We start from the raw sequence: 288,358 nt of genomic DNA, 5'->3' as shown, positions 1-288,358 counted from the left end.
TTGCTTGTAAATACAGATTCATTTACTTCCAACTAGGCTGGTCTGGCAAATTTAATGTTGGGGGGAATTTTCAACCCACCACATGTGGTTACTTTCAGGAGCACCAAATAATGTATCTCTATGACTTTAACTAAAGTGACAATACTGATTGTCACATGGACTTCAGGAGGTGGATGGTGGGGAGGAGAAGGCAAGCTAGAAAGGCACAGGAACTCATTCATAATTTTCAAATGGGATTATCTTGCCTCTAGTGGAATTAGCACAATGAAGTGTCTTCCAGACACTGTGACTAACAATAACTCTTTACTAATGCATTCTTAAATCGAGTATTCATTCACAATACTTTTGTTTATTCTTTGAAAAATAAACTAAACCTGCACATGTTTGAGATAGTTTGATACTGATGTTGGGTCAGACTTCAGGTTTTGATATTTATCATTTGTTTGGTGAAATGGAACTTTTAAAAGACAGGTAATATATCACTTTGTCAGCTGAAAAGTGAACCACCAGGAAAAGAATGGAAGTGGTAAGAAGGCTTTTAAAAATATCTCATATTCTGTGACTTCCTATGAAAACAGCAGACGAACATTTTCAGTCAGTCTCCTTCAACCCATTCCTGTTTGTCCTCTAGCATGAAATACATCTGCACATGCCAAACCAAAAGATAAATGTGGTTCCTTGTTCTTAGTGGTCCCTCTGGATAGACCCAGTGCGTTGTAATGCAATTCACCTCTACAAGCTGATCCAAACAGATGTATGTATCTGGAACTATCAGAGCTAATGAGGCATTTCTAACAATAGACCAACACCAACAATTAATGAGTGCGATTGCTATTGTGGTAATTAAATGGCCAACTCTCTTGAACATTTGTCTGAATGCCAGAAAGTTCAAAGCTTTAAGGGGCAGGATTCATGGAGTATGAAGATAGGGTATCCCTGGGATAAGCATATCGAGCTCATTTGGGCATTCGGGCAGATGATAGGCTGCCACCAGGGGGCTGGGCAGGACACCTAAGCGTGGAGATGCACCTATGTCCTTTAATCTGGCCACGCTCACGTTCTTGCAAGGTCTGCTCTGAGGTTTCTACACTAGAAAAGCCAGAACTGAATATTTGCTTAAAGCTTAAACAGGAGCTCCACTCCTTAGTTTAGCCCAGATGTGAATTTGAATGCTATTGCTCAATTTCTGCTAAAATATAGCTATACAGTGATAACGCTATATCATGAAAACCTTGAAAACTTATTCCTAAATTTGCATTTCCTCTTCATGTAAAAGACCCCATCTGTGAGAGGAAGCAGCTCAGTATGAATTCAATATTAGTGGTTACATTTCCTTATACAACCCAAAAAAAATGCAAATTCAACAGATGGAAATATTTCAGAAGAAGCCTGGAAAGTTTTTCATGACTGTTATTAAAGTAAGTAATTACATCCTGCAGCAAAGCCAATTTGTTCAACATTTACTGTATTGGCCAACAGACATATTTTGTGCATGACAGCAGGTAACAAAGTATGACACCTTTAACAATCTCTCTTTTTTTTTTACATCAGTAACTGTTTTAGAGCATGTGTTTGAGTGGTGGTATTCATGTCACTATTTTCAGCAATTTTACCCGATGTCTGGTGACTGTTATTTTGTAACAGCTGAAAAAAGCAATTCCACTTTACTGAAATTTGTCATTTGACTGCTTTGGCAATTATGGGATGTCCGACGCATTCAGGACGAGGAGAGGACAAGATTAGAACTGGCGCCTCTGTTGCATACAATGTTCTTCTTTCAACTGCGTTGTCATCAATATTCACTACTTCATGTAGTGGGACACTGTGGCTTGGTTTCTTGTTGTATTTCAATGTCTTCATAAAGCCAAAGCAGCACATTTTAAACCTAAAGGAATTATGAAATATAGAGCCAACATGAGGAACTTGCTAAGGTTTTATCAATACACCCCTTGACTGATGCATTAGAGCAGGGTAACTCCACTTATTTCTGCCTCTTCAAGAATTCATTTCTGACTACATCAAGCAGAAGTGGACTAGCTAGTCTTGAAGTGTTGGTCCCAAAGATGTCCTGTGGAGGTGTGTGCACGCTTCACCTCTTTGAGGAAAGTACTGGAGAAAAACATAGATGCTCACAGTATAATTCTCATTTACAGTAAGGCCCTCTCACAGTGACCTAGCTGTCCACACAGGGGCTTTAGAGCATGATGAAGGTACAGCCACACTTATTATTATTTATACTCTGTCACACTGTGAAAATGAAATTCCCAGATCCTTGCCCTGAAGGACCAATGAGGCCAAATAGTATTCATCTCACATGTATGTTTAGCCTCATCATCTCTACACAGCTTTATCCTATGAGCAAAAGGAAGGAATGAGTTTTAAACTCCACTGAACTCCATGTAAAGGACTCTGCAGAGGATGAAAATCTAAGGCCTCGATTTCACAAACATTCTCTTGTTTTGGAACATTTTAAGTCACTTGTTCTGATGTATATCTCATCTTTTATATCAGTTTCTTTTTAGGTTTTGCCATACATTGATCTCTCATGGGAAGTGCAACATTCATGTTATTGAAGCTGCTCAACACAAGCCCATCCCTCACATCCTCATGTACAATGAGCCTTGAGTTCTTACACACATCTAGTTTTGTCTTTCTTAGAAGTGTTGGAGAAAGTAATGGGCATTCCTGCTCACTTACATAAGCATATATTCTGCATATTTTATTCTTTCTCTCCATGTTTCCTCTAACCAATGAGGTTCATTAATTTGTTATGTCTAGTTAAGATGTCAGCTCTTGCAAGCACATCTTTTGTACAAGCTTGCATAACAACTAACTCCAGCATGTCCAGTGCAATGGATACCGAGTCCATATTAGGGCTACTCATATGTGCTGCTGCATTACAGTAAGCAACAATCATAAGAACATCTGGTTAGTGTTTTGTTTGTTTGTTTGCATAACCATGAATTACTCAGCTCTGGTGGTGCTTTTTTTCTATGAGGAAAGTCCTGTGATTTCAGCAGTGGTGTAGGATGATCTCATGAGCAGGAAGTACAAGAGTAAATTCAACCCAGAGTCCTGATCATCCAGCAAACCTCTTGATTCCCATGACACATCCTTTGTGAGGATATTAATTCTCTGAATGCTTCATTTCAAGCACTAGCTCCTTTTAATGGGGTGCAGGTGATATGAAAATATAATACATTATGAAAACACAAAGCCTCAGTTAAGTTTTCAAGAGCACTATATAGCCTTGATTTCAGTTGCTTCAGTTCATTTTCTCGAACCTATGTATTCTCCAGAATGCTTTCTCAATGATAGAAATCAGAATAAAAACATTTCCATTTGACATTAGTTATGGACTTAGGGGTGCTGGTGGATGAGAAGCTCAACATGAGCCACGAGTGTGCACTTGCAGCCCAGAAAGCCAATCACATCTTGGGCTACATCAAGGGAAGCATAGCCAGCAGGTCAAGGGAGGTGATTCTCCCTCTCTACTGTGCTCTGGTGAGACCCCCACCTGGAGTAATGTGTCCAGTTCTGGAGCCCCTATTACAGGAAAGATATGGACATGCTGGAGCATGGCCAGAGAAAGACCACGAGGATGATCACAATGCTGGAGCACCTCTCCTGTGGAGACAGGCTGAGAGAGTTGGGGTTATTCAGTGTGGAGAAGAGAAGGCTCCAAGGACACCTTATGGTGGAGTTCTAGTATCTTAAAGGGGCCTACAGGAAAGCTGCTGAGGGACATTTTAGGGTGTCAGGTAGTGATAGGACTAGAGGGAATGGAGTAAAAATAGAAATGGGTAGCTTCAGATTGGATGCTAGGAAGTTCTTCACCATCAGGGTGGTGAGACACTGGAACAGGTTGCCCAGGGAGGTGGTAGAAGCCCCATCCCTGGACATTTTTAGGGTCAGGAAGCACTCAGAAACCTGATCTAGTGTGAGGTGTTCCTGCCCATGGCAGTGGGGGTTGGAACTAGACCATCTTTGTGGTCCCTTCCAACCCTGAAAATTCTTTGATTCTATTTCTTTTCAAAAAAGAACAGCAGTCTCAGTAGTGTTCACACTCTGCTATTAAGGACTTAGAAACCTTTTCCTTAATTGCATCTTTTACGACAATGCCTTCATTTCACATTTCCCAAGGCAGATAACGCCATGTTGCAATACATCAAATCCTGGCATACCAGCCACAAACCTCATTATCCCTGGTCATGTGATGGAATACAAGCCTGGTATAAATGGATGTCATGAAGCACAATGTAGGATGTCAGGAATGAGCTGCTGGCTTTCAGTATTATTGTGCAAAGTGTAGCATGATGAAAAAGTGTCTTCTCTTAACTCTCCAGCATCTAAAGGCAACAAAATGTGCAAAAGCATGAAGATCTCCACCCTTGCTAACTTTCTTCTTGATTAACTAGTCAAACTTGCAAGCAGAAATGTTTCAATGTAAAAGGATCTCATGTATTAGGAGTCGTCTCCTGCTTCTCATCACTCAGGATCTAGGCCATTCAGCTTTGAGAGACAGGATCTCTCTACTTCTGGAAACCTTCAAAGTCAATCACACATGTTATTAGCCTACACATGGAAATTTGGCCTTTGCTTCTGGAAGAATGCTTTGTTATATGTCTAAAATGTGTACAAGCAAATTACTACGTTAGGCAGGCTTGACACAGTCCTCCTTCTTATTTCCTGTGTTGAAAGTGTATTTTGTCTTAATAATTACTGATTTCTTTAATGAATGGAAATAGTTTTGAGCTTAAAAATAAATAAAGTCTCTAAAAATTGTTTTTCATTACATAAGAACATAATAAAATTATTTCAGTAAATTAATAAAGATTTATGTGTCAATTATTTGTAAAAAATGTAGCTAAAATTTCCTGTAATCTAAATAAAAGCAGGCATTAATTTTGCAGCCAGAATGTGTTTTAAGCTCTTACATATCCTGTAGCCATCAGGGGCAGGGGACACATAAAGGGGGGATTGAACTGTAATAAATGAAAATAGCTTATTCTTTGGGAAAAAGAAAAGATATCATCTTTCCCGGGGGAAGGGGCGGGGTGCAGGGAGGGAAGAAGAAATAAGTAAAAGAAGCAGGGCTTCTCCATCTCATGTTCTATTCATCAGACTTTCATCACCTCTGGCGTTCTTGGGGCATATTTTTATGGTGGTGTCTCCAGACTTGAAATGCATTGTAATATTTTGATGGCATCTATAGCTCTCTGAATCCTGTAAGCAGCATTCTTTCTGTCAAGGTGATGCAGCTTAGAGGTGGGGGGGGGTTGCTATTTGTAACAACAAAATTGAGGAAGAAAAGGATCACTCAGAGCAGTCTGAGTATCTTGTGCAAGAACTCCCAAAACTGTGCTGTTTCAGCTTGAATGGGCCTATATTTTTAACATTTCACTGAAGCCTGAAGTACACAAATGGAAGCATATTTTAAAACACTTTTGCTTTCTGGGATTTTTCAGTAGCAATTGCATGAATTATTTAAATCTGTTAGATAAAATGGAGGAGAGCAAAGAGGGTTCGTTTGCTGTTTAGTGCTCTCCATCAAAGGGAGTTTAAAATCCCTCCTGAAGAGAAAGTGCAGTCCTTTGGCAGATGTGTGCTGCAGTTTCACGCCCATTTGCATGCTGGTTTGTCCTGAAATGAAAACGTTTGGGCTATAGTTCTCTGCTTTATAAGCCTGCTTCATCTTGCATGGCCAGAATCCATGCAGCAAGTGATTTTCTTGCAAAACACCATACATAGTCTTGTGCTACTTTTCCCTCCTCCCCAGCATGGGAAGATGGATGTTTAACTTGTGCTCTTCTTCTTCCAGGCTTCTCACTGGGAGCTGATCCATGGCTGGAAAAAATGCGAGGGCATCCCTAAGCTCTGGCAGGCTCCTGGGCTGTGTGCAGGGCTCTCTGTGTGCAGCACTGAGCAGGAATTTTGGGATTATGAAGAATTATATCAATAGAAGAGGACTGTGTGTACACAGTATGAGCCTGTCGGCCTTCCCTAAAATTTACTGGTGTGACTCATGATTAGCATTCTCTGTACTGTTAATGGGATAATTGAAATACTTTTCCAGTGGTCAATTTAACATGTTTTAAACTGAAGAGTTAAGATGACAAGAATGGCAATTATGCTCCCACAGACATTGTGTAATTGTTAATGTCCATGGGCTGGGTAGAACATAAGCTTGTTTTCTAAAGGTATGGTGGCTTACTAGTGTGCATCACAATGCTGCACCCTCCCTATGGCTCACATAGGATTTCAGTGGGCTGCAGGCTGTGGCTGGAATAGGATCAAGTCCGCCTGTGTGTCTCTCAGGCAAAGATGTCAACAAGGGAAGGTAAAGAAAGCAAAGAAACAGCAGCAGAGTAAGCAATATGAAAGGAATGGAGAGGAATGGAGAGGAAATTTTATTCAGTACAAGGCAAGGGAAAAATACTTAGCAAAGATAAAGTGCAGGACAATACTCAACAGATAGCTAGAAAAGAGCTAATACTGAGCTGAAGGATAAATGAGGAGAGGCAGTGAACTACTAGGGCTGGTCCAGAAGAGGGATGATGGAGCATTAGGAAGCAGGTTCTGTACTGAAATGAGAGGTTGATGGGTGTCCTGCAGCCTTCTCCTTCATTGTATGACAGCAATGGCTAGTTGCAGAGAAGCAGCTTCATGGAAGATGCAAGTAACAGTGCTCACTCCAGAAATGGACAACCACAGACAGACCTACAGGTTATTTCATACAGCAGAACAGTGTTCATTAGCTTTGTGAGAAATCTCAGCAGCCAAATTTATGATGATGACAGCACACTCAAGGGCCAGTCAGCCTTGTCACACTGGTGATACTTATGATTTAGCTGCTGCTCATGGTGTCTGCTAAAAGCTGTCACACTGATTGTCTGAAGTGGAACTCTTTGCCATTTAGGGAATAACCTCTGTTTCTACAGAAGGGCCATGTTGGCAATGATGTCTACATCTAGAAAGAACACCCTTCAGGAGTGAATTCCTTTCCTGGGGGTAACTGACTGCGTAAGTTACAAATGGTGTAGTCTGTGAAGCACTGTTCTGATTAACTTGGTGCAAGACTCTGGAAAAGGAGGGATTTGAATTGGATCTTATTCCTTTGGGTTGCTGGCAAAAGACTCAGATCAGGGCTTCCCTTTTTCTGCAGTTTTTAAACATTGCCCAGAGCAATGACACACAGGTAAGCTTGAGATTCCTCTTAATACTGTTATTTAGGTGAAGAAAAGAGTCATTTGTACTGCTGGAGTGATGTGCTGGTGTGGACATACTGCTTGGTTTACATACGAGTCCATTTGGACATGAATCCAGACTGTGCAGAGCAAGCTTTCTTTAACTTTGTAGAGAAATCAGTTGGACTTGATGATCCCAAGGGTCTTTTCCAACCTGAATGTTTCTGTGACTCAGTGATTCTGTGACTCCCAAGATTTCCTCATACACCAACAAAATTCGCATAAAGTATGTATGTTAATAACACCTTTAATAGCCTTTGCTGAGTGAAGGAATTCACCTAGTGACATTATGGCAGCTACATATTAAAACAAGGACAGAGGATTTTTCATTTTATAAAGTGAATATTAATATCCTTTCAAATATGTAACTGGAAAATATTTTCTTACAGCTAGATGGAGTGATTATAACACTTTAAAAATCAATCACTGTTCCCTTTTTAAAAGGTTCTTTACATTTACCAAGCTGATGAATAGCCTAATTAAATTCAAACAAGTTAAAAAAAAAAAAGTTCAGAAACTGAAGCATGCTGAAGTGCTATTTTGGGGAACAAAAAATATGGCTATGTCAAAAGCCTGTTTGGTGAAACAGCATGTGATCAAAAATGTTTTACTCAATTGAGGCTGCTTCCTTTCTATCGCTCATTAAGATTCTGAATAAATGATGGTTTTTTTCAGGATTGAAGTTACTGTTTCACCCTCACCCTTTACACTTCCAGTAATGACGTCAAACAGGAGGAAATTGCAAATGCAGTAGTGTAAATTATTGCTTTTCTGTAGGGTGTTTTGGTGGTGGTTTGTTGTTTGGGGTTTTTTTTGGGGGGTGGCTTTTTTTGTTTGTTTTGTTGGTGTTTTTTGTTGGGTCTTGGGGATTTTTTTGTGTGGAGTTGTGAAAGCATAATGATTTTTGTGGCTTGTTTTACTGTTCAAGCAGAGCAGAATTCTGTGTGCAAGGGACCTATGCAGACATTCAAGTCATATGAGTAACTTCTGTGTGAAATGGACATGAGAAAAGGAAAAAAATCTTTTGAATGAGATCTAGGAAATGCTACTGCATTGCTACAGGTAAGATATTTTCATTGTTTTATCTTTAATTATACAAATAGCTTATATCTATTGATTATCTATTTATGTTCATATCAGTTTATGGTCTAAGTTGAATTTATGTCTTTTTTTTATTTCCTTTTGCTTCAGTCCCACGAACACAACAGAAATGTGCTACAGGCATTTAGCTTTGCTTATTCTAAACTCCTAGCACAGCCTTCTTTTAGTTTCTCAGACTCATTTAGTTTTCAAACATGACAGCAGGAGTTAATATTTCCTTAAATAAGGTTAGTAGATCTCCTATATGTGAAGTTACCTGGTCTGGCACTTGAATGCTGAAGAGCCAAATTTTCTTTTCTGTAATTGGTTCTGCTGTTTCCCCACCCTTAATGCAACAGTTGTAGGGACAATCTGGACACAAAATTTTAAACTATTATCTCAATTTAAATGAGGTGAAGCAAACAATGAGTATTAGGGCTGCTATTTTAAGTCTGAATCTGAAAAAGCTGGATGCAAAAGAAGAGTTTTAGGTAGGGGGAATTACAGCGAAGAACGTAGAATTGTGCTTAGAGAAAATGCACCCCACAAACAGATCCAGAAAGAAATTCCATAGGTGGGTGCAAGATGGAATTCAACTGGGGCTTGAGGGGCAAGCAAGAAGGTAAATGAAACAGTAGGCAGCTGAGGAAGAAATTCACAGCATTAAACCCAGAGGTAGTGGAGTAAAGGAGGACTGTAGTAAAAGGACTGGAAAAATTAGAACTGAGGACAGACACAAAGTGCTGTGTCTAATAAACACAGAGAAGGAAATGTTAGTAAATACCTTATTAAAGCAGCCCAGTGAGAGAGAACGGGAGAAATAGCAGGCATGGAAGAGTAAAATCCAGCTCTGTGTTGGCCTTGACTGTGGATTATCACAGCTCAAAGAAAGGGGCAGCTGTCAGCTAACATGAGGAAAGGGACAGAGCAGTAGGGGAGGAAACTGAGCTACAGTGATAAATCTGTAGTTTTAAAACACTATGCTCAGTGAAATGTATGTTGACTTTTCTTCAAAGTGTCAGGTTTTGAGGCATGTTCAGGATTACCCTTTACCTTGGAGGAGAGAGAATGAGAGCTTACTCTCACTTTCTACTTGTAGATCAATGCTTTAGAAAAATAAACAGCAGAATTTCAGGTTAAAAGAAAACTGCCACCAGCTTCTTTCTTTGTTTGGATTGCTTTTTAGCTAGCACACAGTGGAGTTTGACATCACTTTCTTTTTGCTTCTAGATGCATTAGCACACACTTTTCTACACGAATAGTGTCACTGGCAGGCTTGGATTGACTTCTTCTACTGACTGACTTGGAGAGTAAAGCTTTCTGAGGGAGATAAGCTTGTAAGTAGCTCCATAAAATTTCTACTTGTCTCTTTTTCTCACATTGTGTGGAGGTTATCAGGCAGCCAAAGTTCAGTCACTCTCAAGAGCAGTTCACAGCTCTGAAATATACAGGTGACAGAATTTATTGCAGAGTGGCACAGCCTGATTTCAGTGTGAGAATGGTCCCTCCAATGAAAAATTCATTATATGCTGTTACTTACATTTGAGCAGGATCTGTGTCAGGGCAGGTACTGCTCATGCAAGCAGGAGAGCCAGGAGAAGAAGCTGATAGTGGGGCAGATGCTTACCTATCCAGCACAGAACCACAGCAGCCAAGCAAGAGGACCAGGGCAGGTTCAGCAAAGTCACCTGGATCAGACAAAAGTCCAGATGGCCAAGGCAGTTCACAGCAGGGCCAAGGCCAAGCTGGGAAGCTAGATTATCACAGGATGGCCAGGCTTAATGTGGCATAGGACTGAGCACTGCCTTTTGTGTTATGTAGCTCAGGTTTAATGCTTAGGTTAAGCCTGGGTTTTAAAGCAAATACAAAGTTAAGGGATGGATAGGACACTATCCATGACTCAGCTCCTTCCCAGTTTACAGAGCTGGGCAATAACAAAGCTGGCTCGAGCATGAGCAGCCAAACTGAAGGGAGGTGAGAAGAGGAGGTGGAAGGGGTTGATTCAGAGAAGCTCACAGCCCTGACCCCCAGTCACCCAAGTCAAGGAAGCTGCCATGGCATCCTGTAGTTTTTGCCCTGCCTTTTCGTAGAATCAACAAGGTTGGAAAAGACCTCAAGGATCATCAAGTCCAACCTGTCACCCAAGACCTCATGACTACTAGACCATGGCACCAAGTGCCATGTTGAATCCCCTCTTGAACACCTCCAGGGACAGTGACTCCACCACCTCCCTGGGCAGCACATTCCAACGGCTAACAACTCTCTCTGTGAAGAACTTTCTCCTCACCTCGAGCCTAAACTTCCCCTGATGCAGCTTGAGACTGTGTCCTCTTGTTCTGGTGCTGGTTGCCTGGGAGAAGAGACCAACCCCCTCCTGGCTACAGCCTCCCTTCAGGTAGTTGTAGAGAGCAATAAGGTCTCCCCTGAGCCTCCTCTTCTGCAGGCTAAACAACCCCAGCTCCTTCAGCCTCTCCTCATAGGGCTTGTGCTCGAGGCCTCTCACCAGCCTTGTTGCCCTTCTCTGGACACGTTCAAGAGTCTCCATGTCCTTCTTAAATTGAGCAGTCTTACAGTAGAAACCATCCTATGGGCAGGAAATGGAGGAAACATTCAGGGCATCAAGGCTGGTGAAGGGGTCTTGAACACAAGTCATATGATGAGCAGCTGAGGGAGCTGGGGTTTGTTCAGTCTGGAGAAGTGGAGGCTGACGGGAGATATCTGATGTTGTAGAGAGGCAGGGCCCAGGCTGTTTTCCCAGGTAACAAGTGGTAGAATAAGAGGAAATAGCCTCAAGTTGCACCAGGGGAGGTTTAGATAGGATATTAAGAAAAATTTCCTCACCAGTAGGGTTATTTGACACAGGAAAAGGATGCCCATGGAAGTGGTGGAGTCACCTCCCTGGAGATGTTTAAAAGACATTTGGATGAGGAGTGTAGGGACTTAGTCTGACACTTGTGTACATGGAGATGTTCAGTTATGATTGGACTCAGTGGTCTTAAGGCAATTCTCTTACTCTATGGAAAGCAGACAGACCTCTTAATGTGCAGTCCAGATGTGGCTGGGACAATGACCTGTATCCGAGAGGTGGAAGATAATCTTTATTGTTTAGGCATAGATATCAAGGAGAAAAGTAGTCTGAGTGCGTACACACTAATTTCAGTGTCCATCCTAAGACAACCAGATACTAGTATTTCTAAGACGTTCATGTTTCACAGCCCATGGCACATGGGTATCAGGGCCAGTTTCATAATACTTAATGTGTGAGGCTATTGGAAAAAGTTTGGAATGCTAGCCAGGGCATAGTTTTCATAACAGCATTACAGTGCATGTTTTGGGATCTCAGTCCAGCATTTAACCATTTCTAAAGTAAAGCCATTATACTCATTCTGGGTGGCATGGAAAGCCCTGCAGTTCTGTTAAACCAGTGCTTAACACAGATAACATATTCAGCTACTGTGATGATCAAACTCTGTTGCCTTTATTGACAAATTTAGCATGTTTAGCAATTTTCTAAATCATTTAAACTTGCACAGATCTTTAGTGGAGAGAAAACATTCACCCTACCAATAAATTTGAAGGTTTTTCTTAATAGTGTGGGAGTGTTAATGTTCTTCACAAAAATACTTGCAATAGCAGAAAGACAAAGAACTTGTCCTCAGTCTCATTTATACCTAAAATATTGTAAGAACTACAAATTCCCAGCCTGGAAAAAAAAATTAGACCAGAACTTTGGTTAATCTTTGGCAATATTTTAAATAACTGGAAACAGAATCTTCTAATGGAATGTGTCAGGCAAATCGAACTGTAGGAGGGATTGTCAGCAATGCCTACGATTTCTTACAGTCATCTCCTACTGGAGATATCACTATATAAAAATCTTAAAACATGATTAGCATGAGCACTGCATCCTTCCTAATTGTTTTCCTTATTTGAGCCTGATAATTGCCCATTACATCACCCTTAGTGCAGTTAATCATACCTACTTTTCTTCATGGGTTTGCTCTCTTTGCAGTTAAGTTATACATCAAGTAACAGATCTTTTTACTGTGTTTGCCTGTAATTGTTTAGCACAAGGGATTCTCTGTCTGCTCCCCCCAACACAAAAGTGAGGGGAAGAATAACACACAAAACTCAGGGCTGAGACAGAGAGATAAGAGTTTAATATAACATGAGATATCATAATCACAACACATAATTACTTTAGCTGATAATCTAATTAATCGAATAATACAATGCATGATTACCTTAGCTTAGCCTATTTTCAGAAGCAGCAGAGTGAAATACACAGGGAAGAAAAACACAGCATAAACCAGAAAACCTGCAACATGGTATGAATAGTAGCAGCAGGTTCAACTCGACCCACGACATTGCCTTAAGGTCTAAAAATACCTTCTTCCTTGATTCTGGCCTCTTGGGACATGCAGATAACATAGGTGTCTTGAACTAAATCCATGAGTAAATGTGGTATGAAAACCTTTCCCACTTGTTGAGTGACCTTTCTGCAGTTTTAAAAATAATGAAGTTAGATTAAATTAATCCCATCCCAACTGGATTTATTCACTATTATCCTCCTTACTATCAGATGAAGGACCAAGAAATCTGAGCAGTTCCCAAAATCATCACCTCCATTTGCAGGTGTTATCTGATATTTTAATATCATTCTCTAAGAACAATGATAATACTGTTCTGAACCTGAACCCAAAGCAGAGAGATTCATACCTATGCAATCAAATAAACAGAAGGTTAATAGTCTGCTCATATCTGCCAGCTCTAAGGATTTACCAAGTCTGAAAGATATGTTATTATCCAAGGAAATAACAATCAAAAGTACAAAGGAGGTGTAAACCATCCTTAATCATAATATGGACAATTTTTTTATTTAAAATTGTCATTAAATTTAAAGTTGTGCTTTCCCTATAATTCAGTCCAAAAACTTCCTCATTTTCATCACTTTGCAGAAAACTGATCTAGAACAAAATACCTCAGTGCTTAGGGGGAATATCAGGTCTCCTCTTCTCAACATGTCACACCGGGATTCTTACAAAGCCTTCACTTTTGTCCCTGCTGGAGGAACCCTTCATTTGCTTTCTTCAAGAAGGAAGAGTCTGGCAATTAACAGAAAGACCTTTTCCGTCAGCCCTTCCAATTGCTTCAAGCCAGATGGAGCATTCTCTTCCTGCTTCTCCCACCTTTGATTTTGGAAATGCTAAACTATTTATTTTCCAGCAAGAAGATACAGCTTGTCTTTCTCTTATCCTATTTTGTAGGATCCTTGCTGCTGTAAATAGTTCCAGACTGTCACTGTGACTCTTCACCAAAGCGTCTCAAAGCTTATGGAGGACAACTCTGACCTAAGTTTAATCGGTTGCTCAGTTGTCCCTAGGGTTCCCAACATTACTACTGTTTGCAGCAATGTCCACTAATTCATCTTATTGTAAAACAGACACCTAGGACAGATACAAGTGCCAAAGACCTCACCCAAACATAATACTTGGCAAACCTGGAAGTAGAAGAAAAAGTACTGGCAGTTCTGTGTCTGTAATCACAAGGAAGGCAGCACTGCTCTGGTCATTCCTGTTTTATTCATGGGGTTCTCATCTAAACCACACAGCCTTGAGCCTGTTATTTTCCATACTGATAGTTAAACAAAGCTAAAATTCTACAGAATTTGATAGCACTTGTTTGGAAGAATTGAGGTTAAAAAGGAGCTGTTTCGTCAAGTTTGACATATTTAGCAACTGACATCTTCTACTATATATAGCTTGTGTACTGAAGAGCAGATAGCTGATTATGCAACAAATTAAACTTTTTCTAGCCTCCTTGCAATAAGCAGAGCATTCTGCATCCTGATTGCAACTGTAAACAGTTAATAATTATTGCAGTGAGGACTGTTATCATTAATCTGGCATTAAAATTCTAAAGTTTTCAAAGCATTTTTTAAAATATTGGAGGCTTGTAACCCTGGTGTGGTTTAATAAAGATCTGACATCATTTGTTTTGTTTGCTTGTTTTGAATTGAGGATTAAAGGCCTAATACGGAGAGGAATGTAGAAGACACTAACTGGAATTTCAGTTTTAGTATTAATAATATTGATAACATTTAATTAAGTGTTTAAGCTCATGTATTCTATGTGCTTTAATATCATAACTGCAGAGTTATACTATGCTACTGTTGGCCAGACTTTTCTAGTGGCTTCTCTTGCTATTTATAATTAATGCACAATAAATCTGGGTGTTAATGAACTTAGGAAATCTTGCTAGTGTAACATTTGTTAAATGTGTGAGGAGAAAGAGGAAGGATGGAAGAAAACTGATGCAGCAGAAAGCCACTTGTTTTTTTTAATCCCCAGTTAATGGTGAACCAGCCACATAAGTATCAGACATAAGGAATTTTTTTTTAAGAATGGTATTTTTGTCAGTGTTTAATTTCATATAGTTTGCACTTTCCAAAGATTACCGAGGAAATAGATGGCATCAGGACTTTGAGATCTGAAGAAATTTCCCCAAATACCCAGGCCTTCCACCTCCCAGCACTCTTCTCTACATATGAAATCCTCACCCTTCAATGAGAGAACAAAACACATTTCTGAAGCATCATTACTGTGCTTTGTACATCTACAAGTAAATCAAGAAAGATGCTGCACAAGAAGCAAATATCCTACACTCTTTGGTTTCTCCTGCAGTGCTAATCTTCAGTGCTACGCTTAAAAGGTCTATCTGTTCTTCTCTTTGTGATCACTCTTCTATTCTATAAATAAATTTCCATGGTAAAAGAATGACTTTGACTGCGGTAAATTGACTGTTATTAGTCAGCAACGTTTCTTAATGTTATGTTTGTGTATGTAGCTGTAGGTGAATCGCCAAAGTAATATAATAAGTCAACAGGGAAAGCTGCAGTTCTTTTTTCTAATTTCACCAAAAATAACCCCTCAGCACCCACATTTCAAATAGAGAAACATTTAACCAAAATCTCTGTCACTGATTCTATTGACATTGTTTTTTCATTCTTTCACGCTTATGCAACATGTGGGCATAGCTGTGATATATCTTCCAGTGTTTACTCATTTAAAAAACACACAAGTCACTCCTGATTAATTAACATATGTTTTATCATCTGCTGAATTGTCAGCCCTGGGGAGATGGAATTTATATCCTGTATTTCCTAAGGGAGCACACATTACCTGTGCATTACCACACATTGGACACAGCAAAGTAGACTGGTTTTATCTGAAACAAGCTGTATCCCCCAAGACAGCAGCATTTTGGTTTTGATTTAACGTAATACTGTGTGAGTATTACTGCCTGCAAAATTAATGGATTACTTTGGGGTTTCTTCTGATAAAAACAGTGTTTATTTCTCTTTAATGTGTTACATGCTTTTTTCTCTTTTTGCAAACCAATTGCCATTATATTTTTGACATTCTGTTTAACTGTGATGAACAATTACTTCAGATTTAGTAGAATTTCAACCGCTTCTCCTGTAAACGTCAATAACCCAAAGGAAAAATACAGCATACCTTAAGAGTAGTAAAAAGCATTGCCCAATTTCTATGTGATCCCATCCTACCTTTACTCAATCACACCACCTCACTCACCAGACAGTAAAGAAGAAAAAGCATTGTGCACCAAATTAATTATAAAATACTGCATAACTCCTATCCCTTTAGCTTTCCAGTCTCATTCAACCTCAAAGTGTTAGGATCTTTCCTTATGTAGCTATTCCTATAAATTAGTGGATTGGGTGTTTGGTAGTGGGGTTTTATTCCTAATAGCAGCTCTTGGGAACTGGAGAGTGATAGACTAGTTCACTGACAAGTTTGCTCAACTTCAGTATTGGTGATTTCTCTGACTATGCAAGAGAAAGCAGGAGATACAATGGCTGAAGTTATGACTGCTTTGTGGCATGAATTACTGGGGTGCTGTTTCTCACATCTGGAGCGTATTTTCCACTGAGGTTTGTATTGATTCAATTTCTGAATGTAAATCCAGACCTAAATATCATTTATTCTCCTTGGCTTTCACTGAATGAACTAAATTTGTGGGTTTGTATTCTTTATGTGTAATTTTCCTTAAGACACTCTGTGAAAATCACTATGTAAGCACGATTTAGTGCTGCATGGTGCTATTAAATATTCTCTTTTAAGCTGCATTGTGAAAGAACTGTGTAATTTATTTTGTTGTAGCCTCCCAAACAAATGTATTTTGTTAAAATATTTTTTATTAAAAATTAATGTGTCATGTCACTGCTTCTCACTGATTTTAAAATGACACAAATGGAATAGGCTGAAGGATTTTTCTAAAGATATGTTCATCTCTCATATTTCCTTTGGGTTGAATCTAAAAAGGCTGCCACTAGTAAATCGCTGTTTCAAAGCTACTAATATGCAATTTCCTCTGCCTGCCTCCCTATACAGGTCAAGATTTTAGAGTCAAATCATTAATTATAAAATGTATACTTTATAGTTGAGATCATACTGATCATAACATGGAGAAACATGTTATGCAGTATTGCCTAAAATATTATGCTGGTGAGAAAGTAATATGAAAATTGTTATTTAAAATAAAATCTCCAGGTGACCACACACTGCTGCTTCTCCGTTCACCGTAACAGTAGTGAATGGCTGCATAGAAAACATGGGAGGCTAAATTTTTAAACAGATTTTAACCAAACCAGACTTACACCTCAGTTTTCTGTTACTGGTTCATCAATCCTTGTAATGTGTCTCCTGCATAGCTAATGAAGTGAAAGCTTTCAGGAGAAGGGCCCTATCTGCCTGAATTTTAAGTGAAAGTTTAAATCCTAAATTAGGCACACTGTGTCATGCCCTATGACTTTCCTCACAGAGAGACAGAATACTGTTCAAGCCTGTAGTTGCTCATCGTAAGACTACTAAAATCAAATTTTCTTTCTTCCCATCCTCTTTAATGTTATTTTCATTGACATTTCAGAGGCACTTCCAGTAATTCAGATTTCCAGCTGTGCAGTTCTCTGACCTGTTGTCCTGGAAGAGGCATTAATAAGACAGTTAAATCTGTTTTGAGCCACTGCTCCTTTCTCAGAGTGTTACAGGGTCCAGATTGAGGTCAAGGAGCCTAATAGGCAGGCGCCTTTAAGGCTGCCTGGAGGGGAGTGGAAGCTGAGCCCTGAGCTTCACGTTTCAGAGAGGCGACTGATGTGCCATTGGGCTGTTCAGTTTTTGAAAAGGGAATTTGTAGAGCAAGGCCTCTTATGCTTGTAGCTCGCTCGCACCTCGCTCACTCACTCATTGCACTCAAAGCTTGCAACTCTCTGTCGTGGTTTGGGAGACCAATTCTCCCACCACAGGCAAAAATAACGACTCAGACAAACGGATTGCAAAAAATGGTGGAAAGTTTAAATGGAAAAACAAAAAAAACGACAATGAAAGTTTTACAGAGAACCACAAGCACCGTGACAAAAGAGAGAGATCCCAGAACATACCCAAGAACATCTCGCCCCCACCTGGGGGTACACCCAAACCCCCCCAGAGCTCTTTTCCCACCCAACCCCCAACCCAGCCTTGGGCCTGGGCAGGCCCAAGGGAGGTAGCTCACCCCATTTTACCTAGGCAGCGGCAGGGGGACAAAAGAGGAAGTGAAGACCCCATGTGGATGTTTTATAGAGGAGCCGAGAATTATGGGTGAAATACCTGGTTTGCTGTGACCACCCAGTGGGCTGGACCCTTTTGGGACCTCCCAGGTGTGGTCTGTGCAGTGGCACCCGGGCCAGCACCCAGCCTAAACCACCACACTCTCTCACCTCTGTCCCTCGTTCGTTAATGGGATTCAAGGCTGCAACAGGCACCCTCCTTGCTCCTATCTTCTGAGCAATTAGCTTCTTTGTTTAGTGGTGTAGTGCTAAAGTTGGGCCCTCACTGCGGCAGCGTGCTCTCTCTCATTTCCTCTAAATTTGTGGATACTGCCCTTGGACCATAACTACGAACTCAAACAAACACGTCTTCGTTCAGCAAAGGTTTTGGTAGTTAGCAGCCTGGCAGTTCATGAGTAAAATACGCTATTTTACCTGGTTATTTCCGAGGTTCATAGCTTGTTACCTCTTAGATAGCTCTGCTGTGAACTCGACGGTAGTTCGTCTATACCACCCACGGCAGCAGTGCTGTTTAGTTTCGCGTGCACAGGGAGATTCCAGTTTGTTCCTCCGTATTCCAAGTTCTGACTGTTCTAGGCTGTCATTCTACTGTTTATTAGCCTTCTACCGTGTGTAATTATCTTGTTATTGACCAGGCAAATGAACCTGAATAAATTGGTGTGGGAAAACAATTTTTAAAAAATATTTAATAAATAATATTCATATTTTATCATATTTCTGGCCAATAAATTCATAAACTACAACACCTGTCTTGTGCTTCTTGTGGCTAGTTTTACTTTTCTAAGATCCTTCAAAATCCATCCTTTTCTTTACATCTTCATCAGGAAACCCTTTTTTAGTATTTTCAAGTTTACAGCTTCCTTCTCTTACTCCATTCCCTCTTGCTGAATATTTCTTTTTTACAATTGTTTGGCTTGCAGTATTAATTCATTTCTGCTTTAAATTACAACTGACATGAATTCTCAAATCTGCAGCAGGGTCCTTATTTTCTGAAAAATAAATCATTAACTCTGGTCTCTCCTGTTGAGAGCATTCATGCTAAGATGTTGTGCAACTGTAGTTCCTTTCCTCAGTGCCCTTCTGCCATCACATTCCATACATTTTCCTACTTTATTTCCTTCTTGCCTTTTCTCCTTCATTTGAAAGTTTTTTTTATGCACCTCCAACTTAAGATGGCAGAAAAGGGGCAATGCAGAATACATGATGGTAGGTTCCTGTTCTCATCTGGTCTGGCAGGACTATCTTCCTCTCTCCTTTGACTGCAGAAGAAGACAAAACCAGCAAGCCTTTATTGGAACAGCCACCCACTCTTCCCTCTATTTAGTGATTTTTCTTGTAGTGTGTCAAGGAGCATTTCAAACTATAACTCCTTCTATACAAAGCATATTTCTCTGTCTTCAGCCTCCCAATACAACAATAATTCCTTGTGTCATTGCCAAGTGGAAAGGAACAATGGTATCTTCAGGTTGAATTGCTATGGAGAGCAGAGGCGTTTATGCTTTCAAATGTGAAGGATACTGGTAATTGTGGCACTTGTACAAGATTTTCTCATGAGCAAAGAGTGCTTTCCTTAAATGGTGTTTTTCACATAGCTTTAATTTCTACAAGACTATTTTTAATATCAAAGCATTCATGTCAGCTGATGGTTTTTAACCTTCCTCAGTTTTATGTTTAAATTGCAGTGAGAGTAATATTTTGATTAAAATATTTGTCTTAGACTTGAATGGCAGAGCAAATATTAATAAGACATTCTGCACCACTTGAGCTACAGAGAATGAAACAATCTTTACAAAACACATTTTTTGTCCTGCTTATTTGAACAGTGAGTTATTATGCTATGTACCTGTGAACTGCAATTTTTTTCCTAATTGTACTTTGAGTTCCTAGGAGAGGACCAGACAGGACAAAACTCACCCATTCATTCTAGCATGTGTCAGCTCTAGTGCACTTCCACCCCATATGAGCTAGCATGAGACGATCACTCATTTTCCCACAGAAATCAATTGCACTCCCAGGTATCTACTGCCATGTCTCAAAGACCAAAGATTCTGGCCTTGCCTATTTTGTATTCTGTCTAGAATACAATTGAAGGGAAAAAGCAACAGAAGACTTTAGTTACACGAATCTTCCTTTCCATTCATAAAAGTTACCATTTTCTCTTCATTAGCAGGTATTTCTGGGTCAATATGGAGAGAGAGGTCAATCCAGTGTTTATATTTAACGTTAAAGATTGTAACGAATGGACAATACAACTTGCTATATGACCTTTTTAGCTTGTGCTGCCTCCACTGCAGACAGCTACCACACAAAACTCATAGCACTTGCCTTGTCTGGCTTTGTGTGATGGATTACTCAAAATGAAAAATCATTCATAGATAACGCCTCACATCACTCCAGTGCAATCTCATATGAAGATAAACGATGGAAGTGCTCTGAGCTCAGACTTTTAGAAAGGAGAGGCTGAGGTGTTTCCAGAAAAACAAAAGCCACTATGAATGAGCTTTCAACAGGAAGATGAGAGTGGGAAAGTGAAATAAGATGTTACAGCATTCTGACAGAGAGGACATAGCCTCATTTATGTTTGATCAGTGGTCCTTGCAGTTTCAGAATAAAAGGAGAAGAAACATGACTACAAGATAGTTTTGTATGAGGAATGAGTTAAAGTAAAACTAAATATTATGTATTCATATCCCTGACAAAGATACTATCAGGACCAATGTAAACCATATCCTCAGGTTCTCATCAGCATTTAAAATTCCTCTACAAAAATAAGTTCAGGTAGAAATTTTCTTTGTCTACTGCACTGGCTTATGACGCAGTTGTGAGTAAGGAGATGGGGAAGACTTTGAAGACATCCTGGAAAGTGAGAGGGAAAACCTTTGGTAGTCAGGATGTAGGCACTCTGCTTACTGTGCCTTCCAGCCTTGGGGTCCCTCTGACACCATATAAAGTGCCTAAACCCCATGGAGTTTTCTCCATGTGAAGAGAATGCCACCTTGGTTGCTTCCTGGAACTTGGACTTTGCATGGGATTAGAGGAGTCTGTTCATCTGTCAGAGATCTGTATATAATAGGGGTTGCCAAGGGGTTAATGCATGGTAGGAGGAGTGGGGCTGAAAGTATCATGTTCTGACTGTCCCTGTGTGACAGTTTGACGCTGTGCCTTTAAGAAAGGGGCACACTGGCTAAATGTTTATAAAATATTTTAGTATTCTAAACGAATTTCATTGGCCAAGTAATTGTGGGAGGTGAGGTTAGTCCCAGCGCAGCTGGAACTTTCTCTCAGTCCTCCTTTCTTCGCTGTCCCTTTCGGCTGGATCTGCTTCTGGGCTTCTTGCCAAGAGATAAGAACTAACAAACTCCCTGTGCCAGGCCTTTCTTCCTTTCCTGCCCTGTTAACCGTCCACATCTCTTTCTTCTACCTCTTTGGGGGAGAAGGGAGGTAGGGGGGTGAAGGGGGCACAGGGGGAAGCCCCCTCTGTGGGGGGTCTGGTTTCTGGTTGAGTTCATTTGCTGTATATTCCTGTATATATTGTGAAATACCTGTATTTGTTGTGTTACATATAATCTGTTTCCTTGTAAAATATAATCTCATTTCTCCGACTGGGTTTAGCCGTGGTCTCTTTCTCAGTGGGGAAGGGAAAGCAGAGCCTTTCCTTTCAAACCACCACATGGTGGAGCCATTCTGTGTCATCCAGTCTGTTCTGAACAGTATTTCTGATACATCTGACAGTGCCCATCATTTATCAGGGTTAGTGCCATTGTCACCTGGAACTTAATTCAGTTGCCCACACATATGCATCTAGCACCATTCCTGATGACTTGGAGAGCCCACTTGGTCTCTAGTTAACACCCCAAGAAAGGCATGGATCCCTCTCAGTTGCTACCTTGCATCTGCCTCCCTTGTAGAGACATTTCAGACATCCCAGGGTGTCAGAAGTGGCAACATGCATTTTTGTGTGAGCAACTGAACCCAGTCCCTGGGTTTGTGTTGGCTCAGGTAGATTTGGCTGGCTTGGAACATATGCCATAGTATTTAGTCCTCCTTGTGGAGGGCAGGGTCACATTTGTGCTCTCCAGGCATTATGAGTTAGTCCTTGGATGCAGTAGAGATGTGGGTTTGTCAAGCATCACAATTTTTGTGCATCAGGTAAGGAAAGCAACACTCTGCACTGGGTTAGGAACTGGCTGGAGGGCTGAGCCCAGAGAGTGGTGGTGAACGGTGGCACATCCAGCTGGCAGCCAGTCACTAGTGGTGTCCCCCAGGGATCAGTGTTGGGCCCCATCCTGTTCAATATCTTTATTGATGATGTGGATGAGGGGATTGAGTCCATCATCAGTAAATTTGCAGATGACACCAAGTTGGTAGCAGGTGTTGATCTGTTAAGAGGGTAGAAGGGCTCTGCAGAGGGACTTTGACAGACTGGACAGATGGGCAGAGTCCAACATGATGGCATTCAACAAGTCCAAGTACCAGGTGCTGCACTTTGGGCACAAGAACCCCATGCAGTGCTACAAGCTGGGGTCAGAGTGGCTGGAGAGCAGCCAGGCAGAAAGGGATCTGGGGGTACTGATTGACAGCCAGCTGAACATGAGCCAGCAGTGAGCCCCGGTGGCCAAGAAGGCCAATGGCATCCTGGCCAGGATCAGGAACAGCGTGGCCAGTAGGAGCAGGGAAGTCCTTGTGCCCCTGTACTCAGCACTGGTTAGGCCACACCTTGAGTACTGTGTCCAGTTCTGGGCCCCTCAGTTTAAGAAGGACATTGAGACTCTCAAACATGTCCAGAGAAGGGCAACAAAGTTGGCGAGTGGTCTCAAGCACAAGCCCTATAAGGAGAGACTGAGGGAGCTGGGGTTGTTTAGCCAAGAGAAAAGGAGGCTCAGGGGAGACCTTATTGCTACCTGAAGGGAGGTTGTAGCCAGGAGGGGATTGGTCTCTTCTCCCAGGCAGTCAGCACAAGAACAAGAGGACACAATGTCAAGCTGCACCAAGGGAAGTTTAGGCTCAAGGTGAGAAGAAAGTTCTTCACAGAGAGAGTTGTTAGCTGTTGGATTGGGCTGCCCAGGGAGGTGGTGGAGTCACCCTGCCTGGAGGTGTTCAAGAGGGGATTGTATGTGGCACTTGGTGCCATGGTTTAGTAATCATGAGGTCTTGGGTGACAGGTTGGACTTGATGAACCTTGAGGTCTTTTCCAACATTATTAATTCTCTGATTCTATGATTCTAAATGATCACCAACTGGCCACAGGGTGCTGACTCCAGAATGCCACCAGAGCAGACAGTGACCCATGCTGAGGAGACTCCCCCATATATAATGATCTCCCTGACAATGAGAAGGCTATGCTCTATTTACAGATAGGTCCTGCTGGCTTGTAGGAAGCAAGCGGAGATGGAAGGCAGCTGTCTGGAGCCCAAGAAGGCAAGTGGCAGAAGCAAGGGATGTCAGTACGCAGAAGTAAAAGCTGTCCAGCTGGCCCTGGATATAGCAGAATGGCAGAACTGGCCAGCGCTGTACCTCTATACTGACTCCTGGATGGTAGCAAATGCCCTGTGGGAGTGGCTGAAGGAATGGAGGAGGAACAGGTGGCAAAGAAAAGGGAAGGCTGTTTGGGCCGCTGACCTGTGGCACAACATTGCTGCCTGCCTGGACAGGATGCCAATAAAGGTACAACATATCGATGCGCACATCCCCAAGAGCAGAGCCACTGAGGAACACAAGCACAACCACGAGGCAGATCTGGCCGCTAAAATCTCCTAAAGAGACTTGGACTGGGAGCACAAGGGTGAGCTATTCTTAGCTCGCTGGGCCCATGACACTTCTGGCCACCAGCAGAGAGACACCACATAGCAGTGGGCTTGGGACAGATCAGTGGACATATCTATGGAGGCCATCTCACAGGTTATCCATGAGTGTGACATCTGTTCTGCCACCAAGCAGGCTAAGCACATGAAGGCTCCGTGGTATGGGGGGAGGTGGTCGAAATATAAGTATGGAGAGGCCTGGCAGATCGACTACATCACCCTTCCTTGGTCTCACAGTGGCAAACAGCACGAACTGACCATGGTGGAGGCAAGTACAGGGTGGCTGGAAACCTACCCAGCACCTACCAGCACTGCCACAACACCATTCTGGGCCTAGAGAGACATGTCCTGTGGAGACACAGCACCCCCAGGAGGATTGAATTGTACAGTGGAACCCACTTCAAGAGCCATCTCATAAGGGACTTGGCAAAGGAACATGGGATTGAGTGGATTTACCACATCCCATACAATGCACCAGCTGTGGGGAAGGTTGAATGCCACAATGGCTTGCTAAAGACCACCTTAAAAGCCATGGGGGGTGGAACCTTTAAGAATTGGGATAGACACCTAGCTCAAGCCACTTGGTTAGTGAACAGCAGAGGATCTGTGAACCAAGCTGGTCCAGCCCAGTCCAACCTGCTGCAAACGGTGGATGGAGATGGAGTTCCTGTGATTTGTGAACCTGCTGGGGAAGTCAGTGTGGGTTTTCCCTGCTGCTGGTGTGGGCAAATCAACCCAAGGGGTGGTCTCAGCTGAGGGGCCTGGTCACACATACTGGGTCATGTTACAAAATGGGGATATTCAGTGTATCCCACAGCGGAATGTGACTCTGGCTGAGAGGGGATGAAATCAGAAGGGGCAGCACACATCAATGTAATATAGTCACTGTTCTAATAGCTATAAGTTGTTCTAAGTTTTTCTCTCCTAGTTTAATACCTACCTAGGGTCCAGGACACAATACGAACACATCGCACACCAATCCAGAGGGCTCCTGCACTGTGGCAATCATAGCAATATGTAGTGTGAGCAATCTGGCAATATAAGCTTAGAGCTTGGCATAGTGGTAGGCCATGCTTAGCATAAGTGTAGAAGTAGCTAGCAGTTTAGCAAAATAGTGCTGTGCTAGCAGCATGTAACTAAAGCAAGGTACTGGTAGCTATATACACAGAGAATCATCTTGGAATAACAGGATGCACATGTCTATCAACAACCTCGTGTGATATTAGTAGTTTAACCAATAATGTAAAACAGTAGGACATGTGGACACTTGTGGGGAACCAATGAAGCTATGCCAACTATTCCCTGTGAGTCTATGTAAGCTGTAGAGGTTCCTTAATTAAACTGAACAATACTTAGATCATACTGGTCATCCGTATTGATTCCGAACTCCGTCGTCAACACTGCATCATCTCACCTGTACCTGTTCCTGATGCCCCACAGCAAAAGACTGTTCCTGTTTCCCTACAGCAATGTACTGTTCCCTTTCAGAGACAGACTGTTTCCTGGTTCCTGATTCTTCTCCACATCCCTGCCCAGCTCAAGCACCATCTGCATTGACCAGCACCACAGAAAAAAAATGTTACCTCTGTACTTCCAAACCAACTCCAAATTATTTCTCCGTAGATTTACCTCCTCCTCTTTTTATCTTACCGTCCTTTCTTTCCCTTTTTCTTTTCCCTTCCCTTATTTTTGCCTATTCTTTCCCCTTCCCTTTTTTTCCTTTCTATTGGGAAAGAGGAAGGGGGAGCAGGGGAGGGGTTCTCAGTCTTGCCCCCCATCTGAGATCTTAAATTCCAGTTAAGGCTCAAGCCACAACATAAAGCTAACAGAAAAGTTTGTTATACTTGGATTTTGTGATATGCTGGAGTAAGCAGGATTTTGACTGACATCTTCTCAGGGAGAGAATCTTACCATCCTTGTATTGTGAAAATATGTTAGCAGTATAGCATAGTAAGTGTTATATATGCCAATATGCAACAGAACTGGTTCAGATTTTTTTTAAGCTACTTGAAAATAGGTGATGTAAAGACAGCTTCAGGTTTTCTTTCTGTGATGGATTTATAAAACTATTATAAAAATAAGATAAACCTATTTACAGTGTCTACATTCATTAAACTATAATAGGTTTTTTGTTCCTGAAACATTATCCTTTGTTTTCCTGATTTTCAGGCTAACAGATTTGTAATGTTTTTTTGCTGTATGAGCCTCATCTTCTGTTGTCACTTTTTTGGACTCTTTGTACTTCAGGTACATCCAACAATATATTTGAGACATAATTAGGAGGCCAGAATTCAGCACACTATTCATGCTGGAGACATACTACTATTCAGTATGATGTATTTTGTAATACATCTTTTTCAATCTTCTCTTACAGAGCAGTTCTTATAACTTTACACTGGCAGCCTGGGCTTTTTCCCAGTACTGGGCTTTGCAATATGACAAACTGTCAGACCTCTCTGTTCATCAGCAAAGTGGCACAACTCTAACACACAGGTTCTGTAGTACAAGGTGATTAAGGTATGCATTATTGGTGTGTCTCTGCAAGAAAAGCAGCAGCAAAAATGTATCTTTGTCATCAGGATCAATCTGAATATGCTGGCACCTGTGGAGGTTGGTTTTACCTAGGACCTTATGAGAGCAGTACTTTTTTAATTACCTATCTGAGGTAGCTATTTCTTCCATTCATTAAGGAAGGCTTCTCTGGTTTTCTACCAGCATTTCTGCATTCACTTTTCTCATTAATCTCTCTCCACATAATCTGATAGTAACTTCCTCTCCCTGAACTACCACGGTCTTTTTACTGTTCATTTAAACTCCTGTTCCATGTTTCTTCCCTTTTCCATAATCTGTCCTTGTCCTAACTACTCTTAACTACTGTTTCCTTAAAACTATGCTCCCCCTTTTCCAACTGCTGCAACTTAGCCGTTTCCAAAATTTCTTCCTTGTGAAACATTTGGAAAGATAAGTCATCCTGCATGTGAGGACTTCCATCTGTGAACACTTTCTTTGCTTTCTCAAGCACTTTGAGGCTACTTAGAAGATTCTGCTGGGCTCACAGATTGTTGCAATACATAATCCATTCTATGACTAACATAAATGTCACAGTGTTGAGGAGCATTGCCTTTCAATGAAGAACTGAGGTACAGAGATGACAGCCTCTCTATGCAAGTTCGTGGCAGAATCTGGAGACAGAAAGCAATTTCATGCCTTTACCAGCAACCCAGCTTGCTCCTGTAGCTGTTAATACTGAGTCATGATTATCAGCCACAGAGGAGTACAAATGATTCAGAGGTTTATTAATGAAGCATTTTGACATGGTTGGAGGTTGTACTAATCAAGTTCAGAGATACAGCCAGAAGATTCATGAATCTTATTGTTTCCTTTTGTGTGTTTGTAATTGCTGTTCTACAGTACATCAGTTTTCCATGCTAAGGAAAACTATTTGCCACAGAGTATTACAGTACCCTTTAATGTAACTCTCTGGTGACATTTTAAAATTATTCATACACATTTTATATGTACTAGCTTGTTTTTCAATGGAAGATATAGAGGAAAATCTTAAAAGGCACACATCTGTACTGGGAGCCTTGCTGGTGATCTTGGACAGACCATATCTGCTCCGTTAGAGCTCATACTTAGGTCTTGAGAAACCCTAGGTTATTAATCTAATGTGCAACTAATAACAGAGCTTTGGGAAAGGTAAATTCTATGTGGATCAAGATGTGCTGTGTGTTGAGCCTGACCAGGAGAGCGCTGCTTGTTGCAAAGGGAGCAGACCACGGTTAACCTGAGCATACACAATCCAGCCCTGTGCTGGGCTGTGTATCCTTCACACCTTCAGGGCAGGTTGTGCTGCACATGCCCCTGGGCAGCAGGATAAGCTCAGCCAGCTTGTTGGACCAGAGGAGCCTGCAGGAAGCTCCCACTCGGTACTGGAGATCACAACCCCTGCCTGGCCTTGACTTCATCTAAAAGGGTAGCAATATGTTCTCATGTGAGCATTCTTTAAGAATAGTGTTGCTTTCTTGTATGCAACACCATGCTTGTGCTACACAATATCTTGAATGATCAAAAAATGAGAGCTTCTCTCCACAGACAGGATCTGCTCTGTGCAGCATGGTGAGGGAAAATCCATTAAATGAGTGCCCAGCATCTGAAGAGGCATAACATTTGCTCACTATCTATATTCCTATTCCTGTTCTGTCTCATTAAAGCAGTTACCTTATTAAATCTTTTGTTGTTAGCCTTTTCATATTGAGACCCAGGAATAGCCCTCAATTTGCTCACCCTATTTCAACCTTCCCCAAGACAAACTCCCCATCAATATCCTTACTGCATTCACAGAGTTCAAAGTCACTAATTCTCTAAAACAAGCACTGAACTGACTTTTGAAAGAGAGCTGAAGAGTAAAATCTGTCAGAAGAAAAAGAAAGAAAAAACAGAATTAGGAGCTCCCATCAGGACCCCTCTGAATTACGTATTATTTTCTGTGGTCACTATCTATAAAAGTGTTTTAATTCATACAGTTTAGTAACAAGAGGAAAAGCAACCAAAAAGAGGAAATAAAATTTATGGTACATTTCTTGCTAAAATATTGCTCTGTGCTTGCAAAACCACCACCCCGAGGACTTCTGATCCTTAGGCAAGACATTTGGTGGGTTGTCTATAAATTCAGAGTAAAACTTCTATGTCTCGGGCAGAAAATCAGATAATGATATGATTAAATCATGGGAACATAAATCAGGATTCTCATCCAGGTGACTTGCCTGACAAACTGTAATTAAACTTTGATCAGGTTTAGATTCAAGAGGAGAGGTATTTTTCTCTTGCTTATCCATGGCTGTATTCACCTCTCCAATTGTTCACTGTCTATAACGATTTTTGAGCCTACCAGCCAATTTCAATCACATATGAATGAATGGTTGAGGCCTTAAATATATCAGGCACCAGGCAAGTCAGTGGCTGGGTAGAAAAGGATCTCAGCTGAGCACTGCAATGAAAGGAAATGTAGTGATTTCTCAGTCTCATCAATCCTCAGGACAAGCTGTCCTCTGGGAAACAGCAAGTACTTGAGGGCCAGGGCATGACAGGGTCAAGCCTGACAGAGCTCAGACTAAGCTGGGAGCACAGCCTGCTGCACCAGGGGATGGGGAGAACGAGAATTTGGGTGGGGAAAACCGGCTCTCGTGTCCCTTTGCTACATAGGGAAAACCAGAACACACCCATTCTGCTGTTCAGATAACTGGTTGCTTTTTCCTCTTCCCATTTTTTTCTTAGAGTCATTATGTTGTAGAAGACATGGAAGGGTTTCTGTCTTTTCCTATCAGTCCATAAAATCAGCTAACCTGTATCTTTTTTCCAGCCGTATCTGGAACAAGACCACAGGAAAATGAACAGCTTCATGTTGTGAACTTGCAGCATAGGTGTGCTCTTCACTGAGTGAAAAACTGGCCCAAAGAGTGGTGTCCCCCAGGCCTCAGTACTGGGACCGGTTCTCTTTAATGTCTTCATCAATGATCCAGATGAGGGGATCAAGGCATTCTCAACCAGTTTGCAGATGGCAGTAAGCTGGGAAGGAGTTGATGTGCTGGAGGGTTGGAGGCTCCGCAGACAAACCTGACCAGGTTGGATCAATGGGCCAAGGTCCGTGCAACGAGGTTCAACAAGGACAAGTGCTGGGACCTGCACTTGGGTCACAACAACCTCATGAACTCTCCAGGCAGGGGGCAGAGTGGCTAGCAACTGCCCAGCACAAAAGAACCTGGGTATTGGTTGACAGCAGCTGAAGATGATCCAGCATGTGCCCAGGTAGCCAACAAGGCCACCAGCATCCTGGCCTGGATCAGCAATAGTGTGGCCAACAGGGCCAGGACAAGGATTGTCTCCCTGTACTGGGCACTGGTGAGGTCACACCTTGAGTATGGGGATCACTTTTGGGGCCCTCATTCCAAGAAGGACATTGGGAGGCTGGAGAGTGTCCAGAGAAGGGCAACAAAGCCGGTGAAGGGTCTGGAGAACAGGTCTGATGAGATGCATCTCAGGAAACTGGGGTTGTTCAGCCTGGAGAAAAGGAGGCTGAGGGGAGACCTCATTGCTCTCTAAAACTCTCTTAAAGGAGGTTGGAGCCAGATGGGGATAGATCTCTTTTCCCTAGTATCTGGTGGTAGGACAAGAGGAAATGGACTCAAGTTGCTCCAGGGGAGATTTAGGTTGGACGTGAGAAGAAAATTCTTCACTGAAAAGGTTCACAAACACTGGATTAGGCTGCCCAGGGAGATGATTGAATCCTCATTCCTGAAGATGTTTAAAAGAGGCAGAGATATAGTGCTACGGGACACGGTTTAGCACTAGCCTTGGTAGAGTTAGAGAATGGTTGGACTTGATGATCTTCAACCAAAATGATTCTGTGATTCTGTGATTTTTCACAAGCACAGAATTGCCAATCCACAGTGGGACCCCCATTTCCATGCCCTCTCAGTTAACAGTTGTAACTTGGCCTGAACATGTTGTTTTATATCCCTTCTCTTTTGTAGTTTGGCTTTCTGAAGGCACCAGGAATTCACACAAGGGCTCTGCTTACCTGCTTGTGTGTCCAGATGGCTCTCACACCCACAAAAAAAAAGTTGTAGTTTTTAGTAAAACCTGAAAAATAATTTATCTGTGATAAATTCTGTGAGAATTGGTGGTTCTGGAAAAGGCTTCTATTGATGTTTCCACTGAGAAAAGGTCTGGCAAAATTCAGGTATAATACACCAGTTTTGGCAATAGCCTGGGAGTCAGCCTGCACACAGAGAGCTGCAGTAGTGCTGCCTCTGGCAAATGCGCATTGTGGGCTACAGAGCTACGACATTCTGGAAGAAAGCAGATGAGGGAACAAAGGACATAGTAAATCAGTTGGATTACTTTTTACAAACAACTTGCTTCAGAGTCTGTTTCTCTGGTTTTGCTGGGGCAGAATCCTAGCCCAGCCGTGGGCTGCAGGCCTTTAGTAGTTTTGAGTCAGCCTCATTTAGACTGCTGTGGTTTTGCTGGGTTGAGCATAACTTTATATACTGTATATTTGCATTGGTATCAATTTTGTTGTTTCATTAAACTCCTTTTCATTTCAGCCCATGGGTTTTCTCTCATTTTCCTGATTCCCCTTCTCTACTGGGAAGGAGTCATCAGGTGATAGAGCAACTATAGTTTAGCCCCAGATATGGACTAAATGTAGACACTACTGTAATAAGAAAAGAAACAAAATTACAAAAGGCTCATAATTTTCATGTCAGTCACTTCATGTTAGTTATTCTGAAGGAAAAGAAGAAAATGCTTCCTGGCGCTAAGAGAAAGCTTGTACAGGATATTTGCAGTGAGCAACTTCATTGTACTAGCAAAAGCTTTAACCAAAATGACTGAAGTGTTTATGAATTTTTTAATCCATGTAAACTTCAGTAGTTTAATTACACATGAAAAAGAATTGCATAACCTCTGTGAGATGTTGCATCTCTGTGAGATATTGAATATTTCATCTCAGCCTAAGGTGGTTGGAGTGTGCTCCATTAGTTGAAAAAGCCCTTGAGGATGTGTGGAAGTGTCTCTATGTATGTTTAATCACAAATGCATGCATATCTGTACACATATATGTGTGTACATGTAGAGAAAAAATAACTACAGGCCATGCAATATTGTGAGGAGTAGGTTGCATCTCCCTGAAAGAAAGCAGATATTTATAGGGAAAGATACAATCAGCTTTCATTATAAAATCCTGTTTTAATAGTACAATAATTTTGACTTGAAGCATTGTTTTGCCTTGAGTCTTGCTTTTGATTTCCTTTAAAAGAGAAGAGAGAATGCCTGTATGAAGTCTGAGTAACATTCATAAAGTCTTATCTGAGTATCAGGATGTTAAACAATACCCTGTTTGTAATATTTGGCATTTGCCTAAGATGTCTTTGTTTTTATGCAATCAGCTTGCTGCTAAATGTTCATACTCCTTGTGGCTATTTGAAGAAAACAAGATGTAATTTAGCAAGTTATTTATTGTTAATTCATTAGATAATTTGTTCTCCACTGACATAAAGAGATTTCAGCCATTCAGTCGTTTATTTTGCTCCTGGCTCCAGCAGAAGCACAATGTAAAACATAAGAATTCTCCTAATTTCAGTTCAGAGAGAATATACTGCATTCCCTGAAGCTTACAATTATAGGTTCACACCTTTCAAAGAGCTGGGATCTGCAATTACTTCAGCACACATACTGGGTAAAGGCAAACTTTGCTATCCAGCCATGCTTAGTTAAGCAAGAACATCTCTCTCGGTAGGTACTGAAAACCGCTGCTAATACATAAGTTTTCTTTGTCTTGCCTTGCATGTGTTCCAGATTAACTCATTAATAGCATGTAAGCATTTAATAATTTCAAGCTGTTCCATATTTAACCCTTCTAAAGCACAAAACTTGGCTTTTGTCACTTTTCATAGACTTGGAAAAGGTCAGCTCTGAGTTAGGTAGCAGTGGTTTAGTGAGATCCAAAAACACAAAGACAATGTTCCAGTCTAGGCCCTGGTCCAGAAGATGAGGAAGACCTTCCATGGCACAAGAATCACTGCTGTGTGGCAGAAGAGAGCAGGCAAGGAGGAACTTCAGTAAGTGCTGCTGTCAGTCACAAGGGAAACTGCAGTTTGCCTTCTCTGTCTAACCTCCTAATAAGCCCATCTCTCCTGCTATATATCTTCCTTAAAAGACAGAGCCACTTGTGGAGTGGGAGTCTGACACAAACTTCCTGGTACAGGGACTGAAAAATTTCTCTCCAGGAGAAAAAACAGTTTTATAAAAAGCCATATTAACATATTAACTGTGTAAACATCCAGGAAAAGGGTTAAAGCAATGAATGTCTGGTCTCTGTCATTTTCCTATGAATGTCAAGAGGTCTCACAAGCAGTTACCCTCTTCCTCTGCAGGCAAAACAGACTTTGCTCTATCCCCTTTGATTAAGTCTGGGATGCCCATAGTGCTTCACTTTCCATTCTGTTGCCACAAGGTGGAGGTTGTCCTGAGCTCCTCAACAGGAAGCTCTTGTGCTGACTTGCCTGCTCTGTCCGTGTGTGACAATTCCTCCAGGGCAGATGAGGGGAACCCAGCTAAGCTCATCAAGCCCATTCCTTTTGCACTACATGAAAAGCAAATGCCATGCTAAGGGGAAACAGGACCCTGGGTTTTCCCCTTTAACTTGCCCCAAAGGTCATCAAAACTCTGAGCCTTCAAGCTGTGTTGGGCTGATGCAAATGGAAGACAGGCTTGAGTCCAAAAGGATGTGAGCCCTTTCTGAAACACAGTGTCGACTTAACCTTGTTGTCCAGTATGACCTCAGGGGTTTATTTCATTTGACAAACTGAAACAAAGTTTTCAATGAACTTTAGCATGGGACTCAGTCAAAGAGGCAAGTTTCTGAGGTAACCTTGGGAAATACCACCAATGTACCCAGGTGACAGAAACTCTTTACTCTCTTTTCCTTCTTGGTAAAGAGTTGGGATTTGTAGCTGCCATCCATAAGTGCCATATAACCACACTGAATATGTTTTCAGCAAGAGCTACAACTCACTTGCCTTCAAGGGTTTATGCCCTGTGTTAGGCTGTGATCTCACAGACAGTTGTCCTAATATGACAGCTTACCACCAACAAAATGGAGAGGATTTTCTGCTCTGCTCTTCTCTCTGCCCACAAAAAAAAAAAATTAAAATTGTTTTGCTTTGTGCTTGTATAACAAATCATATTAATTTCCAAGCAAGACCTCTCAGCTGGCAGTTGTGAATTTCAAATGTGATCATTCCATCCTGTGAAAACTACATCATGCATGTAGAGAGATGAGTTGCTTCTAGCCTAGCAACATTAAAATGGATTTTACCTAACTGCAATCCAAGGCAACTTAACCAGCAAATCAGTGTGTTCATTTAAAAGGCTTAGTGCAGACACACTTACTGAGATTGCTCTAGATGGAGTACATCAACAGTTCAGGGTTGCTTTGTCAGTGTCTCAATATGCCCACTTAAGGAACACTCTCTAAATCTCATTTCTGCAAAATGGATACTTTCAATTCTGATTTTTATCTTTGACAGAATAGCTTTATCCATCCTGTTTATCACCTGGGAGATATCTTTTCACTCAGTGGATTTTACCTGCTCCTACAACTACCTCTAGGCAGTTTTCAAAAAATATCTCATCTTTGCTTTGTTCACTGTCCTCTTTCCCCTAACCCTTTCCTTTAATGCTGTTTAATCAGACAGACTACTATCAGTTAGGCAAATTACAATGCAGATGATACTCCATCAGCCAGAAGGAAGAAAGGAATTACAGAGGCTGGTCCAGATACTTGCCAATACCTAATTAGTTGACATCTTGTGAAATCTGTGAGATTTTGGGGAATGGGGGCAGGGAGTGCATGAAAAGAGGATGCTAATAGGCATTGATGATAATTTTTTCCAATAGACTCCAAAGGAAGTGGTTGTTGCCCCTCTCTGAGTATTTTGAAAATTATCATGGGTAGAGCACTGTTCTCTCTCAAAGCATTTTCCATCTCTACTTTCTATAATGCTGCCAGGAAACACTTCAAAGTTAATTAGAGAATATTTGTAAAGTGCTTTGAATATTCAAGTGCTGTGTGAGTACTAAGGTATTATTAACTATGATCCAAATGAATTAGGAAGTGTTGATTCCAACAGCATCAAGCAGGCAGTCGTGCTAGGCTGGCTTAGAGAAGAAGAGAGCTGGGTGGAGAGAAGAGGGCTTCAGAGATGTATTGAAAGTTCACCTGAGACAGGTGAGTAGCAACATGAGGAGCTGGCCATCCTAGATGAGCTAAACCAGCAGTTTCTGTAATGGTTTGCAGCTATGGTTCTCCCTTATTAGAGGTTTCTAAACAGAAATCACTGCAGCATAAAATTAGTGATTACCAATTCCTAGTTGGGGGAATAACTATCAGCTTCTTCTTTACTACACTGTCCCAGTCCATTTTCAAACAGAAAATTAAGAACTCAGACCTTTTGATGCATGACCATTTTCATTTTGACTCTGATATACCTCTCACATTCACAACCCAAAGGAAAAAATTCTTTTCCTGGGACTCCTGCTGAGTTGATCTTTTCAGCTTTTGTTGTCTCATCTGTCTATGACCACAAGATTGAAGGTGATGAGAATTCTGTGATGATTTTGATGGTTTTTTTTCTTATAAATTTCCATCACCCTGAGTTATATGACTAAAAGTCAGCAATGGGCTGCAGTTCCCTAAGTGAAATCATCTGGAAATCTATTGATTGGATACACCTTCAGAATTATTCCTCTACAGTAGTTCAGCTAAGAGGAGCTACATAAACCAGAGAGAGCAGAACCTGAGGTCAGGGACAAAGTGCTTTCTTATAGCAATCTGCTGCTCCACTGATGTTCACTGTTTCCAAAAGATATGGTTCCTTTGAAATCACTCCAGCCTGATATGATTTGGATGAGATATCTGGTGACCTACAACATAAAATTTTGAAAAAGGGTTGATTTCTGTCATTTCTTGTATCCATAAAAGCTCATAAAATGGTGAAAATAACTCTTGATTTTATCAGATGTTAAATAACAGCAGTTTTTACACACAATTCTAAATGGCAGTGAATGGTGGAGCCTACACAATGTGAAAAGGAGTGACCCCTGAACCTTTTGGGTATGGCTGCTGTAATGTAACCACTTATCTCTCCTGCAGGACACTATGAAGATTCAAGGTTTGGCATTAGACATCTAAGAATACCCATGTAGCTGTAGCTCAAGCTGCCAACCAGAATCCTGTCAGAGCAAACTGTTTCACCTGGCCCATAATTTGAATGTGTTTAAACAAAAGGGTTTGCCTCAGCTGGACATTCTTTGGGAAAGGTATGCAGGAAGAATGTAATGGTTTAGCAAAAGGGCTAACCTGCCTGCTCCCCCAACACAAAAATGAGAGGAAGAGTAACACTTACAACTCAGGGCTCAGATAAAGATATAAGAGTTTAATATAACATGAGATATCATAAGCACAATGAGTAATTACCTTAGCTAACAATCTAATTAACGATACAACGCAGGATTACCTTTAGTTTACCCTATTTGCAGATGAAGTACAGTGAAATACAGGGAAGAAACCATCATAAAACAGAAAACCAAACCCAGCAGCTACCCAACCCAAGAACCTGGAACCCATAGACAGCAACCAGAACAGGAAGCCTCCTATGCTGCAATCTGAACTTCAAGCCCCATAATACTTTGCTCCAGTTAGCACTTTCATTTTTTAAAGCTGGCATGACTGTAGCATGGTATGAATAACAGCAGGTTCAACTCAATCCATGACATTCTCTAGCCCTTATTCTACACCATCTGTATGTTGCATCTCTCCCTTGATGGGAGGCATCATGGGCCCTTCAAGATAGAAATAATTCACTTCTATCGAACATTTTGCCAGCTCATTGTGGTTTTTCAATTGCTCGGGAGTGACGTTCCAAAACACTGGAAGTGACCAGCAGGCCAAACACTGGCCCAGACTTTCCCGCATACCCTGCCACTCATAGTTATTAAACCTTGGAGCAGGTCTCCAAACAGCATTCTTGGAAGAAATTTGTGATGCTATGGCCAAGACCAAGCACACATTTCAGAGGCACAACATCAGAAGCAATCTGATGTTGGTGTCCCAATAATGATCAAAACCCTCTAAAAGTGAATAAATGCTCCCTTCTATTCCATTCACCAGTTGGGTGAGACTACTGATAGATGATGATGCAGTATACAAAAACTGGATTAACCAAACAATTGATGTAATAATCCACTTATACCAAATCAAAACAGCAAGTAGAAGATGCAGATCAATCCATGGCAGAGAAGAAGGCCAGCATACCCAAGACATTACTCAAAAAGGGAGGCAGTGTTTGATAGTCTATATTTGTTCCATTTCACCTTCAAGGCCATAGCAGATAACTCTGGTGGCTTCTCCTTCCTCTAGACACTTTTACCATAATTCTCTCATTCAAATATTTTCAAATAACAGTATAAATTTATGGTTCATCACTATATGTATGTATGTATGTACTTATAAACTTGAATTTACAGGTGGTGTATAGCTTTTGTAATGGTCTGTACATATATATATGGCACATATGCATAAATATATAAAATGGTGAATGCATATGTAGAAATGGTATATGTATATATGTGTGCCTATACATACACACACACATATATGTGCATGGCTTGTTTAAGGAAAATGTTCAAAACTATTATTTAACTGCATGGCAAGTAAGTCCTATGTGACCCAGCCAACAAAACTTCTCCAGTAAGGCTGATTGCTGCTCTCTCCTCCACCTGAAGTTCATCAGGAGTTTACACGTACACAAGCAGCAAGACATCTCCCTCTCTTCCCAAAGGGAGATGAACAATAATCTTCTCTGCAGGGTGTCAGACTACAGGCTTAAAAATGCTTAAAAATGCTTCATAAGCAGAGCATGATATTTCACTGTTTGAAACCTAGAATCCACTAATAAAGTTGGAACCTTGTGTTAAAGCTGTAGTGAAACTGGTACATAGAATGTTCATCTCCCAGAGGAGTAAGGAAAAGTGAGATCTACTCCTTTTTTCGTGTTTATCTCTGTTTCAATTAATACACTAACCTGTCATGATACGTTCTATCAATCTTCACTTCAAGTACTAACACACTGAGATTTTATTATTATTTTATGACAAAACTACCACAATAACTCAAATATTTTCACCATGCTAGTAATGGTTTTGCCTTTTTTTTCATGTCAAATAGCATAGTAATGTCATTTTACAACAGGCATGTATTACAAACATATAGAATAGAATAGAATAGAATAGAATAGAATAGAATAGAATAGAATAGAATAGAATAGAATAGAATAGAATAGAATAGAATCAACCAGGTTGGAAAAGACCTTCAAGATCATCAAGTCCAACCTATCACCCAACACCATCTAATCAACTAAACCATGGCACAAAATGCCTCATCCAGGCTCCTCTTAAACACCTCCAGTGATGGTGACTCCACCACCTCCCTGGGCAGCACATTCCAAAGGCCAATCTCTCATTCTAGGAAGAATTTCTTCCTAACATGCAGCCTAAACCTCCCCTGGCACAGCTTGAGACTGTGTCCTCTTGTTCTGCTGCTGGGTGCCTGGAAGAAGAGACCAACCCCCACCTGGCTACAACCTCCCTTCAGGGAATTGTAGAGAGAAAGAAGGTCTCCCCTGAGCCTCCTCTTCTCCAGGCTAAGCAACCCTAGCTCCCTCAGCCTCTCCTCACAGTGCTGTGCTCCAGACCCCTCCCCAGGTTTGTTGCCCTTCTCTGGACACATTCCAGCAACTCAAAGAATTTAAAAAGGCAAACAAATACGCATAACCTCCACTGATTCTTAGCTCTTCACCTGCAAAGCAAATCAGCTGAACTCAAATTTTACCATACCATTGCCTTATTAATTTTAAACTATTAGTAGAGAAGATAATTGGATTAAAAACTGGTGACAGAACATTCCTGAAAGCATGGCTTTATGCTTGCAAGAATCTACTCTCAAAACATTCTAATTCGAAGTGCCTCCCACAATGCCATTGCAAAGATGACCATCTATTTTTTCTAAGGTCTTTCTAACAAAAGGCTTTAGTTTATCACTAGCTGTCTTGGAAGTGAAGCAACTTGGCTTAATCACCTTAAAATTATCGGTTAATATCAAGGCAAGAGCAACTTCTGAAGATTTCAGCAGGACTTAAACAACAAGTCTAGGCAGGCAAACAACACAGTACTTAACCAAAACAACATCATCTGCATTTAAAAGGTAAAGGTGAGCATTTCTCCAAAGGAAAAAAAAATGTTTCTGAGGCTGCTGATACTTTGTTGGTAAAACACCACAGGTTTTGATATTTGGTTCACATTCTAAGAATAAGATGACTATGAAACAAAGAAACATAATACTTAATATCTGACAAAATTCTGTAAAGGAGCAACTCCCTTTGGATAGCAAGGGCATGCAGGAGTGAAGTTTAGTAAATACTGAAAGAAATTGCAAACAAAAAGGCAAATGTTGATGTAAACAGGTGGAATATTTCTCTTTAAAGGACAAATTAAATGCGCTAAGAAAAATCTATAAAATCTTTGCAGTTGAAACACTAAAAAAGAGAGGAAGGAGAATAGAATCAAACAATCATTTCCAACTAATAGATTAAAAAACTCTTTTCTAGGTGGAGAATTAGTAGAATTACATGTTTTCCTGTAAAGGGGCTTGCAAATCATCTTGAAAGCCATGTTCTAGTACATAGACTGTGATATCTGTCACTCTCTGTCACACTGTGCCAGTACTCATGGCTACACAAATCTTAGTTACAAGGCAGACAGTTGGTCTGCATTTAGTATTTCAAAAAATCATTATGAAGTAATAATAATAAAAAAAATGCATTGGCAATCCTACTTTATAAATAAATTTGCATTGTACAGTTTTATTACAGTTTGTTTTGGTTTGTGGGTTTGTTTTTTTCTTGTAATGTCATTTGTACGGGGACTTCACTAGTCAGGTAAGCAATACATTTATGAATTTGTCTGAGATAGGCTTTATCTATGGGGTTCCCTCTTCATTCCTTCATATTATTCATTTTGGTTAAAATGATGAAATAAGAATGGACATACTTACTCAGAGTGGATGTCCCTTCAGGCCAGCACCCTGTCCTTGGCAGTAAAGCAGGGGAGGTTGCTGAAGGAAGTATGGAAGAACAGTACAAATGTGTAGGATGTTTAAACTGTCAAATGTATGCTCTTAACTTTTTGTGGCCTGCAGACTTAGTGGTCTATAAGCATTTAGTAACTGCTACTTGACTATATGAGGTCTCTGAATCTATAAATTTTTAGTAGATGTGATATCCCTTGAAAACAGATCTTGCAGCTTCATTGTACTGTGTACAAAGATAAACACCCACTTTTGTTGCTGCATGCTAGGTTTTGCACTGGGAGATACAGAGAGAAACTTACTCCCCTTACTCTTCATCATTCTACTCATCCATTTACAGACTTCTGCTTTATCCTTCTCATTTCTCTTTTTTCCAGACTACTTCCAAGGTCCCTCTTTACTGAAAAACCCATAACCTTACTCATCTTTGTAGCTCTTCTCTGAATTTCTTTCAGTTCTGTTTTCTTATTTCTCCCACCTGGACATTTGTTTCTATTTTCTTTTGAGATGAAGCAAGAACTGCATGCAGTGAATCAACAAGCTGTGGCATAATTATGTTTTGTCTTATTCTCTGTACCTTCTGATAATAATTCCTAATATTTAGTTTGGGGTTTTTTGACCTCTGTCAGGCACTGATTGAATGTGTTCATCAAATCATTCAGAAAAATCCAACCCAGAATTTCCAAGCACATGTATATGTACATATTTATAATTATGTATCTTATATACAAAATAAACTCTTCCTTTGCCCTGCTTTCCCTGGATGTTTTAGTGTGATCTGAAACATTTTATCTTGCTACACTACCTTCTCCCACTTGCATGCACATGTCCAAGCACAGATCCCTGACTCATTTATGACTTCCTCCCATGTAAAGAGCTGAAAACTTTTTTCTATGCTGCATGTCCTATTGCAGCCAATTACTTGAACATGAGCCAGAAGTATCCCTTGGCAGTAGAAATGGCCAACAGCATTCAGTGCAGCATCAGCAGGAGCACAGCCAAGAGATCAGGAAGGCACTGGTTATCTCCTTCAGCTCATCACTCACTAGACCACATCTAGGTACTGTGGCCAGCCTGGGATCCTGCCAATACAGGAAAGCCATTGGCAAACTGCAGTGGGTTCAGCGACAATCAGGGTTAGAGCAGTGCCCTTCATGAGAGACTAGGGCAGGAAGCTTCTCCAGCCTGGTGCAGAGAGAGCTCTGCAGACACCTCACAGCTACTTCGGTACCTGTGGGGAGGTTATTGAGGAAATGGGAGACACTTCAACGTGATGTGCAGTGGGAAGATATGAGACAATAGGCATAGATTTAATCTTCTCTGAAGTTTCACCTTTCCTGGTAACCAAAAACATTTTAACACCTGTGGATTATTTGTATTGACTTATATGGCAGTGTGTTATGTCAACATCTTACAATTTCTTAAAGATCACAGAAAAGACCTTCCATATTTTTGAGGATTCAGAAGTCGTAAAGTCCCATTCTGAACTATTTTCCACCTCACAATGACTTGCATTTTCTGTTTGTGATTCCACTTTCCTGATCAGATTTGTATTCCTCATGAATTCATGGACAAATACAAGCAGAAGACTGACTCCAAGAAACATTTTAGGATAGTTAACCAGACAAGACAAACTGGTCTTAGGCATGATGGGCAGGGGGGAATGAAAAATTGAATCTATTATTTATTAGGTTTAAGGGTTATTTTGGAGTGGAAGGAAAAAAGTCAGCAATTAAAAAGGCATGTTTTCCAATTTTTGTGTTCTATCTGTAAATCATTTTGAGCATCTGACTAAATCAAAGAATCAAAGAGCATCTAGCAGATCTTCTGTGTGAAGATCTACTAATTATTTGTCTATTACCAATTAATTTTTTTTAGAACAAATGCTTTTCTTCTAATACATAGCTAATTAAGACTGCACAATAACAAAATAATGTATTTTCATCACTCTACAAGTTCTATATTTAACATAAATGATGAATATTCAATGTATGGAATTAAGAACACACTACTAGAGAGCTATAGAATTATCCTGTAATATTTTTTAAGGGACAGAACTTAGAGCAATGGATGATGATTCAACTATGTTTACATAGAGCAACAGTCACATCTAGTGGCCATAAACTGTTATATATATGCATATATATATATATATATATACACACACACACAATCGTACATTGCATGGCTAAAATGAAAGGTTTTCTTAATATTGCAATTATATTTTCAATTTACATGTATGCATGCTCATAAAATTTTAAATACCCATGCAAGGAAGACACACATATACCTCTGTACAAATATTTGCTTTATAATTCCAGACTATGCTAGACAAAGCCCAACATTACTAACACTAACAAAGGGAAGAAGAAGACATTTAAATGAATTTGAAGATACTCTATAGGTAAATAAACCTTTTTGATTTTGGCAGAAGCTGATGTCATTTATGAATCCAGTCAAATACAACATATAAAATGGTAATAGCCAGAATTATCAAGGATTTGAAGGGTTTATAGCCTTGAAAGCAGAAGGATCACCCTGAGGCTTGCCATATGTATAACAGCAAGCACACAGGTACAATAATTTTTTTAAACTAATCCTTCAGGTCACATTAGAGCATATGGACAGAAACCTTTCCTCTCTTGGCTAACCTCGATAAGCTGCTTGTTTTGTGGCAGAGACATCTGCCTGGGAAAGAAAATAAAACCTTCACAGAGATGAAAGGGGAGCTCCAAAGTCCCCAGTTTGAAGGACTTCAGCAAAGCTGTACAAATTTTCCTGGCTTCCCCAGCAGAGCCACATACCACAACACCCAACCTTCCTGACTGGTCCATGCAGAGCTACTGGTTTCCAGTGAGGGCTGATCAGTGGCATTCAGCCCTTGAGTTCCTCAATCAAAACAGAGGATATGGCATTGCATATGGACAAGGGATAACTGATCCCCAGCCCAGTCCTATGCTGGATGAACTAATGCTTCATCCAATGCTGATCTCCTGTGGCCTCTCTTCAATGGATGACAAAGGCAGGAGGGTGCTCTGCATGATCCAACAACAGGATCTTACAAATGGGCAAGAAACAAGCTAGAACAGCTGAAAACAAGAAAATCATGCCAGAAAGTGATGGGAGAAAGTCCAGCCATACAAATGCAACCTGAACTACAGTTTACCCTGCACACCACACAGAGCAATCCTGCATGCTCAGGTCTCCTTCATAAGCCTGCATGGGCATGCAGCATTCAATGACTTTCACATCTTTACGAATGTCATTCTTTTTGCCTATGTGATATTCCTTGAGATCCCTTCTCCAAATTTCTTCTGTCTTATGATGACCTGATCAATGAGTGAAGAATCTAAGTATGTGTAAGCCTGGGGGTTTGATGTGCAGGATTTGAATAACGCATCCAGAATACATGTTATTGCTGCAAGACTGCTGGTACAAACCAGCTATACTACACTGAGAAAGACATCCAGCTTTTCTGGGAGCTAGAAATAAGCCACAGAACAAGCAGAGAACAATCAAACTCCTTCCATTATTCCCAGAAACTCTGCATTACTCTCCGAGTTTGTTGGCATTACATTTTTCTAGTACACAAAATAAATTCAAGGGAAGCGGGTCATTCCTGGGCCAGGCATACTCTCTGGATCAAAAGCAAACAGAAAAGTTCTGAAGCACAGGGTTTCTATTTATAAGAACAATGTAACAGTAAAATGAGGCTTGCCAGTGTGCATTTGCAGCATTCACAACATGAAAGGTTACACTTAGACTTGTCTAATTTACTCTTTTATCTAGCTTCATTCAAAGATTACACACAGCAGTTGCAGTTATCTTCAGTAGTAAATAAAGTAGTAGTTCAAACTGTTCTTGATAGCTCTTCTTTTAATTAATTAATGAGGAAAGAAAGAATGTTCTTTTTAGGCTTGCACTCCATTTGATAATGAAAATCAAGAATTCACCCACCACTGGTACAGCACGTTGCACCAATACAAGAAGCCGCAACTGCGGGTGTTTCAGTGAGGTGCAGAAACACTTCCTGAAACTTGTTCCATTTACTTTTTCTAAAACATGAGACCACACTGAAGAATGAAGCCACTTGGGAGAAAGAAATACATAATATATAGAGAGACCCAGCACATATTCTAGTAAATCTTGCTATCTTTTCTGTAGTTGTTTCCTTCTTTCCATTTGAAGGCATAGCACCACATTCATGACAAAGGCACAACAGAAAGAACATAACCAAAGATGTTGTTCATGTGGGCTCTATGCGTGTGAATATGCTCATGAAACAGTAGAGCTGTCCAAGGTTCCTGAGCTTTGCACACAGCTTTTGGTTGAACTCCATTATTTTGAGGTCATATGTAAGAGCCCATTTTAAAATTCATCACACATGACTGGCATTAGATGCATCCATGCACAGAAAAAGAAAACTACTTCATTTTTAGTGGAGGTCCACATTCTTTCTTCTGATTTTACAAAGAGTGGAGAGACTGTGAAGTGTGGGATACGTTTCTACTTCTTAGTTACTCTGTTCTCATTTGGATTATAAAGTGAAACTTTGGTTTCATACGCTCTTTTTTTCACTTAAGCCCTCAAGCTTTGTCCCTTAGTATAAGCTGTAAAATTGCAAGTAACACTGTATTCTGAACCATGGGGGCCAACAGGCAAATTAACCCTGACCTATCTCAAATTCAGGATATTCTTTATCACACCGTTAGTAAACATGAACAACTTTCAGTCCTGAGTGTTTGCTGCCCTCAAGAGGAGGACTTGAACAAATACCTAATTACTTAGAATATTAAATGCAATGACTAAGGAGTGTTGGTTTTATACTTTTCAAAACAAAACCACATTCAAGCCATTATATCTCCAGCTCACTATGCTTTTAAAGACTCTGCAGAGTCCGAAACACTTAGGTATTCATATTTTTTTCAGTGGACAAAAATTAAAAAACAAATGCCATAGCTGTGACCTCACCATTACCAACATAAAGTTTCAAGTGGAGTTTAAATATGTATTTGGAAAACAGATCCATTTAAGGTTAATAAATAGACAAGCCTCATGAGGCTCAGAAAGTCCCATGAGCTGAAAATAATAGATGTTTAGGAGATTACTCACAAATGTATAACCATAGAATATTTTGAGTTAGAAAGGAAATTTAAAGGACATCTAGTCCAAGCTATCTCCAGTGAGTAGTGACATCTTTAACTAGGTCATGTTTCTCAGAGCCCCCTCTAACCTGACCATGAACATTTATGTGGGTGGGGCTTCTACCATCTCTCTGGGCAACCTGTTTCAGTGTTTCACCATCCTCCTTGTAAAAACTTTCTTCCTTATATCTAATATAAATCTACCCTTTTAAAATTTAAACCCACTACTCCTTGTCCTGTCACAGCAGGACCTGCTATTGGTGATTTCCTCCTGAGGGGAACAGAGGGTCCCATATGTCAGCTGGATCCTTCCCAAAGGGAATTCTGATGCTACCCTGGAGCCCAGGTTAGGGATGTTACCAGAAGGCTGCCTAGTCTGGTACAACCCTCTGATTACTAACCCTTAATAGTTTTGCAGTTAGGGAACAATGATGTTGCAACCAGAGCTCAAATCAAATCAAAAAGGATTTCGAGGCTCTGAGAAAACTGGTTGAGGGGTCAGAGGTACAGATAATTTTTTCATCAATACCCTTAGTTGCAGGAAGGAATACCAAAAGGAACAGGACAGCAGGTGTAATTAACAAGTGGCTCAGAGGCTGGTGCCACCAAAAGAATTTTGGGTTTTTGATCTTGGGTAACTTTCTATGGCACCAGGTCAGCTAGCAACAGATGGAGTACATTCGTCCCAGAGGAGGAGAAAGACCTTAGTGCATGAGAATGTCCTATCCCCCAAAGGGAAAAAGGTTCCAGGAAGGGAGATGGCAGGTCTCATTGACAGGGCTTTAAACTAGATTCAAAGGGGAAACAAACTGAAACCCATCCCCCTAGACAGGAGTGTAGGGTTGTAAGCTGGAGTCAGGGGTAAAAACAGCAGCCCAGCTGAAGTACATGTACACTAATGCATGAAGCATGGGTAACAAACAAGAGAAGCTGGAAGCCTTGTTACAGCAGGAAAGTTATGATGTAGTTGCCATCACAGAGACATGGTGGGATGACTCAAATGACTGGAGCACTGTAACTGATGGCTACAGGCTCATCAGGAGTGAAGGCAAGGGAGAAGGGGTGGAGTGGTGGCCCTGTACATCAGGGGGGCACTAGATGCCAGGAAACTAGAGATTAAGGATAATCAGGTTGAGTGCCTGTGGCTGCAAATTAGAGGGAAGACCAACAAGGCTGGAGTCTGTTATAGACCACCCAACCAGGAGGAAGAAGTTGATGAACCATTCTGTAGGCAGCTAGAGGCTGTCAAGATCACCAGACCTTGTTCTTATGGGCAACTTTAACCTGCCTGATATCTGCTGGAAACTCAACACAGAAGAGAGGATGCAGTCTAGGTTCTTAGAGTGTATGGAGGATAGCTTCGTATCCCAGTTGCTGCGTGAGTCTACCAGGGGTAAGGCTTTGCTTGACCTTCTCTTTACAAACAGAAAAGGGCTGGTGGGAGATGTGGTGGTTGGAAGCTGTCTGGGGTCCAGTGACCATGAGATAATTGAGTTTTCAATATGCAGTCAAGCTAAGAGGAGCAGCAACAAAACCTCCACTATGGACTTCTGGAGGGCAGACTTCAGGTTACTCAAGGAACTAACTCAGAAGGTACCTTGGGAAACAGCCCTTAAAAACAAAGGGGTCCAGGAAGGCTGGGCCTACTTCAAGGAAGAATTCTTGAAGGCTCAGGAACAGGCTGTGCCAATGCGCTGGAAGATGAGCCGCCGGGGCAGGCGGCCAGCCTGGATGGGCAAGGAACTTCTGGGTGAATTAAAGGAAAAAAAGAGGGTGTATCATCTTTGGAAGAAAGGTGAGGCAACCCATGGAATGTTTAAAGATGTTGCTAGGTCATGCAGGAAAAAACATTAGAGAGGCAAAAGCCCATTTAGAGCTTAGACTGGCGACTGCTGTGAAGGACAACAAAAAATCCCTCGATAAATATATTAATGGCAAGAGGAGGGACAAGGACAACCTCCACTCCTTGGTGGACACAGAGGGGAACATAGTAACAAAAGATGAGGAAAAGGCAGAGGTACTTAACACCTTCTTTGCCTCAAATTTTAATAGCAGGATAGGTTGTGTTCCAGACAACTGGCCTCCTGAGCTGGCAGATGGAGTCAGGGAGTGTAGTAGTGTGATGCTTTAGCCCACACACACCAACAATAAAGCACAGCTAACCCATTCGGAGAAGCGAATGAAAAGCTGTATTTTAGAAGCAATAATGAAATGCAATGAATTAATTAATCTTTGTTTTCCTTTCTCCACACAAACATTCAGCTAGAGAATTCTGCAGCTGTCTTTTCTTGAAGGCACAGCCTAAACTGTCACAGGGAGCACTATAGTTCCCCTGTGATCCAGGAGGAAGTAGTTAGAGACCTCCTTAGCCACTTGGATCCCCACAAGTCCATGGGACTGGATGGGATCCATCCTAGGGTGCTGAGAGAGCTGGCAGATGAGCTGGCCAAGCCACTCTCCATCATTTTTCAACAGTCCTGGCTCACTGGAGAAGTCCCAGATGACTGGAAGCTGGCCAACATGATGACAATCCACAAGAAGGGCCGGTTGGATGAGCCAGGGAATTCCAGCCCTGTCAGCCTGACCTCAGTGCCAGGCAAGATTATGGAACAGGTCATCTTGAGTGCAATCACACAGCACTTCCAGGATGGCCAAGGGATCAGGCCCAGTCAGCATGGATTTAGGAAGGGCAGATCCTGCCTGACCAACCTGATCTCCTTCTAAGATCAGGTGACCTGCCTGGTGGATGTGGGGAAGGCTGTGAATGTAGTCTACCTGGACCTCAGCAAGGCCATAGACACTGTCCCCCACAACAAACTCCTGGCCAAGCTGTCAGCATGTAGCTTGGACAGCAACACTCTGTGCTGGGTTAGGAACTGGCTGGAGGGCCGAGCCCAGAGAGTGGTGGTGAATGGTGCCACATCCAGCTGGCAGCCACTCACTAGTGGAGTCCCTCAGGGATCAGTGCTGGGCCCCATGCTCTTTAATATCTTTATCGATTATGTGGATGAGGGGATTGAGTCCATCATCAGTAAGTTTGCAGATGACACCAAACTGGGGGCAGGTGTTGATCTGTTATAGGGTAGGAGAGCTCTGCAGAGGGACCTTGACAGGCTGGGCAGATGGGGAGACTCCAGTGGCATGAGATTTAACACATCTAAGTACCGGGTTCTACACATTGGCCATAATAACCACATGCAGTGCTACAGGCTGGGGTCAGAGCGGCTGGAGAGCGGCCAGGCAGAAAGGGACCTGGGGGTACTGGTTGATAGCAGGCTGAACATGAGCCAGCAGTGTACCCAGGCGGCCAAGAAGGCCAGTGGCATCCTGGCCTGTATCAGAAACAGTGTGGCCAGCAGGAGCAGGGAGGTCATTCTGCCCCTGTACTCAGCGCTGGTTAGGCCACACCTGCAGCAATACACAGGTCATCATAACACAAACCAAATTGCCACTACCAGTCCATGTATGCTTACCATTACAATATTGGGCATCTCAGTCTCCAGGGAGGAATACATCAAACTAGCTCAAGCCAGTTGCTCTCCTCAGAGTTCTTCTCAATTGTTCAGCTTTTATACTTTAAGGTTTGTCTGAGTTCCTTACATGCTTCTCAATCCATGCTGTTTCTCTCCCCTAATTATGCCAGGTGTAGGTTTTCATAAACTCAAAACTCCACTGGTACAGCTGGATATCTAAACCAAAGGTGAACCTCAACACTCTTTGTCCTGCTTTCCTTATAATAATTGCTGGCCATCCCTTGTATTCTTCCCCAGTCTCATCATTCTTACCCATCTCCTCTCAGTCTTCTTTCATTGTAGGCATTTGGTATCAGAGGATGTGATTCTTTTATTTCTTTTTATATGAAAAAAACCCACCAAACTTGGAAAACAAACTTGGAAAAGTGAGTATGGCATTTGGGTTTGTGTCCCTGTTCTCATGAAAATGTTTATAAAAAGCAACCCTTTTGCCACAGAAGACCACTAGTTATTTGAAGCTCAGCTGCAGCTTTTTGCTGAGGCCAATGTCATGCTAAATGAACCTTACATTCTTAAACTTTCTGGCCTAATCAGTTCTTTGAGCATTTTTTAGGAAGTGTTAAAAGCAATATACAAACAGCTCTCCATATGGATATAATTTCAGACAATTTTTAACAATTTTGTATGTGATCATTTAGCCTAAAACCATTATCTGGTCCTCAAGAATCCATGGCAAAGAAAATAAGAATTCATTAATTTTAGCTTCTGTTAACTCTAACAGGAATATTTGAAACATGATTATGGTGGAGAGTAACAGCCAGATGTTGTTGACTAATGATTTTGTAATTTCATACACATACAATGATCTCCTTATTTTATATTTATCAAGGGACAAATATGGCAAACTGACCCACCCAGGTAAAAAACTTCACCAAGACAAATCTGAGGATACACTGTCTAGGAAGGATGATTTGTTGTTCAAGCTATAAGTATCTGTTTTTCTTTCTATTAAAAAAGTGTCATAGTGCTCACTGTGTAATCTGACACTTTTGTCCACACTGAACTGGTCTGTACTAGTCAAACTGAAAACTACTAAGATTAAACCTTTTCATAAAATCTTTATGAAATAGATCCACACAAAAAGAACTTAACACAGGCTTGTAGCTACTCAGCCACTTTATCAAAATCTCAATACAGGGCCTGATAAACAAAAATCTAAATTCTGTGAATTTGGCATCCCTGCCAGAGTGCTGCTGACCATGTGCAGTGGCCAGGGCAGCACCATAGCCCCATGGCCCGTTTAACAGAAAAGTGCTGTGCCATGAGGGACCATCTCCACTCAGCAGCAGCACAAGCATGACAGAAGTGGCATAGGAACCCATCTCAGAAAAATTCTCACAGATGGTTTTGTGGGATAGCTTTCAGACAGATTTATTTCTTGATATGCTCCATGAAGCTACACCCACACAAGTGATTGAGGAAGTAGGACAGTGAATGTCCAAGAATCAGGCTGTAAGGGAATGGGAAACCGTTCCTTCTGGAGGACTTGTGTTGATTTACCCTTATAAGGTAAAAATGAAAGCCAGCGTGAATTAAGGCAAAAAGCACTAGTAGGAATTAAGTGCATCTTAATATCTACCTCAAAGATCATCTATCCCCATTATAACCTAGAAGCAAAATAGCAAAGCCAGCCCTCCCTCATAAGGTGGGAATGAGGAGCTCTCTTTACTGAACCCCTCAGTAAATAACTCACTCAGAATACTGGTGCCTCCCTTGCCCAGTGTGATTTGATCAAACACCCCTTCTCCTAGTCTGACTAGTAGGCTCATTCCTTCTTTCAACATGCTGTAACTAAGGCAGGGTTGAAAGAAGACAAGCAGGTAAAAACTGTAACGCGGTGACTAAGATAATTGTTTGCAACTGAAATTTAAAGAGTTCTTGTGCTCAACTTCAATTGGTCCTTTGCAGGTAGTAATTGTTTTAATTAGGATTGATGAAAATACCAGGACTTCTTCATCCATGTCAATGCCTGCACTAGTAAGATACTGAGTCATGTTGTCTCCTCTTCTCTTTGGGATGCTTCCATGCAAAACATAAAGTCTGATGCAGACAGAACCCTGCAGCAGCTAGAGTGTTTAATTTGCAGAAAGATACAAGCTCAGACAGAAAAGATATTTGAATCCCACTGTCTTGACTACTGGGTATAACATCAGCCAAAACATACAGCAAGTATACTCAACTTTCTTACTGAAGTATGTGAGAGCTGCATGTGAGAGCTGCATGTGAAACCAGAGGAGATCGTTGGCTCTGTTCTGCAATCTGGCACGCCTAACACATGAGCAAGGTGTGGAGTTCTTCAGGGCTGCCAAGACTGAAGCAGCTCTGCTGGTTCTCAGAAACAGACCTAGAAGCACAACTGTATTTGGAGAGTTCACAGCTGAATCGGGATAGAGCACCACATGCCTGTGGAAATCTAGCAACCTGTAGACATCTAAATGTTGCCATGTATAAATCCCATTTCACAGCAGAGGAATGATGGTTAAGGAAAATGAGCAACCTTGGTTTTCAGTGCTTTCAAAGGCATCTGCAAATCATGAGCACCTCTGAGAATCAGAGTCCTAGGATGGGGCAACAGTTGCTTACACTTCCACTTTGGCTCAGTCCCCAGATCTGGATACAAACAGCTGAAATGGATCCCAGTAGAGAGATGTAAACCTATTCAACACAGCAAACCCAGATGAACTGCTGTACAAGTGTAATCCCAAGAAAGGCTGAATCATTACTGTAATTACCAAACCACACTGTCTCAGCAAGTTTTGTGACAAACTCTTATATTTATATAAGAGTTTTCGATATGGCAACCTCACTTTCATGGAACAGCAACAGTAACATATGATTTTATAATTCTATTTATTGCTCAAAGTAAAGCTCTATTTATTACATTTTAGAAAATTAGATAAAGGGGAAGAGATGTTGAGTGTGCACATTAACAATATGAAATAAATATATTGCAGAATTATTGTTAACAAGCCCTATAAGAAAACTAAACACAGAAACCTGAGAAGCTTGGAGTAAAGTACAAAATTCCATAAATCTATGTTCAGATATGCAAAGGTCCAGTAAAATGCAGTCTTAATTCTGAGTCCTAACACATAAATTGTACAATACAGTACAGTTATGCTTTAAATACTGTAACTGAATTATGTTTTCTTTCTTCTCTCATTGTATTGCTTTAGTCTGTCAAAAGATATTGGCACATCTACCTCAAATCCCAATTCTTCTTGCAGAACCTGCCCTGCTACTTGGCAGTGCATAGCATTGTTATACATAACCTGTACAACGAATGCCAACTAGGTGAGTTGTTTGTGGTACAACTCTATGACCAAAACAAGAGAATTTTTCAGGATTTGTGACAAATATCTCCAAACTGTAACAGATAGCCATCTTTTTTGAACAGGATATGAAACATTTGGAGAATTTTACTTTGTTTAATGTTTCAAAATACACTAGGAACAGATCTATTAGACTTCTGTTCATCTGAATGTGTTGCCAGAAATACAAGCCTCTAACATTGACATGTGTTATGATACACAGAAGAAAAACTAAACTGAAATGGGCCATGAATTACAGAAGTGAATAACCACCTTGGCAGAAAAATTCTTTCCACTACAGTAAGACTAATATGTGATAAACGTTCAGTAATAACCTCATCAGGCAAATAAAGCAAAAAAAAAATCACACAAGAATTCTCAAAAGCCAAAATCCCTTTAATTACAGTGAACGTGTTCACGTACCTAGACAAACTTGTTTTCCCCCCCACTGCAACTCTCCGAACAGAAACTTGTCTGAAGAAAGCAAAGCGTTACTCAAGTAATTTACCAGCTTTCATCCTTATTCGTTATTTTTCTCTCTGCTAAGCAGTAGCAGAAGCATCAAACTGCCGGGCAACACGTAGCAAAAGCCGTCGCCAACCCACAGTAGCGGAGGTAACAGCGCTCCTGCAGGCACTGCAACCACGTAACGTTTTTACCCCGGACAATGAATCAGCAAAAATAAACAGATTTACAAAACGGTAAGTAAGTGTTTGCACATCGGCTCTGTTCCCGATTTATGGAGATTTCGCGCTCCCTTGCGGTGCAGTACTGGCAAGTTCCCTCAGCAAGTGCCTGAGGAAGGGAGGCCGCCCGCCGCAACCGGGAAGGCCGCAGCCCTCCCACCCGCCGGGAAGCGGAAACTTGAAGATGTCCTCAGTACCCGCCGCCCTGGGCGAGCAAGTCAGAGAGGCACCTTCGGCGCCTCCGCAACCGCTGCAGTACGTGGTCATTGCGGCTCCACTCGCCTCCCCTCTCCTCTCCTCGCCCCGGTCCACGCGGCACTGCGCACCCCACGCCCTCGGCTGCCTCTCGGGCCCAGCAGCGCAGCGCGGGTTCCACGGCGTGATGCATGTTGCCTCTCTGATTGGCTGTCTTCACCGTGGGCTCCGCCAGCCTCGGCGTGAGGGTCAGCCCACCGCGCGTCTGTATTGGTCAGTTTAGGGCCGATGCACTCGTGCCGCGAGAGCGTGCACCTCCCCGCAGACTGGCGGAGTGGCACGGCGCATGCGTCTCCTCCTGGCCTCGCCTATCCTCCCCCCCGCAGCCACTGTTGTTGGCCGTGCTTTGGTCTCGCGCGGCCCCATACCCCCCTGTTTCCCGCCATGGCGGCTGCCGTGGAGGAGCCTTTCCCCTTTCATGGCCTTTTGCCGAAAAAGGAGACTGGCGCCGCTGCGTTCCTTGCCCGCTTCCCAGACTTCGATGGGCGGGGAGTGCTACTGGCTGTGCTGGACACCGGCGTGGACCCAGGGGCGCCGGGTATGCAGGTAATGGACAGTGAGGAGGAGCCGCCCCCAGTGACGGCCCTGAATCTCGGCGGCGGGTGGGCTTCGGGGGACGGCCGGAGGCGGCGCCGGCGGGGAGCACGCGGGCCCTGCCCGACCTTCCCTGTGGAGTTGTGGTGGGTGGCAGCTGTACTCACGATGGGACTGGGACGGGGACGGGTGTGGGGACGGAGCGCTCGTACGGACGCGGCCATTGCCCCCAGCCGGCCCGAGGCGTCGGCGAAAGCAGGGGAGGCCCCTGAAGGGCTGTTCTGGGGACTTGTTGGTTTGCTTGTAGTTGTCACTAACTGTGTATTCGCGTGGGCTCTTACGGGAGGGTGGAAGAATCCTGTAGATGGGCTCCGCACTGGTCACTTCGCATGTTTGTGCGAGGGTTCACCTTTTAGGCCATTTAGAGTCGGGTTTTGGTACTTCCATGTCTGTCATCTTTGCCTAGAAGTCATCATGAAAGAATACTTTGTTAATCCTTAGCATTACTTTAACAGTAGGTAGCTTGAGGCTACAAGCAGCGGCTTAGCTCTTTTACATGAAAAGTGTATTTCTGGCAATATTTGCATACCTCTCAGTGCGTTTTATTGCAGTAACAATCTGTCTCAATTTTGGTTCCTTCAGCTTTTTTTTTATTATTATTATTTGCTAGCTTTGTCGCGCAAATTGCAGTGATTGCTGTTATGCTCTCGATCTCAGTTTTGTAAATATCCATGTGTGTGATTTTAATTTTGGCATTTCTCACTACTTCTGTATTTATTTTAACTCTTGCTTCCTAACATCTCTTAGTTGCACACATTTGTACTTGGCTTTTTATGTCACTACAGCTTCCAGTTTCTTGTCAACATGTTTTCCGTGTGCCAAAGGAAGCTTTGAAAGTTGTATGCAACTTGCTTGCTGTTGTCGCCCTTTTTTTTTTTAGTGTGTGTGTGTGTGTTAATTTAAGCAGCGCTTGTGTTGGTTTCTGCCCTTTCTTTGGCACCGGCGTGAGATATTTACTCCTAGGTGACCTAGTTCAGGGGCCTAACCTTGGCAGATCATTAGTTTTGTTCTGAATAATTCCATATGGGGTTCAGGTAACTGAAAGTGAGGAGGGCTGGTAGAGTGGAAGTAGGGACTGGACAGCTGTAACTTCGATTGATTTAATCTGGAATGGAACTTGTGTTTTTGGCAAAAGCTATGGGTAAGTGGAATAGCAGTGAGGAAGCTTAAAGAAGATTATCCAAAAAGCAAGCAAGATAGTACCAGAACCAGAGCAGAAAGTAGTAAATGACAACTAGAAAGAAGTGAATATAAATGGGATGTGCATAGATTTGAAGTTTCACATAAGAAACCAAAATAATTTAAATCTCTAGAGATTATAACTGTGGGGTGGTCAATCCAAGACCAAAAAAAAGTACAAGTTTATGGGCAGGTGAGAGAAGCTTTGTTTTGAGATAGTTTCATAAAGGATAAGGGGTATTATGAGCACTCATGATTCCAGTCGTGACCACATCAGTGTTCTTCAACCTATGTTATTTTTATGTAAAGCATAAAAATTCAGGTAGTGAAATAAAAATGTGTAGAGAACTTTGAGGTGGTGTAGGGAGTGGGATTCATCTTGCAACAGATGAGAGAGTGAGTTTGCAGGGATATTAGAGAAAGATGTAAAGAAGCTGTGTGCTCTTTCCATGCTACTCAATATGCTTGACTTGGGCTACTTGTTAAACTACAAAACAGAGAGGCTTATTGCCCAGCATTCAGGCAACTGGAATGGAGACATGGTCTGTAGAATAGTTTTGTAAGTGTTTTTTACAGCAAGAGGATATCCTTTTGCTGTGTGGAGCACTGAGCAGTTTACATTTTGCTCTCATGGAAGAAGACAGTGTCCTGGGCACAGACTACAGCAAGACAGTTGTACTGTAACAAGTAGTGTCTAACCTAATTAGTTTTTGGTTTTTTTTTTATCCCCCTGTTTTCTCTGATGCTGTTCTTTTCTTAATTGTCAATCTTATTGTCAGTTCTTGGCCTGGCATGGATTTAGAGTTTATGCAACTATGAGTTGGTTGCTTAAAGGAAAAAGAAGTCATTACATGTGGCAAGGTTACAGGTATTACAAGTTTGTGTTCAGGTTAATGTCAATAATGATTACAAGCCAAAATGAGTATCTTGCTGTGACTATAGTGAGATTCTTAGCCAAAATTAAACATCTCATGTCTTGAATCTCCTTGGCATATAATTCCTGGGTACGGTTCCTTTGCTTTCTGATGTTACACTTTGGTTTATAAATACTGATACCATAAAAGTATGGCATACAATTACCTACTGAGGGACAAAAAGATCTGGGGACAGAGTATAACAGGGAAGTACCATTATGTTTACATTCCTCCATGGACACACTCTGCTATGAAGAGAATAGGTACTGGACTTAACAAACCATCTTACATCAGTGTGTTGTTTTGTTGGTTTTTTTAATTGGTTGGCTTGCTTTTCCACACAAAATGTCAATCTAACTTAACTTTCCTTTTCTTTCTGAATCTTTTATTGCCGGTGGCCTCAAAGCAACTGTGGCTGCAAGGCAACTCTTTTCACCTGTCTTCCATTGCCTTACACTCCATCTGTTGATGCCAGTTATAAAGTTCAGTTTATTTTCTTAATTTGTGTTAGTTTTTTGCTCTCTTAGTAGAATCTTATTTCCTGTTGTTAACCTACCAGGTCATGGCTTGTAATTCCTCATTAAGGCATGGTGGCTGATGAAATTTTAGGTGGGCAGATAAAGTATGCTTAATGGAGTGTTGTGACTGTGGGTGTATAGTCTTTGTTCAACCCCACCCTGTCCTTTCCCTGTTGTTTCTTGTTATATTTCATGGTACATAAACCAGTTTACCCACTTCTTGCAATTTTGCTTATTTGGTGAAGTGCCTGTTGGAACTATTATTTACTAAAATTAGCTTGTACTTTGAGATGACCTTTCAGCAGTAGCAGCTAGTTTGGTTTGACTTGGTTTTCAGCACTGAGTTTAAAAAAAATATTACTTGAAAATTACTTTATTTGTGATGACAGTCAGCTGTCCCGTGACCAAAGTGCTGAAGAACTTGTTCATCTCTTGTTGCCACAATAGCTGTCAGTTGGAATTAATTGCCCTGTGTGGTCTGGCAAAAAAATGCTCATATGCATCAAACTTTGCCTTTTAATTTGGAATTGTCACAAATACTAGTGGACCTCTACTTTTTTTAATACTGATCAACTTCCAGGGTTATTTGGATTATCTTTCTGGTGGTCAATTTACTAATTTGCTTTATGAATAGCTAAAGTGAAACAACAAAATAATTTTCAGTTATAAAGTAGTAGAGGGTTTTTTTTTTTTACAGATGATTGTAGGCAGACCATGATATTAAAGATAAGATTCTGTCTGTAATGGGCTCATTACTTGAGTGTTTTTCTGTTCTTACAAGATAACTGATCAAGTTCCCTTTTTTAATTATCTTTTTTAACCTCTGTTAAAAGACTTGAAAAAGAAAACCTAGCTGAACTTTTAAATTTCACTGTAGCATTACTACTGGTGGGCAGTATGCCAAACAGCAGTTCATGTCAGCAAAAGAAGTCATATCAGTTACTTGAAGTAAATGACCATGAACCTGTCTAGGTCAGTGCTGTTAGGAACTGAACCTTGGACCTTTGTACCTGAAAGTGTTTCTTGTCTGATCAAACAACGATGATATGTTGGTTATAATTGACAGACTCCTGAGTGTGTGTACCTGCAGTTCAGCTTGGAGATAGTTGAACAGTGTAGGAATTGCAAATTGTCTTCCTGACTAGGAAACAACTTTCAGAACTACCCAGGTTTGCCATGGCATAAATCTGTGTTCTGACCATCTGTTGCAGTATAACTTGTGTGGTTCAAACAAGTCACCTTGGATTACATCTCATTCTTATTTTCTTGTTCTTTGACTGAATAATTCACTTTGATAAGAGACATACTGAAAAATGTCCAATTCTGATTGGAGTTTCTTGCCTTTATCAGGAATAGTGTGGCCAGCAGGAGCAGGGAAGTCATTGTGCCCCTATACTCAGCACTGGTTAGGCCACGCCTTATGTACTGTGTCCGGTTCTGGGCCCCTCAGTTTAGGAACGATACTGAGTTGCTGGAACATGTCCAGAGAAGGGCAACAAGGCTGCTGAGGGGTTTGGAGCACAAGCCCTATGAGGAGAGGCTGAGAGAGCTGGGGTTGCTTAGTCTGGAGAAGAGGAGGCTCAGGGGTGACCTTATTGCTGTCTACAACACTCTCCTCCCAGGCAACCAGAATCACAGAATCACCAAGGTTGGAAGAGACTAAAAATATCAAGTCCAACCTGTCACCACAGACGCCATGACTAAACCATGGCATCAAGTGCCACATCCAATCCCCTCTTGAACACCTCCAGGGATGATGACTCCACCACCTCCCTGGGCAGCACATTCCAATGGTGAACGACTCTCTCAGTGAAGAACTTTCTCCTCACCTCGAGCCTAAACTTCCTCTGGCGCCACTTGAGACTGCACCAGAACAAGAGGACACAGTCTCAAGCTGTGCCTGGGGAGTTTTAGGCTGGATGTTTGGAAGAAGTTCTTCACAGAAAGAGTTATTGGCCACTGGAATGGGCTGCCCAGGGAGGTGGTGGAGTCACCATCACTGGAGGTGTTTAGGCAGAGACCGGATGAGGTGCTTGGTGCCATGGTTTAGCTGATTAGATGGTGTTGGGTGATAGGTTGGACTTGCTGATCTCAAAGGTCTTTTCCAACCTGGTTAATTATATTCTATTTTTCATTATTGAAGCAATTCTTGAATTTTCTGTGAGTGGAGTCTGGCTTTTGAAAGCAATGATTCCATGTATACCCACACATTGTATTTCCCAAGTAAGTTTTCAAACTGTCGATCAGTTGATATTTTACCAGTTTTGCATGCTTTAACAATTTTCTTAACTGAACATTAATTTATATGAACAGAGTAACATAGTGTTTGTTTTTGTGATGGAAGTTTTTCCTTCGTAAACTACTTCAAAACTGTATTTTTTTACATACTGGGAAATGAAATTCATGTCCTTTTTATGTTTGCTATGTGTTTGGGATTTGGTTGGGGGTTTTGGGGTCTGTTTTGTTTTTTCTGCTGTTTAAGGTTGGTTTTATTTGGTAGGAGATGGCTTATTGTTATTCTGGTTTTTTTGGAGGTGTGGGGGTGTAAGTTCTGTTTGACCTTGAAAATACTTGTCCCTATTTGTTGAGGTACGATAAGCTTGTTGTCATTTTGGCACCATGTGACTTACATGAAACAACTTGATTATGCTGTTAACTTCTAGCACCTGAGTTTGTAATTCCAGAGCATGGCAAATCTGCCATGTATGTTATGTCAAGCATTAAATTGATAGAGAATAATACTATCACAGTATCAGTCAGAGTTGGAAGGGACCACAAGGATCATCTAGTTCCAACCCCCCTGCCATGGGCAGGGACACCCCACACTAGATCAGGCTGGCCAGAGCTTCGTCCAGTCTGGGCTTAAACACCTCCAGGGACGGCGCCCCAACGACCTCCCTGGACAACCCATTCCAGGGCTTCACCACTCTCATGGGAAGAACTTCATCCTCACATCCAGCCTGGATCTCCCCACCTCCAGCTTCATTCCATTCCCCCTAGTCCTAGCACTACCTGGTATCCTGAGAAGTCCCTCCCCAGCCTTCTTGTAGGCCCCCTTCAGATACTGGAAGGCCACAATTAGGTCACCTCGGAGCCTTCTCTTCTCCAGACTGAACAGCCCCAGCTCCTTCAGTCTGTCCTCATAGGAGAGGTGCTCCAGCCCTCTGATCATCCTCGTGGCCCTTCTCTGGACACACTCCAGCACATCCATATCCCTCTTGTAATAGGGGCTCCAGAACTGGACACAGTACTCCAGGTGGGGTCTCAGGAGAGCTGAGAGAGGGGGAGAATCACCTCCCTTGACCTGCTGGCCACACTTCTCTTGATGCAGCCCAGGATCTGATTGGCTTTCCGGGCTGCAAGTGCACATTGAGAGCTCATGTTGAGCTTCTCGTCCACCAGCACCCCCAAGTCTCTCTCCTCAGGGCTGCTTTCCAGCCAGTCACTGCCCACCCTGGATTTGTTTCTGGGATTGCCTCAACCCAGATGCAGGACCCTGCCCTTGGTCTTGTTGAACCTCCTGAGGTTGGCTTGTACCCACCTCTCCAGCCTGTCAAGCTCCTTCTGGATGGCATCCCTTCCCTCCAGCATGTCTGCTGCACCACACAGCTTGGTGTCACCAGCAAACTTGCTGAGGGTGCACTCAATGCCACTGTCCATGTCACCGACAAAGATGTTAAACAAGACTGGTCCCAGGACTGACCCCTGAGGGACTCTGCTTGTCACTGGCCTCCACTGGGACATGGACCCATTGACAGCCACTCTTTGGGTGCAGGCATCAAGCCAGTTCTTTATCCATCTAGTGGTCCACCCATCAAACCCATGTGTCACCAGTTTGGAGACCAGGATGTGGTGCAGGACTGTGTTGAAGGCTTTGCTCAGGTCCAGGTAAATGACATCAGTTGCTCGCCCCTCATCTATTAATGTTGTGACCTGTTCATAGAAGGCTACCAGGTTTGTCAGGCAGGATTTGCCCTTGGCGAAGCCATGCTGACTGTTCCCAGTCACCTCTTCACTATTCTTCTGAATCAGTAGTGCCTCCAAGAGGATCTGCTCCATGATCTTTCCAGGCACAGAGGTGAGACTGGCCTGTAGTTCCCTGGTTAATAGCAATGATAGCAAATATTTAAGTGGTGGAAAGCAACAAATGTTGCTGCTTTTCTGAAGAATTTTTATTCTCTTTCAGTGTAGTTAGTGGGTAGGAGATGTTTGGAACTTTTTTTTTTTCTTTTTTCAAAATGAATCTGTAAGGTAGGACTGTGAAAATAGGTGCATATGCACAATTCATAGAGTCATAGAACAGTTTGGATTGAAGAGAGTTTTAAAGGTCATCTAGTCCAGCTCCCCTGCAGTTTATAGGGACATGTTTAGATCAGGTTGCTCAGGGTCACATGTAACCTGATTTTGAATGTTTCTAGGGGTGGAGATTGTAGCACTTCTGGGCAACCTGTTCCAGTGTTTCACTACCCTCAATATAAAAAAATTCTTCCTTACATCTGATGTAAGTCTATCTTCTTTCAGTTTAAAACCATTTCCCCTTGTCCTGTCACAGTGGGCACTGCTAAAACGTATCCCCCCATCTTTCTTAGAAGCCCCCTTCAAATACTGAAAGGCCACGAAAAGCTCCCCCTGCAGTCTTTTCTCCAGGCTGAACAACCCCAACTTTCTCAGTCTTTCTTCATAGGAGAGGCGGTCTGTACCTCTGAATTCATACTGCCTTTCAGGAAAATGCTACTGTATATTGCAAGAAGGTAACATTGAATATTTTTGATAAATGTTAAAACATTATCTTAATTGTACTCTTGGTGACTTAGTCAATTCTCTTTCTCCTTAGGCTGGTAAAAATACTCTTTTATTAGGTGTGTATAGCCGTAGCATCTAACATTTCAGGTTGGTTAAAACATAAAGCAGAGTCCTTGAAAGATGAAAAGTAAGATGATGTTACCTTGTGTTCATTTTAGGTTTAAGCTCAGTTAAGATGCTCAGGTTTGTGAGTATTTAGCATGTACTTCAGCACTTTTAATTTTGTTAAATTTGTGCACTCATTACTGTAAAATATGGCCAGAATGGTGGGATGAAAGCAGTAAAGCAGTAATTTGAACACACATAGTAGTTTTGGGAAATCTAGTCTTGGGTTTTAATTGAGGTTCCTGTGCTTCGTTGAAACAGTGTTTTTACTTGTTTTCCTTCTAAATCCTTTATAGAAGGGAGTTACTGAATTTGTATAAACCAGGAAGATAGACTTTTTCTCTTAGTTCACTGGTTCATTGAAAATTTAGCTTACTTCAAGTTGGCTTTATGTCTTTCAGTTAAAAGTTGGATGCTTAAGAGTATTTGATTATTTTTTTTATTATTAAAATATACTTGTTTCTATACTAAAGGATACTCAACTACGTCTTCATGTTTTCTATGCTCCTATTTTCAGATTACAACTGATGGGAAACCCAAGATAGTTGATATAATTGACACAACAGGCAGTGGTGATGTAACTACATGTACCATTGTAGAACCTAAAGATGGAGAAATTACTGGTCTTTCTGGAAGAACTTTAAAGGTGAGTATTTGGTAGTACAGACACACCACTGGGCATCAGTCTCTTTCATGTTTAACAACACGTTTAGCACCTACGTTGCTGAGAACTCGCTTCCTTTTATCCAGATCTTACCCAAAACTAATAGTATATTTGTTCATCTTCATGTGAGATTGATAATCCTACTTTTCATGTGTCTTTGTATTTAATGTTCTTTATAGCTGAAAGGGGTTGTGCAGAGAGTTTTGTTAGTGGCTTCATAATAATTACTCAAACCAGTATGGGATACACTTCTGGAAGTTGGATAAAGAAAAGATGCTAACATGCTTTAAAAGTGCTAGTATTTTCCACATTTGTATAAACTATAAGAAGAATCCTATTGAGCTTGTGGTAAATGGTTCTAGAGACTGAAAAATCTATGAGGACTTAATTTGTAGGCTCACTATAAATAGTGCAGGAAAGTTGTAGGCTTTTCAGAAAGATGTGATGAGATCTGGTAGAGATTTTGGTTGTAGCACTGCTGGTGTTACTGACATGTGCTTCATAGAATGCTTGCATTGATGTGGTAATAATGGTGATCTTTGGATCTTTCTATGTTACCAGCTTCTGAATTTTGCACTGAATATCATTGTAAGGGTGAATCTGTTGTTTTGTTTTGCTGTTGTTCCTACAAATAGTGGATGTGATGAAAGTTAAAACTGCAGGAAGATGTGAAATCAGATACTTGGATGTTTGTCATGACCTCTAATCATAATATCCCTTCATGCTAGGGTGCTTCTTTTCATACATAGTGCTATCATTTCCCCAGGCCTTTACCCAATGAAGTCACTGATGGGGCTGTATGTTTTTAAAGTAGAGTATCAGGGCAACTGATACTTAAAGGTGTTCAGTGGGCAGTGTCATGTGAATTGATTCTGATTCCTTTGGAACTATTCAAATTGTCCTGTCATGCTGTTGAAACAGTGTAATAGTTACCATCATGGAGACAGGAACTCAAATTACCAACAGTCTGTTCCACTAAGCTCTCTCACACAATGTTGGTTTTGGTAGTGTTTGTTTTTTTTACACTGTAAGTTAACCTGTTTCTGAATTTACTTTTCTGTAGATTCCAACAAACTGGGTAAATCCTTCAGGCAGATATCACATTGGTATAAAAAATGGGTATGATATCTATCCTAAAGCACTTAAGGAGAGGATTCAGGTAAGGAATTACATTTTTCTTCTGGTGTATAGTCTTATTTCACTGTTAAAACAATAAATTTTTTTTTAGTGAACTACAGTATGTGATTTGCCAATATATGTTGGCTGCTCTCCAGTGCTTGAGTAGTATTTCACTGAATTTTGTTCAATTTTGAGATGATTAATTTCCTCAGTGATTTTTTATTTTTAATTTCCAGAGCAGCCTGGTGGTTCTCCTCAAAGTGGCCCATTGAGGCATAAAATCTAGAAATTACTAGTAGCCATTTCTTTTCTGTGTAGTAATTGATAATTATCTATTGTGTTGAACTTTTTTAGCTATTGTCTCAAATTGGATTTTTATTTTACAGAAAGAACGCAAGGAAAAGCTCTGGGATCCAGTTCACAGACTGGCTCTAGCAGAGGCCTGTAGGAAACAAGAAGAATTCGATGCTGCTCATAGCTCTCCCTCCCAGGTTTGTATAAGTCTAAATTTGTAAACTCGTTTGCCGCAGTTTATTACTGGCGGAGAGGAGTAAAGTGTATTAGATCGGTAAAGGAAAAAAAAGTGATTATTCTGGCAAATAACTTCCTAGCATATCGTAATTTAAAGTCTTTATAAAGATGGTTGTTTGATTTGTTCAGTATTGTCAACTATGAAAAGGGTATTACTTCAAATACATCTTAGTATATTTTTAGTAAGTCTTATTTTTATATTAACATGATCTTTTGTGGAAATAGTTATGCATAATAGGCCAAAAATAGTTTGTCTTCAAAAGCATATAACTTAAATTCTGTGTGTTTGTGGGTCCTAAGGTAGTCTTAGATTCTTGATGAAGTAATGAAGCACATGTAGCATGACAGAGGGATATAGGATTACCTATCTTGTAATCATTTTTAAAATACTCTGTGTTTTTATTGCATTATTAGGTAAATAAGCTAATAAAGGAAGAGCTTCAAAATCAGGTTGAACTGTTGAATTCTTTTGAGAAAAAATACAGTGATCCTGGCCCAGTGTACGATTGTTTGGTATGGAATGATGGTGAGACTTGGAGGTAAATGCCTAAACTTGTCTAAAATGTCTTGTCTTACACAGAAAACAACAGTGGGCATTGAATACTGGGTTAACTTTTAAATCTACTGTCTTTATAGAGGTCTTAAGTATTATTTGCTTTAGTCCTGCTGTGTCATTTGAGTTTCTTGACAAAGTTCCACTCCCAGATGAAGATGACATAGAATGAGATTTTTTTAAAGATAGAATGATATAAAGTGTAAACCTGTGAAATTTTCCTTTGAAGTACAGTAAAACAGATTTGAGTATCCATTGGTGATAGGAAGGGAAAAAAACAACCCTATACAAAGCTGAAGTCTTTGCACAAACTTCAGGGTGTTGTATGGCAGTTTATGACTGATAATATGCATCATACAAAACAGCAGGTAAGACTTGAGGTGTTTGTGTCCCTGCGCCGAACAGCTAGCTAGTAAAATTTCTTCCTTAAAGAAGTTGCCTGAATTTCCTTGTACTTGCTTTCCGAAAATTTATTTATTTATAACAGATTTATTTGAATTTAGTACCGTTTGAAAATTATTTTGGGAAGCTACAAAGATATCTCTCTAAGTGTAAACAACTAGGCTTAAAAATACTGACTTAAGTAAGATACCATAAATACAGAATTAGACTCCTTGAAGTGTTTGTGGTACTCTGCTGGAGCGGGGGATTAGGGGAATAACTGCAAGTTTACAGCATCTCAAAAATTGTCTTTCTTTTTGTCAACAGAGCCTGCATAGATACAAGTGAGAGTGGTGACTTGACTAACTGTACAGTGCTGAGAACCTATAAAGAAGCTCAGGAATATGGATCTTTTGGAACATCTGAGATGCTGAATTATTCTGTGAATATATATGATGATGGAAACCTTCTTTCTATTGTCACAAGTGGAGGTAAGTGAAAGTAATCTTAAGAAAATTTTGCTGCTGTGTAGATCACATGAAAAGAAACAATTTTGTACTGAGTCTTGATTCTGGTACTTGGGATGGCTCAAGATTGTCATAGTAATGAACTCTATTAAGACATCTGACAAGATCAGTATTTATATTACCTGAATTAAACCTATAGTTACAGCTCATTACCAAAGATGCTTCCATTTTTGTGTGAAATACTGTAAACTTGGTGTTCATATGCATCTATATATAGAATATGTATACACAGGTATTCTTTCAGATATTCATGCATCTTAAAGCCTAAAATAGAAAGTGCCTTTTCTTGTTTTGCTTCTTAAATAGAGGGGGGTGATTCATTTTTAGTTGCTGGGCTTTGTGCTTGTATAGTTTAAGAATCTTAAATAAAACATTCATGAGCAGAGGGGATATTAATCTTTATTTTGGTTTATCTAAATTTATTTGTGATGGCAGGTATCACTATAGCTGTAGTTCCACTCTCATGTGTATTCTTTATAAAATCATGTTGTGTTTTAGAAGCATCCTGAGGGTTAAGGTGATAAAGATATCTTTGATGGGAAAAATTCTCTTAATTTCTTCCTGAAATGGTTCCATATCAGTAGAACCAAAGAAGCATTTCTGATTTCTAAATTGATGGCAATTTGAGAGATTTGAGTGTGTGTTTGTTTTTGGGTTTTTTTTGTACTTCCATACTACTCTATTTCTACTTTTTTTCCTAATCTCACTAAGTCATCTCAGGAATAATTTTCATAACTTCGAGTAGGAAGTGTTGAGCCACTTCAGTAACTTTTGTAACTGGAACTAAATGAACACTTCCTTTCTGCCTGCCTGCCGCTTCCATTCTTCCCTCAAAAAGTTGTTTTATTTTGAAGATTGGTGCTGTTTGGTTTTCTTTTTTTCCCTTAGTATAATAACATTTATTAAGTGATTTGAACCCTGAGCTCATTTTATATAATCAAAGAGTCATTTATCTTAGAAAAGACACTTGAGATCATAGAATCAAACTGCTAACCTACTGCCAAGTCCACAACTAAACCATGTCCCTAGGTGCCACAAAATTTAAATACCTCCAGGGGTGGTGATTTCAGCTTCTTACCTGGCTAGCCTGTTCCAGTGCTTGACAAACCTTTTGGTTAAGAAATTTTTCCTATGTAAGCCTCTCCTAGTGCAACTTGAGGCCATTTCCTCTTGTCCTATCACTTTTTGCTTGGGCGAACAGTCAAACACCCACCTCACTACAACCTTCTTTCAGGTAGCAATATCCAGTCTCTGCTCAGAAGGTGCTAAGGTCTCTCCTGAGCCTCCTCTTCTCCAGACCCCAGTTCCCTCATCTGACATTCACAGGACTTGTTCTCAGCTTTGTTACCCTGTTGTCAACTCAATATCATTGTAGTGAGGGACCCAGATCTGAAAACAGTTCTACAGCCTCATCAGTGCTGAGTGCAGGGAAAAAACTTCTAGTCCTGCTGGCCTCACTTCCAGGATGCCAGGATGTTGTTGGCCTTCCTGGCCACCTGAACATGCTGGTGGCTCATATTCAGCTGAATTTCAGCCAGCACTTCCAGGTTCATTTTCTGCTAGGCAACCTTACAGCCATTCTTTCCCAGCCCTGCATCATTGCATGGGGTGGTTGTGACCCAAGTGCAAGACCCAGCACTGGACCTTGTTGAACCTCATGCTATTGGCCTCGACTCATTGATCCAGCTTGTTCAGGACCCTTTGTGAAGTCTTCTTACCTTAAAGTACATCAGTGCTCCCTCACAACTTGATGTCATCTGCAAACTTACTGACAGCACACTTGATCCCCTCATCCATTTCGTTGATAGAAATATTAAACAGAACTGGCCTCAGAGTTACACTCTGGGGTATACCACTTGTAACTGGCCCCTGACTGGATTTGTATACTTGTAGATCAGTAAGTGAGAATTAATTGAGCGCTAGTGTATTAAATTGGTATAAATGTAGTTCACTAAACATACAGTGATACAACTTTTCATTTGCTTAGGAGCTCATGGAACACATGTGGCTAGCATTGCTGCTGGATACTTTCCAGAAGAACCAGAACGAAATGGTGTGGCTCCTGGAGCTCAGATTCTTGCAATCAAGATCGGTGATACAAGATTAAGTACAATGGAAACTGGCACTGGTCTGATAAGAGCTGTAGGTATTTCAGTGAATAAACAATCTCAGTAGTGTGACTTTATTATAGACTTGTGGAACCCTTTCTGCTGTACTTACAGGCTGTGGTTTTTCTGGTTCTATAGTGTTTCCAAGGGCCGGGGGGGGGAACCCTCTTCATCTAAAAACAAACAAAAAACCATGCAAACCAAAGATGACCCAACCAAAACCAACTAGAATTTGTTTCTAAATACATCTCAAGAATAATGCTTTACTACAAAACAAGACTTCTGTTGCACAGAGAGCTTTCAATAGTTTTCAGACTGGAAGAGTTGCAGTGTGTCGGGCTAGCTCAACACATAGGCTAGGTTACTTGTATGCATATTTGAAGTTCATTATGCTGTGTTGTGACTTCTTTATAGCTACTTAGATAACTCTAGAATACTTAAATGTAGAATAGAGATTAATTAATTTTAAATGTGGTTCTTGAGAGAGGAAAATATCTTTCATTTGTAATGATGAAATTAAAGGCCTGAGACCTTTTCCATATACAATTTTCCCCCATCACCTTAGTATTTGTGGTCCATAGAATATCTTGCTGTAGCAAGATACACACATATAATGTTTTTTACTTTCTATATAATTGAACTAAACTGCCCAGAAAAGGAGACTCTTTCGCTACTGAAAACAAGTATTTGAGACAATGCTAATGATGCCTGCAGTTTTCTCTTAGGATAATGTCCTAATTCCTTTCTGTGTTCCAAGTTGTAATAAGATTTGTTGTTCAAGGAATGGTTGGTTGTTCACTGGGAAAATACTGCTTAACTCACTGAAGTAAATGTAATTATTTACTTTCTTTTGTAGAGTCAAAAGAAACTTATACCTTTTTTCTTAGATGTGTGGCAGATCAGTTTAAGCAGATGCTTTTTGCTGTTCTTTAATTGACTTACTCTATGACTGGTATGTATTTTGGCTTTTATTTTTGCTTCATCAGATGATAGAAGCAATAAAATACAAGTGTGATCTTGTCAACTATAGCTATGGAGAGGCAACACATTGGCCAAACGCTGGGTGAGTACTACTGTGGTAAATATAAAATACTTGAAAGTGGAATTATTTGGTGAGCTTTGTGTAAGGGAACGGTCTGTAAGAATGAATTGTCCAGGTCCAAATGGTTCATATGCATTGACCTGGTGCAGTTTAGAATTTTAACTTCCAAAAGTTAAAAATAAATTTCAGCAGTTAAGTAAACTTTGAAGTGACACTAGTTTATAGTATAAATATTTTAGAATAATAATGTTTTTGTCATTGAAATGACCAAAAAAACCCTACATATTAAGTGATGACCTAATATTGCTACACAACTGTTGCTACTTTTACCACTAAAAGCTTTCAGGTTTTGTTTGTGGTCAGCTTCTGTACTGGAACTGCCTCTGCTGTGTATGGGAAGAGTGCTGCATAGTATTTCTTGCTCTGTGACTGGTCACAAAGATTCTGCTAGAAACAGGAATTTTGTCCTGTGGGAAGAAAGAAATATTGTTGATTAAATAATTTCTTTTTTCTTTTTTTTTTTTAACTTACGTCAGGAGAATTTGTGAAGTAATTAATGAAGCAGTGTGGAAGCACAATGTGATTTATGTTTCGAGTGCAGGAAATAATGGCCCTTGCCTTTCTACAGTAGGATGTCCAGGTGGAACTACATCTAGTGTAATAGGTAAAAAATTTACTTAGAAAACTTTTTTTTTTACAGCATTCAGTTTCAAGAAATGTAGACAGGGAATGCATTCTATTCCAGTTGAATTAAAACGAAGGTTTGAATTTTACATAGTTCAGTATTACACTGTATGACCATCAGCATTATTACTGTATAGCATGCTGCTTTTACACTTGCTTTGTAAAAGTATCTGGATTTAATGAGAGGGGAAATATGTATTTCCATTTTTAAATGGGAAGCAAAAATTCATCTCTTGGAACTTAAAACACAGAAATCTTTTATTTTTGCTTGTAATAAAAATTGATTATAAATCTAAAATGCTTGTATGTTTTATGCAGGTGTTGGTGCCTATGTATCACCTGACATGATGGTTGCTGAATACTCTTTGAGAGAGAAACTGCCAGCAAATCAGTATACTTGGTCATCCAGAGGACCTAGGTAGGTTCTTCTGAAAGAACAAATTCATTACTTTGGGGTTCAGGTTATGTAATTAAAAGCATGAAAATTGGTCATTAATACCAGACTAAAAGTATTTCTCAACCATGGGAAGAGCATAGGTAGCCTGCTGTTCTTGGAAGGCCTTTGTATGTTGGGCTCTAGAGCTCCTGTGAGAGGACCACTGAAATACCTTGGTACAGCCTGTATGTAGATGAGTGCAAACCTATTCAGAGATGAAAAATGTTTGATAAGTTGTTTGGATATTTGTTCTTCTTCTGAATTTTTTTTTCAGAGTTTTTTCTGTAGCATTAGTTTACTTCAGTGTGGTGAAGTTAAATTCACTGATAGTGTTGAGTGTTAAAAGAAATAGTATTACTGCAGTGGTGTTAATTCTTGCTTCAGCAACACTGCTTTGATGATACAACTTACTGAAGGGTTTCGCTTGAGTGTGGTAGAGGTGTGACTGTGGAGGAGAAAGTACTTTCCTACCTAATATCATAGAAAACTTCTCAGAGATTTGTAAAAGATAATTTAGGGGCAGTGGAAGCTTCTGTCTTTATCTCATGTCTCAGAAACATTTGAAAGTAATGTGGTACACAAAAGAAGAAAAAAAGTCTTTCTGAATTCTTACTTCTCTGAGTCTTTGGACTTACTCTTGTGAGTTGTGGAGTTACTGTATGATGTCTTTTGTAGTTTAGCCCATGATAGTATTGGGTGAAGGCAAACATAACAAATAAAGCTTGAGATTGGTCCTTGGTTTATTTGCTAGTTGCATATCAAATACTTCACTATTAGCATTGGCTGTTAAGTTGTTGTGGTGAATAGGCTGCCCAGGGAGGTGGTGGAGTCACCATCACTGGAGGTTTTTAAGAAGAGACTGGATGAGGCACTTAGTACCATGGTTTAGTTGCTTAGATGGTGTTGGGCGATAGGTTGGACTTGATGATCTCGAAGGTCTTTTCTAACCTGGTTAATTCTATATTTACAGGCCTTCAGCAGAGGAAGGTAGAAATATTTGTAATAAATATTGATTAACTCATATACTTATAGTCAGAATGGGTATTTGTTAACTGAAAGGCTCGAGTTCGGCCAAAGGAGATTCCTTTTTATGTAGGCTGCAAGATGCAGGTGACTGGAGAGTTCATAAAGCTTTGCTAGAGCAGGATTGGGTTAGAGGATTAGTCTGTCTCAGTGAGCAGTGGAGGCTTTTAGGCAGATACGTGGTACATTTCTTGGCCAAAGGTGTCACAATACAGAAGCTGTTGTTTATATAGGCCTGTCATAAAATAATGTCAAAGTGTTACACTACCATATCTGACTGAGTATTCTGAGATAGATTTTTACACCCATGAAGCTGTTAGTGTGGGGTATAAAATCCTGAAAACTGTGCTTCTCCACAGAACTTAATAGCTCAGATACAAAGCTATTAAGGATTGCTCAAGGACACTTAAGCAGTACAATCTTTGTAAGATGGAGTCTTACCTGGTCCATACAGCTGAAAACAGTTGCTTTAACTGTGTGACAGGTACTCACTCCATTCTCCAGATATGCTTGAACAAGAACGAAAGGTGACCTAGGCCCAGCTACTCTGACCCACCTCTTGACCTGGAGTGGTGTTTGGGGTTTTTTTTGTCTTAGGCAAAAGCAGAAAAAAAATTTTCTAGAAAATAGTAACTGTTAAATGGGTTATATAAAGCACCAATTAATGTACTGAAGTGTTTCATAGGTTTGCTTGTGTGCATTTTTTAACTCAATCCCAGAAGATATTCTGCTGATTAAACTGAAGCCTGGTGAATAGGTGAAGGACGATCTTTGTCATTTTTAATTGCTACTTCATAGCATGCTTTTTCTTGGATTTAATGGATTTAGTGAAGTAATATACTTGTGAGTGTTACCTAAAGCTAAAATTATTTTCTTTTTTTTTCCCCTGCTCTTCTATGCATTTAAAATGTTTTCAACCTTGGTGTTTTAACTCTAGCACTGATGGAGCCCTTGGAGTGAGTATCAGTGCCCCAGGAGGTGCTATTGCTTCTGTTCCAAACTGGACTTTGCGAGGAACACAACTCATGAATGGCACATCCATGTCTTCCCCCAATGCATGTGGAGGCATTGCTTTGGTATTGTCAGGTAATGTGCTACAATGCTAAGTGTACATGCGTAGTTTAAAAGAAGTTAGATATTTTTTCCTCTCTTAAAAGTTACAGTTGTTGTTTTCTTTAATTTTTTTGTTGTCTCCAGTAATACCCTTATTTTTTATTTCAGGACTCAAAGCTAATGATATTCATTACACTGTTCATTCTGTCAGAAGAGCTTTAGAAAATACTGCAGTGAGAGCTGAAAACATAGAAGTATTTGCACAAGGACATGGTATTATTCAGGTATTTGCTAGGGGCTGAAAAAAGGCATAATATGAATAACTGTTAGTGGAAAACTAAATCACAAAAAAAGCATAGCTCTCTAGATGAGCTCACTTGATTTGCTCCCATACTACTTGATTCTCTGGTCTGGTTGAGGGAGAAGGGAACATAGTGGGAGGGGAGGAGGAATGAGGCAGTTCTTTCAGTTTCTGCATGCAGTTACTGTAGAATAAATGTTGAATAGGCACATTCTTAGACTGATCAGAAAAGTATGTGGACATGAAAGTGGGATGTGGTTTTTTTATCACCCACATGTGCATTTGGATGCCTAAATTTTGTTGTAATGTCCCAGTATGTTTATGCTATTGTCAGAGAGAGCTGGACTTGCTCTGTGCAGACAGAAGTTGGAACTGTAAGTTCTGGGCAGTGATAATACAGAGACCCACGCTGTTTCACAAAGCAGTGTAGCTGCAATTGTCTGATGACTTTGCTCTGGGCCTGAACTAGAAATTGAGTGTTCTGTCGTGTCTGTGGGCCTTTAAGTATGTTGGAAATCTGTGATGTGATCCTTTTATTTGTTGTCTTCATCATACAGTCTCCCTATGCATAATCTTAGATTCTTAAAGAGCTGTTGATGATTTTATTTTTTTTCTGACATTCACTCCCATCCTAGCCAGAGGTACTGAGATCTTGCTCTCATTCTTAAAGCTGGTAGATATTAAATACTTAGCTCTAGAGATATTCAATACTTAGCTCAAGTAGTTAATACCTGCTAAATATGTTTATAACACTGAGTTGAATGTATGGGGGGGCTTCAGTGATAAGGATGCAAAGACTCTTAGTTACAAGCAATAAGGGTATGGTTAAACTGCTGAGATGGCACAAGCTGCCCAAGCTAATTAAATTTTGTAAGCATTTTCCAACAGCCCTATCAAAAAAAAAACCCCAAACAAACAAAAACCACCCCACAAAACACCAAACAAACCCAACACCCAAACAAAATCACATTGCTACTGAAAAGTACAAAGTATAGTCATATCCTATAATTTAGTTGCCTGTAATGAAAGCATGTGTTAAAACATTACTGAGACTTATCTGAGGCTGTTGTATGTCCTGTTGTCTCAAAGGAGAGTGCCCTAGTGTGCACTGGGAACTCACTGAAATAGAAGAGAATGTATTTTTGGAGTCAGTAGAATAGTATCCTTAAAACAAAAAGGTGAATGTGTCATTGAAGTTCACTGTGACAGCTCATTTAGTTAAATTCATGGCTGGAGTTCATGACCTCATTCTTTTATTTCATATCATTATATAAAACTTGCATGGGTATTACATGTTGCTATGTCTGAGCTGCTCAACTTCTATAAAAGATTTAAATGCTTAACTAGTGTGTTGCTCCGCATGTGACCATGCACCTAAATTAGTATAATAGGTCTAGGCCTTTGAAGTTGTCTCTGAAGCCAAATTTTTGTTTAGCATATTTTTTAGAGGTTTATTACAAAGGAGAACTAGAAGTTTGGTTGTTTTTTGGGGGGTTTTATGTTCTTTCTGTCCTCTGTGTGGCTGTGGCAGACTGAAAAAAAGAGTTGCCTGATTTTCCGTACTGAGTATCATGTAAAGTGCAATCAGTGTAGCTCAGGTAGAGTGGTTTTGTTGCTGTGCTTCCTGACCACATCTTATTGAAGATAATATTGAGTTGAAATTTTTAAAATGTGCTCTTTCTAACAGGTTGATAAAGCCTATGACTACCTCATTCAGAATTCATCATTCACAAGTAACATAGGCTTTACAGTTACCGTTGGCAGCAACCGTGGAATCTACCTCAGAGATCCTGTCCAGATAGCTGCACCTTCTGATCATGGGGTTGGCATAGAACCAGTCTTTCCTGAGAATACAGGTAGGAAAGAGTTTTTGTATGCAGTGGGGAGTGAGGAAGCAAGCTATAATCTGTAAACAGAAAAGCTGTGATAATGAGGAGTGATAGGAATCTATAATGTAAAAGCAGTAAGTGCAACTCTACAGTTCATCGTGAACGAAGGCGCGCAGCTAACAAACTTTTCCATTGTAACCTCAGACTTCTAACTGCATCGGGTGATTTTGTTGCTTCATGCATCTTCTCACTGTAAAAAGGATCTCTTTGCTGTGAAGAAATTTAAAATTATGTTATGAGGCTAAGGAAAAATACATAAATAATTAGATAGCCCTAATATTTCATGAAATTATAGAACTTAATGGGGTTTATTGTAGATAACTCTAAACACAGGATGATTATTGTTCTAAAGATGAAAGAATTTAACCCTGTGTGTCATCTTAGAGTAAATTCTAGATTTGGACTTGCAAAAACTCTTTGTTTAACAAACCAGAAATACATTTGGTGTCTAATAATGGATAGACAAATATGTCTAAAGGCAATTGATAAATAGATTTTAGTTAGTTACTAGCAGGGTAAAGGTAACTCATACAAATAAAGTTTTACTTTTTCTCAAACTGTTTTGCCCTGCTTTACATTATTAAATACAAATTTAAACTCACTGAGAAACTGAATTACATGGTGTTAGAAGAATATAAATTGATCCCTGTGACAACTTGTTACTAAGAATAATTCCTTTCATAAAACCAGTGTTCCCACATGTTGACATGTGACAAAGAGGTGAGTTTATTGTGAGGAATACAGAGTATGAATCAAGCCCTAACCAATTGATTCCTCTTACATTTTATTGATGTGTACATTTTAATAGCAAATACTATGTCATAGTAGAGTATGGACACATGTTATTGAACTGGGTTTTTAAAAATTCATGTCTTGACAGAAAACACTGAAAGAATATCTCTCCAGCTTCATTTAGCTTTAACTTCCAATGCACCATGGGTCCAGTGTCCTAGTCATTTAGAGCTTATGAACCAATGCCGACATATAAATGTTCGTGTGGATCCGCGTGGCCTGAGAGAAGGATTGCATTATACAGAGGTATTGAAGTTTCAGTGTTCTAAGCAAGATTATGTGCTCTTTCTTTTACATGCATCTCTGTCAACTTTTATTTCCTTAAAAATTACTTTTATAAAAGCTTTGTGTCATACAGTCCAGAAAATACTGCCATGCCATCTCACTATACAGGCTCAATCCAGGGTTCAGCAATAGTTACACTTAAAAATAGCTGAACTAAAATAATAAAACTGTTTGGAACAAATTGTGAGCTGAATTTTAGGTGAAGCTTTTGATATATGGCTTATCAGATGTGAACTGAAAGCTTTTGGGGCAAGATTGAAATGAGTTTAAGTGTAGAATCTAATGTGTTTGAGTTTTCTCTTGATGAATATTCCTGCTTTACTCTTTCTAGGATAACAGTGGTCAAATAAAGATTAATCTCTCAATTTTTTTTCTTCAGTGATAACTACAAAGATTGAATTTAAACTATTTGCAGAGTATTTTTAATGTTGTCTTCTGTAATGTGATTTTGAAGATTTTTAGTGTCTGCATTTTGGGTTTTTTTAGGTGTGTGGATATGATATAGCAATGCCTAATGCAGGCCCTCTGTTCAGAGTTCCAATAACTGTTATTATACCAACAAGGTCAGTAAACTTTATCTGCTGGCACTATCTGTATTCTTTAAGTTCAGTTTTCTGTACCCATTTCACTTGTCATTTATTTCACTACCTTCTTTCTCTGGGAGTTCTTGAACTTGCTACTGACTTTCATAAGGGAACAGATACCTGAAAATACCTACAGCAGTGGCTTTTTTGTAGTTTTGGTCTTAGTAGTCAGGAAACAGTGTTTGGCTTAGCCACAGTGGCAGCAGTTTCCTGGTCCACCCAGGACATGTGACTTCTGACTGGTTGACCAAAATATCCATGAGTATACTCATAGGTCAACTGGAGTTCCATTATTTTCATTTGCATCTCATGGAGTACAGTACATAAAGGTAGGAGGCATTATTTGGCAGGTGAACATTGGAGTAAGCTTCCATCACGCCTTTAATACTAATTTTCTGAATTTGCTCTATTGTGCTCACCATTGGTTTAAACATAGGACTTCAGTGATGTTGATAGGAAAGATTGTTTTGTTAAATCTATTCAGTGGATAATCTGCCCTGAGGGAAAAAAGTCATTCATAGAAATGTTGCTTTTTACATACCTTACCTCACTTCGGGGAATTCTGTCATTAAGCAAAACCAGGTCCAAAGAAAAATAGAACTCTTTGATACTTACGTTAAAGCAGGGCAGGTAAGGTGTCTGCATAATGCAGTGGTGCTGATCTACAGAATCTGACAGCACACTGTATTAGTATGGATTAAAGATAATTGGTGTTGATGACTAAGTATGGTCATTGTACACTTCTTATAAGAGTATTTCTGAATTTTAAACACTTTTTTTAAAAAGTGTTTGGTTTTTGTCAGAAGTTTCACAGGTTGATTGCTACTTGTGTTTTCTTTTTGACATATAGCGTAGATGAATCATCAAGCTATGACCTGACATATACAGATGTTCATTTTAAACCTGGTCAAATCCGAAGGCACTTCATTGATGTTCCACAGGGAGCAACATGGGCTGGTAAGGAAAATGACCACACTTAATTAAACACTTCATCTATCAGACTTGACAACATTGCTTTGAAGTAATTGTCGAGTTCTGCCTGAATAAGAACTGAAGGGTTTGACCCATTAATGCATTAAATATTTATTTGATTTTAAGCTCTTACAGGAGTGATTTTGAGTTATTTCTTGGCTTCAGGTATAGTAAAATCCTGATTCCCAGTCCCACAAGCCAGCAAACACAATCTGAAGTGGTTGCCTGTAACTGGAGGATTACCTTATGTTTATGAAGAAGTGTTATTGTCTGAAGCTTGTCTAGTTTTCCAGATTATAGAATGGTCTGGGTTGGAAGGGACATCCTAAAGTCATCTAGTCCAACCCCCTCTGCAATAGACGGGTATCCTCAACTAGATCAGGCTGCCCAGAGCCCTGTTGAGCCTCACTTTGAATATCTCCAGGGATGGGGCCCCAACCAAGTCTGGGAAACCTGTTCCAGTGTTCCACTGTCCTCATAGTAAAGAACGTGTTCCTAGTGTCCAATCTAAATCTGCTCTTAGCTAGTTTGAAGCCATTGCCCCATGTCCTATTGCTGCAGGCCCCTGTAAACAGTCTCTCTTCATGTAAAGTTGAAAGATGTCTTAACTGAAGAAAATTTGATTTTCATAATGGGCAAGTAGTTTGTAATTCTGCAAGAAGGAAAAAGTGGTGTGGGTTTTTTTTCCCTAGTCTTCCTGTAGGTGATTACTAAATAATCCTTTCAAGAATCTTTAATTTCAAGTGAAGTTAGTGATGCTACTCTTAATTTGGAATTCAGCAGCAAACTGTCCTGTACAGATTAATCTGGTAGTATAAATGTGTAATTCTTAGTTTTTAATTCAGTCATGTTTCTCTTAATGGATCTCTGAACTTAACTAGTTTCCCTTAATTTGAAAGGGTGGTTGTAAATAACTGAAATGCAAGCATTATTCACATATGAAGCCACTCGGGTTACTGTGCAGCTTCTTAAATTAAAAATTGCTTCTGAAACTTCCTGTTGAATCTCTGCTTTCCTTCTAAAATTCTTGTGTCTTGAAACTAAATTTTCTTTTTTTTCTTTAATGTAGAAGTGACAGTATGTTCGTGTTCAGCTGATGTGACTGCGAAGTTTGTGCTTCATGCCGTTCAGCTTGTGAAACAAAAAGCGTACAGAAGCCATGAATTCTACAAATTTTCATCCTTACCAGAAAAAGGATCGGTGACTGAAGCATTTCCTGTCTTAGTAAGTTACCTTAGGATGGTGTAGGGAAAGAGAGAGGAAAAGAGTATATCAGTACAGTATAGTGAAACTCCTTTCATTGTTGTTTTTTCTCCAAAGAAAAACCCCAAACCCAAGAACTTGTATGCTTGTTACAGTACAGAAGGCATTTAGTTGTCAGTTTTGAAAAGTTCTTTTACAGCTTGCTAGAGTTAATGTTAGAGTTAATTACTTTGATAATTTATGAGTTTAGTATGTGTGTAGTCTGCGTATTTGGAAGGATAGGAAAAAAAGATGTAACGTTTAAAAGCTTGTAGCTTTCTCTGTAAGCTTTACCCCTGGCACTCTAAGATCATCAGTCATCCTGTGTTGTTGGAGTTGTCTTCTGTTTTCTGGACCAAGTGTGACGTCTTACTTGGTACTGCACAAACCTATTCAGTAAACCAGACATAAAGTGGTCTTTTAGAGCTGTACTCCATTTTTATTGTTTTGAGATGAGGGAGGTTGGGATGAAGAGAAGAGGAAGATGGAAACTTGAGTCTAACTTTCTGCTTTTGTTACCTAGGCTGGAAAAACCATTGAATTTTGTGTTGCTCGGTGGTGGGCAAGCCTTAGTGATGTTAGCATTAATTACACCATTTCTTTTCATGGTGTTCTTTGTGCTAGTCCTCAACTAAACATGGTAAGCTTCCAAAGTATGTGGGTGTTTTTTTTTAATTACTCTAAAGTCCTATGGTATCTCAGAATAAAAAAAGCTTTTATTCATTATTGTCTGTATTTAGAAAGATTAAAAATAACTTTATACATCAGATGCTCATGTTTTCTTTACATAAGTAGAGTTGAGTCAAATAGAAATGCCCTTTACCATTACTGTGTGATTTTTTATTTTTTTTTTCCCTTGTGTTTTCATTATGAATCAGTAGAAGAGTTAAAGGGAGGGAGGGGAAGCCAACACAAATAGAAGGCATACTAAAAGGCTGAAATTGTAACTACACTTAGACTAGGAAGTGTTGGTGTGAATAAACTTTTCTGGGACTGCAGTTTTTGAATACCTAAGCTACCATTGCTAAAAGACAATACTCTGAATACCATATTGAGAATAAAATGTCATTAATTTTCTGTTTAGTGTTTCATTGAGATGTGCTGATTTGCTCTAGATTTGTCAGTTAGGGCAACTGAAGGCATAAGGATGGGCAATGTCGTAATTTTTAAGATTCTCTGGTGCTGAAGGGCTGAAAAGGTTGCTAAAAAGGTAAATTTACAATACTTTGTCTTGCTCCTGCATTCTTTGCTCTTCTATGCAACCTGGGTTGGCTTGACTTTGCCTCTGTCTTGCTCTGTTTGAGAGCTAAGATGGCCACCACCATGCTAATTTATCATGGGTCCTTCCATATTTTTATTTTTTTTTCATCTACCTGTCCCATGGATGAATTTGGATGTGTTTAGATTCCTAAGTGCTGAACAAAAGTGGGTGCACTGTGATAAGGCACCAGGTTTTGAACCAGTATAGCAGAAATGAAAGAGCTAATGTTGGTGTTGTGGTAGGTTGAGAGAGGGCTTAGCTCTCCCTCCTCCACAGAGTAAGAAACCACAGCTAACTCAGTCGAAGAGCAAAAGCTATATATTTACAAGCATATATGGAAAGCAGGTTATATATAACACAATATATACAGGTATTTACAATATATACACAGAAATACACAGCAAAGACAAATAACACAACAAAAATCCCTCCCTCAGGGAGGGATCCCCTCTTTGGAACCCCCTCTCTCCCCCCCTTACCTCCCTTTTTCCCCAAAAAGGGGTTAGAGAGAGAGAAAGGCAAGTTACTAAGGAAAAGAGTTGTTAGCAAGCTTCAAAAGCCCATGCAGGATTAGTGTTTGCTTATCTGAAGGCCAAGTCCAGCAGTTCGCAGAAGAAGCAGGCAGGGAGAACAGGCTGAAACCTCCAACTCCCCCAACTCCCAAACCCAACTGAACTGAGGAAAAAAAAATTTTCCAACCGCTTCACAATCTAAAGCTGAATTTTTGTTTATCAACCAATGAAATTCGTTTAGAATATCAGAATGTTTTGGTTCTAGTACCAAAAACATTAGCCAGTGTGTTCCAGCAGTGTTTGTTCTTAAAGGCACAGCCTCAAACGACCACAGTCCACCCCTTTCTAAACAATTTCATTGGCTGTTCGTACTGTCCATCCAATCCAGAACAATATTTACAGTTCGTAAGTTAAGTTCATCGTCCATTCCGGCTATACTCAGATGTAGATGATTCAGAAGTCCAAGAAAATCCAAAATCAAGAAAATGGAAAACAGTTTGTCTCTCCGCAGACGAAGCGAAGAAAAAGGGAAACAGGGACTCAGGGACTCTCAGTTGACTCAGGGCTCTCAGGGTTCTCAGGGTTCGTGCACCGTAGATTCCTCAGGGATTCTTTCCTTTGGACGCGCTGTAGCTGTACAACATTCTGAAATTAAACTCTCTCAGCTAAAGTTAAATCTCTTTGTGGAATACACTGAATTTCACCATTCTCTTGCATTACCCAATAAGTGTGACCCGGACCTTCTGCTGAAACCACCCCTCGGACAGGTTTAGCCTCTCCTGAGGGCGAAAATACCCAAACAGTTTTACCTAACAGATTCTTTTCCCTAACAACAGGAACTCTATCACCTTCTACTTTCTGTAGCAGATCAGAATGTGCAGGTCCAGCTCGGTTCACTGAACCTCTACTGTTCACCAGCCAGGTTGCTTGTGCTAAATGTTTCTCCCAGTTTTTCAAAGATCCACCTCCCATGGCTTTGAGAGTGGTCTTCAACAAACCGTTGTAGCGTTCAATCTTCCCTGCAGCTGGTGCATAGTAAGGAATATGGAAAATCCACTCAATACCGTGCTCTTTTGCCCAGCTCTTTACAAGGTTGTTCTTGAAGTGAGTTCCGTTGTCTGACTCAATCCTCTCTGGAGTTCCGTGTCTCCACAGGATCTGTCTCTCCAGACCGAGAATGGTGTTGCGTGCAGTTGCATGTGGAACTGCGTAAGTTTCCAGCCATCCGGTGTTCGCCTCTACCATAGTAAGCACATATTGCTTACCAGAACGAGAACGTGGTAGAGTGATGTAGTCAATCTGCCAAGCTTCACCATACCTGTATTTGGACCATCTGTCACCATACCACAAGGGCTTAATTCTCTTTGCCTGCTTAATAGCAGCACAAATGTCACAGTCATGGATGACTTGTGTGATGGCATCCATGGAAATGTCTATGGATCTGTCACGAGCCCATTGGTATGTTGCATCTCTGCCTTGATGTCCTGACGAATCGTGAGCCCACCGAGCTAAGAATATCTCACCTCGGTGTTTCCAGTCGAGATCAAGTTCAGAGTCCTTGTCTACTTGAGAAACTCTTGCAGCTAGATCTGCCTGATGGTTGTGCTGCTGTTCCTCAGTAGCTTTGCTCTTGGGAATGTGAGCATCAATGTGTCTCACTTTCACTGGAATTCTCTCGATTCGATCAGCAATGTCTTGCCACAGTTCAGCTGCCCAGATGGGTTTTCCTTTCCTCTGCCAGCCATTCTTTTTCCAGTTCTTTAGCCAACCCCATAGAGCATTGGCTACCATCCATGAGTCGGTGTAGAGATAAAGCTTTGGCCATCTCTCACGTTCAGCCACGTCGAGAGCTAGCTGGACAGCTTTTACCTCTGCAAACTGACTGGATTCTCCTTCTCCATCCTTCGCCTCTGCAACTCGGCGTGTTGGACTCCACACGGCAGACTTCCACCTTCGCTTGTTCCCGACGAGACGACAGGAACCGTCTGTGAACAAAGCATATTTCTTTTCATCATCAGAAAGGTCATTGTAAGGAGGAGCTTCCTCAGCACGAGTTACTCTCTCCTCTGGAGGTTTAGCACAGTTGGTATCTTCAGGCCAACTTGAGATCACCTCCACCAGACCAGGTCTTTCAAGATTTCCCATTCGAGCTCTCTGTGTTATCAGGGCCATCCACTTAGACCAGGTGGAATCTGTGGCATGATGTGGTGTGGAACCTTTGCCTTTGAACATCCAATTCAAAACTGGCAATCTGGGAGCTAAGAGAAGTTGTGACTCAGTTCCAATTACTTCAGAAGCTGCTTTCACTCCTTCATAGGCAGCTAGAATCTCTTTCTCTGTTGGAGTGTAATTAGCCTCTGAACCTCTGTAACCTCGACTCCAGAAACCAAGAGGTCGTCCACGTGTCTCACCTGGAACTTTTTGCCACAAGCACCAGGTTGGACCATTGTCACCTGCAGCCGTGTACAAAATGTTCTTAATGTCTGGACCATCTCGCACAGGTCCCAGACCCACTGCTTGGACTACTTCTTGCTTTATCTGGTCAAAGGCTGCTTGTTGTTCAGGTCCCCAGTGGAAACTGTTCCTCTTTCGAGTCACATCATACAGAGGTTTCACAATCTGACTGTATCCAGGAATGTGTAGTCTCCAAAATCCCACTATCCCCAAGAAACGTAGAGTTTCTTGCTTGTTCGTGGGATTTGCCATGGTAGAGACTCTATTTACCACATCCACTGGAATGTGTCGGCGTCCATCCTGCCACTGCACTCCCAGAAACTGGATCTCTGTGGTAGGACCTTTCACTTTGTCTCTCTTGATGGCAAAACCTGCATTCAGGAGAATGTCCATGATTTTGTTACCTTTCTCGAAGACTTCCTCAGCAGTTTTACCCCAGACGATGATATCATCGATGAACTGGATGTGTTCTGGAGCACCACCTTCCTCCAGAGCATCATGGATTACTGCATGACAGATGCTGGAGCTGTGGATCCAGCCCATTGGCAGTCTGTTGAAAGTGTACTGGATTCCTCTCCAGGTGAAAGCAAACTGAGGCCTGCATTCCTCTGCTATGGGAATAGAGAAGAAGGCATTAGCAATGTCTATGGTAGCATACCATTTGGCCTCTTTGGATTCCAGCTCATACTGGAGTTCCATCATGTCTGGTACTGCTGCACTCATAGGCGGAGTTACTTCATTCAGGGCTCGGTAGTCCACTGTCAGACGCCAGTCTCCATTCGGCTTTCGCACAGGCCACACTGGACTGTTGAAAGGTGAATGAGTTTTGCTGATGACTTTCTGACTCTCCAACTGACGAATCAGATTCTGAATGGGCAACAAAGAGTCACGGTTGGTTCTGTATTGTCTGTGATGCACAGTCCGAGAAGCAACCGGCAACTTAATGTCCTGAATCTTGTGTTGTCCCACAACTGCAGATTCATCAGAAAGCTCAGGTCTAGCAGACAGCTTCAGTTTTTGTCCATCAATTTCTACAGAAGCTACTCCAAAAGCCCATTTGTAACCTTTAGGGTCTTTGAAACGCCCTTCTCTCAGAAAATCAATTCCCAAAATACAAGGTGCATCAGGTCCGGTCACAACTGTATGCTTTTTCCATTGTTTACCAGTTAAGCTTATATTAACCTCCACTTTACTTAACTCTTGAGATCCACCAGTGACTCCCAGAATAGTTATGGACTCTGATCCCTGATAATTTGATGGCAATATGGTGCACTGAGCTCCTGTGTCAACCAAGGCCCTGTACTTCTGAAAGTGTGAAGTGCCAGGCCACTGGATGTACACATCCCAATAGATTCTGTTATCTGTATTACCCCTCTCCTCCCCCTGGCGGGAGGCAGGGCACCCCTAGTTATGGGGAACATGTCCACAGGTGCAACGAGCACACTGTGCAGTGTTAGAACTGGAGCCACTGTTGGAGCTACTAGAGTTGTCCTGGGGAACTGTAGAAGTAACAGCTACCCTTCTGGTATTGCTACCTCGGGTTCTGCCACTTTGCAGTTCTCTCAGTCTCCTGAAAAGATTAGAAGTTGGTTGACCATCCCACCTGTTCATGTTCTCACCAAACTGATCACGCAGGGTAATCCAAATAGTCCTACGTGACTGCCTTGGTGGTCTGTTTTGGTTTGATCTGTTTTGGAATGACCTCCTTGGAGGATGTCTATTCCTCACAGATGAAACCTGTACCCACCTGGAGGAAGAATTGGAATCATCTTTTTGTGCCAATTGGGAGATGGTGTTTTTAAATTCATCCTTCAGCTCTTTCATGCAATTCTCCAGTTTTCCAGACAGAGTTTCAATGGCTGAAACCAAAGAAACACGTGTCATGCTATCATCCAATTGTCTCAATTGATCAGTGAATTGGCCAACCGTAAGAGGAGCTCCACCATAATTTCTTGCTACAATTCTGCTTGCCAGAATGTTTGCATAATTAGAAGGAGCAAGCTTGATGAGCTTTTTAGCAAGACCATTTCCTACAGGAACATCATCAGGATTCAGAGATTCATGTTCACCATAGAGTACCTCTCTAACAGCAAATTCTCTCAGACGCTTAATTCCCTCATCTATGGTAGTCCAGGGCTTAGGATTCCATGGAAGATCATCTCGGGAAGGGTATCTCATGAGAACCGCCATTAGAAGGCGTATCCACAGATTAACCTTACCGAGAGCCTTGCCTAGATGTCTATCTATTCCATTATCCTTTGAGAGAGTTCCTAGCTGGGCTGCTGACTTGTCTCCAACCATTAGAGCTGGAGCACCTGTATCATAGCATCTACCAAGCCAAGCGAGAACTGGCTCCTTATCTGCTCTGAGATAGTCTTTTCTTACATTTCTAAGCTCCTCCCGGGGTGAAGAGCAGTCGGTTATGTCATCTTGTTCTTGCTCCTCTGCCTCCTGTTCCTCAACTTGTGGTCCCAACAACCTTTCTGTCACTCTCTCAAGGATCCCTTTAAGCTGAGAGGCACCACCACTAGCTGCTGTCCTACCAAGAGATGCATCTCGATCCTCTGATGATCTCAATAACTCAGCTATATTTTTAAGACAGATTTTCTCTTCCTCCCCAGCAGAAGAACCTTGCTGTGCATCCCCGTCAGCTCCTGAATCAGCTTTAGTCTTACCCTTCCTTGTTGTTAAAACTGCTACTTGCTTTACTGGAGCTGTGTTTGGGTTTCCAGCTGCCTTATTATCAGAAGCTGATAAGCTTTGAGACAGATTAGTTGCTTTGGAGGACGCTTCCGCTCCTGCCATGGAAGAAGGAGGAAATGACTTTGCCTCGTTAATGGTGGCTGCCTGGGACACAGGAGCCGCCATGTTTGGGGCTACTGTAGCCCCTGGCTGCTTGCCAGAATCATCACCATTGCTATTCAGAGCTGCCTTGCCGGTTGACTTTTTAGCTTTATCTTTAACTGACACAGATTCTCCATTATCATCCTCACTGGATGTTCCTGAAACAGAGCCAGGGTGGCGTTTTCGTCTCTTAACCCTCCGTTTTATAACAAAACATGCCTTAGAAACTTTTCTCTCCCGGTACAGTGTCACTAGCAAATACACATTACTTATCACCAGCAGCAGGACTACACACATCAAGAAAATCAGCTTTGGATCCCAGCCATCACTTAAAATTACCCCTCCACCGAGCGGAATCTTAAACTCTTTTATCTCAATAGGGAGTGTGCTAGATGTAACATTCCTGTACTTTTTAACATAAAAGAATTCCAGGCACTGATCATACAGAAGCCGAATCTTGTACTTAAACCACAAATATAATTTTTGCATTATATATTTACCTATCTTATCGATAATCATACCCAGGCAATACTTGTAGATCAATACACTGAAGACCGAGAAGAGCAGACGCTCAAAAAGCCAAAACACCTTCATGTTTGCTCGTTCGACTTAAGCAAGCAATAAATCAAACTAATTTGTCAGCAAGCCCCACGTTGGGCGCCAATTAATGTGGTAGGTTGAGAGAGGGCTTAGCTCTCCCTCCTCCACAGAGTAAGAAACCACAGCTAACTCAGTCGAAGAGCAAAAGCTATATATTTACAAGCATATATGGAAAGCAGGTTATATATAACACAATATATACAGGTATTTACAATATATACACAGAAATACACAGCAAAGACAAATAACACAACAAAAATCCCTCCCTCAGGGAGGGATCCCCTCTTTGGAACCCCCTCTCTCCCCCCCTTACCTCCCTTTTTCCCCAAAAAGGGGTTAGAGAGAGAGAAAGGCAAGTTACTAAGGAAAAGAGTTGTTAGCAAGCTTCAAAAGCCCATGCAGGATTAGTGTTTGCTTATCTGAAGGCCAAGTCCAGCAGTTCGCAGAAGAAGCAGGCAGGGAGAACAGGCTGAAACCTCCAACTCCCCCAACTCCCAAACCCAACTGAACTGAGGAAAAAAAAATTTTCCAACCGCTTCACAATCTAAAGCTGAATTTTTGTTTATCAACCAATGAAATTCGTTTAGAATATCAGAATGTTTTGGTTCTAGTACCAAAAACATTAGCCAGTGTGTTCCAGCAGTGTTTGTTCTTAAAGGCACAGCCTCAAACGACCACAGGTGTGCATGCAGCTCCTTTCACCTATCAGGATTACATCGAGTGAATAATGGAGAGTTAAAAATGAGAGAATACAAACAGGTTTTGCCTATCCTTCTTGAGCACCTGTAACTTTTTATAAATGAATAGTGCTGATATAGTGGTGACTTTGTCTCAAAATACAGCTACTTTTCAAATAATTTTGCCCATCACTAGCCCATGTGTGTAGTATTTTTTCTTTATCACAAAATTAAATTGTTCTGTAATAATCCTAAGCAGAAGCACCAGAAAATACTTGTTTTAAGATTCTGGATGAATAACTCTTGTGTTTATTGAACTACCCAATCAAAGGCAATTATCACAAATCACAAACAAAACCTGACTTTGTGACTGGTACAGTTCCGTATGAAGTGCTTCAAATGAAGGGGAGGGGAGAGTATACAAAGACTTTGGCTCTGAATTTTAGTTGCATGTTCTAGTGTATCTGTTGCTGTAAAGTAGAGATAAACATGTGACAATTTCAGACTCCAGCATTATTACTTATAGACAGATACAGCTTGTGTTGTATTTCTGAGGGACATACCAGATGGTCAACATCTGGTATTGTAAGTGCACAGAAGCATAATTGTCATGTGCTTTTTCTTTAGCATGCTTCAGAAGGCATCGTACGATTTGATGTCCAGTCCCTGCTGAAGTATGAAGATATTGCTCCATGTATAAATCTGAAAAGCTGGGTTCAAACGCTCAGGTAGAGTTTCTGGTGAACTGTGTTGGGAAAGTGAGAAAACTGTTCATAGGTAGTTGGAACAGTAACAAGTTAACAGTGAAATTTAGAATAGTGACAATATTCTTGTCAAAATGTAAGTGGGGTTTGGAGGTATGAATAAAATTTCAGTGTTCTCTTTTTTGGTTCCATATAACTGCAGTAAAGTTTGGGAATTACAGTACATTTTCCATACAAACCATTTTCCTTAACCTAATTCAAATAAAATAAAACAAAAAGACATGGCTTCCAAAGGAGGCACTTGGAGATAAAAGGCACTTTAATATTTAAAGAATCCAATTGTCTTTATTTGGTGCTACTGATTGCTTTGGGGTTTTTTTTAAGCAGCTGCTGCAGGTCCTGACCAATTTTTACCTGGGAAAACTCTCTTCTCTTTCTTGCTTGATTGGAAGTTTCTTTTGTAGAATCTGGTGCAAAATTTTGTGTGGAAACTCGTGTTTATCTTCTTGTCAGTTGCTTATTTGGAAGAAAAACTTTGAAACATTACTAACCAGTGCGGCAGTTACTGAAGTTGGTCTCTTAATGAGGAAAAAGAAATGCCATGCAGTTTAAGCAGTACTTTCAAGAGTTGGGCTGGACACAGTAGTCAGTAATCCGAAGTTTTTGTTATTTGGGCCTCTCAGTAGAGATCTTGTGCTCTGTCTGATACTTTTGGATACTTGTAACTGGAATGGATGTTGCCAGAAGTTTAATGAACATGCTGCCAGGTTAGATTCTGAAATGCCTGACTTCATGGCCTTAAGGAAATAAAACAGTCCCCTAAAGTATCTTTGCTTCATTCTTGATTTGTAAAATGGAGATGCTTTTGAACTGACATTCATTTTAACTGAGGATTTTATGATACCTGAATAGTTGGGAGTATTTTTGGAGACTTTACTGCATGTGCTGATTTCAGTTTTACTTATGGAAGTTTTGCTTCTGCTTAAGCATAACAAATTTTGATAGAGGATGCATCTTTAAGAGAACGTTCTGTTGTTTTTTTTCTGTCATGTAACTGCAGACCAGTGAGTACAAAAATAAAACCTTTGGGGTCCAGAGATGTTTTACCAAATAATCGTCAACTGTATGAGATGATTCTGACCTACAACTTCCATCAGGTAAGGCTTATGTGTGCTTGTTTTTTAAAAGGCAGTTATAAATAGAGCATTTTCTAAAACTATATTTTAACTTTAGAGAAACAAGGTCTAGATTCACTCTCAAGACTCAGCACAGTCAAAATTCTGATTTCTTTTTAGGAGCTACTATTAATTAAAAATGGGATTTAGTTCAGGTATCCCTTTAAATATGTCTGTAAGCATTTTACTACTTTTAATGAATAGCGGATTAAAATTTTCCAACATTTCTTTTTAATAGCCGAAGAGTGGAGAAGTAACTCCAAGCTGTCCACTTCTTTGTGAATTGTTGTATGAATCTGAATTTGATAGTCAACTGTGGATTATTTTTGACCAGAACAAAAGACAGATGGGTTCTGGAGATGCCTATCCACACCAGGTATAGAGTAATGTATTTATTTTACCTTCTGTTTTCTGCATAGTGTGAACATTTCCATTCTTTTTCACCTCCCAGGCCTGCTGTTAACTCCTAACATTTCCTGATCTGTATAGATAATAATGTTCTTATGCCTTCAAAAGAAGACAGGTTCAGTGGTAATGTATTTGTATGGGGAAAAAAGTAATGACAGGTTTGTTTCCATGAAAGAGCTTTGTGGCTTTTTGTTTGGTTTTTTTTTTTTTTCCCAAGGAAGAAGAAAGTTATGCTGTGTGCTTTTTCTAAACAAAGCTGTTAACTCTTGTTATTTTGATTGGTGCTCCTTGAGTGAATTCAAGTTTTCATCTTTATATTTGGGTTTCTTACATGTCTATTTATGGTGGAAAGTATCCATTGTTTAATCTATTATCTGACATCCACTGATAAATCAGGGGCTTCTGTATCCATGAAGACTTGTCTTCTGGGCAGTTGATGTCTTCAAACAGCCTTTTAAATGCTGTAGCTTGGTTTACTTCCTGTTGCCTTTCAAAAGGAATTTTTTATGCAAGACTTGCAGATACTGTAACCTCTGTAGGTATATCTCTTTCTACTGGAACAGACTGATCATGTATTAAAGGATTGGGCCGGGGAAGAAATAGAAAGAAAGAAAAAGTAGAGAAGTATTTTCCATTGCTTTTCCTTCTGAAAATATTTTTTTACCACTCCAAAACTACAGTTGAATTTCATCAATGTAATGTTTATTTTAACAGATTTCTACACTTCAAGAATGATCAAAAATCAGTTTTAAAGCATGTCATTTGACTCTTACAAATTAATTTCAGAAGTTACATTATTGAAACTTCTATTCATAGCCTGCATTTTTAAGAAGCTGTGAAATACAAAAATTGCCAAAGTGATCCATTACTCACACCTAGTGGATCACCAGTACCATAAATCTCTGATGTTCTGCATCATAGAACAATTCTAAAGCAATTCAAAATTACTTTATCCAAAAAGGAATATCAACAGAAAGCATGAATCCCTAACCCAGGAGGAGATTCTGGGAGCCGTGTGGTTCTGAATTACTGTGCCTTTCTGTTTTAGGTCTGCTTTTTGTATTTACAGCAGCAGAAAGGAAATGAAGCTTGGTGGTGCTCAAAACACCTGTACAATGCCCTATTAGGATGATAGAAATGAAAAAATGTTTTCAAAACTAAGAACTTGAGAGTCTAGGTGACTTTTGGTGGTGTATTGTTGTGTGTTATTTGGGGAGGCAAGTTGTTTGACTTTTTTTAATAAGTGGAAGTGGTTATCTGCACATACCTAACTCAGTATGTAAAAAGCTTAGGGCAGAGACTTGCAGCTCTTGAAACTGTAGCCTTAAATGGCACAGGAATACTGGATCCCTTGTTGTGAAAGCTGGTACAATATTGAGACAGTAGAGGATATTCCAAACCACAGAGTAGATTGAAACTGAACCTGCTAGATGTTTTAAGCCGAAAATTTAGCAGGAATTAAGATGATTGCTAGAGCATTTATTTCATTGTAGGCATAGAAGCAAATAATGTCAGCCTATTTTGTGTTCTGAATTTTGTTTTTTACTTTTTCCCAGTCAATCTAAAATGTGTTTTAGCGGCTATCAAGTCTTAAAATCACTGCTTGTGGGAAATTCCAAAGCTAGCTGTCTCGAATATTTTAAATTCTTAGTTATATGGATGAAGAAGAACACAACAATCTTATTTTTAGGTTTCTTCGTGAATAGTGAAGCATCTAATCTTGACATTTATGAGAACTTCTTTCTTTCAGTATTCTGTGAAACTGGAAAAAGGAGATTACACTATTCGGTTGCAAATCCGTCATGAACAGAACAGTGAGCTGGATCGCATCAAAGACCTCCCATTTATTGTTTCTCACAGGTTGTCTAGTACCTTGAGCTTAGATATTTATGAAAACCATAGCCTTGCTCTCTTAGGGAAGAAGAAATCCAACAGTTTGACTTTACCACCAAAACACAGCCAGCCGTTCTTTGTTACATCTCTGCCTGATGACAAGTAAGTTACTCATGTCCTGCTTTTGTCACCTATATCAGCTGCCTCTGCACCTAGCTGAAGTGGTGCTTTGATAGTATTGGCTTAGTCATCTAGTTCCTCTTGTGTTGCTTTTTCACAGTGTGGGCTTACTGTATTCCAAATGGAACATTAATGAACCTGGGTTTAATACTGAACTGTCTTTCTTTGAACAGAATACCTAAAGGAGCAGGACCAGGATGCTACCTGGCAGGAGCTCTTACACTGTCTAAAACAGAACTTGGAAAGAAAGCTGTGAGTATTTGGCATGGATAACTGCTTGACTTTTTTCTTTTTTTTTTTTTATTTTAAACTTTTGAAGCAAGTAATTGGCATGCCAGGAAATACTGCGCTGCATTTCATGGGTTTAGCACTTCAGAGAGCACTAGGTTTAGTAACATAACACATGTAGAAGCAGTTGTTTCATTATGAAGTCAGAGTAACTTCTGTGTAATTCTGATTTTATTTTCATTTTATAATTTCAAATTGTTATATTTTCTACATTTTTAATTCTGATTGTTTTGCTCTGAATCGCTGTCTCTAGAACCAGCTGCTTTTTTGTTCATGTAGAGACTTTTAAAGTGCTATTATGTAATTGCTTACCTTAGTATATATAATTAATTTTTTTAATGCAGAAGTATGTACATATATTGCTTTGTGCATGTTGGGTTATCTGAAACAGCTATACTTTCTTGCATGTGTACAATTTTCTATACAAATGTGTTAACACCTACATGCTACTGTTACAAAGTAGCAGGAATTTTGCTGACTTCAGTGCATAAGCGGATAGTCTTACCCGCTGCACACTGATGTTGTCAACCACTGACCGACTGTAAGCTACAACAGAATGCTCTAAGATCTTTTTATGTGATGCTAGAAATAAGATTTAGGGTGGTTATGCTCCAAATGCAGCATGTTGTAAAAACTATTTTCTGGCTTGTATGAATCCATATTGCAGCACTGATTATAGTAACCAGATCTCTTATGTGTATCTGGTGCTACAGTATTTAGAAGATTCTCTTAGCTGTTTTTAAATAAATGAAAAAGCTGGGAGTAAATTTGAATCAGTTCTGGTAACTGTCAGTATTTAATAGTAGTTCATATATGACCATGTATCACCAGAACAATGTGTATAAAACTGGAGTACGTTTCCATAGAAAATTATTTTCTGAGAAGGTAAGTACATACCTTCAGATCTTGTTGAATGGAAGAGTTTATTTGTAGGTGGTATTTTTGGGCCAGATGGCATGTGACTGCAGATTAGATAATGTATGTATCAATGAGGAAAAATGCAGTAATTAAGACCTCTAAAATACTTATTTTTATATTTCTGTGGTTCCTACAAGGTTGCAAGTATACTTTGATGAAATGCATGGTAAATCCATCATAGGAGGGTAGTATAATTTCCCTGATTTGAATTCTGCACTTCCTTGAACTACTGGTTGGAATTCTCATCTATCTTAGTTTAAAACCATACTAAGTGGTTATATACAGTGATTTCTGGAATAGGAAGTAGGAGGTAGGTAGGTTAAATTTCTTGTGATGTGGGGATGAATTCTAGCTGAGGCGTGTCTCATGTCATAGTTTAAGGTATTCGTGTTTTGGTCATATTTCACTGGAAAAAGGATGCTATTAAACAGCTGCCTTTAATGGACCTCAGTATGTACCAAGAGATATAAAAAGGACTAGGCAGCAAAGTTGTCTTCAGGTCAGCAAATTTGAGGGAAAACATATTTAATTTCTCTGTACTTGTTATGAAATAGAACAATGCCTAATAATCTAAAATCTACACTTTTGAGTCTGAATTTCTGCAATTTATTAGTTTAAGCTAAGTGGTTAACAACACTTGCTTGTCCTAAAGAAATAATGGACTGTATACACAGAAATGCGTTGTTTCTTTCTTTTTGGAAACCTGAAAGAGCATGCTTTAAGAGCATGTTTGACTGTAGATGTGACTCTCTAAAAGTTTAAAAATCTAAAGATTGAAAGTATAACCATAATTGTACAGAGAAGGTGTCTCCATCCTGTGTGGTGTGTGCATGTTTTCTTACAGTATGTTATTCTAACTCCCAGGGGCAGTCTGCAGCAAAGCGGCAAGGAAAATTTAAAAAGGTACTGAATGCTAGTTTTTGAAAAAGATATACTTAAGTCTCTTTGCATATGACTTAAAGAATTTGTCTGCCAGTCTTGGTTTTTAAATTTACCTCCCTCATCTATCTCCTTAGTCCTGAGTTATTTAATTCATCACCTTGTGTATGTTCTGGTAGAATGATAAAATTCTACTCCAATACAAAGCTGAGGGGCACATGAGCATCCAGATCCTTCAGCATAGATGGTGTGAAAATGCATGTGGTGATAGTGATCTGTATTTTTATTATTGTCAACTGCTTAGGAATCTTCAGTGTTTGGGGTCAAGGTTTTCTGTGGCATGTGTTTCTGCCTACTGTTTGGAAATTGAGAACTGAATTGGGAGCTGGCTTCATCACAGTTGCAGAAAACATACTGCAACAACAGTTTTTTTTCCTTAGGGATGGACTTGAATGAAAAATCTTTCAGTTCATTATTCTCTTCAAATTGAATATAACTCATTAAAGGCTAGAGTTTATACAAGGATGTAGCAGGTAGTGAAACTTACCAATAGAATTTTGGAGCTTGCATAAGAAATCAGGATGGGAGTGTGTGATTTTGAACATGGCAGCGTTTAATAACCTGCTTTATCGTATTTTCACATTATGTTCTGCCAGTAGTCACAGACTACAAACACAGATCATAATAGGCTACCTTTATAAGGCTACTGAGTTTGTGGTTTTGTTTTTTGTTTGCTTATTGGTTTGGGTTTGCTTTCATTTTGTTCTTGAATGACATGCAAATTATTCAGGATTCCTCTTAGAAGAAAGACATGAGAATCACGAATAAAGTGGCTTACTGCTGTAACTTGCTATTTTGTTAGCAGTGAGTTGGTAGCTGAACCTGATAACTTTAATCTCGGTGTAACAACTGTGTGGAAATTTGATCACGCTTTACAGGAAGGATTTTAATGCATGTTGCAGCAATTTTATTTTCATATTGCATCTGAAAATACATAGATCGCTTTTAGACGGTTGATTTAAAGTCCCATGTAATTGTGTGGCTTCCTGATGAATACAGTATAAAATCTTCATTAAGTGAATCCCTAAAATAAGAGTTAAACTACAATCACAATTTAATTTGTATAACAAAACCTATTAAACAGATCTAAGAAACTATGTATTCTATTTTTTCATTTGTTTTTAGAACAGAGGTTTGTTTTCACATCCCTGCAGATACCAAATTCAGTCTTGACAGGGCTCTGAGCAGCCTGATCAGTGGAGGATGTCCCCACTCACTGCAGGGGTCTTGGACTAGATCACCTTCAGTGGTCCCTTTCAACCCAAATCATTCTATGATTCTGTGAGGTTTTGTTCAATAATATTTGACTGAAAAAAAAGAGAAGATATGTGATTCTCCCTCTATATTCTTTCTTAGTGATATGGATCTATTGTTTGATTGGGGATTCTTTAATGCAGTGTAGGCACACTCATGATCTAGCTCTGTCCACTTCCTTACCTACATACACTACTTTTCTTCCCCTTATCACCTGATAAGAGTAGTAGTTAAAACCAGAAGTATGACTGCTTGTGAATAGGATTGCAACATATCTGAGGTAACTGGAGAAGAGAAGACTCTGAGGAGACCTTATTGTGGCCTTCCAGTATCTGACAGGGGCTACAAGAAAGCTGGGAAGGGACTTTTTAGGGTGTGGGGTAGTGATAGGACTGGGGAGAATGGATGCAAGCTAGAGGAGGGGAAAGTTAGATTAGACATTAGGAAGAAGTTCTTTGCCATAAGAGTGGTGAGACACCAGAACAGGTTGCCCAAAAAGATGGTGGAAACCTTCTCCCTGGATGCTTTTTTTTAAGGCCAGGATGGATTTGGCTCTGGGCAATCTGATCTACTGGAAAGAGACCCTGTACATGGCAGGAGGGCTGGAACTAGATGATCTTTGAGGTGCCTTTCAACCATGAGAATTCTGTGAGTCTCCTTCTCTGAAGACTTTCAAGCCCTGTCTGGATGTGTTCCTGTGCGACCTGTGCTGGATTCTATGGTCTGGCAGGGGGGTTGGACTTGAGGATCTCCAGAGGTCCCTTCCAACTCCTAACATCCTGTGATCTGAGATACATACCCACTTAAGCCAAAACAAACTGTTGTTCTTGATACTTCCTCCTATTATTTGTAAGAGGCATCAGCATTCTAACAGCAAATAAAACCGTGTATTTTACAGCATTGATCCATAAGAGCACCATTAATGACTGTGTTTTTCTAAGAGTGCAACTCTGAGGGTTTCCTAGATTGCAAGTTTATATGCACCTATGTGCATGATGCTACGAGAAATCCAGGGTGGGCATTTCCTTGTGTCTGGGGTGAACCGTTTGTGTTTCTGTTTGTAGCTATTGTCTTATGTCTGGCTACTGTGTACCACTGAAGTCTGGGTTTCTAATACACAGATAGAAAAAATTCCCCCTCCATCCCTAAAATGCCCTCTGTGTTCTCCAGGCTGAACAATCCCAACTTTCTCAGCCTTTCTTCATAGGAGAGATGCTCCAGTCTGTTACCTTGGTTGGACTTTTCACTGGACTCTCACCAGTACATGCATGTCTGTCTTGTACTGTGGCACCCAGAACTGGACACAGTGTGCCAGAGTGGAGAAGATGCATCACTTCTCTCAACCTGCTGGCAATATGTCCAGTGCAGCCCAGGATATCATTAGGCCTTTCTGCCCCAAGTGCACTTTACAGGCTTATGTTCAACTTAGTGTTGACCAGAATCCTCAGGTGCTTTTTTGTCAAACTACTTTCTAGCTGGCCCTCAACATGTGCTGGTAAATGGATTTATTCTTCTCTATGTGCAAGGCTTTGCTCCCTGCTGAACTTTATGATGTTCCAGAGAGCCCATTTCTGCAGTCTGTTAAGGTTTCTTTGGATGGCTGTATCAGTATCAGACTGGCTGAGAGTGCACTCTACCTTATATCTAGATCTTTAATGAAGATGTTGAATAGGATTTGAATCTGGTATTGAGCTCTGGGGTACACCACTAGTCACAGACCTCTGTCTATGTGCCACTGATCGCCCTTGGGCCTGACCATTCAGCAGGTTTCAAACTGTATAACTGCTCATCCTGCCCATACTTCAACAGCTTCTCTATTTTGCATGAAAGCAGTTTGAGGTTATGCCAAGAAACAGCCTAATTTTCCCGAGGTGGCAGTTAATTTTTTTTAACTGGACAAAAATCTCAGTGGGTTCTTCCTACAGAATAAGCAGGTGTCTTTGTTTTGCTAGACACATACAACAATTGTATAACTAATCCATAATTTTCTGCTTGAAGTTGTGTTCTGGGGAACTTAATCTTACCTTAACCTCCTGTACCCCAAACCTGAAACAAAATCTAGAACAACCACCCTTTTACTTAATGTCTTCCTGTCTTCAGTGTGTCTGGACTAACAAGGGGGCGGGGGGGAAGTATGTGACAACTGAACCTGTGATATGTATTAAGCTCAGAATTCAGTGGTGTTTTTCCTTTGAGCACATCCTTACTGAAGTAGAGAGTCCTGTTATGGCTTAGGAAGCTGATGTACCTGTAGAAGTACCCTTGGTCACTAATGAGGAAGCACATGCTAAAGAACTGTGTGAAAAAACAGTTGGGTTCTATGCAGCTTTCTTCTTTCACAACCTAACTTTTTTAACACAGTTACAGTGTGAGTTTTTTCCCTTGTCCCCGGGTTTTGTCCTAAACATGGTTAGAATAAAGACAGATGATTGATTTTTATGTCTAGCCCGTAAGAAGATTTTCTGTTTTACATAATGCAGCATTGGAACAGCAATGTGGAAGAATTAGCTAAGAGATAAAAAGTACTCATTTGTTATTTTTTGTTCTCCCTACTCCACCATCCTTTTTTCTAATTTGAAGCAAAAAATTAATTATACAGATATTGATAAGTGTTAATGGAAGGCTGATAAATGCCATTGTGAAGTAAAATGTAAAAGAATTACTACTTAGCATTGAGGCGCAATACCTGTTCAATCAGAGTGCCTTCAAAAATAGGGTGAAGTACATGTCTGATACTTAATTTTGTGTATGGCTGGCTTCAAGAAACTTAATTAATTTTCAATTAAATAAGAATATTGATGTACAGTTTATGGAAAGTTGCTTATTTTTATGCATCTTAAGGTAGATACAAACTCCATGTGCATGTTCAGCTGTGATTGCAGATGTGCATGATATTTATTCAGTGGAAAATGAGACCTGGGATTGTGTTCCTTCAGGAATATTTTTCCTGCAGTTAATTTTGCTGTGAATGCTTTAACATGCAAGTAACAATAACTCATATGTCTTTTCTATGTAAAGTACCAGATGTTGAAGCATTGGATAAAAGCTAAATTTAAATCCTCAATCAATTACATTAGCTGTTAATTAAGCTTTGTTAAGAGGTAACAGTTTTGAGAGCATTGTGCTTGCATATGTAAGCAGTTTGTAGTTAAACTACCTGCAGCTTATACGGTGTGTGATGTACACTGACCTAAGTGCATAACCTATGTACTTACAAAGTTTTTAACATTGAGTAATTTTTAGAGCAGAAACAAAGGGAAGCTTTTGCATTAATTTGGAAGTTCTTTTAAAGTTGATTTTTCAGTGGATAATAAGATTGGTCTTTGCCTTGCTCTGTAACTATCTTATCATAGATATAAATCCTGTAGAGTTACTTGAGCAATTCTGTTTCTGTGTAACAGTGAGATTTGAATAGAGAAACAGATTAAAGGACTGAATTGTGTAGAGTTGTCTGTCTTCTCCTTAACCTCTGATGATTGGTGTTTCTGTAATGGGCAATGACAGTGAAATTCTGAGATCTTCTGGTATCTAAGGGATTGCTAAGTTTTATAAATGATGCTAGTGTTTACAGGTAGGGTAAAAGAAGAAAGAAGCCTTCAGTCCATCTTAAGGTCTTGTGATGGTTTAGTTAAATATGAGAAGTGCCTTAATCATACCTATGCTTTGAAAGAAGTTTGATGTCTGTAAAGAAGAGTTGTGCCTCCTTCTGTGCCCTTTTGAAAAAGCCAAGTGCCCTAGTTTGAAACTTACTGTTTTTATTCCAGTGTTCATAGCTTGTAATGCTTGCAGAATCCTATGAGACCAGGTATACCGAAGTGAGAGAATGAGGAGGTGGCATTTTACTGTTCATTTTGCTACACAGAATTAGTCTCTTAAATGAGTGTGTTTGTTCACATAAGTGCTTGATTTGAAACTTAAACCAGAGTCGTAGAGCCTTCTTATACAGACAAGTCGTGATAACGCAGAGGCCATTTAGATCCATAACTCCAAACAAGCCTTGCTAAGTAAGATCAAAGAGGACTATCAAGGAGGAAATCCTGAAATATTGGAAGAACATTTCTAGGAAGGCAGGTTTCTTTCTTAGGATAGTATTATTTTCACTAGAGGACATCATCTAGAAAAACTGTAGCTCCTTACTCAGATTTTTATACTGAACAAACTACTTAGGCATCCTAAAATGTTTGGTTTGCTTTAATGAACTATGCTGTTGCTGTCTACTGTGCCAGGTACCTTGACCAGCCCCATACCATGTTCCTCCACTACAAGTGCTTCCCTCCATGACCTGTTACGTCCAGGGTTTAGGCTGAAGACATATGTCAGTGTAATGCCTGGTCATGCACTTCATACTTGAAATGCATGTGTACAGGATAGTTCCAGTGGAAGCTGTGCTTTAATATAGATAGATCATCTAAGCTAAGTTTCAAAAAACAGTATGTAAATGTCAATTCATCTGCAATTGAATATTAAGTAGCTGGGAAAATAGTTTTAAGGGAATACTGATGATGTTATTTCTTACCAGTGTTGTTTTCCATAAGCCATAGCAAGCTGCTGGTCCATTTAAACTATCAGTTCAACTAAAACTTTTCTGTCTCTGTGTTCTTAAACGATTGCAGAAGTAGAGTGTTGAAGTCCACTATTTCAAGGTGTTGCATAGTAGTTTCTAACAGTCACCTTTCTGTTTACTATTTAAATAGCACAAGATTTCATTTTCTTATGCACTATTGACCTGCTTCATTGGAAACATGTTCTCACAAATGTATTTTGGAACAATTGGTGTGAAAAATTAAATTGCCATAGCAGTTGAGCATGCAACAGTATTTTGCACAATGTTGCAACAGCGTAATTGTACCTAGAGGGTTTAAACTTAGGTGGTTTCTGCAAAACAGCCTACGTGCGAAATAATGGGGCATTACCCTCACTGCTTAGAGAGGGGCTTTTTTAATAAATTGTAATATTAAAACAAACCAAATTGCCTTCCTCAGCAATTGTAACATTTAGAAACAATGACTGACATCCAGTGCTGGCTTATTTGCAAATGTATGTGCATGTCATTTGAGGAGATGGACTTAAGAGCACAGTCTAAGATCAGTTAGCCTTTTCCTTTTATATAGCTCTATCTGATCTTTCTGTGGTTATTGTTGAATAGTGTAACATGAACTGAAATTATTGTGATATTTCTATGCTAGCATATAAGATTTAAAAAGAAAAATCTTGCTGCTATTAATTTGGGCACAGAGGTGGAAAATGAAAAGGCTACAGCAGTACATGGAAGAAATATTATCTCTGGAGGAATAAACTTGTTTATTCTATGGCCTGATTCATGTTCATGACTTAATAATACTACTGTGGTTTTTTTTTTTTAAGAGTTGGTCATCTTTATTCATTTGTTTATTCCCAGACATGTAATGTAGGATCTTTTAAGTGATTCATTTTTTTTTTCTTTGCCTTTTAACCAAGTAATTTGCTTTTTTACAAAGGAAAAAAAAAAGTCAACTCTTTGGATTCATTAACTAATATTATGTAGAGTATATGATTGCAAGAAATGTCGAACTTGCTTTCTTGTCTTACATTTCTTGTGGTGCTTTAACATTTACATCCTTGCATTGCTTAAAATAAAAAGTTAAAGCAGTTCATGAATTCCTAATGACTAACAAATACCTTTGCTCTTAGAATCCTTACTCAGTGTATGTGTAGCTCACAGTGGTTGCTTGCGATGATTTAGCTTTTATGTAGCATTAGAAAAAAGTATGTTGTATCCCTCTCAGTACATGTCTGTTTTTCCACCTCCAGGATGTACTTACTGTTCACTATCATCTGATACCTTCCCCATCAAAGAGTAAAAATGGCAGCAAAGAGAAAGAAAAAGAACAGGAAAAAGAAAAAGATGTAAAAGAAGAATTTGCCGAAGCTTTAAGAGATCTGAAAATACAGTGGATGACCAAGTATGCCTGCAGTCATAAATACATAAGATTGAAGCAGCTGTACAAAATAATATCCAGAATATATAATTTCATGTTATTTCCTCCTCTCTTCTAGGCTAGATACCAGTGACATGTATAATGAATTAAAAGAAGCATTTCCTAATCATCTTCCATTGTATGTTGCAAGACTTCATCAGCTGGATTCCGAAAAGGTTATTCAACATGTTTTAAACTTCATTTGCCATAGGCTACATACACATATTATCTGACTCATTCTTCATACATTCTGTGTTTGGTCTTGAAGTGACTATAAAGCAGACAGGACTATAAAGCAGAAATTATTAGCTCCCTATTATTGCCTCCCTAACTGACTATAATTTCCTCATTCCCACAGCAGAATGAAAGCAAGCCTGCCTATTTACAGTGTGTATGCTTATCATGTACTCCTCAAGTTAAATGCATTGTAAGTTTCCTTATTAGTATAGGCTACAGTATTACTCTTGACGGTAATTACTGACACAAGTGCACACCCTGTTCTGCTCCTGTGCTGCACTGTTCAGTTGTTCCAGCAGAATTGCTCAGACAAAGGCAAAGTCCAAAGGGATGGCATTTAACAAGTCCAAGTGCCAGGTGCTGCACTTTGGCCACGGCAACCCCATGCAGAGCTACAGGCTGGGGTCAGAGTGGCTGGAGAGCTCCCAAACAGAGAGGGACCTGGGGGTGCTGATTGACAGCTGCCTGAACATGAGCCAGCAGTATGCAGGAGCAGGGAGGTCATTGTGCCCTTGTACTCTGCATTGGTTAGGCTGCACCTTGAGTACTGTGTCCAGTTCTGGGCCCCACAGTTTAAGAAGAACATGGAGACACTTGAACGTGTCCAGAGAAGGGCAACAAGGCTGGGGAGAGGCCTTGAGCATAAGCCCTATGAGGAGAGGCTGAGGGAGCTGGGACTGTTTAGCCTGGAGAAGAGGAGGCTCAGGGCTGACCTCATTGCCCTCTACAACTACCTGAAGGGTGGTTGTAGCCAGAAAGGGGTTGGTCTCTTCTCCCAGGTAACCAGCACCGGAACAAGGGGACACAGTTTCAAGCTGCACCAGGGGAGGTTTAGACTCGAGCGAGTCGTTCATCAGTGGAGTGGGCTGCCCAGGGAGGTGGTGGAGTCACCGTCCCTGGAGGTGTTCAAGAGGGGATTAGACATGGCACTTGGTGCCATGGTCTAGTCATGAGGTCTGTGGTGACGGCTTGGACTCGATGATCCTCGAGGTCTCTTCCAACCTTAGTGATACTGTGAAATGAGGACAGTAACTTTTGATACGCCACAGCCATCATCATCCCCAAAAATGGGAGCCATAAACAACAAAGTATGCATGTCTGCTTTTTTTGTTTGTCCTGAAGATAAACAGATTTAAGTGTATGTCAGTAGCTAGAATATTTTTGTTTCATTCGGATTTTGTGTTTCTGAAACTGCATATTTGCTACCGTTACTGAAGAGAATTTATTTGTACTGAAAAGTTGCTGTCTTTCTGTAAACCCTGCATTTTGCATATACCCACCTCGCTTCACAATTCATTTTCGGTGAAATTTGGCAAATCTTGATAATGCAGATTTACCAGGTATTTTGAATCAAAAACTGGCACAAATGGGGAAGAAGACACACTGAATTATGTTTTTTCTGCACACCATTGTTTTTATCCTAGTGATTGTAAAATTAATAAAGTAATGTGATTTCACAGTGCTGAACAGCTCTTTCATTCTTTTTTTAGGAACGAATGAAAAGACTTGATGAAATTGTTGAAGCTGCAAATACTGTAATCTCCCATATTGACCAGACAGCTTTAGCAGTATATTTTGCCATGAAGACTGATCCCAGGCCTGATGCAACTACTATAAAAAAGTACCTGCCCAGTAAATAATCTTCTTGCATCCAGTTTCTGTAACTTATGTAATTAGTCTCTGCTTCTAAAAAATTAAATTATTACTGCTTTTGTGAGTAACTTTTTTTATTATTTTTTTGGGCCACAGGTAATTTCAGTTTTGACTGAAAACTTACTTGGTTCTCTGATTGTATCTCCAGAATGCAGGAGCACAGAAAAGTGCAAATTATTACTTGGAAATAGTAAATAAAATAAGCATGGGTGCTCTGAGGATTTAACTATCTTGGGAAAACAGGGTATTAAGTTTTTGTATCAAGCTTAATCAGAGGGGCCACAAGAATATCAATATTGAGGTGTGTGTTTTGAATGCTATCTACCTTTTCGTAATACTTTGCAACATTTTGGATGAGTACTTGAAGACAAGGTTGACAGCAGTCTTAAGAAGTAACTGCTTGCAAAAGATTTAACTTATGAAAAGCATGGTGACCATACTTGCAGTTTAGAGTATTTCTGAGACCCTTTGTTTTTCTTTAGCTATAGCTGTTCCTCTGAATTGCCAGTATATATCGTTAGGAAGACAGTGTTTTGAAAGTGACACCCTAGTCTGGAGAAAAAGTAGTGGTTTTTGCAGTGTGTGGCATAGTGTTGTTGTTGCAAATAGAGCAGCAGATTTGAACATCTGGCCCTTCAAATGGGAAATGCTTATTTGTTGATTAATTTATACAAAATCAAATATTTTGATTATAAAATTAGCCTGTCTGTTCTACCTATCCTGAATACTTGTGGCTAATTCTAGAACTGCTGATATAAAAGCAAAGCTATGTCATAATAAACTTCATTCTAAACATTTCTTGGTAAGTTGACCCATTAGGTCATGTGGTTGAACCTAGCATCTGAAACCGAACACCAGATTCAATGGTGCTTTAAATGGGTGCAATTCCTTTGAAGTCAGCAGAATTGTAACTGCTTATGTTAGCGGTGGATTTGACTCCCTCTGTTTATATTACCAGGAACTATAAAACTGTATTTCTAGATGCTGGCTTATTCAGTTTTAGAATCCTGAGTTGGCCTTCCCTTAAGACATCAAAGACATTACAGAATTAGGATAATTAAGCTTGTTTGCTGCAGTGTCTGTAGGCACCTTTTTTTACCTACTAATTTATAGAAAATTGCTATGCTTTAAAATCTGTCCTTGTGCTTATTTTCATTTTGCATCTACTAACTGCAGTATACTCAGTACAGCACTGATTCTATTTTTAATGTTGTACCTCCACAAAGTCCTTAATATTTTTGTGCTTCTCTTTCTAGTGAAATGGAAAAACAGAAGACTACTTTAGTAGATGCACTTTGTCGAAAAGGAAGTGCACTGGCTGACCAACTTCTTCATTTGCAAGCCCAAGAAGGGGCTGCTTCCAATGATGCAGAAGGCAAAGATGAGGATCATGAGAGCTGCTCAGAAGCTTTGACAGAGACATTTTGGGAAACAACAAAATGGACTGATCTATTTGACAGTAAGGTAAGAGAGCAGAGCAGATTCTGTTTTGTCTTTTGCATGTTGGGGTTTTTGACGGTTTCTCCTGGAATTTTGCACCACCTTGGTGTGCACAGCCTCATACATATTTCCCTTCTACTTTTTCACACTGTCCCCATATGTTGTGCATCCTTAATGACCTTTTTTCCACAGAGGTTTTGCCAATCCTGTCAAACCCATGGTAAGCCCATCTCTGTGCATGTGAACGTAGAGCTTAAGGGAATGGTTAGAACAATACCTGAGTTCTCTGCGAAAGATGCTTGCTTTATTGAATTGCTTCTTTCTGTACTTTTCAGGGAATATTTTTGATTATCTCTGCACTGTTCTAGCTGTACACACAGAGAAGTGTGCAGCATCTCTACTCTGTTCAGTCCTGCATTCTGTAGCCTCTTCTACACTATGGACAAGAGAAGTTTTGTGTTTTTCTGTCAATAATGTCTGTAGAGGTAAAGGAAGAAACCTTTGGAAGTAATTACACTTAAATGTTTGTTAGCACATTTCAAGGTTCCTGATTCTGTGATTTAAGTTTTTGGTCTACTTCATTCAAGACTGATATTCCAGAATTAAAACAAAAAAATAAATCCTCTGTAGGTAATTAGTTGCATAGCCTTTAATTTACAGAGTTTGACTTTGAGTCTTTAACGGTTACGCTTGTGAGTATTAATTAGTTACTGTGCTTAATTCTTGCATATGGCTGTGTTTTAATGGAAGATGAAGTGGCTGATATATTTGTTCAAATTGCCAAAGCATTTCTGATGATTTCAAAGTTGGGTTTTTTGTAACTAAAAAAATGGCTAAATTTCCTTGACAGTAAATAATCTTCCCAGTAGAAACTTGTGCTTTAGCAGGAGGCCATGGTAGCACAGTTTGTGCTTTAAGTACATTGTTTTCTTGCTGTCTATGTGTAAATACAGTACTGTGTTCCAGTATAGTGACTCCCTGCTTTACTGCTGTCTTTCAATTTTCTTTAAGATGATGGGAACTATTTTAGTGGAAAACATGCCAATATAGACAGCTTGTTGGGAGCTTATCACTCTTCGCTATGCATTGTTTGCCAGGAATCATCATCTGTCTTGAATTCATATATTGGGCTTGGAATGAATGACTGATTTGAATCTCACAGACTAGGGATTGAACTTGCATCTTCAACTGCCTTAACCATGGATGTATCTAAGTGTGTTTTCAGGTTTTGCTCTGAAAGTTGATGTTTCCATATAGTTAAATTGCTATTGAAAGACTGACAAAACTTTTTAGATTTTTAACTTCCATATTGTTCACACATTGTGTGTGTCTCCTTTTACCTCTTGCTTTTACTAGTAAAATTGAAATGTAAATTGACTGTCCTCAGCCCTACACAGCTGCTGCTGACTCCTGCACAGCAGGATGGGGAAGAGACTTTGAAACAAAAGTGGAACAGCTCATGGGTTGAGATAAAGTGAGTTTAATAAGTAAAAAAAAGTGTGCAAGCAAAGCAATTTAAGGAATTCATCCACTGAGGTGTTCAGCCATCTCCGGGAAAGCAGGGCTTCATTACATGTGATTGTTACTTGGTAAGACAAACATCTTAACTCTGAACCTTCTCTCCCATCTCCTCCATAGATTTTATTGCTGAGCACAATGACTTATGGTATGGCATAGCCCTTTGGTCAGTTAGGGTCAGCTATCCTGCCTGTGTTCCCTTCCAGATTCTCAGGCACCCCCAACAGGCTTGCTGGTGGGATGGTGCTAGAAGAAAAGGCCTCAATGAGCAGTGCTTACACAGCTGAAACATCCCTGTGTTGTCAACACTATTCTAATCACAGATCCAAAACATAGCCCTGTACCAGCTATGGTGAAGAAGATTAACTCTTGTCTCACCCCAAACCAATGCATTGAGGATGCTTCTAGCCCAGAAATAACCATCTAGAGTGCTCTATTTTAAATGGGTGGCTTCTGAAAATGGAGGATGAGCCCATCCTACTGCCATCCTAATGACTTCTGTGATTCATCTTTGTCATGTACTTTTCTGCAGCCTTTCTGTCTTCTACCTGTACATAGCCACTCTTACTCAACCCTTCCTGGCTCATATACAGGCTATGTTTTATCTTCTCTTGCTGCTGGATGTATCACGCTGTATCAATACAGTTACTAGCGTAAGTAGTATAAGGGCTGCAAAGATGATTAAAGAACTGAGCCTCTGTCTCATGAGGAGAGGTTGAGACTGCTTATCCTGGGGAATAGAAAGTGTGTAGATGTATGATGAGAGGAGTGAAAAATGAGCCAGACTCTTCCCAGTAGATCCCAGTGACAGGAGAAGATGCAATGGGCACAAGCTAAAACATGGGAACTTCCTTCAAGAAAAAGCTGAGTTTTGGTCTAGTCTTTAGTTTTGTTTGTGGTTATTGGTTGTTTCTGTGGGGGTTTTTTGGGAGGATGGTGGTGGTGTTTTGTTTGGAGGGTTGATTTTTTTGTGAGGATGGTCAAATTCTGCAAGGAGTTGCCTGGAGAGTCCTTGGAGGTAGTCAAAACTTAACTGGCCTTGGATCAGGGCAACCTCCTATAGGTGGTCCCATTGAGCAGAGAGCTTGCTTGAACTAGGTGGTCTCAAGAGCTCCCTGAACCATTTTGTGATTCAGCAACTGCATGGCATGTAATTTATGTAGCTTTGCTATTTTCTGTGGTGGTTTTCTTCATGTTTTCTGTGATCTAGGAGCATGTATGTTTATCAGTAACAATGGAGTGTGTTTTGCTAGCCATCAATTTAATGTGTCTAAAGATCACATGATGAATGTATCCTCTTATCTCTTTCATGGTACTGTTCAGTAATTATAATCCCAGCAGTATCTAGAGATAAGGTTAAAAATAGTAAGTTTGAAGGGAAAGAAAATATATACTGCTCCTTAAATCTTTCACATGATTATTGGAACTGAGGCATGCAATTGTTCATTTTTATATGTTGAGGTGTGTTTTTTCTGGAGAGTGAAAGGATAAGGAGTGAGAGTCATGTGATTTGGGTATTGATGGGATGGAGAATTTTGCTTTGAAATAAGATGGAGTACTCCAATGACCTTTTTTCATGATAACAGATTTGGAAAAAAAGAACAAGGGCAAGGGTAAAAAGAGTTACTTTCAGTTGAGGAAAAAAATGCTTACTAGAAGTTTCATGCTTGCTGCTGTTTGTATTCTTCAGTTGCCTTTGCTAACAGGTGTCATGTCTATCTAGTAATTTTCTTAGGAACTGGCTCTAATTAGCAATTACTCTCTTCAGACCACCTGTTTCGGTTATTAGCACTAGTTTCCAGCCAATGAGAGAGTATTCTTCAGTCATTCAAAATCATAAACATGTGATAATGATCCAATTATGCTTTATTTAGCTTTCTTGAGGGTCACATAATTGTGATATGGTCTGACACCAAAAAAGCGTAAGAGAGAGTTTTTACAACAAAGACAGTAGGAATATAATTGCAACTGTGAGAAAAGCTGTACCCCTGTGTCATGGGTTGTAACTTTTCTTCAAAAATTAATGCATTGTAGTTCCTTCATTCCACCCACCTCTACCAAACTACATCCTATGTTCAAGCTGTCTGGTCAGTATTCATTTTTATTCATAATGTCTGATAAGTTTTGTGAGTGAGATTGTGCTTAAAGCTTTCTTAGCTTCCTGTTTGAATTAAAAATAAGTGTCTTCTGCCTATGAGATTGTCTGAGAACATGTTCTACATGTCTGCAGTGACTTCTGGTCTGCCTCTTTTGCATCTTCTGTCTGTTTGGAAGAAACAGTTGCATAAATCTTCTGTATTGCTTGTGATATGCTGCTGAACTTATGAAATATTTTGTCATTTTAAAGACAGATTCAAATAACTTCATGCAAATTTTATTTTATAGACTGTTGGAGGAAAATTGCAAGTTTTGACTGTTTAAGGAGAACCATACTGTTCATTTAGCTTGCTTCCTTTGAGATAAGTTCATGAAAAACGTTGAGGACTTAATTTGTGAAGTGGTGTTTAAGGCTTCCAAACAGATTTTGTCTAATCAGATTTTGTCAGATTTTCACTAGAGTAAGGTCAAAAGCATTGGATATGTTCTTCAATTGAGCTGACATTAACTTCACAAAATTCACTTCGTTGTGGTAGAAAATAAGAAATAAGGGCTTTAATGGCCTTTTTGTAATGCTAGTTTGGACTGAGTTAGATGAGAGTGATGAAGGATTGTGATTTGGCTCAGTCACTGAACTTCTTATGACTCATTGGCCTTTTGGATAGCAAGAGAGATTTGGAAAGAGGAAGGGTAGAGTGGAGTAGAGATTTGGAATCAGGGGTGAATGTCCTTCAAATGAGAGTCCTCAAGAGTCAACTTACTCTAAAGCACTGTGTTGGAAATGAAAAAGTGGAGCTTTACCTGTATGTGGAAGTAGTTTTGAGACATTAGCTCTGGGAAAATGAAACAACTGGGTGTGAAAGGATGGAAATAAGACACTTGAATACTGCACTGATCGTTCAAACATGTATATGGCTTTAGTTAGACACACTTCTCTAAGTGTTTTTCTTTTGAAGCTTCATATAAGTCAAAGTTCATCCAGATGTCCAGTAATTAAAAGGCTAACTAAATTTTTTAAACCACAGGCAGACAACTTCTCTGTGTACTTCTGATCTGTTTCTAGTAAACCAGGTACTCTCACAGTGTACTTGTTAGTCCTTTTTGAATTACCTGTTTTCCATTGAAGAAAGCCCATTTCCCTATATAGTAGCAAGTGCATAGGGAAGCATGAAAGGAAATTCTTATGTCCCCCTGTGTACACAAAAGCATTTAAAAATACCCTCCAGTTGAGACTCCATGTGTTTATTCTGATGCATTTGTGATAGGGATTTAGGAGTTGTAATAATGGTGTGTAAGTTTCAGCATTTTTCTTGTTTACTAGAATGTAGCTTTAAAATTTGTGGGCCAAAATCAAACAAAATTGCTACAGGAGAGCAGTGAGACTTTTGCCAGTTTGTTTCTGGTAATAGCCCATCTGTAGAGTTTAATGCTCCTCAACGTTAGGCCATATGTTGGGGAAAAGCAAAGTCACATTTAAAAATAAGTAGAAAAAGCAAATAAAAGGCACAGAACTTTCCATCTTGTCTTCTAAGCATCTTTATCCAGGATTTTTTTTCATATTACTGTCTGCACTGTCAGATGAAGCTGTTTTTCCTAGCTGATCATACTCAGTTGCTGCCAAAAGCTGGTTGCTGGATACTTGATTCCCTTAACTGCCCTCCATCCTTCAAAATATGAGCAAACTGTTTTATTTTTCAATATGAATACTCCTTGTATTTGTAATTGGCCAGTTGACAGAACAGACAGGAGGCAACAAAGGTAGAATAGAATTAACCAGGCTGGAAAAGACCTTTGAGATCATCAAGTCCAACCTATCACCCAACACCACCTAATCAACTAAACCATGGCACCAAGTGCCTCATCCAGTCCCCTCTTAAACACCTCCTGTGATGGTGACTCCACCACCTCCCTGGGCAGCCCATTCCAATGGCAATCACTCCTTCTGTGAAGAACTTCTTCCTAACATCCAGCCTAAACCTCCCCTGGCGCAGCTTGAGACTGTGTCCTCTTGTCCTGATGCTGATTGCCTGGGAGAAGATACCAACCCCCACCTGGCTACAATCTCCCTTCAGGTAGTTGTAGACAGCAATAAGGTCTCCTCTGAGACTTCTCCAGGCTAAGCAACCCCAGCTCCCTCAGCCTCTTTTCATAGGGCTTATGCTCCAAAGCCATCAGCAGCTTTATTGCCCTTCTCTGGACACATTCCAGCATTCCATCTTTCCTAAACTGAGGGGCCCAGAACTGGACACAGTACTCAAGGTGTGGCCTAACCAGTGCTGAGTACAGGGCCACAATGACTTCCTTGCTCCTGCTGGCCACACTGTTCCTGATACAGGCCAGGATGCCATTGGCCTTCTTGGCCACATGGGCACACTGCTGGCTCATGTTCAGCCTACTATCAACCATTACCCCCAGGTCCCTTTCTGCCTGGCCACTCTCCAGCCACTCTGACCTCAGCCCATAACACTGCATGGGGTTGTTGTGGCCAGTGTGTAGAACCCGGCACTTAGATGTGTTAAATCTCATGCCGTTGGACTCTGCCCATCTGTCCAGCCTGTCAAGGTCCCTCTGCAGAGATCTCCTACCCTCTAACAGATCAACACCTGCCCCAAGCTTGGTGTCATCTGCAAATTTACAGATGATGGACTCAATCCCCTCATCCAGGGCCACCCCTCCTCCCCTTCTCCCTGGCCTGTCTCTCCTGAAGAGCCTGTAGCCATCAATTACAGTGCTCCAGTCATGTGAGTTATCCCACCATGTTTCTGTGATGGCAAATTGTGGCCGTTTGACGCTGTGCCTTTAAGAAAGGGGCACACTGGCTAAATGTTTATAAAATATTTTGGTATTCTACTTTCCTGCTGTAACAAGGCTTCCACTCCTCTTGTTTGTTACCCTTACATGTATTAGTGTACATGCACTTCAGCTGGGCTGCTGGTTTTGCTCCTGACTCCAGCTTACCACCCTCAGATTTCTGTCTTGAGAAACTGGTTTCAGCCCCTTCCCCCTTCAAATCTAGTTTAAAGCCTTGTCAGTGACACCTGCCAACTCCCTTCCTAGAACCCTTTTCCCTTTGTGGGATAGGCTGTTCTTATGTGCTAGGACCTTTTTTCCCCTCTGGGATGTATGTGCTCCACCTGTTGCTATCAGGGAAATTTCTGTGGCACCAGGTCCAAGGTCGGAAACCCCAAAATTCTGTTGGTTGCACCAGCCTCTGAGCTACTTCTTAATTACACCTGCTTTCCTGTTCCTTTCAGTATTCCTTCTTGCAACTAAGGGTATTGATGAAAAAATTACTGGTGCCCCTGAGCCCTCAAGCAGTTTTCCCAGAGCCTTGAAGTCCTCCTTGATTGCCTTTGGACCTCTGGTTTCAACATCATCGCTCCCCTCCTGCATAACTATCAAGGGATGGTAATCAGAGGACTGTACCAGACTAGGAAGCCTTCTGGTAACATCTCTGACCCAGGCCCCAGGGAAGCAGCAGACTTCCCTGTGGGAAGGATCTGGCCAACATACAGGGCCCTCTGTTCCCCTCAGGAGGGAATCACCAATGACAACTACTCTCCTCATTTTTTTTTAAGGGAACAAGTCCTGATGCGAGGGGCAGAGTGTTTGGCTTTAAGGTAACACCTCAGATGGTGTCTCTTCTGTCTTCTCATTCACCTCACCCTCAACTTCCAGTGCCCCACATTTTGTTTTGCAAGGGCAGCTGGGAAGGTGAGGGGAGCCATGAGGGGTTTACTTTGTGTCTCTTATCAGGGACCTGTATCATCACCTCCCTCTGCTAGGAGAGCCTGCAGAGCCTCGTTCCTAAAATCCAACTCCCTTTCATGTTCCTGTACAGTCCTAAGTCTAGCAACTTCTCCCTTCAGTTCAGCCACTAGATTAAGAAGATAATTGAGCTGCTCTCACCTAATGCAGCTGTTTTCTCCATTGCCCTTGTCTTCTACTGCTGAGAAACCTTAGTTTGTTATCATAGATATATATGAACATGAAAAAACTTATTTGGCATTTATAAACATTGCAACTTCAGTGTTCCTTCAAGTAGCTGCAGTGTGTTATCTGTAGATTATATCACTTAACCTAGTATTTTAATTATGTGTGAATGTAGATAACTATTTTAAAAGGTGATTTAAAACTTGCATAACTGATTGTAGAGGTCTCCTTCCCTTTCATAGGTAACAGTATTAAGATACTAGGAAGGTTTTATTAGGTAGTTCAGTGGTGCTGGATTCAAAGTGCATTCTTTTTTTTGAGGAGTGTTTTCAGGCTTTTAAACACATTAGCTTTGCAGATGTCTTTGGAGAAACCACATCAGCTTTTTACTGTCCTAAACATACATATTTATGTAGCCAGTGGTAAGTGAGGCAGCTCATTAGGAGATGGACATCCAACTACTTTTATGGATCTGGCTCTTGGCACATTTTAATATTACGGGCCATTAGCTTTGTCCATGAAGTATCTCACCCCCCGTCAATGTCCTAGAAGTATGCATTGCCTTTTCATGTTACCTTTTGTTTATTGCTTTTTGGGCAATGTCTGGGCCATATCACTTGTTCTGTTGTTATATTTATTGAAATTATGAAATAATATCAAATACTTAGAATTGCTTCTTTTTTATCTAGCAGCTGCTTTTAGATACTACAAAATGGTTTATTTGCCATTGTTATACACTTAGTAACTGTTTTCTTTTACATCTTAATAGCACTCCAGTTGCATGGTTAACTTGATTAGGTGGGCTGGATAATAGGTTGGATGCGATGATCTTGAAGGTCTCTTCCAACCTGGTTTATTCTATTCTATTTTGTTTACACATATCAAGGACTCATAGTCTTCATTTCTGTGTTCTTATGAAGCTTGCAATATTTTAATTATAAGGCTTAATTTGGCCAAGGTGTACTACTTCTATAGTATTATTTCATACCTAACATTTTCTGTTTGTAAACTTACTCTGATTTTTAAGCATTCTTAAGAAATGCTAGTGAACTTTTAGTAGTTTAACTTAACTTGTACGCAGTTGATTGAGGCTTTCTTCCATGCATTCGGGCAGAAATTACTGTCTCTTATCAAGAGATTTTTGAGCATTGTTTTCAATCTTTTGGTCCTGCAGACAAATTTTTCTCACTTAGAAATACCCAAACTTTTTATCTGGCCAGAGCAAGGGTGTTTCGTAAAATGCTTTGTTTTCTTGCCACAAAAACTCTAGGAAGCCCTGTTACGAAAGAAATGCTGTCAAGTGGCTTTCCTCCTGCCTTTATCACTGATGTTCAATAACCATTCAAAACTTACAGGGTCAGGTAAGAGCTTTCTTACTAGAGCAGTGACATTATTTCTGGTTAGCCTCCAATATGTTACATTTGCTGAAAGCTCCAATGCATTTTCCATTTGATTTTTTTTTTGTTCATTTTGGGGTTTTATTGGTTTTTGTCTTCTACAGAAGGGATTGTGGTTTATATATTTTTCAAAGTGTGTATTTTTGTTTGTTTTAGTTGGGGGGGGAGGGGTTGTTGGTTTGTTTTGGTTGGTGTTTTTGTTTTTTGGGTTTTTTGGTTTGTTTTTTTTTAGTTTAACCAACTAAATCTGCTAATGGATCCACTGAGCAGTTATTTGGAAGTGTTTGCTGGTGTGTTTTGCTTTCAGAAAATATCCAAAGTAATTGGATTGAGAACGCAGCATGCAAAGTGTTTTTCCAATAGCGATACTTGGAAAATCTATACGTGAATGGTGCTGTATGCTCATTGTTGCATATGTGTGTGTGTGAAGCTACAACAGCTTAAGTAAATACTTCAACACAGTGAGTTAAATACATGAAGACAGAAGAATTCTTCATCACTGAAACAGGTTAGTCAGGGAGGTAGTTGAGGCCCTGTCCCTGGACATCTTCGAAGTCAGGTTGGACAAGGCTCTGAGCAAGCTGATCTGGTGAAAGATGTCCCTGCCCACTGCAGGGAAGTTGGACTAGAGGACCTTTGGAGGTCCCTTCCAACACAAACCATTCTATGATTGCTTGGCATGTGCTTTAGAGCTTCAGAATTAAACTTTTACTTGTCAGTGAGGTTTGTTACTTCATTTGTAACTCAATCTTTGAAGTACTAATCTTGCAAAGACTTACTTATGTGATAAACATTCAGTGGAAGTGTTCAGGCAGCTAAAAAGCAGCATTTGCAGTATTTGGATCTTGGATTCCTTAATGTTTATATTCTTAAGAGATACTTTAAATTATTGGGTTTTTTCTGTGATGCAGAATATCTCTTTCTGAACATCCTTGAAATGGTTTTGTTAGCTTTTCTTAGTAGGGTATTTGAAGTGAACATTGGGAAATCAAAAGTTTTGTTCAAGGAAGGAGAAGGGAGGAAAAAATATTGTAATGAGTGAAGGGAAATGGATAGCGAAGTCCAATGTGAGATTTCATAAACTTTGCCAACAACAGAAATACCACCATATTCAACAATATTTCTGCTGTGTCACTCTTCAGTAAAAAAATAAAAGGAAACTCTTTACTATGGACATTGCAATGGGACTGTGTCTTGATTGCACTAAATCTTGAGTGCTGTAAATAGTGAAGTAGTATGACCTAGCTGGCAGCACTCTGAATGCTGGCAGTGTTTGGCTGTGAAGAACCTGGTTTATTTTACATCAGCTCCTAAGTGACACATTGATTTGTGAATGTTAGTTATAGCCTGGACAAGTATTGTAAGCTGTCTCTTCAGGATCCTTATTAAGAGGAAGAGGTGTTTTGTTGTTTGTTTGGGTTTTTTTAATAATCTCTTAATAAATTACCAATAGTGAGGAGCTGACTGAAAACGTGAGATGTGTCTTCATGCTTACTTGTCTTCATTGCTTGTGTATAATTATGTGCATTTCTCTGTGTGTGAGTGTACATATCATTAGCAATGTATATTCATGTGTGTTTCTGCAGTAAGTTTTTGACTTCCTAGGAACTGAAACTCTCAGTTGGATCTTTGTTTCTGTAGGTCAAAGGTATACCTGCCTGGCTCTTGCTTTTTGTTTATTTATTTTTATTTTATATGCATCATATAGCTGATTCCAGAAAATGGAAATCCAAAGAAGCTACAGATGTAATGAATAAAACAATTACAGCAATGACATCTGTGTTGCGTAAGATATTCTGAAGTCAAATATGTTCATGAAGTCAAAAATAGTCTCTAGGAAATTCATGTCTGTAACTACTACTGTGAATCACATGTTTTTTTGCAAATTAAAATGCAAGTTATCTTGTGCAAATGTTTTACTTTAAATCACTTCTGTTACCTGAACAGAATCTGCTATTACTTATTAAGCCTTTTAAGACCAAAATATCAAGTATCTCATTTTCCTTTGTTTTCCCGTTGTAGGTTTTGACTTTTGCCTATAAGCATGCGTTAGTAAATAAAATGTATGGGCGAGGTCTCAAGTTTGCCACAAAACTTGCCGAAGAGAAGCCAACGAAGGACAACTTGAAAAACTGCATTCAGGTAAGGTGTATTTGGTAATGTAACAGGACACATTCACACCAAGAAAGCTTTTGAAAGTTAGGTACAAGTTTTCTGGAATTTGTCATACTTTTTATATTGTGGAACTTGCTGAACTTAACATTTTGACTTTATCCAGGCTTCTCTGGTTTGGTCTCCACTTTTGATAGCGGGTTTTATTTTCAATTTCCCAACCCACTCTCACCCCCTTGTTCTTTCCCCTAGAGTAGCTAGTTTGTGACTAATCATTGTTAGCAGATTTACATTCTGGAACCTACTCTGGGGTATAAAGCAAGCATAGACAAATTAGCCAAAGCTCATCTGCCAACTTAAATCCCATTATGTTGCTGCTTAACCACTGGGTTTTTTTACTATGATTAATCACAATTATTGGTAGTAAAATACAGGTGGAGAATTAATAGGGAGTACTGTAACTGCAAAGACAATTTTTGTGTATTGAATTAAAAAACTGTAGATCCTATGGAATGTATTTTTTCCCCATTTTCAGGACTGAGTAGACTCAAAGATCGCCAGTTGTGCAATGTGTTACCTTTAAGGTAATAGACATCTTTAGTAAGATACTGGGATCAATGCAGTGTTTGGAAGGATTTGGGTTTGGTTTTGTTGGTGTTTTCTTCTGTTTTGTTTTTAAAAGATGACAGCTCAAGAGCGCTTTTTAATGCTTCCCCTCCCCCCACCTTTTTTTCCCCCTTCAGCTAATGAAGTTGCTTGGATGGACTCATTGTGCATCTTTCACCGAAAACTGGCTTCCTGTCATGTACCCACCTGATTATTGTGTATTCTAGAAACCCAAGCATTGTAAACCTAAAGTGATTTTTATATGGGGCAGGTTATTAAAAGATAAGTTTGACTTTCTCAGAATGCATGTTTTCATTACTGAATGCTGATTATTAAATTGTGTGTATTTATCAGTAAAGGCACCTGGGTACAGCTTAATACCCGTTAACCTAACTCTGTCATCAGGGAGTTTCCTTATTGTGCATCCCATTGCTGGCAATGGATGTGCCAGAACTGCCAACACCAAGGATTTGGAAATAGGCTGGAGAGGCTTACTGCATGTGTGTTAGGTTCTCAACTGTTACTTTTAACTGCAAACCTGTAAAAGCTCTGTATTTTTTACAGTAAGCTGAATTTTAACATGTTGATTTTACTTTCAATTGTATGAAGGCCTTAAAGCTACTTCAGGAGTAGCTAAAATCTTATTTATTAGTCTAAAATAATGGGACATTGTTACCTGTATTGTTTGCAAGAGTTTACATTTAATTTTTTTTTAAAGAAAAATTCAACCTCTCAAACTGTTAAAATGTGTCACTTGGAATTGCTGATGCATAGGTGCTCTTGTGAATCTTCATTTTGGAGTGATTTCAGGCAAACTCAAAAATCCATGTGAAGCTGAGTATCAGGACAGGCTGATACATGTATACAAGTGCCAGACAGTTAAGTCTTGATCAGGTATTGTAAAGCTATACATAAATGTTTAATAATGTAAAACATAGCAGAATAAATGTGCAAAGTTGAAGATCAAAAAACCATCATGTGCACTCTGATGCTTTAAAATACTATTTTACAAGTAATAAAAGCATATAACGAAGCTAAAAATGGTATTGGTTTCTGAAGGAGTACATAAATGAAACTTGCTGAAAGAAAACACCTTACAAACATCAGAAGTTCAGTGCAGCCCAGAAAATCAATGCTGCCTTTTTTTTTGTTTTTAGAGCTTTTTTTTTACTAACAGATGTTGCTAACGTGGTTCCTTCAGTGAAGTGACATTGGTCTGCTTGAACAGGTCATATCTATCAACAGGAGACAATTTGCTATGTATTTATCTTGCCCTTTTTTTCATAACATGTAATGCGAAACTCAGATACAGCTGCAGCTTTACAAACATAAATACACAGAAGGTGCACTGTAATGCTGCAAAACATTCCAAACTGCAAGATGCTGCCACTAAATCAAAATTAATAATAGCTTCCTCTTTAATTCTCTCTTACTGTAGCTTTAAGCAGCTTGACATTAGATTCTGGAAATTCTGCTAAAATGGTTGTTTTAAATATATTGCAAAGTCTTTCCAAAAATTCATAGTCTGTAGTGAATCTGAATTTATTTGCCCACAGTAATACTGTTCCTGGCTTACAAAAGTACTCCATTGTTGCTAGCAGGGGGTCCAAAGCTGCATGATGGTATACAACATCAGTTGCCAGTAAGAAATCATAATGGTGAGTTGATAGAGGAAAGTCTTCACTGAGTCCTTCTCCCCATACCAGTTTTCTTACTTCAGGTTTGTGCATATTCATGTTTTGTGTGTTTCTTGAAATATTATATGAGAGATTTTCAAGAACTTCAGGCAAATCAGTAGCTGTAACATATGCTCCTAAAGAAAACATGAATTTCTTTCACTCCATAGGTATGTAGTAGAAAAATATATATACAAATGTAAAATAATCTTTACACAACTTCCCCAGCTTCCCCTCTCACCAATTACTAGCGTAGTTATATTCTCAAAACGGTATTTGACAATAATTTTCCTTTAAAACAAGGGAGTGATGAAGTTTTCTCAAACTGTTGCTTCATTGCCTTAATGATTTAGATCAACTTTCACAAGAAATTCAAAAAGAAATACAAATTCACTAACCTAACATGCAGGCCACAATGGAAACCAAGCCTGTGCCAGCACCGATTTCCAAAACTTTTTTGTCTCTGAGGTTGAATTGTTCTTGATTTGATTCCAGATACTGAGATAAAGCCAGTGCCTAAAACAGTTAACACATATCCGTAAGAGAGTAACAGGTAAGTTGCAGGAAAATTAATTAGATGTTTTTATACAGATTTTCTTTTTTTTATATACTCAATGAAGGCTGTAACATAAAAATGTAATATGGAAAGAATTATGACATGTCCTGTTTTTTATATTAAAAAACATTAAACACCTTAGCTTTAGTTTTAGGGTATGGATTTGCTGCATACTTCTATACACTGTGTGTCCTCTGACAGCTCAAGGTAGGCAGTGTTTAGATGTAAACCATACAGTCAGAACAGCAATCGAGAGGTTTAACAATATGTAAAAAGAATGCTCTGGTGTATCACTATCATAAAGTAGATTCAAGTTTCAGCAGAGATTCTTTTGAAAACTAATTTTCTGTTTGTTGGGTTTTTTTAAAGTTGTGGAAAAGGAAGTATTAAAAACATGTCATTAACCAGTGCAACACTCGCATATTGATGGTAATAAAAACTTACAAAACCACACACACACAAACCAAACTGAAATCCAGCACTATATGGCTTATCAGACCTTCATAAAGGTCAACACACTATAACTTGCTTGTTTATAAACACCGTAAACTGATGCCAAAGAAACTAACTTCCTCCTTTTGCTTCTCTTCTTTAGAATTGTGTTACTGTTACTGTTTTAACTCTTGTGCTTTTCATAATGCAATACTGGCTACATGCTCTGGGAAGGCTGACAGCTAATGAATCACCAGTCCCATTTGTGGAACCTCTCAGTTTTCTTGGAAAGTTTCACCATCTGCATTCTGGTACCTGATTAATGTGAGAACTGATGATCTGACATTTCAAAGTGATACTGTTTTCACCCACCCATATGCTTTCTTTTTCTCTATTGTTTTGAAATTGTCTGCCATTTTCTGTGAGCTTTTTCAATAAATGTGGATCAGAAAAATTTTGAAATTGTATCTTTGTTTCAACCTACTTTTATTTAATCTTTGACAAGTTTCTTTTTCAGCCTCCTTTTTTGTACTGCTGATGATTTACTTCCCATCAGTGACTCTCAGAACCATGGATAAAGCTGGACACTTCTTCCCAAGCTGGCTGTCTTTTTTTTTTTTTCTCAAATATCTGCTTTCAATTCACAAACTCTTAGTTGCCACAGTTCTGGCATCAACTGGCAAATTAGCATAAGGCAGAGATTTTTGCTGAAGCACTTCACAACCTCATTCTGCATGAGGAAATCTCTGCTGTCAGAAGAGTCATCTAAGAAAGCTTCCTTAATATTTGTGTGCTGCTGTCATGTGTTTCTGGGTGTCGTGTCAAGTACTTACCCCTGGCCATACCACAGCTCCAAAGTATTCTATGGACTCCTGAATGACAATCTGGTGGCCAACATATGTATAGTGCTCTTTATCAAAGTAGTGTGAAACTCTAGGAGTCCAGTTCTGTAGTATTTTAAGAATTACTGGTGAATCTGTGAGAGAAAGGATGAAACTTGTGTTTTTATATGCAGATGTTTATGTGAAGCTTGTTAAAGATGAAAAGTATCTTGTGAATATCGTATGTAGTAACATGGAGTAGAAAAGCTGTCAGGCCATTGGCCTTAAGACTAGTTGCTGTCCAGAAGTGGACTGGCTGACTGGCCAGGGAATGAAAGGTCATTTCCTGCCATTCTGAATTTTTTCTGACCATTGGCAATTTACAGGTAGAAATAGGTCCTTTTAGAAGAAAATCTGCTAATTCAAATATATAAATTTTCTAATAGCAGAATTGCTTCAGTTGGAAGAGGCCACTAAGATCATTGAGTTCAACCTAAGACCATCATAGCTGTTAAGCCATGTCTCAAAGTGCCACGTCTAGACATTTCTTGAACAGCTCTGGGGATGGTGACTCCCCCCATGTTCCTGGGTAACCTATTCCAATGCCTGACCAAAACATTAGCTAGAAGAATTTCAAGATCAAGTTATCTTGTAATATGGGCTATGTTATAGTTGATACTATGTTGGAGTATGAGTAGCGAGTTGTGCTGCAATTTTCATTTGTGGGTTAAACCTGGATTGGATTCTGCTGGTGGTGAGGTATGTGTGGAGCTGCTAGGGCAGTTTTCAGAATCATATTGCTCTTCACATGTTTCTTCTTCCTCGGTTTGGCAGTCCGTGCCTCTTTGAATTTTGTTGAACAGTGGCTGCTGTGCAGAGATCATGGCAAAAGAGCTGAAATGGAAGGGGAAAAGTAATGTTGTAAAAGAGGTACCCTCTTCGCATTAAACATGGCTGGAAGACTGTAAATAGTTTGGGCTTTAGTTTGGGGCTTTTGTCAATGATAGGTTGAAGGGACAGGAAGCCATGAAGGGAAGTCATCCATGCTATCAGGTTTGGGTTTTTGTATCAGGTTTATAATATTTAAACTTTGATCATGTTTAACATTTATGTAAAACCTTAACATTATGCCATAGCACCTGTGCATGTGCATATCCATGTGTGTTTGTGTAGGTATATACAATCATGGAACTGTTAGTAGAGACCTTTAAGATATCAAGGCCATCTGTTAACCCATCGCTGCCAGTTCACCACTAAACCATAGAGAAACGTAGGTGCTTGGTGATCACTAAGCACCACTTCTGCACTTCTTTTCAATACTTTGAGGGGTGGTGACTCCACCACTTCCCTGGGCAAGCCTATTCCAGCACTTTAGTGTCTATCATGTAGAGAGGGGTCCAAAACTGAACACAGTATTTGTGGTGCAATGTCACCAGTGCCAAGTACATAGGTACAATCACTTCCCTAGCTGGCCCCTCTTGCTAGGGTGCTGTTTGCCTTAGACACACGCATACTTATGTATGACAAGGAAAAAAGTGGTTCATAACTTGCTTTGGCCGGTGGCTGAAGTGTGCGAAGTTTTTGTGCATGGTTGGCCTTTTTCTGCTTGGGAATGCATGTATTTGCTCTCTCTAGCCACATGCACTGCAGATAAGTGTTCTGAAACTTCAGTTGCATCATACTGTAGGAGGTTGTTCTTGATATCCTGGTCAGAAGGGGGAGAGGTTTGGCAGTGGCCAGATGGTTCAGCAATACCGGCAGGTAGTTTTTTGAGGCATGGAGTTACTACTGACTTGCAAGAGTGGTTTATGTGCACCCATGGCAGTGACACCATTGCAAATTTACTGATACATTCCTTGTTGCTGCTCCTTTTATTCACAAAGATAGGATATAACTCCTCAGACACTGCATTTATTTAGTTGTAGCAGTGATTTTGTACTGTTTCAGAAAATAATGTTTTAAAGTAAATTGATTTCTGCAGATTTGTTTTGGTTTGTTGGCTGGATGGCTTGTTCTGGGGATTTTTTTTGCGTTGGAGGGTCTCTGTGTGGCTAGTAACAAGTTCTGGCCATACATCTTTTGTATATAATTCAAGATAATGGTAGATAAGACCCTGAAGAGACTGAAAAATGAGTAGATGCATTCATGTTTCACACATGAAATTCTGTCTTCTTACAACAACAGTAGTTTCTCATGTAATCAAAAGTATACTTTTGAGTTTTTGCCAATGCTTCTTTTTCATGCCTTCAGCTAGAATAAACTCTGTTTATGTTTTAATGTTTAGGAAATATCTGGGAAAATGTATTGAAACTTGTGTAATTGGTAAGGTGTGCAGTGAAAAGAGAAGAATTTGCAGAACTAGTGATGGCTGCAGTCAGGAGACACTTGCTTGAAGACCCAGTGTTCTGAACATTTCATATTTAAATGTGCAAGGTGCTACATTTTAAAATCTGGGGGTATTTGAGGAGTTTGTTTATGTTGGAGTTGCTTTGGTAAGGCTCTTAAAGCACAATTTTTCTGCTACTTTAGTAAAAATCCAATCCTGACATTACAAAGCAGTAGGAACTTTACTTTGTCTAATACTTTATGTAAAAACTGGTAGAGCTTATTTAATGAGTAAGTTATTGTCAGTCTGGGTAGAAAGTGATCCTTCCCTATTTTTTCCCTTGCTTAGAGATGTTACTGCAACAGGTCAATGTTTCAGTTGGCTATGGGTCACAGAGAGTACCAGAAAATAGCTTGGCAACATGCTTAATAAATACGTATTTGTTGATCTGCTGTTAAGTGCTTGCAGTAAATAAAATTACATCTCAGATCATGAGGTATATATCTGTTATCACCCATCCAGTACAGACTGAATTCAGTTAGACATACTACATTTCTGAATTAAAAATTGTTTTATCCTGCTTTGTTCTTTAAACTTCTCTAAAATAGGTGTCTGCTTAAATATTTGTGAAAAAGCTTTGCTGGATTTATCCAATCCCTTCTTAGAATGATCAAAGGGTCTAAAAAACAACTAGGGGTTACACTGGTACTCTGGTCTGACTATCTGATCAGCTGCCTGAACTCTTGGATGGCAGGTTGCAGGGACTTGAGGAAGTACTCTGCTTTTATGTCACTTCACACGCTGGTTTATGCCTGGGACCTGCAGATGCTCTCATAAGGCCTTTTCATAGGGGTAGCTTTTGCTAAACTGAAAGCGGTTTATTATATAGAACCTGCTGCCATAACTGTTAAAATTTGTATTTCATCAAGTGGAGTTAAGCCTTTTTTTAACTGCAGACTACAGGACAGATTTACAGTTTCTGGAGTTCAAGTATACTAGCATCTTGACCTTGATGCACAGCTTTATGTTATCATTTTAAGTGACGAAAGCCTACCTGAAGACTACAGACACGAGTATCGAGTAAGCTGTTTGTCCGTAGTAACGTTTGCATTATTAAATACCATATGCACAAGAAACAATTCTAGAACAGCAGCAGCAACTTCAGTAAAAAAAAATTCCATTTCTTACAATGCTGACATTTTTCTGATCCATATTTTACTGAAAATTACACATCTCTAAAATCATCTTGATGTAATAATACTGCAGCCAGAACCTGTTCTCTTAAAACATGTTGACTCTCTCTGAATGCTAGCAGCCGATTTCTTTCCAAAGTGATCCTGATGGGAAATGAATTCAATTCTGGGCTCTCCACAAAGTTTTTAAAATCACTATCGACTTCATTAATAGTCTTAAACTGTTGAGAACAAAACACCTTACAAAATCACATTTGATTTCTTCAGAACCTAAGGAAAAAAGAGTCATTCACAAAATTATATCTATTTGACAGTACCACATAAAATTAACAAAGTGATTAAACACCCAAGGGCAAAGTGTAAGATGATGATAAACTTCAGGGTAACAGTTTATCTCCTGTAAGAAAAAACTTTGTGCCCCTTAAACTTTCAAAATCCATAGCTTGGTAACAGCTTTTCAAATCTAGCTACACAGCCAAAAAAAAGTAGGTTAATGAGTAGCCCTGTGTCACTGGGTCTCCAGCTTTAAATGCAGCTCTGCTGCAATGTGTTTCTTTCACCTGGACAAAGCTGCATAGCTTTGTCTGGTTTAACAGGAATTACCTTTTCAAAAGCCAGTTCCACTTGCTCACATGGGAAACAATTGCAGCGTCTTCTTGCCGAGACGGGGCTTAGCCGTATGCTCACACCATATACAAACATCCATTTGTCTGTGAGCTCACAGAAGTTTCCTATGTTAAATAACTTTGTTTTTTTTACAAGATTAATACAAATGCTAGGAGATAAAGAAAAGGTCAGTGCTAGGAATATCGTTATTGTTAACTGATACAATATTTGAGGGCACAAGCTAGAGGCATGCAAATACTGAAAGCCAGCAGTTATGGTCACTCCTCACAAAGCAGTAGGGGTCAGGATAGGCTGAATTCCACTGACTAACACAGCTGAGCTGAAATACATGAATTCAGACACATGTTATTTCCTTAGTTAGTAGAGCACAGGAAGGCACTTCAGATAGGGTTAGCTGGATGGCTCTGTGGGTACCTGCTGTAGTAGAGGGCACTGGACGTTCCCTGCAGGCAGATGCATGCTCTAGATGTTTTTATACAGGCATGCACCTGAAAGGAGTAGCTCTCAGCTCTGACCAGTCAGATTGCAGGCTATTTAGAGTAACATGACCAGGCAGCGCTCAAAGGACTTACTATGTTACACTAAACTCTTTCTTACCGTTTTGCTGTACGAAACTAAAATGAACTTAGGCTTCCTGAAGCTCCAAGCGGACCAACCTTCAGAAATCAAATCTCAGCCTCCTCCATCTTTTGTTCCCTTTTTGCAGAGCAAATGTTCCTCATATTTGCTTTACGTTGTGCAGCACTGACTCGAACAAGCAGCTTAGCATGGACAAACTAGTGCATAAATAATGTGTGGCTGCTTGGCAGTATCCCAAAAGCAGAGACAAGTTCATGAAGCTCCTACTGCCAGGAAAAAAAGGTCAAGTCTTCCTTGCCCCACTGAGCATCTGGCTAGAGAAGCTCTGGGTACCCTCCCCTACCATGGGTCACAGAGAGTGTGGGGAACTGACAGTCTGGAGGAAATAACAGCTTTCTGGTCATCTTTAGTGCCAGTTGAAACCATGGGAGCTTTTATATCTACTGAGAGTGCAATCATGAAAGTCACACTCATCAGAAAACCTTGCAGTTGCCTGGTTTAAAACAGATGGGTATTAACAGATGTCAGCAATAAACCAAGTATGTACTCGTTACACATTTCAAGGATTTGAGAGTTTTATATGCGTTTAGTACTTTGCTGACCTTCTGCTCTCCCTTCTTCTTGGAAAAAGGTTGTAGGAAGAAATGTAAACTTAAACGGTAGAAACATTTTGAAATAATTTTGAAAGTGGTAAAGCAGCCCTCAGCTAATTAATGAGCAACTGGAGGATCACAGTCGGAAGGAAGAGGTTGGAGGAATGCGGGTTTCTTTTTTTAAACTCACTTTACAGTCATTTGCATCTGGGTGAGCAACTGTTGAGTTGAGGTTCTGTGGTCTTGAAGACTGGCAAAGGGAAAAATGAGCTTTTTCTGTCACTGCAGCTGTGTATTTCAAACATTGGCCACATTTCAAACCTCTCCAGTAGTCACACCAAGTATAGGAAACGCTTGGCTGCTCATTTAGTGCTCACTGGTTTCTTTCCTCTGAAATTTGAGAGTTAAGACACTTTTTTTTTTTTTTAATACTGAAGACCTACTATTAAGATGTGAACTGTATTAAACTGATACCATGAACACTGCATTTCACAGAGCCACCCAGCTTTACAAGTAGTGCAAAGGAGCAGTTCAGAACTAGACCAATGGCTCTTATTAGAAGAAGAAAAGAAAGTGTTTGTCACATTTAACGTATTTTTCACCAGGCCATACTGATGCTGCTATTTAGTTCAGTCCTAAGCTTTGGCAAGGGGATTGATGCTGAACATAAACAGTTCAATTTTTTTTTTAATCAAATCAGAGGAACCAATGTACTCTATATTGTCTCTTGCAGTAAGCAAATAGGGTGGCAGCTGTAGGGATAGACCGGACCGGACTGGAAGAGACCTGCAAGATCATCGCTTCCAACCTATCATCCAACCCACCTAATCAACTAAATCATGCAACCAAGCACCGTATCAAGTCTTCTCTTGAACACCTCCAATGATGGTGACTCCACCATCTCCACAGGCAGCCCATTCCAATGGGCAATCTCTCTGTGTAGAACTTCTTAACCTCCAGCCTAAACCTCCCCTGGCACAGCTTGAGAGTGTGTCCTCTTGTTCTGGTGCTGGTTGCCTGGGAGAAGAGACCAACCTCCACCTGTCTACAACCTCCCTTAAGGTAGTTGTTGACAGCAATAAGGTCACCCCTGAGTCTCCTCCTTTCCAGGCTAACCAACCCCAGCTCCCTCAGCCTCTCCACATAGGGCTTGTGTTCCAAACCCCTCACCAACTTTGTTGCCCTTCTCTGGACATGTTCCACCAAGTCAACATCCTTCCTAAACTGAGGGGCCCAGAACTGGACACAGTACTTGAGGTGCGGCCTAACCATTGCAGTGTACAGCGGGAGAATGACCTCCCTGCTCCTGCTGGCCACACTGTTCCTGATGCAGGCCAGGATGCCATTGGCCTTCTTGGCTGCCTGGGCACACTGCAGGCTCATGTTCAGCCTACCATCAACCAGCACCCCCAGGTCCCTTTCTGCCTGGCCACTCTCCAGCCACTCTGACCCCAGCCTGTAGCTCTGCATGGGATTGCTGTGGCCAATGTGCAGAACCCGGCACTTGGATGTGTTAAATCTCACGCCGTTGGACTCTGCCCATCTGTCCAGCCTGTCGAGGTCCCTCTGCAGAGCCTCTCTACCCTCCAGCAGATCAACTCCTGCCCCCAGCTTGGTGTCGTCAGCAAATTTACTGATGATGGACTCGATACCCTCATCCAGATCATCAATAAAGATATTGAACAGGATGGGGCCCAGCACAGATCCTTGGGGGACACCACTAGTGACTGGCTGCCAGCTGGATGTGGCACCATTCACCATCACTCTCTGGGCTCAGCCCTCCAGCCAGTTCCTAACCCATCGCAGAGTGCTGCTGTCCAAGCCATGGGATGACAGCTTGGCCAGGAGTTTGCTGTAGGGGACGGTGTCAAAGGCCTTGCTGAAGTCCCAGTAGACTACATCCACAGGCCTCCCCACATCTACCAGGCAGGTCACCTGATCCTATAAGGAGATCAGGTTGGAGAGGCAGGACCTGCCCTTCCTGAATCCATGCTGGCTGGACCTGATGCCTTGGCTATCCTGTAAGTGCTCTGTGCTTGCACTCAAGATGACCTGTTCCATAATCTTGCCTGGCACTGAGGTCAGGCTGACAGGTCTGTAATTCCCTGGCTCATCCAACTGGCCCTTCTTGTGGATGGGCATCATGTTGGCCAGCTTCCAGTCACCTGGGACTTCTTCAGTGAGCCAGGACTGCTGAAAAATGATGGAGAGCAGTTTGGCCAGCTCATCTGCCAGCTCTCTAAGCTGGATCCCGTCTGCCCCCATGGACTTGTGGGGATCCAAGTGGCTGAGGAGCTCTCTAACTACCTTCTCTTGGAACAGAGGGAAACTATACTGCTCCCTGGCTCCATCTGCCAGCTCAGACAGCCAGTTATCTGGAAGACAACCTATCTGCTATTAAAAATTGAGGCAAAGAAGGTGTTAAGTACCTCTGCCTTTTCCTCATCTTTTGTTGCTACATTTCCCTCCATGTCCACCAAGGAGTGGAGGTTGTCCTTGCCCCTCCTCTTGGTATTAATGTGTTTATAGAAGGACTTTTTGTTGTCCTGCACAGCAGAGGCCAGTCTAAGCTCTAAATGTGCTTTTGCCTCCCTAATTTTCTTCCTACATGACCTAGCAACATCCTTAAACATTCCATGGGTTGCCTCACCTTTCTTCCAAAGATGGTACACCCTCTTTTTTTCCCGTAGTTCTTTTTTTCCTTAGTTCTTCTTGCAACAGCTTACATACAACTCATAGATACAGTTTTGTTTCCTGTTAATAACTGATGCAAGAGTTAACACCACTAATCTGAAATGTAGCTGTTGTTGGCATCTATTTACTATATAACTTCTGTAAGTGCTTCTCATGCTCCAGTCTTATCTCCCAGTAATTCTTTTTTAGCATTGAAAATTAGTCTGGAGGTGTAGCTTCATGGAATTAAAAATTCTCTGTGAACAGACAGGCTGAGGGGAGTACAGCAGCTCAGTTATGTGTGTAAAAGGGAAAATTGCACTTAATAACTTAACAATGGAGTTCCACAATGGTCTGGATTATTTGGTGTTTTTTTTCTTCCCCCCACTCATGTGGAACTTTGCCATCTAAGCTATTTGTAGAAGACAAAACACAGCAGGCTGTCAAATGCGATGAAGTAAATAAAATATTTATAAGAATGCCTTTATGTGAGTTGTGTGACTTGAGCTATGACTTAAAAAGTCTGGCTACACATGAAACCTAACTGGTGATGTGGGTCTTTTTTCTTTTAAGTACTTTCAAGCTACTAGGAAAGCTGGGAAATGTATTCTTCCCAGCTGCTGGTTGCTGAACTCTGCTGTAGCTTCCTCTTCAGCAGCTAGAACTGTATTCATATTATTAGGTTAGAGAGTGATTTAAATTTAAAGCATGTTTTAAAGTTCCTCTGCTGTTACTAGTAGAAAGCTCAGTGTAAAATGATGTAAAATTATTAAAAGATTGATGTAAAATTATTAAAAGATTCATGTAAAAATTTTGAGAAATGTATATGACAATACTCAGGTCTTCTCTGAACCCATCAGAAGCAAGAAGCATGTCAGATTTGTGCCAATAAAAAAAAAAGGGGGGGAGCAGTTAATCCGTGAAAGTTAAAAGATATTAATGAAATTAATAGTCACAAATCACCTGAATTAAATGGCAATTAGCCAGAATTCTGCAATGAAATTGCAAGCTCCAAACCAGAGCATGGTGCCAGCAGCTGAAAGTAGACTTGTACAAATGTGAAGTGTATGCCTGTGGAGGTCTTGGGTGGATCTAGGGGCGAGTGGGCCAGTCCGTCTGACATCTGTGCTAGTTAAGATGAGAGGAACGGTAGTGTTGGTGTTAGCTGATAAATAACACAGCGTAATGTGGGCATACAAAGGGTTTGTATGTTCATTGAAAGTGTCTGCAAACATGTAGTTCAGGGTCTTAATAGTCCAATTAATTCAGCATATGTGAATTTCTACAAGCTTAGAGATCCTTACAGAAATTGTTACCAGTAGGTCAAGGTAGGTGCCACTCCCTCTCTACTCCGCTCTGGTGAGACCTCACCTGGAGTACTGTGTCCAGCTCTGGTGCCTCAGGGCAAGACGGATATGAACCTCTTGGAACAGGTCCAGAGAAGGGCCACAAAAATCTGAGGGCTGGAACACCTCATCTGAAGAAAGAGTGAGAGAGTTGGGGTTGTTCAAGCCTCAAGAGGAGAAGGCTCTGGAGAGACCTTATTGCAGCCTTTCAGTACTTAAAAGCAGTCTATTAGAAAAATGAGGACAGTCTTTAGTAGGGCCTGTTGGGACAGGACAAGGGGCAATGGTGTTAAACTAAGAGGGCAGATTTAGACTACATGTAAGGAAGGCTTTTTTTTCAAGGAGAGTGGTGAAATGTTGGAACAAGTTGCCCAGAATTGCCTCATCCCTGTAAGCATTCAAAGATGTGTCGGATGAGGCTCTGAGCAATCTCATCTGGTTAAAGGTGTCCCTGCTTGCTGCGGTAGCATTGGAACTAGCTCCCTTCCAAACCAAACTATTCTATGATTCTGTGAAATTAAGCTTTGCTGGGCTGAGAAGTTGTTATTTTTAACACTTTGTTAACAGCAAGGAGGCATTAAAAAGTCGGGTTTGTAATGTCCCATGGGGAGCTGTGCTATGAGTGTATTCCTAAACACTAACTGGAAGTAAAGAAAATAATGTAGTGACAATTATATAGAACTATTCAGATAGTGAAAACAAAAGTGAGCTGGAGAGTTCCAAAAGGCTCTCTGACATGAGAGGTGACAATATGATAAACGAAATTCAGCGCTGACAAGTATAACATAATACACAAGGACAGTACTACCTAGGAAAGAGATCCTGATAGCTCCAGAGACAGCTATATAGAAATACCTTTGCAAACCATATCCCAATATAGTGGGACCGTTGCCCCAAACAATGGGAAAAGGAACATTGCTTTTCTGCTCCAGGAGTTCAGAGTTTGTTTCATGTGTTCAGTGTGTGACTGAAGTCTTCAATTAAAATATTCAGCATTTCAGAGCTCCTGGGTGGCCTGGTGAATGACTAACAAAGAGGCAGACTCCTAGTTATGGAGCAGACTCTCCTCATCCTTGTTGCGGGACATGTCTGCTGGACTTTGGTGAATGTGGAAAGCACATTTGCGTTCTCCAAATGGCAAGAACTTCTTAACTGCTGTCAGCAACCAACTAAATGTCTAAAGCATGGTGTTGACAGGGCCTGTGCTGTGCTGAAGTACATACAACTGCAAGGAGAAATGATTTCCAGGTTAGCATCTTCAGTTGTGCCCTTTTTTCCTGTATCTTATGACTATGGGATGAATCCTCATCTTAAAGTCACTAATGCCCGAAGACAATGCTGGTGGCCTTCCTGATTAGCAGCTGAAGGTGCAAAACAACACAAGAGTATGATCCTCAAACCAAACTCACTGTTTTTTATTATTGGTTTTAAAATGAGAAATTCTTTCTCTTTGTACAGGTCTTCTGTTGTTCACCTAGCTGAGATGTCTCAGAGATGGTGACTCAAACCAGTTCCCTGAGCAGCCTGTTGCAATGCTTGCAAAAAGCATTCTTTTGCTTTCTTTCTTTAACTGATTTAATGTTGCACATTAAGTTATTCAGTGTTAACCTTATTTGCACATACAATGAGATGACACACATCCCAAAGAAGGGAGCAAAGCACAGTGTTGCCAGATAAGTAATTATTTAAAATTATGCTACCACATAGTGGTATTTTTGTGTTCAGGAGCATGGAAGAATGAAGAAATGCTGCAAGACTTTATGCTGGAAGAGGCATGCCAGGCTGTGCCCACCTTGCCAGCAGCTCCTGGCTGCTATTAGCTGTGTCTCATGCATTAAATGCCTGCCCTGTCCTTCCCTGGTTGTGCAAGCACTGCAGCTTGGTGATAAAGCTGATGGGGAAGACAGTGCTTCATCACTTGGGCACACAGCAAGGTGAGGAATGGAACTATGAACTGAGTGTTTCTGTCATCTAACCATCCTCTGTGACTTGGGCTGTGCTCTGGATTAGACGAAAGTGTTTTGTTCATGTGAGAATAGGTGTGTTCTGTTGCGGTAGTTTTAGCCTATGCCTTTAAATTTTTTTCACAGATCTTGAACAGAATAGTAGCAAAATGTAAATAAATCACTATTGGGTGTAAAAAGGAAATTAAAGATAATTCTAAACAAACTCCCTTTGGAGAGATATCTACCATAAGATTGGTTCTACCAAACCAATTTTCTTCTTCTCTTCTTGCTTCTTTGCTCTGGAGAGATAGTAACTTGCTTCTGCTTGACCTTGGCTGCATTGTTTTGGTATTAACTTCTCTGCTCCTTTCTCCCTTTTGTACAGATGGGTTTGGGTGGGCGGAAAAGGAGAAGCTATTAGCTTCCTCTGGTCTCTGACCAGGGGGGTCCTTGTGCTGTTTATTAATTGTAAATACCTGTAAATATTGTAAATCCTGTATATTTTGTACATCTTCATTGCATCCCATTGTAGAATGTAGTTTTGCTTGTCAATAGAGCTTTCATTTGCTTCCAGCTGGTCTGGTCTGGCAAAGTTAATGTTGGGGGCAGGGCGTAGAGCTGGGGGTGTCTCGGTGTGGGTTTGGATTTGGGTTTGTGCTGCAAACAGTGTTGATAATGCAGGGACATTTTAATTACCACTGAGCACATTGCATACTCAGCAAGGATTTTTTTTTTTTTTTTTTTTTTTTTTTTTTTTTTTTTTTTTTTTTTTTTTTTTTTTAGGCCACACCTTGAGTACTGTGTCCAGTTCTGGGCCCCTCGGTTTAAGAAGGACATCGAGACTCTTGAACATGTCCAGAGAAGGGCAACAAGGCTGGGGAGAGGCCTTGAGCACAGGCCTGTGAGGAGAGGCTGAAGGAGCTGGGGTTGTTTAGCCTGCAGAAGAGGAGGCTCAGGGGAGACCTTATTGCTGTCTACAACTACCTGAAGGGAGGCTGTAGCCAGGAGGGGGTTGGTCTCTTCTCCCAGGCAACCAGCACCAGAACAAGAGGACACAGTCTCAAGCTGCATCAGGGGAAGTTTAGGCTCGAGGTGAGGAGAAAGTTCTTCACCGAGAGAGTCATTAGTCATGGAATGGGCTGCCCAGGGAGGTGATGGATTCACCATCCCTGGGGGTGTTCAAGAGGAGATTGGACGTGGCACTTGGTGCCATGGTCTAGTCCTGGGGTTTGTGGTGTCAGGTTGGACTCGATGATCCTCCAGGTCTCTTCCAACCTTGGCGATACTGTGATACTGTAAATTTCAACCCACCACATCTGTACTTGGTGTTTGTCTGCATCATCTGTTGAGCAAGCACTCCTCCTTGAGGAAAAAGCAAGGAGACAGATGAGTCAAATTTTGAGTTTGGGTGATCTGAGTAGGACCTTCCTTCACTTTTAAATAAGACTCCAGAGCCCTTCATTTAACGTATGCTATGTAATGTCAGAAGTAACACAGTATGTGTTTTTATTTTCTAGTAACTTCCTTGCCACAGAGAGTTTTGGCTGGTTCTGTGTCTCTCCTATCATCTCAAAGACTCATTATGTAGATGAACACAGGTCATTTAGATGCTGTACACTTGCATGAGGAGACAGGTTACAGAGGTATAACTGCAGAGGGAAGGCAATGGGGGCAATAAGGGAGACACATCTGGCAGCACTCGATGTGGAAATGTGCATCTGACTGCCCAAAGCCACTGGTGAGCCAGATTTTGCCCTTGTATTCACATACTAACAGCAGAAACAGTGCAACACTCCCATGGACTTGGTTTTTTGGGTTTTTTTCCAGCCAATTAACCCCTGCTTTATTCTAAAATCATACAGTACTGCTCCCCTCATCAAATTCTGGGAATGTCTCCAGGCCTTCTGTAGTTAATTTTTCAAAGTCTGAAGATACTCACCTGGAAGGGATTGTTTAAATTTGAATTTTCTGGTAAATTTCAGTCCTTCCTTGTGCCTCCTCTGTATTAGGACAGCACTATTTTTAATAGCAGCAGATTTTTCCCTTGATGCCACCTCTTTCTCATCTGCTCATTGACAACACCCTCCTCATCTGGAGGTCTGCTGCTGCCTGGTGAAAGCAGTCATTAAAGTTGAACTCTGGCCTGAAGTCTCAAAGCTTGGGAAGAACTTCATCTCTTGCAAAGGAGCCCTCAGTCCCGCCACAGAGTGTTGTCTTACCTCCTGTGGTCCCTCTGCCATTTCTAGCTGACTGTTCAGAGAACTCAATGCCATCTGCTATTTTTTCCTTATGGCAAGGAAAGAGATCTTGAACTAATTCTGTGGGGCTTTTTATAGAGCAAAGAATGTGATGGTCTTAATTTACTGAACTGGAAGTTTTACAGCCGGGCTGCCTTTACTCAACCTGTTTGGGGCTGGTTACTACACAGACAAGTGAGGAACCAACCTAAGATGGTTGTGTTAAGGATGGACACACCACTCTCAGTGCTACAGGTTTTGGTTTATAGTTGCCATCCTACAAGCGGAAAAACTCAGAGGACTTTTTCAGTAGATTTGAGGGTTTGTGGGAAACTTGGTTATCCCTTGCTGTAGTATTATTTGTCTAGGATTAAATTCTGTAAATTGTTGTTCAAGTAAAGCTTCTGATGCCAGGGAGAGTTTTGTCGTGGTGTGGGGTAATTAAATGTTTGGAGAATAAGAATGCAAGATCTGATTAATGGTATCCTGTTGAAGACTCTCCTTGTTTCTGTTCCACTTGTGGAAAAACGTGGTGTTTCTTTAGAAGCAATTAGTTTTGCAACAGTGAGTATTTAGAAATTAGTCTTTGCAGACTGTTATTATAAGTAACTTGACCTTACTGAAAGATATCAGTTGGAAGAGTCTCTAATGACATGCCAGTCATCTTAGAATCACAGAATCATTTTGATTGACCCTTAAGATCATAGAGTCCAACTGTTAACCTAACCTTCCAAGTCCACCACTAAGCCACGTGGTAGCAAACTTGGTCTTGTACTGAGCTTAACTGTACAAACGCAAAGGGCAAAACAAAGTCTGTTTCCTTAACTGCTGTGCATGCAAACAAACAAACAAAAATATAATGAAAAGCAGCTCTGTGTCTGAATTAGTCTACAGACTGTTGATGACATTTTTTAAACCATAGTTAAAAATGTCAGTTGGTGACCACAGAGTAAAATTCTATTTTGCTGGAGTCCGTGGGATTTTACCTTGGACTGTAAGAGACACATTATTTCATCATTTCCTCGGGGCTCTTGTGCACTTGGCATTGTGCTTTTTCTTTTTTAATTACTTTTTTTTTTTCAATTTACATAATTAATTTGGGTCTGAAAGGGATAGTTTGAAGCCTCCAATTTCACTTGGATCTAATCAGCATCTGTGTGCTGCAGTATGCAATGGGTTTGAAAACCCAATAGGTTTGTCTAAGCAAGAATTGAATCCTGAGTCACTAGTAGTATGTATTTGTTTAAAAAGGTCTATTAAACTCTTACATTTTCCATCACATCTTTGTAATTGCTGTCCACAGTTATAAATGGGCTGCAAATTCAGTACTGACTTACCTGCTCTATCTTGCTGTGCACCTGCTTCACAGGCAAATATGTGCTAGCTGTCTCTTAAGTAGAACTAGGATGTTGATTTAGCACTCCTTTTAGACTTCTGTAGAGCAATCTGAATATTTAATAAACACCTTCTTCCAGTCAAAAGTCACCATTAAGCCCTTCCTAGCTCTCTAAAGAAGAAGCTGCTGGCAGTGTGCCACTCATGATTTCTTTAGGACATCAAAAATAGCTCCTGGGTTTGATCTGCAGAAGCATAAACTGGGATTTGCTGTCTTTTGAGGACACAAAGCAAAGTTTGACTCTGAAGGAAGAGTTTTGGCTTCTTTTGTTAGAGGGACACGTAAGTTTGGCACATTTCCTCAGCTTCACTTGCCATGTAAGTGTGTTTTGTGGAAGTGAGAGGGGAGAAGTCCCAGGAGCTTGAAGGGAAGTAAGCAGTCTTGGCAAACCCTTTGTTGTCCTGCTGCCTCTGCAGTCATGAGTTAGGAATGGCACAGGGAAAGTAGAATTACATTATCTGGAAAGTACCAGTAATGCTTAAAGCAATGAATGATTTGCCTGGCAGATTTAAGGCTATTCAGAAAAGATACTTTGGGCTGACTGTTACAACAAAGTTGAAACTATTCCCCACCAGCACCACTGAAAAGAAGAGTCATCATCACTTCATGCATTATCAGCCAGTGGTGGGCCAGGCAAATAGTCTGTTGGGCTGCTTCCCTTCAAGGGCACAGTCCCAGGTGGGGAGCTGGGGTCTCAGTGTTTGACCCTACTTGGGGAAAAAAGAAAATTATTTTTGAAGTTGTTTAAGGATCATGATTGCAGCACTGCAGCTCAGGTGGAAGCTCAGAGGACAGATGGCATAGGGTGTGGGAAAGCCTCATCAAGTGAAATGTCTGCTGTGAGTAACAGTATCCTGACACAGAGCTTGGGCTAATCCAGCATTACAGCGGTAGCAATCCTGGGCGATTACAGCTGGAGTTACAGTCTAGGTTTTGTGTCTCTTACCCACCTTCTCCTGTGTCCCAGAGCTCTAACCTGCCTGCCTGTGGTTTTGTCGCTGGGAGGCATGCTGCCTGTATACCCCTGCATGCTTGAGTAGTGGAGAGTGAGGCTCATGCCTGTGTGAATGGAGGTGACATGCTCTAGTGTTACTCCTCTGAGTGATATCTTTTTGCAAGGACATTATTATTCACCTATTTCCACGAGAACACTGTGCCACTGTATGGATGCCTTTATCTTATTTCTCTTTCTGGTCAAATCCAGAAATGTATTGCTAAGACTGCAAACAGCCCTCTCCAACTGTTTCACTTGGGAACAGTTATTGTGGCTGCTATATAGTAAAGGTTTTCCTATGCAGTTATTCACACACAAGTTATGAAAATCAATTAGAAAAATAATAGTCTTATTTTGGTTTTGATTATCACCTGTTATGCAATGCAGCTCTCCTAAAGAATGTGGTTAGTGGCAGTACAATGTGAGCTGAGCCATTTTTTCCTCCAACAACTTTCAAAGACTTAAAAAAATAAATAGGTATTGAGCTTTTCAGTATTAGACTCATTTATGTCACATCTTCTTTGGGCCAGGCCCTGGAGCTAAAATTTGAGGAGCTCAAATGACCTTGGTTCAGTTTTCATCAAATTCTGTCTAAAGCATGGTCTAGTCAAAAGGAAAAGATGAGCAGAAATGAGTAAGGAGCAGAGACAAGAGACATCATCCGCTACAAACAAGATTTGTTGTTCTAATTAATATGGCTCATCTGTTTTCAAAATGTGTAGCTGTACCTTGCTTAACTCTCCTGTGGTGCCACTGTTGCATTGGTGCATTGTTCATTACAGTGGGTACATCTCATGTCTACGTGAGTTAAGGCAGCTGTACTCTCTTCTGTAATCTCCTATTGCTGCCAGGCTGATTTGTCACTTGAATGCTGGACCCAGCATGTTTCCATCAGTAAAGCTCTTCCTCTGCTGGATGCTGAGACTTTCTCCTGTATCTGTGGGTTTCAGAAAGCAGCAAGAAAATGGGTGTGCCTGCTTGTTGCTGATGGACATTATTCTCACCCAGCTGTTGGCCCTTCTGCCATGTGCTCACAGACGTGAGGTGCTTGTGACCTTTTTTTGCTGCCCAGATCCTGCAGTGCCATGCAGATTCTGGGGAGGACAGAAAAGCACACTAACGTTCACACTTTGGTGACACTCTGTCAGGTTCACAGACTGGTGACATGAGCAGCTGCTTTCCTCCCACCCTCCTGGCAAGGCTTTTTTTTTTTTTTTTTGATACTTGTTGGTAAGACATGGGAGGAACTGGATGCTCTTCAGGGACTACCCTGACTAGCCTCAGAGCAATACATGGTGCTCTCATTTCTTAAACCTATATTTAAGAACCACCAACAAAGAAATTCAATATATTAATGCTTTGAGCAGACTAACCCTACTGGAAGTCAAGCATGTGCTGCACAGGGGTAGTTCAGTGTTGGAGAGCAGTAGAGAGTGCTGGAGAATGAGGATGATCAGAACTTTTGCCTAGGGCTCAAGAAGCATCTGTGCTGCCCATGTATAAACACTGCCATTCCTCATCTCCTTTCTGCAACTTGAAGGGGGGAGAGAGAGACCTTTACAAGAATTTTACTATAGCTATGGAAGCTTCTGAACATCAAATGAAGGATTTACTTTCATTTTGCCTAAAGGAGTGGCTACTTCTTTCTTTTCCAACCAGTGATAACTTGTGAATTGGTTCAAGTGAATCCAAGTACCAGGAAACGCCAATTTGCTGTCCTGGAAACCTGCACATATGCAGGGTGTGTCTGTGCTTTAGCATCCTGGTCTGCTCTAGAACCATTTGGGTCTGGTATTTTTCACAGAATCACAGAATTTCAGGGGCTGGAAGGGACCTTGAAAGATCATCTGGTTCAACCCCCCCTGCCAGAGCAGGATCGCCTATACCAGATCATACAGGAACACATCCAGATGTGGTTTGAGTATCTCCAGAGAGGGAGTCTCCACAACCCCCCCTGGGCAGCCTGTTCCAGAGTTCAGTCACCCTCACAGTGAAAAACTTTTCCTCATGTTTCCCTGGAACTTCCTATGCCTCAACTTCCACCCATTGCCTCTTGTCCTGTAATTGGGCATCACCAAGGAGTGCTTCTGAATTTTGATACCAAGGAATCCCTTGGCTTATAAACAGTGAGTTGGATTCAGAAGCTGGCTAAGGGAGAACAGAATTTATGCCCTTAAGTTAAATTATTATTTCAGTGGGAAGGTAAGTTAACATACACCCACAAATACAAAAATGCTCTAGATGTTTATTGCCTGTCCCTGTGCAAACTGCTAATTTAGAGCTTCCATTCTTGAAACAGGGATGATGTTCAGGTATATCAAATAGCAGGGTTACCCAAAACCCTGAGTTTGGGTGTCATCTTTGCTCTCCTGTATTGCTCACTTGATTGTGTCTGGAGCTGGCAATAGAATCATAGAATCATCAGATCGTTTTGATTGGAAAAGATCTTTAAGATCATAGAGTCCAACTGTCAACCTAACACCACCATGGCCATTAAACTATGTCCCAAAGCACCATGTCCACATGTTTCTCGAACACCTCCAGGGATGGTGACTCCCCCACCTCCCTGGAAAGCCTATTCTAACTCTTGAGCCGTCTTTCACTAAATAATTATGTCCTAATGTCCAATCTAAACCTTCCCTGGCACAATTTCAGCCCATTTCCTCTCATCATATCATTTGTTACTAGGGAGAAGACCCACCTTACTACAATCTCCTTTCAGGGAGGTGTAGAGAGCAATGAGGTCTCCCCTCGGGCTCCCTCCAGATTAAACAATGCCAGTTCTCTCATCCTCTCTTCATCACACTTGTCCTCCAGACCCTTCATCAGCTTCACTGCCCTTCTCTGGACACATTCAATCAACTCAGTGTCTTTCTTGTAGTGAGGGGCCCAAACCTGAACACAGTATTCGAGGTACAGCCTCACCAGTGCCAAGTACAGGGGCACAATCACTTCCCTATTCCTGCTGGCCGTGCTGCTCCTGATACAGGCCTGAGCACCCCGCTGGCTCACGTTCAGCTGGCTGTTAGCCAGCAGCCCCAGGTCCTTCTCTGCCAGGCAACTTTCCAGCCACTCTGCCCTAAGCCTGTAGCAGTTCCATGGGGTTGTCGTGACCCAAGTACAAGACCCAGCTCTTGACCTTTTTGGACCTCATACAATTAACCTCAGCCTATCAGTTCAGCTTGTCCAGGTCCCTCTGCAGAGCCTTCCTACCTTTGAGAAGATCAGCTCTCTCATCCAATTTGGTGTCATCTGCAAACTTACTGAGGGAGCACTCAATCCTCTCATCCAAGTTGTTAAGATATTAAACAAACCTAGCTCCAGTACTGAGCCCAGGGGAATGCCATTTGTGAGTGGCTGCCAACTGGATTGAACTCCATCATCTTGGAACCAAGATTCTCTTTTATCCACATTACTCCTTGCCCGACATGAAATAGCAATGCGTCATTAAGAGCTTATTGGAAGGGAGTGTATTATCCTTACACCTCCTTGTTGGGATGAAATAAGAGCTCAGAACTATGTGAATTGCTCTCTCGAAAGGGAAAGATATTCTCACATACAAGAGCACTTAAGAGTACTTACGTGCAAAGACAACTCTGTGTATTTGCCAAGTGAGTCTCTTTGTAAAGTCAGAGAAGATACAGTATCACAGTATCACAGTATCGCCAAGGTTGGAAGAGACCTCAAAGATCATCGAGTCCAACCTGTCACCACAGACCTCATGACTAGACCATGGCACCAAGGGCCACGTCCAATCCCCTCTTGAACACCTCCAGCGATGGTGACTCCACCACCTCCCTGGGCAGCCCATTCCAATGACCAGTGACTCTCTCGGTGAAGAACTTTCTCCTCACCTCGAGCCTAAACTTCCCCTGGTGCAGCTTGAGACTGTGTCCCCTGGTGCTGGTTGCCTGGGAGAAGAGACCAACCCCTTCCTGGCTACAACCACCCTTCAGGTAGTTGTAGAGAGCAATGAGGTCAGCCCTGAGCCTCCTCTTCTCCAGGCTAAACAATCCCAGCTCCCTCAGCCTCTCCTCACAGGCCTGTGCTCAAGGCCTCTCCCCAGCCTTGTTGCTCTTCTCTGGACACGTTCAAGTGTCTCGATGTCCTTCTTAAACTGAGGGGCCCAGAACTGGACACAGTACTCAAGGTGCAGCCTAACCAATGCAGAGTACAGGGGCACAATGACTTCCCTGCTCCTGCTGGCCATGCTATTTCCAATGCAGGCCAGGATGCCACTGGCCTTCCTGGCCACCTGGGCACACTGCTGGCTCAGTTGTCTTAAGTATAGACATGATAGACAGTTAAGTATGAGAGACATCCACACTATTCTCCTGTGCTGGGGGTGATCTCCGTTAGTTTCTGTAGCTCGGCCTCAGCTGTGGTGGCTCCAGTGCAAGTCAAGATTTCTCTGTCTGCTGTCCCTCCCTCTTCGCTACTGTGCACAAAAGCAGAGTAGAATTTGTTCTTGGCTAAAAAGGCCAGCAAAGCCTGTGTACTCCAGTGATAAACGTTACTTGAATTATTCAGAGTCTCAGCACACACAGTGCCACTCTGCAAAGTCGATGCCAGTCCAAAAAAAGAAAATAATTTAAATTCATTGAATATAGAAATAAAAATCACAAGCCTCCCTTGAAGAGACTGGGTGTGCAGTGAAAATACAAAATCCTAGCAGTGGAGCTGTAACTAGTAAGAAAGTACTAGGGCACCTGGGATGGGCACTGTTAAAGTGTGAGAGTGAAGCTTACATTGCTTTGCTAGGGTCACCAGGTCAGAAAACTTGTGTAAAATATGGAAATTTTAGCATCAACCTCCAGTACACTTGTCAAGCCAGAAAGCAGCATGTAGTGCAAAATCAGCACAGGGTGAATTGGTGATGCCTCTGTGAGCTGATGGTGAAGCCAGCACAGCCAATAGATGGGACAAAAGTCCTGTGAATAACATCAATGCTCTCCCATTCCAAGAGGCATCAGAGTGCTCCTGGTACTGACCATAATGGAAACATTCTCCCAGCCATCTTCAAGACACTGGGCAGGATGCAATGGCCTAAATACAGGTGCCCAAAGCCCTCTGAGATACCCCAGTGGGTCCTGGGTAATTCTGTGGGGCTTATAAGAGAATACATGGCAATGCTGAGAGACCCCTATCATCCTGAAGCAGCAACTGGAGTCCAGGTGGGGTACTCGAGATTGTATTAGAAACCCATATATACATCACTTAATCCTGCCAAGGGAGGAGATTCCATTGAAGGTGAGAATACCTAAATTCAGGTGTCAGGGTGGGAGCTCTGTTCCCTCCAGTCCATGGAGATATATTCTGTATAATCCATGAATCTAGAAATAATTACTCTCTCTACAACCAGGACTCAGTTGCCTAAAAGCAGGTGTCTAATGCTATTTTAAGTGTTGTGGAGTATTCCAGTTGGCATCCCATTGCTGCACCAAAAAGAACGTGGGCTTCCTTCATCTTCCATCATGTCTGCCAGCCCCATGCCAATGTCCCGTCTGCCCTGGAGTATCAAATGGCAGAAGGAGCCAATGTTAAGTGAACAGAAGACTATCCATGTTGATAGGTCATCCAGATCATCCTCCAGGCTGCCTTTGCATCAGTTAGATCTCTGATGACTATATTAGGATCCAAGATACTAAATTTTATGAGAAGATATAAGCCTGACTCCCCAAAATAAAGCTATCTTGCTGATAGCTGAAAGTCCCCTTTTACCTGCATTTGGATAATTTATGGGTGTCTCTGTACCACCTTTCTCTTAACCCCCAAAACAGCAATCCAGCTTACAGGCAGATGGTTGTTTTTCAGTCAGTTTTTCACAGTCCCTTCCATTGTAACCATATGAAGAGCCTTGGGCATCCCTTACTACCTAGAGGAGGGAACCATGGCATGCATTCAACCAGGCAGTCAGCAGTAAAGTCTGACATGAGGCAAGGAGTATACTTAAACTTCAGTCTTTCCTTTGCCAGGTAAAATAGTTGGGAAAGTGTCTTTTTGTGGAATCCACTTGAACTGCAGCATCTAGATTTGACTAACTGTAACTATGGCCAGCAGCTGATAAGATGGGGATTTTACCACAAAAACAGAGTTGCAGTGTAGATTTCAGCAGAGACAACCAGCAGCTCGAGTGGGATTCACAGGATATACAATTTAGGTGTAGTTGCCAAGTGAGGCTCACAACTGCCATTTGTGATTTAGACTTTGTTCTGTCTGTGTCAGCCCTTGGGACAAATGACAGGTAAAATGGGACAGAAAATATACCCTCTCAGTTACTAAGCTGAAAAGGCTTATCTTCCCAGCAGGTCAATATTCCCTTTCTTCCAATCTTCTGTTCTTGGGGAAGATACCTAGGTAAACTTAGAAAGCTTCAGGTGCTACAGAAAAATCTGTATATTGAATAAAATTTTCAATTTGACCACTAACCAGAACCTGTACTTGCCATCCACGTCTAACCATCACGTAGCATAATTTCACACAAGTCTCAGAAAACTGGGTGGCAACTGCTTGCAGAAGAATTCGCTATGTCATCCACCAGCGCAGACACATTTGCTGGCAGAAGAGCACATGGAAGGAAACTTTGCTTTAGTATGGTTGTTTGTTTGTTTGTTTGTTTCCAAACTGCATCAGCCTGAAGACTGCACAAGAATGTACTCACTCTGCAAGCCTGGAATGAGATCCTGCAAATGAAGCTATATCCAGCAAAGCTTTGTAGCCAAAATTATCTCCAGCATCTGTACAGGAAACATGAGAAAGGACATTCCCTTTCTGTGGTCTGCGATGTTGCTAATGAGGGTAAGGCTGCCTCCACTCCCTCTTGTCAACTCCCCCATGCACACTCAAGCCATTCCATCATTTCAAGCCCTCCCCAAACTGCTAAGCACTCTTTTCTAAAGGTTACCATCTAACAGGCCTTGTGTCCTGTAGTACACCAGTAAAAGCAAGACAACCTTTGTAAGAGCATTCCCTGTGGTATCTGCCACTCTCATTCTGTGGAAAGCCAGATCACTGGTTTGTGTGTTGCTGGACTATAAAATAAACTTCCCAACAATTTCTCTGCTGCACTATTGATGGGAGAATTTGGCACCAGCTAGCCATAGCCTTAGTTCTTGGTGGTAAAATGCATCTTCATTATATGACTGTGGCGTAACTATCTCAAGCATTGCAGCACAGCTCTTTTCAGCCAGCTGCTAGCTGGGACTAGGAGATCAATAGCCAAAGCCAGCAGAGTCAACTGAGAGTATACTGAAAAAAGCATAAAACCCCTTGAAAAAATGCCAGTTTCAATGTTTATTTAAAAATGTTTGACAAAACAAATACAGCCTCAGATGAAGGCAACAATTTCTGCAAACATACTACTTAAGTCAAAGTGTTTGAAAGGTTTACTTCTGCATTTCTAATTCAGCAACTGGCTGTGCCGCTCGAGAAGATCTGCTCCTATGCTGGAAAACTCCTTTAAGAGGGAACTTAGGTTTATTTGGTTTAAATTACAGCTCCCGAAACACCAAAATTCTTATCTGCTATTAAGAAATTCTAATAATCAACAGGGGGAAATGACACATACAGCTCAGCTTGTTGTGTGTAGTATTTGTCTTTTTGATTAAATTCACCAGTGAGTGATAGTGACGTATTATTTAGGAGAGTGCCTTGCTGGTGTTGGCTAATCACTCTTCCTAACTGCAACAGATACTCTCCTGCATGGTCCAACACACTGTAAGTCAATATCCAGGTTCAGTGCAAGGCAATATCCTGAAAGAAAAACTACTTTGGCAGTTTCTGATCACCAACTTGAATTACAGCCTTGGTGCTCTGAACATCACACCGCTTCATTTAAGAAGCATGACCACATGTTTGCAATGTGAGGACAGGTTTTTTATTTCATTGCAGAAGCCAAGGTAGAAACCATAACAGCAGCATGATAGCAACAGCCTGACTCATCCAGAGGAGGAAAATCAGAAACTCTTAAGTGTAAGAGGGAAATAACGATATATATGTATAATGTTTTATATATTATATATAATATTAATTATAACATTGGGCTAATGGCTGTTTAATAAGACGCTTCTGTGCATGTTCCATTGGGCCAGCCTCTAAACACAAATGTGGTGTCCATTTTTTCCATTGTGAGTACTGATTTGTACCAGTTTATTAGAAATATTTAAATGATTGGTGTGTCCTGTCTCCAGAAAGGTCCCTTTGATGTAAATTGGGGTCGGCATCATTGCTGAAAGATGGAGCAAAGGCCAGGATTCCTCTTGGTTTGTGTCCCTGTTGGTGATATGAAGGAAGAGGCTATGACCCTGCAGGCTCTCCCCTTGCAGCCAGAGCTGACCTTGGCTGAGTCTGTGCAGTTAACTCAAATGATGTTCAGCATGTGCAGGGAAAACCTCCTCTGGTTGTTAATCCAGAGAAACAATGATGGGAGCCAAACACAAAGGGGTGGGCCTTTTGGCAAAGACAAAATAAATCAGGAAATCCTTCCTCCCTCACCCCTCGGCAGGAAAGGCAGGGTTGGGAAGGGGGACACCTGGATGGGGATCAAGCCAGCTAATACAAACCTCACATCATGTGCCAGGTGAGGAGCTGCTCAATCACAGAGGAAAGCCATCCTGGTCCTGGTCTCCTTCCATACACACCCAGTGCCAGACCTGCTGTCTTCAAGGCCTAATTAGCTCAGGATTAGTTTCAAATGAGCCATGAGACTCTACTGAGTGAAGCACCACAATGCTGATCACAGCTGAATAGGTCCGACCTATTTAGCTCCCCATGGGGCAGGAGACGACAGCCTGCATGGGCACCCAAGCAGGTTCCCAGCAAGTTCTCCAGGAGTGGGGAGCACCAGCAAGCCAGGAGTTGGGGAGCATGGCAGTGAAGCATCCTTCAAGAAGTGGACACCCTCAATAGAACTAGCCAGCAGCTCCACATCACTGCAAGCAAGAGGTTTTGCTCCCTGTCGCTGTGCCTACCTCTGCAGCCATCTCCCAGCGTTTAGGTGGCCTGGCACTCTGTGGCTGTGAAACCACTGAGCTTTGTAACCCTCACCCTACAGAAGGAGGATTTTCTGGCAGAAAAAGTCTGCCTGTGCTACAATGGCCAGTCAGCACACAAGTGAGGGCAAGGAGACAGTGGTACTGTTTGGCAGGAGGCAATAGGAACAGGAACAGAAGTGAAGGAGAAGGAAGAAAAGTGACATTCTCATTTCCATTCACTGTCCTGTGCCCCCACCCTGCCAAGAGTCCTGCATTTGACTCGTTTAAATCAGCTTTATAGGGTGCTCCTACTACAGGAATGAAAATTGTGTTTTGAGGGCTTGTCCTCTGCAGGAGTGCTGTAGTCTCTTCTCCAGCCAGAATCAGGGGTACCCAGATCCAGCATGTTTGCATTGTACATGGACAGCAACAGAGATGTTGAGAAGTCTCCTCTCTCACTTATTTTACCCCCATCCTTCTCTTTACCCTACTGTGTTTCCAGGACACTCTCCTCACTTCATGGCTAAAAAAGTCCACTGACACTGTTTCACAGGAATAGGAGCTTTACTGATCTTGTCCTCTCCATGCTTTAAAGACCTGCACTTAGACTTCTATCCAGGTGCCTAATTAGTTGTGGCTATTATGACATTTCTAGTTCAAATGGATAGTGAGTAACACTGCCCTTTTCTCCTGAGAAGCAGTCACACCACCTTACTCAGGCACCTCTGTCAGGTGGCTTAGGAATCCAGGTACCAGGATTCCTACAATAGAGAACTGTGGTTCCCCGATGGAAAGCCATGACCAAGATTAGCCAAAATGTAATTTAAACACACCTAAAAAGTCTCCAGGTGCACTACTTAAAATGTAACATGGCATCAGCAGACTGGAGACTCTGGCCCTTCCAAGCCTGCTGCATGGTATCTAAGCCACTGTGTTATTTTCATCTTTCTACTGTCAGCTACTTTCTCTTACTGACTCAAGCAGTTCTGAGTTTTCCAGGGTGGGGGCCATGTCTATTTGCCTATAAAGGCACTCAGTATAGCCAGATTTCCATGGACAGGTGTCCTTTCATCCCAAACTTTTGCAGATGTCCCCTCAGGACATGGATTTCACCTCCTTCTTCAGACACAGGGAATAATAGGGAGATGAATCCTTTGAATTACAGACTTCAATATACAGATGCTGTAATGCCTCCGATTCAAAGCTGCCTAGCACAATGGGACATATTTGTGCTGGAATGGAAACAAAGTCCTGTTAGAATAACTTTCTTCACTCCACAGGCTAGGCCTTCTAATTCAATGATTTTATTTCACTAAGCCAGCACCCCAAATTCTAACTCGACAAAGTTAGTGCCCTGCTCTGGGCAAGTAACTCCTGACACACTCAAATAATGGATGTGCTTAAGAGCTTATGTTTTACCTTGGCCCCCAGCGGCAAACTCCCTTGGATCTGATGTGGATGTAATGTAGTTGTAAGCAGTCCCCTGTTTGGTTAAACATGGTCTGGAAATCAGCAGCTGTCTAATAAGCTGCAGGTGCACTTAGGGGTCTTCATATTAAAGTTTACTTCTTAATTTAAAAGAGCCTGGGAGTGTTTACTTGCATCCAAGGGTACAATTCTTCACAAGTAATTATTCTTGCACCCTGGAGTTTCCTAGATTCCCTCAGCAACTTTTTCCTTTGACTTTACTGTATAGAAGAATCCTCAAAATGTTGGGAATAATCTGTTCCCTTACCTCATTGCCCTTAAGATGTATAGCCCTCTCTGGAATAGCCCCATTATTGAATTTAATGCTCTTGACTATATATACACCTAAGAGAAATTTTCAGCTGGAACACATATGTCCATATGTGTGCACACAAACTCTACACACATACATGTTTCTTTTTAAAAAGCCCTCAGAAAGCTTTTGACATGTATCTGTTTAAAAATGTATAGTTCGCATTTTGAACCCAGATGAAGGTGTCGCACTTCAATCATCCCCAAACTTACCTGGCTTTTGAACTCCACAGCTGGATCCCTGTGGCACAGGGAAATATTCTGAAGCTGGACACCTGACATACCAGGAACTGTCAGGCCAGCACTGTTACTGATTCTGCTCCCCACATCTCCGAGGAAAGAGGAAATACCCTGGCATAGTCCTGCCCTGGGAAACTGAAACCTGAAGTCAGAAGCATACATTAGAACCCTGCCGTTGCCTCAACTACCAATCCACCGGGATGGTGCCAGAGCGTTGTCTCTGATGTCTGTCATAGTGTCAGAGGTGTTAACATCAGCTGCAGGAAGAAATGAACTCTGCAACCAAGGGAAAACTTGATGCTGTCTTTCTGTAGGCTGGGAGATTTTTGTTCCTGGGAGAGAGGTATTTTGGTCAGTTATGAAATAAATTCACTGATATGTGTTTCCATTAAACTGGAAGTGAGGGCTTCCTTTAATGTAAAGAACAAGGGCCTTTATACACAGAAATATTTTGCTAATACATGAGAGTGAGCAAATGAAAATCTTTACCACTATCAAAGACTAAAGTTATCTTGATCAACATCTGAGAACTCCTTAATTTTGAGAAACATAATTTATCTTTCTCCACTTTTATTCTGTTCATTTTACATGTCCATTGGCATGGGGTTTTTGCTCACATTTTTTTGAGTTCTTGGTGACTGAAACAAAGCCAAAAGCAGCCATCGCCATCGCAGGCAGGGAGGCGCTGCTCTCACCTCCAGGACAATAGCCACACAGATTTTGCCTAAGCTGCACATCTGATGCCTTTTGGAATCCTGGTGTTCCTTGCACTCAAATGTACTTACGTATTGTTGACAGATTGACAAAACCACCCCGGGATGTCAGGGGGATATGCAATACCTGGGTTTGCTCTGTAGATGTGCCTTCAAGCGCGTTGCCCTGAGCACTGCTGTATAGCTTCCTGCAGCAGCATGGGGTTCAGTCTAGGCTTCATACCTACCACAAAAATGAAGAAAACAGCTCAAGCTGAGGTCCATGCTGCAGTGTTTTATGGGTTTGATGATACTGACCTAGATGCTGTTTTGATGTACTTACACAAAATGAGGGCACTACAGACATGTCTCAAGCTCTTTACACAGCACCACTGCTTTTTCCCTTCTGATGGGTGTTTTGATGGCGATTTCTGCCATCCAGTGAATATCTGGAGAAGAATTTTCTGAAGGCAGCAGCTGACTGGCCAGGGATCCATCTGCCCTCAAAGCTATCATGTGAGATTTTTCACAGGATGCCAGAGAGGGCACTGAAATCAGCAAGATCACAGGTTTTCCAGGCATGGATTCCCAGTCACCCTAACTGTGACTATTAACACAAGCATTACTTCACAGTGAATGAACTCTATTGCTCCCCTTGCAGAAACATGGCATGAGGCAACATTTAATACTATTTAAGCTCTCAAAATAGGGCTTTTACAAGGCTTAAATGCTGGGTTTGTGCTAGACCTTCCAGAGGGAAGCTAATTTTATCCTGCTGGACTAACACACACAAACTTGAAAGCAGCTGTGGTATAAGTAGGGGGGAAAAAGTGCTCTTTTACATGTGCATAGGGAGATTTGCCTGTTTTTGTGGGTATTCCTATGTGCTCATATTTGAAAATGCACTCCATTAAGTTTCTGGCTAAAGTTTAAATGGCATAAATATAAATAAGACCTTGTTTTAATTTCTGCTGTATTTTATTGTCTGCAATAAGCATGACATTGGCACTGCAACTGAAGAATGTGAAGATTCAAGACAGTGAACACAGCCCACCAATGTGCCCATATTGTAAGTCTCCATCTGTACCCACACTGCACAGAACAGAAAGCATTACCAGCGATGCCTGTGGCCCCTTGAGGCTCAAGATCCTCTAACTAGTCCTTGTGGCTTGGAAAATCCTTTCAACAGGTGCCTGCAGGTTAGTTAAAATATCTGCTGCCACATACTCCCAGGCAGCCAGTACCAGGACAAGAGGACACAGTCTCAGGCTGCGCCAGGGGAGGTTCAGGCTGGATGTTAGGTAGAAGTTCTATACAGAGAGAGTGATTGGTCATTGGAATGGGCTGCCCAGTGAGGTGGTGGAGTCACCATCATTGGAAGTGTTCAGGAGGAGACTTGATAGGGTGCTTGGTGCCATGGGTTAGTTGTTTGGGTGGTGTTAGATTGGTTGATGGGTTGGACGCGATGATCTTGAAGGTCTCTTCCAACCTGGTTTATTCTATGTATTCTATAAATGGTCCAGTAAATGTATGTGTGTCTTCCAAAGGTGTGGTCTTATTTTCAGAGCTGCTTTGGGACTGAGAAAAGTAACCGGGTATCCAATGTTTAGCTAGCATAGGATTAGGTTTTTTTTTTAATTTGGTTTTTTGGTTGGTTTTGTGTTTTGTTTTTTGTTTGGTTGGTTGTTACTTTTTTGGCTGAACCAGCCAATGGGTATTCAATACCATGCTGACTTCATGCCTGCTATACAAGGGAAGGGCTGGTAGGGTTGTTGTAGTCAGTAAAAGGATATTTTGATATTCAATAAGCGGAGCGATTAATAAAAATCAGTAATTTTATTAATCCTAAAAAACCCTGCGAAAAATATTAAATAAAACCTATTTACAGGTTCGAGATGTTCGGTTGTGGAACAGATACCTCACCAGCAGGAACAAGTAACAATTTAAACAATATGTACAAAAAATCCAGAAACAACAAACTGCACTTTAAACTGTAAAGAAAAGGAGCCTCGGCAATGAGGCCGGCGATTGCCCACCACAGCAGGGGGATGACTCCAGATTTCCCTAAGGCAACAGACCTTCAACAGATGCTTACAAAAATCAGATACTGTAATTACTCACTGATCCTGATACCTCCTGGCACATGTTAACGTCTAGACAAACCAAGATGGCATCAACCACATGGGAGCTGCAGGAGCACCGTTTCACTTTCTGTTGGTGCCTGCAGCTTATTGTTGAGGCAGGATTTGCTCCCGAAGGATTTGTAGCTGAAAGCTTTGTAAAAAGGAGGTTCCTCAGCTGTAATCCTTTCGCAGCGGTGCTCGCTCCTTGCTCCAGTCAAACGAAACTGTCCCGGGGACTCAGCTCCTCTGGGGTCTCGCCTCTCGGCCCGGCAAGATGCATGTCTGTTCCCTGGGCTTTACAACGCAGAAAATAATGTGGGGTCTTTGCTGTCTTGTCTGGGTAAACTGAAACACAGTTTGGCTTCCAAGCGAAACTTATGGTTCCTTCCAGAGCGTGGACAATTGCAAGACAATACTTTGGCTCTTTGGGCTGGTACTTCTAGATTTCCCAAGACAATAATGGCCAGTAGCAACACAGATCTAGGGATAAAACCCTGATATTGCAACCTATAGAAAGCCTTCTTTCCAAATGTGGCCAAAAGCACGCCCGCCTGGCTCATTCTGGCTCTGAAACATGTTCAGGCAAGCCTAAAGAACCAGATCTACTAGCTTCTGCCTCATTGTCTGGTTCAGAGCAATTTTGAGGCTTTTTGTGTCTATTCAGGACAAGGGTAAGCGCCAGTGCTTTGAGTAGGTGACTGAGCCATGCAATCACTTTGTGCTATTCTATTAAACTCTCTTTATCTCAACCCACAAGGCTTTGCCTTTCTTATTCCTGGCTCTATTTCCATCCCACCAGGTGGTGGGGATGGTGTGGCAGTTGTGTGAGCATCTGTGTGTGGCTCAGCTGCCAGCTAGGCCTGAACCATGACAACTGCTAAATAGAACACCTATTAAATTGATACTTATTGCATTTTCTTCCCTTGCTTTTCTCAAGAGTTTCTCAACATCTCTAAGATACAGAAGGAGGAAGTCAACATCCTACAGTCCTGGCTAAGCCAGGAAATCATGGCTCCAGGAGGACCATTCACTTCAGTGCACAAAGTCAGCAATAGTCCATCCATAGAGACGAACACCCAACCTGCAGCATGTATTAGCTTTAAGCACACAGATACCACTTCAGCTGCTTCAGTGCTCCTGCTGCTGAACAAATATCCTGTGGTATGTGCAGGTACACCATAGGCCAAGATGCCTGTATGTGGTATGAGAAACTGTTAGCACAAATAACACACAGCTAAACCTTCCTCAAGCTGATTATATAAAAAAAGGACAACTGTCACTGAAGGATTTAAGCCTTCTTAAGAGGAACAGAAATAAAGAAGAAAAATTGAGGAAAGTGTTCTTGGAAAGGTAACAAAATTTATGTAAGTACTGGATCAACACAAAGTATCTGGGGTATTATCAGCCTCAAACAATAAACCAGACAACTTATGAATGGAAGAACTCACAAACACGGGAACTTAAAAGAGTACATCTTCATGAAACTGTGAAGTCTCCATTTCAAGTTCCCCAGAGTCTCTGGGTGTTTGGCCAGCGGGCTGGTGATGAGACCTCTCTGCAAGTTCTGCAAGTCACCACTTGGTTTCACACAGTTATGACTGTATCCAGTAGAATGAGCTGGCAGAAGAGACACTTGGCTGCAGATTGTTTGACTAGCAGTTTCACCACTTTGGTAACAAACAATGTTGGGATATATCTGAGAGATGACAGTGTGTCATTTCTGACCACTCTGTTACCCCAAAATGTGGAGGTGGGTCTATAAAAGTCAAAGAATGCTAGAGTTGCAGAAAAAAATTCTTCTTTACCAAATTCTCCACCAAACTGAATGAGAAAGAGGACAGGGAGACAGACAGAAGAGGTCAGTCGAGGAAAAAGAATGTCCCAAAGTGGCGCATCACATCCTCCAGTTTCTTCTTGGTATATTCACCTCTAGTTACCTAAAAGCCCTGCCTGGTCACAAGTCAGCACAACCTGCTCAGGCTAGGCTATTTGGGCTGCCCATGAACAGTGCCAGTCTGCAGAAAATGTGCCTGCCCTGCCAAAAGAAAGGAGAAATGTTCTTGAGAGCTGAATAAAGACAATATGAAACCGCAAGTGCAGTTCAGCATTAAACATTATGAGACATTCAGTGTAATACAGGAAAGACGTTAAAATAAATATGCACTGACCTGCACTGTGCATGCAAAGAGAAAACAAGCAATCCATTTCAGAAGATACTTAGTTGATTGCAGAGCACCCCGAGGCAGAGGGGCAAAGGACAGAGATCTGATGTTTATGCTGTTCTTTAATGTAAATACAAGTCTACAGGGAATAAGAAGGCTCAAGGGACTAAACAGATTATGCTGTGGTTCTGTACTGTCACAGCATCTTCCCCTATTTGGGGCTGTGTTATTGCTGCCGTAATGTGGTCTAAAAAGTTCCTGACAGCGACCACATTGAATGTCATACAACACTGCACTGGCAGGGACAGGACTAGATTCCATGGGATCCCACTAATATATATTGAAAAAAAGATTGAAGCATTTTAATAGATTGATTCATTGATGCCAAATTTATGCAAACATATTTGTTTCTTCCAAATCTTCTTTCGCAAATCAACTGGCCAATCTCACTGATCAACAGATTTGACCTCCTTCTTTGCTGAGACAAATGCATGCCTGACTTTTGGGTACAGACCGCACAAGTGCCTATAATCTCAGCCCAGCATTTGAACAAGGCCAAGAGATCAAAGCAAACAGAGCATCCAAGAGAATTACAAGTTTTTAAACACAGTTTGCCACCACTGGGTCCTAAGACCGATTTGGCCACAGCACAACAATGGGATAAATATGATCTTGATTCAAACTGATTCAAGCTGATGTATCTCCCTGAATCTGGAAGTGATCATTTTCTTAAGGGTCAAAATTCTAAACTCGCTGCCCAGAAACTCGGTTGGAAAAAAATGAACCAAACCAACAACCCATAAAACCAATATCAAAAGGAAAACCACAGAACTGAAAGGACTGAAAGCAGCAATTAAACCACAAAACAAATAGCACCATAAATTCAGTTCTGTAGATGACTTTTTCCTAGGTCCCCTTTTCACCACCCCTTTCATTAACTCTGCCCTTGTCCATCACACTACAAAGTGCCAGGCCAAAACTTGACTATGTGCACCAGTACAAGCTGGCATAGGCATGATGCAGTTTGCCAAGCCTGCCTCCTTCTGACTTTATTGCCAGCTTGCCTCTTGACTCCAGGGACAGCGTGCCTGATGTCATGGCTCAGATATCCTCATCCTGATTTGTTGCCATTGGCAAAGACCTACAAATTCCTTACAGAAATGAGTCCTCCAACTTTTGAGTGTAATGTTACTGTCCTTAGTGTTTTCACAGAAGGGTAAAGAGCAATGAGCTTTTTGTGTGGTTGATTTTCAGCTAATGGGATTAATTGCAGAACAGACATGTGAGAGACCTGTGATCTTAGATCCAGTCTCCAAAGTAAATGATTCAGCTTTGCTTGTTGAAGTAACCAGGTGATCAAGGCAAGGATGTATGTTCTAAAGTTCAAAGGCTAAAACTGAGATGACCAGTCCCACATAAATAAAAGTTGTGTAATGCTACAGGATCTTTGAAGTACTCACCATAGATGAAGTCTTGTGCTTCATCGTTCTTCTAAACTTATTCATGTCATATAATCTATTGATTTACAAGTGCTGAGGAAAATAAGTGCCAGACACGTCTGGGGCTAAAAGCTGTCATGTGGACTGCAATGACTTGTTGCTCTTGCAGCATCTCATGTAAGATTTTCCACTCAGCAATAAAGCAGTCCTTGCATAAGGACAGCAGATTTTGTGACATGCAACCTATAATTTCAGCCTTAACTTCACATTGCAAGAAGATAAGAGAAGTAACAGTTTAGCACACATTTAGTAGTATTTATGAGAAGCTCTTAAGAGGCCCAGATTTATTTAAAATAGGGATTTTAAATGTGGATGTTACAGCCTGCACCATTACCAAATATTCTCTTCCAGCCTATCAAAGTCTTTGCAATCACTGCAAAGAGCCATTCCTGTATCACTTTATAATGGCTTTGATCAAATAATTTTGGTCAGTGACAGCTGACTGACCCCAGCACAAGAAAGAAACAGTATAGGCAGAGCTGGTCCTTCAGCCTTAATCAAAGAGTGTTCTTAGTTTAGTCACCATTTTTCAAGTTTCTGTGTATGTCTTTCACAAGACTGCAGAGAACAAATGGCTGAGGTAGCTATCACTGCCACCCTATTCCTCCATTGCTTTTCAGGTAGCTGTAGAAGATGTGAAGCACACTTGTAAGAACTGAGTTGACAGTACATCTGATTGGGATTGGAAGGTCCTGAACATTTTTTCTGGCTGGCCTTTCCTTGGGAGAGATACTGCGGAGGGAGGGTGAATGTGGGACAGCTGAAATGGAAGAAATAAAGTACGCAGAAAGCAGGGAGTTTCTGCTCGGTTGGAAGAGTATGGATACAATGATGCAGGCGAAAGACCTGGGGAAAGGCTTTCCAGCTAGTGATGAGGCTGGCAACACAGAAGGGCTGTAAGAGCCCTCTGCAGTTGACCAAGTATGGACTTTTTTATTTAAAAGTATATAGCTGGCAGCAAACTAGATCTGTTACATATGTAAATTCATGATAACATATAAGTTAAAAGAGGAGAATAAAGTGAAGCCAATAATTAAGCCTTTCAGTGTTACTCCAGTTCCTAGGTGCTATTAAAGCACCTGGCTAAGTTTTCTCAAACCAAATGATTTTTCCTCCTACCTCAGTGTAGCAGATTTTATGAACAGCAGCAGAAGGAACAGAAGAATAAAAGAGTTGCCTGCGCTCCTTTCTGGAACTCACTATCTCTAGAAATATCTTGGATTACAGAATAGATAATGCACTTCTTAAACATACAAATAATGAGAAGCTGAGATGGATTGCAGGAATTTTAGGGGAATGGAATTGGAATGCAAATATTGGCATAAATGATAGAAAGGATCTGGAGGAATTATAATTGAGGAAGGTACAAGAGACATTTGCAGAGGCTCAGGGTTACTCTGCAGTTGCCCATGCTCTGACAATCTATGGATAAATAAAGGACTTAATTTTCTAATTTGTGTGAATCTGTGTGAATTATAGGTAAAGGACGGTACAATGTCATTTTCTCCATCTTAGAATGAATCAGTTTATGAATGGAAATGAAAATGGCCTAGCAGCTTGCAAGAAGATTCAAAATGTACTGAGCTCCTGTATTTAGGGGCTGTAACAAAGCGTTTATAATTATAAATAGCAATAATCTCCAGATAAGTAATTCACTTGGATGACTGATGACATGACTGCAGAGGTTATCAATTTTTGGACTGAGAATTAAATGTTACAGACCCTCATATCTTAACATGTTGTTCACAATAAAGGTAGTCCTGGCAGCAGCAATGACGTTCTTTACCATATCCAACCATGCTAATCTTTTGAAGAAGCAACAGATAGAAACAGAGTGAAACTTCAGAGTGAAAGTATACAAGGAATTGACTTCAACATTCAAAGACTGTATGAACCTGCCAAAACCATTAATTCTTCCTTTGGAGCAGTGGAAGCAGAAAGGTTAGTCCCACTGGCTCCTGACCAGGTCAGTACACTGTCAGCCAAGGGGAGACAATAGCCAGAGTGACCTCCTGACAGCAGTCTCCTGTGCAGTATAAACACCCAAATGAACTGCAACAGCTGCCACTGGAATACAAAGTGGTTGCGTTTATCAAGAACAATGATGAAATACAAAATCCCTAACAAAGACCCTGAGAAATGTATAGCATCCAAAAATTGCCATCCAGAAGCACGCATCATGATGACACCTTCCTTAATTAAAGTAAGGACCTTCCATTTAGCCCCATGATTACTAAGCCCAAAGTGTTCACAAAGACATTTGCGCAGTTTGAAAGGGAGAGAAAGTTTTTAATGCATTGCATGTTACTGACCTTATCTGCACTGCCAGAGTATGTACTCGGTGTAATGCTACAAAAGACACCAGTCCTCTCCACATCCTAGTTTTGTAAAAATTGGTATCTAACAAATACACAACAGTTAATATGCTGCTGTTACAGTCTGAACAGGCTAACTAATGACAGATGGGCAAACCAAGAAAGCTGAGAACAAAGGAAAAACTAGAATATTAATGATACTGTTATTAATGTCAGATGAGTAAATTGCCCAATAGATACATTTTATCAGACTGAATTATGGAATTACCAATAATAGAAAAGGTTTTTGGTTTGGTTTGACCACCTTCTGACTAGCCTAAGGTCTCAAGGGAAGTTACAGCCAAGATGATTTCTGACCTCATTGCTGGGCAACATCTGTACCTGCAGAATGTGAGCATCTTCACACTTGCTGGAGAAAGCCATCAGCGCAAATGGCTGAGTTCTTCAGCTTATCATAATGACATGGGGATTTACACACATCACACTAAAATTCTGTATTGCTCTGCACATTTTAGTGGTATCACTTCCTCTTTTACAGAGGACCTCAAAATATTTTCAGACCTTTGGTGCCATGGGTTAGTTGTTTGGGTGGTGTTGGATTGGTTGATGGGTTGGACGCAATGATCTTGAAGGTCTCTTCCAACCTGGTTTATTCTATGTATTCTATGTATTCCAAGAAGTATGATACAATAGTTAAAAATTAGTCAGCATTATAGATATCACTATCTTTTAACTCAGTGTCATGGGCTGAATTCAATTTTGCTGCATATTCTCACCCAAAGTGAGATTATTTCATGGCACACAATAAACTTCTCCATCTTCCTGGAGATGGCTTCCTATACTGGCTAATCAAATAATAGCTTGCTGAGCATTTTCAGAAAATTAGTAAAGTGTTTTTGATACCAGTGCACAGAACATGTGCATGTACTGATGTGTATCCACAACCTCAGGAAAAATAAAAATTAAGGGTCTTGGTCAAAAGTCAGGTTTCTAATTTAGAGTAAGAGTAGAACTTTCAAAGCAAACATGTATGTCTGCAGCCTAAACCAAAACAAATAAAAAAATTAGGTGTTTTTTTTTAAAGAAAAGTAATTATGTTTATGATCCTCCTGCCCTTCAGCTTTTGGCCACTCTGCACTGAAATACAGGATTTTTTTAAAACATGTCTTTTTAAAATTACTTTTATACATATTTTTTATAAGCAAATTTATTCCGACACAAGATTAGTGGGAAAGTTCATCGCTGTCATTCCTATTGCATATATATAAATCTAAGTCTCTGGTATGTATTCATAATCCAAGGAAAAGAATAGGGATTGCCTGATGTGCTACCGAAAGTTAACAGGTCCCAAGTTTAGACTGGGGATAATGTCATTCTTTGATATACAGCCACTGTTTCTTCAAACTCAGCTGTCTTTGGCATATCAACCCTGTCAGAGGTGCTTACAGCAGTGCCTAGGTTATTATAACACACAACATCTATTCTCACCGAGGCATGTGAAATCACACCCCTTTCATCATTTTTACATTTGATGACAAATTTAGACTATTATGCACCACACATTGTTTCAAAAACAAATTTATATTTGCAGGAGTGATGCAAGGTTAAAGTTATAAAATTATTCCATGCATCTAAGAAACCATGCTTGCCTAGAGAAGTTGTGGATGCTCCCTTCCTGGAAGTGTTCAAGGTCAGGTCTGATAGGGCTCTCAGCAACCTGACCTAATGGATGGTATCCCTGGTCACAGCAGGGGTGTTGGAACCAGATGACATTTAAGGTCCCTTCCAACCCAAACCATTATGATTCTGTGAGTCACACCTTTATTTGCATTTCTTTGGAATCTACCAGGTATTAGCCACCCTACCTTGAACACTGTGCTTCTGCAGAGAACAGTTTTAAGCACTGCAAGGAGAATGGGGCTAAGAAAATTAACAGATAAAACAGGAAGTAAACTGGTAGAAGCTTGCTTTATGTGGAAAATGAAAGAAAATATTTTTCCAGTACAAAGGGGTCACACATGGATAGAATTAATGAGATACATATTCCTCAAGGACTGCTCTGAAAACAGTGTGAATGAAAAAGGAGAAATACAGTAGGTGTACAGAAGAGGGAGGAAAAAGTTATTAAAAAAAGAAAAAAGAGAGAGAGAATTTAAAAATGAGTCCAGGAAAGAAGCAAAGCAACACTGAAAATATAAACTGTATCAGAGCACAAAAGCATACTTTAAGTACAGGAGAGAAAATAACGAAAGAGAAAAAACCAACTACATTAACACAAAGTCTTTCTTAACTCTCTTCTTGCATTCCTGTATTCCAGATTGAGGTTGAGGTTGTAACTGCTGCGGCATAACAAATCTCAGTTTGCTAAGTATGTGATTTATGAAGGCTTAATTGGTGTTAAGGATTAATTGGAACAGTGTGATCTCCACCCAAGAAAAATCTACCTGGCATTATACTGAAGCTTTTTCTTTCCCCTAGTCTGCTGAATTCCCCGAATGTGAGCTATGGCTCAAGGAATCACTAACTTAACACCATCTGCAGTTCGGCTCCCAGGCTATGCTGGTGCCTTTCACTTGGCTTTATGCTTTCCTGAAATCTCATTGTAACTTGACATTTTGTAGGCAAGGTAGAAATTTAGACAGACAAGGCTCCCTATGTTTTTCACCTTGATTACTGGACTTCAGATGAACCTCTCCACTTCTGCTCTTAACATTTAAATTTTACAATAATGCAAAATGCCTGGGCTGGCAATTTGCCTGTAAGGGTGGCATTCCTCAGACAGCAGAAATGACCACCAAGATAATGGGTACATTCCAGCTGCCCTGTCAGGTTCACTTCTCGGAGGGACGCAATATTTTCATCCCAGTGTTTGGCAATATCCAGCCAGCGGAGTGAGAGTGAGACACTGGGAGCACAAACCAGAGCTTATCTTCCAGCAGGTGAACACATGAAAAACAAAATTCCACTTGGTAATGGCATGTTCAAACAGTTAAGTAATAGGGCATTCTAACATATATATCAAGGGTTACAGCTGGGCCAGCCGCTAGATGAGTGACAGATGCTGTTAACCCCTCTTCCCAGAAGATGAAGAAAAAAGGCAGTAAGGAAGAGAGGCTTGCAAGTTGGAACAGAAAATTAAAACTTCTTTAGTGAATATAGTAACAATAAAATGAAATACACAGTGTCAAACTTAATCCCCTGAAGGCAATTTTGTCACTGTAACCTGTAACGATGTGGGCAGGCACTGAAGAACTCCCAGACTGGACTAAGCAGCAGATGGGAACAGGATTCAGGAGTTGGATTCAGGAACACAAGATCTAGGGTTGTAGGCAGAATAGACAGAGTCCTCCTCAGCTGCTGGTCACTGAAGAGGGCTTGACCCTCATGATCCCTCAGCTTTACACTGGATAGGACATATATGGAATATCTTCTTGGTCCATTTTAGGTCACTTCAGTTTTCCACTCCTCCCTGCAGGTGCAGGCGTAGTGGGTTTGAGGGAGACCCCCTCCCCACCGTAACCATCCTCTGCTACCAAAATGTGCTAAAGGGTTGAGGCAGCCCCCACCCCACCACGGGCAAAAATAAACACTCAGACAAACGGATTGCAAAAGTGATGGAAGTTTAAATAGAAAGCAGTGAATGTTTACAGAAAACCCAAAGCGCAGTGACAAAGAAAGATCCCAAAACAAACCCAGAGCCATCCCATTCCCACCTGAGGGTACACCCAAGACCCCCAGGGCTCCTTCTTCCCCCTCCCTCTGCTAGGGCAGTCTCAGCTGGCCAGGTCTGAAACTGCCCATCCGCCCGTGGCCTTGGGCCTAGCCCGGCCCAAAGCCAGCAGACATCTCCCCCAGTTACCGGCTGAAGGAGGAGGAAGAAAGAGAAAGTGCTAGACCCCGCACTGGATCTTATAGTGGTGCAAAGAATTATGGTAGGAAATACACAATTTCCTGTGTCCACCCCTCTGGGCTGGACTTCTGGACACAGGAAGTAAACACAGCAGGGGGCACCCAGCTCAAACTACAACACGCCACCCCTTATTTCATACCATGATCTTTGCACCTAAACACATCATCAAATCAGAAATCTTCTGATGACATGTCCGGCAAAGTCCGTATCTTCATCTGGGCGTCCACCCAAACAGTCTCTCATTCAAGCTCAAGTGTCAGTCCATTCCAGTTCTTCTCCTCTCATCTAATAGAACCTCTCAGTGATGCAGAGTTCACTCTTCTGCAGTGCAAGCTCTTCATGGATCCGTTGGACATCCTGGTCACCTGGAAAGAACCTCACAACTTCTCAACCAAACCTTCATTCCCATCTGTATTTACTCAGTGGCATATTTCCCCTTCTTACTTTCGGTACACCCAACATGGCAATAAAGATTTAGCAGTGACCTTGGTCTCCATAAGAGTGAGTATAAGCAGTCCTTGGCAGTAACTATAAACACTAGAAGCAGATGCTGTTTGTGAAAATATGCCATTAACTCCAGAAACTGAGCTGACAATCCAAATAGAATTTGTTTTGATCTAACTCAAACCAGGACCATTTTATACACTGATAATAGCAGAAACGTGATTTCTGACTAAATGCCTTAGCACAGAAGTTCTTAGAATATACTTTTTACTTATTTGTGAAATACCCACTATATAACTACCACAAGCATTGTTGTATACTATTGGTGCTGTCTTCCACCAGTTTAAGGCTGTGTTTTGAACATACGAACACACTAGGTTTTCTGTTGTACAGTAAAGCACAGCCCAGGAATAGTTGTATGTTTGTACCTAAAATGCCAGCCACATAGTATGTCTCTCCTGTTTGTAAGTGCTATGTAGATCCAGTGCACTGACTGCAGCCAGAAAAAACACCTGATGTTGCCCCAGACACCTTAGGTAAGGATCATATCTATACTCCTTGAAGTCAGTGAGAACCTGACTTTGCACGCAATTCCCAAATAATTGGCTTTATTTCTTCTGTTTTATCACTACAGTGTATGTTTCACATTCATAGGTGAATAAAAACTATTTACAGGGAGTGGTGTAAACTCTCCAGTGTAACTCAGACCTAATTAATTCAGCAACTATGTAACTGTTATACTTTAAAAGCTCTTGTCGTAGTTTGGGCTGGGTGCCCTCTGCTACAGGGGTGTTTCCTGTGTCCAGAAGTCCATCCCAGTGGGTGGACTCAGGAAATTAGGTATTTCTACCATAATCCCTTGCACCACTATAAATTTTGCGGTGGGGTCTGGCACTTCCTCTTTCCTTCCCTCTCCGAGACTTGGTAACTGGGGGAGAGATCTCCCGGCCATGGGCCTGATTGGGCCCAAGGCCACAGGGGGATGGGCAGTCTCAGGCCTGGCCAGCTGAGACTAGCCCAGCAGAGGGAGGGGGAAGAAGGAGCCCTGGGGGTTTTGGATGCACCCTCAGGTGGGGATGGGATCTTTCTTTGTCACTGCGCTTTGGGTTTTCTGTAACCTTCACTGCTTTCTATTTAAACTTTCATCACTTTTGCAATCCGTTTGTCTGAGTCGTTATTTCTGCCTGTGGTGGGGAGGGGATCTGCCCCAACCCATTACAGCTCTGCAGTTACTATAATTATGGCAACTTTTATTAATAATTTATTAATATTACAAGATTAATCTAATGAAGTTCAACAAGGATAAGTGTGGAGTCCTGCACCTGGGGAGGAATAACACCATGCACCAGTAGAGGTTAGGTTGACCTGCTACAGAGTAGCTCCACAGAGAAGGACCTTGGAGTCCTGGTTGAAAATAAGTTATCCATGGCACAGCAATGTGCCTTGGTGGCCAAGGTAGCAAATAGTATACTCAGGTGCATTAAGAGAGTCCAGCAGGTCAAGGGAGATCCTCCTCCCCCTTTATTCAGCCCTAGTTAGCCCACATACTGGGCTCCTCAGTTCAAGAACAGGGAAATACTGGAGAGAGCTCAACAGAGAGCTATGAGGATGACTCAGGGACTGAAGCATCTCTCTCACACAGAAACTGAGAGACCTGGGGCTGTTTAGCCTGGAGAACAGAAGTCTGAGAGGGAACCTTATCAATCTACAAATATCTGAAGGGTGGCTGTCATGAGGATGTAGCCAGTCTCTTCAGTGATCCTCAGTGATAGGATTTTCTTACTGTGAGAGTGACAGAGCACTGGAACAGGCTGCCCAGAGAGGTTGTTAAGTCTCCTCTAAGAGAGCTTCAAAACCCACCTGGACATGTTCCTGTGTGATGTGCCCTAAGTGGTCCAGCTTTGCAGCAGGGGTTGACTTGATCTCTGGAGGTCCCTTCCAACTCCTTAAATTCTATGATTCTGTGATTTTGCTTCATGGTATATCAACAGGTTTTTAAAATACAGTTACTGGTGCCTGATACTCACGCATGCGACTTAACCACATTAGTGGGGAGAAGCTAGTAATTCAGGCACTGTCGACACCCTACACGAGTACTGAGTTGATGATCTTAAGAGGTCTTTTCCAACCTTAATGATTCTATGATTACAGGTATCAAGAACTTGCCCAAAAGCACCGGTTTCTCTCGAGGCCTATACTAGAGGTGCCTTCTTGCCAAGCGCCACTGCCGACACCTCCCCACACGCTCGATCCGATCTCCATTCAAAATTCCCTCCTGGCTTACCCCGCTGCGCAGCAACCACCGGACGCCGCCGGACCCTGTCATTATCCCTCCTCAGAGCTCTCGCTCAAGCCGGACTCCCAGTCCCGCCCTCCGAGGCGGGGCCAGGACGTCTGCGGACCAATCACACAGCCCACGGAGACGCCCTCCCGGAGTGCCGGGGGGGCGATGGGTTGGGGGTGTTGCCACTCTTGTGGCGTCACAGGGCAGGGGCTGGTATGAGTGCGCCGGGGGAGGTATGGCCGCGCTTTTCTGAAGTCACTTGATCCAATACTGGGGCCCACCCGTGGGGCGGTTAAAGGTGGCTCTCCTCGGCCGCGTCCTGGAGAGGGGTTCGTGGTGCCCCAAGATGGGAAGGAGTCCTGCGGCCTGGCGGGCCTGACGCCCCGCAGTGGTTACCGGTCCTCGGGGTGACCCCGTGCTTCTCTGGGGAGGCCGCAGGTCTGGTTCAGCGGATGCGGCTGGTGGCGGAACAACCGCCTTTAGAGTCAGTGCGCCTGTTCTGTGCTTGGATGTGGAAGGGGTTGCCGTTTGTGGCACTGCCGGTCCCCGCTGAGGGGCCCCTAGAGCTGGGAATGACGGGGTGGAGTGGGTGTGCTTCCTTGCCAGGAGGGGTGTAAACATGCCTGTTGTCCGTCTGAATCCCGTCTGGCCTGGTTTCTTCTCAATGAGCAAAGGTCCAGTGGTTAGGAAGCGGCAGCTCTGGCTGTTCACACTTCTGCCCATCTCTGTGGCTCAGCCTGGCATCCTCCACTCATTTCGGCTGTGCAGAGATTGCAAAGGTAGCAACTCTGTGAGGCCACTAACAGCCTCCTTCCCTGTGCAGTGGTTCTACAGGACCACTACCAAGAAGAGCCTTTGGCTTGTGGGAGAGCAGCAGTGGTGTGAAATTGTGTTTCATCGTGGCCCCGGGGTGCTTTCTCTTTGCTTTCAGAAGTTGTAGTGTGAACGGGGCACATCTGTTGTCCAGTCCCCGTTCATTCAGCTCAGCATCAGCTGGCCTTGCATCTCATTCATCTCCTCCAGACGTCTGTAATAACTAGAGGCTCTCTGCCAGCTTGATAGTGGCTTTGTCTGAATGTGTGCTGTGTCTTTCCTGTACTTGAGGAAGTTCAGTCTTTGACTAGACACAGGCTGCTTCGCCACTGCATGTGTACTGCTGTCTAATTTGTAAATGTTTGCTGGGCTGTGTCTTCGTGTCATATTTCTGTGGGTTTGGCTGCTAGTTAAGAGTATCAGTTATACGTGAAATATGTATCTTGTGGTATCTGCCATCAATTATTACTGAACACAATGAAAAAAGTAGTTCCTGTGGGTGGGTGGTTTTGTTTTGTTACAGTTGCATGTCATACCTAAAACTACTGTATTCAAATCCATGTTTTCATAATACTCTGTTTTGGCCTTTTCCCTATGTAATCAACTTGTACATGGAAACTACAACTGCAGAATTAAACAGTTGCTGCCAGCATGGAATAATATTCCATATAGGTCTATAGAAGCAAAGTAATTTGGTTGTAATAAATGTTTAGGGGCTTCCTTAATTCTGTTTGTAATATCTATGAGTGGTGGTAGATAAAAATAATTTTCTATTATAGGAAAGTATAATTATAGAAGTTTGTTACTTATTTTCAAATCTTATGGAAGATACTATTTTTTTTTTCTTACTGTGGAAGACCTTCAAGTCAGTATGGCAGTTTGCTCTTGAATAGCTAGGTTTAGAGATTATAAGAAGCAAGGGGTTCTTCCTTTTCTGCTAGTGTAAGTAGAAAATGAAATAAAATAGGACAATGAAACAAATAGAGTATTTATAAATTAATATGGAATAGAATAAGTCAGTGAAACAACTAGAGCACAGTGTGGCATGATAAAGTGACTTACCCATTATTGCATGGAATATCTTGAGACAGAGGTAGTATTATACACATAGTGTCTTAAAAAGAAGAAGTAGAGGTATACTTCCAGGTTTCATTTCTTTCTTAATTGTCAGATTTTTCTTCATCATAATGTGTGCACTGGGAACTGACTTTTTTTTTTTTCTAATTATATTTGTTTGTTTCATTTCTAGGTTAAAGTGAAAATACCTTTTGGAAACAAATACCTTGATGCAATCTTTTCTCTCCCAGAGAAAAAATCAACATATGGGGTGATTCTTACCCATGGTGCTGGAGGAGATATGAATTTCCCTCACTTGGTGTCTTTGGCAGCGTATCTTGCATCCCATGGAGTTCTGTGCCTGCGGTTTACTTGCAAAGGCCTTAACATTGCCTACAGAACTAAGGCTTTCAAAACAGTTGTGGTAAGAAGTGACCAAATTCTGCCAAAGTATAGATCTGTGGATATCTTCTGCATTTTTTAAATTATACCCAGAGATAAGTCCAGCAACAATGGAAAAATCAGAAGTGATGGTGGTTAGCTAAATGGAGCACTGTTTGTAAAAAGAAACTGCAGGAACAATTTTTATACAGGCAATAGCTGGAACAGCTGCAGCAAGTATGTGGTTTTGAGTTTAGGGAGAGAAAGGCTTGAGGAAAGGATGTGAAGAGAGCAAAGGTGTTTTGTGGGAAAGCTTCCAGCTGGGAAAAATTATTTGGGATGGAAACAAGATGTAGGTGTTCTGGGAGGGCTTTGTGAGGGGAAGGGGACTAAGGGATACAGCTTTGTAAGAAGTTTTGAGACGAAGGAAGCTGGCTTGAGAATTGTGCTAGGTCTCTCAGGGTTAGCAGCTGGGAGAAATAGAATTTGGGGAAAGAGTAGGGGACTCTGGGTAGCAGGAGGAGTTGAAGCAAAAGAGATTGAGAGTGGCATATGAGAACCCTAGAAACTAAATATTCTTTGATTTCAAAATCAGTTTAAACTGCTATATGTGTGCTTATCTCTTTCTGCTGCTGCTACATTATTTAAGCCAGTTTTTCTATACCCAGGTTTTGTTAAAATTAGCAAACTTTTGTTGTAATAGTATCAGCGTGGAGTATCTTCCTCTTCTGAAGCATGTAGGAAGGAGGGGAATTTTGTGTCCCAATTATCTATCTACTTCTACTGCAGCATGGGAAAGTAGCTTGAGTGCTTTGCATTGAGCATCACACATATTTACAAGGGATCTAAATCCAGCTCTTAAGGAATTCATTTGTGTAATGCTGTTGTCATAATATGTACATAAATTTGAAGTCAGATGTTGCAGCCTGTAATATGGATCTATCTGTTCTCCATTCTTTTTTTGAAGAAGCATAATGTGAGTTTATATTAATATGATGGTGTGTAAGGTAATTGAAAGGCCTCTGCTGAGATAGCATGTGATGAGTTATCTGCTAAAAACCTGAAAAATCAGTTGCTGAATTTTTTTTATGCCAGACATAACTGTGCCTTAAACTTTTCATTGTCAGTGACCTCAGTGAAGGGCATTTTTACTAACTTTATTTTCCTTTTGATGGGGTAGGAATATGAATGTGGTCTGTTACTGTAATTAAGTTGATACACAGTAACCATTTATGTTGAGTAACTTGATAGGGCATCTGAAATTTTAGACTTGTTAAGAACTAATGTGAAATTGCTTAAGTTTATTTTGCTGTTGCTGCACAATGTTATTCGTTCATGTGAGAAAAAGGGAGCAGCTTGTGTGTTTCTGTTCTTTGTTTAATCTACAGTGCTAAAAGAGACAGTTTGTGTTTGGTAGCTATAAACAATTCCCCAACCCCCATCTGTCTTGATTATAACTTGTAATGCTTCTCTTTATTTCTTTAGGAATACTTAAAGCTTTCAGATGATTATAAACTTTCAGGTGTCTTCCTTGCAGGTATTGATTTTATTATCTATTATTTTCTCTCTTCTACTGCCTCTAATAATAACAATCTGAAGCTACTTCCATTCTAAAGTCTGTCCCACTTTGGTAAGAAGTGCATGGACATCTGTGGATCAACATGTTTCAGCTATCTGATGACAGTTGAATGCTCTGTAACTTTCATTAATTGATTAGCAGTCCACTGACTGCCATGGGAACATAGGTGTCATAGGTTTGCATTTGGGCATCTGAACACTACCAGCCCTGTCTGGTGTGCAGCTCAGCTCTCTTGTGGCTGGATTGAGCAGCACCGTGTCTGCAGGTCACAAATGGGAGCACCCAGCCTACCACTTTCATTGAATTACTTTAGGAGCATGATTGCCTAGACTATTTACCCTCCTTGTGATGCCACAGGTCTTGATCCAGAAGGAAGATGGAAAGAGTATGAGTTCATGTTTTCCAGATGCCTTGGGAGAAAACTTTCTTGTCCCTTGAAAGTGACTGGGCCTGAGTTCTCTAATAATCCATGTATACTTTTTAACTGTAGGTCTTGAAGAATTCTTGTTACTGGTAAGTGGGAAACTGCTTTCCCAGAACAGGTTTAGGTAGATAAAACCTAGCAGCAGATAAAAATATCAGTTGTGTTATGTGAAAAGGGAGGTAGATGAGTGTGATTAGGAATAACTTGATACAGGGAACTCTGAATGTTCTCTGACTAAGTGAAACCAAATCTGTGCTGATGCAATGTAATCCTACTGGAATCAGCTACTTCCAACACTCGGTTACAGAGCGTTGTCACCTCATTTATTGCTTCTTTGAGGAGATATTTTCACAGTATCACAGTATCAAGGTTGGAAGAGACCACAAAGATCGAGTCCAACCTGTCACCACAGACCTCATGACTAGACCATGGGACCAAGTGCCTTTGATATCCCCTTGCTGTTACTGACTAACCTCATGCTACCAGTTGATGTTTGTTTTATTTCTCCCCCTTCTACTTACGCTATTAGACGAAGTTTGAGGTGTATATAAATGCTTGATAGGTTGGTTTGGGAAGGAAAGTGCATAAAAGTTTAATTTGAGCATATCTTCAAATTGCATGAAAAAAAAATATACGAGATAACATTGCTATTGAATTTCAAGCGTCTGGAGCATAGGAACTGTCCCTTTCTTCCCCCAGGATGGGCTGCTATTCCTTACAGTATTGCAAAAGATTCCTCTGTGTTTTTTGGTGGGGTTTCCCTCCACACCCCTGCTTTTTTTTTTTTTTTAATGGAGATGTGAAATCATAATATAACCAGATAAATATTTTAGCAGAAAATGTTAAAATTAGGATTTTTCATGAAGTAGATGAATAAAAACATTCCTAGTGTTTTGTACTGTTGGTACACTGAAATGCCCTCAGTTGGATTTGTGTTAGGGGTTGTTTCCTCGAACAGAGTGTGGATGAGGTGACAGAATATACTTTTTTCCTTTAATATGGGAGAAAGGTCGATCCATGGGGTCACGAGCTGCTGCTTCTGTGATACGTCAGCTTAGCCAGGAGGGGGATGATGATGACTTCATTCAAGGTCTAGTGTGTTTATCTTACCCACTGCATCGACCAAAACTTCAGTCCAAGCTCCGGGATGAAGATTTGTTATTTATCAGATGTCCAGTGCTGTTTGTCTCAGGATCAGCAGATGAGATGTGTGAAAAGGTGAGTACCCCTATAAATCGTGCTACAAAGAGGCAGTATGGCAGAACAGGAATGAGTCTGAGTGACATCTCTGATTAACAGTCTTCTCTAAATACTTGTACATCTGTCCATCTATATATCTATCTTTATATATCTTCTGCAGGAAGCCTCAGGTAGGAAAACTGCATTTGACATAAAGAACCCTGATAGTGCTTTCTTTTGGTTGCTTAAAATTTCCACATCATGTCTGATCATACACTTTAGCAAACTCATCCTTGGGCCGCTAAAATACTGCTGATTGAAGTGTTTCGGATTTTTTCATGAGATTGTACAAGTTAAAAGCAGCCTGTGGAAGGAGCAAGCCATTTGCTAATTTGTTTGAACCATTTCAGACTATACAGCACACCTTGTGCTGTGCTACTAATTTCTCATTAGTATCACAGTGTCACTAAGGTTGGAAGAGACCTCGAGGATCATCGAGTCCAACCTGTCACCACAGACCTCATGACTAGACCATGGCACCAAGTGCCACATCCTATCTCCTCTTGAACACCTCCAGGGATGGTGACTCCACCACCTCCCCAGGCAGCACATTCCAATGACGAATGACTCCCTCAGTGAAGAACTTTCTCCTCACCTCGAGCCTAAACTTCCCCTGGCGCAGCTTGAGACTGTGTCCCCTTGTTCTGGTGCTGGTTGCCTGGGAGAAGAGACCAACCCCTTCCTGGCTACAACCACCTTTCAGGTAGTTGTAGAGGGCAATGAGGTCAGCCCTGAGCCTCCTCTTCTCCAGGCTAATCAATCCCAGCTCCCTCAGCCTCTCCTCATAGGGCTTGTGCTCAAGGCCTCTCACCAGCCTTGTTGCCCTTCTCTGGACATGTTCAAGTGTCTTGATGTCCTTCTTAAGCTGAGGGGCCCAGAACTGGACACGGTACTCAAGGTGTGGCCTAACCAATGCAGAGTACAGGGGCACAATGACCTCCCTGCTCCTGCTGGCCACACTATTCCTAATGCTGGCCAGGATGCCATTGGCCTTCTTGGCCACCTGGGCACACTGCTGGCTCATGTTCAGCCAGCTGTCAATCAGCACCCCCAGGTCCCTCTCTGTTTGGCAGCTCTCCAGCCACTCTGACCCCAGCCTGTAGCTCTGCATGGGGTTGTTGTGGCCAAAGTGCAGCACCCGGCACTTGGACTTGTTAAATGCCATCCCGTTGGACTCCGCCCATCTGACCATTTGGTTGAGGTCCCTCTGCAGAGCCCTTCTACCCTCTAACTGACCAACATCTTCTCCTAACTCGGTGTCATCTGCAAATTTGCTGATGACTGACTCAACCCCCTCATCCAGATCATCAATGAAGGTGTTAAAGAGGATGGGGCCCAATACTGATCCCTGGGGGACACCACTGGTGACTGGCCGCCAGCTGGATGTGGCACCATTCACCACCACTCTCTGGGCTCAGCCCTCCAGCCAGTTCCTAACCCAGCACAGAGTGTTGTGCTCCAAGCCACAAGCTGACAGCTTAGCCAGCAGTTTGCTGTGGTGGACAGTGTCAAAGGCCTTGCTGAAGTCCAGGTAGACCACATCCACAGGCCTCCCCACGTCCACCAGACAGGTCACCTGATCATAGAAGGAGATCAGGTTGGAGAGGCAGGACCTGCCCTTCCTAAATCCATGTTGGCTGGACACATTTGGCTAGTCGCATTTTCATGACAAATTATTCTAGCAAAGTAGTTCTACTTCAAATCAGACTTCAGTGGCAGAAAGCGTGTTTTGTAGAGATTAAGAACAGGTGTGCAGAGGTGAGAACAGAATGGTTTTCTGCATTGTTTTCATGCAAATAGGTATCTGCTGTTCTTGAACAGTTCAGCTTGAATTTGGAAATGTGTGTGATTGCTATTTTCTATGCTAGGAAGAGTTTATAAGGAGTCAGGATGCTTTTGAATTGTCACCAAAGTTAGTCAAGACTAGCAACCATCAGATCCTTGGAGTGCTGTTTTAATGGGGAAATTGTCAAGACTTTCTGAGCTGGTTCTTAGATCTGTTTGTGAGAAAGCTTAACACATCAAAACAGCTCTCTAGGGAAATATGTTGTTTCTCTGACACTGCCACTTACTGGTTGTAGTACCCTCTGGCAGCAAAAGTGGCTTCCTTGATCAGCATGGGGGAAGGACCTTTGCACAGTGTTGTGACCTTTGCAGTTTTTTTATTCTGTGTTTGAGTGAGGACAAACCTTTGAGCAGATTTCAGTACTGAATGCAGTATCATCACACTTTTCCTATCAAGGTGTTTTTAATGTTCGTGCAGACCCATTTAAGAGCTGCCTGTTACAATACTGCATAGACCAACTGGGAGACCTCTAGGAGTTGCACAGTTTGTAGCAGCTGATTCACTAACTTTTTCATTCTTGTTTTTTCTGTAGCAATTGCTAGAAGGTGTGGCAAGCAAAATGAAAGCCCCTAAAAAAATCCATTGGATTGATAAAGCAAACCATGGGATGGCAGTCAAAGGACGAACAACAGATGATGTCATGGAAGAAATAAATGCCCATGTTTTCTCTTGGCTTAGAGAGAACACTGAACAGGAGCAGAAATGATTTACAGTGTTTAAGCAGTATATTCATTTAGTTTTTCATAAATGCAGCAAATCAGAATGTATTATTTCTGAGTGCTGTAGTTTTTGAATAGAGGGCTAAGTGTAAGTGCAAATAAAACTTTTATTGTACGTCTAAAACAATTATTGAAAACAATAAAGGAGTTTTTGAAGGAAGGACTGAAAAATTACAAAATATTTAATACCATGGCAGCATTGTTTTCTGTTTCTATCGAACAGAATTAACCAGGTTGGAAAAGACCTTTGAGATCATCAAATCCAACCCATCATCCAACACTATGTAATCATCTAAACCATGGCACCAAGCACCCCATCCAATCTCTTCCTAAACACCTCCACTGATGGTGACTCCACCATCTCCCTGGGCAGCACATTCCAATGGCCAATTACTCTTTCTGTGAAGAACTTCTAACATCCAGCCTAAACCTCCACTGGTGCAGCTTGAGACTGTGTCCTCTTGTTCTGGTGCTGGTTGCCTGGGAGAAGAGACCAACCCCCACCTGCATACAACCTCCCTTTAGGTAGTTGTAGACAGCAATAAGGCCTCCCCTGAGTCTCTTCCTAAGCAACCCCAGCTCCCTCAGCCTCTCCTCATAGGGCTTGTGCTCCAACCCCATCAGCAGCTTTGTTGCCCTTCTCTGGACACGTTCCACCAAGTCAACATCTTTCCTGAACTGAGGGGCCCAGAACTGGACATGGTACTCAAGGTTTGGCCTAACCAGTGCTGAATACAAGGGGAGGATGAAAGCCATTGGCTTTCTTGGCCACCTGGGCCCACTGCAGGCTCATGTTCAGCCTACTATCAATCAGTACCCCCAGGTTCCTTTCTGTTTGGCAGCTCCCCAGCCACTCCGACCCCAGCCTGTAGCACTGTATGTAACACTTAGTAACACATTACACTATGTAAATGCTTTTAACTAATACTTGAAGTAACATACTGGAAAACACCTACTTTGACAGGAACTCTTCAGATGTGTTTAGGATCTATTACTGATGCCGTACTTGTTTGAAATTAAAACCTGATGATTTGTAGAATGCTCTGAACACATCCCCTGAGGCTGGCCAGCGTGGATTGTACTACTCTGCCTTGGTGCTGTACCCTGCCACTCCAGTGTGCTTCAAAACCTGTGATACAGAGAGAGGAATCTCTTTTCATTTATAGTGTCACTACCCCAAGTAGCCAAATTCTGTGTCTATGAGGGGAGGAGGAGGTAATGCAGGCATGGTTGTGCATAAGTAGCAGAATACATGGGTCAGTTATGAAAAGTCAGTCTCCAGCAACTTCCATTGTGTAAAGGATTGGTCAGAGAGTCCCTCTGAAGAGATGAAGACTATTAAATACAAACTGGTAAAAGATTATACTGGAGGAGAAACTCCTGGAGGAGGAAGGAGGTGTGACATTGCACAAGGCTTTCTACGTGAAGGGTGCTGAAGAGGCAGGTGGGGAGGCCTGGGCCTTCGTACCTATTACCAGGAGCAACTGGAGTATTGCAGAGTGGATGAAACAGTTCATGTGTGCTTGCAGCTGCAGCCTTCTCTATTATGGGCTATGAGTAAACTCTCAGTATAGCCAAAGGTTATAGCAAAATTTTAATTGCTTTTAGCCAAGTCAGCAGCAAGTATTGGCTGAATGATGACCCCAGAGATGAAATGGCTGGTTGGTCCTGAGAAAAGCATCTTGACATTGTCTCCTGAGATGCTGGTCTCATCTCCACTGGAGAGTTCCCCAGAACCTGCTTTGGTCAATTCTGCATCTTTATGGCATGTAGCTTGCTCAACATGAGTATGCAGAGCTGCTTTGTGTGGCAGTTCAGAGCTGCTTAATGTATGTGCTGTCAGCCCTGGTTAACTGAGAGGGTTTCTGATGTTTTGGTCAGGTGCTTAGATGAGCTAGAAGAAAAATCCATTCACTAGATTAGTATAGTTATATATTGTTTGCCACATGAGCAAATGTGGAAAATGATAGGCTTGCTTCTGCTACAGTAAAAATAATAGGAAGGTCAAAGTAAAAAATGTTAATCAGATACAATATTATTCTGTTGTTTCTTACAAGATGCCACAAGAATTCTGATCTCCCAGCAGTAATGGGGTTAAATAACCACAGCAGAAATACAGCTGTACAAGAAAATAGCTGTATGGATTTTAAATTGACTGATTGCATTACAGAGAAAATACCCACTTTGTACTGGAAACACAGGTGTTGATTTTAGAATCTGACTGATTTAGACTTTAAAAATCTACCTATGAATCAGATGATGTTGAATTGCCCAAATGTAACAGAATCATGTAGGTATTTTTAAAATAGACTAAAAACAATGATCAGTTTGGTTTCAGTAATCACAGTTCTATGCTACTTATTTTCATATTGCCAAAGAGACTGAGCTTCATAGACAAAGTGTCTGTGAAAAATTGAATGAAACCTAAAAACTTTTACCTAATATTCCTAAAGTGTCAATAGTACTGTGTTTCTCCTTCAGGTTAAAGAGATGTATTATAAACCACACATCACTGTCTTTGAGAATGCTGATTCAGAAGGAACAAAGTTATGGTCTGAAAAAGAGGACTTGGGATAGATACATGGTGGGGGGGGTGGGGTGGGTATAAACTGACAATTCCTATTTGTCCTTTAATAGACTTGTGAACAGATTCAGTATAACAAGTGTGAGTAAAAAGTATCTGCACTTCCAAGGTATCTCAGGACAGTAACACATGGCTGATACAAATGTGGATTTTATTAAAATAAAAAAGTTATAAAAATGTTTTTGAACATGGCTCTTCAACCACTGCATGAGAAGAAGGAAAAAGGGGGTGCCTGGTTTTCTTCCATATGAAGATCATGATACAGTAAACTTCATAATAGTCATTGGCATTATCCATTGATACTTTATGCATGTCTGACTTTAAGTCTGAATGTAGGTAAATATTCAAAAATTGTTTCTTTCAGAGTTCATCTTTGGCCTGCATTCAAAAAGAAGAAATATTTTTCAGTTAACTGGCACCTCAATTTTTAACAGCAAATCCTGCAAATACATTAAGAAATGTTTCTAAATTTGACAGATGTTAATGGTCTAACCTACTGCCTAATACCATGGGGTACTGAGTGATGCCTACTCCCATTTGGTTAAGAACTGAGGACATTAGCCCTTTTCATTTAATGCTGTATGTACCATACCTTTTTTCTGTGGCAAGTGCATGGGAACAGGTCATCATCAGGCTGCTGTACTTTCTCCATCCCCTCTCTGATTTTTGGCTCACTCACTTGCAAGCTGGCATATTCCTAGTTTTAAAGAAAACATGGTATTGTTAATTCATAAACTCATTAGATTGTCTACCCTGACTGCATTGACTGCACTGACTCAGCTGTGCAGTTCTATAGCAATAGGGGCTGTAGAACTTGTGACTCCAAGCTATGTCACAGACAGGGTAAGCAGATACTCAACTGCAGACAGGAGCCCCTGTGGGTGTCTCACTGGAGCTTTAGTATCTCAGTGCTAATGCACAGATATTTTCAGCTGTGGTTCACAGGGTGTGTGTCTGATGTGGAATTCTTTGATCATTGTGGGCAACATACTCCTGCAGATTAGATCAAGATGTGTAGGATCAAATTGCTTCTCTCAGAATGCCAGTGTGGTCTTAAGTGGTTTTGTAGGAAATGATTGCATTCAATATTTGTAAACCAACTGAAGTTCTTAATTGCTGCTGCTTGCTTTGTGGCCTTAGTACTAGACTGGCCAATTTCCAGCATCTCCCTTTCCTTGAACTCTTTCTGTGGGATTTCTCTTTCTGTGGTGGAAGGCACTAAAAATATACTAACCTGGAGAAGTTTGAAATAGTAACAAAAAATGTGGTCTCCCATGAGATTGTTTCTTGCAAATTCTTGTCCAGATTTTGCAATGTTTTTTGCCTGTTGAAGAAAATAGAAGTTATTTTCAAATTCTCAAGCCCAGTAGTTATTTCAGGGTGCCAGTATTGCTTCTGGAGTTTAGTGCTGCCAGTTCAGGATAACTGATTTATGTATGCCTTCTTAATTTTAGATGTAAGGGAGTCTTATGAAAAGATTCTTAATTTTTCCAAAGTTCAGTTTAATTTCAACTTACAGGCAGTGCTATGTATTTTTTTTTTAAAGTGCTCTAGAGTTGATGACAGTAACTTTCAAGTCCTTCTAATAGATTGTTTTGTTTTAAAGAAATGCTCTTCTTGCTCTATTTTGTCTACAAACTTTTCTGATTACTTCTAAATGTGTATTTACCTCTTTATCATGCTCTTTTGCCCACTGTAGTTTTTCTAGTAGATCACTCAGGTCACTTTTAAACGGAATATAATGTTTCCAAGGCTGCAGCTCATTATAAAAATGCTCGTAGTAGATGGAGTCTTGCTTCAGCACCACACTGTTTCCTGCTAGTAGATAAGGCAATCTGTATGCTGCCACTGTGCCATCAATATTAATTTGATATTTATACTGGAAAGGAAATGACCATAAATTATTAACAAACAGAAGACCCAAGTAGCTTGGTTAGGTTGTATTATTCTGAGGGCACTGGTATTACTGACTTGCCGATACTGAGAAATGTGGGATTGGCTAGGCAAGCATCAGTGCTTAAGTAGCTTTTATTGTTTAGTTTGGAATTCATCACAGTGCAGGGTACACAGAGATGCCCTCTTCATCAATTAAGTTCTCCAGAAATTCTTAGGTGCTCATCCTGGGATGTGAGGGTAGATGTGTCACTTCATCCACTGATTTTCCCACTATGTTAGTTATGTTAGTAGTCCTGATCGCTGAATCAGGAAAAAGAAATAAAAAGGAACTTGGTATTATATAGATTACACAAGGTTCTACAGAACCTCTAGCTATAAATCAAACATTATTATCCTCAGTGTTAAAGCTACATAGCAGTTAATCCTATGGGAAGGATGCCCATTCATGCGTGTTATTAGTGTGCTAAAACAACTAAAAACCACTTCATTACCAATAATATATACAAAGTTATTTGATAATGGGAAACACTGAGAACCTAGTTGCCCAAAATGGTTAGTGGCTTACCTTAAAAAAATCAAAAAATGAAATGTGCTTGACAATGGGGCCATAGAGACTTTCATCATGTTTAAAAAAAAAAAAGTTTGTGAAAGCAGCATCTATGATCTCTGGATATTTTCTGCTGAGTTTTACAAGTTCAAGCCTCTCTTTGCGACTGTCACGTCCTCTCCAGAATGCTGTGGTATTCTTGTCTTCCCATGATGGGCCAGTATTCGCCTGAACTGACATCATATCCAGACTGACTCTGGGGGACAAAGAAATGATTTAACAGTGAAGCCTACTGGAAGGCTTTTTAACTGCAATCACTTCAGAGAGTTTACACTACCAACAGGCAAATATCAGGTGTGAAGCTAAGTGGCAAGTACAACTGTTTATGCATTGTGTCAATAATTTTGCAGGTAAAAAAGTAGATAAAGAATGTCAAATTCACAGGCCTGTGGCAAGGCAGCAGCAGTCTAATGACAACGCTGGAAAGAGCACCTGTCAGTAGTCATGGGGAAAAAAGGTAGATAGAAGTGGATATACATATAAAGGGGTTACCAAACACCTACGTGTAACTATCTTAATACCACATATTCCACCTCCTTAGAAACATTGCTAAATTAAAACATATAATTTGTGGGAGCAAATTTAGGAAAAGTCTTGATAATGAAGGTAAGGAAAATGAAATAAATGCAGTGAAGTGATAAACAGGTTCACAAAGGATTACAAAGATCTCTGAGAAGCTAGCTTTGTAAAGTTTCGAGACAGTAACAGAGCAGTTAGCAAGGTCAGTTAGGATCGGCAACCAGAGTGGGAGATGGTAGGTCCTAGGTTGAGAATTCTGGCTGTGTTGGGCTTTAAAAGGTACAGAAAAAGTATTCTAGGAAAGTCAGGAAAAAAGAGCCCTGGCCAGTTGTCAACATGTTCATGGCTGGGAAACACCACAAACAGACAAAATGCTGAAATACCTTGAAACATTCACCCTAAGGGTTGTTTTCAGGGACTTGACCATGTTTCGGTTAATCTTGATTTTTTAGAAGTAAAACAGTGATGTATTTGAATATGTGTCATTTATGTTGTATAATAGATAATTTGGTTGATGTTAGGATATTGATTACATGATTATTGCCTGCCTATAGGGTGCCAGTGTCTCAATGAATAAAACCAGCTCATATACTGTTAACACAAGTATCCTTTTGGAAAATCATTCACTGTGAATTCTGTGGAAATTTCAAGTAATTTCTTACCGTCCCATAGTCTCCAAAACTGAGTCTGTTAAGTCATATGTTGGCATGACAATGTCTTTTGACTCACTGGAACCACACCATGAGAAGATGGGGTGCAGATTCTCTGAAGACTTCTTTTTCTCCAGAGGCCAGTCTCCCAAATTAACAAAAAATTCTACATCTGGCATTTTCACCTAAACAGAAGCAAAGTAGAGACAAATCCATTTTAATAAAAGCCAGTATTCTTCTGCTAGCATCTTGCATTTTAAAAACAGCCTCACTAAGGGGAAAAAACAGCCATGTCTTTAATATACTCTATGTACCTGTAACACATTGTGAAAAGCTTAGAAACATGTTAGAAGTACTGAGATGACAGGTTAAAGCCTACAAGATAATTTGGTTTTTTTTGAAGATTTGCACAAAGTCACATAAATGCCTTCTTTTAGTTCCTTTTTTTTTTCTTTTTTCTTTTTTTTTTTAAGGGATAGGAACACTCCAGTTTGGAGGATGGTTTCTTTTTATACTTTACATGATTGCCCATGCAATTTTTATCCCAAGCTAGTACTGGGATCTGGTAGCAATTGTATAGTTCCCAGGTAAACTGAACCACCCCCTTTACTGTATGGAAAACTGTTGTTGGCTGGTAAATTTTCTGCCACATCAGTGAACTGATTTGTCCTGTGTCTGTGACTAAATTCAACAGAAGTAACAGAAATGAACAGCCATGATGGGGAGATCAGATTTAGTCAGTGCTGGGGTTAATTATTAAACATAACATCCTCACTTACCTGAAACAGTTGGTAGTATGGAGCCATATCTGAAATCACTGTCACAGCCCCAAACCAAACAAAATACTGTTGATGTATAATGAATGTAACAACATGACAAAAGGCTTAATTTAAAAACTTTGATAAAACTTTGATGTACCTTCATCTTGTGCATTGTCTGTGGTTCTGGAATTTACAAACTAAGTCAGAGAAGGTACAAAGAAAGGCAGATACTATGCTAGGGATGGACCAGCTGTTTTGTGAGGAGAAAGTGATAATGGTGGAACACTTCAGTTTGGAGAGCAGAAGGTGACATATAGTTGAGTTTTACAGAACTCTGAAGGCATGTATAATGTTATTGCAGAACTGATACTCTATCTGTTTAGTTCACCTTCTCTGGAACATTAATTTTAAAAATTATACTACATCATCCTTAGATACCTCTTTTAAAGCAAAGAAATCCTAGTGAAATTAGCTTGCCTTTGCATATTCTCAAACAGACTTCTTGCTGCGTAGCAAGTTTTTTGAGCAAGTTAAATGAGAACTGCACCGTGTGCACAAGATTGGCACATCTCAGGTTTTATGCATCTGATTATTATAATGGCATTTTTGTAAAACTGTTGGAAGAACTCCAAGAGTAGCTGTCCTGATTACTAACAGAGAATTTAGAGAGCGTGATTGTATGTGTGCGATTAGGATGTTTGTACAAAGTGTTACCATCAACATGAGAAACTACCTTCTCTGAAGAAACCCCACAACTATGAATGTTAATAATTTTCAAATTAAATATTCCTATACATGTAAAAATAGAGTTTAAACATATTGCTGAACCATCATATATATGCATCAAAGTGTTTCTTCTCTTAAATCTCCTTATTCTTCAGATCAGAATAGCTGGGCACAGGGTAACATTTCAGGAGTCTTCTGTGGCCAAAACAAGCTGCATTAAATTTCTAATTGATTTTTATGGACAGAGACAGAAATTAGTAATTTGCCAAATATGAAACACTCTCCTAAATGGCTGAAAACATTTTTCTTTAACCTGACAACAAGGAAAAACTTTGGCAGAGACATCCAGAAATTCTGAAGACCAATACCCAAAGCAGTCTTTTTTGTCTTCACCAGTAAGACTGACAGAAAAGGTTTTACTGTATACCTTGGCTTCAAAGGTGGTTTGGCTACAGTCTAATCTTCAGTGCTGTAATTAGTACAGTGCCACCTAATGGTTATAGTGAACATAGAAAAGCTACAAAATAATTTTATTTACATCCTCAATGGCAGAATCATTCAGCAAGTTAGCTTACTTCCTATGCCACAGAGCAACCTTTTAGAGAAATAAAAGCTAAATTCACGTCCTCTCTTAGACACTCTTAGATGGAACAAACCCCACTTGTATGTCCAGTTGTTCTTACCATTCTTCTGTTCAGTATCAGTCATTGATAACTGATTTTTTCTTGAAGCAGATACAGGAACATAACTGACCCATTACTAATGCTGAGTATAGTGGAAAGGTTACTTGTCTATCTTCTACTTATGTGTGTTTAGCTTTTCACAACATGCTACTACTGAGTCTGTTAAATCTCTGATACTGTAACCCTCACGCTTTTCTGCAGAAAATAACCACTCACTCCCTGTCTTAAATAGGTGTCCATACTTATCCAGCCTTTTTGTAGTATCCTACCCTTGTCACTTCAGCAATAAAATTGTGCTGCACTAACAGGTTATGTTTTTTACTGGAAATTCAATAAGCATCTGCTGTAGTCCACTATTTAGTTACAGTATAACCAAATTATTAAACGGGCACTGAACCTAGGACAGATCTCTGAAGACAAATTGCTTTGTCTTGTTACAGTCAAAAATAGGTAATAACTTGGATATGTTTGTATTTCTCTCACTACTCTCTTTATGTAATAATCACCTATTTGTGTGTGTTGAAACTTCAGCCCTGCTATATTCTGTCACTACATACGTAATGTCAGGTTTTTCCCCAAAGGTTCCCTAAGAAAGAGTCCATGTGGTGCTCTTGGCTGATATACCACAGGGGTTTCCCCACACACTACCTATTGGACTCTTGGTACTCTTTCTCGACCTTTTATGTCTTGGTTTTTTGACACACAAAATTCAATCAAGAATAACATACATTCCCTATAGTTTTGTTGGGTTCCCCCCCATTCTTCCTGTAAAATGTACTAGCAGAGACAGGATTTTCTATTAGATGCTGATTTGTTTAGTTCACAGAAAAAAACCCTACACTGTCCAAATCCATCACACTCTCCTATAAAAGCTTGCTATTCAATTAACATTTATCTTACTCCATACACTCATCAGATAGCATTCTAGAGCATGCCAACTTCAGGCAAGGAAAATCCATCTGACCTTTCCGTTATTAAGTGAAGAGCAAGAAGAGCTTTTTAACACAAATAGCAACAAATATGCTGAAGCTTATTTATTAAGCCCAGGCTTCTATAAATTAGGACAGACAGAATAAATGACTCTACGGATGTACTCACTTTTCTTGTCAAAGAAAGCAGAATCGCATCCATGAAAATTCTGAAGCCAACGTGTTCCCCATACGTCTTTATATAAACCTAAAATTAAATGAAGATTTTACTTGTCTGGTGTTTTCATTTCACAAAATGATTGCCACAGTTTAGAGCTCATTTAATCACTTGGTAACTAGTCAGACAGATTCTACAGCTGTAGAGATTTACAAGTCAGCTGGGAAGCTTCAGAAATCTCGTCTAACTCACCACAGAAAAGTGATCAAAAAAACCCAACAAGACAAGCTTTGTTTGCTTTTGCAGGCATTTTAGGTCTGTCTTGTGGAAACAAACTGGTTGCCTATATCTGTTGTGTTCCTTTGTTCTCATTTCCATATGAAACTCCAGTAAAGTCAGTATGCTTTTGTTTAAAAAAACCCAAGTAGCTCTGATCCTCAGTGGAGATCAAAGTGGTGTTTCTTTTACTTCAGAATTATGCACAAAGTAATTTATTGATGCATACTAAATTAGATGATTGTGACACTCCAAAGTAATACTATTTAGAGAACAAGAAATTGAATTAGCTTTTACGAGGCTTGGGTCTGTGCCCAGCAATCATATTGATTGCTTGGAAAGTAATTTGCCTGCACTGTGCTTCAGCTCAACATGGACAAAAGGCACCTTACAAAGTAGGATGGATATTTTTGCGTTTGTATACAAACTTCAAACTACTAAAAGACATGAAAGCAAGCAGAAGTTTAAAGAACAGACTACAAAAAGCCTTTCAACAGTGAACAGCTGAACAGCCTAGTTGTATGGCTTGCCACCAAATCCCTGGGTGGACTTCACATCAACCCATCCCGTACCTCATTATCTTTGATGGTGTAATGACACAAACTCTGTCTTTGTCCAAACCTCTGTGGAATTTCTTTTGCAATCTTATCTGGATCAACAATGCGAAAATTTGCTAGGTCTCTCTGAATTTGTGGAATGATTTGAGGGCAGTTCATCACTTCCAGCCAGGCACTGCTCTCCTCCTGAGGGCAGTCACAGTTTTCATGGTAAATAGGCCCTATCAGGAACACAATTATTATTTTAATAAGCCACGCTATTGAGTTGTTGAGATCAGAAAAGAGGGTGAGGCACTGAACATTCATTGCTTAGAGACAAACCCTCAGCAACTCTATATGGATGTTTGAACTTTTTTTAACTTTAGTGGAATTGTGACAAGCTACATTAACTTCTGTGTGAGCCCTCAACACGTACTTGCTAGGCAACACTTTCGCAGTATTTGTTTCATTATATTGAATAGTACATGCAGGACACTTATAAAGAAACCGTAATTCCAATGGGATTTGATGGGCCAAAGAAGTAACAAAAGTTTTGCAGAACCCTGTGCTAATCCTAGAAGACATTCTGGCATGCAGTATGTGAGAAAAAGCCATGTGTGTGGTGCTGCTTCTTACCTTCTAAGATATATGGAGATTTTGCAACATGTTTCTGTCCAGTTCTGACTTCTATCTTCAGGTTTTTGTAGCTTGCATACATCCTGTATCTCACAAGGAACGAACCATCTTTCCTGTCTAACACTTGCACACCAACACGAGTGAACTGCTCATCAGGAGCAGTGATCTTCACCTGGAATGCATTTTCACCCGGTGATGAAGTGAACCTACCCAGGGAATAATAAGTGGGAGCTTAATAAAAAAGGAAATGCACCACAGGTTTTTCAGTCTGATAATTTCCTTTTTGACTTGATAATTTCCAATTACTTCACTGGGACACACTAGGCTGCTATGAGCACATCCTTGTGTTCACATGCAATGTATGATTCTTCCAAAGAGAATTTTGTTAAGCTACATAAGATGTCTCATGCTGCTAGAAGCATTAGGTAACAAGAAGGTTCCACGCAGATACTCATGAACATGCCCCCAAAGTCATTTGGTGCACTACATGGAAGGAGGTGGTAGCAAGGTGGGGATCAGTCCGTTCTGCTAAGTAACAAGTGATAGAACAAGAAAAAGCAGTCTTAAGTTGCACCAGGAGAGGTTTAATTTGAGTATTAACAAAAACTTCTTCATTAAAAGGGTTGATAAAGCACTGGAACAGGCTGCCCAAGGAAGCAGGAGAGTCACCATCCTTAATGGTATTAGAGTTGTAGATGTGGTGCTTATGTGGTTTAGAGGTGACCTGGCAGTGCTAGGTTAGCAGTTAGACTCCATAATCTTAAAGGTCTCTTCCAATCAAAACAATTTTGTGATTCTGTTCTATGTTGAACAGTTTCAGAAATGTATGGGAACAGAGCATCTTTAAAAATGCAGCACAGCACAATTAGCTCAAGTTGATAATTACTATAAATGGGAACATTGAGAGCAGATAAATGGATTTTGGTAGATACATCTCTCTATCCTGTCCTGTAAGGGCAGGACAGGGGGCAATGGTTTCAAACTGAAAGAAGGTAGATTTAGATTGGGTATGAGGAAGAAATTCATTATTGTTAGGGTGGTGAGGCACTGGAACAAGTTGCCCAAAGAAGCTGTGGATGTCCCCTCCCTGGAAGTGAGCAAGGTCAGGTTGGATAGAGCTTTGATAAGCCTGATCTAGTGCAAGGTGTCCCTGTCTATGGCAGGGAACTTGCAATTAGACTGATCTTGGAAAGTCTTTTCCAACCCAAACCATTTAAAAAATATAAAAATAGAACAAGCTTCATTACAGCAGTTTAGCAAGTCTGTTATTTTACATACAGAAACAAAATGTTTCCAGACGACTTTATTTTCCAGGTATAATTACGGAAGACTACAGTTAAACTTCTTAATCAATATGGTGGCCCATACAATGGAGGGGAGGGAAGGGGGAAAGAAGTGTTACAAACGCCAATGTCTTGATAGGGAGAAAGCATTATAGCAGGACCTTGTAATTCAGCACCTACTTACGACAGTTTGCTGAAATTCACAATATGGCAATCATAAAACGCTCCATAAAACCAGACAAAATAATGTGAAAACTCATTGTTATCACATATCGTTGAGATATTAACCAAAATTGACAGTCAAAATGCTGCATCTGTCAACTTTGTTCCAACTCTTCCAGCACAGTCCCAAGTTATGTAGGGAGTCTGGGATAGCGTCGGAGGTGATAGAAGCAGCTGGACTAGCACATTATAGCCCAGCAGCCTAGCCAACTTTCCTAAAACCTCTCCAGACATACTAAAGAGCTGCAAGTTCAACTAAATGCTGAAAATATAAGCTGAATTGGCAATCACAGACTTTCACAGGCCATGGCACATCTAATCTGGACAACCTGCATGGAGAAGCACTCTGAGCTTCCTAGCTTGTATGTTCAGGGTTTCTTTCTGTAGGAATGGAAAGCTGAGCGTCCTCTCAGAACTAAGCTTACCTATCTCATTCCAATGAACTTTGCCTAATGGCCTACAGAGTAATTCCTGAATGACATGTTTAGGAGAAATAATGATGTTCCTAAGAGTCGAAACAACCAGGACACCTGAGTAAATATATCACAAACTAAATAGATTCGTTATTGTTACCATTTTAACAAAGAACAATAAATAATAAATTGTTGGACTAATGCAAATGTTTTGCTGCTAAACATTTTTCTCTTCTCAACCCCTTATACAAGTATTTGACACTGCTAAAAAGATTAATTAGCTTTTTCTGTGTGGCAGACAGAAAAAGCCACTACAAGAAAATCCTCAGTAAGTTTCCGACTAAAATTGGCAGGCAAGATCAGCCTTGCCCAGGATGGAGCACCAGTGCGATTAAAGGAGGGGGTTAGGATGGGACAGTACGCTTTGTTCCCTCACAAGGCACCCACAATTACGATTCAGATCCAGGACCCGCAGATATTTAAACGGCTGCGCAAGGTGGGTTAAGCCCCATACCCGTGTACCCGTGGTGGAGGGGCTGATGCTGGGGAAGGGCGCGTAGCAAAGCTCTGCCGCTCCTCGTCCGTCTCGTTCCACGGTCCTGACGGAGGGCAAGGAACGTGACTCTTTAACCCACCTCTCAGATATTTCTCCTGCCCACAACCTTCGAGAAAAGCCGTCGCCGCGCTTACCTCTGCCCTTCGGCGTCCACGGCCTGCACGTAAAAATAGCGAGCGGGGAGGACAGCCTCCGCCCGCAGCCCGGGCCCCCATACCTCGCTGTGCTCGGGGCTCGGCCGGCCACTTCCGCCCGCCGCCGCCACGGCTCCCAGAACCACGCAGAGCGGCCACAGGGCACGCATTTAGACCTCTTTCCCTGACGGAGGAACGCCTCCGAGGCGCGGGAGGGAACGCCGCCGGGACCTTCTTCCTTCCCTCACCACGGCACAGGGGAATTCTGTCCTCGGCGAGGCGGCATGAGATGGGGAGGGAAGGAGGACGTTGAAGGGCTTGCAGGGCCGCTGGCGCCCTTTCTCTGCACCCTTCTCCCGACCTGACGCCTCAGGGTACCATGCCCGCCGCTCCTGAAGGAAGGGAGCAGGGGCAGGACGGGGCTGTCGTTCACCACACCCCCTGCTTCCGCTGAGGTGCGGTGGGCGGCGCCGGACTTCCCGCACCGAGAGGCGCTGCTGGGTGAAGCGGGACGGTTGAGGGCCCGGACCGGGTTAACCCTGGGCTGCGGCAGTCCCGCGGCGGCCCTGTGGCTCTGCTGCCACCCACCTCAGAGGAAGGGCACTGAAGAAAGGCAGCTCTGACTTGCGCGTCGGACGTCTCAGTATCATTCTTTTGTCATGAGCTCAAGTTCCACTCGTTCACTCCATTTCCATAACGTGAGGATAAAAAATAGTTTGTAATCCGGAAAACTAGTTTTCAAAAGCCTCCCCAGAGCACCCGAATCAAATGTGACAGCTCAAGTCGCTGTCCTGGATTGCTTGAGTGAAGGGACTCCTCACCAACCCAATTGCCCAATGTGCACATTGTGTGTGATTCAGTAGCCTATTCTGCGTCAATACAACCCGGGATTGCATTACAGAAAGCTGGTGTGAAACACTAACACTAAGCATAACTACATACAGACCTTTAACATCATTGGGTCTAAACATAAACCTAACGCTGCAAAGCCCATCAGTAAACCATGTCCCTGAGTATCACATCTACACAGGGACTCAAACACTTAATTTGGCAGCCTGTTCCAATGCTTGACCTTTTCAGTGAAGACATTTTTCCTAATGTCCAATCTAAACCTCCTCTGGCACAAGTAGAGGCCCTATCCTCTTGCCCTACCACTTGTTAGTTGGGAGAAGAGATTGACACACACCTCACTACCACTTTCTTTCAGGTAGGTGTGACCGTTTGAGGTTGTGCCTTTAAGAAAGGGACAGTGTTGGGAACACTCTGGCTGAATGTTTTTGTATCAAAATGAAAACATGATATTCTAAACTAATTTCATTGGTAGATGGGCAGAATGCAACTTTAAGTTTTAGAGCAGTTGGAATTTTTCAGAGTTTCAGCCTGTTCTGCCATTCCAGCCTGTTCTGCCTTTCCTGCCTGTCTGCTTCTCAGCAAACTAGCCAGAGCGGACCTTCAGATAAGCAAAACTAATGCCTGCATGTGCTTTTGAAGCCTAATAATATCTCTTTTCCTTAATAACTGCCTTTCTTTCTCTCTTGTGGAAGGTTGAGAGAGGGCTTAGCTCTCCCTCCTCCACAGAGTAAGAAACCACAGCTAACTCAGTCGAAGAGCAAAAAGCTATATATTTACAAGCATATATGGAAAGCAGGTTATATATAACACAATATATACAGGTATTTACAATATATACACAGAAATACACAGCAAAGACAAATAACACAACAAAAATCCCTCCCTCAGGGAGGGATCCCCTCTTTGGAACCCCCTCTCTCCCCCCCTTACCTCCCTTTTTCCCCAAAAAGGGGTTAGAGAGAGAGAAAGGCAAGTTACTAAGGAAAAGAGTTGTTAGCAAGCTTCAAAAGCCCATGCAGGATTAGTGTTTGCTTATCTGAAGGCCAAGTCCAGCAGTTCGCAGAAGAAGCAGGCAGGGAGAACAGGCTGAAACACCAAACTCCCCCAACTCCCAAACCGAACTGAACTGAGGAAAAAAAAAATTTTCCAACCGCTTCACAATCTAAAGCTGAATTTTTGTTTATCAACCAATGAAATTCGTTTAGAATATCAGAATGTTTTGGTTCTAGTACCAAAAACATTAGCCAGTGTGTTCCAGCAGTGTTTGTTCTTAAAGGCACAGCCTCAAACGACCACAGTCCACCCCTTTCTAAACAATTTCATTGGCTGTTCGTACTGTCCATCCAATCCAGAACAATATTTACAGTTCGTAAGTTAAGTTCATCGTCCATTCCGGCTATACTCAGATGTAGATGATTCAGAAGTCCAAGAAAATCCAAAATCAAGAAAATGGAAAACAGTTTGTCTCTCCGCAGACGAAGCGAAGAAAAAGGGAAACAGGGACTCAGGGACTCTCAGTTGACTCAGGGCTCTCAGGGTTCTCAGGGTTCGTGCACCGTAGATTCCTCAGGGACTCTTTCCTTTGGACGCGCTGTAGCTGTACAACATTCTGAAATTAAACTCTCTCAGCTAAAGTTAAATCTCTTTGTGGAATACACTGAATTTCACCATTCTCTTGCATTACCCAATAAGTGTGACCCGGACCTTCTGCTGAAACCACCCCTCGGACAGGTTTAGCCTCTCCTGAGGGCGAAAATACCCAAACAGTTTTACCTAACAGATTCTTTTCCCTAACAACAGGAACTCTATCACCTCCTACTTTCTGTAGCAGATCAGAATGTGCAGGTCCAGCTCGGTTCACTGAACCTCTACTGTTCACCAGCCAGGTTGCTTGTGCTAAATGTTTCTCCCAGTTTTTCAAAGATCCACCTCCCATGGCTTTGAGAGTGGTCTTCAACAAACCGTTGTAGCGTTCAATCTTCCCTGCAGCTGGTGCATAGTAAGGAATATGGAAAATCCACTCAATACCGTGCTCTTTTGCCCAGCTCTTTACAAGGTTGTTCTTGAAGTGAGTTCCGTTGTCTGACTCAATCCTCTCTGGAGTTCCGTGTCTCCACAGGATCTGTCTCTCCAGACCGAGAATGGTGTTGCGTGCAGTTGCATGTGGGACTGCGTAAGTTTCCAGCCATCCAGTGTTTGCCTCTACCATAGTAAGCACGTATTGCTTACCAGACGAGAACGTGGTAGAGTGATGTAGTCAATCTGCCAAGCTTCACCATACCTGTATTTGGACCATCTGTCACCATACCACAAGGGCTTAATTCTCTTTGCCTGCTTAATAGCAGCACAAATGTCACAGTCATGGATGACTTGTGTGATGGCATCCATGGAAATGTCTATGGATCTGTCACGAGCCCATTGGTATGTTGCATCTCTGCCTTGATGTCCTGACGAATCGTGAGCCCACCGAGCTAAGAATATCTCACCTCGGTGTTTCCAGTCGAGATCAAGTTCAGAGTCCTTGTCTACTTGAGAAACTCTTGCAGCTAGATCTGCCTGATGGTTGTGCTGCTGTTCCTCAGTAGCTTTGCTCCTGGGAATGTGAGCATCAATGTGTCTCACTTTCACTGGAATTCTCTCGATTCGATCAGCAATGTCTTGCCACAGGTCGGCTGCCCAGATGGGTTTTCCTTTCCTCTGCCAACCATTCTTCTTCCAGTTCTTTAGCCAACCCCATAGAGCATTGGCTACCATCCATGAGTCGGTGTAGAGATAAAGCTTTGGCCATCTCTCACGTTCAGCCACGTCGAGAGCTAGCTGGACAGCTTTTACCTCTGCAAACTGACTGGATTCTCCTTCTCCATCCTTCGCCTCTGCAACTCGGCGTGTTGGACTCCACACTGCAGACTTCCACCTTCGCTTGTTCCCGACGAGACGACAGGAACCGTCTGTGAACAAAGCATATTTCTTTTCATCATCAGAAAGGTCATTGTATGGAGGAGCTTCCTCAGCACGAGTTACTCTCTCCTCTGGAGGTTTAGCACAGTTGGTATCTTCAGGCCAACTTGAGATCACCTCCACCAGACCAGGTCTTTCAAGATTTCCCATTCGAGCTCTCTGTGTTATCAGGGCCATCCACTTAGACCAGGTGGAATCTGTGGCATGATGTGGTGTGGAACCTTTGCCTTTGAACATCCAATTCAAAACTGGCAATCTGGGAGCTAAGAGAAGTTGTGACTCAGTTCCAATTACTTCAGAAGCTGCTTTCACTCCTTCATAGGCAGCTAGAATCTCTTTCTCTGTTGGAGTGTAATTAGCCTCTGAACCTCTGTAACCTCGACTCCAGAAACCAAGAGGTCGTCCACGTGTCTCACCTGGAGCTTTTTGCCACAAGCACCAGGTTGGACCATTGTCACCTGCAGCCGTGTACAAAATGTTCTTAATGTCTGGACCATCTCGCACAGGTCCCAGACCCACTGCTTGGACTACTTCTTGCTTTATCTGGTCAAAGGCTGCTTGTTGTTCAGGTCCCCAGTGGAAACTGTTCCTCTTTCGAGTCACATCATACAGAGGTTTCACAATCTGACTGTATCCAGGAATGTGTAGTCTCCAAAATCCCACTATCCCCAAGAAACGTAGAGTTTCTTGCTTGTTCGTAGGATTTGCCATGGTAGAGACTCTATTTACCACATCCACTGGAATGTGTCGGCGTCCATCCTGCCACTGCACTCCCAGAAACTGGATCTCTGTGGTAGGACCTTTCACTTTGTCTCTCTTGATGGCAAAACCTGCATTCAGGAGAATGTCCATGATTTTGTTACCTTTCTCGAAGACTTCCTCAGCAGTTTTACCCCAGACGATGATATCATCGATGAACTGGATGTGTTCTGGAGCACCACCTTCCTCCAGAGCATCATGGATTACTGCATGACAGATGCTGGAGCTGTGGATCCAGCCCATTGGCAGTCTGTTGAAAGTGTACTGGATTCCTCTCCAGGTGAAAGCAAACTGAGGCCTGCATTCCTCTGCTATGGGAATAGAGAAGAAGGCATTAGCAATGTCTATGGTAGCATACCATTTGGCCTCTTTGGATTCCAGCTCATACTGGAGTTCCATCATGTCTGGTACTGCTGCACTCATAGGCGGAGTTACTTCATTCAGGGCTCGGTAGTCCACTGTCAGACGCCAGTCTCCATTCGGCTTTCGCACAGGCCACACTGGACTGTTGAAAGGTGAATGAGTTTTGCTGATGACTTTCTGACTCTCCAACTGACGAATCAGATTCTGAATGGGCAACAAAGAGTCACGGTTGGTTCTGTATTGTCTGTGATGCACAGTCCGAGAAGCAACCGGCAACTTAATGTCCTGAATCTTGTGTTGTCCCACAACTGCAGATTCATCAGAAAGCTCAGGTCTAGCAGACAGCTTCAGTTTTTGTCCATCAATTTCTACAGAAGCTACTCCAAAAGCCCATTTGTAACCTTTAGGGTCTTTGAAACGCCCTTCTCTCAGAAAATCAATTCCCAAAATACAAGGTGCATCAGGTCCGGTCACAACTGTATGCTTTTTCCATTGTTTACCAGTTAAGCTTATATTAACCTCCACTTTACTTAACTCTTGAGATCCACCAGTGACTCCCAGAATAGTTATGGACTCTGATCCCTGATAATTTGATGGCAATATGGTGCACTGAGCTCCTGTGTCAACCAAGGCCCTGTACTTCTGAAAGTGTGAAGTGCCAGGCCACTGGATGTACACATCCCAATAGATTCTGTTATCTGTATTACCCCTCTCCTCCCCCTGGCGGGAGGCAGGGCACCCCTAGTTATGGGGAACATGTCCACAGGTGCAACGAGCACACTGTGCAGTGTTAGAACTGGAGCCACTGTTGGAGCTACTAGAGTTGTCCTGGGGAACTGTAGAAGTAACAGCTACCCTTCTGGTATTGCTACCTCGGGTTCTGCCACTTTGCAGTTCTCTCAGTCTCCTGAAAAGATTAGAAGTTGGTTGACCATCCCACCTGTTCATGTTCTCACCAAACTGATCACGCAGGGTAATCCAAATAGTCCTACGTGACTGCCTTGGTGGTCTGTTTTGGTTTGATCTGTTTTGGAATGACCTCCTTGGAGGATGTCTATTCCTCACAGATGAAACCTGTACCCACCTGGAGGAAGAATTGGAATCATCTCTTTGTGCCAATTGGGAGATGGTGTTTTTAAATTCATCCTTCAGCTCTTTCATGCAATTCTCCAGTTTTCCAGACAGAGTTTCAATGGCTGAAACCAAAGAAACACGTGTCATGCTATCATCCAATTGTCTCAATTGATCAGTGAATTGGCCAACCGTAAGAGGAGCTCCACCATAATTTCTTGCTACAATTCTGCTTGCCAGAATGTTTGCATAATTAGAAGGAGCAAGCTTGATGAGCTTTTTAGCAAGACCATTTCCTACAGGAACATCATCAGGATTCAGAGATTCATGTTCACCATAGAGTACCTCTCTAACAGCAAATTCTCTCAGACGCTTGATTCCCTCATCTATGGTAGTCCAGGGCTTAGGATTCCATGGAAGATCATCTCGGGAAGGGTATCTCATGAGAACCGCCATTAGAAGGCGTATCCACAGATTAACCTTACCGAGAGCCTTGCCTAGATGTCTATCTATTCCATTATCCTTTGAGAGAGTTCCTAGCTGGGCTGCTGACTTGTCTCCAACCATTAGAGCTGGAGCACCTGTATCATAGCATCTACCAAGCCAAGCGAGAACTGGCTCCTTATCTGCTCTGAGATAGTCTTTTCTTACATTTCTAAGCTCCTCCCGTGGTGAAGAGCAGTCGGTTATGTCATCTTGTTCTTGCTCCTCTGCCTCCTGTTCCTCAACTTGTGGTCCCAACAACCTCTCAAAGATCCCTTTAAGCTGAGAAGCACCACCACTAGCTGCTGTCCTACCAAGAGATGCATCTCGATCCTCTGATGATCTCAATAACTCAGCTATATTTTTAAGACAGATTTTCTCTTCCTCCCCAGCAGAAGAACCCTGCTGTGCATCCCCGTCAGCTCCTGAATCAGCTTTAGTCTTACCCTTCCTTGTTGTTAAAACTGCTACTTGCTTTACTGGAGCTGTGTTTGGGTTTCCAGCTGCCTTATTATCAGAAGCTGATAAGCTTTGAGACAGATTAGCTGCTTTGGAGGACGCTTCCGCTCCTGCCATGGAAGAAGGAGGAAATGACTTTGCCTCGTTAATGGTGGCTGCCTGGGACACAGGAGCCGCCATGTTTGGGGCTACTGTAGCCCCTGGCTGCTTGCCAGAATCATCACCATTGCTATTCAGAGCTGCCTTGCCGATTGACTTTTTAGCTTTATCTTTAACTGACACAGATTCTCCATTATCATCCTCACTGGATGTTCCTGAAACAGAGCTAGGGTGGCGTTTTCGTCTCTTAACCCTCCGTTTTATAACAAAACATGCCTTGGACACTTTTTTCTCCCGGTACAGTGCTACCAACAAATACACATTACTTATCACCAGCAGCAGGACTACACACATCAAGAAAATCAGCTTTGGATCCCAGCCATCACTTAAAATTACCCTTTCACCGAGCGGAATCTTAAACTCTTTTATCTCAATAGGGAGTGTGCTAGATGTAACATTCCTGCACTTTTTAACATAAAAGAATTCCAGGTACTGATCATACAGAAGCCGAATCTTGTACTTAAACCACAAATATAATTTTTGCATTATATATTTACCTATCTTATTGATAATCATACCCAGGCAATACTTGTAGATCAATACACCAAAGACCGAGAAGAACAGACGCTCAAAAAGCCAAAACACCTTCATGTTTGCTCGTTCGACTTAAGCAAGCAATAAATCAAACTAATTTGTCAGCAAACCCCGAGTTGGGCAGCCAATAAATGTGGAAGGTTGAGAGAGGGCTTAGCTCTCCCTCCTCCACAGAGTAAGAAACCACAGCTAACTCAGTCGAAGAGCAAAAAGCTATATATTTACAAGCATATATGGAAAGCAGGTTATATATAACACAATATATACAGGTATATTACAATATATACACAGAAATACACAGCAAAGACAAATAACACAACAAAAATCCCTCCCTCAGGGAGGGATCCCCTCTTTGGAACCCCCTCTCTCCCCCCCTTACCTCCCTTTTTCCCCAAAAAGGGGTTAGAGAGAGAGAAAGGCAAGTTACTAAGGAAAAGAGTTGTTAGCAAGCTTCAAAAGCCCATGCAGGATTAGTGTTTGCTTATCTGAAGGCCAAGTCCAGCAGTTCGCAGAAGAAGCAGGCAGGGAGAACAGGCTGAAACACCAAACTCCCCCAACTCCCAAACCGAACTGAACTGAGGAAAAAAAAAATTTTCCAACCGCTTCACAATCTAAAGCTGAATTTTTGTTTATCAACCAATGAAATTCGTTTAGAATATCAGAATGTTTTGGTTCTAGTACCAAAAACATTAGCCAGTGTGTTCCAGCAGTGTTTGTTCTTAAAGGCACAGCCTCAAACGACCACATCTCTCTAACCACTTTTTGGGAAAAAAGGGAGGTAGTGGGGGAGAGAAGGGGTTACAGGGAGGAAAACCCTCCTCCTCTCGAGAAGGGAATTCTGTTTTTTCTTTGCTGTATATTTCTCTATATATATTTTGTAAATACTGTATAAATTGTGTTGTATACAACCTGCATTCTATATATGCTTGTAAATATAGCTTTGCTTCTCCAACTGAGTTTAGCTGTGGTTTCTTTCTTTGTGGGGGAGGGAGGTTGTACAGTATGTTCGTCATGTAGCTCCAAGTTTTAAAAGTGTAATTTTTGTCACCTGCTGTCCTCTTTGACATAATTTTCATGACATTCAGCAGCTAACCCTAACCCTTTCATTTTCCAGTCTAAAAATTGATGCAGGGCACTCTTAATATCTATGACTCTTCAGCTCCTCTCCCTCCCCCATCCTTACTTTTGCAATGTATTTTGCAACTGAAATCACACTCCTTCTCAGCTTATGTTTTGCTGTGTGAGCCAATCTCCTTTACTGCAAGAGAACTTTAAAGACGTTTTTATTTATAAAGAAACTTCATAACTATAGAATTCACAGAATGGTCTTCCTTTTGCTGGCAGGGTGGCATAAGCACATTAAAAAAAACCCTCAGCAGTGACGAAGCAAATGTACCTCATTTCTACCCTCCAGTCATTCTCTCCAGCTTTTCATCATAAGCACAGCCCAGGGAATCTGTGTACATATATGCCACTATTTGCCAGCACCCAAACAAGCTGTAAAATAAATCATGCAACCCAACTTCAGCCCTAGCTGGCAAAGCCAACATTGCTGCTATCCTAATGCCTGTAATTTGGCTGAGAAAAATACTTTGGAGGCAAAATTGTTTAATTGCTTCAAAGGCTGTTGTGGACTTCCAGCTGGCAAAGGCATAGGGGACACTCTCCACTAGGACAGGCAGATTGTGTCAGGATGAAGCCTGACCTAACTCTGGTCTTGTACCCAGGGCACGAAAAACTTGGCTGTAACCACAAACACTAGAGGGCTTTTGAACCTTTGCTCAGCCTAACCACTGAAAAATATCAGTCACATAACCAACATTTCAGAAAATAGGTTTTTCTTTCCATTTCTTGCAGCACCTATCACAGAAACTACTGCTAGCTGTAGTGGCTTTGTGGACTGTGGGTGTCATACCCATCACACGCATTGAATCTTCAGTCAGCAGGACACGGTGTAACTTTTCCCATTTTCCTCTGTTTTGGTTTATTTTAAATTTTATAGTTGTGGGTTTTTTTTTAGTATGAGCCATCATTTAGTAGCATAAATCTCAATATAAGTAAATAAATTCTAATTAATTGTGGCAATGCTGGTACTGTTACACTCATGCCTTCAGTGCCACCGTTTGCTCATGCTGAAAATATGCTGCCAGCAGTGAAGATGGCATGGGAAATATTGTCTCCAGGCGCTGTTCCCGAAATAACCATTTACTCTTTTGTACAGATCTTCCGTCTGTCCCTCGTTCCTCAGGAGGTACTCCACGGTTACTTTCGTAGTCCTACACCTTTCCTACCCTGAATGGGAGTAGTGCGACATCAAATCTGAGCCAACACTTGTGAGCAGCGTCAATCGGACATTAACATAACGGCAGATTGGGCGGCTCAGCTGGGAAGCCTGGGCACCCTGCTGCCCTCGGAGCACCGGCCACAGAACAGCGACCTCTGGCCTCGCCACCAGAGAGCACTGAGCATCTGAGGCGGGGCTGCCGTGCGTTGAGACTCGACCCGTAAGCCCGCGGACACGAAAGCACCGTGCCCAAGCGCCCCCGTCGGGGGAAGGCAGGCGCTACGGCGCAGCAGTAAGCAGGAGCCCCTGCAACCGAATGGGATGCAATGCGGGTCAGTGATTATCATCTGATCCAGAGAAAGGCACATCAGGCAGCTGCCGCAATAGTGGTGGGCAATTTGTACCAGGATTTTCTGCAACATGTCAGCAGAGCTTCACTTTCTCAAATGCACTTGGAGCTCCCTGTCACAAGCAGGCACGGGCCCAGCAGACAAAGCCACCCGTCCGAGCCCCTTCCTCTCCATCAGTTCACATCTCCCTCTCACTCTTCCACTTACACCTTGCCTCTCGAACACCCGTGGAGCACCCAGAGCCTCACCTTGGCAGGCAAGCGAGCGCTCTTCCCTACCCCGCTCAGGCCAAGGAGGAGCGGTGCAGACCGCCAGAAAGCAAAAGCGTACAGCTGCTCCCCCTGCGCGGCCCGTATCAACTCGGAACCCACGCCGAGGCCATTCGAAGGAGGCCGTTTCCCGCGACGCATCCCCGAACTCCTCCCCCGCCGCCCGCGAAGCAGCAGCGGACGAGACCACGCGAGTGCACGCGGGGGGGACACGGCCAAGGAGATGTCTCTCGCGCCGCCCAGGCGCAATCAAGGCCCAGCTTGGAGAAGCCCAGCCGGTTTCTCTGAGACACCGTGAGGGCGTGCGACTGTCGCCACCGCAGCCGAGCGGCTCCGCGCCTTCCCCCGGCCGGCTGCGACACTTGGTGCCGGCCGGTGGCGGCAGCGCTAGGGAGGCGAAAAGCAGGGGGCGGCGGGGGCGCAGGTGAGCCTGCGGCGCGGCGCCCTCCCCCCACGCGCCGTGTCTGTTTCCGGTGCGCTTGCGTCCTCGCTCCGCCGCGGCTGGGGGCAGGCGAGGCAGGCAGGCGCCGCGCAGGTAACGGGCTGGGAGCGCGGGCTGTGCCGCCGAGCAGCTGCCCTTCCCCCTTTCCCACACTGTTGCCGCACCGCCGAGCGCCCCTCCAGCGCCGGCCTTGCCAAGCGCCGTGGAAAGGTGCGGGCCTACCCTCCGGGTGGGCCCCACTATCGCCGAGCTGCGGCCCCTCCCCCTAACCCGGTGCTGTTCACTCGAACCGATCTGGCGGCAGCGCGGGGCGGGGCCTGAGAGGCGCTCACAGGCCCCGATTGGCGGCACCTCAGCTCTCCTGCCCCTCCCCGGTGCTGAGGCCGGGTGCTCCCCATTCCTTTTGGGAGTTGTGTGGGTGTCCTCGGTGGTTGAGGCTCTAGGGTGTTGGTGAGAGCCGGGCACTGTCGGGGCTGCTCGGCAAAACGGGGCTGCCCGCCGCTTGGCTGCGTTCTCGGCAGGCAGCTGCCGAGTATGTGCATGCATTTAGATATTATCTTGTATCCTTTCGTGTAAAGCCTCGGGTCTGCGTTGGTTGCACAACCCTCTTACGCTAGAGGAATGGATCGATCTTGCGCCGTTGGTTTAGTTCAGTGCCCGGAAGTCACTGTCGCTGGAATCTACGCTGGAGTATAACTCCGGCCTCCTTCATGCCAGGTTTCCCCTCCATCTGCGGCATGTGCCTTCGCACCGCAGACGTGCGAACTGCTGAGTTGACAGATAACACATGCTGTCAATTTGCTTTTTCAAAAATATTATTAAAAGCAAGCCAGCCTCCTAAATTTGTTTTTGATAATTCTTAGCTACTGTAAACAAAACCTGCTTTTCTTTCTCACATCTTGAAGAACAGGAGGCACATAAAAATAAAAGGGAACCCTTAACAGCCCTATGAGGAAAGCAGTGAAACAGATTGAGGGTTGTATTGTCAACTGACAATCAAGAAGCAACAGATAATGTAATTTTCTGTAAGCTTGAATGTGCAGCAAAAGTGTGCAGGATTCTTCAGAATTAAGTTACTGTTTCTGTGATTTATTGATTTGTATAAATTAATTTTGCACTCCATATATGCAGGATAGTGTGACTGTAAGGAACAGAAGTGATCACATAAGTTTAGGAGGAGGCTTTTAATATATTTTAAATATTTTTTTTTATATATACATGTGTTTGTTTAGAAGTGTAATTACTTGTGTCATCTTCGTGGTACGGCTGTGGTGTGTGCTGTTGGCACCCCAGAAATAATAAACTTGTAGAATTGTAGGGATGCTTAGAAAAAGTGTAATGACGTGACTTGAAGGGTATGTCAGCTTTTATTGGATATGAGTTCAGAGATAAGCTTTGATATATTTTATGTTGACTATACTAACTTCTCATGTTCTTTCAGGTACCTTGTCGATACCTTGCAAAGGCAATGGAGGCAATGATGCAAACTCTGTTGTAATTAAAACAGTAAAAAAAAAAAATTCTTGGGTGACCTATACTCTTTCAGTATCATTCAATGCCTAACATTTCAGAAGATGAAAAAGAGAATGGTTCTGGAAATAATGGAAACACTGAAAACAAACCTGGGAAAGAATCCCCAGATGCTTCTTTTCGTGATCCTGTGAAGCCATACTGCATGTCAGATGCCTCCACTGCATCCTTGGTGTCTAGGGGAGATGGACATTATCCATGGGGTTGTCCTGTGACTCATACACAAGAGAAGTTTTATACCATCTGCTCAGACTATGCTTTTTTAAACAGAGTAACATCTATTTGTAAAAGCCCAAGTGCTTCAGTTAGTGCCTGTCTGTCAGGCAATGCTGCCTTAAACATTGGAAATAACACATCTAGCTTACTTGGCATTCAAACTGGTGCTTCAGAGATCATCTACAGTGAAGATGCTAACTTGGAAAGCTTGCCTAGTGATCTTGGAAAGCTTCCACTAGCATGGGAAATTGACAAATCAGAGTTCAATGGCATGACCACAAGTCTGAAGAACAAAGCAGGTGAGGTGATAAAAGTGACAGGAAAGGTCTTCATGTTTACAACTCGTTTGTAAGGGGGCTTGTCAGAACATGTCTCTCTTGAGAAAGTGCTACAGAAGAGCCTGTATGTCATTTCAAACCACCAGCTCATCAGGGAAGGGGAGAGTGAAATAGGGAAAGTCAAGCATAGCTGCCTGGGCAAGTGGCTCTAAAAGAAGACTGGCTTCTGCTTAACTCTGTGTGGTTTCTTTGATTATTGCTTGGAGTGGCTTCTGGTTTAGGTTTGATAATTTTTCCTTAGGATTTGGATTTCTTTTCCATTGTTTTAGTAGGACCTAGTGTTTTGTGTGGTGCTTATGTTTGCCTGTTAAATACAGGTTTGTCACTTGCAGAAATATTTCAGGGTACTTCAGACATGTATTTTGAATTTAAAGACTGGTGCGGGGGAGTTATGACAAGAAGTTCATTACAGTTACCTAGGAAAGCAGTTGGTATCTGTAACAGACCTGTGTTTATTTGGGTTTACTGAACAAATACAGTGTTAGGGAGCCCATTTCTTTAAAACTGGCTTCTTTGCTGCCTTCTGTCTTTTTCTGAGTAATCACACATTGCAACTGTGAACCAAGCACTTGCATGTACACTTGCTGTTTTCGGTCCTGTAGTACCTCTGCTTACCTGGAGTGGACTGTAGATAGTTTTTTTTTAATGACTTGGTTAGCTAGTTAAATTGCAGTTTTCTCTAACAGTATGAAACAAATTTACTAAAACTTCAAAACGTGTTTGATAAGTTGCCATTGCCTTTTTGTGTGTACATGTAGTGTACTTAAAAATAAGAAAAAAATTACAATTTGTTAATTGATAATTTGCACTAAAATTTTTGCTAGTGTGGCTTATTTAATTTGGATGTGATGGCTTCAAAATGGGACAGAAATACTCCTTCACTAGCATCTGGCCCAGATGTTCATTTTCTGCAGCCTCAGTGGCTTACAAAAAGGAAAATACCTTGGGTGCATACTATTCATAATGGATTTGTATATAGAATCATATAATTGTTTTGGTTGGAAAAGACCTCTTACATCGTTGAGTCCAACCAATGACCTAACACCACCATGGCCATTAAACCATGTCCACATTTTTTGAACACTAGAGATTTTGAATTCTAGAGATGGTTAGTGCACCACCAAACTGGGCAACCTATTCTGATGCTTGATCACACTTTCAGTAAAGAAATTTCCCCCCAAAAGTATAGCTGGTTACAGAGCTTGGCTGTGAAAAACTAGAAGTGTTTAATTATATTTTTCTGTGCATTTAATGGTAGGAGATGGGAAGTTCGTGTTGGTCTGAGAGTCTATTTCTGGGAGGGCTGATTTAATGCATTAGAATAATCAGATCAACAGTTCCCTTTAAGTAGTCAGGCAGGTCATTGTTAATTCCATTAAGAAAAACATGAGGTAGTTTATGGAGCTAAAGGCAGCTGTACAAACCTGTTGGCAATCTTGATTAAGTATTTGAGCTTTTTTTCTTTCAATCAGTATTTAGTTCCACTTTGCACTTCCTAACACAACCAGGGTCTCTATTTGAGGTGTATGGTATTATTAAAAAAAAATATTAAGAAGATACAAAAGGTAAGCTAGGCATTAATTTGTTTCTGAAATTTGTATCACAGGCAACATGAAGAAACAAGTCCCAAAGAAAAAATCTGTAGACAAAAAAACCAAGCAATACAGAGAGTGTTCTCAGCATTCTGCTCTTGAAGATGTGAAGGAGAGGAAAGTGTTGGACCTCCGGAGATGGTATTATTTATGAATTGTGTTTAAGATTATCCCCATACAGTTTGTTAGTAAACACTGTTGCTGGCTATGTGAGATTTCTTAATAATGTCTTCATACTTCTAAAAGTATAAATAAGGATGTGTTAAGCATAAATACAGTACATTGCATACTTTCCACAAGAAAAGGAGAGCTTCCTTCCCATTTGTTGACATTTTAAACAATTTGGCTTTCTAAACACTTTAAGATAAGAAAAAAAAAAGGGGGTGGGGGGTGGGGGGGGGTGGAAATTAATTGCTAATCAAACCCAAGTTCATTAGCATGCATAGGCAAAGAATAACCTTAAATGTAGTACTGATGTGTCTTATTCCTGTTTTTCCTTTCCAGTGGAAAATACTTGATCAGAATCTGTCAGTTCTATACAGCCTATATTATATGAATGAGTTTACCAAATGCATTTAGTTTAATGAATTCTCACTTGTTAATGTTTCAGGGGAAAAACTCCACAGGACAGAATTTATATTACCCACCCCCTCTCCCCACTCAAGGAAAAGATAGGCAGACGAAGTAAGGGGTAAACAAAAGGACTTGTACAGAATTGGAAGTTAAAGTAATTTTAACAGATAATAAAAGGTAATAAGGGGAAAAGGGTAATCGAGGGGAGGAATATATACAGATATATACAAAACCCAGTCTCGGATGGTAATGGATTCCCCCACAACACGTGGATGTAGGTATGACCACATGGCAGCAGCTCCTAACCAGCAGACAGCTCTCTACTAGGCAGGAACGCAAAAACCTTCCTGTCCCCTTAAATGGAGGATAGGCAGGAAAGGGTAGGGAATAACACGACCAGGTGACCGCACCTGGGATCCTGGGGTCAGCCATAGGGTCTGCCTGCCCGCCTGTTAACCCTTAAACCACAACATTAATCCATCTGATTCTTACTGTATGTCTATGACATTCCCTGTATTTAACCTAGGGAATCTGACACCCAGAATGACACTCGTTAGTAAATTGGTAGAGATGCAGTTCACTTCAAATTCATATGTTAGAACAAACTGGATCAAACTGTACATTTTACTAGTACAGAGCCATATTTTCCTGCAGGAATATTTATATAGTCTTCCCATGGGACTGTTAGAAATGTAAATGATTTGTATAAAATATGGTGGTAGTATCTGGCAAACCTAAAGACATTGGCTAACGTATTTGCTCCATTTTTGTCTTTAAAGTAGAATGAGCTCTTTTTTTTAATACAGGCAACCTAACTTTTTATGTAACATGGCATTTCAATGGCATGACATACACAAAAGTAGTTGAGGTTGCTTCAGTAGCTAACTCAGGAATGCTTACTAATGTGTTTGGGTTTTCATTTGTTGTAGGTATTGTGTTAGCCGACCTCAATACAAAACTTCCTGTGGAATTTCATCCTTAGTGTCTTGCTGGAATTTCTTATATAGTACACTAGGAGCTGGAAGGTAAGTCACACGTAGACTACTTTGCCTCCAGAAAGTCTGAAATATGTTAATTACTTTATTAAGCAATCCTTTGGGGTTTTTTGTGGGTTTTTTTTGTTGTTTGTTTGTTTAGTTTACCACCTATTACTCAAGAAGAAGCTCTGCATATATTGGGCTTTCAGCCCCCATTTGAGGAGATTAGGTTTGGTCCCTTCACTGGAAATACAACTTTAATGAGGTATGTTTGATTCTTTTGATGCAGCTAAATTGTTAATGTATGCAAAAATAACATGGGTATTCTGACAGTGTCCAAAGGAACCTTTCAGAGTTTTTTGCACTAGCTGTTTTGTATAGTGCAGTGTTGCTACACAGATCAGTGAACATGAAGTTCTATTTAATTTTTGGTTCTGTTTATTTAATGTTTGTATGATACTCTAATGAATCTAGTTCCCTGCTTAGGAATTTTCACCTTTACCCTCATTTTCTTGTTTTTGTTAATGGTGCTGGAACAGCCTGTAAAAACAGTTGATATACTAGGAGCTTTCTGTAAAAAAAATAAGAATTGATAATGAGATAGTGAGTGCTACACCTTTGTTGCAATGGATCTGTTCAGGAGAAGGGGGCAAAAAACAAAAACCAAACATGGGGTTGTAGTCACAGAGCACTTAAGCCCTTTTTGAAGGCAATATAAAAAGTTTGGCATGGACTCTGAGTGCTGGATTTGAAAATGGAAACAGTCTATTCTTTAGTGGTAGCATATTGTCTAGATCATTTGGAACCATCATGGAGACTTCCTTCTCTGCCTTGGAAGACTGATCCAGATTTTGTATCTTCTTTAGGATTATGTCAGGGTATTAAGCTAATAATATGTGCTGTCTATACAGATGAAAGTCAAACTTACAGTTCTTCTTCCTTTTACCCTGTAAATGCCATATATTATACAGAAAAGCTGTCCTTATTAGTTTGTTTCATTTGGTTGGGGTGTTTTTTGTTTGGGTTTTTTGTTTTCTGCCTAGGCAAATAATTTTTAAGTACTCAGCATACTGGGAAACAGGAGGGCTGAGAGCCAATTCCATCACCCAGTGCAGCTTTATGACTGAGGTTTTATCTTGGGAGATGTGAATTTGAGTCTTCTAACATAGAAAAGTGAATATTTGAGAGAAAATGAGACTTCAGAATCTGTGTGTTTTTCTAAAGGCTGAGACACTGAAAGTTAAAGGTGACTGGACAGACCACAACAGGATCAGCATTTCAATCCCAGCCCTTCGGTTATTTTGGATCTGTGCTGGGTCTGAAAAAGCAAACTAAAGGAAAAGGCTTTGAGTGTTTTGTTTACAGCTCCAGTTTATATTGCGGTTTGTTTGTATTAGGTCATCTACGCTCCGTATTCTATTGTGCCTGATACTTTGGAGCATGGTGAGACTTTTTTTCCTATTCTGTTGAGCAGAGAAGAAGTGGGAGGAAACAAAAATGAACTTAATAACTCTTGAGTTACTACAACCTTTAAGCTTATTCTTTCAGATGGTTTAGGCAAATAAACGATCACTTCCATATCAAGGGATGCTCATATGTTCTGTATAAACCTCATGGGAAGAACAAGACAGCTGGAGAAACTGGTACGTAGCTAATCCTAAAACATTCATCTCATAATATATAAACTGAAAAATGCTGCAACGTGTAGCATTTGGCAGGACAAGCCCTGTAAGTAGCACTTCCAGTTTATGATAAACTATCAGATAGCTCCAGGTTGCTTGATTTTTCTGGGCTTACTTTCTCTCTTATTTTGCTAAAACTTTCATTTGCACTTCTATTTTGCTAAAATATATTCTGCTATCACAAAAGTAGAATTTTAAGGTATTCAGGAGGGCACTACACTTCTAGTTCTGTGTTGGGTGTCCAGGAAGCTGTATTTTTGCTGTCATACTGTGGAGAAGGAACAGATTTTTATTTTGGCATTTAGAAATCTGTGTCACATAAAAATTTAGAATGTACAATACAGAAGTATTAATATGCTTTAAAAATCATAAAATCATAGAATCAATAAGGTTGGAAAAGACCTCAAAGATCATCAAGTCCAACCTGTCACCCAACACCTCATGACCATGGCATCAAGTGCCACATCCAGTCCCCTCTTGAGCACCTCCAGGGATGGTGACTCTGCCACCTCCCTGGGCAGCACATTCCAATGGCTAGCAATGCAGTTTTAAAGCTAGTGAATTCATCCATTGTGCCAGACTTTTGTGAAGATTTGTCTCGAAAACTTTGGTAATTATTCTTAATTAGTTTATGAAGCTGCATTTTCGTATCTGCTTTTAAGTTGCTACCTAAGGAAAAAACACACTTTCATGCAGTTTATTTGCCTTTGGTATAGTGTGGATAATTATTGTCTAACTGGAAGCTGATAGATTTTGGGGGAGATTATAAGTGGAAATAATGTTTTTGTTCTTGGCATCCCATAAGAATTCTGTCATGCTTCAGTGCCTTTTCTGGTCTTCTCATGAAACTGAGCACTGCAGTCACAGTACGAAATATTGTATGCTCAACTGCAAAATGTGTTCCTAACACTAGGAAGTTCTAAGAAGCTCATGATACCAAAACTTCTTTAAGCTTTCAGACGTTGTGGTAGTATCCTTGACATACACTGCATCTGACTTTGGACTTGAGGCTGCATTATGTTGCAGTATGTGTTTGATTCTTTTTGAAGAACAAATTTTGATGTATACTAATTTTGATGAATACTAATACTTTACATTGCGTTTTCCTAGTACAGACTCTGTGGCAGATTTTTTCTTTTTTTTTACCTGGAAGGAAATTAAATAAGAAGATTGAAATCAAAACTATTTTGTGCAAGCCTGTCAGGTGATGCCTTCTAATTTAGAGAGCAGTGTAAATATTTTATGTTGTCAAATAGCCTTTTTTTTTGCTGAGTATGTTAGACAGGATTCAAAGCACTTGGAGCTGTAACCTGATCTTTCTTTGCAGCTGCAGGAGCCCTTGCAAAGCTGACACGTGGACTGAAAGACGAATCAGTGGCCTACATCTACCATTGCCAAAACCATTATTTTTGCCCAATTGGATTTGAAGCGACCCCAGTAAAAGCTAGTAAAGCCTATAGGTAAGATACTGTGTCTATGCTCATTTTAGTGGAGGAAACACACAGTACAATTTACTGCAAGTTGATACAATTTTTCTCCGTAAATAACATTTTAGTATATGTTGTAAAACATGTCTGTCTGAACTGGCAAAACACTACTCTGATTTGGAAGGACTGACAACTAAGCAGACTAGATTAAGAAAACTTGAACAGAAAACCATGAATGATTCTAAGGGATTAAGTTTAAAGACATTTTAGCCGGATAGAAAGAGGGTTGTTATTTACTTAAAGGACAGATAAAGGTAACTGGTTTTCAGTAGCCTGAAAAGTAAAACCACATGGACTGAAAAAAAGCCAGGTATTTTTCAAGGGGAGAAAAAAAAAAAAAAGCCAGCTAATTACAGGGAGTCTGTTCCCAGAAAACTTGGGGGGAAACAAAAGAAGTTTGTGGGTGTTCTGGGATTTTTTCTTAAATACTAGAAGCAAAAATAGAAGCAAAAAGCCTACAATGATACTAATCCTTACCAAAGTGAATGTGGTAAAATCTGCACTTATAGAAACCAGTGTTTGCTTACGGTTAGAATAGTGGATGTGCAGATATTGCAAGATGGTGGTCATGTACTTTTATTTTTTGCATTGTTGACAAATAATGATAATAAACAGCAACTACTGGAGTGTAAGGCTTAGAAAAGTAATCAGAATAATTTGTTAGCAAGAACTGGCAGAAGGAGAGATGCTAGAAGAGATCTCTGCACTATGACAGTATGCTTGGCTTTTAGAAACAACACCTGGAATACTGAAGCATTCCTCAAAGAACAGGGAAAACTTAATACACTAGTTGTTTTTGAATAAAAATACAGTTACCTGAATAATTTCAGATTTGTCAGGGTGACATTACTCAGGGTAAAATAATGGAATAGTTGATACAGGTTTCAAGTCAATACAGAATGTGAAAGATAATAGCGTTGATATTAATCCTGGGTTTAGGGAAAGTTGCCTTAAAAAAAAACAGATTTGAAGTTTGAAAAAATTCATGCTGCTCTTTTGATACACTGAGAGTGGGTTGTTCTACCTCTTTCAGAGAGTCATATGAAATTAAACTGTTTTTCCTCTCTCAAAGTACTTGCAAATACAATGTTTTCTGGAGGTTTCTATTGGACTTTCTTAAGTTTCAACTGTTGGTCAGTATTTATTAGTATTACCATTGAGTGTAGGAAGACAATCCATGACAAGATTAACAGATAGCAATAGTGGGGAATGCTAAACAATGGCAAGAGTAGGTCACTGGTGTAAGGTGAGCCTCAGTCTTGCACATTGCTTAGGGAGTAGTGTATCTTTGTGTTGAAGATGTATGGTCACATCAAGAAATGGAGAATGCTTGCTCTACTTTTTGAAGTTCAAAATGGTAATTATTTTGAGGTAATAAGACCTAATCATCTGAATCTACTTTGTCCCAAATGTGAGTCTCACCATACAGTTAAGTTTAGCATATGTACACAAGAACACAGAATTTTTTTATTAAGACTGCATCTACTGACATGCCATGTGAGTGAGAAGAGTGTGAAAAATACGGCCTAAACAAAAGTCCAATACATCAGTCTGCTTAAGTTTACCAGAGAGTTATGCTTGCTTACTTGGTCAGTTACTAAGAACCTGCACAGGAAGTGCATATTTAAAAAAACCCCTAATTGTTTAGATAAAAAATGCAGTTTGAGAAATAATGTAGTACAGTGTGTGGAAGCTTAACATGCCTTATATCTGGTTTGAATTTATATTGTTTAGTAACAAACAAACCCAACAATTTCAATACTTTACTCATGGGTGAAATGGGTTCTCGGTCACTAGTGATGGTATTTTTAAGTCAATACTAGATTTGTTTACTTTTTTTCCCCCCCCTAACAACAGATCTCTTCTAACAATGTAACATGAAAGAATGAGTTCAAGGAGCATTTATAGCCTTATTTTAGGCTGGGGGTCAGACCATAAGAGCATCCTGTTTGTATACTCTGATTAATTTTTCTGGATAAAAGAATGTTTAGGTTCCAAAAGCACTGTCAATAGATTCTGCAGCAGTTTTTGTTTACCTGATTTTGCATTCTGGTTAAAAAGGAAAGCTTTTCTTTAAAAATCAAGGTAAAAAACACTAAGTTCCAAAAGAAATGAGAAGACAGACTGCTAGGCTGAGCTTAGAAGATAGTTCTTAGGTCACCCACAGACTTCCTGTATGATCTTAGGTTGCTGGATTTGGACTCGGGAGACCTGGGTTCAGTTCCCAGTTCAACCACAGACTTCCAGTGTGATTTTAGGTAAGTCAATTAATCTATCCTGTGTCTTGGTTTCCCATCTGTATGATGATGGCATACACTTACCTTAATGGAATTTTTTATAAGGAAACAAATTATTGCAAGCATTAAGGCCATATACTGTCTAACACTCCAGACAGAAAAATCTCAGGTTTTGTCACAGTTGAAACTCAAGTAGCTTTTCATGAGAAAATGATATACAGGAAGTCAGAAAACACTTCTCTGTACCTCATCAGTCTGCCCTGATGTCTGTCACAAATTTTCCCTGACAAAGGTACTGTAGGCTTTGAGTTTTTTGGAAGTTGCTCACAATCTTAATTCAGTATCATCTGAGAGTTTAGTTTTTTAATATGTTTTATTGGATGCTTAGGAGGCAGCAGTTGAAGTTACCTCACAGCTGTTAGTAGCAATGGTCAGCTGGGTTACAGTTTAAAAACAATGAAAGGGGCTTTTTTGTGACTCTTCTTGACATCACAGATAGGGAAGAAGATGTTAGTTCACCTTTGTGTGGCTTTCCACTACTCTTACTATATATATAGATATGTATACTAGACTCTAGCCTTTTATCCAAGTAACACTAATTTTTATGAAGGTCTGTCTTTTTTCCAAATAGCAAGCAGTAACTTCTATTTTGCTTCCAGGCCTTGTGAAACACAAAGCTTCCCTATATGCAATTACAGACACAGCACAGGAGCTGGGTTTTAGTTTGGCTGAAGAAAAAATATTAAATATTAAAAAATCCTAAGAAGAACAATAGAATGTTCATATCTCTTTTTAGTATGCACAATAAATCTTACTAGGATTGTATCTTCTATTGAACAGAGGGCATGTCTTGCAGCAGGAAGTCGAGTATTGGATCTTAATTGGAGAGCCAAGTAGAAAACACCCAACAATACACTGTAAAAGGTATGTTACTTGGTAGGAATATAAAATGTATGTTTCCTTTCAAAACAACTTACATTTCTCTACCAAGGGTTACCAAGTGACTTTTTAGTTCTATTGAATGAACATACTATAGTTCTAACAGAAACAGGCACTTCAGTGAAAAGCTCCATACTTGGACCTCAGGGCTGGCTCTGCAGTTTTATGTCATGTACATGCGTGGTCTGCTGAGAGCCAAAGACTCTTTCTCTTGCTTGAGTGTGAGACAGCTCATGTTAGTCAGGAAGAACGGACAGCTCTCTGAGGTTGTGTCTGCAATTGTGCTTTACAGGATGTATGAATCTTGGAGGAATTTGGCTGTGTCTGCAGTGTGCACAGGGTGTTACACTGCTACCAAGATCTCTAAGCTTAGATGCAAGTACAGCTGTACTTTGTTACATTATTAGATTAGCTGTGCATTAAAGCAATAAATTTATTTACCTGGAGTACTATGTTCAGCTCTGGGACTCCCAAGAAGGATGTCAGCCTGTCGGAACAGGTCCAGAGGAGGGCCACAAAGATGATCAGAAGATTGGAGCACCTCCTTTTTGAGGACAGGCTAAAAGAGTTGCTCAGCCTGGAGAAAGGAAAGCTTTAAGGAGACCTTGTATTTGCTTTCCAGTACTTAAAGGCGGGGAGCCTACAGGAAAGATGAGAGGGACTCTTTATCAAGGAGTGTAGTGATAAGATGAAGTCTGGCGTTCTCAAACTGAAAGAGGGTAGATTTAGATTAGACACGATGAAGAAATTCTTTAGTGTGAGAGTGGTGAGACACTGGAACAAGTTGCCCAGAGAAGCATCAAAGGCTAGGTTGGATGGAGCTTTGAGCAACCTCATCTAGTACAACCTCCATAGCAGGAGAGTTGGAACTAGGTCCTTTCCAATCCAAAGCATTCTATGATTTGTGATGATGTCTGGCTCATACAAAGTTGCTGTCTAACCTAGTTGTACAGAGTAGGAGAGTTAGAAGGTGCTATGTCAAAATTTCATTAATTAGTTAAATTTGTCATGGTTCATAGAAGAGCTTTCTCAGCTTTACTTAACATACTGGTTTATAATGCAATAGAATAGTTCTTCTCAAGAAACCAATTCCATGCCCAAAAATTTTTCACCAAGTAGTTTCTTTGCCATCCCCAAATTAATTATGGAGGGATTTTATGTGATACATTAGGGAAAAAAGCTGTGGGGGAAAAAACCCACAATAATCACACAACTTCTTTGCTTCCTCTTCTTTATTTTCTAATTATTTTCAGAAATTATTTGAAAGTGCTTATCTGACAGCTTCTTAGTGAGACAGATCTAAACCAGTACCTAAAACCCAGATGACTTTTCTTGATATCTGTTGCCAGTGATGTGACTATACCAAAGAGATTTAAGTGCAACAAAATAAAAATCACATTATGCATGTGATTGCTGTGCTAAGAAATGGCATATTATTCATCCCACTGACAGAATTTTGTCCTGTGGAATATGAACTACATACAGCACAGTAAAAGGTTTCCAAATATAGAATATAAACCTTTGTAATGGTGTTTTGTATTGTAGAGACGTTCTTACCCCTGCTACAGTTAGCAAAATGTTCTGTGGTTAATGTACAAGGACAAAAGTTGGAGTAGAAATAGATTTTCTGAACTTGAAAGGTGGTGTTAGAGAGAACCAGGTAATGAGATATTGACAGAAAGGAAAAAGGCAATGTGTAGGGTTAAAGAGGTCTGGAATATGAGGATGTTTGTTTCAGCTGGGCTAGAAGGGAACTCTGAAACTGAAGAGTTGAGTGAGTGGGGAATTGATAGTTTATTGCAGACAGGAACGAAATAAAATGGAGTGAGTTATGGTGAGAGCTGTCTGGTCAAAACAGATTTAGTGAGAAAAAAACCCCAAATCTTTGAACAAAATAATATAAAAGGGTAAGAGAGGATTAAATAAAATGAAAGTTAACGTTTCTCCTTGCTTAAATTGCACTTTGCTATTTCTTTTCACAAATGGATGAATTGGTAAGCGTGAGCAATGCAACTTATGACTTAGAGTGCTCTTACTCAGGAGAGGCTGAGGGAGCTGGGATTGTTTAGCCTGGAGAAGAGGAGGCTCAGGGGTGACATTGCTCTCTATAACTACCTGAAAGGTGGTTGTAGCCAGGAGGGGGTTGGTCTCTTCCCTCTAGCAACCAGCACCAGAACAAGGGGACACAGTCTCAAGCTGCACCAGGGGAAGTTTAGGCTCAAGGTGAGGAGAAAGTTTTTCACCGAGAGAATCATTCATCATTGGAATTGGCTTCCCAGTGTGGTGGAGTCACCATCCCTGGAGATGTTCAAGAGGGAATTGGACGTGGCACTTGGTGCCATGGTCCAGTCATGAGGTCTGTGGTGACAGGTTGGACTCGATGATCTTTGAGGTCTTTTCCAACCTTAGTGATACTGTGATACTTATGTTGGAAGGTGTTTCCCAAGAGCAGAAATAATCACTGTAAATTTTTTTATTAAAAGTGATGCTTTTATACCTAGCTTGATGTCTCTAATATTGAGGTTTTTATATCTTTAAACATTTATTTATCTTTAAATTACTGGTAAGACTATTTAAAGCTGCAGATCTCTATTTGCATGTGTGTGTACATGAAGCTTAATAGTGCTGAGGTTTCATAAATGTTAGCTGAATAGTAATAATCTTATTCTGTAGGTGGGCAGATATTGTCACTGACCTCAACACCCAAAATCCAGAATACCTAGATATTCGACACCTAGAGAGAGGATTGCAGCATCGAAAAACAAAAAAGGTAAGGTAAACTTAATACGATGGAAGGAAATTAATGGTAGGATTTTTTTGCTGATCTATTCATGCTTCAGCACTTCAGCAGTGTCACATTTGTTACCAAGTGTTGCTGGAGATAAAAGTCAAATGTGGATACTTCCATGCCAGAGCCATCTATATTTACTTTTAGGACGAGACACAACACAACAGTAGCTTGGCATGTACGAGAATGAGCCAGGATATCTGCTTATACAGTATTTGATCACAGCATTTAACCTGGTTGGCTTAAAATGTAGCAGCAGCAGGTGTAAAAATACTCTACAGACAAATTACAGACAGATCCTTTTGATACATAACCTTCTAGCTACATTTGGGAGAGTAGGATCACTGAGTAGGATCAAACATAGAAGAATGCATGTATCTCTGCTGTGTGGACTTAACTGTCCATACATATAACCTTCTTTCCTATAGGTAGGGCTCTGTCTCCTGGATGGAAGATGTATTTTTAATTTTCAGTCTTCTGAAAGTCTATTATAAAGAATAGGCTGAAGAAATTATTTCAAATATGGAGACCCTGTGGAAGACACTCAGCAAGACGAGAAGAGACCAAAACTGATAATTTGTATGAAAGTGGCTGTGGAGTGAAAAAGACTATCAGAAAATAAGCTATACTAGCCCATGTAAGATTAAAAAAACCCAAACAACCAAACAATGAGAAAGGCAGCAGAAATTGAATCTGCAAAACAATCAAAACCGATTGAGCTCAGCTGGTGTTTTGGTTTTCTGTTTTGGGGTGGGTTTTGTTTATTTGTGGCCTTCTATTTGAGGGTTTTGGGTGGTTGTTTCTGGTTTTGTTTTAAAGAATTCTATTACCTGCCAAAATGTTAATTTCAAGTATCTGTGTGTTACAAATGTGCTTGTGTGTATTTGACAGAGAACCTTTTCCCTTTGATTAGGTTGGAGGAAATCTCCATTGCATCATTGCCTTTCAGAGACTTAACTGGCAAAGATTTGGTCCTTGGAATTTTCCATTTGGAACTGTTAGACAGGATAAACAATCCCAAACACAAAGACAGGGAATTTCCAAATCTGAGAGCGAAGACAATATCTCTAAGAAACAACATGGACGACTGGGTCGATCTTTCAGTGCTGGCTTTCATCAAGAGTCTACATGGAAGAAATCTAATCTTCGTGAGAGGAGGAACAGTGGGTATCAGAGTTACAATGATTATGATGGAAATGATTAAAATTAACTTTAGATAATACAGTTGATATATTAAAGTTAGTTTTAATCAAGACATTAGGGATCTACTAGTCCTAGAATACATATGAATAGAAATTATGGTATAAGATACAGCTTAATAATTATTAAATAAATCTGATTATATGGTTGCAGTGGACAAGATGTGATGTATAAACTGACAGATAAGCACAGATTATTGTACTTTTGCAATCAAAAGTAAATATGACTGTAAAATCAATAATTTCTTTTGAAACAATTGTACTATGTCCTGATCTGGAAAACAAAAAAAAAAAAAAAGCAGATTGAAATTAGTCAATGTAATAAGACTTCATTGAAAATATTCAGTGTTCAAAAGCATGAAAATTTATGCCAGGACTTTATCAAAAAGGGTTATTCTGAAAATCATGTAAGGATAAAAGTAAACATTTCCTTCCTTTTAAACACTCCATTTTATTAAGGTTGCCCATATCCAGTGAAAAGGAAAAAAACCCAATCACATAGGTTAGAAAACGGTGTCACATGTACAAGTGAATGTACATTCTCCATTTAGTTCCCAGTAGACTTCTGTCAGTCAGATAATCATATTTTTGTGAGGCAGGTGTCAGTTTATTTTCCATTAGCTGGACGCCTGTTTTAGACTGAGAGGGAATTGTCTTTGGCAGGGAAAGTTCAAGGACAGACCTTCCTTGCTGCTTTTGCTTTGTGGGTACAGCAGCTGAATTCTTATCCTGGCACGTCTTGAGAGCAGGGATTGGTTTAACACAAGCCTGTGAAATTAAGTATCAAAAAGCTGCAGTTACTATTAGCCAAATGATCTAGCTGAACACCACATTCTGTTGGCAGTTCTTTTCCTTGTTCTGTCTTAAAACCTCTGTGACTTTTCTGCTGCTGTTTCCATTTTGTATGGAGGGCATGCACGTGCTGAAAACTGCTGGCAGCCCCAATGATACTATATACCTCTCAGCCAGCAAACAATTCAAGCTTTTTCAGGTGTCCATGTACAGTCTTTTTTTTTTTCTTTCTAATTTGAAATTTTTCCAGTTGTTTGCCCAAACACATCTCAACAATTGTAACTTTCTGCATACAAATGTTGATACCTGCTCAAGGATTCATTTTGTGACATAAACAGATTTATCATGGAATGCAGGGGTTTTGTAGGTTGCTGCTTTTATTAACCAAAAATGGGAGACTTTTAGACTTTTGTTCATTCAATAAAAATTGTTTTCTATTTTGTTGTTTGATTTTCATTTGTTTTGGAAATGGTGACCCGATGTTTAATGAAGGTTTTCAGAAAAGTAAGTATATGAAAGATCAGAATTGCAACCCCTGCTTTGCAGAGCAATCATGAAGGGTAGGGTCTCTTTGCTCATAAGCCTGTGCAGCCATTTTGACTATAACTGAAGAAAACCTGTAGTCTGGCTGAGGACTCAAATTTCTTTAGAATATTTGAACTGTTTTCTTTGTGGTACTTCATGCTTAAAAGTTACATAAGAGTCTAGCCATTTTCTACTTTATATTCTCACTCCAGTAAGGATAGTTGCACTGGGGAACAGTGCTATTCTGAAGCAGGTGTGTTGTGTCAGACTTCTACTTTTACAGTTATTTTGCTTTTCCATTGGAGCATATAATTTCATCAATAAGTATGTAATACTTACACATGAAATACCTAGTATATTTTATTCTTCCAGCATTAGCAGATGTGTGCTCTTGGGGACGTGTTGCTGCGAGCTTTCCTTAGGGTGGGAGGTGGGTGCCGGCAGGGACACGGGGAATGTGGAGGGAGTGGAGTGAGGAAAGGGTAGGCTGCAGCCAGAATCCTGTGTAGGGGCAAGTACAAGATACTTTCTCTTCTGCGACATGGCGTTTGGTACTTGACCATCCTCCGGTCAGGGGAAGATCCCGCGGGTGGCTTCCGGCCTCCTCGCTGGAGCTCTCTCACTTCAGACGACAACACGCCGCGACATTCCCTCCGCCTGGGCTTCCCCACAGGTTGCTGCAGGTACGGGGGCCCATTGGCAGGCTAGTGGCAACCTCACGCCTGTGACTGGCAGAACCAATACATACCCCGACGTGTATGAGAACAGCTAGCAGGCAACGGGCAGAAAGCAGCTCCCGGCCGGGCCCGGCTCCGCCCCTGGAGCCGTATTTCCCGTCGGGCAGCGGGGCAGGCGCAGGCGCACGCAGCAGCTGTCGTGTGAGGCAACTTCCGGGTGCTGTGGTGCCGGGGTTAGGGCCCCGGCCCAGGTGAGCTGCTTTGCGCTCTTCAACAGCCACTACTCTCCCCCTCCTCTTCCTCCTTTCCCTCCCCTGGGCCTCTCTCGAGTCGTCGTTGACCCGCAGAGCGCTTTGGCGTATTCTTGGCGCAGGGGACGGACGGCTGGGACCGCGGCGAGCTTTGCTGATGTCCGACCTGCGAGCGACCTGCGAGCAGCTCTAACGCTGTGCTTCACCGGATTATTTAAACGTTGTTCACGCTGCAGAAATCGTTCGAAACCGACCGCCGGGGCGCTCTCCCTTCCTCAGTGATAACGTGTACGTATTAATAAAGCATATGTGTACATCATAATTTTGCGATTATTCCTCTCGTTCCTCATATTCTTCTCTCTTGAAGTAGCTAAGAAGGAAAATGGGAGTTCAAGGACTTTGGAAACTGCTTGAGTGCACTGGGAGACCCATAAACCCAGAAACGCTAGAAGGAAAAATTCTTGCTGTTGGTATCCTTTGAAAGTACAGCTGAGGAACTGTATTTGCAACGGAGATGATTTTAACAGTCTCTCTTATTTCTCTATGATTAGAACTTTTAAATTCATGACAGCATTTGGGTATGTAGAATATTAACTTTTTTTCTTCGCTCGCCTTCCCCCACCTTTTTATTTTTTTCCCCTCTCTCTGGGTTCCTTAAGGGTCTGGTTATGTGATTTCATGCTTTATAAATGTGCTACTTCCAGTAGGACTGTAAGATGAAAAACTTTAAATACCTTTGTATTGACTTTCCTATCATGTACACTTGGTTAAATGCTGAAAAGATGTGGAAAGAAGTTACTCTTAATTTGTTTGTAAAAATAATTAGGATGCACAGTTCTCAAGTACTTGGATAACTTTGAATTTGATAAGCCAAGCCTGGAACAGTGGGCAAAAGGCACTCGGTCAAATATATTCCCCTTACAGAAACTGTTAATATGGTCTATGTGTAAGAGAGCACATTTTTTCCTCTTAACTGTTCTTTAAGATATCAGTATTTGGTTGAACCAAGCGATAAAGGGAGCCAGAGATCGTGGTGGTAATTCCATACAAAATGCTCACCTCCTCACTCTGTTTCATCGACTCTGCAAGTTACTGTTTTTCCGAGTTCGGCCTGTCTTTGTTTTTGATGGAGAGGCACCACTCCTGAAGAGACAAACCTTGGTAAGTACCTTTGCTGAGTGATTGCAGTGCCAAGTAGGATGACATCTGCAGATACTAAATAGTAATTTTCAGTTTCCTTCTTATAATGCTTTTAATCTGAGCTCTGAGGATGGAGGACTTGGTTAGCTGTTGGCGCATATAGCAGCTCCCTTTTCATATATTCAAGTTTCATTTATGTAGAAACCAGATTACAGAGAAGTAGATGATGGCATAAACCTGGGTCTTGCACCTGAATGTAACTTTTACAAGCATTTATACCCAGAAGCTGAAAATTGTTCTGAGTAACACAGAGGAAATTGACATAGATTTAGAAGATCTGAAAGATATGTCTCCATTGATACAGGACTATACAGGAGTTGCTCGTAGAGTCAGAATACAAAATTATAACATTGATTGGCTGGATATGTATCTTCAGCATCCATCAAAATCTTGTTGGTGTTGATCTTATTTTTACAGGCTAAGCGAAGACAAAGAAAGGAATTTGCTGTCAGTGATTCCAGGAAAACTACAGAGAAACTCTTGAAAACGTTTTTGAAGAGACAAGTTATCAAAAATGCACTTAGAGGCAAAAGGCAAGAATGATTTCCCCCTCCCCCAGGTTTGTTTTTAAGTGGCAAGCAAGTTTTTATGTAGCTATTAATCATGATTGTGGGGTTTGGTTTTTTTTCTTTTCCTAAGCAATGAAGCTTTCCCCAGTATTACACAAGTTCGAAGAGAAGAAATAGATGATATCTATGTATTACCTTCTTTAAAGGATGAAGAGAAGAACAGGTAGGTAGAATTAAGAAAAATAGCTTAAATGGCTAGAATAACCTTAGATAAAAGTATAAGCTGTTGTTTTGACGCTGCCAAAAGGCCTTTGACACATAAGGCTCCGTAATATATGAAATATATTTATTTAATTTATATTTTATTTCAGTTCCTTCTTGGAAAGTTTGGTTTACAGCTCTGGATATAGAAGCCTTCTAATTATTTTTGGGAGAGTAAAAGAAGAAGCTTTCATCCAGCACAATACATTTCTGCACTGGATTCATGTTTAAGGATGAAATTGCTACTTCAATCTCTGTGGCTGTATCTATATGGCTAAACAAAAGATATTGTTCAGGCTTGGGTAGTTGGTGTGTGGCAGCTTTGTGTCCTCTCATTTTCAGTAGAGTAGACGTTTAACAGAAGTAGGCTTTGTCTGTACCTGTCAAACCTCTATATCTTCTTAAATAACACTAAGTGAAAATGTGTGAATTATCCAGTACATTATTCTTTATGCATCTTAACATAGAGAATCATAGAATGGTCTGGGTTGGAAGGGACCTCCCAAGGTCATCTAGTCCAACCCCTGCTGCAGTAAGCAGGAGTATCCTCAACTAGATCAGGCTGCCTAGAGCCCTGTTGAGCCTCACTTTGAATATCTCCAGGGATGGGGCCCTAACCACCTCCCTGGGCAACCTGTTCCAGTGTTCCACTGTCCTCATAGTAAAGAACATGTTCCTAACATCCAATCTAAATGTTCTCTTCTCTAGATTGAAGCGGTTGCCCCTTGTCCTATCACTACAGGCCTTTGCAAATAGCCTCTCTCCATCATTCTTGTAGGCCCTCTTCAGGCTACTACTAGGTCTCCCTGGAGCCTCCTCTTCTCCAGGCTGAACAACCCCAGCTCCCTCAGCCTGTCCTCATAGCAGAGGTGCTCCACCCCCCTGATCATTTTCGTGGCCCTCCTCTGGACCCTTTCCATCAGGTTTATGTCCTTCCTATATTGAGGGCTCCAGACCTGGACACTGTACTCCAGGTGAGGTCTCACTAGAGCAGAGTAAAGTGGCAGAGTCACCTCTCTGGATCTACTGGCAGCACACCTTTTGATGCAGCCCAGGATGTGATTTGCCTTCTGGGCTGCAAGTGCACACTGTCTGCTCATGTCCAGCTTCTCATCCATCAGCACCCCCATGTCCTTTTCCACAGGGCTGCTTTCTGTCACCTCATCCCCCAGCCTGTATTGATAGTGAGGATTGTTCCAGCCCAGGTGCAGAACTCTGCGCTTGCTCTCGTTGAACCTCATGAGGTTCACCTGGGCCCACCTCTCCAGTTTGTCCAGGTCTCTGGATGATATTCTATCCCTCTGGTGTGTCAATTATACCACACAGCTTGGTGTCATCTGCAAACTTGCTGATGGTGCACTTGATGCCACTGTCTATACTTTTATGTACTTTAAGTGCTGATAAAATAAGAATCGAGTAATTATTTAAATGGCAACAGTTGTCTCGATCTGGTTTTATCTGAGATAAATCTGCCTTTTTGCTTTCTATTCAGACCTTTTTGACTTGTGTGTTTGTATGTATATGCATGTATATACAGGAGTACTTTGATGTCTGTGAATTATTGTGCTTATCAGTGAATGAATGACTAATGTCCTTTTGCTTAAAATAGGAACTTTGTTTTCTTAGATAAATATCTACAGGTTGTTTTTTTCCTTTGTGATTTTTAGTTCAGAGGAGGAAGATGAAAAAGAATGGGAAGCGAGAATGAGCCAAAAACAGATGCTGCAGGTAATTGCATCCTGACTGCACTGCTACTGTGAGCAATTCTCTCACATACATGTATTTGTATAGCCCCAGTGTTTGGGTGTATAGATCTTACTATAGCATTACTTATCAAGCAAACAGGTTCATTTTAAGAACTTCATGAATTCCTACTAGTGAGGGAATACAAATGTTATTTTCTCCACTAGAATGGAACAGAATAGGAATTTCCTGTGGCACCTTTTGTTTTGTTTTAGTGGACAGCTTTCTCTGGACATGTGGCAAAGAAACTTTTCTTCGTAATGATACAACGATGTTTGTGTTTGAGGACATGTGTGCACATATAAGGCAGCACATTTAACAAAATTCCCATGCTTCTCCAAATATTAATTGATGCTGAAGCACTTTGGTCCTTGAGTTTGTATGGATAAATTCTGTATTCCCTTCTGATGTGCTGATGCCATGGGAAGAGGAGAAGAGGAGGCTCAGGGGAGACCTCATTACTGTCTACAACTACATGAAGAGGTGGTTGTAGCCAGGAAGGGGTTGGTCTTTTCTCTCAAGCAACTAACACCAGAACAAGAGGACACAGTCTCAAGCTGCACCAGGGGAAGTTTAGGCTGGAGGTGAGGAGAAGGTTCTTCACTGAGAGAGTAATTCGCCATTGGGATGTGCTGCCCAGGGAGGTGGTGGAGTCACCATCCCTGGAGGGGTTCAAGAGGGGATTGGATGTGGCACTTGGTGCCATGATCTAGTCACGAGGTCTGTGGTGACAGGTTGGACTTGATGATCTTTGAGGTCTCTTCCAACCTTGGTGATACTGTGATATAACATCATAAGAAAGCATAATGAAGAATACAGTTACATCTATTTTCATCAGTAATAAAACGAAACCAAACAAATAACCCCAAAAACTATTGGAAATGCTCTTTAACTTTGACATAGGTCACATTCAGAAAGAGAATCTCTTTGGAAGGATAAAATGAGAATAGCTGAGGCTATGGATCTGCTTCTGTGATTTACACTGTATATCTTCTTGTAAAAACAAATTTCTCTGCATAGTTTACTTAAGTAATTGTACTTTATTTTATTAGGTAGTTGCCTTTTTCTGTTCTGAACAGTTTCTTCACAGTATAAAAAGTAGCAATGAATATTTTATGGAGTTTTATTAGCATTTGTAATGATACTTTATTTTATTGTTCCCACTGTTCTGTAATATAAAATATGTGTTTATGTTGCTTTCCATTTGTCTAGGAACAGCTGTGTGAAAATCCTCATTCTGTAGACATTGAATCAGAAGATTTCAACAAGCTGCCTCCAGAAATAAAACATGAGATCTTGACTGATATGAAAGAGTTTACAAAGCGAAGAAGAACATTATTTGAAGCAATGCCAGAGGTAATATTTAAAATAGTTTTCAAGCCATCAGAATGGAGCTGTTGCAATTAATGAAGATGAAAGCTACGTAAGAGTATTGCATCTAGAGAGCTTTACACATAGGCTTGTTTAATAAGAGATGTTATGTTGAGGGGGGTTTTAAAAAAAAGTAAGGTCATGACTCTTAACAGTGCTCTCCTATGCATCTATTCAAAGGCTTGCCTCTTGATTTCCTTAAAATTTGCCTCATCAGCATTATGCCCAAGAATTTGATTGCAAGAACATTCTGCTGGTGTAGATGAACCAGGGAAAACAAACACAGCTTAAGATTCCAAATCCTCAGGTGGTCATGGGAGCTGGCACCTGCAGCTGGCATCCCATAGTGGCAATTCTACAGTAGGTTTTCGGAGCACAATTAGGGTTTTAAAATTGCTGTATATGTAGTATCAAATACTAGAATTATAGAATGCTAGGGGCTGAAGGGGGGGACCTCTAGAGATCATTGAGTCCAACCCCCTAACAAAGTAATGTCAGCTACAGCATGCCACACAAGAACAGATGCAGGCAGGTTTTTAAGGTTTCTAGAGAAAGAGACTCCGCAATCTCTCTGGGCAGCCTGTTCCAGTGCTCTGTCACCCTCACAATAAGTAAGTTTCTCCTCATGTTGTGGATGATCTTCCTCATGTTGTGGATGATCTTCCTCTGTTTCGGCTTATACCTGTTGTTCCTTGGCCTATTACTGGGAACCACCAAAAAGTGACCATCACTCACCTTCATCTTGACACCCACTCCTCAGATACTTACAGACATCAATAAGATCCCCTCTCAGCCGTCTCTATTTAAGACTAAACAGCCCCAGTTCTCTCAGTCTTTTTTCATAAGAGAGATGGTCAGGTCTCTTAATCATCCTCATAGTTCTCTATTGGACTCTCTCCAGTAGATCCCTGTCTCTTGACCTGGAACATTGTACCAAAACTGGGTACAATGTTCCAGGTGTGGTCTCCCCAGGGCAGAGTAGAGGGAGAGAAGAATCAATTGTAACCATCATCTTAAATGAATCATCATCTTGTAACATGTGGATGTGGATTGTTTTAATCACATTATTCTTAAGGCGGGGACCAACTCCATCAGCTGGCCACATTTTGTTGGTCACATCATTGTGTTTAGCCAGCATTCAGAAATACTTAATAGCACCCTTTGGAAGTGTTGTATGTTATTAGGCAGTGTTGCTGTCCCTTGGCAGTACAGCTGTCACTAAAAGACATATGTTACCTGCTTAAAGGAAACTATTAAAAGGCTCTCGGAGCATGGTAAATGGTCTTGTTTAAAAAGGATAGGTAGTGTCATTTTATGTAAATTGGCTGACTTAATTATTTGGGGGGGTTATTTTTAATTTTTTTTTTTTTTTTTTAAGGAGTCCAATGACTTTTCTCAGTACCAGCTTAGGGGTTTGCTTAAGAAAAGCAGCCTCAATCGCTGCATAGAAACTGTACAAAAAGAACTGAACCAACGGCACTCGGGGGAAATCCAAACACAGTATGAAAATGAAGGTGGTTTTGTGAAAGAAGTGGAATCTAGAAAGGTAGTCTCTGAAGATACTTCTCACTATATCCTAATAAAGGGTATGTCAGGTCTTGAGTTTGTAAAATCTCTTCTGTGCAGTCTGCAGTTGTTGGTTTTCTGAATGCTGTTTACAGGTGCATGAAGCTGCTGCTTTGTATGAAATGTGCATTACTGTTAGACATAATTAACTGTGATCTGTAGATGTGTAGAAAGCTGGTTTATTAATCTTTATATAATGATGATAACTATATGGAATGTTAGTATAAAGTAATTTACTTTACTAAAAAATAAACAAAAATCTTTCTTTCAGGTATTCAAGCAAAAGAAGGTGCAAGTAGAGACTTGGAAATTACTGCAGGACCTTCATTAAAAATGCTTGAATGTATTAAATCAGATAAAATCAATGAATCTTCTCCTAATGCAAAATTGGTTGCATCTCCCAAGCTGCAGACAGAGAAAGATAACAATGTGGTGACAGCACCACCCTCTCCTCGGACTTTGCTTGCTATCCAAACAGCTATGGTAGAAAGCAGCTCGGAAGAAGAACTGGAGGATGAATATACAGGATGTTTGAATGTGGACCAGTCTGTAACAGGGGAAGGCGGTGTGTCTCCAAGAACACTACAAGCAATTCAACAGGCTCTGAGTGGTGATGATAAAAGAGAGGAAGTTGTTACAGTTAGAACTGATGGAGTGCTACGAGAAAGATCAGAAGTGAAGGACTTCCTACTTAGTAGCTCAGATGAGGAAGATCAGATTCCTGGAGTTGAGGGGGGAAAAAAAATGCCTGCATTGACAGTTTGTTCATCAAACCAAGTGGTTATGCAAGGTGTTGAATGTGAACAAAAGAGTCCGGAGTTGGAAAAAAATCATATCACACTCAAAGACACCAATATATCCGGAGCTGGAAATTATTCTTGTATTGATAGTACTAGTGAAGAAGGCAGCGAAGATGTAGATGAAGAAAGTGGTTCCAAAATGGACTTAGATTCTTTGAGAGATAAGGAGTTGAACTTGAGCATGCAGAAGCCAAGCTGTTCCCCTGTACAAACTAGCGTAGGGTCTTTGAGCCATGCTGAACCAGTAAGCCTTTTTAACCACAAGGAAAACTGGAACATTTCTGAAAATGCAGAGGAAGTAGTTTTGGAAACAGAAGAGAGTGTATCGGAGGTACAAAAGGATAACAGACCTTTTTCAGAAGTTAAATGTCCTGAGGAAGAAAGAGAAGAGATTTCACATTCTGAGGACAGTGATTCTGATGGTATGGGGGTTTTGTAAAAATTGTGAAAAAATGATAATAAAATAGGACCTCTTTGTATTTGTAGTCAGTTGAAGTTAATCTTTCCTCTTGGTGAGAAATGCTTTAAAATACATCTGTTCCTATGTGTGTAGCAGGTGGGAAGAAAATCTGAGCTATATTTTCTCCTTGGTGTTACATTTTATCATTGAAATGAGTACGCAGTGCGGAGAGACAGGAGAGCTTGTGGTTGTTTACAGTAAACTTAAATGGTGTATTAATGGTCAACCACTCGGGTTTCTGTAGTTTCATGATCCTTATATCAATTTATTGTATATAGGGGGAAAAAAAATCCCTATCCAAGTTGAAATCATGTACAAATACTTGTTTTTAAAGAAACAGCAGGAAATTGAAGTCTTTATTGTCCTTTAATAGGAAGCTTTATTGAAGTGGATGCTGAAGTCAGTAAAGAGGATGAATTTCCTACTAAATATGAAGAAAAATTGCATGATGAAAGAACACATCCAGAAATGGAGAGAGATGGGCATGCTATTGTCACACAGGACTTGCTGAAGGAGTCTGATGAAGTGCAGCTGGTGAATGATCAGGATGTTGAAATAGAAGACGATGGTAAAGATGCAGCAGATGAGTGGCAAGACATCAGTTTGGTAACTTCTTATTTGTTTTGAGCTGCTAATGAAGTGTTCTGTCCCCAGGTAGCTTTTAAGGAAAACTGTTAAATTGCTTTTCATATATGTAGCTAGCTATGGGAACTGATTTTTCTTTAAGGATGATGATCTACAATAATCTTTCTGAAATCAGAGGAAAACTTTAGAGGTCTTAATACTCTACGGAATAGGCCTATCTCTGGTCTTAAAATTTGCTGCATTAGAGAAGCTGCGACTACTTCCAAGTGTGAATTAATGGAGCATATGCTACTAGATTAATTATAGTTGCAGTCTTAATGCTTCACTTAACTAAGTATACCTGAGTTGTTAAAATAATGAAAATCTTGTTTTATTTTTCAGGAAGAGTTAGAAGAATTAGAAAACAACCTTTCCTCTGAGCAGAATATGCTTCAGGCTCAAAAGCAGCAGCAGGAACGTGTTGCTGCTTCTGTAACAGGACAGATGTTCTTGGAAAGCCAGGTAGTATTTCTTGAATCATTTTGATTTCATAGAGTGGTCTGGGATAGAAAGGACCTCCAAAGGTCATCTAGTCCAACCTCCCTGCAGTCAGCAGGAACATCCTCAACTAGACCAGGTTGCCCAGGGCCTTGTGAGTCTCGCTTTGAACATCTCCAGGAAAGGGGCCTCAACCACCTCCCTGGGCAATCTGTTCCAGTGATCTACCACCCTCATAGTAAAGAACTTATTCCTAACATCCAATCTAAATATGCTCTTCTCTACTTTGAAGCACTTGCCCCTTATCCTGTCACTGCAGGCCTTTGATTTGATACAGCGTGATGTGGTCCTCCCCTTCACCCCAGTCAAATGTTTTGTTGAAAGCTGCTAATAATCTTGCTTAATTATGGGTTATATTTTTCCCTCTTAGGATCCCGTTTTCTTCAATGTACTTGATTCAAAATACTGAAAGTATTGAGATAATCTTGAGTTCCAGCAATTTTAAGTAACTGTTACAACATGTTTATTCTATGTATTATAAAATAGTAGAATTATTAATTAGCTTTTTTGTTAAAACAGCAGCTTTTTAAAGTGGGGCTGTTTTGATCATTGTTTGTTGTGCTGTAAAAGATAAAAATTGAACAAAAATCCCTAAGAAGTTACATTCAACAGTGCAGTACTGATGTTATCTGCACACTAGGTGAATTGTTGTTGGTTTGTTTTTTTTGTTGATTGGTTGGTTTGTTTGGTGGTGGTTGTTTTTTTTTTTCCCCCCCAGGGTATTCAAAGGTAAGATTGTACAAGAAAACAGTTTGGTAAGCCAGGTTTATGCCCTAGGTAACTGATTTTAAAGAATCTCATCTCTTATACGTGCATGAGCCTGCAAGTTCTGTCTCAATATTAGTATTTAAAGTTTAATGCAGTCTAATGCAAGAACTGCTTGCATCGGTATAATGTGTTGTGGTGGACATAACTGTAGTATAGTAGGCTAGTGTAAAAATCTGATAAATTAATTCTGAGAAACAAATCAATGTATTTATTGTTTTTACATAAAAGGGATTCAAATGATCTTAAGAAATAATTTCAATAATTTTAAGACTTTAAGGTGAAGGGATTTTTAAAAGGCCAGTAGATTGTGCTTTTGTAATATTACAAAGTAGTTGAGTTATGGTTGGACTTGAGTTCTTTTCCAGTCTATGATTCTGTGATTAATGGTAGGCACGCTATTATAAAATCAAGCAGAAGATTAATAGAAGTTCATTATTCAGATGAAATATTAACTGTTTTCTCTTCATGCTACAGGAGCTTCTCCGTCTCTTTGGCATTCCATATATTGAAGCTCCAATGGAGGCAGAGGCACAGTGTGCTGTACTGGACCTTACTGATCAGACCTCTGGGACAATCACTGATGACAGTGATGTTTGGTTATTTGGTGCACGACATGTTTATAAAAATTTCTTCAGTCAAAACAAATATGTGGAATATTATCAATATGTTGATTTTCAGAACCAGCTAGGTAAGCCTCAGGTATTGATTTGTCTTTAATAAGATAACTCTGCCACATATCTTTGGGAGCTGTATTTTCTACAGAATCCTGTGTATCTGTTATTACGATGGCTGCTCTTTGGAGAATCTCTAAAGACATTCAGTTGAGTTGCTCATCCTACTGCCAGGTGATCTTCCCTGCCCCCTGAATTTGCAGACACCTGTGTTTAGTGCACTGAGTTATTGTCATGATCATAAAGGCTGAGATACAAACTATGGTACCAGTTTCTGGGCAAATGTCAGCATGACTTTCCTGACCTGGTGCAAAAGTTATATCTGTTTATATCTGGATTTATAGTCCTCTGGAAAAGGACGTAAATTTTGGAGAAACTGACGTCTAATGTCTTAGAGCAACTGGCATGTGTATGTGCTCTGTAAAAGGTTTTTCATTTAGTTAATACAGACACAAGAGCAACTGAAAGAAGTAAAAGGGTATCAGTTGAATCAAATTGTTGCTCATTATGTTGAACAGCTAAACCTTGGTGTCATGTAATGTATTAAAAAAATATGAGCCACTTGTAACTTTTTCTTACTTTTTTTTTAAGCAGAACTCTCTTAAAATCAGTTTTGACATTTTCAAAGTTGAGAGAGGCTATAGACTTTGGAATAGTATTTTAATGTCTTCAGCATGTAAAATTCCACAACATTTTTATGTGGTGAAAAACATGTCTTTGGTGCCTTCTTCCAGCAAACTGAGTGGAATGTTTTTCTTCTACGTATACCTGTTTAGATATGCTGCTGTAGCTGACTTGGAAAGGATTGCTGTAAAACGATGTGTGAGATTTTTAGCTGTTATCAATGTAATAAACCAAGGCTTTTATATATTTATGAGGGAAAAATAGGCACCATTGGTCTTCATGTCTCATTCCTCTGCAGTCTTGTACTTCTACTCTCTGTTGCATAATTTTTTCTTGACAGTTGATGGGTATCCTGACTAGTATGCCAATGGTCTTGCTTTGTGTGCTTGGACACATGCCTCCTTTTCTCCACTGACCTTTTTATTTTTGATAAAAAAATTGAAATTTATTTTAAAAATCTAATCTTCTGAGTCTAGTCAGTTTGCCTCAGATCTTGCATTGTACCAAGTAAGATGTGGTCAGCTGAGTTCTTCATTCTGTATGTTCCACAGGCTCTTTCAGTCTGCTTAGTAACTGCGGCAGCACAGAGCAAAAGGCTTCTAGTATGGGAAAACTTTTAAGAAACAGAGGCTAGAATTCAGATTGAAGGGTTTTATTTCTGAGTTGGGGGTTTATTAAATTTAGGTCAGCATTAGATGAAAGCAGGGCAATAACTGGAGACATATGGAAAAGAGTATCTCTTAGCTCTTAGAAACCCAGAATTTCCTAATGGTCTTTACATTGTAACATTTTAATTTTGGCCATATGCATTTGCCAGGTTAACACAACTAGTGGTGCTTGAGCTAGCAGCAGCGTATTGACACTGCTCTTGAACATAATATTATTTTTATATATATATATATAAATATGATGATGATGATACCTAATTCTGATGTTTAAATGGGTTCCTTTTTGGGATCTGTCTTTCAGATAATATATTAGGTTTTTTCTGTGTAAGAGTACAGATGCTGAAGCCACTGTTTGGTCTTTGTGTTTTATTTTATAGGATTGGATCGAAGCAAGCTAATTAATTTGGCATACTTGCTTGGAAGTGACTACACTGAGGGCATCCCAAATGTTGGCTTTGTAACTGCAATGGAGATTTTAAATGAATTTCCTGGGCACGGCTTGGAACCTCTCTTAAAATTTGCGTATGCTTTGTTGTATTTTGCCTGTTGCCTCTGCTCATTCATGAACGCTTCTGCTTAAGCATACAAACAAAAGTTGCAATCATCACTGACCGTCTTTAAGTTAACTGTAAAACGTGTGGCTTCATTGTATCACCATTTGAAGTGACGGGTAAATAAGGTGACACATTGATACAGCAATTAAAGTGAGACTAATGAACACAATAGAACAGCTGTAGAACTGTGCAACTGCCTCTGAACTCATTGCAGAGCTGGATCCATAGTGGAGTGGAGGTTTATTTTCCTTGAGTTTGTGAGAAGGTGCTGTAGCTTGCTCGTAGAGAAAAGAGGCTTGATGAGTGATGGATGACCTGGAAAGAAACAGACAGGTAGGCTGTGGGGAAGAACAGGATTTGAAGAGGGCTGAGACAGTTGTATTGGCAGTGGCAAAGATGGCTAGAGGTGGGTTGGTTTTTTTTTCTCTCCTTTTTGTTTGGATTTTCTTTTTGTGTTGCTTTCTTTTCTCGCATACTGAAAACAATACAAAATGATTGTTCTGTGAAACATCCTCCCCAAGTGAGGCTGAATTTAGGATGTGCTGTTCAGCATTTTATGAGGATTCCAGGTGATGTTTGCTTCTGTGGCTTAAAATGGCTGCATTCACTGTATGCTTTGCTTTTTTGGGTTATATGTCCCTTTGGTTATGTTGAAATTTCCTACTTCATGCAGTAACTGAAGGAGGGAGACTAATGGTGATTCATGATATTCCAAATTATATTTTATGGAGGAAAATTAATACTTTGTTTTCCAGGGAGTGGTGGAATGAGGCTCAGAAGAATAAGAAATTGAGACCTAATCCGCATGATACCAAAGTCAAGAAGAAACTGCGGGAGCTGCAGCTTTCTTCAGGTTTCCCAAATCCAGCAGTGGCAGAAGCATACCTGAAGCCTGTGGTGGATGAGTCAAGGGGGTCATTCACCTGGGGGAAGCCTGATGTAGAGCAAATCAGAGAATATCCTTTTGCTATGTAGAAGGACTTGATAGCTGAAAAAGCTCAGATTAAAGTTTACAAGGTTTGTTAGTGAGTCAGTGACTGTCAAATTCTTAACTTCTCATTGGTTTGAGGGGCCCCCTGCACCCATCTGCATGTGCTCTCCCACAGTGATACCAGCTCTGGAGTGGAAGGGAATACAACCGTGTGTGTGGCATTTGGGGCTGCTCTGCTCTCCTGAGAAATTCTCTGCTTCCCTTTGTGTACAAAGGGAGACCCACAGCTGGACTCAGTAGTTTGTTGTGATGTTACATTTCTGTAATTGTGCTGTGCCCATTTCTGGAGCAGGATTGTTTGCACACTCCAGATTTATATTTAACATCTTTCACAGATAGGTTTCAAAACCTAGTCAGAAGTAGTGATTCAGTCTATGCTTTATCCCTAGTTATTCACTGCATTTCTTGTGATACTATTGCATTTCTTGGATCTGCTGGAGCTTGAGCTGCAGTGAATTGTTGATAGAAAAACATGCAGAGCTAATATTGTTTTAAACAGTAAATGAAGTGTGTTGAAGTACCAAAACAAGTTTTACCTACAGATATTTTGTTTTATGGCAGTACAATATAGCAAGAGTGCTGTCTTCACTGATTCACACTTCTGGAAATTTTGATACTAGAGAGAAAGCTCTCAGAGAGATGTAATATGTACAATACAACATGCTTCTAAGTGGGAGAGATACGGATTTGATGGGTGGACTGTCCAGCAGATAAGGAATTGGTTGGATAATTTCATATAAAGGGTAGTGATCAAGGCCTTTATATCCACATGGAGACAGGTGACAAGCAGTGTCCCTCAGGGGTCTGTATTGGGACCAGTGCTGTACAATATCTTCATCAGTGACATAGGCAGCAAGATTGAGTGTAGCCTCAGCAAATTTGCAGATGATACCAAGCTGAGTGCTGCAGTTGGTAAGTCTGAAGGATAGGATGCCATCCAGAATGTCCTGGACAGGCTGGAGAAATGAACTGATTTGAATCTCATGAGGTTGAATAAGGCAAAGTGCAGTGTCCTACACCCAGGCTGTGGCACTGATTGATACCAGTACAGGCTGGAGGATGATGAAATTGAAATCAGCCCTGCAGAAAGGAACTGGTAAGTACTGGTAGCTGAGAAGCTGGACATGAGTCAACAGTGTGTGCTCGCAGCCCAGAAGGCCAATCACATCCTGGGCTGCATCAAAAGAAGCAAGGCCAGCGGATTGGCAGAGTTGATTCTGTCTCTCTGCTCTGGTGAGACCTCACCTGGGGTACTGTGTCCAGCTCTGGGGCCCCTAGAACAAAAGAGACGTGGACCTCCTGGAGTGGGTCAAGAGGAGGGCCACAAAGATGATCAGAGGGCTGGAGTACATCTCCTATGAAGACAGGCTGGAAGAATTGGAGCTGTTCAGCCTGGAGAAGAGAAAGCTCAGAGGAGACCTTGTAACTACATTTCCGTATCTGAAGGGGACCTGCAGGAAGGCTGGGGAAGAACTGTCTGGGATGGCTTGTAGCGATAGGACAAGGGGCAATGGTTCTAAACTAGAGTGGAGGAGGTTTAAATTGGACATAAAGTTCTTCACTAGAACATGTTGCCCGGGGATGTGGTTGAGGACCTGTTTCTGGAGACATTCAAGATCAGACTTGATGTGTCCCTGAGCAGCCTGATCTAGTTGGAGGTGTCTCTGTTTGCTGCAGTGGGGTTGGACAAGATGTCCTTTGAGGGTTCCTTCCAACCTGATGCAATCTGTGAACCTGTAACAGCATGAGAAAGACACATAGCATTATACTGTAACCATCCACATTAGTCAACTGTAATAACTTGGAGCGTTTTCTCTGGTTTTGTAGTAGAGAAAGCTTCGATCCAGGCAATTGTTTATGTGAAGAATTTTCATGTTCTGTGTGTACACAATCCTAGTAACAGCCATTTCATGAAGTTCCTTAACGGTATGCACGTTCTGTCAGGATCGGTTTGGCTGGACTAGGACAAAGGTAGATGAAATCCTTTTGCCTGTGATAAAACAACTGAACATGCAGCAGGTAAAGTATAAAACTCTGTATACTGTAAGGATAATGAGAAAATCATAAGAGAAGCATTTTAAAATGAATGAGTAAAACTTTAGTATGAAATAGATTTTCTCAGAAACTGAGATTTGGTCATGTTTTAAAAATCTTTACACACAAATATATATATATAAAATTAAAATTGCTTGTCCAGACTTCATTTTTGTGTGATTTGGGTGTGCTGTGGGGTACTCTCCGTAATTTTGGTTGTTGGTTTCAAATTTTGTTATCTATCAAGCACCTATCTTGAGTCCGGATTGCTGTCTGTTCTGCATGTAGCTGAAACTGGGCACCTCCAGCACCTTTAATGCTTTTGAAAGACAGTGTGCTGTCTCTGAAAATTATTTCCAAAAATGCCCCTGAGACCTTGGTGAAGTGAGACTGACCATTTGGCACCATCCATATCCTTTGTGGAGAAATGCAGACTGAACCATGGAGCAAGTGCCCATTGATGATATTACTCTAATTTTCAAGTAAACGTTCTGTCAACCTGACTTAAAATCAGTCGCGGTGCATAGTGTGATACTGTGAACATCAGTAACAAAACTGATCACCTAAAGTCAGGTTTTGTTCTCTTTTTGTCATAAGCAAGATAAATACGTAGTTTAAACCAGTGTTTTGGGTTCTCTCAGTCACTCAAAGGAGTGAAAGGTACCCAAACCACCAGTTAAATCCCTATACTTTCAGGCTGAGTAGAACACTCTTTGGAAGTGTTTGTCTCTTTTGGATAATTTTAGGAAGAATACAGAGAACTAGCTTAGTCTGTACAGCAAGCCACACAGTCACACAGACCCCTTGTGTATCTACTTCTGATTCTGCTCTTAAATCTTTATACTGTAGCAGCAAGTGTTACAATGATCTTGAGTCAGATGTAAAGTGCATTTACAACATTTGCTTAGTAAATAATTCTGTTGTTTAAACAGCTTGAAGCTAAGGGTGTGTTTGTAAGGACGTACTTAAGAGCACTACAGAGATACTCTGTATTAGGGTTGAAAATAGCAACATACGTCAAATCAGCAGTAGCTCAGTGTTTATGAAACTTCTCTGGAGCTTGCTTATTAGTTTCTGTAAAGGTTCTTACTGCACAGTTTATAACAAAAGATAGGTGTTACTATAGTAATGCCTCTTATTGTTCACATCTCTTTGCATTAATGTATATTAATTTCATTGATCCTTTGTCCTACTTTAATTTGGGATGCTTTACAGTATAGCTGAGATAACAACTGAATTCTTATCACAAAAACATCTAAAGGTGTTTCTCTGTTTTATTTTTTGATAGACTCAGCTTCGAATTGATTCATTCTTCAGACTAGCACAGCATGAAAAACAAGCTATTAAAAGCCAGAGACTGCGCAGAGCTGTGACTTGTCTAAAGAGAAAGGAAAAAGAAGAAGCTGATGAAATTCAAGAGGCCACTGCTGCTATGGAGGTTGAACTTAGACAGCATGAGGAGGGGGAAAGGGAAGGTTCTGCAGGCTCTGCAAATCAAGCTGTGGCAACAGAAGTCCGAAGTGGAAAGAGAAGAAAACATTCCTATTCCAGAAAAGAACATTTATATGGAGGTGGCTTTATTGGGAATTTGAATATTTCAGCAACTTCTAGTGACTCCTCAGGAGAGGAATCGGAAATCAGAGATTTAGGCAAAAAGCGGAAAATCTCTGCAAAGGAAACAGCAGACCATAAAGAGAAAAAGGGGTGCAGTAGCTCGAGTGGTGAGGATGAAGACCTGGGAAAAGTAGCCATGGTGACTGCCAAACCTGTGTTTGAGGGCAGAAAAAAGAAAGCACTGAGTAAACGAGGAAGGAAAAAGAAAATGTCTTAGGGAGAAAAAAGTTTTAAAAAAGCGAGGCTGTGTATGTGGGGCTTTTTGATTTGAGCTTTGTAAATATTCTAATGAATTTTTGATAAATAATAAATTATCCTTATTTGACAAGTTTTTGTTATGTATTTTGTGTCCAGAACTTAAACAGGAAGGATTATAAACAAAAGAAAAAAGAATTTTGCACATTTACTTATAAAAACCCAGATTAGACTTGATAGAAGTTCTTGGGTTTGAGATTTTAAATGTAAGCCAAAACGTGAGTGCCTATTCATTTGCTTTGTAACTGAGGTGAGGTAGCTGTTAAAAATCACACTCAGTCTGTTGCTTGAGAGAAGAAAAATCAGCTTAGTTGGTTTTGTTGTCCCATTCCCTTCAATATACTTGCTTTGAAAGTTTTGTGTTCAAACTGGTTGCTTATTGAACCATTCATGACACAGTGCAAGGCCTTGTAAAATCTCAGGGAAAAATCCTTAAATATTCTGAAGTGTGGTAACTGTTTGTTTTCTGAATGTAAATATTGTGTTTCTGGATTTGGAGTTAAATGACCATATCCAAAGACACAATTTGTCTTTGAAATTGATGTTCAGAGGTACCCACTGGCTGCAGAGCCCAAGCTGGATTAATCTGTGGGAGAAACTTTGTGTTTCAGACTTACCTACAACTCATCTGTCATTGATTGTAGAAGTTATTTATAGTTCTGTCGATCATGGAGTTGTAGAATGAATTAGACTGGAAGGCACCCTTGAAGGTCATCTTGTCCAAACCCTCTGCAGTGATCAACGACATCTTTAACTATATCAGATTGCTTAGGGGCCTTTCAAGTTTGAATGTTGCTAGGGCTGGGGTCTCTGACATGTTTCTGGGCAACCTGTTGTGGATTTTTATGATCCTCACTGTGAAGAAATTTCTTGTCATGTCCCAACCTAAATCTACCCTGCTCCAGTTTAAAACCATTGCCCTTTATCCTATTGCTACAAGCTCTTATAAACAATCCCTCCCTACCTGTCTTGTAGATCCTCTTCAGATATTAAAATGTTGCTATAAGGTTGGCCTGGAGCCTTCTCTTCTTTAGGCTGAACAACCCCAATTCTTTCAGCCTCTCTTCATAGGAGAAATGCCTCAGCCTGCTGCGATCTTCATGGCCTTCCTCTGTGGACCTGCTTCAGCAGGCCCCTGTCCTTCCTGCATTGAGGACTCCAGAGCTGGATACAGTACTCCAGTAAAGTGTCAGAATCACCTCTGTCAGCCTACTGGCCACACTTCTGGTGCAGCCCAGGATGCAATTTACCTTCTGGGTTGCAAGTGTACATCACTGACTCATGTTCAGGTTCTCATGCATGAATACCCCCAAATACTTTTATGCAGGGTTGCTCTCAATCTCACCATCCCTAGGCCTGTATTGATAATGAGGTCCTCCACTTTGTCTTGTACTTCATAGTTCACCTCACTGAACTCATGAGGCTCTCCCGAGCCCGCTACTCTAATCTGTCTTTGTCCTCTGGATGTCATTTCATTTCTCAGTCATGTCAACTGCACCACTCAGCTTGGTATCATCTGCAAATTTGAATGTTGCCACTCATATTTGGGTTCATACATTGCATTTTAGCCCTTCCTTGCTTCTTTTGTGTTGTTTAACATTTCTACCTAATTTATCATTATTTCATTGTTTGAAAGTCCAAGTCTGTACAACTAAGTCTGATATGAAACATGAGCCCTCTCTGAAAGAATGAAGGGCTGAATTGAACTGGGAAAGATTTGGCCCTTATAATTGCAGAGAATCCAGTACTTCATATACAGTATTTACTGGTAAAGAACAGATCCCTTCTGCTACTAGTTTTGTAAAAGACTATGTTGTAAGCAAATTCTCAGCTTGGAGAGCCAGTTTACAGCAGTGTTTTGTAAAACACTAGTGTTACTGAATTTTGGTTTAAAAGTATAGATTAGGCTTGGGTGATGTGTTTAATGGTTTCTAAATGTAGAAGAGTGCCTTTTAATTTTTTCTGCAAACTACAGTAAAGCACAGAGACCTTCAGTTCTCTGTAGGACTCTGTAGGGTTTGTTTAGTATTTTTGTACAATAATATATTATTTTTCAGTGGTATCTAGAAACCCCAGGTTAGGGTGAAGTGTAATTTTGCTAAAATCTGGGTAAACTAAGGCAGTTCGTGTCCTGAACCAATTATAGTCTGAATAAGAGAATAGAATAGAATTAACCAGGTTGGAAAAGACCTCTGAGATCATCAAGTCCAACCTATCACCCAACACCATCTAATCAACTAAACCATGGCAGCAAGCACCCCATCCAATCTCAAACACTTCCGGTGATGGTGATTCCACCGTCTCCCTGGGCAGCCCATTCCAATGGCCAATCACTCATTCTGTGAAGAACTTCTTCCTAACATCCAGCCTAAACCTCCCCTGGTGCAGTTTGAGACTGTGTCACCTTGTTCTCACGCTGGTTGCCTGGGAGAAAAGACCAACCCCCGCCTGGCTACAACCTCCCTTCAAGTAGCAATAAGGTCTCCCTTGAGCCTCCTCTTCTCCACGCTAAGCAACCCCAGCTCCCTCAGCCTCTCCTCATAGATCTTGTGGTCCAAACCCATCAGCAGCTTTGTTGCCCTTCTCTGGACATGTTCCAGCAAGTCAACATCTTTCCTAAACTGAGGGGCCCAGAACTGGACACAGGACTCAAGGTGTGGCCTAACCAATGCAGTGTACACGGGCAGAACGACCTCCCTGCTCCTGCTGGCCACACTGTTCCTGATCCTGGCCAGAATGCCATTTGCCTTCTTGGCCACCTGGGCACACTGCAGGCTCATGTTCAGCCTACTATCAATCAGTACCCCCATGTCCCTTTCTGCTTGGCTGCTCTCCAGCCACTCTGACCCCAGCCTGTAGGAGTTGTGGCTAATGTGTAGAACACGTCACTTAGATGTGTTAAATCTTATGCCGCTGGACTCTGCCCATCTGTCCAGCCTTTCAAGGTCCCTCTGCAGAGATCTCCTATGTCTTGTGGATGTCTGTCTATGTTCCCATGGTAAATGGTTATGATCTGCGGAGTGAATGTACATACTGTGTATGCATTTGTGCATATATAACATATCTTGACAGCCATCTCCCGGGGTAAAGCAGGCTAGAATTTTGGCAGTAGTGTGCTTTGCTGCAGTTCTGCGTTCCACTGTGAACACACATTAAAATAGCCCTACCCCAAAAGCACCCCTGTCCCTTTGTAAATTGTGCTCCATGCTTGGAAGACCCCTGTGACTCTGAAGAATGGTATTTACCTCTGTGGTCACTTTTAGCAGCACTGAGTAGTTACTAACACTCTGCTGCTATCTTTTTGTGAAAAATACTCTGAAAGTGGTTGCCTTGTTGGTTGGAGTTCCCTTGACTGGGAACTGCTGCAAAATCTTGTTTACTTAGGGGACAGGGTGTGCAGTGCCCACTTTGGTTGTGCTGCAGCTGTCAGGATTTATTACTGCTTCTGGTGTGAGGATGTTGGCAACACGTGACGTGCTTCAGAGCACACTTCTGCCTGGGACTGCCTGGGAGGGAAACGGCCAGGCAGTTAAGGACTTTTCTGTTTAAATACCATCTCTGGAAAGCTGCAGAAGATCCAGGTAACGTTGGCTGAAATGGGTTGGATGCTGGTGACCTTTCACTTGTCTGTGCCATTTGCTCTAAATTACTTTGTACTATATACTTCAAACAGTGTAACTCAGCAACTGAGTTGTTCTGCACTGTTTACTTGCTTGTAGAACTCCTGAATTCTATATTTAAATCTGGCAGGTTGTTGTGTAGTTCAGTGTACAGCAAAGATATTTCTACAAGGGAAAAAAAAAAGGGGGGGGGGGGGAAAAAGAATGTGGAGGACCACAAAATAAAAAGGTTTTCCCATTAAGAGTGATTTTGGTAGCCCAACACTGCTTGTCCTTCAGACTGCAAGGAGACTGATTATTGCTATATTTATCTTCGAATGGGAAGAAAATGTGTCTTTTTCATCTTTCTGAGCTAGGTGACATGCTGATGGATGCATGTAACATTTACTGCTTAATGTTGCAGTAGTTTCTAATGGTGCTTGTTATTCTGAAGGTGCATACAGAGACTCTGAATCCCATCGCATTTCTTTTCTGTTCCCCACATAATGATGGTACTACTGCTAAGTTCACAGATGAAAATAACAGCGGTACTTTTGTTCTACATGTTACAGTGATTGTGTAAAAGTCCCATAAGTTATTTCTCACCTTCAAATAGGTTAATGGATGCTGGCATCGTGATGATAAAGTTAAACATTAAGCCTGTATGTCTTTTGTAGGGTTAAGCCAGGTGAGTATGATGCATCCTTTTCTAACAGGACAGGGCTGTCCTATACTGTCATCTTTCATCTGAAACCTTGGATGGAAAACTTTCCTATGTGCAACTTTTGCTAATAGTTTTTTTCCTTCCCTTTAAAGTCAATTAATAGACCCTTTTGGTGCGTTTCCCCCCTTCTTTTAGACATTTATTGCTGCCTTTCCTTTCAATTGTTTATAAGCCTACCAACTATGGCTTGAATGGATTCTAATTTAAAAATACCACAAAATGGTTTTAAACATTTATCAAAGCTCTTTTTAAAAACAGCTAACCAACCCTCAGCTTGTTTTTTCCCACTTTGAGAATAGAACAGTTGAACTGGTTTGCTGCTTCTGGTTCTTGTGCTTTGGATACTGTGAATATTTATATATCTATGTGTCTTTATTATCAATAAAAGTGATTTTTTAAAATTTTTTTTGGTGAAGTGTTATGTAGGGGAGACTAAATAAAGCCATTTTATTCAGGTGAGCTTATGTTTTTCTGTCCCAGGTTTTGTGGCATAGTATGGATTTGACACCATCAGAGCACAATCATCTACAAAATTATCTGGTAGGAGAATCGAGAAGACAAGAAGGTAAAATGTTTCTTATTTCACTAACTGTTTTGTCACACTTAGGAATATGATTAAGTATAAAGAACAAATTGTGTTGCTGTCAGTGAACTACATATATATATATATTGTATTTTTTAATTTTTTTAAGGGTTGTATTTATGGCACTTGTACAGAAAATGCAACAGATAGCGCTGTTGTAGTACTTTAGCTATGCAGTATTTGCTATACTGGCACACTCTGCTCCCAGCAGTTTCCTACCAGTGCCTGGCATCTTGCCTGCAAGTACTTCCAGGGAATGAAGCTGTAACTATGGTCAAATTATTCAAGAGTTTGTTTGTAGTGTGTCAGTTAGGGAGAACTGGTTATTACAAGCTTGATTTCTGCTTAGACAACCTCAAGCCTAATCTTCAAATATCTTAAGGGGCTGTTGGCAGCTTTTTCTCTTACATGAGTTTGTGGCTGCATGAACTTTAGGATCTTTCAAGAACCTAAATCATCTCAAGAAATCTGTATTAGAGGTCACCAGGAACATACAAGGTTTGAGGGCGAGTGCAGGTGTTATTTTGGGGTGGGGCTCCAGTTTTTCAAAAGGAGGGTGTTTTTAAAAATTATTTTAATTTTTGTAATATTTTTTGTTTAAACCTCATCTGAGTCTTTGTCCATGTAGTCAGGTTTTTGGACTTCTGCTTTTTTGAGAGAGCTCAGCGTCTGGTTTTGCTTTGCCACCTGTTCAGCAAGGCAACGTGGAGCTTTGGGCATGACTGCAATACTTGTAACAAATGAATTGCTTACTGAAACTAATGATTGTTATTTTACTTTCAAATACTTTTTTTTTTTTAAGTACCCCAAATTGTCGACCTTCTCTAGAAAGCTGGCACTGCAAAAGAAGACAGCTAACAGGGATCTCTGTAGATTGCTGTTCTACAAAGCACTGTTCAAGTGCCTTAATCTGGAGATCTTCCGTAATGCAATTCTTTCCCTATTGCATAATTCTAACTTGGAGAAAGAGCTCAAGATGATCCCATGCAATGAAGTGTGATTGCTGGGGGAAAATATATCTAGAAGTATAAATATTAAAAGTAGAGCTACTAAAGGCTGAAATGTTGATGACTGCCATTATGTATTCTTCAGTACACAAGGGCTGAGGTAAAGCTTCTGCAGGCTTGTCTCTCTAATGTTGCTATGGCACACAGGAGGGAAGAAGTGAGTCTGCATGTAATATTTTTAGCTATTGAATTATGAAAATAAATTGAGTTCTGGGACATTAGGTCAATGAATAGAAAATTGGTTGGTAGGACAGAATGCTTAAATCAAAGGCAGAAATATATTCCACTCAGCTAACAAGAGTAACTGTGTTGATAGGAATAGCGGGCACTTCTCTTGTATGTCTGGAAACACTGGTTTAAGAGGATGAGGAGACATGAATGGCAAATAGGATAGTTTTACAGCTTCATCTAACACCAGACTTTGGCATATTGAATTTCATGCCGGGTTCTAAAGGGGAAGAGTGATGAACCTGCTGCATGAAGACTTTCCTGTTCTATCACCCAACAACCATGTCCTCTTCTTCAAACCTTTTCCTCTTTGACCTTCCCTATTTCCACTTCATTAACTTCACCTATGCAGTCTCAATCTCTCTTTCTCATAGTTTTTATTCCAGTTCAGTTTCTCTGCAAGTTCTATTCTGAGCTTTTTCGATTTCATGCCTTTCCCTTTCCTTCTTATTTCGCTTGTCACAAGTTCTGCAGGTCAGAACTGGCTATGCTTTTCTGGGATCAAATTCTGCCAATGCTGTCTTAATTTCTTGGCATACTAAATTACTTTACTACAGTTATAGTTGTATTATTTAAATTCACTCCAGAATAATTTTATCTCTGAGATAGGAGGAGAGCAAGTTTGCAAGGCCTACTTGTCCTTGACACTCTGTCATCTCACTTCACTTGGCCAGGGCTCAGATTTTACTCCATAAATATCTGAGGAAATGCTGACCTGGTAACCTTCACATGTCTCCTGGTGTTTTATAAGGAACACCCTCCTCACCTAGCTTGACAGAGATTCTAACTGATGGCAATTTCTACCATCATTTCAAGTCTTTGGATGGAATCCAGAAAGATACCTTAAATAGGACACAGTTGGAATGAAGGCAAGTGAGAACCAATCTAACCCTGTAACTTATGCTATTCAGTCAGGAAGAGTGAGTGACTTCTCACTCCCTTCCCCACTGACACTTTTTCCATTGACTTTAAAGCCTTTACTACAAAATGTGAAAAACATCCTGAGACTGAAGCATGGAGCCCAAGTCTGCCTCTTCACCACTGAGTGCAAAATTAATAGTTGGATACAAAAGGCCTGTATCTAGTGGAGTCCCTCTGGGGTCAGTACTGGGACTAATACTATTTAATATATTCATCAATGACCTGGATGAGGGAAGAGAGTGCACTGTCAGCAAGTTTGCTGATGACACTAAACTGGGTGGAGTGGCTGATGCACCAGAAGGTTGTGCTGCCATTTGGTGAGACTTAGGCTGGAAAGTTGAGCAGGGAGAAATTTAATGAAATTCAACAAGGGCAAGTGTAGAGTTTTGCACCTGGGAAAGAACACCACCATGTACCAGTATAGGTTGATGACTGAGCTGTTGGAGAGCAGTGAAGGGGAAAAGGACCTGGGGATCCTAGTGGATGGAAGGTTGACCATGAGCCAGCAATGTGCTCTTGTGGCCAAGAAGCCAAATGATATTCGGGGGTGTATTAGAAGGGGTGTGGTTAGTAGGTTGACAGGCTGTTGGCCTTTTATAATATACATTAGAGCATCTAATTTAAGAACACACTATTCTCTTGTAGTCAAAGGAAAATAGTTACCTTTAAACATAAATAGTTGCTTACCCTAGGCCTGAAAGTGTTTTCAATGACAAACATGATGAAGTAACAAGGGAAGTACTTGGCATATTTGAATTCATTATATGTTCATGAGACTACATGACTACTGACTACACTTCTATTTTCAGCCTTCTAATTGTTTTGGATGACCTCTGAAGGGGACGGGACTGAGACATCAGTGGTGTGAATTGCAAATTGAAGATGTGCCTCTCAAGCCTGTGTAAATACACAGACTGCATACTATGAGCACATACCTCCCCTCTTCTTGCCTTCGCATGCTCTGAGCTAAGTGTATCTTGTCCCTTGGCTGAGAAGAGGTTACTCATGGGTGGCAGTTTTGTATTTCTGCATTTCAAAGTATAAAGTTTCAGCCATTATGTTACTCTGATGCAGTATCTCAGATAATCAATATAATGTACCTCATTATTGCCATCACTTCAGAAGGCTGAGCTTGTAATGAATGTACTGGAATGTCTACACTCACATGATCATTTCCCTTTTTGTAGGTGGGGATGAAGTAAGGAAAATTTGACTGTGTAGTTTAGATAACTATTGGAACAGTACTTTGTTTTATATTCTCACAAAGGTGTGGGTTACATCTGACTTCTAGAAAATCAAGGGCACAATTAGATTTCCCACCAAATCTTTTCCATTAAGAGTCCTTAGGCTGTAATGGAATGAATAAGTGGAATGAAATAAAGATACTAAAGTGATACCACTTAGAATTAGGAGACTATTCTGTGTATGCTTCCATGGAGCTATCTGTAATGCTTGCAAGACCAAGTCTGTGATGTCAGTAGCTCAGTAAAAACTGTGAGACTACAAACTCTCATAGAATTGGAACCCAGTGTAGATTTGGTGTAAACTTCTGAGCCATTGGAAATACCCAGATAGAGATGCAGGGCTACCTTCTGATGATACTGTCAATACAGTAATGTAACTCTGCCCTGGTCATCTCTTGCAGTTACAGAACTGGTTGAAGATTTGTTCCCTTACTGACCTTTCTGCAGGTATCTTCTTGACACTGGGATATGTAGATAGCTGTTTTACACATACATACGTATACACACACGAAACACACACACACACACATATATATAATAGCTGTAATGCATATTACATAATATATATGAAACATATATATGTATATAAAGTGCATATCAACTCTTTACTTGGAATGACTCTGGTTTTGTGTGTCCACAGTGGGCATATCTATAGAGCCCTGGCTATCATGAAATCTTAGTACTTTCTCTCACACCTTACTCAATCAGTAGCATCAGGACAGATAGCACTCCTGTGTACATCAAGCACAGGGCTAGTTGACAAGAAGTCTTAAAGAAACTGTGTGCATCTTCACAGCTGTTGATTCTTAAAATACTTGTAAGTACAAGTCTGAATGGTAATTTTTCAGTCTAAACTCTACAAATAAGAATATACTGCTTCTGAAGAAGGGAGAGTATGTTGTTGCAGAGCTGAACTTTGCTGAAGGCTTGAATTTCACTCCTTTTGCCAACTGGAGAAGCAGAGGACTGGGTCTTATTTCCTTATCACCTTTGGTTGTGACACCACTTGACCTCAAGAGATTAGGAAGCATAAAGCCAGCACTTAAAAGAGACTAATCTGTGTTTTTCACTGTAGGTTGTTTTGGTGAATTATTGAGTGAAACTATTGTTTCTGAATTAATGCTGACCTAATTCATTAGCAAAGCACTTGGAGTATGTTTTATTACTCTGTGTGCCATTTGGTAATTGGGTCTGAAAATGGAGATACTGACTGCTACTATATTCTTCACAGTTTTTATGTAGAAGGTTTATTTGACTTCATTTTTTAGTCACATTTTTATTCAGGTATCTAGACAGTGGTATTCCTTTTAATATAATTTTAATTAAACCCCATTGTCTTTGCTGCTTTTCCTGCATTTTAAGTGCTGTTTAACAGTGCTTGTTTCTGTTCCCTGGAGAATGAATTAATATAGGCAGTATCATTAGTTGTGCCGTGAGAGATTTAGCATGCACTATCAGTTACTGGAGATACCCAACTGAATTTTAAGGTTATTGTTTCTGTATGGAGCTGTATACTCACAAACATGATTTTGTGTGGCAATTGGTATAAAGGCAACAGCTGATCACTTAGTGTGTTTCTAAACAGGTATTATTTCTACTCATTCTAAGCAAAAAATGAGCAGGTGAAGATAGACTAAGGCCCATTGTGTGATTTTCTTCATTGTTAAAGAAAGTACAGTTTGCATCTTGTTCCATTCTGACCTGGTCTATCTCCTGTTATTTTCCTTCTACTTTCCCTTCCCCACTCGGACTTCTTCAACTCTGTCACAGCAGAACTTGTGTTCTTTTCTTTCTGTATGTTTTGTTCTAATACATGTGTTTCTCTAACCTGCTACTGACTTTGCAACTCCAGTCTTCCATACAGTTTAGCATGTCTCTTTGGAAAACTATGTTTGCATTTTATTTATAATAACAATGCTAGCTTTGCTTTTGAGAATGATGTTCATGCTGTTTTCTTAATGATGTGGTTGATAGAGTGCAAGATGTCAGGGGTGTATGACTTTTCTCCCTTAGCCCTGATCAAAGAACGTGATCCAAAGATGTCAGACTTTTATGATTAACAATACTTTACCTGAAATCTTTCCAAGAACACTGTCAAACATTAACTGATTAGAAAGAAAGTCTTAACAAAATTAAAGACATTCCAGTTCTATTTGAAGAAGAATTTAGGCCATCTATAGATGAGAATGTATTTGTGAACACAGTCTCAAGACCAAAGGAACATTATTTTTTTCACTAAAAATTAATCTTTATTTTACCTGAACAGGATCAAGCTGTCTCATCTTAATGTAAACAAGATTCTAGCACCTGAAACTCAGGATCTCTGTTTATACATGTTCATGCAAAGAGACAAATAGGCTGAAGAAGGTCATATGCCACTACGATGCCTCTCCAAATCACAGAAGAGGTGTGAGGGCAAACATACCCAGTCAAACCCAGGCAAATGAATTTCCCATTAGTTCTATAATTTTTCTATTCTGAATGATCTGATGACAGTTACAGAAAAAAAATAGCTTCTTTCTTTTTGTACAGTCTCACAAAAAGTTCAGTTTTTCTGAAAGATACAAAGAGGAAAATAGAAGAGTACGAAGGGAAACCTGTACGTAAATAAGAAAATCTGGCTCAAAGTCTGCACTCCTTATTTTGTCAGCACTCTTTTTAAGAATCATTAGCATCCTGGTCCTGTTAAAATTTCTCAGTAGTGTTTTGAAAACTCTCTGTCATATGATCTCTATGTATGTATGTATGTATCTATGTATGTCTATGTATGTATTCTATGTATGTATGTCTCTGATGAAACACATACTCTTTTTCGATTCCACACAAGAGTAAGATCTTCTTAAGACAATAATATAAAAATTATACAGACTTCTCTAAATAGCCCACCTGCAGGGTTACCAGAGGGATATGATGGCTAAAGATTTAACTGGTGATATCAATTAGTAGATCTGGGATTCTTCTTTCAGGGGTGTGGAAAGGTTTAGCTCAGGTAGGGAGCAGGGGCTTACAAACTCTGTTCACATAGATGCTATGCAAGCCTTAGGTAGAAAGATTGCTGATAACGTAGGGAATATGTGGGAAGTGTTGATCACTAGATGGGTAATTGTAATACTGTGAAAGTTGTATAAGTCTTCTGAAAGAAGCTTTGTAAGTTAAAACATAGTAAGTTATGGCTTCTCAGAAAATTGGATCCAAAACAGATGTCAAGACAAGAAAAAAAGTCAAGAAAAATGGTTGTAATAGGGAAGTAATAAAAGGAATAGCTTTTTTTTTTTTCCTTCCAAACTAGTACTGATTGCAGAACAAGATCAGACTGCTCTAAGCAATCAGAGAAGATTAAAAACAGGCTATATCTGGTATGCCTGTAAAAAAGGATGATATAATAAATATACTTACAATATATGTAATAAGACAGCTTCATAAGAAAAGATTAATTTTGCCCTGGAGCAGCATTTCTCTGACATTTAAGTCATGTTTGTGTAGAGTTGCCTGCTTGCAGGCACAACGATACATATGTTTTCTCTTAACATTACAGACTTGAAGAAGCTGTTTGTGTTTTTAACTTTTAGATTATGCCTGGGTGTCAGCATACTAAGATTGAACATGAAAATTTTTGCCTTTTTTTATCCTTGTTTGTTGCTGTTCTCTAGTTTCCTTTAATGATTAGAGTAAGTTGTCTTACAAGTTTAAAGCAGGGGCTAATGATCCTGAGCATCTTCCTGATGTGTTTTGCTTGGTATCATCTCTTTCTTTGTTCACCCTTGCTTTTGTTCCTTGATCCTTCTGTCAGAAGGAAGGGAGACTTTGTTAATAGGTTATGGCAATAAAAATACCGAGGCTTATGGCAGAGCAAATGACAACACTTGAGGTCATAAAGTCCTGTGATAGCAGTGATTTGAGGGGGAAAAAATGTGAAGAATTTTTGGTAGACAAATATGGTTTATGCTGATGATGAAAACAAAAAAATGTTTTTGTTTTTAAGAGACATTGGGCCTGGAGTTTTCTTGCAGATCCTAGTCCTAGTATCTGTGATGGTAACTGCAGGCTTCATACAGAAACTCTGCTTTGGACAAGATGGCAACCCAGATATCCAAATCTCTAGCATGCTTTCTAGATGTAGCTTGTAAACATGTTTTCCTTTAGCAAATTTGCCAAGAGGTCATAGTTGTCTGTGAAAGCAAATGTCCTGTGAAAACTTGGAATGATTCTAGGCTTTGCTGAGAAAATGCTCTGGACAGATTCACTTTTTCTTTTTTCCTTTTGTAACATTGTGGTGCCAGCTTGGTGTGATGATGGCAAAACTGAAGCTGGCTTGGTATTCAGCTGAAAAAGAATGAATCCTCTCCTGTTAGAAGAGTTATCCAGGATTATGTTAGCTATCATAAATATCCTTTGCTTAGCAACAGCGATGGCATTCAGGGTATCAAGCCAACTGGAAAGAATCCCTGTGACAGGGCTCTGTTGGAGTGGGTGGATAAGCTTTCCTGACAGCACTACTGCTTTCACTCCTGTCTGTCATAATTTGTGTTGCTAAGATCTGTTTCACAAGTTTTGTGACAGACTTATAAATGATACTGTGGCTTTTTTTTGTTTACTGTCAAAAAGAACCATAATATGGGGATAGGGAACAGTAGAAGGATACGGACAATAATAAAAACACTGGGCAGATGAGACCATGAATGTCTGTACTAGGGCAGCTGCTCTTAAAGGGTGAAAGAAATGAAAAAATTTCCTTTGGATTGCTGAAATGGAAAGTAATATATGTCAGTACGTCGGTTCTTTAGTTTTTATAAGCTTGACTTCTTCTTCAAAACAGGAAAGAAGTTATTTAGTCATAGACTGAAAAAATTAAATTAGAATTCAGGAGACTTCCCATGTACCATGCTAACCATTAATGGTGAAATGTATTTTTATTCACAGGCATAATTCACATTTCAAATCAGATTTTCAATATCAATTGGTAGCTTCATTATCAGTTCACTCAGCCTGTTTGACCTTTTATATTTTTGCTTCCAGGGGAAGAAGAAGATGAACAGATAGTTGCAGAAATCATGAAAAGGCGCTTTTTTCCTGCTCTTTTAACTCATAAGACCTGGGAAGGCTTTCACTTTGCTGGCCATGAGATAAGAATTACAGAAACAACTGATTTTTATGGAGGAGTCGTCTGGCCATCGGTACAATACTTATGCAATATTGTTGATCTTTAAATTTTGGAGTCTTCTAGCAGTTTTAATTTGGTTTACATGATAAACATGTGTTTTGCATGATAAACATGCAATGTAAACCCAAGGAAAAGATTCTGTGCCTTTCTGTCTCCATTCTGCAGATCTCAAACTTGAATGTAGCCTGATTTCTTATGGATTCCTGTTTCTTAAAGCTTAAATTTCTTGTTTGTGCCCGTATGACACAAAATGTGATCCTGTGTCTCCCTCTCATCTGTTAGTAACTTTGGACCCTGCTGGCCAGTTACAAGCATATTTTAAAAATACTGACAGTTGTATATCAGGCAGAACCAGGTTGCAGAAATGGCTGTGGTAAGAGCTCACAAGGTATTAGCATTCACAGAATCTACTCACCCTACTTATGTGAGAAACTAATTGTAAATAGGGAGACATGGGAATAGGCTCACCAGGAGCTTTGAAGTTTCTTAAATGGCCAAAAAACTATTGGGAGAGAACCACTGTCCTTGGGTCTTGATATAAGACCTATCAACATGCTCACCATCTTCAGGATTTTGAATCTGTGCAATGCAGCTAACTGATGGTTTTGAAATAATCAACAGTGAAAGAAAGCACTGCAGCCAGAAGGTGCCATGATGCACTATTGACACTTGCAGTATTCAGAGAATATCCCTTAAACAGAACCATGTCCAGGAGGGCGAGAATTAAAACCCAAGAGGCTCCATTTATATTCAGTGGTATCAACCTCCTAGGACTGTGCTATTCTGGAGAAGTATGGCCACAATTCAGATGAAGAGAGTTAGAGTGCTCTGCTGTTTCAAATTCTAGACAATTTTCCTTATCTTAGCAGACCTGGACAAGTCATTTATACTATATCTCTAAGTGGTCTCAGTGCATGTCCTCAAGGAAGGGTTGATTGCCAATTATCCTGATAAAATTGTGGGCTGTACCGAAAACCTCATGCGGTATTGGGGTTGTTTTTGTTTGTGGTTTTGTGTGTGGGTTTGTATTGTGGGGTTTCTTTTGGTTTTGTGGGTGTTGTTTGATTTTTTTTTTTCCTGATCAGTGGTGGTTTGCTTTTTGTGTTTGTTTCACACACCCCCCCCCCCCCCCCCCTTTTTTTTTGTCTTCTTCTTTTTCTTTTTCTGGAAGTGTTTATCCAGTTTCACTGTGGAAGGAAGGCAGCCCTTCTGTCAATGTCTCTTCATGTTTTCCCTTCTAGTTCCATTCAGCAGTATTTGAATTCTTCAAAAAGAAAAAAGCCAGCCTGATTTTTTTATGAGGGCAGAAACTTTAGGGAAAATAAAGTTTTGGCATATTTCATCAAAAAGATGACAGATCTCAAAGTTTCCTTAATGTAGCTCACAGAATTTTCGATCCTACCAGCCAGTTTCTACAACAGAATATGGCAAAACTCTGGAGAAAGAAATTACAGGAATATATGGGAATGATAATATAATATGTTTTTTAAATGTCACTCAAACATCATGCAAAATCTTTGAGAGCCTGGCTTTAATTAGTCATGGTGCTTAGAGACTTATTTTTATGGTTTTATATATATAAGTTTGTTGATTACAACATATATGTAAGTTTGCTTAAAAGACCCTAGTCTTTTTGCTTTGAATTAAGAGGTAGAAAGTGAAAACCTTTGAAATTCTAGCATGTTAACATTGGGTCAACCGTCTTCCTATTTCACTAGTCAGTATGAGATGGGGCAGAAAAGCTGACGAAGCTTCATTATCACAATATATAAGTGCATGTATAAAGAGTCTATTGTAGTGGGCTTTTTGTAGCTCGGGTTGCTATAAGGGTTAACAAGGTAAGCACACAGACACCGTAAATAAACTGAACTGGAGGAAAAGGGGTAAATCTATCCATCCCTTTTTAGTCATTGTGGTAATTAATTATTGTTAGAAATAATGAACTATTGAAGGAGATTAACAAGGGTTGTTGTGGATTTTCTCTCACAAGCAGTCCTTATATCAAGATGTCTTTGTGAAGGATACGTTTTAACTCAACCAGAAGTAAGTGCAGTTATAAGCAGGAATTGCTGATTGGAATTTTACACCTCAAGTTATGCAGCGTGACAGATGAGATAATTGCAGTTGTTCCTTCTGGCTATAATTGCTTTGCAAGCCCATACTGAGGCACGTTGTGGCATTTATTTTGTCAACCTATAGAGCTCAAAGATCATAGTGAGCTGTGATCCTTTGAAGACAGCACTTGAATGAATATTGCTCATTTAAACAGACGTGAATTACTGAATAGACAATTTTTTCTTTGCATGCTTTTAAATGACAATATATAGTTAGTGAAGGAAAGGATTTATTTCATTTATTTGTTCAGTATGTTCATGGATTCCCTCCCCTACAGGCTCTTGTTCTGTGTTATTTTTTGGAAACTAATTCTAAACAATACAATTTGGTTGACAAAAATGTGATTGAAATTGGAGCTGGAACTGGGTTGGTCTCCATAGTAGCCAGTTTACTGGGTGAGTACATATCACTGCTGTTGTGCTCTTGGAAACATCTCTCAGACGAATACTGGAGGACAAAGGAAGTGGCTTAGTTCTCCTAAAAGCTGTGAGTGTACACATGTAGTAAAGCAGGGTGATGATGTCATTAGCAGTGTTAACCAAAGGACCAAAATAAGAAACTGATGGCTTTACAGAATGTCAGTGGCAACCAGATGAAACAGGATGAAGGTAAGACCAATGCATTGTCTTCCATTGACCAAGCAGCTCTTGGATGCCAGGCCACTTTCTTTCCGTTTGTATTCAGCACTTTTTTCCTTTTCTTTTTTTTTTTTTTTTCCCCAGAGACTAATTAGCAACTTGCTTTTTCTGCTACAGACATTGTGCTTTCTCTCACAGTAGTCAATTCTTCTTCAAGAGTCATCCAGATTAGCGACTTCTGCATTTTAACAGAATTTTAGCTTTTTGTAGTCTGAGAAAGCTTCTTCCTGTGTGAAAAAAACCAAGAATCTGAGGCCATGCTTTAAATGTCATGTGGTTGTCTTGGAGTCAGTAACTGGGACTGTTCAATCCTTAGTTGCTCACAGTGGTTTTAATGCCCATGATATCAAGATGCAGTAAGTACCTGATTTCTCCCCAGCTGTATTTAGGTGAAAATCTGTGGAGGAGAACTGCTGGGAATGAATATTTTAAGCACAACAGCTAAGAGATATTGGAAGAATTTACATTCTTCTCAGTGAGAGCTACCTGGTAAAATCAGTGGCTTTTGTGAATGGGCTTTTACTGAAGTCTGGAAGTATATTCAAAGATTATGTTTGTTTCCTCTCTGTCACAGGAGCACTGGTTACTGCCACAGATGTGCCAGAACTTCTGGGAAACCTTCAACACAATGTTCTCCAAAATACGAAGCTGAACTGCAAGCACCAGCCTTGTGTTAAAGAATTGTCTTGGGGAATAGACTTAGAAAAGAACTTTCCTAAGTCCTCCTGTCACTTTGACTATATTATGGCTGCTGATGTAGTGTACCACCATCCTTTCCTTGATGAACTCCTCGAAACATTTGATCACTTGTGCAAGAAGGACACTGTTATTCTTTGGGCTATGAAATTTAGATTTGACAAAGAAAACCAATTCGTGGGCAGATTTCAGGCACTGTTTGACTTAGAGGTGATTTCTAATTTCCCCAGTTTGAACATAACCTTGTATAAGGCAATGAGGAAGGGTAGAATGAAAGACAGACCTTCCAAATCAACAGTCTGAAAAAAAGGTACAGGGAGCTGATAGTTTTTGCTCTTCTGCAGCTTCTTTCCTTTTGACTAATTTTCATATTAGTAAAAACTAACATCTGCATAAGTTGCATTTTTAGAGACATCTAAAACAAAACATAAATTCCCAGTGCATCCCTAACAAATCCCTCAATTCAATTTGCCATTAGTTTTGCACACAAAATAAATTTATCTTTGATGCCTTCTTGACTTTTATGTACTAAGCTGAAAATACCATTACCCTTACAGGTTGTGTAATGAGTATTTACAACATGTTTCAATTGCATCTCTGAAGGTCTTATAAGATCAACTAATCGCTTAAAACTTTAGACTATGATACATCTTTGCATTTAAAATCTGTGGTGTTAATTTGATCTTTCTCCATTCTCAGTGTTGTGCAAATCCTTCCATTGGGCAGACTTTATATTAAATTAAATTAGCTGACAGCCCTCCTCCCACTCCCCTCACCCCCCTTTGGGAAATACGTTGTCAAACAAGGGGAAAGAATATATTAGTTACCCTTTGATTTAATTGTTATGCTTTCTTTCCATATAATTTTTTATTTAGATTTAGGGATTCTTCAACAGAAAACTGCGCATGAGTCAAGGAGTTAAATGGTTTGTTGCTTGAAAAAAGCCTTGGATAAAAAGAGTACAGCATATCACTAACTGCCCTTTATAAAGACTTAAAATTCTTGAAAGTTTGCTACTCCAAAAAGAAATGGTTATTTGGGCCTCATGGAATGACGATGGAAAACTGACAGTGGCCATCAAGAGAGGAGTTTTGCACTGCCGGCTGGTGGTGACGAGGAGCAGAAAATGAAGCCAGTCTGACATATTGTGGCTGAGGCATGGGCAGGCTTAGGTGTTTTTGTTTGTTTGTTTGCTTGTTTTTTGTAATATGGACAAACAAAATACTTCTGATCACTCAGTAACCTGTGTTCCTATTTTCAGTGCTCAGATTAGTGTCCTTGAAAGGCTATAAATGAACTATATTTTTAGGAGATTAATAAAATAGTCTTTTGCACATCCCATATTTTTTGATTTAATTTGAATGTGAGACTTTCAAGTTCCTTGCAGGCTAGAGAAGAAAATCTGACTCATGCTACTGTCCAGGCAGAGTTTTTTCACCTCTGCTGTAGCAGGCAATAGCTCTAGTAATATGAAGGCTGTAAGGGCTGTCAGTCTTTATCATTTTAGCTCCTCTTTATATTTCCTCCAGGAGTTTTTTTACTTATTGCCAGATCTGATTTTTATTTATTTTTTTAATAGCAATGTCCAGAACATTTCAGTTGTTTGTACCTCTTCTTGTGACAGATGCATGTTACTTATTTGCTCTGAAGCTTGGCACAAATATGGGACTATGATAAATGACTGGTATAACTGAAAAGTACTCTTATTCACAGATGAACATTTGGTATTCTTGGGACAAAGGGGCACAGTATTGGAGCTGAAGTATTGCAGAGAGAAGAATCTGAGCTGTCAAACTTCTCCAGTAGGAGCTGGGGATGCCATGCATGAAAGTAGGTGGTTAAAAGAATTTTGGAGAGAGGACAGATGAGGATGTGAGAGAAAAGGTTATAATGAGAAAGTGAGATGGAGGAAGAGAAAGAGGTGGCAACAGCAAGACTGACTGCAAAAAGTGTTAGGAATCATAGTGCAAGGGTAGACAATCTTTCTGGATACTGATTATAAGGGGAGCATTCCTGGTGGGTCTCAGAGAATGACTCTGTAGTAATACTGGAGCAATTAGTATGTCTTAGCCCAAGGCAGAAAAATGAGAAAAAAGGATGTCAAGTCCATCAACTCTATTTTCTGACTCTCTTGCTGGGACATCGCACATGAGTCTTGGAGTTTATTAATGAAAATCTTCTATTCTTCATCAGTTGCTTTTCTTTGACAAGATTTGTAGGAAGAGGTAGCATCTTTTATTGGGTCAAGCAGTGTAAGGAGAAAATTAGACTCCATGACAGTTGGTATGGAGTATTACCTCTACTTACAGATGTTATTATGCAGCTGTAAAAAAACCCCACAGCTACAGAGTAGAAGTATTTTTTTCCACTCTGTATAGTTTGGTTTAAGTGAACAAAGAAATAAATGTGAATCTCTGCCATTTCTGGAGTTACGCCTGCCGCCTTCCAACCCACTTGCAACCATAAAATCCACTGCAATTGAAACACTAATCCTTGCATCTCAAAGGGCATTTCTGCTTAGAAATGTTTCATGGATAAATGGATTGACGCTCTAATTAACATGCAATAGCAAAAACATCTCATGTACCCCAGACTGATGAAGGCTAAAGAGGAAAAGGAAGACTACATCAAAGCAGTTAAGCGTGATCACTTTCAAATAGCTATTCTGCTGATTAGCCCTCTTGTTTGGGCTGCAGGCTTCAGAATTGGGTCATTTATCCCCAAGAGATTGTTAATATTTATTGTAACATCACATTGGTCCTCTTTTTCATAAATGTGTCTAGCACTGCTCTGTGAAGCTTCCCAGGAAAGCTCTAGTGACTGGCTATTCTATTGTACAGCCACCTTTTGTCCTCTGGTATGATGGATGGGTTATTAGTCATGACCAATGGAGGGTGAGGTAGTATAGGACATTTGTCTATGGAGTATATTTCTCCTCTTTCAGAGCAAGTTTCACATGAATGTCAAGTATTACTGATTCTGAAAGTCAGTTGTAATTTTAATAATCACTTGTTCTTTGCTCTAACATTTCAAAAGGAGAATCAAGTTGTCATTCAGTGCATTATGTTGCTAATATACAGCATTTGTATCTGTAGTTTGTAAAAGATGGAGCAAAAAAAAAAAAGGTCAGTTAAATTTGAGTTAAAGAGCTGCACTTACGAGTCATATCACAGAAGCTGCCTAAGCTGGTATGCTTTTACAGTGTCTTATAGAGTAATCATAACAGTTGAAGAAAGAAATTGGAAGGTATGGCATAGGTTAAATTAATTGTGTGGATTTTCCGTGTTGCAAGATAAGAATATTGTATAGAGCAACAATATTTAAGTAGCTTGATGGCATTTGTTAGATTTTGCACAAACAATGTACTTTTCAAATGTTAACGTTTTCAGGAAGGGTTCTTTACATATAAAGTATATACACAATTATTGCAGTGATTTATCTTGCTGCATTTTATGTAACATCTCCATCAAGGTTTTTTTATGAATCATTATGTTTTCCTTCTTGGAAATCAAGTAACAAACACTTTTGCCATTGTATAGTTTCCATATCCTCATACTGAGCTTTTGATTCTGTTTCTTTGAATTGTAATATTGCATCTCTGAGTGATTTGGTTTTGTGTGCATTATTAAACCCACTATTTTGAGCTTTTACCTCTTATAACAGCTGTAAGGAAAAGTTATAGCTGCTGAGCATTTAGAAAATGCATCCAAATGGCAACACAGCTGTACTGCGCATACCTCATTTTCGTTCTGGGGTAACGGATGCCTCACCTGAAAAATATAGCTACTAAAAAATACTTAAATGGCTACCCGTGGGGCAATTGCTCTCTACAACTACCTGAAGGGAGGTTGTAGACAGGCGGACGTTGGTCTCTTCTCCCAGGGAGCCAGTACCAGAACAAGAGGACACAGTCTCAGGCTGCACCAGGGGAGGTTTAGATTGGATATTAGGAAGAAGTTCTATACAGAGAGAGTGATTGCCCATTGGAATGGGCTGCCTGGGGAGGTGGTGGAGTCACCATCATTGGAGGTGTTCAGGAGGAGACTTGATGGGGTGCTTGGTGCCATGGTTTAGTTGTTTAGGTGGGTTGGATTGGTTGATGGGTTGGACGCAATGATCTTGAAGGTCTCTTCCAACCTGGTTTATTCTATTCTAACCCAAATGACAGTTGAAAGATGAACAACTTGTACTGGCTGCTTTACAAGTGCTAGGCAGACTTAGGTAAACAAAGGCAGCTAGCTGTCACACGTCCTCCTTAACCATGATTGACATTAAAAATCTGTTTAGTATGTCAGCAATCATCTGAAGAAATACTGCATTTATCAAACAAGAGAGGATCCTGAAACCTGAATGAGTTTGGGAGGCCCAGATTCAGATAACACCCTTTGAACTCTGGAGACATGAAAGGTACAGTATTTTTGCTCACTCATACCACTGATACTGCACTGGTAAACATGAGGTGATCTCAAATAAGTTTAGTGAGAAAGACAGATGGACAGATGCTGTCAAGATGTCATTGCTCCACAGGTCTACTTCAGAAAATGATATGCTCATTCTTATAATAGCTCTTTGACTCCAGTGAAGTATTATTGCATAGATGTAAAGCAAAGAGGGAACTGAGCTAAATATCAAGTGATTTAACCTCAGTCACAGTAGAGAAGCCAGTACCAAGGTTCTTCCACAGTAAAAATAACATTTCCTGTGCTCTGTCTTGTTCACATTAAGGAAAAAATCAAATTGTTTTTACTAAATTAAAAAAAAAAAATTTCCATGTCACTCCCTAAATAAATTTTAAATCCCCTAAGAATATAAGTGCTCAGCAATAGGAAAGAATGAAATACCTAATTTCCATTTCACAATCTTATGTAAACCAATATTAAAATACACAGACTATGTTGGCTGCTGTAGAATTTCAGAATCATTCCGGTTGGAAGGCACCTTTGAAGGTTACCTAGTCCTACCTCCTGCTCAAATCTGGGCAAGATTCAAAATCTGAACAATTTGCTCAGGTTCTCAATCAGTATATGAAAATCTCCAAGACAGGAGATTCCACAACATATACAAGTGGTGTGTTAAATCCAACTTTTATTTCCTTTCTGTGGTGGTTTGAAAGGAAAGGCTTTGCTTTCCCTCCCCCACTGAGAAAGAAACCACGGCTAAACCCAGTCGGAGAAATGAGATTATATTTTACAAGGAAACAGATTCTATGTAACACAACAAATACAGGTATTTTACAATATATACAGGAATATACAGCAAATGAACTCAACCAGAAACCAGACCCCCCACAGAGGGGGCTTCCCCCTGTGCCCCCTTCAACCCCCTACCTCCCTTCTCCCCCAAAAGAGGTAGAAGAAGAGACGAGGACAGTTAACAGGGCAGGAAAAGAATAAAGGCCTTGCACAGGGAGTTAGTATCTTATCTTAGTTGGCCAGAATCCCAGAAGCAGATCCAGCCGAAAGGGACAGCGAAGGAAGGAAGACTGAGAGAAAGTTCCCAACTCCCCTGGGTCCAATCTCTCCTCCCACAATCCTACCAATGAAATTCGTTTAGAAAACCAAAATATTTTACAAACATTTAGCCAGTGTGCCCCTTCCTTAAAGGCACAGCGTCAAACGGCCACAATCCACCCCTTCTAAACTATTTCATTGGTCGTTCGCACTGTCTATCCAATCGGAAACAATATTTGCAGTTCGTGAGTAAAGTTCATAGTCCGTTCCGGCTACACTCAGATGTAGATGATTCAGAAGTCCAAACAGTCAGGAAATAAGAAAATGGAAACCAGCTTGTCTCTCCGCAGACGAAGTGAAGAAAAGGCAAACAGGAACACAGGGACTCTCAGTTGACTCAGGGTTCTCAGGGTTCGTGCACTGTAGATTCCTCAGGGATTCTTCCGTTGGGCGCGTTGTAGCTGTACAACAGTCTGAAATTAAACTCTTTCAGCTAAAGTTAAATTTCTTTGTGGAATACACTGAATTTCACCATTCTCTTGCATTACCCAATAAGTGTGACCCGGACCTTCTGCTGAAACCACCCCTCGGACAGGTTTAGCCTCTCCTGAGGGCGAAAATACCCAAACAGTTTTACCTAACAGATTCTTTTCCCTAACAACAGGAACTCTATCACCTTCTACTCTCCGTAGCAGAGCTGAATGTGCCGGTCCAGCTCGGTTCACTGAACCTCTACTGTTCACCAGCCAGGTTGCTTGTGCTAAATGTTTCTCCCAGTTTTTCAAAGATCCACCTCCCATGGCTTTGAGAGTGGTCTTCAACAAACCGTTGTAGCGTTCGATCTTCCCTGCAGCTGGTGCATAGTAAGGAATGTGGAAAATCCACTCAATACCGTGCTCTTTTGCCCAGCTCTTTACAAGGTTGTTCTTGAAATGAGTTCCGTTGTCTGACTCAATCCTCTCTGGAGTTCCGTGTCTCCACAGGATCTGTCTCTCCAGACCGAGAATGGTGTTGCGTGCAGTTGCATGTGGAACTGCATAAGTTTCCAGCCATCCGGTGTTCGCCTCTACCATAGTAAGCACGTATTGCTTACCAGAACGAGAACGTGGTAGAGTGATGTAGTCAATCTGCCAAGCTTCACCATACCTGTATTTGGACCATCTGTCACCATACCACAAGGGCTTAATTCGCTTTGCCTGCTTAATAGCAGCACAAATGTCACAGTCATGAATGACTTGTGTGATAGCATCCATGGAAATGTCTATGGATCTGTCACGAGCCCATTGGTATGTTGCATCTCTGCCTTGATGTCCTGATGAATCATGAGCCCACCGAGCTAAGAATATCTCACCTCGGTGTTTCCAGTCGAGATCAAGTTCAGAGTCCTTGTCTACTTGAGAAACCCTTGCAGCTAAATCTGCCTGATGGTTGTGCTGCTGTTCCTCAGTAGCTTTGCTCTTAGGAATGTGAGCATCAATGTGTCTCACTTTCACTGGAATTCTCTCGATTCGATCAGCAATGTCTTGCCACAGGTCGGCTGCCCAGATGGGTTTTCCTTTCCTCTGCCAGCCATTCTTCTTCCAGTTCTTTAGCCAACCCCATAGAGCATTGGCTACCATCCATGAGTCGGTGTAGAGATAAAGCTTTGGCCATCTCTCACGTTCAGCTACGTCGAGAGCTAGCTGGACAGCTTTTACCTCTGCAAACTGACTGGATTCTCCTTCTCCATCCTTCGCCTCTGCAACTCGGCGTGTTGGACTCCACACGGCAGACTTCCACCTTCGCTTGTTCCCGACGAGACGACAGGAACCGTCTGTGAACAAAGCATACTTCTTGTCATCATCTGAAAGGTCATTGTAAGGAGGAGCTTCCTCAGCACGAGTTACTCTCTCCTCTGGAGGTTTAGTACAGTTGGTACCTTCAGGCCAACTTGAGATCACCTCCACCAGACCAGGTCTTTCAAGATTTCCCACTCGAGCTCTCTGTGTTATCAGAGCCATCCACTTAGACCAGGTGGAATCTGTAGCATGATGTGGTGTGGAACCCTTGCCTTTGAACATCCAATTCAAAACTGGCAATCTGGGAGCTAAGAGAAGTTGTGACTCAGTTCCAATTACTTCAGAAGCTGCTTTCACTCCTTCATAGGCAGCTAGAATCTCTTTCTCTGTTGGAGTGTAATTAGCCTCTGAACCTCTGTAACCTCGACTCCAGAAACCAAGAGGTCGTCCACGTGTCTCACCTGGAGCTTTTTGCCACAAGCACCAGGTTGGACCATTGTCACCTGCAGCCGTGTACAAAATGTTCTTAATGTCTGGACCATCTCGGACAGGTCCCAGACCCACTGCTTGTACCACTTCTTGCTTTATCTGGTCAAAGGCTGCTTGTTGTTCAGGTCCCCAGTGGAAACTGTTCCTCTTCCGAGTCACATCATACAGAGGTTTCACAATCTGACTGTATCCAGGAATGTGTAGTCTCCAAAATCCCACTATCCCCAAGAAACGTAGAGTTTCTTGCTTGTTCGTGGGATTTGCCATGGTAGAGACTCTATTTACCACATCCACTGGAATGTGTCGGCGTCCATCCTGCCACTGCACTCCCAGGAACTGGATCTCTGTGGTAGGACCTTTCACCTTGTCTCTCTTGATGGCAAAACCTGCATTCAGAAGAATGTCCATGATTTTGTTGCCTTTCTCAAAGACTTCCTCAGCAGTTTTGCCCCAGACGATGATATCATCGATGAACTGGATGTGTTCTGGAGCACCACCTTCCTCCAGAGCATCATGGATTACTGCATGACAGATGCTGGAGCTGTGGATCCAGCCCATCGGCAGTCTGTTGAAAGTGTACTGGATTCCTCTCCAGGTGAAAGCAAACTGAGGCCTGCATTCCTCTGCTATGGGAATAGAGAAGAATGCATTAGCAATGTCTATGGTAGCATACCATTTGGCCTCTTTGGATTCCAGCTCATACTGGAGTTCCATCATGTCTGGTACTGCTGCACTCATAGGCGGTGTTACTTCATTCAGGGCTCGGTAGTCCACTGTCAGACGCCAGTCTCCATTCGGCTTTCGCACAGGCCACACTGGACTGTTGAAAGGTGAATGAGTTTTGCTGATGACTTTCTGACTCTCCAGCTGACGAATCAGATTCTGAATGGGCAACAAAGAGTCACGGTTGGTTCTGTATTGTCTGTGATGCACAGTCCGAGAAGCAACCGGCAACTTAATGTCCTGAATCTTGTGTTGTCCCACAACTGCAGATTCATCAGAGAGTTCAGGTCTAGCAGACAGCTTCAGCTTTTGTCCATCAATTTCTACAGAAGCTACTCCAAAAGCCCATTTGTAACCTTTAGGGTCCTTGAAACGCCCTTCTCTCAGAAAATCAATTCCCAAAATACAAGGTGCATCAGGTCCGGTCACAACTGTATGCTTCTTCCACTGCTTACCAGTTAGACTTATATTAACCTCTACCTTACTTAACTCTTGAGATCCACCAGTGACTCCCAGAATAGTTATGGACTCCGATCCCTGATAATTTGATGGCAATATGGTGCACTGAGCTCCTGTGTCAACCAAGGCCCTGTACTTCTGAAAGTGTGAAGTGCCAGGCCACTGGATGTACACATCCCAATAGATTCTGTTATCTCCATTATCCCTCTCCTCCCCCTGGCGGGAGGCAGGGCACCCCTAATTGTGGGAAACATTTCCACAGGTGCAACGAGCACACTGTGCAGTGTTAGAACTGGAGTCACTGTTGGAGCTGTCATTGTTGTCCTGGGGAACTGTGGAAGTAACAGCTACCCTTCTGGTATTGCTACCCTGGGTTCTGCCACTTTGCAGTTCCCTCAGTCTCCTGAAAAGATTAGAAGTTGATTGACCATCCCACCTGTTCATGTTCTCACCAAACTGATCACGTAGAGTTATCCAAATGGTCCTACGTGATTGCCTTGGTGGTCTGTTTTGGTTTGGCCTGTTTTGGAATGACCTCCTTGGAGGATGTCTATTCCTCACAGCTGAAACCTGCACCCACCTGGAGGAAGAATTGGAATCATCTCTTTGTGCCAATTGGCATATGGAATCTTTGATTTCATCCTTCAGCTCTCTCATGCAATCCTTTATCTCACTAGACAGAGCTTTAATGGCTGAAACCAAAGAAACACGTGTCATGCTATCATCCAATTGTCTTAGTTGATCAGTGAATTGGCCAACCATAGGAGGATCTCCACCATAATTTCTTGCCACAATTCTACTTGCCAGAATGTTTGCATAATTGGAAGGAGCAAGTTTGATAAGCTTTTTAGCAAGACCAGCTGCCACAGGAATATCATCAGGATTCAGAGTATCATGGTCACCATAGAGTATCTCTCTAATGGCAAACTCTCTCAGACGCTTAATTCCCTCATCTATGGTAGTCCAGGGCTTAGGATTCCATGGAAGGTCATCTCGGGAAGGGTATCTCAGGGAAACCGCCATTAAAAGGCGTATCCACAGATTAACCTTACCGAGAATCCTGGCTAGATGTCTATCTATTCCATTATCCTTTGAGAGAGTTCCTAGCTGAGCTGCTGACTTGTCTCCAACTATTAGAGCTGGAGCACCTGTATCATAACACCTAGCAAGCCAAGATAGGATGGGTTCCTTATCTGCTCTGAGGTAATCTTTGCGGACATTGCAAATCTCCTCCCTTGGTGATGAGCAGCTCTGCAGGTCATCCTCTTCTTCATCTATCACATCTTCCTGAACGTTTTGTCCCCATAATCCTGCTGTCACTCTCCTAAGGACCTCTTTAAGCTGAAAAGCGCCACTGCCAGCTGCTGTCTTAGCTGCATCTCCATCCTGTGATGATCTCAATAACTCAGCTATATCTCTAAGACAAATCTTCTCCTCATCTTCAGCAGGCACTTTCCTAGCAGAGGTTCCCTCACCAGGATCAGTCTGTCTAGTAGAGGTTCCCTCACCGGGATCAGTCTCCTGCTCTTCTCCTCCATTAGCTCCACTAGCTCCTGGATCAGCTTTGGCCTTTCCACCTCTGGTCTTTAAGACTGCTACTTGTTTAACTGGAGCTGTGTTTGAATTTACAGCCATCCTGATAGAAGCTGACAGGTCCTGATCTAAATCAGCCGCCGTGGGGGCCCCTTCCGGTCCTGTCATGGCGGACGGAAATGACCTTGCCTCACTACCGGTCGCCATCTTGGGAATGGGAGCCGCCCCTGGCTGCTTGCCAAAGTCATAGAGTGGAGCATTTAAGGCTGCTTTTCCAATAGGTTTTGCTATTTTTCTAACCGACGCAGCCCCTTCCTCGTCACTCGAGGACTCTGGGGCAGACTTAGAGGAACGTCTACGCTTCCTAGATTTTTGCTTAATCACAAAACATGGTCGAGAAACCTTTCTCTCTATATATAGAGCCCACAGCAGATAGACATTAATTATCAGCGACAGCAGGATTACACCTGTCAAATAAATCACCTTAAGATCCCAGCCAGCACTTAAAGTTACTCTTTGACCTCCTGAAGTGTTAAACTCCCTTATCTCGATCGGCAAAGTGGAAGACGTTCTATTGCCGTAATTAGTGAGCCGAAAAAAACCCAAACAGTGTTTATACAACAGCTGGATCCTATGCATAAACCACAAATAGATTTTACGCATTAAATATTTACCTATCTGGTCTAACATCAACCCGATGCAGTACCGGTAGACCAACATGCCACAGACCGAGAAGAATAAACGTTCTAAAACCCAGAGCACCTTCATTTCGTTTCTCCGGCTGAGACAAGCAATAAATCAACCTAATTACTTAATTGCCCGGCCCCACGTTGGTGAGCCAATAAAAAAAGAGTGTGGTGGTTTGAAAGGAAAGGCTTTGCTTTCCCTCCCCCACTGAGAAAGAAACCACGGCTAAACCCAGTCGGAGAAATGAGATTATATTTTACAAGGAAACAGATTCTATGTAACACAACAAATACAGGTATTTTACAATATATACAGGAATATACAGCAAATGAACTCAACCAGAAACCAGACCCCCCACAGAGGGGGCTTCCCCCTGTGCCCCCTTCAACCCCCTACCTCCCTTCTCCCCCAAAAGAGGTAGAAGAAGAGACGAGGACAGTTAACAGGGCAGGAAAAGAATAAAGGCCTTGCACAGGGAGTTAGTATCTTATCTTAGTTGGCCAGAATCCCAGAAGCAGATCCAGCCGAAAGGGACAGCGAAGGAAGGAAGACTGAGAGAAAGTTCCCAACTCCCCTGGGTCCAATCTCTCCTCCCACAATCCTACCAATGAAATTCGTTTAGAAAACCAAAATATTTTACAAACATTTAGCCAGTGTGCCCCTTCCTTAAAGGCACAGCGTCAAACGGCCACACTTTCCCCCCCCACCATATCCTGCTGAGCATTTGCCTTTGCCTTTGCCTTTGCCTTTTGTCATTTTGTAGTGCATCTCTGGCTTCATCTTCTCTATAACCCTCTAGTTAGGTTGTAGAAGACAGGCATTAGATCTAGCCAAAATCTTCCCTTCAGACTGAACAAAACCAGAACTCTCAACCTCTGCTTCCTCCATCCCCATGACTAGTTTACTCCTCCTTCTATGGAATCTCCCTAGTTTATTAAGATCTGTTTTACTGGTGGCTCTACAACTGGATACAGTACTGCAGACAGGGCAGCACAATGCAGTGTAGAGGGGTGATAATTATTTTGAATGATCTGCTGGCTACAAGCTTGCTACTACACCACTACACCACTGTCTTTGTTTCCATTCCATCAGGACCTTCAAGTCCTCTTCTGCAGAGGTGGTCTCTAGACAGTTAACTCATGGCCTGTTCCGTTGCATGGTGTTATTCTCTTAGATTTTATGCCTAAGTTTCTCTGAGCAGCACCTCTGCCTTAACTCTAGTTTAGTGTCTTCATTTCAATGTATTTAATCCACTATCCAGGCCACTGATGGAAACTCTTAAATTGGTCCCTGCCTTGACCTAAACTGCATCACTCCTATGAGCTGGTATCTGAGCTTTGAACTTTTGCTCACTACCTTTTGAGTCTAATTTTGTAACCACTTTGTAGTCAATTCCCTGCCCCATTCAGCACTGGAATAATATTTTTCACATCTTCCTTTTGTCATTGATATATCTATAAACCCCATCATATCTTTGTCTTCTAATTAATCTGAACTTTGGCTTTTGTAACTCCACCACTGCATGTTTGACCAACAGTTCCATTTTCCTCCTGGGTAGGAAAAAAATAAGTAGGAATTACCTTCATTTTCTGGGTACTTCTTTTTTTTTCTCCATTTCAGCTCAGTCAGGTTGTATCTCTTTTTCATACTAACTCTATGTAGAGTTTGATTGACTTTCTACATGATGGGATAGATCGGACTCCTTTGAGGATGCTGTCCCTGAAGAGGGATCAACCCTCTTGCTGTCCCTGAAGAGGGATCAAGGAGGTCCACAGTGAGATCTCACCTACTTGTTCCTTGAGCAGTTTGAAGTCTCCTCTCCTGAAATCTAATATCTTTATTTTGCTACCTGTCTCCTGAGGTCTAGAGCACCTCTCCTATGATGACAGGCTGAAAGAGTTGGGGTTGTTCAGTCTGGAGAAGAGAAGGCTCCAAGAAGATCTATTGTGTCCTTCTAGTATCTGAAGGGGGCCTACAAGAAAGCTAATGAGGGACTTTTTAGGGTATTGGGTAGTGATACGACTAGGAGGAATGGATCTAAACTAGAGGAGGGTAGATTTGCATTAGACATTAGGAAGATGGTAAGACACTAGAATAGGTTGTCCAGGGAGGTGGAGGAAATCCCATCCCTGGATGGTTTTAAGGCCAGGCTGGATGTCACTCTGGGCAGCCTGATCTAGTGGAGGGTGTCACTGTCCATGGCAAAGGGGTTGGAACTAGATGATCCTTGAGGTCCCTTCCAACTCTGACAATTCTGTGATTCCCCATTTTTCTCAGGCATCTCAAAGCAGCCTCAGGCTACCATATCCCTGGCTGTTATTTATGAGTAGCATATTCAGCAGGGCACTTCTATCTGGCCAGTTTAGCTCCAGCATCAAAAAAGTGGACCCTAAAGAATTGCTTACAGTGTTGTAAGTTGCCTTTTCTACATACATCAGCATTGGTTTAAGTTCTTCATGCAAACCAGAGACTACCCTGGTGCCTCTTCAAACTGTTCAAAAAAGGCTTTATCCACTACCTTGTCCATATCAGATGATCTGTAACAGCTGTCCACATTGGTCTCCCTTTTGATTGTTCCTATAAGCTCTTGGCTAGTCCATTGCCTCATAGACAGCAGGGTGCCATTCATTTGAACCTCTACCTCACTCAGAGTGAAACTGACTCCTCCATCTTTGCCCTGTTTTTCTGTCTTTCTTAAAGACCTGGGAACCCCAGCACTGCAGTGATGCTGTTTGTCTGAAAGACAAGGCTCTAAAACCACTTGAATATGTCCAGAGAAGAGCAACAAGGCTGGTGAGAGGCCTTGAGCACAAGCCCTATGAGGAGAGGTTGAGTGAGCTGGGATTGTTTAGCCTGGAAAAGAGGAGGCTCAGGGGAGACTTCATTGCTCTCTGGTAACTATCTAAAAGGTGGTTGTAGCCAGGAAGGGGTTGGTCTCTTCTCTCTAGCAACCAGCACCAGAACAAGAGGACACAGACTCAAGCTGCACCAAGGGAAGTTTAGGCTCGACGTGAGGAGAAAGTTCTTCAGTGAGTCATTAGTCATTGGAATGTGCTGCCCAGGGAGGTGGTGGAGTCACCATCCCTGGAGGTGTTCAAGAGAGGATGGGACGTGGCATTTGGTGCCATGGTTTAGTAGTCAGGAGGTGTTGGGTGACAGGTTGGACTTGATGATCTTTGAGGTCTCTTCCAACCTTGGTGATACTGTGAAAACATAGAAGTGTGACTCTCTTCCTACCTCTGAAGAAGGATGGTATTTGGAAATTGAAAGACAAGTAAACCAGGATTACCTAAGAGATGCTGCCGACTCTTAGGTGCTATCCAGACTTGAAGTCTGAATGTACTGAAATCCGGAATGCTCATGTTCTGAGAGGTCCTTGATTAAAAAAACCCACAACTTTCTACAGAACATTATTAATCAATTGTTAGATATTATTAATCTGTAGGTCTGATTATTGCATTATTGAATTACCCAGAGTATGCATTATCAGATTTTTTTTTTTTTTACATTATTATGTATTATCTGCAGGCCATCTGCCTTCTGTGTTATTGACTACTCACATTCCTTTCAGTCTTGAAAGCAGTTCATGAAAACAGAAAATGCTGCTGCTCTTATGATGCCAGTAATTGTTACACCCATGTGTGCAGCAATAACTGTTGCACTCTGACGTCCTCAGCCTTGGCAGCAGAGCAAAAGGGTCGTTAGATATTGGCCTCATTCCTGACAGGAGTCAATCAGCTTATAGTAGCATTAGCACTTCTCTGTTAATTAGTACAACTGTATGGGCACTCAGAGTAACCAAACAGATTTCTTGACAGTGGAGACCATCTTTGTTGGGAACACATGATTTCTCAGGATTTCTTCTATGAAGCTCTCAAAAGAAAATTTTTATTAATATTCCCCAAGTGGTCTGTAAAATCACAAAAAGTGGTCCTGGGGCTCTGAGAATGAAATAATGGAATATTTTTCTGTTGTGCTGCTGTAAAAGCTAAGAATGACATGTGGTTCCATTCCAGTTTATTGAATCTTGGACAGGGTTGTTTTGATTTACAAAGGGAAAGCAAAGATATTGATAGATGGTAAGTCTGGTTTAGAGGAGCAGACACTACAGGCAAGTAGAATACCTCTTTGGCCATTTCTGCCTGATATGGATGACTCTGGAAATATTTTAAAATGCACTCCATAAGTACCATCTGCCACTTTCCAGACTGGAGTTCTTCATCATAGAAAGGAAGCTTTTGTGGAGTGTGTATGTCTGCTCACAGTTTCAGTGTCATCTGCAGCTTGATAGGTGACAGTGAATGTTCAAGGAGCCCCGTTAGTGCCTTGTCTCCCAAGACAGGTGGTACCCAATGCTGTAGCAGAGGTGCCCTACTTTGACTCAGGCAACTTGGTGGAGAGAGGCTCTTCAACTGATGAAATGGTTTTCCTAACAGCATAGTAGGTAAATACATAATTTCAAAGTGTGTTTGTTGAAGCTGGTATGTTGTGCTGTATCTGTAAGGCAACTTTGTCGGCTAATTCTAATTAGGACAATGCTGTAAGAACAAATCTGTTGAACAAGCTGTGCAGAAGGTTGCAGAGATAAGAAATCATATGGAAATTATCACTAAGCAAAGATAAAATAGCCCATCTTTATTCAATACTTTTTTCAGTCTAGTGCCCATTTTTCAGTAAACACCCAGCAGACAGTCCATAAGCAGCTGAATAAGATTCACAGGATAGTTAATTTAAGAAAAACTGACTTAGTCTGTGAAGAGAAATTGGCCTTTTAATAAATAATTAAGATCCATACTTGTAATCTCATTACTATCTATATAGAACCTCTAGAAGCTATCTGGTATGTAACTGCAATTTTTTAAGGTCTAGACAGGGAGAGGAAAGACATCAATACCAAACACAGAAATTCTCTGTTTTTACACTTTCTCTATTAGTATAATTTGAGATATATATATATATATATAATCTCTTTCTCACAGGTTGTAATGGTTGGGGGGAAAAGAGGTTGCACAGTATAGAATGGGGATTAAAAAATAGATCCAGGGTTCTTTTTCATGCATATGGCATCATTCTTTTTTTTCCCTGACTCATAGACTTCTGATAAAAAGTGTATCCACATTTTAGAGAGTGGTCTGAAGCCTCCCAGCTGAAAGCCCTTTGTTATTCATGAAGGGTTAAGCTTACCCTTAAGTCTTTGGTGTCTGGTTTGAACTCAAAAACAAAGTAGAGATTGTTCCCATCTAGCTCCAGGATGAGAGAACAGCTTGAGCTTCATTCTTCATCTTCCTAAAGAAGTGCTGTAACCACTATGCAATTACATAAAATTATGCTGTAACTGCCATGCAATTACGTAAAATTATGCACCACCACTTCCTAGTCTGGATCAAGAGACACCTTCCATTCCTTTTAGTGGGAGAAGGAGATGCCTAATTTAAGCAGACTAGATAATTGCCAAGTTAAGTTTTGTGTGATATAAATGGAGAAATGAAGGCCCTGATGTTAAATGTGTTTGAAGACTCATCAGATCTCTGGAAGCATTGCCTCTTTGCTAGTTGTCTAAGAAGTCTCAGTAATAATACTGGAATAACTGGTTTCCTCCTTGTATCTTCAGGCCTAAGATTTCACTGATGTAATGCCAAAACAAAGTATGTAAATTAGGAGAATGTTAATTAATTAATTAATGTTACATTTCTCTTAGTCATTAGAAGAATTTACTCAACCAGTTCATTTGATGATTAGTGTTTTCTTCCAAGAGGATCTTCTCTCCTGGTAACAAAGCACTTCAAATATAAATCCTTGACATAAGAGAGAGTTAAGTCTTCTGTGGTCCATAAACCAAGTACTGAATGTCCACAGGAGATACAGATTCCTTACTCATATTAAATAGATCATCATCCCTTGAAGGTCCCACAATTTCAAATAAATACAGGTACCATTCTGTTGTTAAGGCACCTTTGAAACCTGGCAAAGCCAAATTAGGTGCAGCTAACTTCAGTCTACATATTTGCTCCTACTGTGACACTTGGATTTTCTTGACTGGATCATTTCAGTCTCCCCAAAATGTGTAAACTAGCCACTAATTTTTCAGGAATAAACCCATTTAATTTTGACATGATGGAGGCTTGTGCTCCAGAAAAAAGTTCCACTCAGCACTTGTATCTCCAGATATTCTTATTTCACTCCAGCAGACCTGATCCCTGGACCATCTCAGGTCTTATATTTTGCCTTTGCCTTCTGAAAGTCACAGCATTCCCAGAGCGATGCAAATTGGTGTGTTGCCTGAGCAATACATAATTTGGGTCAATGCAAGCACTTTAATGCATCAAGAGTTGTGAACCTTCTCTTCTGCTTTGCCTTGCCTCTCCTCTCCTCTTTCTTCTTCTATATGACACCCTAATCTTCTGCAACAGAACTTTTCAGAGTGCAAGCATCTATTTTTTTTTTTTCTACACCTGAGAACTATCACAGAGAAATGCCACACTTGATTTAGCATCCCAAGGTGTCATTCAACATTTATGTCTCTGCTGAATCCCAAACCCTATTTTCTAGGCTCTTTTTACTCTTACAAGAAGGAATTCTTATGAGGGCTTGGTGAACAGGAGGACAATACCTCCACTAGTATGCAAGAAGTCTCACTCGATCTTGTATCACTATTTGTAGTTCATGTTACACTTCTGCTGCTCCTTACCATCCAGGTTGACAGTGGCATGTGTCCCTTCAGCCAAAAATTTCTTTGTGTCTCTTCCTTCATCCAGAAAGTTCTTTTTGACTTGGCTGACAGCCTGTGATCTCCTGTGAAATCTGATGCCCATGTAAATATGCTTAAGTTCTGGAAAGTAAGACACAGAACCACCATGGTCTGAGCCTTCTGTCCTGGTGGCCAGGGATCTGTCCACACAAGGGATCAGTATACTGAACAATGAGTACATCTGATGCCAGTAAATCTTCCCTAAACCATAAGCACTGTAGTCTTGGGGTTGAATGATGAATGGCATTGAATGTAAGGTGGACTTTTAATGGGAGTACAAGACTGTTCATGAAAACCTTGGTTGTACCCATCTACAGCTGAAAGAGGACTTTCCATTGTGATGCAAAGGTGGCCCAAGACCCTTGAGGAAACAGTTGTGGGAATTTGAAAGGACTCTAACACTGTTTAAGCAACTTTACTGCCTCCCTTTTGGGCATTTATGGGCTGCTACTTGGAGCTTTGTGATATTACCCGAATATGTCAATTTGATACTGCCTCTGCTGCATTTGTCCTTCAGGCCTTTATTTACCCAATAACCCCTTCATCCCTCCTGGGTGTGTGCTGCTGGGAGTCATCTATACAACTACTGAAGTTGGAGGAAAGCTCTTAAAACAAAAAGTACTATATACCTCTTTTAATTACATGACTTCTGTAGGTACTTTGATACTTCTCCTATCAAGACCTAGAAAGATATCCTGGAAATCTGACATTGAGATGGAGAGACACAAACCAACACTGCAGGTATTTCTGTGGAGGTGAGTGGAAGCCTGTGTATGCCCCTACAGATATTGCAGAAGAGTTTAAAAAAAAAAAGAGAAAAAAAGTGCTCCCACAGCTTGTGACTGTGCATGTGAACTCAATAGGACTCCACTGGAAAGACCAGCTAGAGCTGCTTTTCCATTACTTGATCTCATCTTAAACTCACTTTTTTTTTGCCTATTTATGTCTATTAATATTCAGACTAATTACTGTATTGGTACATGCCCTTAAAAGCCTTTAGACTGATAGTATTTCAGTAGCTTAGAAACTATAATGAAGAGTGGCACCTACAAAAATTAGTGCTGGGTCAGACTGTAGCTTCCATCTCAAGCCAAGTCTGAAGAGGTTGAGCTTGCTGGCTTGGCAAGATGTATGCATGTACATGGCAGGGGCTGTTAACACTGTAAGATTTGTAATACTGTAGGCCATGACATCCCTTCTCCCATGAAAGTTCATCAGTACAGAATGGGCTGAACACAGCTGCTGAACTCATTACAATCTGAAATGAACTCCAGTATCAGAAAGTATTTGGCTGCTTAGTGTACGCTTTTCTGCATTGTTTTTCTGTCACATATTAGTTGTTAATTGTTCTAACTTGAATTCTGCTTTTCCATATTTTGCAGTATTTGATGGGCGTTTTAACAGATTGTTATATTTTTCATGTTTGGTGAAGAGATGTTGCCTTTTAGCAACCTATAGGTAAAAAGACTGTGTTTAATTAAAGGCATACCAGCTAAGGAAATGGTTAGATAATGAATCCTTTAAACTTCTCTCATGTTACTTAATTCAAGATAACATAGTTAGTTAGTCTGCAGCTTTGATCCAGAAGTACATGGCTTCAGTTTCTGTCTCCGTTTCCTGACCCACCTGTCACACAGAGATAATAATCGGGGATAGTTTCACCTTCCCTAAAAGAAGTTTAGAAGCGTCAAAGGCTGATGTTGGCCAGTGGAGGTCACTGTAGCTCTACAAAAAAAGAAAGAAAAAAAAAAAAGAAAAAAAAAGAAAAAAGATACGCATTGATTAACAACTGACTAAGAAAAGGTTTAAAGATTGAGCGTTCTGGGACTTTCTGTGTTTATGGTGTGAAAACTGTGGGATATAAACAATAAAACCCTATTTCAAAAAGTGACATATTTTGGCACTTTTTTTTTTTTTCAAATTGAGCATGTTTAGGATTTATTTTGAGCAAATAGTGTAGGAGTTGACTTCCCACGTGTGCTTTCTTTGCGTGTTGTGAAGCTTTCAAGGGCTGAGTGTGGGAGAGGAGATGCCAGGCTAGTGCCCATCCTTTCATCTTCACATACAGATAAGTGATTTTCCTGTCAAGAAATATTTCCAGCTTCATGTGACTGTTCTCTGAAGCCTCTGCTTCCCTTAGCTGGCCACCTTTTTGGGACACCTAAACCACAAGGATATAGAAAATACAGATTACTAGTGTTTGTTTGCGGGTTTTTTCGTTTGGTTGGTTTGGTTTTATTTATTTATTTTTAATTTATGGGAATTGCATCTTTGTCTCTCTAGACAGTGAAGTGCAACACCTGCCTTCTAGCAGGCACATGACGCACTCGGCCTCAGCAAGCCCTGCTGCAACCCAGGCTCCTGGAGCAGGACCCAAACCCAGCTCTCATTACTCCTGGTTACTGATGCATGAGCAGGCCTGGAAGCTGGCTGCAGTTGCTGTCTCTGAGCTTCCTTGACATAAACTTGCTGCATGTATAACAGTGACACCAAGGAAAGCTGCAAAACCTATCTGAAAAGGTAGTTAGACTTTCTGGCCTTTGTCCTGCCCTGAGCTCCTTGCTGCTGCAGCAATACTGCCATCAGCAGTGAGCCATCCATTTTAAAGTCAGCTCAGGAAGGATGACATTTTGGCAGTAATACACAAAGTGCTTTCCTGCAGCAGAGCACTTTAGCATATGCTCATGCTCAGGCATAGCTATGTCTGTGACTTTAAATGGAGCATAAGAATGGGGTTGGAGAATGTAAAAACTTTTAAAAAGATGCAGAATTAGTTCTTGTACTAGAGTGTTTGTGAACCTTCCTGTCTCTCCTTAACAGCTGCTCCTTGGAGATCTCTCATAGGGAGACACAAATCTCGCCCCCAAAAAGCCCTCAGCTAAAGAAAAACAGCATATGAAAAGTACATGTGAGGAAAAATGAGGTTCCAGCCCAGTAGATCCACATATACTAAAAGCACTGGGGTCAAGGTTTATCCTACCCAAGGTACAAGCCTCAGTTTCCTTTAATAATTTAGCTCAGAGGGGATTCACCCTCTGCCTCCTGTGAACTGTGAAGAAGAAAGCATATGAGTGAGTGAGGGCTAACGCTTCCCCAGTACAGAAGCACCTACCTTTAGGTGACAGTCATGCCCTGTAGTGAGTAAGAAGGAGCTATGCAATCAGCAGAACAAGAGGCTTAATTTGGAATAACCCACCTGTTTCACCAGGAAGAGGCTCGTGAGACATTTGGCTAAACAAATGACAGAAAAGGTCACAAATGTCATAAATGTGTTACATTTCACAGAGAAGCCAGGGTTGCTCTCATTTCTTTTTCTGAAGCAGGTGGTAACAAGCCAGATTAATAGATAATTCATGCAGGCTTAAGTGTTGGCTGTTTATATATGTATCAAGATCTGATAATTTATGCAAATAATATTCATGTGCATGTCTGGATACTGATAATGCAAAGTGTGGCTAAGAGGTTTGGAAGACAAGACTGTTATAGGTTAAGATAAAAGATGACCAGATCATGGAGTGGAAGCCTCTAGATTCATCTGTCTGCACATATACTTAGCCTGCACACAGTCAGCATGTCACATGTGTAAGAGGCTCTTGCAGAGAACAACAGCCCTGCAAGGTGTGCACATAATATGTCTGTTAATGCACTGCGGCTGCTGGGTTTATATCTGTGTAATGATGTATCTTGCCATTTGGCAAGAGAGTGATGGGACTGGGACTGGCAAGCTCGATCTGAGAGGTGCTTTATTTTGGTTTCTTTTTGGGGCTTGTGGGGGTGGGAGGACCCCAACAGACAGCAAGGACTGGCAGGGTTGTCCTCTCGCATGCATGCTTGGGAGGGTGATGTCAGCCGTGGGAAATTCAAACATGGAGAGAATACAAAGCCGTGCAACCACTGTTCAGCAAGACAGCTGCTGTCTGACTGGATCCCAGCAAGCAGTGTGTGCTGGGCCAGGTGGCAGAGTGCAGAAGCCTCTGTGCAGCCTGGGTAAAACATGGTCAGCCATCAGGTGGAATATGTATATTAAAACAACCAACCAACCAACCAACAAAACCCCAAACCCAAAAACCCAACTCCAAACTTATTTGCCCAAAGAGATCCAGCCATGGTTACAACTTGGCCAAAGGCTACTAGAAAGGTACCCAGACAGAGCCTGCACACAAGCATTCAGATGTCCAGGCTCCTAGGCGCAAAGAGTGTGGAGCCTGGCACTTGAAATAGAGGGTGATGGAGACAACATCTGTGTTAGGTATGACCAGGTGAATTATCTGCTTAACCTGGTGGCCAAGCCAAAGGAAGAAGTGGTAAGACTCAGGACTATAAGAGAATGTGAAAGGGAGTTAGACATGGGGGAGCAGGCTCTACAGACCTCCCTCGTGGAGGGAGGTGACCCAGGAAGCAGGGGGGACTGGATACAGGTCCCTATAAAGGACTCTTCACCTCCCCCATTGCCCTTGCACAATGAGTATAAGGCAATGCATTTTGAGGGCAATGAGGATGAGAAGGCAGAAGAGGAACCATTCAAGGGGACACCTAAAGCAAATCAGTCCCCAGCTTGCATCAGGACTAGTACCATAAAGAGGAGGATAATTGTTATCAGTAACTCTCTCCTGAGGGGAACAGAGGGACCTATATGTCATCCTGACCCATCCCACAGGGAAGTCTGCTGCCTACCTGGGGCCCAGGTACAGGACATCACAAGATTACAAAAGCTAATCCAGCCCTCTGACTATTACCCATTGCTGGTAATCCAAGCTGGCAGTGATGAGCTTGATAAGAAGGGCACCAGGACAATCAAAAAGGAATTTGAGGCTTTTGGTCGATTGATGGGGCAGGAGTGCATCTGGTGTTCTGCTCAGTTCCCTCAGTGCCAGGGGTGTACACTGAAAGGAACAGGAGAGCCCACTCTATCGACAAATGGCTCAAGGGATGGTGCCAGCAGTGGAATTTGGGGTTCTTTGATCAAGGGGCAACTTACACTGCACCTGACCTGCTGGACCTAGATGGGCTGAATCTATCTAGAAAGAACAAGAGGACTCTGGCACAAGAGTTGGCAGGGCTCATTTGAGAGGGCTGAGGGCTTTAAACTAGGTTCAACGGTGGAGGGTGATGAAACCAGTCTCTCCAGAGAGGAGACAGAGGGAGGTAAACTAGGGTCAGTGGTGAAATCAGCAGCCCAGCTGAAGTGCATGTACACCAATGCACGCAGTATGGGTAACAAACAAGAGGAGCTGGAAGCCTTGGTGCACCAAGAAAACTACATGTAGTCATCATTACAGAAACATGGTGGGATGACTAACATGACTGGAGAACTGCACTGGATGGCTACAAGCTCTTTAGGTGAGACAGGCAAGGGAGAAGAGGAGGAGGGGTGGCCCTGTATATTAGGGAATCTCTTGATGCCACAGAACTTGAGGTTAAGGATGAATGTACTGAGCGCCTATGGGTAAAAGTCAGGGGGAAGGCTAACAAAACTGACATCCTGGTTGGAGTCCACTATAGACCACCCAACCAGAATGAAGAGGTAAATGAAGTATTCTACAAACAGCTGGAGGTCATCTCAGGATTGCCAGCCCTTGTTTTTGTGGGTGACTTTATGATTCGATTTGGGTTAAATTACTAGGAGGGAATTAAAAGGAGTTAGTTATCTTTATTTTTCCTGAAAACCCCACCTCAAAATTATGTATAAAACTTATTAAAGTATTTACAGGCTCTATTTGGTTGTGAATTCTACCAGGATGCTTATGGACATCTTTAGTAAAATTTACAGAATTCAGAAAATGGGAAACACTAAGCCATAAAATGGCTTTACCCCACTTATAAAATCAGAAGCAAGACAGGACCTTAGGGGAAAGTATGTGAACTCTGGCTGTACTCATGAGGGCAGAGTAGGCATTTGGCAACAGTCCCTAGGTCTCTCTGGTGGCAGGCTCCAGAACAGCAGGTTTTATAATCCAATTTGTGGACAATGCAGCACAAATCCAATGGAAGAGGACCTGCCAGAATCAAAGTGTCCATAGACATAGCTGCCATGAGGCACGACTTCTGCAGCAGCACTCTCTGAGCAGTGCAAGGAAGCTGCAGTTTCACAGCAGGCAGGGAGCAGGACCCCAGGGCAGGCAGGTCCGGGGAGAAGCCAGGTCTGAGAGCTGGTTTCTCCAATTTCACCTCGAATGCAGAGTGAGTCTAAGATGAGAACAGAAAATGGAAATGAGCAAAATGAGGGCAAGAGCAGAATATGAGAGCCCTGATCGCTTTCTGGTCACTCTGTTTAAGGTGTTTCTAGACAACGTGTCCAGGCCAACGTATAATGGGCATGAAGCACCCCACTCTTAATCATAGTTTCCAAACCCAGTGGACTTCCCCCACTGGTAAATACCTTGTGAGGGACCTCCACCCTGGCAGAAAGAATGGGCACTGTTTACCTGTCCTCAGGGGAAGGGGAAGGAAGTTTTGCACCTTGGAAGGCAATTTTGTGCCTCTGCCTTTCCCCATTCAAACCTCCGCTGATGGAGATGGGGGGAGGGGGTTGGGAGTTCTCTGCCAGATATCTGCTGGGAACTTAACACAGCAGAGAGGACGTGGTCCAGAAGGTTCCTAGAGAGTCTGGAGGATAGGTTCTTGATGCAGCTGGTATGTGAGCCTACCAGGAGTGAGACCTTGCTTGCCCTGCTGTTCTCAAATAGTGCTGGTGGGAGATGTGATGGTAGGGGGCTGTCTAGTGTGCAGTGATCATGAAAGAGTGGAGTTTTCAATATGCAGGAAAACAAGGAGGAGCAACAACAAACCCCTTACCTTGGACTTCTGGAGGGCAGAGTTCAGCTTATTTAAGCAACTAACCCAGAGAGTACCTTGGGAAGCAGCCCTTAAGAACAAAGATAATAAAAAGCATTTTGATAAATATATTAATATTAAAAAGAGGGGCAAGAAGAACCTCCAACAGACTTGAAAAGGGCTTGGGATTTTGATGTTTCCTTTTCAAATGATGTGTTGCCTCAATTTCCTTCATGAGAGAACGTGGAGGAAGAGCCTTTTTCTTAACTGTTAGAGTTGATCAAAATGATTATGAGTGAAGCTTTCATGAGAGTTCCATCAACTCCTCCTTTAGGAGTATTACCACTTAAGCCACATAATTTTAAGGCTAATGTTAAAGATGTTCTGTGTCTTCTTGGACTCACACATCATCTCTCACTCATCTAAGGAGCTTATTAGGATGTTAACATTGACATGTTTGACTTCACTATGTGTGTAAATGTTATCAGTACATCATGAGAACTGAGTTCTGAGCTGAAACTTGGAGGAGGATTGAGAAATGCTATTCCATGACAGATCATTTCATGAGTTCTAGGCATCAAAGATAGTCAGTATGCTAGTAAGCCTATGAAGACATCTGGGGGAAACAGGACAATATGAAAACAGACTCATGTTCAGTATCATAGCTATGCAATGGTACCACAGGATGTATTCACCCTCTGGGACAAATGGGTTACTAAATTCTTGCCTGTTGCAAGGTTTGTCTTGACAGGATTATTGACAGAAGGGAGAGGCTAGTGCAAAGGACACTGTATGACGGTCAAGGTGTGAGCTCTGCACCTTCCACCTGGCAGAAACAAGAGAAGTTTAAATTGCTGACTTTGAAGTTTGATCTGATTTACTAGCCTTCTAAGTTTATCTCTTTGAAAGTCAAGTGTGAGAAGAGACCTTATCTGGTGCTGCAATTTCGCTCCCACTTGAGTCACACCAGAGCACAGTGGCATGTGGTTTGCCCAGAGAGGCCTGGTGAAGGCTGCCAGGAAAAGGAGTCTGGGCTGGATGGGGAGGGTGGGCTGAGTCTAGATGCTGTACCTGGAGAAGAGGTAAGGAATTCTCCAGGTGCAGTGATGATCCCCAGAGCAGGGTGTCTGTTTTCACATGGGTCTGGGGAGCATGCACAGAAGGGTGAATTCCAAAGGGAGATGGGCACTAGTGCCCCTGCTGATTGTTGAGAAACCTTGCTCATTCCTTTTCAGAGTGAAAATGGAAATCATGCAGTTAACACCTCATCAGTCAAGTTGGCTGTTTTAAAAATATTTTTGTGTTCACATCCTTTATCTACCATTCTATTTGAATATCAGACATGAAGAAGGATTTCAGAGGAAGAGAAAGTAGTTTCCAGGGGATTTTCAGCAAGAATGTCATTGTAAGACAACTCCACAAAGGGAATTTTTTTAAAAGAGAAGTTAACTTCCTGACCTCCAGTGTAATTTGGAAAATCAACTCTCTAGCTCCTAGTAAGAAAGTGCAGCTGACAAACCTGTAAAAATGTACTATACTTTAAACAGGAGACCTGACATCTGAAAGATATTATCCATCAGTCTGTCCTTAACACCATGGCAGCATCTACAGGAGAAGCAGGACCAAACACAGGGTGACATATCTGGAATCCAGATTTGCTAATTATCTGTAACTGCCTGAGTGATTGTGGGCAAGCCTCTGCACTCCTGCCTGTTTTCCTCTCAGTCAAATGTGGTTTTCCTGCCAAATGCTATGATGTCTGCCTTTTCTTAGAAACCCCAGTATTTCCAGTCTGTTTAACAGTTCCTACCTCTGTTTTTTCAGGACCATTGTGTGACCTGTTTCCATACACTTGACAGTGATATCTGACAGCCACGACATAAGCTGCCTTCCCCTCCTAGATTTCCCTAAGGAGCCTAAAATGTCTCTCATTCCCCATATGGCTGTGGGGCACCTCCTGCATCACACAGACCTGTGTCCACCAGAGACGCATGTCTGAGAACAATAACCAAAACCTGCTGGGTCTGTGTTTCCAACCAGTGCATTGTCTCCTTGTTCTTCCTATCAATATCAATCTTAATGAAACAGCAGTTGTAACTTCTATAGAACATCTAGCTGGTGGGAATGAGCAGATTAAAGCAAGGCATCTTTGTGTACACTTGTGAGCCTGGTTCAGGGCAAAGCTTTTGCTACCATGGGTCATGAAATATAATGAAGGAGGTGGTAGTGATAACTGGATGTGTCAATCCATGACAACAGTTTCACTAAGTCCTTTCTTGGCTTCTTCATGGCAGATTTCCTTTGGAGGAATAATTCAGCGTCTTGCTTTCTCTTCTCCTTTAGTAGGCGCAGTAGGCTAGGTCTTGTGTAACCGGTTTTGTTTCCTTTTATTCCTCTGAACTTTCTGAAAGTACATTGTCTCCACTGGGATGATTATGAAGTGCAGTCAGTTTGTGGGAGTGTTGCTGTTGTCCAGAAATTGTGGTCAGAGCCCTGTTCAGCTGCAGGGCTCAGGCACATGAGTCACATGGCCTGCACGAAGTTCTCTTCTTATCAGAACAGGTGACCCTTATCTGCTGGTTGCTGCAGATGCTCAAATCTTTGGCAACTGTGTAATGGTCTTTGCCAGGATGCCTCTGTGCTGAGTGAACCTGTTTCTGTTCTTCATACCCATGCAGAGGTGGAAGGATTGCCCTCACTATCTATCAGAACAGCTATAAACAAAAGACAAGAGAAAGGGAAGATGCTTCTGCTCTTCAGGCCTGGACAGACGTATCAGGACAGATGGCCAGCCTCCCTGTTCTGCCCTTTCTCCCTGCCTGAAGATCCAGGATTTTCCCTAGACAGAAATCTCTCTATGCAGCTCTGCTGGAGCATATTTTTACTGGGAACTCAGACATGTAGCCATCCTCTGTGCAAACCTGCACATTCCTATCTTTTACATTACAAACAGAAAATGCCCCCAGTGCGGTATTTGTCTGGTCTGGACAATCCATCAATGAAGACACAGCATTACCTCTACCCTAGCTTGACAAGATTTGGCCATGTGACTGTGGGTGTGACAAAGAGTCAGAAAGAGAATGCAGATGGACACATACATGCAATCATTCATATGCTTATGTCATGTGTACCATAGTTTTGGTAGAAGCTCACTTTCCTGATTTACTTATCTTGCATGAGCAATAGAGGCATTTTCTCTAGTTGCTCATGGTGCTGTGTGTCCTTAAGTTTCTGAGGGTGGCGGTTCATAGAATAGTTGGAATTGAAAAAGACCTTAAAGATCATCTAATTCCAAACCCCCTTCCATAGGCAGGGACACCTTCTACTAAACCAAATTGCTCAGGGTCTCATCCAACCTGGCTTTGAACACTTAGAGTGGCTTGTGTTGGAAGAGATCTTTAAGACCATCAAGTTCAAATATTCACTGGGCTTGTTTCTAGCTATTGGAATTTTGGTTGCAACATGCAAAATTTGGATGTGCTTCTGAAAAGTAGTCTCTTGGCATTAAAAGACCACAAAGAAATCTAACATTTTATTTTTATTCCTTTTCAAAAACAACCAAACAGAAGAAGTATCTCAGTGTTTTGTTAAAAAAATGTTGAGGGCTGTATCCTGGGCTGCTGTTCTCACTTTCTCATGATACAGTAGATACAGTAATACATAATCATACATATCCAGCTAATCTTTCACTGTACATTGTACCTGGTGAATAATAATGTCTGTCTGTGGACCACAGCACAGAGAACATCAAGTTGGGCAATTTGCAGTAAAATTTGGATTTAGACACATTAGAGCTAGTTTCCATCATTCCCAGTATAACAGATGGTGGAAAAAAGGCATTAAAATAATAAATTGTCCACTGGAAAAGCTGTAAATCCAGACTCTACTATGAATGTAGCACTGCAGAACTGCCTTAATGAGCCATGGGCTGCCACCTACTGACATGCTGTTCAGCAGGAGACTGAAAGTAAGAAGGTTGTAGTGTTAAGAAATGTTATGGCAAGCCACAGTGGTATGAAGAAATAGGTAAGGAGGAAAATCATCAGTCTGTTCATGTTCAGGGCAAGAAATAACAGTTGTGGCTCAGGGAGGTGGTGTCATACTGTAACTGCTTCAGCATCACCTACCTTTGTGGTAAAGTCTCTTTTTAAAATTCGTTTGCCACTGCCCTTCATCTTGCAAAATGAGCACAATATTTGCTTAGTGCAGCTAAGGTATCACAAAGAAAGGAGGCAGACAGGCATTCATTTAGTCCAGCACAACTTGAAAGAGTTCAAATTGGACTCAATATGAAGAGCCAGCACTTTTCCTTCTCTGGCAAGACTCAAGACTGTGAGGCCTTAATTTAACCCTGTTGAAACCTTCAAATTATCTGTATTGTAACTAAGCAATTGTAATGCAACCAGAATTATTAAAGAAATTGTACTCAGAGCTTGAAATCAGAAGTGTATGTATCTACAACTACCTGAAGGTGGGTTGTAGTGAGGCAGAGGTTGGTCTCTTCTCCCAGGCAACCAGTACCAGAACAAGAGGACACAGTCTCAGGCTGCATCAGGGGAGGTTTAGGCTGGAGGTTAGGAGGAAGTTTTACACAGAGAGCGTGATTGCCCATTGGAATGGGCTGCCTGAGGAGGTGGTGGGGTCGCCATCACTGGGGGTGTTCAGGGCAAGGCTTGACAGGATGCTTGGTTGCATGGTTTAGTTGATTAGGTGGTGTTGGATGATAGGTTGGACATGATGATCTCAAAGGTCTCTTCCAACCTGGTGTATTGTATTGTATTGTATTGTATTGTATTGTATTGTATTCTATTCTATTCTATTCTATTCTATTCTATTCTATTCTATTCTATTCTATTCTATTCTACTATGGGAATTGTTGTTATTATTTAACATTATAGATACAAATACCTTGCATATTACCTACATAATATGCAATATAATTTTGTTATTAAGAAGCATTTAGATTTAAATATTTAGATATTGAAATAAATGCAAAATTCCCCTGTTGTATGGAGATTTTAAAGAATTACATTGGCTATACCACCAAGGAAGTTCAGCTTCTCCCTGGAATATCTGAGGCTTTAAATAACACAGCAAAGGGGTTTAAAATGAAAGCAAAGTTAAAAAAAAATTCTCTTCCATTTTGTGTCTGCTATTATGGGGGTTGCTGATGAATGTGTATGTCCCAAAACATCTGCACAGCATGTGCAGGAAAGGATTAGATCACTATCTCCGGACTTTGGACTGGGATTTATCTTGTGTAATTTCAGACACGTCATCTATATTTTCTGCTACATAGCAGAATTTTTGATCACCTCAAATAGATTCCTGGAAATGCAACTCACCTGTCCTGCTTTAAATGTATGCCTAAGGGTGAGATGAGTTGTGTTCCTCACCTTTGGCGGTGAAGGGAACTGACAGAGTTCAGGCAAGCCTATTCTATCTCTTGTCTGAGTCCCCAGAGAGCAGACATGGTTGGAAACAGCAGCAGGACATTTCCTAAGTATCCTATCACTTCCCATGATTTAGAAAAGCTACGCAGAAGGGGAAAAAGGGAGATAAAATGTCTCTGAACAGGTCTACATGATCGCTGAGAACCAGCTGTGAGACCATTTGCCAGCACAAGGTGCTCATTGATGCCTGCAAGATTTGCCTTCTTCTAGGCTACTTCTATCTTTCGGGCTGTCCTCTGGGGTGGTGGGGATCTTGTTTGCTGTCTTTGTGAGATGCCCTTCACTTGTAGCCAGGTAGTGCTGGCATCTCCTTCTTGTGCAGTGTTTGGCTGTTAGTTTAGCATGGCAATGGGCCAGCTCTCAAACATGGTGCAGACACATTTCTCCTTGTTTCAATTCTTGACTTTTCTATTGCCAGGAGGATCAAAAAAGCCCCATAGGGGTGATAGTTCTTGTGAGAAGGGCACACAATCACCAAGATACCAAATGAAACAAGCAATTATTTCCCAGGTGAGAACATTTCAATGACAAGCTGTCATTGGGCAAGAGAGCAACAGGAGTAGAGTGGGGAACACAGGCCATGTACATGAGAATATGCTTCAGAAACTTGCACATTTCAATGAAAAACTAATGAGAATTAAGCCTAAGTTTCTTTCCCTGCAACTGGCCCACTCACATCTTACAGCAGATCAATAATTTGCTTTGACATCTGAGTTGCAAAAAAGAAGGGGGAAAAAGGGAAACTCATGGCAATATGCCACCTAATTACATCTACAACACAAAATCACTCCAGCTGTATCTGACAAACATCAGGGAAGCTTTAAACCTAACTATGCATGAAATTCCTAACAGACTTACCACATGTGTGAAAATTGCCTGCAAAACATTAAAAGGGATAAATTGTACACTTTATTGTGTTCTAATTAAATAGACAATGAGGCACCATAGCTGGTTGCTGTTGAGCTTTTTATTTTTTTCTTTGAGACTTAGATTCTTGCATATCTCATTATAATAATTAACAATACCACTATAAGTGAAAGTCAGTTCTGAGAGAGCTGATGCCCAAGTTGTCATGAAAGAGAATAGTGCGGAGATTTGCTTTCTACTTGGAGAAAAGCAAGCTGTGAGATTTCAAAAATAATTATGACTGTGAAAAATCTTCTTGGCAGCTCATTTCATTTACGTCTCAGGGTTGCCATTCTTTCTTTTCAATGATTTCTTGCTAGGTCTAAATACAGACCACCAGTCTGAAGTTAATTCCTCACTTCAACTTTTAAACTCACTTTTGAAGAGAGCTGGGAAAGAATTATGTTTGGTGACTTCCACGATACTTGACATTTAACTGCAGTTAATTTTCACTCCTGGATCTAGACTTCAAAGTGCCACAGAGCTATTAATCCACCTTCCAGTGTTTACCATTTATTTCTACTATAATTTCTTATTTTACTGTGTTTGGCATCAAAAAATGCAGGCTAGATTTAGCAGGGGCATCAGAAGCATGCATCCAAGGACTTCACAGTCTAAGGTCTTGCTGTTGTGACTCTTTGTGCAAATCCTTAATTGTACTCTTTTTAGTAGTCCCAATGTATGATTTAAGGTATATTATTTTTTAATAAAGAGGGAAAAATGAGGAACTCTCATAAACAGTTTCAAGTGTCAAGCCTTGTTGTAAAGAATCCCTTGATACTTCACAATGTAGAAACAGCGCTCTGTTGACCACATACAGTGCTTGCCTAGTTTGTTTTTAATGTGCTGCTATGGGGAGTGTCAAGGGTATTCCTAGGAGGAGAAATGGAATGACAAGTACTGATTATGGGCTCCCGTTAAGACTACACATTTGAAACAAAATGAAACTATGCTCTATTAAATTTTGTCTTGGCTCTACCCCTTGGAAAAAAAACCCTCACCAAAACAAACAACAAACCCAAAAGCCATGGAGAGTTGTAATACCCCCAAAACAACAGGCTTGAATGGACATGTTGTTGGTATTTTTCTAATCTAATTGAAAACTTATTAATTTGTGAAATACATGGCATTAAGCAGTGTTTTCCTCCTGTGATGCCTGTTTTGTTTGCAAAGATTATCTTTAAAAAGGTGATCCTTGATGCCAAGTCTCTTCTGAACAACATGTACATGGCTAGGAGTGTGACAAAACATGGTCAAAGGGAAGCACAGGCAAATGGGGAAGAAAGTGTCCCTTCCCCAAGGGTGGAAGAAGGTCATAAAAGCATCTGCAAAGATGGGATTTGGGAACAAAAATTGTCTCTTTAAAGCTCTGGTTGCACAACATGACACTAGTCAAAAGAGAACCTCTGTGGTGGTTGTACTTGGTCCCACCTGGTTTTTTACCTCATTGGTCTTCCACTACCGTGGCAGTGATCTCTTGGAGACAAAGACTGTCTTCTTGCGCAGGTGTGGGGTTTTCATGTGCAAATGCAGAGAGGTATATATAAACCTCTTTGATTTATACCAGACTTGTTGCATCCTGCTCCATGAGATTTTAAAATATTTTTATTTTCACAGATTTATACTGTATACCTTGAGAGGCTTTTTTTTTTTTTAATAAGCAATATGACATTACTCCTTCTATAGCTGCTTCAGAGAAGTTCATACACATTAACATGAGTTAAGGTTCAGTTCTTACACAACTGACTGGGAAAATAGGGAATATACAACATTGCACTCTTTGGCCTGGATAAAAAATATTTCACATCTTGGGCAAGTGCTCAAGCTGCTAGGTAGTGATACAAAATGAGGGCACTTATCTTTCCTCCTTGCCTTGCTCCTAACAGACTCTGAGTAGCTAACATGATGTGGTGGTTCGAAAGGAAAGGCTCCGCTTTCCCTCCCCCACTGAGAAAGAGACCACAGCTAAACCCAGTCGGAGAAATGAGATTATATTTTACAAGGAAACAGATTCTGTGTAACACAACAAATACAGGTATTTTACAATATATACAGGAATATACAGCAAATGAACTCAACCAGAAACCAGACCCCCCACAGAGGGGGCTTCCCCCTGTGCCCCCTTCACCCCCCTACCTCCCTTCTCCCCCAAAAGAGGTAGAAGAAGAGACGAAAAGGGAGTTAGTACAGCAAGCGGAGGCCTATGCACAGGGAGTTAGTTCTTATCTTTTGGCAAGAAGCCCAGAAGCAGATCCAGCCGAGAGGGACAGCGAAGGAAGGAAGACTGAGAGAAAGTTCCCAACTCCCCTGGGTCCAATCTCTCCTCCCACAATCCTACCAATGAAATTCGTTTAGAATACCAAAATATTTTACAAACATTTAGCCAGTGTGCCCCTTCCTTAAAGGCACAGCGTCAAACGGTCACAGTCCACCCCTTCTAAACAATTTCATTGGTCGTTCGCACTGTCCATCCAATCGGAAACAATATTTACAGTTCGTGAGTAAAGTTCATAGTCCGTTCCGGCTACACTCAGATGTAGATGATTCAGAAGTCCAAAAAAGTCAGGAAATAAGAAAATGGAAACCAGCTTGTCTCTCCACAGACGAAGTGAAGAAAAGGCAAACAGGAACACAGGGACTCTCAGTTGACTCAGGGCTCTCAGGGTTCGTGCACTGTAGGTTCCTCAGGGATTCTTCCTTTGGGCGCGTTGTAGCTGTACGACAGTCTGAAATTAAACTCTTTCAGCTAAAGTTAAATTTCTTTGTGGAATACACTGAATTTGACCATTCTCCTGCATTACCCAATAAGTGTGACCCGGGCCTTCTGCTGAAACCACCCCTCGGACAGGTTTAGCCTCTCCTGAGGGCGGAAATACCCAAACAGTTTTACCTAACAGATTCTTTTCTCTAACAACAGGAACTCTATCACCTTCTACTCTCCGTAGCAGATCTGAATGTGCCGGTCCAGCTCGGTTCACTGAACCTCTACTATTCACCAGCCAGGTTGCTTGTGCTAAATGCTTTTCCCAGTTTTTCAAAGATCCACCTCCCATGGCTTTGAGAGTGGTCTTCAACAAACCGTTGTAGCGTTCAATCTTCCCTGCAGCCGGTCCATAGTAAGGAATGTGGAAAATCCACTCAATACCGTGCTCTTTTGCCCAGCTCTTTACAAGGTTGTTCTTGAAATGAGTTCCGTTGTCTGACTCAATCCTCTCTGGAGTTCCGTGTCTCCACAGGATCTGTCTCTCCAGACCGAGAATGGTGTTGCGTGCAGTTGCATGTGGAACTGCATAAGTTTCCAGCCATCCAGTGTTCGCCTCTACCATAGTAAGCACGTACTGCTTACCAGAACGAGAACGTGGTAGAGTGATGTAGTCAATCTGCCAGGCTTCACCATACCTGTACTTGGACCATCTGTCACCATACCACAAGGGCTTAATTCGCTTTGCCTGCTTAATAGCAGCACAAATGTCACAGTCATGGATGACTTGTGTGATAGCATCCATGGAAATGTCTATGGATCTGTCACGAGCCCACTGGTATGTTGCATCTCTGCCTTGATGTCCTGATGAATCGTGAGCCCACTGAGCTAAGAATATCTCACCTTGGTGTTTCCAGTCGAGATCAAGTTCAGAGTCCTTGTCTACTTGAGAAACTCTTGCAGCTAAATCTGCCTGATGGTTGTGCTGCTGTTCCTCAGTAGCTTTGCTCTTAGGAATGTGAGCATCAATGTGTCTCACTTTCACTGGAATTCTCTCGATTCGATCAGCAATGTCTTGCCACAGGTCGGCTGCCCAGATGGGTTTTCCTTTCCTCTGCCAGCCATTCTTTTTCCAGTTCTTTATCCAACCCCATAAAGGCACAGCGTCAAACGGTCACACATGAAATCTACGGTTTGCTTTCCTTAACTGTAGGGTCCCAATTCCTGGTGCACTGGGACTGTCCTGCACAAAGTTACGTGGGTGGTGACATGTGACAGCTGCTGTTTCAAAGCAAAACAGATTAATTTAAAAGAAAGCAAAATACTCATTAGAAAACTCTCTCTTTTTTTATTTTTTTTTTGCTCTGGTGAACACTTTCTAATTGCTTGTCAGTGGACATGATTGTATTAAAAGGAGACTTCACTTACAGCATCCAAGGAATGAGAACCATCCCTGGTGCTCAAACTGCACTGAAGTGTTGTTTTCTTGATTAGAGCTCTTAACTGCTTTCCTCTCCTGCAACTTTATTTATTGTTTAACTGAAACTAGTCCATTACTTAACAAAGCAACTTGGGGGGCAGTTTTTAATAGAAAGTACTGTAAGAAATATAGTTTATTGTATTTTAAAGCCTCATGTTTCACCTCGAATGTTGCTACTGGCAAATCAGCCACAAAACCCAAGTAAGGATTTGTACATTATGCTCTAACCATCAGAAAATGACATTTTCCCATTAAGTCCTACATACTAATTTCCCTCCTCATCACAGGCTAGTCAAAAGTAGTAGAGCATAAAAGCACTGCCATTTATTTCCCTGGATGTTAGAGAAAACTCCATGTACCTATGTACTTCTGTGAAAAGCATGCATTCAGGCATCATTGGCGATTGCATGATGACTGATCCCTCGATGACTGGCTCTCTCAATTTGTGGAAAGCAGTGTTCTCTGTCCCTCCATTTCTCCTGCTCTGACTCACTTCTTACTTAGATTCCTGTCACCCCAGTTACCAGCTCTGATCACAGGAGTCTGTCACTTCAGTAAGTCTGAAAAAACTCTGACATGATGGAAAAGATACTGCAAAGGATGTGTACAAAGCCAACAGTTCTGATTGTAGCTGTTTTGAACGTGTCCTCTATCAGCAAGAATAACATGGCATTTCTATGACTGCTTGCAATGACTATTGATACCGTAACAAAAAATTTTACAATGCTGTAAAAATTTGAAACATAAATATATTTATTATCTATGAATTTCACAAATAAATGTGCTTCTTAGGGAAGAGTAAAAAATTTTCTAATATACTGCCAGGAAAAATGAAAAAGAAGAATATATTTGGCCTTTTAACCACATGACTTTTATTTTCCTTTCAAGGACATAAAGACATTGTATCATCACTAAGTATCTGTCTATTACTTTTATTTCCCTTATTTTGATGCAGCCAGGTGAATATTGCCACCCCCAATTTTCTGCCTCAGCTACTGTTTGGTTGGCATAGAGTGCTGCTGAGCCCTGGGCTGGCTTTCAGCACAGTTATACTCACTGCATAGCTCCCCAGGGACCTCTGCAGGTCCTCTAGCTCTGCTACTTGGTTTCTAGTGTCTAGACTTTTAAGTATTCACTTTATAAATGCACTGTCTTCCAATTCTTATGGAAAGAGGACAGATACACAGTGTGGTTGATTCTGAAATACTTACAGCAGTCTAGGTTATAAATCCTTGGGCTGAATGAAGGGGGAGTTTATCAGGGAAAACGATTAAGTTTAAACTCAGTGTTCCCATGTCGATAACAGCATTATTATTGCCATCAAGTTCATGCACTGCATATCTTACTAGTAAGTAGCTCTATCCCATCATTCAGCTTCAAGACCTGTTCAAAGCATTTTTTCACTGTACTCTTGTTACCTTTGGATTGACCTTGCTTTCTTACCCTTAAATTTTTGTTTGTTTGAAGGACAAGTTTTAGAATAATTTTATAAGCATTTACAAAGATAAAGCTATGTTTACTCAGGCCATCTCATGTCATGATGCACAAATACTCTAGTTGAAATGTAAGGTATGTTACAGAGTTATATTTTAAGTATATATATTTACATATATACATTTCAGCAGGCTAATAATTAATATTTGTCTTGTGTTATATAGCTGTGACTGTTGCAAAGGGAAGAGCATTGATGCTCTTATTGACTGGAACTTCATTACAAGCAGATGCTCATACATTCATTCATACTTTCTCTTAGCCTGTGTACTTAATCTGATCCTGTTGCCCATGGTGCTTCTTGGTAGCTAGCCAAGAACCTGGGGTGTGGAGCTGGGCTTCTGTCCAATGCGTTTGGATGATTTGTGGGTGCATATAGAAACAATATCTGCAAAACCTCTTTTTTTCCTTCCCCCCACCCTCTTCCCCCCAGATCGTACTGTTGGTTTTCTTCAAGGATTTACATCATATCCTTATTTTTGGCCTCCAACAGTGCTCTTCTTCTCAACAGTGTCTCTCTCATCCTTATGAAGGATGACAGTCTTTCTTAGTCCTACCAGCACTGTCTCTGTTTAAGACCAGTGGTGCACTGCACCTGTTTCTGAGATAGGATCTCTACAAATGCATTGCTCTTTGGCCAGTTCCACACACTGTGCCTGTTCAATATCATCCACAAAAGATCTTCTTCCCACTTGTTCAATGTCTTGAACAATCTTCCATTCACCTTGTGGACAAAGACATTCACTTTCATCAGCTGCATAGTGGTCCTAACAAGTAGAACATGCTGGAGCATTTGTTGAATAACAAAGTTGTTTAAAACATAGTACCTATGTGGTGTTTTCGGTGTTCCTGAACATACAAGCCGAAACAGTGTTATACTTGTAAAAAGCAAATGAATGAATGACTTTGCAGTCCATCTTCTTAATTTCTTGGTATACTTGATTGGTCTTTATTGAGGGTTTGAACAATATTATTACAGATCTCTTCATGTGTTTTTTATAATCTGGCATCCTTAAGTGATGTGCTATATACTTTGGAATTATTGTTGTTCTTGCTTGTATGTAGCCCTCCAAACATTTATTCAGTATTCAGTATTACTAAGGTTGGAAGAGACCTCAAAGATTATTGCTTCTTCCAGTAAAACAAGGCAAATTGCTCATCCTTTGGGCTACCACTTTTAGATTTCATGTGGCAATGATGGCCAGTGACAACAAAGATTAAAGACAGAAACCTGATACTTTAACCTATAGAATCATGTTTTCTCGAAACACGGCCAAAAGCACATGCACCTGACCCTCTTGGACCCCAGGGCGTGTTCAGACAAGCCTGGGCAGTGTGGTCAATGTCCTGGAAAATCAGACCTACTGGTTCCTGCTCCTTTGTCTGGTTCAGGGCATATTTGAGGCTCTGTTTCTCCAGGACACTCTCTGAGTGTAATTTGTGTAACTATGGTAGTGTCAATAGGTGTAGAATAAAAAATGATGCAGAAATGTGGGGTTTGTACATATATGTATGTGATGGCTTCATGACTTCATATATGTTGGAAGTGGGTTTAGGCTAATAGTTTGACACATAAGGCATATATATAACTACATATACAGACATATATTGTTATAATGACAATGGCTGAGCCATCCTTTCATAACACATTAATGCTTCACTTAAGAATAAATAGAGTTCCTCACTCATGGCTTGCTCTTACTGTCAATTCTCCCACTCCTTGGCTCCCAGCTCAGCCATGAGTTCCACAGGCAACCAGCATCAGAACAAGAGGACACAGTCTCAAACTGCACCAGGGGAAGTTTAGGCTTGACATGAGGAGAAAGTTCTTCACAGAGAGTTGTTAGCCATTGGAATGGGCTGCCCAGGGAGATGGTGGAGTCACCGTCCCTGGAGATGTTCAAAAAGGGATTGGACATGGCACTTGAAGCCATGATTTAGTAGTCATGAGGTCTTGGGTTACAGGTTGGACTTGATGATCTTTGAGGTCTTTTCCAACCTTATTGATTCTATGATTCTATGATTCTATGCTGCTCTTCACTAGTCACTACGGCATTACCTCAGGGGCCCAGGCTCACCTTTTATGACTTTAGGCCTTACTTGAAGTGCACAGAAGTGGCTAAGGTGTGACTCCTGACTGCAGTTTGGGATTTTTCAGGATACCTGAGACACCTGCATGGATTCAGCAGATATGCCAATGGACTTAGGAGAGATACGTGCTCTTCCAAAGGGGCAGGTGCAAGCCAGGTGGGTACTCCAGGGTATTCAAAATAGTGCTGCCTACCAGTACTCAAGCAACTAAATCATAGTCTGAGACCCCCTCTATAATCAAGGAAGAGCAATAATGATTTTTAGAGGATGATTCAAGATACAAGGTAAGCTGAATCATGCTGCTATTTCTTTTTCTGCTGACTGGAGAAGACTCTTCAGATTATAATGCTCCCAGGGCTAAGCATCTTAGTTTGATTAGATCTGGATTTGTTCATTTAGCTGTTCCAAATGACACAGTAACTGTGCAGAAAAGCAGATGCTGATTCTAATTAGTTTCTGATTAGACCCAGGCAAAGTGCTTTTCTCAGAATAACATATTTACCAAAAAACCCTACTGTTTCAAGGTAACTGAAAATAATTCATGTTTGTCTCATACATAAAAGTGACAGGAAGCCTCTAAAGAAAATTTAGAGGAGTTTGATCTTTTTCAAAATGATTGTTATCACATTTGTCTGCTGGGTGACGTCCTTATACTGCCAGGAGCAAAAGGGGAGAGATACTACGTTGTCAGAAGAAAAGAAATGTGCTGCCTCTTCTTCATACCTCTTTGACTTGCAAGCTGAGGTTAATTCAAAGCCTTTCTCTCTTTTCTTCAAATCCTGGTTAGAAGCCTCTGGGTCTTTTATGATAGTGAGCTGGCTGGCAGACTGAGGTTGTTGTACATCGTGCCACTTAACAATGCTTCTTTTTGCTACTGGTTTGTTTTTAATTGCTCACTGTCTTGGAGATGTCAGCTTTCTGGAGTCAGGTCTGGCCTTTCCTCATTGGGGTGTCACCACTGCCTCACTCAGGGTGCTGCATACAAGGGTTCACCCTCTTCTCCTGTTTAAAGATTGATTCTTCTTGACCTTTCCAGGGACACAAGGTGAACATTAGGGTCCTCTGACAATGTTGCTTCAGCCTTTTCTGCTGATGCCACTAATATTGTAAACATAAGACAAGAAACCCTTGCTATAAATAGGGCATTGAGGCTTAAGTTTCCCTCTTACTGAGTAATTCTCATTCTGATTTGAGTATTTCAGAATATCACATAAAGCAGAGAGGTGTCAATGGGGTCAATTACACCATCAAGGAAAACCCACAGCTGTCCTGTGGAAGCTCACCCTGAGCAGTGCAATCCCTTAATTGAGACCCACATATCCCTGATGTGGGTGCTGTAACTGCTGGGCTGCTTACCACAAGACATGCCACCTGCTTCAGCAGGCATCCAAGCCTAGTCATTTGTTTTCATTCCCTTTCTCTTTTTTTTTTCCCTCCTGAGAGTAAATGTCAGCATGACAGCACATTTTTCATGGGTATTGTTTTGCTGGCTTGTTTTGACAAGGATTGGTGCATGGTAGGGTTTCATCCCCAGGAATCTGTCTGTATATGAAATAATGAGCAGCAGCCTTTGCAGAGATTTTCAACTTTGCACACAAAAGGCAGAGGTAACCCAAGATCCTTAGCCTTAGCAGGCAGGACCACTGAAGCTTTAAGAAGCACCTGATTCTTTCCATTATCTACACAGGGAATAAATATCAAATCTAAAGGGGAAGGACTGTCTCACTGCTACCTGGATGCAAAACAAATTTCTAAGGATGGAGGGACAGATGCTTTCCCCACCTTTGCTGTATGCATCGACAAATGCTAGAAAAAGCAAATGCAGTGACATTAAAATACAGTAATAAAGTATTAGTAAGAGACTTTGGAAATTTAAATAAATTGCCTTTTAAAGACTTTCTGTGTATCAACAGGGATTGCTACACAGAGGATGTTTATTTACTTGCTGTATAAAATTAGATAATTTACACAAATTATCAGCCATAAATTGGCCATGAAGGAAACCAGCCTGATCTATATGAATTAGTTTATCTGTGACATGTTTTAAGCTACCTGATAGGATTCTGATATGCAATTAATTAATTAAACAGGACAAATGTTGTCACTCTGAATAAGGGTCTTGCTTACTCATCTAATGAATCACAGAGGTAGGTGTTCATCTTATTGACCATGCATTACTGCATGATACACTCCTCATCTGAAAGACTGCTTGTGCTCTCAAAAAGAATCTATAAAATATTCTATTGGATACCCTTTGACCTAGTTGCTTATTTCTATACTGCCAATCTCATTTCCTCTAATTAACTGAGTCAATCAGTTTCTCATTATTTAGCTGATCTACTTTGGCATTTTAATAATTTCAATAATTTCTTATCTATCAGCTTCTAACTTTGATGTACCTATCTCTTTATTACCATATATTAACAATTTCCTTATTATTAATTGTTATGTCGTTGATATTTTATCACAAAGATACACCTAACCATTACTTGTGGTATTGCCCTGTGTTTTGAATTATTTTCATAATGGATTTATTATTAATATATATAAATAACCTGAAATGTGCAGTAGACATACAGAAGTTTATATACAAAGTCATGGACACTAAAGCTCTGGTCAAAATCTGAAATAAGTATTTGATGGATGTTACAGCTGAAGGATAGTCAGATATTTAAATGATGTTTTGAGGTATTACAATGGTGTCTCCAAAATTATTTGTAACTATTACCACATGTATTCTGCAACTAGAAGGAGGACAGGTACTTAATAGTAAGGAGATAAAATCATGATGTACAATACTGATTATAGATATAAATTACTAAGTGTTTGTAAGAATTTTGTGTGAAAGAAAGGAGTATAAAGAGAAAAACATTCCTACCATACACTATCCTCATTTTTCAAAATACTTTCTTTTTGTCAAGGAAGCTCTTTTTTCCCCCTCTCCATCCAACTGTGGAGAATTTCAGTGTGGAATCCTAGAAAATCCTTTTGCAAATCTGTGTAAAAAGTCCTTTACTTGCAGCAGATCTAGTTCCCTGGCTTTTTAACCCACTTATCTTCAAGGATGCAGCAAGGATAAACTAGCACTGAAAAGATAACTTTTAAGGCAACCTTGAGCTAGTGCCAGCTTGCTAACATGGGCCCTGAATCCATCTGTATATAGCTGGAGCTATACAGGGCTAGTGCACTTGCAAGTTGTTTCTTGGGGACTTGTTATATAAACATATCTTTATTAGAGCAGTTCGATCATGATACTGCCCCTAAGACACAATTATATATATCTTTGGTGTTATTGGTCAACTTGAATGTGTGTCGTGATTATAATCCTGATATCAGGCACGTGCAAACTAATGCTCCTTTACCATGACATGCTGGGAAAGCAAGTCCCTTCCTGTGCTTTAGCAAGCAGCATCCTCATCCCCACAATGTTCTGGAGACTAAGCCTTTTCCTGGTGTGACATAATCCTCAAGATGAGGGGTGTTACAGTACACACTGCCCAATAATGTTCTGCCTACACAGTTGGCCTTTGCTGCTGACCTGTAAGCATTTATTGACTTTTATTTGACAACCTTATGTTCCAGCTTTACCCTTTTGAGTGCTAAGATACTGCTTATGAATTTAATGTGAGGAGTGAGTTTGATGATGAAACCAGAAATGTGATGAAAAATACAGCTACAACATGAAAAACTAGAAAATCAAGGAGGTAATGGCAACAGGCCAGGCACAAGTCAAACCAGCTTCTAGGAGAGGTTAGTCCTAAATATACAAGAGGGGGAGAAACCTTGGCCTAATGAACTTACATGAATTAACTTCTGTCACTCTCTTCCCTCTGGACTTTAGGCAAATTGCAGGCAGAAGCTTCAGTTCATAGTCTCTTTGTTTTAAAAAAAGGGAATAAAAAATGAATGGAGAAAAAGGCCACCTGGAGTGTGTAAAAATGAAGACATAATGACTGCTCAGGTATACCTTCCTCTGTCTCACTTCACCCTTGTGTGTTGGAAATTATATCCCAGGAAGCTATGCCTGTCACAAGTCCAGTGACATCAAGCTTTCATGTCAAAACCCTTGAAGACAATAACGTAATAGAGTGCCTTGTGCAAAAAAAGAACATGTAGAAGTGGTGTTTAGGGACACAGTTTAGTGGTCAATTTGGCAGAGGTAGGTTAATGGTTGGATCTGATGATCTTGAAGTTATTTTTTAACCTAAATATTCTATGATTGTATATTAATAGGTTGGTTCTCATCTAGTACCAGTGGAACAGAGACAACACTCTGATTATTTGCTAGTATGAGAAAGTCCTTGAAATGCAATGTTGCATTTAAAAGTGACCTAAAAGCCATTCAGAGGAAATTTCTGATGGAATAAAAACACTGATGAATTGCATATAAATATTTACATGTTTGTTAAGGAGATGAAACTCAGTACTAACTTTAATGCTGTGGTAATACCAAAGAGAGCACATACAGTAAGCATCCCTGAGTTGCAGTCTTCCACTGTCCTTGGAGAGAAGTATTTGTAGGTATGAGACTTGTGATCCTGTAAAACACTCTGCACTGACATGCTGTGTCACTGGCAAATTGTCGCCAATTATCAACAATGAAAGGTCTTTCCAAATTGCCATTCTCTCTGTGCTTGCACAGTTTCAATAATAAGGTCTGTGAGAAGGCAAGAATGACAAATCAAAACACGCAGGGTAACGTACTCAATGTCATAAGGGGATCAGGTACACATGTAATGTGGACCATATCTGACAATATACCTGCTGACTACGCACTTGGGATGATTGCTTTGTATGTAGATTGTACATATGTGAAGTATCAGGAGAGGATGAATCGCACTACACCTCACCTTGGTTTTCAGAGTATGTACATTATGGCAAAGCCTACTGCTGTATGTGTTTTTGATCAGTCCCAAAAGGTACTTGCTTCCAAGTGCCGGGTGTTGCACTTTAATCACAGTATCACAGTATCACAGTATAACTAAGGTTGGAAGAGACCTCGAGGATCATCGAGGCCAACCTGTCACCACAGACCTCATGACTAGACCATGGCACCAAGCGCCACATCCAGTCCCCTCTTGAACACCTCCAGGGACGGTGACTCCACCACCTCCCTGGGCAGCCCATTCCAATGATGAACGACTCGCTCAGTGAAGAACTTTCTCCTCACCTCGAATCTAAACCTCCCCTGGCACAGCTTGAGACTGTGTCCTCTTGTTCTGGTGCTGGTTTCCTGGGAGAAGAGACCAACCCCTTCCTGGCTACAACCACTTTTCAGGTAGTTGTAGAGGGCAATGAGGTCACCCCTGAGCCTCCCCTTCTCCAGGCTAAACAATCCCAGCTCCCTCAGCCTCTCCTCATAGGCCTTGTACTCAAGGCCTCTCCCCAGCCTTGTTGCCCTTCTCTGGACACGTTCAAGTGTCTCGATGTTCTTCTTAAACTGAGGGGCCCAGAACTGGACACAGTACTCAAGGTGTGGCCTAACCAATGCAGAGTACAGGGGCACAATGACTTCCCTGCTACTGCTGGCCACACTATTTCTGATGCAGGCC

The 288,358-nt window shown here is 41.0% G+C and overlaps 7 protein-coding genes across 10 annotated transcripts; 5 read left to right on the top strand and 2 right to left on the bottom strand.

The window, feature by feature from the left end:
- Positions 1-52,719: 52,719 nt before the first annotated feature.
- On the top strand, positions 52,720-114,832 carry TPP2 (tripeptidyl peptidase 2). 2 transcript variants are annotated; one of them, XM_054162903.1, is made up of 30 exons: positions 52,720-52,940; positions 61,025-61,153; positions 62,235-62,330; positions 62,677-62,781; positions 63,236-63,360; positions 64,083-64,246; positions 66,270-66,424; positions 67,377-67,453; positions 67,969-68,096; positions 68,435-68,534; positions 70,513-70,661; positions 70,797-70,912; positions 72,617-72,785; positions 73,699-73,856; positions 74,382-74,458; positions 75,330-75,436; positions 76,521-76,675; positions 77,217-77,333; positions 85,669-85,769; positions 86,806-86,902; positions 87,159-87,296; positions 89,079-89,323; positions 89,515-89,593; positions 91,412-91,450; positions 98,531-98,682; positions 98,777-98,873; positions 100,425-100,555; positions 101,844-102,051; positions 112,995-113,114; positions 113,828-114,832. In XM_054162903.1, the coding sequence occupies exons 1-30, from the start codon at positions 52,779-52,781 to the stop codon at positions 113,915-113,917; spliced, it is 3,786 nt and encodes a 1,261-aa protein (XP_054018878.1). In that variant the 5' UTR covers positions 52,720-52,778; the 3' UTR covers positions 113,918-114,832. The 2 variants fall into 2 exon arrangements, with proteins under 2 accessions (XP_054018878.1, XP_054018879.1); XM_054162904.1 differs by lacking the exon at positions 91,412-91,450.
- Positions 114,833-114,843: 11 nt separating this feature from the next.
- Positions 114,844-159,547, bottom strand: METTL21C (methyltransferase 21C, AARS1 lysine). The gene is made up of 6 exons (XM_009905244.2): positions 159,437-159,547; positions 121,736-121,839; positions 117,909-118,069; positions 117,188-117,330; positions 115,765-115,882; positions 114,844-115,503 (listed from the first exon to the last, which is right to left on the bottom strand). The coding sequence occupies exons 1-6, from the start codon at positions 159,545-159,547 to the stop codon at positions 115,109-115,111; spliced, it is 1,032 nt and encodes a 343-aa protein (XP_009903546.2). The 3' UTR covers positions 114,844-115,108.
- Positions 159,548-159,708: 161 nt separating this feature from the next.
- TEX30 (testis expressed 30) lies at positions 159,709-167,639 on the top strand. The gene is made up of 5 exons (XM_009905245.2): positions 159,709-159,738; positions 161,568-161,798; positions 163,241-163,292; positions 164,768-164,976; positions 167,376-167,639. Exons 1-5 carry the CDS (start codon positions 159,721-159,723, stop codon positions 167,547-167,549), a joined length of 684 nt encoding a protein of 227 aa, XP_009903547.2. The 5' UTR covers positions 159,709-159,720; the 3' UTR covers positions 167,550-167,639.
- Positions 167,640-170,469: 2,830 nt separating this feature from the next.
- POGLUT2 (protein O-glucosyltransferase 2) lies at positions 170,470-181,527 on the bottom strand. Its single transcript, XM_009905255.2, has 10 exons — positions 181,131-181,527; positions 178,523-178,728; positions 177,923-178,128; positions 177,087-177,164; positions 173,831-174,003; positions 172,608-172,845; positions 171,816-172,025; positions 171,381-171,470; positions 170,739-170,843; positions 170,470-170,524 (listed from the first exon to the last, which is right to left on the bottom strand). Exons 1-10 carry the CDS (start codon positions 181,298-181,300, stop codon positions 170,507-170,509), a joined length of 1,494 nt encoding a protein of 497 aa, XP_009903557.2. The 5' UTR covers positions 181,301-181,527; the 3' UTR covers positions 170,470-170,506.
- Positions 181,528-192,097: 10,570 nt separating this feature from the next.
- On the top strand, positions 192,098-207,960 carry BIVM (basic, immunoglobulin-like variable motif containing). Of its 3 annotated transcripts, none has more exons than XM_054162898.1 (11): positions 192,098-192,206; positions 193,555-194,158; positions 195,804-195,930; positions 197,292-197,387; positions 197,500-197,604; positions 198,888-198,982; positions 200,349-200,481; positions 202,695-202,766; positions 203,586-203,669; positions 206,358-206,454; positions 207,386-207,960. In XM_054162898.1, exons 2-11 carry the CDS (start codon positions 193,669-193,671, stop codon positions 207,674-207,676), a joined length of 1,590 nt encoding a protein of 529 aa, XP_054018873.1. In that variant the 5' UTR covers positions 192,098-192,206; positions 193,555-193,668; the 3' UTR covers positions 207,677-207,960. The 3 variants fall into 3 exon arrangements, with proteins under 3 accessions (XP_054018873.1, XP_054018875.1, XP_054018874.1); XM_054162899.1 differs by lacking the exon at positions 192,098-192,206 and adding an exon at positions 192,558-192,645; XM_054162900.1 differs by lacking the exon at positions 202,695-202,766.
- Positions 207,961-210,269: 2,309 nt separating this feature from the next.
- ERCC5 (ERCC excision repair 5, endonuclease) lies at positions 210,270-227,163 on the top strand. Its single transcript, XM_009905246.2, has 15 exons — positions 210,270-210,386; positions 210,902-211,077; positions 211,534-211,649; positions 211,756-211,848; positions 213,554-213,614; positions 214,842-214,985; positions 216,379-216,586; positions 216,838-217,788; positions 218,200-218,432; positions 218,793-218,912; positions 220,191-220,404; positions 222,057-222,201; positions 222,989-223,189; positions 225,159-225,243; positions 226,547-227,163. Exons 1-15 carry the CDS (start codon positions 210,299-210,301, stop codon positions 227,087-227,089), a joined length of 3,378 nt encoding a protein of 1,125 aa, XP_009903548.2. The 5' UTR covers positions 210,270-210,298; the 3' UTR covers positions 227,090-227,163.
- A 3,420-nt stretch (positions 227,164-230,583) lies between these two features.
- Positions 230,584-244,356, top strand: LOC104304503 (protein-lysine methyltransferase METTL21E). The gene is given in 5 exon segments (XM_009905250.2): positions 230,584-230,708; positions 231,906-232,015; positions 240,450-240,607; positions 242,987-243,104; positions 243,922-244,356. Coding segments are annotated over 5 exon segments (936 nt in total). The 3' UTR covers positions 244,347-244,356.
- Positions 244,357-288,358: the final 44,002 nt, after the last annotated feature.

Source organism: Dryobates pubescens, chromosome 7, assembly GCF_014839835.1.
Source record: "Dryobates pubescens isolate bDryPub1 chromosome 7, bDryPub1.pri, whole genome shotgun sequence".
Lineage (NCBI taxonomy): Eukaryota > Metazoa > Chordata > Aves > Piciformes > Picidae > Dryobates > Dryobates pubescens.
The sequence above is the reverse complement of the archived record's forward strand: the minus strand, read 5'-3'. Positions and strand labels throughout refer to the sequence as shown.

What these genes read in the sequence shown, in the direction of transcription:
- TPP2 (XM_054162903.1), top strand. Translation starts at nt 52,779, where the DNA reads ATGGCGGCTGCCGTGGAGGAGCCTTTCCCCTTTCATGGCCTTTTGCCG. An exon ending in GAGATGCCTATCCACACCAG is followed by an intron (nt 87,297 to 89,078) that starts GTATAGAGTAAT and finishes TCTTTCTTTCAG; the next exon opens with TATTCTGTGAAACTGGAAAA. An exon ending in GATGCAACTACTATAAAAAA is followed by an intron (nt 100,556 to 101,843) that starts GTACCTGCCCAG and finishes TTCTCTTTCTAG; the next exon opens with TGAAATGGAAAAACAGAAGA.
- METTL21C (XM_009905244.2), bottom strand. Translation starts at nt 159,547, where the DNA reads ATGACAGGGTCCGGCGGCGTCCGGTGGTTGCTGCGCAGCGGGGTAAGC. An exon ending in AGTGCCCTCTACTACAGCAG is followed by an intron (nt 118,070 to 121,735) that starts GTACCCACAGAG and finishes CTTCCATTTCAG; the next exon opens with CTCTTTTGCCATGATCTCTG. An exon ending in ACCAGCAGAATCCAATCCAG is followed by an intron (nt 117,331 to 117,908) that starts GTTTAACCCACA and finishes TTTCTCTCACAG; the next exon opens with ATTCACCAGTAATTCTTAAA.
- TEX30 (XM_009905245.2), top strand. An exon ending in AGGCTTTCAAAACAGTTGTG is followed by an intron (nt 161,799 to 163,240) that starts GTAAGAAGTGAC and finishes TTATTTCTTTAG; the next exon opens with GAATACTTAAAGCTTTCAGA. An exon ending in TTCAGGTGTCTTCCTTGCAG is followed by an intron (nt 163,293 to 164,767) that starts GTATTGATTTTA and finishes TATGGGAGAAAG; the next exon opens with GTCGATCCATGGGGTCACGA.
- POGLUT2 (XM_009905255.2), bottom strand. Translation starts at nt 181,300, where the DNA reads ATGCGTGCCCTGTGGCCGCTCTGCGTGGTTCTGGGAGCCGTGGCGGCG. An exon ending in ATCTCCATATATCTTAGAAG is followed by an intron (nt 178,129 to 178,522) that starts GTAAGAAGCAGC and finishes TGTTCCTGATAG; the next exon opens with GGCCTATTTACCATGAAAAC. An exon ending in ACTATTTCAAACTTCTCCAG is followed by an intron (nt 170,844 to 171,380) that starts GTTAGTATATTT and finishes CTTTAAAACTAG; the next exon opens with GAATATGCCAGCTTGCAAGT.
- BIVM (XM_054162898.1), top strand. Translation starts at nt 193,669, where the DNA reads ATGCCTAACATTTCAGAAGATGAAAAAGAGAATGGTTCTGGAAATAAT. An exon ending in AGTACACTAGGAGCTGGAAG is followed by an intron (nt 197,388 to 197,499) that starts GTAAGTCACACG and finishes TTGTTTGTTTAG; the next exon opens with TTTACCACCTATTACTCAAG. An exon ending in CAAGACAGCTGGAGAAACTG is followed by an intron (nt 198,983 to 200,348) that starts GTACGTAGCTAA and finishes CTTTCTTTGCAG; the next exon opens with CTGCAGGAGCCCTTGCAAAG.
- ERCC5 (XM_009905246.2), top strand. Translation starts at nt 210,299, where the DNA reads ATGGGAGTTCAAGGACTTTGGAAACTGCTTGAGTGCACTGGGAGACCC. An exon ending in TGAGGACAGTGATTCTGATG is followed by an intron (nt 217,789 to 218,199) that starts GTATGGGGGTTT and finishes GTCCTTTAATAG; the next exon opens with GAAGCTTTATTGAAGTGGAT. An exon ending in GAACCTCTCTTAAAATTTGC is followed by an intron (nt 222,202 to 222,988) that starts GTATGCTTTGTT and finishes TTTGTTTTCCAG; the next exon opens with GGAGTGGTGGAATGAGGCTC.